Source organism: Ceratotherium simum, chromosome 22, assembly GCF_057802395.1.
Source record: "Ceratotherium simum simum isolate JZ-2026a chromosome 22, ASM5780239v1, whole genome shotgun sequence".
Lineage (NCBI taxonomy): Eukaryota > Metazoa > Chordata > Mammalia > Perissodactyla > Rhinocerotidae > Ceratotherium > Ceratotherium simum.
Window position 1 is genome coordinate 17,795,589 of NC_141921.1, and position 288,358 is coordinate 18,083,946.

At 46.6% G+C, this 288,358-nt stretch overlaps 2 protein-coding genes, 3 long non-coding RNA genes and 1 pseudogene across 13 annotated transcripts; 3 read left to right on the plus strand and 3 right to left on the minus strand.

Moving 5' to 3' along the window:
• Positions 1-863: 863 nt before the first annotated feature.
• On the plus strand, positions 864-35,017 carry LOC147914078 (uncharacterized). Of its 2 annotated transcripts, none has more exons than XR_015555781.1 (3): positions 864-1,676; positions 33,606-33,710; positions 34,708-35,017. It is a non-coding gene; the product is annotated as an uncharacterized LOC147914078 (long non-coding RNA). The 2 variants fall into 2 exon arrangements; XR_015555780.1 differs by lacking the exon at positions 864-1,676 and adding an exon at positions 9,385-12,435.
• On the minus strand, positions 16,769-127,164 carry LOC147914079 (uncharacterized). 6 transcript variants are annotated; one of them, XR_015555774.1, is made up of 9 exons: positions 127,098-127,164; positions 124,264-124,422; positions 121,435-121,687; positions 92,200-92,393; positions 71,270-71,405; positions 25,923-26,010; positions 22,244-22,434; positions 19,052-19,248; positions 16,769-18,651 (listed from the first exon to the last, which is right to left on the minus strand). It is a non-coding gene; the product is annotated as an uncharacterized LOC147914079 (long non-coding RNA). The 6 variants fall into 6 exon arrangements; XR_015555773.1 differs by having other exon boundaries at positions 71,266-71,405; XR_015555772.1 differs by lacking the exon at positions 25,923-26,010 and having other exon boundaries at positions 127,098-127,163.
• On the plus strand, positions 35,202-68,146 carry LOC147914080 (cytochrome P450 2J2-like). The gene is made up of 8 exons (XM_087447072.1): positions 35,202-35,450; positions 44,461-44,647; positions 45,037-45,197; positions 47,887-48,063; positions 49,862-50,003; positions 52,578-52,765; positions 55,664-55,802; positions 61,628-68,146. The coding sequence occupies exons 1-8, from the start codon at positions 35,235-35,237 to the stop codon at positions 61,846-61,848; spliced, it is 1,431 nt and encodes a 476-aa protein (XP_087303198.1). The 5' UTR covers positions 35,202-35,234; the 3' UTR covers positions 61,849-68,146.
• On the plus strand, positions 71,388-95,273 carry LOC147914081 (uncharacterized). 3 transcript variants are annotated; one of them, XR_015555778.1, is made up of 5 exons: positions 71,388-72,449; positions 73,105-80,944; positions 81,057-81,281; positions 90,432-90,578; positions 94,270-95,273. It is a non-coding gene; the product is annotated as an uncharacterized LOC147914081 (long non-coding RNA). The 3 variants fall into 3 exon arrangements; XR_015555779.1 differs by lacking the exon at positions 94,270-95,273 and having other exon boundaries at positions 71,388-71,546; positions 72,286-72,449; positions 90,432-90,766; XR_015555777.1 differs by lacking the exon at positions 94,270-95,273 and having other exon boundaries at positions 90,432-90,766.
• Positions 127,165-141,017: 13,853 nt separating the features above from the next.
• LOC147914082 (dual specificity mitogen-activated protein kinase kinase 2-like) lies at positions 141,018-146,173 on the minus strand (annotated as a pseudogene).
• A 64,791-nt stretch (positions 146,174-210,964) lies between these two features.
• Positions 210,965-232,144, minus strand: FOXO6 (forkhead box O6). Its single transcript, XM_087446159.1, has 2 exons — positions 231,163-232,144; positions 210,965-213,127 (listed from the first exon to the last, which is right to left on the minus strand). Exons 1-2 carry the CDS (start codon positions 231,574-231,576, stop codon positions 211,853-211,855), a joined length of 1,689 nt encoding a protein of 562 aa, XP_087302285.1. The 5' UTR covers positions 231,577-232,144; the 3' UTR covers positions 210,965-211,852.
• Positions 232,145-288,358: the final 56,214 nt, after the last annotated feature.

Below are 288,358 nucleotides of genomic sequence, written 5' to 3' on the forward strand. Positions count from 1 at the left end.
CGGCCAAAGTCAGAGTACTTACTGCTTGGCAGGCCGAGAACTAACTGGAATTCAGAAATTCCAGCCTCGTCTTTGTTTTTATTACGTTATGTTTCTAGTTACTTTCTATACCAAGTATTAATACTTTTCCATTGCCTATGGCAGGAATATACAGTATTTCCTTTTAAAGTGAATTATTACATATATAACAGCACAGGTGGTGTACAGATTGGCAAAAATCAGGAACATCAAGACTCAAATGACTGACTTTGAGAAATGACACTGCAAATGAACTATCCCTGAAGAGACCAAGTCTTCACACCCGGTCTCCAAAGCTGCTGAGGAATGCTTTTTCAGAAGCATTTCTCCTGGTTGGGAATGACACCAAGTGGCCTCCTGGTTCTCTCTGAAGCTGGACTGCTGCATGGAGCACAGGAAAGCAAGTGGGAAGATATGTTTGGAAATGGGAATCAAGGCTCTAGAGCACTGTGAACAAGCTAGTCACAGGATCATGACAGTGCCACTGTACAGAAAGTTGGTTTTAAAGACAACACAAACACACTCCCACATAAAGACCATGGTAGATCTGTGCAAAATACACTTTGAATTACATGATGAAACAAGGCATCATCCCACAGACAGTGTGTGTCTATGGTTTTCTGGAAGATGCTCACTGGTGTTAACTTGCCTACAGCTTTGATCTGTGCAGGCGACTGGGCCTGGCCCTGGATCTGTGGAACCTGCACCTGAGAGGTTGGTTGCTGCTGCTGCTGCCTGAGAAGCTGAATGTGTGCAGGTGTGACGGTTTTCCCAGGAAGCAGAACCCCTGTGACTGGAAGAAGTTGTTCCGTTAGACCACACACTCACACTGGCCCTTCTCTCCCCACATCAAACAGAAGCTGGATTCCTAACTAGCTTTCACAGTAGGATGGGTCACACAGAAAACCAAACCTGCCTTCACCTTGGGACACTTGAGTCATGAAGGACTGGGTCAGGGTCTGCACTGGGGTCACGCTGGTAGTGACCACAGCCGAGGCTATCACAGAGATGACCACTCAAACACCTGAGTTGATGCCAGGGACACCAGTTCGGACAAGGCCACGGCTGGGAAGCCAAATGCTCACGGCTGAATGTGGACCCCTTGGGCAGGAGCAGAGCCTAGGGAGGTCTGGAAAAGGTGAACAGAGGAAACTCTCAGGTTACTTTGACTATTCGCCAAGGTTTTTACAATCATCGGATGAAGAGAGAAGGGCACCAAACTCTATACCCAAGGAAGTGAAGCACATTCCAGATCTCGGTCATTTGACAAACTGAAAGTGCTGAGAGAATAAGTTTCACTAGTAAATTCAAAACATGTGCCTTGAGCTACAGAGCGGATTGGTTACCCACAGAAAGAAAGAACACAGTTTCAGGTGACAGTGTTCTCACTCCCATTGTAAAAAGCTGCCCTGTCCCTCTGTCCTCACTCAAAAGACCTTTTGGTCTCAAGGAACTTGATGAGATTCTTGACTATTCTCGAGATACCCATGCTTATCCCCAAAACATGCCGTCAAGGTCCTAACTCTCCACCATTATTCCCAATCAGGTGCGGAAGCTACAGTCCCCAACCTTCTCCCTGCTCAGCGTCTTGCGGCATCTCAACTTCGCCTTGCTGAAATCTCAGAGCAGCCTCCCTGCCTCCTGTGTCCTACGCTCTGGTCAGTGGCAGGAGCAGTTGCCAGAGTGGCCAAGCTCCAACCCTCAGAATCACAGCTGTCCACTCCCACAACAAACTGGTGGACAAATCCTACCAATTCCATCTCTGAAATTGCCGTAAAATATGTCACTTGCCTCTGCTGGCCCCTTGGTGCAGACAGTCATTACATTTTCCTGGACTGTTTAGTTTGTTTCTGATCTTTTTACATTTCATTACTTATATATTTATATCTAAATCCAGCATTTTATTCTGTGCTTTCTGTTCAACCCATCTGTTCCATGCTTCTTTTAATCTCGCTTTCTTGCTTCTTTCAGATTATTTTTCTCATCCCATTTTTCCCTCCTAAAGTTGGGAAGTTATACTTTATTCTTTTGGTGGCTAGTCTAGAAATTATATGATGAATACTTACCAAAGTCTAATCAATAATTTTACACTTTTTCCTGAACAATAAAGAGATTCTAGAACATTCCGACACCTTTAGCCCTTTCCCAATTTATATGTCATTGTTATTGTGTATATTACTTCTATCTTTGTTAATCCCACAACAAGTCACTGCTTTTTGAAAAGTCAATTTTCTCCTCAATTAGTCTACGTATTTACTTGCTTTGCTCTTGTTTCTCAGACCTTCCATCTGGGAACACCTTCCTTCTGCTTAAAATACATTATTTAGTAAAGATTTATCAGTGATTCTCTCTGTTTCTTTGGAAAATGTTTTTATTTTACACTTGTTCTTCAAGCTATTTTCAAAAGATACAGAACCCCAGGGTTGGCAGTTATTTTCCTTCATTAGATCAAATACGTCATTCCATCAACTTCTGGTTTCATTCCTACCATTGAGAAGTAAGCTGCTGTAACTCGGAAGGCAACCTACATTTTTTATAGCTGCCTTTAAGACCATTTTGTTGTTGTCATTATATAGGTGTGGATTCCTTTTCATCATCCCTGATTGGGGTTAGTTGGGCTTTTTGTATATATGGATCAGTGCATTAATCAGTTCTGGAAAACTCTCACATCTTCCAATACTGTCTTCGCCCAACTTTCTCTCTGTCTGGATTAACCACATACTACATCCTCTCCCTCGATCTTCCATGACCCTTCAATTCTCTTCCATGAGGCCATCTGTTGTCTCCCCATGTTGCATTCAGGATAACTTCTTCTGATTTATCTTCCAGCTCACTAATTCTCTTTTCAACTGTGTGTAAACCGATATTAAGCCCAATTATCAGGTTTTATTTTTCAGTTTTGGTAACCATTCTTTTCATCTCTAAAAGTCCTCTATATTCTTTTAAAATATAGTTTCCTGTTTTTTACAGACTTTCTCAAGCTTCTCTTTCATTTCTTTAAAATAGAAAGCATAATTGTTCTCTAATCTATTCCTGATAATCCCACTATCTCAAGTCTTTAAGAGCTTGCCCATTGTTCAGGGGGTTTTTTTGCTGGTTCTCACTCATGGTGCCTTCTTTCCTTGTGTGCTTGGTTATTTTCTATGATATGCTGCTCATTATACTTGAAAATCATTTGTGGAGATTCTAAGAAGTCCAGGATGAAGGTATATTCCTCCAGAGAATCTGCTTTTGCTTCTGGCCCCCTACCCAGAACATTGCCCATCTGGGTCTGCTTCACTTGATTTGATGGAGTTTGGGGGCCCTTTTGAGGCCGTATCGACTTGAGCTGCAAACTGACAGAGAGCTGACTTGTGGCTACAACTTTGCAGAAAGAGTCTCCACCCCACCCCTCTGCTCAGCATGAGGGTGGAGGGCAGATGGATTTTACTTCAGGTTCACCCCTGCCGTAAGGGCTGAGCTGTTTGAGGTCTTAGCTCAAGGTTTCAATGCCTCCTTTTAGATTCTCCACCTGGGCAAGCCAAGCCTTGGGCTTGAACTGGAGTCCCCTTGTCTGACAAGGTGAAATGTACTCCAAGGCAGACGCAGCTTCAGTGCACCCTGTTTATCTCTCTAGGTTTCTTTTTCCCTTAGATTTTGGCATAATAATTATTTATTCTTTTGTCAGCTCCTTAAGGCTTTTAAGAAATTTTTTTTAAGTTTTGTCCAACAATTCTAGTTCTTTTCATTAACAGGGTGGTGTAAATAAAATAACTTAATTTACTTTATTTCGAGAAACAGAAGTCCTTTCCTGGACTACTGAAATAGTTTTCTTTCTAGCCTTTTCTGCTGTAACCCACTCTACACATATAATATCACATGAATTTTCCTAGAACACACCTCTTCTCAGAAACTTTCAAGAGCTCCCCATTGTCTGGTGAACAAAATCCACACTCTTTAGCCTGATAGCCAAACCTCAAGACAATCCACCCTCCACATCACATAGTGCCAAGCACTCATAGCCACTCAAGAGCCTCTCAGAGGTTGCGGGAACCACTACTCTGTTAATACATTTTGTGCTCCATCCAGACAGAACTCCTTGCTGTTCCCTGTACACACCAGCGACTTTCCCACCACTGAACCTTTGCTCATTCTATCTGCTCTGTCTTTCAAAGAGCCATTTTTGTAGATGACATCTTCCTATCCTTTTGAAGCCAAATTCTGCCTTCTCCAGAAAGCCTGTATCTCTTTCATGTTCCAGCCACAGGACTGCAAGGTCCCTGTGAAAGCATGCCATGTGTGTGATTCCTATTTCTATCCCCACATCACCAGGAAAAGTATTTTGTCCGCAAGAGCTGCTCAAAAAATACATTGTGGATGAATTACTTTATCTTTTATAAATATCACCTATAGAAATAGGTCTTTTTCGAAATAAAACATAAAATGCAATGATTTGTGGGCTTCCTACCCTCAGAGAAGTAGTAGTAATGGTCATGTAGAATATTCCTAATGCCATAAGCCTAACTAATACCTCCTGTTATTTATTGAAATGGCTGAGTCTAAAGTGATTTATTGCAAAGCAGAAAGAAAAATAAATAAAATAATTCTAAATCACATACTAGAAAAACTATTTTCATAGATACTCCATTAGTCAGAGAGTATTTCAATTTTCTAAGCCAGATTTATTGAGGTATAATTCACATAGAGTAAAATTCACCTGTTTCAGATGTACAGGTCTGTGAGTCTTTGCAAACGCATATGGCCGGGCAGCCACCACTACAATCCAGATAGAGAACATATTCTGCTTTCTGTGCCTACAGTTTTTCCTTTTCCATGTTATTTAAATGGAATCATATAGCATATGAAGCCTTTTGAAACTCTGATCACTTAGCAAAACCTATTTGAGGTCCACCCACGTTGTTGCATTTATCAGCAGTGCATTCCTTTGTTTCGCTGTGTGGTACTGGCTTGTACAAGTGTACCAGTTTATCCTTCCATTCACCAGCTGAAGGCCCTTCAGATTGTTCCCTTTTTTAGTAATTATGAATAAAGCCACTATACACGTTCATGTTCAGGTTTTTTGTGTAGACATGTGTTTTCATTTCCCTTGGGGGAAAACCTAGGAGTGGAATTGCTAGATTATATGGTAAGTGTATGTTAAATTCTATAAAAAATAAACAAATTTTTTTCCAAAGTGACTGCAAGATTTTGCATTCCCATCAGCAATGAGAATTCCAGTTGCTCTGCATCCTCACCAGCATTTGATATTGCCAGAGTTTAGTCTATTTATTTTTTAAGCCATTCTCATAGATGTGTAGTAGTATATCATTGTGGGGGGTTTTTTGGTGTTATTATTTCTTTTTTTTTTTCAAATTTTTGAGGTCACATTGGTTTATAACATTATGTAAATTTCAGTTTCTGTATAGACTGCATCGTGCTTACCACCAATAGTCTAGTTTTTTTTTTTAAATTTTATTTATTTATTTTCCCCCCCAAAACCCCAGTAGATAGTTGTATGTCATAGCTGCACATCCTTCTAGTTGCTGTATGTGGGACACGGCCTCAGCATGGCTGGAGAAGCGGTGCGTCGGTGCGCGCCCGGGATCCGAACCCGGGCCACCAGCAGCGGAGCGCGCACACTTAACCGGCTAAGCCACGGGGCTGGCCCCAATAGTCTAATTTTTATCCATCACCATACGTATGTACCCCTATATCTCTTTTGCCTTCCCCCATCTTCCCCTCTGGTAACCACCAATCTGTTCTCCATTTCTATGTATTTGTTTGTTTTTCTTCCACATATGAGTGAAGTCATATGGTAATTGTCTTTCTCTGTCTGATTTATTTTGCTTAGCCTAATACCTTCAATGTCCATCCATGTTGTCACAAATAGTACTATTTTGTCTTTTTTTATGGCTGGGTAGTATTCCATTGTATGAATATATATACCATATCTTCTTTATCCATTCATCTGTCGATGGGCACTTGGGTTGCTGCCAAGTCCTGGCTATTGTGAATATTGCTGCAATGAACATAGGGGTGCATATATCTTTTTAAATTAGTGTTTTCATGTTCTTGATAAATACTCAGAAGTGGAATAGCTGGATCACATGGTATTTCTATTTTTAATTCTTTGAGAAATCTCCATACTCTTTTCCGTAGTGGCTGCACCAGTTTGCATTCCCACCAGCAGTGCATGAGGGTTCCTTTTTCTCCATATCCTTTCCAACACTTGTTATTTCTCATCTTTTCAATAATAGCCATTCTAACAGATGTGAGGTGATATCTCATTGCAGTTTTGATTTGCATTTCCCTAATAATTGGTGATGTGAACATCTTTTCAGATGCCTATTGGCCAACTGTATCTCTTCTTTGGAAAAATGTCTGTTCATATCCTCTGCCCATTTTTTGACTGAGTTTTTTTGTTGTTGAGTTGTATGAATTGGAAATTAACTCCTTATTGGATACATGATTTACAAATATTTTCTCCCAGTTGGTGTGTTATCTTTTCATTTTGTTGATGGTTTCCTTTGCCATGCAGAAGCTTTTTAGCTTGATGTAGTCCCATTTGTTAATTTTTTCTTTTCTTTCCCTCGCCTAAGGAGACACAGTATTTGAAAAGATGCTGCTAGGACCAATGTCGAAGAGTATACTGCCTGTGTTTTATTCTAGGACTTTTATGGTTTCAGGTCTTACATTGAAGTCTTTAATCCATTTTGAGTTAATTTTTGTGTATGGTGTCAGATAATGGTCTACTTTCATTCTTTTGCATGTGGCTGTCTAGTTTTCCCAACACCGTTTACTGAAGAGACTTTCCTTTCTCCATTATATGTTCTTGGCTCCTTTGTTGAAGATTAGCTGTCCATAGATGTGTGGTTTTATTTCTGGGCTTTCAATTCTGTTCCATAGATCTTTGTGTCTGTTTTTGTGCCAGTACCATCGTGTTTTGATTACTATAGATTTGTAGTATATTTTGAAGTCAGGGATTATGATACCTCCAGCTTTGTTCTTTTTTCTCAGGATTCCTTTAGCTATTCAGGGTCTCTTGTTGTTCCATATAAATTTTGGGATTCTTTGTTCTATTTCTATGAAGAACGTCGTTGCGATTCCGATTGAAGTTGCATTGAATCTGTAGATTGCTTTAGGTGATATGGACATTTTGACTGTGTTTATTCTTCCAGTCCCTGAGCATGAAATATCTTTCCATTTCTCTATGTTTTCTTCAATTTTTTTCAATAATGTCTTATAGTTTTCAGTGTATAAGTGTTTCACCTCCTTGGTTAAATTTATTTCTAGGTATTTTATTCTTTTTGTTGTGATTGCAAGTGGGATTGTATTCTTGATTTCTCTGCTAGTTCATTGTTAGTGTCTAGAAATGCAACTGACTTTTGTATGTTGATTTTGTACCCTGCAAGTCTACTGTATTCATTAATTATTTCTAATAGTTATTTTGGTGGATTTTCTAGGGTTTTCTCAAATAGAATTATGTCATCCACAAATAGTGATAGTTTTATATCTTCCTTTCCAACTTGGATACACTTTATTTATTTTTCTTGCCTAATTGCTCTGGCTACGAATTCCAATACTATGTTGAATAAGGGTGGCAAGAGTGGGCATCTTTGTCTTGTTCCTGTTTTTAGAGGAATGGCTTTCAGTTTTTCACTGTTGAGTATGTTATTGGCTGTGGGTTTGTCATATGTGGCCTTTATTATGTTAAGGTACTTTCCTTCTATACCCATTGTATTGAGAGTTTTTATCGTAAATGGATGTTAGTTCTTGTCAAATGGTTTCTCTGCATCTATTGAGATGATCATGTGATTTTTATTCTTCATTTTGTTAATGTGGTATCTCACATTGATTGATTTGTGGTTGATGAACCATCCCTGTGTCCCTGGAATAAATCCCACTTGATGGTGGTGTATGATCCTTTTTGTGTATTGTTGTATTCGATTTGCTAATATATTGTTGAGGATTTTTGCATTTATATTCATCAGTGATATTGGCCTGTAATTTTATTTTTTTGTGTTGTCCTTGTCTGGCTTTGGTATCAGGGTGATGTTGGCCTCATAAAATGAGCTAGGAAGGTTCCATCCCATCCTCTTCAATTTTTTGAAGAGTTTGAGAAGAGTAGGTATTAAGTCTTCATTGAATGTTTGGTAGAATTCACCAGAGTTGTTCTGGTTATGGACTGCTGTTTTTTGGGATAGTTTTGATTACTGTTTCAATCTCTTTACCTGTGATTGGTCTATTCAGATTATTTCTTCTTGATTCAGTTTTGGGAGGTTGTATGAGTCTAAGAATTTATCCATTTCTTCTAGGTTATCCAGTTTGTTGGCATATAGCTTTTCGTAGTATTCTCTTATAATCTTTTGTATTTATGTGGTATCTGTTGTAACTTCTCTTTCGTTTCTGATTTTATTTATTTGGGCCTCCTCTCTTTTTTTCTTAGTGAGTCTAGCTAAGCGTTTGTCCATTTTGTCTATTTTTTTTGAAGAACCAGGTCTTAGTTTCATTGATTTTTTTATATTGTCTTTTTAGTCTCTATTTCATTTATACTTCAACTGTACATCTTTTTGACTATAGCCATTGGGTGTAAAGTAATATCTCATTGTGATTTTGATTTACATTTCCCTAATGACTAATGATGTTGAGCATCTTTTAATGTGCTTATTGGCCATTTCTATATCTTCTTTGGAGAAATGACTATTTAAATCCTTTGCTCATTTTTATTTGGATTATTTGCCTTTTTATTATTAAGTTGTACGAGTTCTTTGTGGATAGGACTCTTCCTTATCAGATATATGATTTGCAAATATTTTCTCTTATTTTGTAGGTTGTCTTGTCACTTTCTTGATGGTGTCATTTGAAACACAATATTTTTAATTTGGATGAAGTCCAATTTATCATTTGTTTCTTTTATTGCTTATGTTTTAGGTGTTGTCTCTAAGAAATCACTGCCTAACCCAAGATCATGAAGATTTACTCTCATGTTTTCTTCTAAGATTTTTATACTTTTAGCACTAGACATAATCCACTTTGAGTTAATTTTTGTTTACGGTGTGAGGTAGAGGTCCAAAATTCATCTTTTTGCATACAGATTTCCAGTTGTCCCTGCACAATTTGTTGAAGACTATTCTTTTATCTGTTGAATTGTCTTGGCATCTTTGTCAAACATACTTTTATTCTTGATTGGTAGTTTGGCTGGGTATTCATTTCAAAAATAACTATTGAGCCTCTACTAATTTCCAGGTATGTTCTAGTCTCTGAGCCTGCAGAGGTCAAAGGATTGATAATGTTCCTACGTATCAGACACAATCAGCGCTTTGGACCTTTCAGAGTGCTCCAGAGTACTTCTCACTGCCAGTACTGCATCTGGAAAGTGCCAGGAATTAACACCTTTTGGTAGCAATCCTCAACTGATGACTGAGGAAAGTTGATTTGTGTAATTACCCCAGCTCTCTCTTCTCTTCAGTGGAGTAATTCTGAAGCATTTGTTGTATACCATTTTCCAGAGTTTTTCCATGAATATTAGCTCCAGTCAGCCATGGTGATAGCTGGCTTAATAATGCGTCATTTATTGGCTGTTTTTCCTTCCCTATATCACTTTCCCATTCCCATGTCATTGTTCTTTATGCTGTCCAAATAATCTGTTAGTGCTCAAATCCTTATCTCAGAATTTGTTTTTAGAGAAACCCAAATTAAGATATTCCTGACTTTGAGAAGCTTACATTCTAATGGAGAAGGTGGGTCCAGAAAACATTAAAAAATTCCTTTAAGGAGTTTCACTATATGAGGAACAAAGCAAGAGAGTAGCAGTTGGTGATGGATATGAATTAAGATGTGTTCTTTTTTATGTTTGATAATATTAAGGCATGTTTACACACTAATGAAATCATCCAATATCTAGAGAGAAATTAATGATGCAAAGGAGAAGGAGCCTAATTGGAGGAAGGAAAACCTAGAGAAGGTGAGAGGGATCTGTGCACATACAGGAGCAATGGTTTTAGGAGCAGGGCCAGTTGAACAGGAGGAAGGTAAGACAATCATTATAATGATAGATCATAGAATCTAAGCTAGATACAGAGGAAGTAGGCATGTGAGATAGGTGAATGGACTGAAGAGGCACATAGAGTTGAAGCAATATAATAGTGAAATTTGAAGGAAAAAATCAGAGAATTGAGAAGATAAGAGAATGGGATACTGTAAATAGAGCTTTTTGGAGGTTGTTCCTATACAGGTAATGGCATGGTCTAGGGTATGAGCATGGAAAAGTATGGCTAACATGAATAGAAGATCATTGAAAGTAAGGAGATTAAGGAACCAAGCCACCAAAGTGTTGGATGGAGAATGGATCATCTTTGTAGACATGGAAGTCATCAAGAATGATGAAAAAAGCAGTCATAGAAAGAAAAAGAGTAAGCTAGATGGAAAACTCTTCAATGAACTTGAGCCACAACTAGCATGATAGTGGATAACTGCAGCATTATGGGGTAGAGAGTGGTCTAGTGCATGGAAAGAATTGTGAGATTCTAGAAAGGAAAGATCAAGTGGCAATGAGGAACCACAGGACAATTGTCCAACTCCAGTTCCAGTGACACATAGGGCATGAGAGAGAAAAAGCAAACAAACAAACAAAAAAACAGAAAACAACTAACAGGACTGCAGCCAAATGACTAAGAGGAGGCAGTATCCCCAGGGGAGAGCCTGGTTTCAGTTACAGCAAGAAAGTGAAGGGAACATTTAGACAAGAGGTTAAGGAAATGGAGGGTTTTGTTGACAATGAATTGTGGAATCCAGAGCACATAATGGAAGGGTTGGGGCATTGAGTAGAGTGGAAGATTTGTCAAATCAGTGGAAATACAGGAAGGTCCAGGGATACAGATCCAGGTAATGTGGGAAGATCCAAGAACGCTGGACTCTGGGTTCTGGTAGAAGGACAGGGTAGAAGTGGTCCTGATGCTCTGTTAGGAGAAATTGGGTAATCAGTCCCTATTTTAGCCTCCTTTGTAGAACTACTTTAGGCGGTTTTTAGTAGTAAAAAGAGAAATATTCAGAGTAAGGGGATCTCATTGTCTTATCATAGAGCACAGAGATCTGTGGTCCCTATCATCACATTAAATCCTGCTGAAGAGTGTGCCAAGGCAATATTCATGTATTACTCCATTGTTTTCTAGTTTATGGAAGACAAATGCTATTATTCTATTTGATTCTTTGAATATCACCGAATTCCCATCCTATGAAGTGTTTTAGGGTTTACCCTAGTGCTCTGAAATTTTAAGATAACATGGGATCATCTGAGTGTTTTCCATCCATTGTGTTGGATACTCAGTAAGCCTTTTTAGTCTGAAAACTGTCCCACAGTCTGGGAAGGTATGTATGTGCATGTTTTAATCTCTCTCATAATACAATTTTCCTTACTTGTTCATCATGGTTAGGAAGGATGCATTTGAAAATTGATTGGAAGATCTGTGTGCAAGGTTAAAAGGGAACTGAGGATTTTGCTGTAGACTTTTACTAAATCCCCCAGGTTTCAGTGTTTAGCCTCTCCATGGTCTGCTATGCTTCGTGTTGCCAAGTTCGGAGCCTTTCTGGTTCAATTTCTCCCCAAAGCAAACATCTTAATTCTTGTCAGGAGTAAATAAGGGGTAAATGCCTGGCTGCACAGGATGACAGAGGGACTTTATTACAATACAGAAATAGAAAGAATACAATATTCCTTCCAACCTCATGCCTCACCCCTACCTTCCTTAATACCTGGTCCTCCAATTTCTAAATCTCTCCAAGATTCTCTGGTGTGAATTGAATTTGCTTTTTGCTGTTATTGCCTTGGTGTTCAGCTCCCATCTCTCTGCTAATACTCCATCTTTCTTCCTTAATAGATTAAAACAAAAACAATCATTTTATTTTCTCTCACAGTTTCTATGGGCCAAGAATTCTGGAAACACCTGGGGGAACGGAGTTCTGGCTTGGGTTCTCATGCAGTTTTAGTCAGTGTTGGAGCAGGCATGATGGGCATCTGGAGCAGCTGTGGGCAGGCCAGACACCTCTCCCCATGTATTCTTAGAACCTCTCCATCTGGTCTCTCCACTTGGGTCACTTTGGTGGCCTGAAAGTGGTAGGACTTCTTACCTGGTGGCTCAGGGCTAAAAGACAAGAGCCAAGCAGAAGCTGCAACGCCTCTCATGACCTAGCTTCAGAAGTCATCAAGTGCTACTTCAGCTGTCCTCTATCGTTCATCAGTTACCAGGTCCAAGAGGAGGGGACATAGAGACCCCACCACTCAATGGATGGAGAGTTAGAAAAAATTTGCAGATGCATTTTGAACTGCTACCTTCCTTTTACAATTATTATTTTATTTGCTTCTTTCTTTCCAAGAAGAAGAAGTTAGAAACAGCTGTCATTCAGATGATGAATACAAGCTGCTGGCCTTTGGGATAGCAGGTAAAGTACAGTTGAAATTAATTAGCATTTAGAAAACCTGTAAAGTGTATCACACCAATGCAAAGGCAATGCCTGTTGTTCCTTGGAAATTATTTCATCTATTAAAATTAGTTTGGATAAAAAGACAAAAACAGACAAATGTTTGAACATTAAAAAAACAGTCCTCTGCTCTTTCTAAAATAATATACTTCCATTATAAATTCAGATGTAACATAGGCGAAAAACATGTCTGTGTTTATTGCATTCAGGAGCACACAATAGTTTCAAATTCATGAGACATTCAATATAAACTTTCACATGACCATAACCAGTGCTGACCCACACAATGGCTCTGCAGGAGTTTGGAGTTTTTTTCTCTTTTTTTTCCTTTTCCTTTTTGCTTTTTATTTTGAAATAATTTTAAACTTAGAGAAAAGTTGTAAGAATAAGGATAGTACATAGAATGCTTATATACTCGTTACCCATTTTTACCTACTGTTAACAGTTTGCCCTATTTGCCATTTGTTTTATCCTATGAGCTCTCTCTTTCTCTACCTCTTTCTCCCTCTCTCTCAGTCCTTATATGTGTATGTGTGTGCATACGCATATGCACAAGCATATAATATATGTATGTATGCATCTATATCTATATCTATGCATAATAATTTTTCTAAACCATGTGAGGGTAAAGTTGCATACAGTTATAACTTTACCCTCACGTGGTTCATAAAAGTATTGGGTGCACACACATACTCAATGTCCTCTATAGCATTTTTTTCCATGTGACATCTCTTTAGTTTCTTTTAAACTGGAACATTTCTCCAGCCTTCTTTTTTCTTTTAAAGTATTGATATTTTGAAGTTTACAACCAACTCCCTTTTCCACTTTTTTAATAGAACGTTCCTCATTTTGGGTTTATCTGATGTTTCCTCGCGTGTAGATTAAGTTATTGTGTTCCAGCCCCGAATACAACATAGGTGATGTTGTCTCATTGTCTGGCTATCAAAATCAGAGGCAAAGGATGCTCATCTGCCCTTCATTGGTGATATTCATTTTTATTACCTAGTCAAAGTGTTGCCCAATATCTCCACTATATGGTTGGTACTTTCTCCTTTGCAAGTAAGAAGCAATCAGTGAGGAGACACTTTAACATCATGAAAATATCCTGCTCCTCATTAAAATATTCTCTTATATTTACACCATTGATGATTCTTGCCATTCTTTATTGTGATGGTATTGAAAAATGATTATTTTAAGCTCCAGCACTCCCTTATATCTACTAGTTGCCACTTAAGATTTTATTGTAAGCAAAAGTCCTTCCTTCTTCCCATATTATGAACGCATACATACACATATGCATTATATACATTACATATACTAGATATACATATACCCTATTATATATACACTAGATATACACATATACACATGTTTACACATTATATATATTTAATGTGTGTATGTTGTGTATATATATATTATAAATTAGAATCATGAGGCTAAATTGATACCACTAATTCTAATCCATCTCCACAGAATTCTTTCATGCCTTTTCTCCATTCCATATTTGCATGTCTCTTCTTTCACAGTGAAAATCTTGTTTCCCCAGAACATCAACATATTTACTCATTAGCTCAATCTTATAATACATTTAAAATATTTCAAGAATTGCTTTGTCCACATCACTGCAAAAAACAAAACTACTAATAAGAGTTTAGGATTTTTTTACATTTTCCCTCCACCCACGACTGAGGGTATATAATTGAATATTACATTCTTACGTTACTTAGATTATTTTCCCATTGCATTGTGGTTATTTTATTCATTTGAAATAGGGTGGGTGCCTTTGTCTGCTCTTCATTCCTTTTGGCTTGTCTTCTGCTATTGTCTCCTTTTCCTTTCATGTTCTTTTTTTTTTTAATAACTTTGCTCTCATATTAGTGAAGTTTTGGGGAAATATATATACATTATAAATATATATATTATTATATATAGTATAAATATTTTAAAAAATGTATTTAATCCATCATATTAATTGAACCAAAGTGATTTTGAAACATGAATTAAATTATATTTGTCAGAAAAGGTTTAATTGTGCTGCAATAACAAACACTCTCAAAATTTTTGTCCTTAACATAGATTTTATTTCTCATCCACTCTACGTGTACTATGGGAGTCAGCTGGGTTACTGTAGTCCCTCAGGGATCCAGGCTGATGGAGGAGCCAATTTGACACACACTTCCATGAATATCAAGATGGGGAAAAGGGAATGTGATACATCAGGCACTGACCCTTAAAGCTTTTATTCAGGGGTAGCACATGTCACTTGTGCTCCCATTTTATTGGCCATGTCTAACTTAAAAGTGGGCTGTAAAGTATAATCCTACCATCTGACCACAGGAAGGCAGCCAGAATATTTGTGAACTGGACTACTGACACCCACAATATTCCTTATGTGAAACCCTCTAATGTCTTCCTGTCACTCCTAGAATAAAATCTGTACTCCTTACTCTGGCCTACAAATCTCTCATTGATATGACCTCAACGGCTACTCCAAGCTCATCTTCTCCTACCCTCTCCCTTGGGTTGTACTCCGGCCTCCTTGCTAATTTTCACACTTACCAAATTTTTACCATATCACAAACACTTTGCATGTGCTTTTCCCCACCCAGAATGTTTTCCCCATGACCTTCACGTGGCCTACTGCCTCAGTCCATTTAGGTCTCCATTCGTATGCCACTTCCTCGATGAGGCCGTCCCTCACTAAAGCGCCTCTCTATACATACTGATGTCTCTATGTATTTACTGTCTTCATTTTTTCATAGCAATAATCACTGCCAGAAATAACATCATATATTGATTTGTCACTTTTGTTTGTTTGGTTTTTCCTCTAGAATGGAGGCAGACTGTTTTTATTGTATCTATATAATTCATCACTGTAGACCCAGGGTCTAGAAAAGTGTTCAGCACAGAAAAGATGCTCAATAAACATTTGCTGAATGCATGAATGAATGCTTCCCACACTCATTACCAGACCATAAGCCTCATTAAGACAGGTTCTGGAGGCTTAGTAAGCATTCAAGTGAAGAACATGCCTGGACTCTGACACAAAGGGCAGCCATCCCATGTGGTAAATGGTTTGACTTGTTCACATACGACCTGTTCATCATTTGTACTCCCACATCCAGGAAGAGCAACCGGGACTGACAAGAAGAGAGCTCTTCTTGAACGTTCCTAGGTTTTCTCCAATTCTATGGTCTTGCTTATTTCTCTCACTCCTCTGACTACACAAACTTTCTGTCTCTTCTGGTTGCTAAATATCCTTTTCATGCCATTGTACTGTCTACCTCAACCTCTTCCTCTGAAGCTCAGTGAACCGTTTGTTTGCTTATTCTACTGTATGAACGCACTTAATCATTTTCGTGCAAACCAATGACAGATACAAGAGGGACCACATCTTGTTCACTGCTATATCTCTAGTGCCTGGGTTCACTAGATGGGGCCTGGTGCTCATAGGTGCTCATAGGGCCTCAACACATATTTGTTGGATGGATGAATATGTGAATAAATGGTGGGACCCAGTTTATATTCCTTGTACCTTGATTGTGTACCTGTATGCATAATACATGATACTAGATAGTGAGTACTCGGAAAAGAACTAGTCTCTATTCTGGAGTTGCTCCTCATTTCCATTGCCATTGCCTTCTCTGGTTCTGCCTGGCTCTCAGAGTAGCAGTCTCCCCCTTCCAGGAAGGGTTCTTCCTAATACCCCTCAGCTATCCTCACTGTCCCCAACATCAATTAGACAATGCCTGATAACTTCACCTGGCATGCTGCACGTTGGCATCTGGATTTTCCACCCCTAACAAGACCCATGTCTCCTCTCGAATGTGCTGTTGTTAAGCACCAGCTGACGATTGCCCAGATAGAAGCCATCTGCTGGTTATTAAGGAAAGTTCAATAAGCAAAGGAACTCCAGGGAAGTTTAGCAAAAAAGAGCACCATACACATAGAGAATTGGTGACCAGTTGGCCCCTCTGACACAAGGCTCATTATGGCTATGTTAAGCATGCTTCACTCGCGATTACTCAGCTTATTGTTTCATGGGAAGCCCTTCTGATAAAGCCTGCCCTCGTGCTTCTCCCTAGTGCAAAGGTAGCCCCAGAGCACTTCATTATATCCTACTGTCATTCACTCTGTCTGAACCGCAGTCTCATTAGGGACCAGGGTGCGTCTGGTTAAGAGCACCAGTTCAGTTCAATCTGTATAATACTTTTTGAACTTTGTATTGGGTAGTCAGTCAACGGTGAGCAAAACAGACACTGTCTCTGTTCTTATGGAGATTTATAATGGATTAGGCAAACGGCCATGGTCTGGTTGACAGAGATGGGAAGCCAAGTAGGAGATCCAATCCAAAGTAGTTTTCAGAGGGCAATAACGGTCAAGAAGAATGTCAAAACCAACACTTAAAAGCAGAGCCAAAGCCATGATACTAAGACAAGCGCTGGAAGTTAGCTGGACATGGGATGGGAAGAGAGCAAGGTCAGGAGAGAAGCCAAGGAAGTCCTGAGTGACTAATAAGAGTAGGGTTTGAGAGCTTACTTAAAAGCCATACATTTCCTGGTGCACAGAGGCGTCAGAATGGTTTTTGAAGAAACAGGGTGGGATCTTTCACATGTTCATTCATTCATTCAGTATTTGTTAATTAACTACTACGCACTAGACCTTATGCTATACGATCCAAGAGATACATAAATTAAGACTTAAGCCCAATTACAGGGTTCTTACAGACTTAAGAAAAGAAAGATAAAGACCTCATACACCAACTAAAATATTAAGACACTCAGAGAAGCTTCTGATTTAGTTATCTGAAATAGATATGATTTTTTTGCTTTATTTTCTAATGTGAAGGACCTTAAGAGAAATTCTATGGAAGGTTAAGTTGGAGGACTATTTTTTTCAAGCTTAGAATAATAGGGAAGGTAGCATTTTGTTCTGGCCCATGAAAGCCACTTGCAAATTAGACATACAAACATTAGTCAGGAAAAGCTTTAGAGATAAATAAAAAGAAGGTTGTAAGGCAGTATCGTATAGTGGTAAAGAACACAAAAATAGGAGTAAAATTGATCCGAGTCAAATCTTGGCCTTGCTACAGGCATGCATCGCTTAACAATGGGGACATGTTCTGAGAAATGTGTGTTTAGGTGATTTTGTCATTGTGTGAACACCACAGAGTGTACTTATACAAACCTAGATGGTATAGCCAACTACACACCTAGGCTATATGGTACTAATCTTAAGGGACCACCATCGTCTACGTGATCCGTCATTGACTGAAATGTTGTTATCAGTGCATGACTGTATTGAGCAGTTGAGTGACCTTGGGCAAGTTACTTAACCTCTCCATGCCTCAGTTTCCTTAGCTGGTGTGGAGACTGTTTTCAAAAGTGGCTGCAGTGTTCCCTCTCACACTCTTTACAAAGTGACTTTGCCACTCCTGCCTTCACAGGAGGATTCTAGTTCCTCTCCCTTCAGTTTGGGCTGGTTACTTGCTTTTACCAATAGAATGTGGTGAAAAGTGATGCTTTGCCAATCAAGGCTTAGGCCTTAAGGAGGCTTGCAGCTTCTGCTTTCACCCACTTGGAGGTTAGCCACCATGTAAAGAAACTCAAGCTAGATTGCTATATGGTGAGAGGCTATGTGGAGAGAGAGGCCATGTGGAGGAGAATCAAGGTGCCCCAGCAGACAGCCAGCATCAAGGCCTCAGATGTTAACTGAAACCATCTTGGATCTCCCAGTCTCAATCAAGCCACTGCCGGCAGCACCACATGTAACTCAGATGAACATCCTTGCTGAGCTCTGGAAGTCCAAAGTCCTGACCCGTTGAATTGGGAGCAACGAAACGGCTGTTGTTCTCAGCCCCTGTGGTTTCGGAATGATTTAGGTACCTGCTACAGCTGGTAAATAGCACAACTGTCTAATTCATTCTATATACCTCACTACCACAAGAGGTGGCAGAGTTGGGTTAGCAAAACAGACACAACTCCATGTACTCCAGGTATAAGGAGTTCGATATAGAAGTTAAGAACTTACACATCCATTGGAATAGCTGGGAGAGCAAATGTCAGGGAAGTCAACATCTGAGGAGTCAGCCTGAGGAACTGAAGTGGGTGGTTCTAAAGAGCTTGCCAGAAAGTTGATGAAGATATCTAAGAAGCTCCCTTAGATTGTGTCAACCTGTAGCAGCAAAGAAAATGGTCTCAAGAGCTTGTAGGAAAACCTCTGAGAATCCCTTATCTGACCCTGCTATGACCGCAGCTGGCTCTGGAGAACAATAGCTTCTCCTCCCCTTCCACTTTCCAGATCTCCTGCTAGTTCTGCTCATTGGCCAGCTCTAACCTGAAACCCCATGGGAAGGGATTCTGGTATATGGAGTCCATAGCTTCTTAGAGTCCTTAGGTGGAGTGCTAGCGACATCAAGTTGACAACAGAACATTGAACCCAAGGTGCAATTCATTAATTGTTAGGAAGTCTTGATTCTTCTGTTCAGTTTCTTGAATTGGACCATGCCCCTCCCCTCCCTTCCCCCTCAAAATCTAGTCAGGTCAGATGATAGAGAACAACGTAAAAAGAAAACCTGGGTATCCGAGAATGTTCGTGAGATAGTCCCCTCTTTCTCCCTTGAGTGGTAGCCGGGTAGAAGGGTAGGTTGGGTCAGGCCCTAAAGACTCCTGATGCCATTTTGGAGTGTTTGGATCCTGTTCTTTAAGTCAGTACTTTCCAAAGTAAGTTAGCATTTGAACCAAGGGTTGCACAAGACTCTCCACTGGGATGCTGAAAAAAATTTTGAACCGCTATTATTATTGCTACAACAGCCATTAAATGAAGTACCAAAATAAACTGAAATAGAGGAAGACAGTTTTGAAAAAAGATTTTCAAAAATAGTCAAGTACATCCAATCACATTGCTTTCACCATAGAATATGATTAGTAGGGTAATGAGATTTTTTATACTGTTAATAAAAATACTGTAGTATTGTTTTTATTTTTAATTCTTTAATTTTTATTTTTATGTGTATATAACATACATAATTTATGACCATAGTACTACATATGTATGGTTTATAAATACCTAAATAAATCCATGTTGTGGGTGCATGCTGAAAAGTATTTTACTAATAGATGTGCATAATCAAAATATTTGAAGGTCAGTCTGCAAGTAATGGAAAGCCATTAGAGAGTTTTATGTGAAATAGCAGCCTATTAATGTTGATTTATCACTGTGGCAACTGTTTGGAGAACAGTTGAAGGAGAAAAAGAATGGAGACAGGGAAAACATTTAAGAGGATGTTTCAGTAGTCAGGATGGGAAATAAGGGTGGCTGAACTAGTTGCTTTCTATTGTTTATAACTTTTGGGGGGCTGGCCCTGTGGCGTGGTGTCTTGACATGAGTACAGCCATGTTTGGCCGCTCCATTGACCTATAGCCACCAGCACACAAAGAAATAAAAGCTGCTTTCTGTGTGGTGGGAACTGGCCTTTTCCCGGGAACTGGCCTTTCTCCCACGGAGAGAGTTACAAGTTGTAACATTTCAAGGCTCTTGGAGCGTCGTAGCGCGGGATGGACTGGCCATCTGTGCCGGGCTAAGACGATAACCAAAGAGAACAATGCACGTACACAACTACTGGGCTGGGACGTTAGCCAAGGGGCTCAGTGCACGTACGCCACTGATAACCATTTTGTGCATGGGAACACTAGATGCTTGCTCTGTAAACTCTGTAACTGCTTATATAAACTGCTGGAAACTGAGACCTGGTGAGAGGTCCACCTGTGGAAGGGACACCTTGCCCAGGACGTGTGATCCTTGCCCAGCCGCGTCGATTGACAGGGCTCTCCCGGCAGTGGGGCGTGGATGTTGTGAGTAATTGATTTGATATGAAGTAATTGATTTGCTGTGTTCTCTTTTCTGTCAACCTGGTGTTTCTCTTTCCGGTTGATTTGTGTCATTTCTCTTCAGCCGATGTGGATGTTTTCCCTTTCCAGTCGGGCTGATGTTTTTTCCCTCTTAATATTTGACCTATTCGGATCTGTTTGCAGACTATCGCCTTTACTATACTCTATATAATAAAATATACCTTCAGTCCATTTGTTTGGAGTGGAAAGTGTCTTTTACATCTCCGATCGAATCCCCGAACCTCTCATAACACTTGGCGGTTAAGTGCACGTGCTCCGCTACCGGTGGCCTGGGTTTGGATCCCGGGCGCGCACCGACGCACCGCTTCCCCAGCCATGCTGAGGCCGCGTCCCACACACAGCAACTAGCAGGATGTGCAACTATGACATACAACTATCTACTGGGGCTTTGGGGAGAAAAAGGGGAAAAAAAGGAGGAGGATTGGCAATAGCTGTTAGCTCAGGGCCGGTCTTCCTCAGCAAAAGGAGGAGGATTAGCATGCATGTTAGCTCCGGGCTGATCTTCCTCACCAAAAAAAAAAAAAAAAAAAAAAACTTTTGAGATAAAATGTAATTAAGAATATTCGAAAGCAAGGGATACCAGCTTTCTAGTGGGTTGCAAGTCTTAGGGTCTGGGATGCTTTAAAAGAAGCACCGCTTTCCTCCCCAAATAACTCAGGCTCTTGGTGGCAAGGACACAGGGGTCACACAAAAATTTTTAGCTGTGTTTTCAAAGATTATGGGGATTTCTTCTGGTAGAAAGGGAGGCAAAGGGTATTCTAGGCCATGGGATCATACATGCAGAAGCCCAGGGTGAGGAGTGTGCAGGGAATAGAGAGATGCCCTAAGAACCCAGGATGAAAAGGTTAGCTGGCCCCAGATTACAAAGGGCTAGGAACGCCATGCTCCCTAAGGAATTTTTAGCCTGTGATCAGTTTACACAATGGATATTCTCTAGAAAAATACTGGCAAGGCGAGAGTCTCATCAGTGGCCTTAGATCTGGGGACATAGTGATTGGAAGGAAACAAGGATATAGCAGAGTTCTCCCAGTAACTACAAGGTGGGGCTTGCTTCTGTAATTTCACTTTATGACCACATGGACGGTCTCAACCCATAGCATCCCAGAAGCTCTCTGGCTCAGCTCAGAGATTTCAGTGAAATCAAATTTCACCTGAGCTTTCCAAATAATTGCACTCTCAGGTGCTGTTCTGCATTGCCTGTCTTTGGGACAATGCACTTTTCAAAATTATGTGTTTTATGAGTTTTCATTAAATAGGGCTTGGGATTCCCCAGGTCAAATTCTAATCTGTTCTTTAGTTTTGAAACTGCACAGACGACATTCCATAGAACCTGGTACTGCAGCCACTCACAGACCTTGTAAACATCATTTGTTTACCAAATTCAGCACACGGTGAAGTCTAACCCCATGCCCTCATTTTTATAGATAAGAAAAATAAGTCCCAAGGAGGGGCGTGGCCAGAGGAAACAGTACCACTGGGAAATCAAAGTAGCTAGAGAGCTAGAATGGGTGTGGTTAGGAAGGCAGATTGCTTGAGTCTGAATCCTGTCTTCACCTTAATGGATGACTAACTTCAGGCAAGATCTTTCTCCTCCATGCCTCGGTTTTCCCATCTCACCTTCCTCAGATTAAATTAGTTTCTAAAAATGTTTTTTAAATGCTTCAAATGTTGCCAGTACTTAAGAAGTACCACATACTTTAGGTGTTATCATTATAATTTCAAAGATTATATTTTCACATTTAGAAATTCTATTAGTACTAATGTAAATATAACAGTTTTTTATGTGTAAAATATCCCATTTTTACCTTATGAAATCTAATCTTTTCATTATCTTTTTAAATATTTGATCTACTTACCTTATGACTCTTTCAGATTGCTTTATATTTTGTATTTCCTAGAATATGAATTTTTCTTCTTTTCTTTTTTTTTGCATCTGCTGACACAGTCAGTCAACAAATATTTATTGAACATCTATTCTGTGCTAGTCATTGGTGACATCGCAGCAAACAGAAAAGATTAAAATCTGTGTGCTCGTGGAGCTTACATTCTAGTGGGGAACAAAAAGAGAGAGAATAAACAAAAATCAGAGCATGTACTATGCTAAATGAGAATTCGTGCTGTAAAGAAAAATAAAACAGGAAGGGGAGGGAATTGCAGTTTTGCACAAGGTGGTCAGGAAAATCCTTCTTGAGAATGATAATTTCTGAGTGAGACCAGGAGGAGGTTAGGGAGAGAGCCGTGCAGATATCTAGGGGAAGAACTTTGCAGGGAGAGAAAAGAGCAGGTGCAAAGGTTCTGAGTCAGGAGGGTGCGTGGCATGTTCAAGGAAGGTAGCACGACCTCAGTAGACTGAAAAAGGGGGAGAGGAACTGATAAGGTCAGAGAGATTACAAGAGCCAAGATGATATAGGGCCTTTCAGGACATCATGAGGATTAAAGCCATTAGACAGCTATTTTGAGGAGTTGAATGATATGATCTGATTTTTTTTTTTTTTTTGGTGAGGAAGATCAGCCCTATGCTAACATCATAGGATCTGCCAATCCTCCTCTTTTATTTTTGCTGAGGAAGACTGGCCCTGGGCTAACGTCCATGTCCACCTTCCTCCACTTTATATGGGACACCGCCACAGCATGGCTTGCCAAGCGGTGCGTCTGTGCGCGCCCGGGATCTGAACCAGCGACTGCCGGGCCGCTGCAGCGGAGCACGCGCACCCAACTGCTTGCGCCACCGGGCCGGCCCCTGATTTTGTTTTTTAATGAATTGTCTGGTATGAATGTGCATAAATGTTCAAAAGGCAACCACAGAAGCAGGAAGACTGGGCTTTTGCAATAATCCACATGACAGGTGAGGATGACTTGTGGAAGGATGTTAGCAGTGGAGGTGGTGAGAAATGATTGGATTCCAGATATGTTTTGAATACAGACTCAGTTAGATTTGCTGATTTACATTTGAAGTATAAGAAAGAGAGGAAATGAGTATGATTCAACAGTTCTTTGGCTGAGAAGCTAGAAGGATGGACTTCTCATTTCTGAGATCTGGAAGACTGTGAGAGGAATGGGTTTTATACAATCCTAATCCAGTTACCACCAAGATTTTCCTTGTAATTGGCTAGCTCAGCTGGTTCCCTAGTTTATAATGAAAATCAAACTTAAAGGATTAGCCAGAAAAATATGAAACAAAAGAAAGTTGTGGACTAAGACTAAAAATTTATCGAAGAAAATAATTAAGCTTCTGTAATTTCAGAAAAGGCTTGTATTAGCACATGGATAGATAAAAAGATCAACAGAACCAATGGAGGGCCCAAATAGTCTTAGATAGATCAGTTGAAGGGATAGATGATAGACAAATAAAAGAGAGAAAGAGAAAGAGGATTTTACTTTCTAAAAAAATAAAAATAGCATTTTAAATCAGTAGGAAGAAGATAGATGAGTTAGCAAGTTGGATAGCCATAGGGGGACATGAAGTTAGATCTATACCTCCTTCTCATAGCAAAATAAGTGTCAGATGGTCAAAAATATTAAAGTAAAAATTAAATCATATATGAATTCAAAGAAAATGTGGGGAAATTATATTATATTATATTATTGCAGTTGAGATGGTTTTTCTAAGCATGACACAAAGCAATAAAGCCCTGAAAGAAAGGTTGATAATCCTGCCTCCGTTAAAAAACAACACTTCTATATGGTAAAATCACTATAATCAAAGTAAAGACTAGGAAAAATGTGAGGAAAATATTAACAACATAAATAATAGATAAAAGTCTAGTTGCCTTAAAATACTATGGTACATACAAATCAGTAAGAAAACAATCAACTAATAGAAAAAAAAAAACTCGGTGAAGGTCATAATTTTAGAGAAAAATAAATGCAAATGGCTTCTACAAAAATATGCACAACATCACTTCTGAGCTTAAAAATAATAAATAGTAACATTGAAATCAAATGCAATCATTTTTTATTTATCCAATTGGCAAATAATCATTAGTTCTAAGTTGGCAAGCATGTGGAGTAGCAGACACCCTCGTACCTAGGTGATGAGACTGCAGAAAATCCAGTTACATTTATCAGTATTTAAATGAGCATAGCCTTTGATCCAATTGTTCTACTTTCATGAATTTATCCTGTAGACACACTCACACAAGAACTTAAAAATGCAACCACAAACGTCCTCCCTGAAGCATTGTTTATCATATTAAATGGCTAGAAACAACATCAATATTCATCGTAGAGGCATTATATGCAGCCATTTTTTTAAACTGCATAGATCTGTACCTACGTTTAGTGATTGCTGAGACATTTTGTTAAGTGCAAATTGCAAGGTTTAGGATCATATCTATAGTAAGCAATGATTTATACATGAAAGGATGACTCAGAAAACAGACGCACATACACAGGCAGCTGCATTCTGAACACTGTCTCCCCTTCAGCTCCGGTGCCTTCCGCGCACCACAACCAAGCTTTCTCTCTCACCACTCACCTGGGATACTCTGAAATCACCACTGGTTTCCATATCGACAACTCCAAGTGTCACTACTCTGTTCTTATCTTACCTTGTCTCCACACATTCAACACACTGACTATTCCTTCCTTCTTGAAAATCTTTTCTCTTATGTCCTCTGTGATGCCAGAGTCTCCTTTTTCTCCTCCTGTCTCCTATACAGGCTGATGATCTTTCCTGCAACGCCTTTGCAAGATCCTGCAAGCTTCTGCCGCTAAACCTGAAATCGTGGAATGTACTTGTCCAGACTTGCTGACTTGCCTGTTTCCTCGCTAAACTTCAGCTTCTGAATGTGTTTCCAGACTTGTTTACCCTTAGGCTCTCTACTTCTGAGAACAATTTTCTGACCTCTGCGTTGCTCCAACCACATATTCCTCTTCCTCCATCCCTGTTTTCTCATGACCAGTCTATATGCCTGTAAAACTTTTGCTAACTATCATCTGCACTTTCAGACTCTCTCTCATGGGGGTAATTATGAAAGGCTTTTTCTCTGTTTCTCCATTTGGCTGATCTTTATTTCAGGACTCTTGTTGGTTCCTTCTCTTTTCCACTGCTAAGTGTTGTCATTCCCAAGAGTCTCTCCCGGGACCTCTTTATTCCTCCATGCATACTATTCCTAGGTGACATCATCCAATCCCATGATTTAAAAATATTTCTTCGCGGAACACCAGACCTGAACATTCAACTGTCCACTTTACATGTCCACTTGGATATCGAATAAATATATCAAATTTAACATAGCCAAAGGAGAATTCTTTATATCCCTACCCAAACCTGTCCTTCTTTCAGTTTTCCCCATCTCAACAAACAGCACCACCACCTACAATCAAAACATTAACCTAGTTTTGCTTAATTGTTAAAAAGCAGATACTTTACCTTTCTGTGCCTCCATTTCTTCATTTATAAAATGGGGTTCATAACAGTACCTACTTGAGTGTGGTTACTATAAAGCTACAGTAATCAAGACAGTGTTGTGTTGGCAAAAGAATAGACAAATAGATCAGTGGAGCATATAGACAGCCCAGAAATAGACTCACCCAAATATTGTCCACTCATCTTTGACAAAGGAGCAAAGGCAATTCAATGGAGAAAGGGTAGTCTTTTTAACAAGTGGTGCTGGAACAACTGGACATCCACATGCAAAAAAAAAAATGAATCTAGACACTGACCTTACACCTTTCATAAAAATTAACTCAAAATGAACCATAGATCTAAATGTAAAATTCAAAACTATAAAACTTCTAGAAAATAATATAGGAGAAAATCTAGGTGACCTTCGATTTGGCAATGAGTTTTTAGATACAATGGCAGAAGCACAATCCATGAAAGAAAAAATTGCATATATCAGTTGAATGTATTTGTGTGAGTCTATTTCTGGGGTCTCTATTCTGTTCCAGATCTATTTGTCTATTCTTTTGTTAACAGCACACAGTCTTGATTATTGTAGCTTTATAGTCAGTCTTGAAGTCAGGTAGTGTCAGTCCTCCAACTTGTTTCTTCTCCTTTAATATTGTGTTTGCTACTCTCAGTCTTTTGCCTTTCTATATAAACTTTAGAATCAGTTTGTTGATTTTTTTACAGACTTACAGAAAAATTGAGTGGAAAGTATAGAGAGTTCCTATACACCCCTTCACTGCTCTACAAACACATTTTCACTTATTATGAATATTTTACATTTGTTGCAATTGATGAGCTAATATGGATATACTATTATTAACTAAAACATTAGGCTTGATTCTTTGTGCTGTAGATACTAAGGGTCTTTTGCCTTTCCGTAATCTTCAGAATCAATTTGTCAATATCTACAGAATAACTTGCTGGGATTTTGATTGGGATTTCATTGAAAAAAAATATATATATACACACATGTATACATATAATGTGTATAGTTGTACATATATTTGGGAAGAACTGACATCTTGACAGTACTGTCTCCTTATCCATGACCATGGAACATCTCTCCACTTATTTATATGTTCTTTGATTTCTTTCATCAGAGTTTTGTAGTTTTCCTCATATACATATTTTATGTATTTTGTTAGATATACACCTAAGGATTTCTTTCTTTTGTTTTTGTTTGCTTTGGTGCGTAAATGGTATTGAGTCTTTAATTTCAAACTCCAATTGTTCATTGCTGGTATTTAAGAAAGAAATTGACTTTGTATATTAATCTTGTATCCTGCAACCTTGCTATAATTGCTACTAGTTCCAGGAGACACTTTGTTAATTCTTTGGGATTTTCTACATAGACAAATGTGGCATCTGTAAACTCAGATAGTTTTGTTTCTTCCTTTGCAATCTATATGCCTTTTATTGCATTAGCTAGGACTTCCAGCACAATGTTGAATAAGGTGGTGAAAGAGGACATTCATACCTTGTTTCTGATTTTGTGGAGAAAACATCTAGTTTTTCACCATTAAGTATGATGTTAGCTATAAGTTTTTGTAGATGTTCTCTGTCAAGTTGATGACATTTCCCTCTATTCCTCATTTGCTGAAAGTTTTATCATGAATGGGTGTTAGAATTGGTTAAATGCTTTTTCTGCATCTATTGATATGATGGCTATATTAATTGATTTTCAAGTATTGAATTAACTTTGCATACTTGGAATAAATCCCACTTGGTCATGGTGTATAATTCTGTTTATACATCACTGGATTTGATTTGCTGATAATTTGTTGAAGATATTGGCATCTATGTTCATGAGAGATATTGGATTTCCTTTCTTGTAATGTCTTGTCTGGTTTTGTTATTAGGTTAATGCCAACCTCATAGGATGAGTTAGAAAATATGCCCTCTGCTTTTATAATCTGGAAGAGATTGTAGAGAATTGATATAATTTCTTCCTTAAAATTTTGGTAGAATTCATCAGTGAAACAATCTGCGTCTAGTGCTTTCTTTTTTGAAAAGTTATTAATTACTGATTCAATCTGTTTAATAGAGACAAGCCTATTGAAATGTCTATTCCTCCTTGTATGAGTCTTGGTAGAATGTCTCTTTCAAGGAATTGGTCCATTTTGTCTAGGTTATCAAATTTGTGGGCATAGAATTGTTCACACACTGGTGCTGTACCAGTACCATAAACTACTTCCCTTATTATACTTTTAATGCCCATGACATCAGTGGCTATGGCCCCTTGTTCATTTATGACAGTAATTTGTATCTTCTCTCTTTTTTTCTTAGTTAACTTGGCTAGAGGTTTATCACTTTTATTGATTGTTTCAAAGAACCAGCTTTTGGTTTCTTTAATTTTCTCTATTTGTTTTTCTTGTTCTCAATTTCATTGGTTGTTGCTCTAATTTTTATTATTTATTTTCTTCTGCTATCTTTGTATTTCATTTTCCCCTTCTTTTTCTAATACCCTAAGGTAGGAGCTGATAGTGTTTATTTTAGATCTTTCTTCTTTTCTAATATATGCATTCAATGCTATATATTTCCCTCTAAGCCTTTCTTTCACTGCATCCCCAAAATTTTGATGTTATATTTTCATTTTCATTCCATTCAAAATGTTTTTTGATTTTTCTAGAGATTCTTCTTTGAGCCACGTTTATCTTAGCGGTGTGGTGTTTCATGTCCAAGTATTTTGAGGTTTTTCACCTATCTTTCTGTTATTGATTTGTAGTTTAATTCCACTGTAGTATGAGAACATACTTTGTATGATTTCTATTTTTTATATTTGTTAAAGTGTGTTTGATAGCCCAAAGAGTGATCTATTTTTGATGAATGTTTCACATGAGCTTGACAAGAATGTGTATGCTGCTCTTGTTGGGTGAAATATTCTATAACTGTCAGTTAGATCCGGTTGATTGATGGTGCTGTTCAGTACCATGAACTATATGTATATAGTCAACTATATGTTGTATATGTCAAATATACTTCAATAAAAAAAGATATTTCCAGGACTATCATAAAAAAATTGCTGACAAAGTGGTATTGCAGTCTCTACTATAAGAGTGGATTCATCTATTTTTCTTTCAATTTCATCAGTTTTTGCCTCAAGTATTTTGAAGATATGCTTTTACGTGAATACATGTTATGGATTGTTATATCTGCTTGCAGAATTGACCTTTTATCATCATGTAATGCCTTTTTTTATCCATGATAATTTTCCTTGCCCAAAAGATATCACTTTTGTCTGCAATTAACATAGCTACTCCAGCTTTCCTTTTATTGATGTTAGCATGGTATATTTTTCTCCTTTCCTTTGATTTCAATCTATCTGTGTCTTTACATTTAAAGTGGGTCTCTTGTAGAAAACATACAGTTAGGCCTTGTGGGGTTTTTTTTATTGTGGTAAAAAACAACATGAGATCTACCTCCTTTACAAAGTTTTTAAGTGTACACTATAGTATTGTTAACTATAAGTACAATGTTGTACAGAGATCTCTTGTACTTTTTCATCTTGCATAGCTGAAACTCTGTGCCCATTGAACAGAAATTTCCCCATTTTTTCCTCCCCGCGGCCCCTGGCAACCACCATTCTACTTTCTTCTATGAGTTGACTATTTTAGACATCTCATGTAAGTGGAATCATGCAATATTTGTCCTTTGTGATTGGTTTATTTCACTTAGCTTAATGTCCTCAAGGTTCATTCATGGTGTAGCATATGACAGGATTTCTTTCTCTTTTTTATGGCTGAAGAATATTCCATTGTATGTATAACCCACAATTTCATTATCCATTCATCCATTAATGGACATTTAGTTTCTTTCCACATCTTGGCTATTGTGAATAATGCTGCCATGAGCAAGGAAATGCAAGTATTTCTTTAAGATCCTGATTTCAGTTCTTTTGGCTAAATACCCAGAAGTGGGATTTCAGAATCATATGAAAGATCTATTTTAAACTTTTTAAGGAAACTCACACTGTATATCATAATGGCCATGCCATTTTACATTCCCACCTACGGTGCACAAGGCATCCAATTTCTCCACTTTCTCGCCGCTGTTTATTATTTTCTGTTGTGTGTGTGTTTGTGTTTTTAAATTATGGTCATCTTAACAGGTGTGAAATGATACCTCATTGTGGTTTTGATATGCATGTCCCTATGATTAGTGATGTTGAGCATCTTTTCATGTACCTGTTGACCATTTGTAAGTCTTTTTTACATTTTACAAATGTGTATTCAAGTCTTTAACCCATTTTTTTTGTTCCTTTTTTTTTTTTTTGAGGAAGATTGGCCTTGCACTAACATCTGTTGCCAATCTTCCTCTTCTTCTTTTTTCTCCCCAAAGCCCCGGTACACAGTTGTGTATCATAGTTGGGGAGTTGCAGCTCCTCCGTGTGGGACACCGCCCCAGCATGGCCTGATGAGCAGCGAGCAGGTCCACGCCCAGGATCCGAACTGGTGAACCCCAGGCCGCTGAATCGGAATGCAAGAACCCGAACGCTATGCCATGGGCCAGCCCCGTAACCCATTTTTAAATCAAGTTTTTGTTTGTTTGTTTGTTTTGCTCTTGAGATATAGGAGTTCCCTATATATTTTGGATATTATCAGATATGTGGTTTGCAAATATCTTCTCCCCTTTTATAGGTTTCCTTTTCACTCTGTTGACCATTTTTTTTCTGGTGCAGAAGCTTTTTAGTTGGATGTGCTCCTACTTTTCTATTTGTGCTTTTGTTGTCTGTGCTTTTGTTGGCATATCCAAGAAATCATTGCCAAGACCAACGCTATGAAGCTTTTTCCTGTATGTTTTCTTCTAGGAGTTTTATACTTTTAGATCTTATATTTAAGCCTTTAATCCATTTTGAGTCGATTGTGGTATATGGTGTAAGATAAAGGTCCAATTTCATTCTTTTGTATGAGGATATTCAGTTTCCCCAGCACCATTTGTTGAAGAGACTATTCTTTCTTCATTGTTTAATATTGGCTCCCTTGTTGAAGATCATTTGACCATGTGTGTGGGTTTATTTCTGGGCTCTCTATTCTGTTCCATTGGTCTGTATGTCTGTTTTTATGCCAGTACCATCCTGTTTTGATTACTGTAGCTTTGTAATATGTTTTGAAATCAGGAAGTGTGAGGCCACCAGCTTTGTCCCTCATTCTCAAGATTGTTTTGGCTATATGGGTCCTTTGTGGTTCCATATGAGTTTTAGGATTATATTTTCTGTTTCTGTAAAAAATTCCATTGGGATCTTGATAGGGATTGTGTTGAATCACTTTGAGTAATATGGACATTATTACAATATTAAGTCTTCCAATCCATGAACCTGAGATGCCTTTGCATTTATTTGTGTCTTTAATTTCTCTCAACAGTGTTTTATAGTTTTCAGTGTATAAGTCTTTTGCCTTCTTGGTGAAGTTTATTCCTAAGTATTTTATTCTTTTTGATGCTGAACTAAAATTATCTCCATTTGCAGATGACATTATCTTATATGTAGGAAACCCTAAAGATTCTACACCAAAAATCAAACAAACAAATACCTGTTAGAACTAATAAATGAATTCAGCAAAGTTGCAGGATACAAAATTCACATACAAAATCAGTTGTATTTTAATACACTAATAATGAACAGCCTGAAAGAGGTCTTGTTTTTTTTTTTAATCCACTTTAACAGATTCTTTCTTTTCATTAGTGCATTTAGGGCATTGATATTTAAAGGGGTTATTGATAAAGTTAGATTAATATCTACCATATTCATTACTGTTTTCTATCTGTTGCTCTTGATTTTTTGTTTCACTCTTTTTATGCCTTCTCTGGCTTTAATTGAGCATTGTATATAATTCCATTGTCTCTTCTGTCTTAGCATATCAGTTATATTTCTTTGTTTAAGCTTGTTAAGTAGTTGCCCTAGAGTTTACATAATACATTTCCAACTGATTGGAATCCACTTGTAAATAACATTATACTGCTTTATCAGTAGTGCAAGTACCTTATAACAGAGTTTTCCTAATTCCTTTCTTTTGTCCCCTATAATATTGCATCCTTCATATCACTTATCTATAAGCTATAATCATTGAATACATTGTTGCTATTTTTATTTTGAACACACTGTTATCTATTAGATGAATTAAGAATAAGGAAAATAAAAGATTTATTTTACCTTCATTTATTTCTTCTCTAATGCTATTCCTTCCCTTACGTAGATCTGAGTTTCTGACCTAGATCTTTTTTCTTGTTTCTGAAGAAATTCTTTAAACATTTCTTGTAAGGCAGGTCTTCTAGCAACAAATTTCCTCAATTCTTCTTTGAGAAAATCTTTACTTCTCCTTCACATTTTTTTAAAGCTTAGTAATTTATGATTTTCTTTTATAAAAGCATGTTGGCAAATATTAAAATGTTATACTTGCAATTTACTTGTAATAGAAACACAAAACACAAAACACAAAACACCCTATGTTAAACACTGGTCTCCCATGCCTGACTCTATTTAAATATTGAGTATTTTATATTTTATAGAAAGGAACTTTCAGAGTTTTGTCAATACTTATAGTATGTACTACTATTCCTCATCAAAATGTTCATGAAATCTAAATTACTGGTATTAAAAGTAGTAATTTTTCTTCTTGAATATTCTAAAAAATGCAAGTTTAGATTAGCCCTCAGATTTTCAGGTCATTAAAGATATACAAATAGAGTACCCAAGAATATTTTTAATATATTTAGGTTAAGTTTGTTTACATTTATGACAGAAATGTCTTCAACTTTCAAATAATGAAAAAAAATCCTAAAAACACCTGAAAGATATGATGGGCCAAGTTACTTTTTAGTTAAAATAATACATCACATCAATCAATTTTTATACTAAATCCTTAAAAGCATTCAAAAATTTTGTGTCTTCCAATTGTCAAACAATATATTCATGTGGTAGAAAAAGATATAAAACAACTAATAAAAATTAAAAAATCAAACTACTCTAATTCCTAAAATAAGAAATTTGCAAATTAAGAAATTATTGTTGTTGCTTAGAAAATATGCCTTACTTTTAATCTCAAATTCACTTTAAATGCTTGACATATAATTTAAAGCATAAAAATACTCTAGCTAAGTTATTTGTTAATATTTATAGAGTGTTACTTCTCTAGATAGACAGGTTTCACATGATTTTCAACTAATGCTGAAAAAAATAACTTGACGGTTGTTATCACAATTAATGATTAATTTATTAATGGATCACCAGTTTAATCAGGAATTCACATGGCACAGGACCAATGAAGGGACTAATCCAATAATTTCTCACTGTGCAATTCTGCCCATTAGTAATATTAAACCAAGAATTTGATTAATATTCTACATAGTTGCTTTGCATGTTTCCATGTGTGTGACTTGATCAACAAAAAATATGTACACATATCAAGCTTTTTCCTTTTTCTTTCTTTTTTTCCTTTTTTTGTAGAGCAACTCAATGATTCAGGAGATTGGTTAGTACAAGACAGAGAACATAACGGGACAAGTACAAACAGCACGTAACATCAATGGCAGTACTCACCTCATACGGTTATAACTAAGGATATTAACTTTTGTGTTATTCACTTCTCTTTAGAACATAAATCAAAGCCATTAACTTAAGCCTGCGGTATATACACAATACATACACAACCTTATGCAAAATACTTTTTAGAAGTCATATTACGTTTTAAAATATTAGGAACCAAATACCTGTGTTGATTTGTAGTTTGACTTAAGGAACAAGAAGAGAACAATATTCAACTAGGGAAGGTTATGCTGATAATAAATTCTTAAAGTTAAAAATTCCTTTTCCTTTCTACTTTCCACAGGCTACACAATGTTGCTGAGAGTAACCATTAGGAGAAAAAGTGCCAATCACAGCTTTAAGACCTTACTTAAGAAGGAACAATGAGAAACCAAATTGGAAGGTGAAGGTACATCTTTGTTTTCAAATAACTGGTCTTAATTTTTCTTCTTATAGAAGAAGGTTAAATCAGTTTATTATAAATATATCTAAATCATTAATTTTTGCAGCTTTTAGGTACAGTCCAGCACTTCATTTATACAAATGTGTGAAAAGAGGTCAGTAGAGGTTATCTAATTGTAAATCAATTGTAACATCATCCATTCAAGTCCATGGCACAATCTCTCACCTGCAGCATTGTTTTTAATGAAAAAAAAAAAAAAAAAACCTAAAAGGGGCAAAAGGGAGATAACAAACCTAAATGTCCATTGCTATGAAAATGGATAAATAAATGTGGTGTAGTGATAGAATACCTTTTAAAGTGAATGAAATAAATCCACATCTATCAACGTGGATTGATCTCCAACATAATACTGAGTTAAAAAAAAAAGCAGTTGTAGAATAATTCCTTTAAAAATAACATTTATGTAAATATTAGGAATACTGTATGGATGCATAACGACTGCAGTAAAACAGGACGATATGGGCTGGAAGGATACAAGTTAAGCTCTGACGACTCTCCCTCGGGATTTCGGAAAGCTAGAAAAGAGACTTCAATTCTGTTTCATTTCGTTTAAAAAAAAGATTTTAAGCAGACTGTGTATAAATATGTTGAGTACGTGAGTGCATGCTATACTATTCCAGAACTGTGCTTCATGTTCGGAGTATCTCACAAACGGTGAGACACAGGTAGGCACACACAGGATGGCATGGAAGGTTGGAACCTGGGGGCCTAGCACTGTCCCTGGCGCTTCAGAGGAGGGCTCGCACAGGGCAAACCAAAAAGGACAAAGACTAGGACATCTTCCTTCAAGGTTAATTAAGCACTAGGCTCAGTGCCAGGGGCTTGGATGTAATGTTTTCGAATCTTCAAAACAGTCACAAATACAGGACCTCCTTGAGATGTTTTGCAGACCGGTGGATTCGTTTATTCACCACACATTTGGTACTTAATCTCTCTGTCTCAGTTTCCTCAACTGCAAGATGGGACTAAGAAGAGCATCTGCCTAATTGTCAGAATGAAGCAATTTATGGAAAGAGGCGAGTGCGCTGCCTGGCACAGAGGAAGCACCGAACAAATGTCAGGTGCTGCTGTTGTCACGACCAGGCACGGCTCCAATCCTTGGGCGAGACAGTGACTGAAAACCACGGGGAGCTCAAATGTCTGTGGCGCTCTGGGATGCACTGAAACCATACACCCCGGAGCCCCAACGCTCTCAGAGAAAGACTTTCCAAGTGCGGGTTCTCCCGAGAGTCCAGCGGCCGGAACTGGCGGGTGGGAGGGCCAGCAGGGGGACGGGGGGGGGGGGGGGGGCGGAGAGGGCCGGAGCGGGAGGGGGCGGTCACGGGCGCGGCAGGAGGTGGGGCCAGCGAGGAGCGGGGACAGGGTTCGGCGGGCGGGGCGCACAGCGCGCGGGGCGGGGATGCGGGGGCGCCGCAGGGACAGGGGGACCGTCCCCGCTCAGACCGCGGAGGAGCGGCGGGCGCTGAAGCCATGCTCGCGGCGACGGGCTCCCTGGCGGCGTGGACGGCGCTCCATCTGCGCGCTCTCCTGCTGGGCGCCGTGGCTTTTCTTCTCTGTGCCCGTTTCCTCACAAGGCGGCGCCCGAAGAACTACCCGCCGGGGCCCCCGAGCCTGCCCTTCGTCGGCAACTTCTTCCATCTGGACTTTGAGCAGTCGCACCTGACGCTTCAGCGGGTAGGAGCCGGCCTGACCTGACCCGCAGGCCGAGGGCCGTTCTGGGGACGGAGGGCGGGAGGATGGGTGGCTCTGCCGCTAGTGTCTGTACCCTGGGAAAGCCGCGCTGAGCCACCTCTTCCTCGCCATCAACTGACATGTTTTTACCTGCCCTTTCTAGGGGTGAAATACTGTCAACTGTTTACTAGTTAGGTGCTAGACGTGTTATGTTCCTTAACTCATTTAATTGGGTGTCATGTTGATTATTGTTGGAATATTCTATTTATAATATGATCACCTTGTCGCCTTTAATATGATTATCCTTGAAAAAAATGCTGTACTTTCCCTCTCGGAGGCTCCATTTCCCGTGTGTCAAGTGACGATAATACCTAAATCCTGACCACTTTTCCACTGAGTTGCTCCCACCACCACAAAGGCTGAGCCCCTCACCTGCTGCCTCTTCTCCCTGCAATCCACTCTCTAAAAGTAATCACTTTAAAATGTCACTCCTCTGCTTAAATTTTCTCAGTGCTTCCTGCTGCTTCCCAAAGTTCAGACGTCTTAGGGAGCTACATGGAACCCTTCTTGACCTAGCCTCTTTCCACTTTATAATCATCTCATCAGGGGTCCCTAACTGCGGCCACTCTGAATTCCTTAAAATTCCCTCCAACATCCATCATTTTCTCAAGAATCCTCAGCTGGTTTCCTGCCTCTCTGCACAGGGAACTTGCTGAGAGACAACACTGGGATAGGTGGATGTGAAGATTTAACAAAACAGTGAAAGGTCAGTATTAACATAGCTTATAGTAGGTGCACAACAGATATCGGTTCCCCTTTCCCTAGAAATGCCTAGAGCACTTTAAACACATGCCTGTATCCTCAGGTACAGGTGCAGAAGATTTTATCACTTTCTGGGAGAAACACCCAATTGGTAACACTAAGTGACAGGATCAGACACAGAGTTTTAAAGCTAGGCTCCTAAACCTGTACCTTTGTTTAAGAAATGTGCTGTTTAATTTCCAAATATGGGGAGAGTTTCCTGCTTTCTTTCTGTTAATGATTTCCAGTTGGATCCCAGTATGTCAAAGGACGTACTTTGTATAATTTCAGTTTTTAAAATATGTTAAGGTTGGTTTTGTGACCCGAGATACAGTCCCATGCATACTTGAAAAAACTGTAGTCTAATGTTGGGCAGAGTGTTCTGTATATGTCAATTTGATCTTATTGGATGATCATGTTGTTTAGTTCTTCTATACCCTTGCTGATTTCTTATCTACTGATTCTGTCAGTTACTAGGAGAGGCGTGTTTAAGTCTCCAACTATAATTACAGGTTTGTCTATTTTTCTAGTCAGTTCTGGTAGTTTTTCCTTTATGTATTTGGCAACTCTCTGTATTTGGTACATACACATTAAAATTGTTATGCCGTCTTGGTGAATTGACTCTTTCCTTATTATATAATGTCCTTTTTTATTTTTCTTGGCCTGGACTTTATTTATCTGATATAATATAGTCAGGCCAGCTCTCTTTTGATTAGTATTTGCACAGTATATGCTTCTCCATTCTTTCACTTTTACTCTACTTATATCATTATATTTGAAATGAGTTTCTTGTAGATAGCACATAGGTGGATCATTTTTTTTTCATTCTGCCAATCTTTGTCTTCTACTTGGTGAATTTAGATCATTTATATTTAATGTAAGTATTGATATGTTAAGATTTAAGTCAGCCATTTTATTATTTGTTTTCTATTTTTCCCTTTGTTTTTTATTCCTCTCTTTCTCCTTTCCTGTCTTCCTGGGAGTCACTTGAACATTTTGTCTAGGAACTCCATTTTAATTTATCTGTAGTGTTTTTGAGTATATCTCTTTGTATTATGTTTTAAGTGGTTGCTCTAAAGATTACAATATGCAAACATAGCTTATTGCAGTCTACTAGTATCAACATTTTACCATTTCAAGTGGCACAGAGATACCTTATGACCATCTAGGTCCCTTCACCCTCCCCGCTTTATAATATAATTGTCTTAAATAGTATCTCTTTGTACATTGAGAACCACATCAGATAATATAATTTTTTTTAACTGTCAAACATTTTTTAAATTCAAGAGGAGAAGAATAATCTATTATGTTTACCCATTTATTTACCCTTTCTCTTGCTCTTTCTTCATTCCCAGTGTTCCAAGTTTTGTACCATTATCATTTCCTTTCTATCTGAAGACCTTTCTTTAGCCATTCTTTTAGAGCTGGTCTGCTGGCAAAAAGATTCTCTTAGCTTTTCTTTATTTAAGAATGTCTTTATTTCACATTCATTTCTGAAGTATATTTTCACTGGATATAGAATTCTAAGTTGTCAATTTCTTTCATTCAACATTTTGAAATGTTGTACTACTTCTTTCTTGTTTTTTTTTTTTTTTTTTTTTAAAGATTTTATTTATTTTTCCCCCAAAGCCCCAGTACATAGTTGTCTGTCATAGCTGCACATCCTTCTAGTTGCTGTATGTGGGACGCGGCCTCAGCATGGCTGGAGGAGTGGTGCCTCAGTGCGCACCCGGGATCCGAACCCGGGCCGCCGGCAGCGGAGCGCACGCACTTAACCGCTAAGCCACGGGGCCGGCCCGTGTACTACTTCTTTCTGACCTCTGTGGTCTCTGATGAGAAATCTGCTGTCATTTCAATTGTTGTTCTCAATAGGTAATGAGTTGTTTCTCTCTGCCTGCTTTCAAGAAGTTTTCTTTGTTTTGAGTTTACAAAGATTTGATTTTGCTATGTCTTGGTGTTGAATTCTTTGGGTTTGTTGGGTTCACTCAGCTTCTTGGATCTGTAGCTTTGTCTATTACCAAATTTGACAAGTTTTCAGGCATTTTTTCTTCTAATATTTTTTAATTCCACAGTTTTTTCCTTTTCTCCTGGGACTCTTGGACACTGATCGCACAAATGTTAGATCATTTGTTATTCTAACATAGGTTCCTGAGGCTCAGTTTTGTTTTTTTTCTCTGTGTTGTTCAGATTGGATACTTTCTATTGTTCTGTCTTCAATATCACTGATTCTTCTGTCATTAGCACTCTGCTGTTGAGTTGCTCTGTTGGTTTTTTTGTGTAAGTTATTGTATTTATCAGTTCTAAAATTTCTCTTTGGTTCTCATATATGTTTTCTTTTTCTTTGTTAAGATTTTCTATTTTTTAAATTTTTTTGAGAGTGTTTGTAATTGTTTTCCAAAACATATTTATAATAGCTGCTTTAAAATCTCTATCCTGTAGTTCTAACATCTGCGTCATCTCAGTATTGGTGTCAACTCATTCAAGTTGAGATTTTCTTGGTTCTTGGTAAAGTGAGTAATTTTGGACTATATCCTGGACATTTTGTGTATTCTATGACTCTGGCTACTATGTAAATCTTTCATCTTGGCAGATAGTCAACCTGTTTTGTGGATTGTGGTTCAAATGCCAATTTAGGTTAGAGAGCCTCTGCAGTGCTATGCTGGTCTACCCCACTTATGTATTGCTCCCTTCCACAGTACTCCACCCACCATCTTATCAGTGCAGGCTGGAGAGAATAAGGATAGAGACAAAAGACAGGGACCCCTCTGGGTAGAGTAGCCTCTTCCTTACTGCAAGGGGTGGGGATGGAAGTTGGAGATCTACCCATATCTGCTCCATGGGGAAGGGACATCTCCTGATTTCTGTCAGAGAAGGGTAGAAATCAGAATTTTGCCCCTGACTCCTCATGGGAGTGTCTTTACTGGAGTTCAGGGGAGACAGTCACAATTCAGTTCACAGACTCAGCAGGGGAGGGGCATCGCCTTATTGCTGCAGAGGTAGGGTGAAGACAATTCCCACCCATATTCTCCAGTGCTGCAGCACCCATCAGGGTGGTGAAGAGTCACATCTTTTTCATGGTGTTTGCCTCCACAACAGGGAGGTAGAAAGGTTAAAAGTTCTGTCCTGCTGGGCCACCCTTTTTCTGGTCCATTGACTAGAGATCAGGCTTTTCTTGGAGTTATTTTTCTGTGCCAATTGGTATCCTCATTAGGAGAAGGAGTAAAATGGAATGCTTTTTCTCACTCTTGTCTGGAATCAGAGCTTTGATCTGCACCCTTGCTTTACCACTAGAGAGGTTAAGTGATTTGCCTAATGTTATAAAACTGGCCAGTGATGATACTGAGGCTATGATCTTATCCCTGGCCCAATGATTTTTCATCACAACTTTTATTGTATTTTATATAGGTTTGCATTTTTTACAGTTTTGGTTGTAAAACAAATGGAGTGAAATGGTGTGATTTAGTCATAATAAAATTTACATTCTGGCAATTTGGAAACAGTAAGTACCAACTATCTGCTAGGTCTTGTATTAGGATTATATGTTCATTTTCATTTAATCTCCACAATAAACACATAAGTTAGGCATTGTCTCGTGGTGTCTCCATTTTACCACTGAGGAAACAGGTAGAAAACAGTAAAGTGATTTGTCTGAGTTATTCGGCATAAATAATGGCAAAATAAGGACTTGAACCCAGGACTGTTTGACTGGTACACCTGTTCTCCCCTTCTGCCACTTGACTTTTCATTATATAGTTAGAGAAGATAATTGATTTATTCATAAGTGCATTTATTCAACAAACATTAAGCATATATGGGAGGCACAGTACAAGAAGTGTATGATGAAACGTGCATGTAAACTCGTGGTAACCAAATGAGATCTCAGGAGACGGGATCACTGTGAGTGGGAAACCCCGGGGATAACGTCTTGCAGAATATTCAAATAAATTGGGCTGAACTTTAAAGGAATGTTAGGTAAGTGGCTAAGTGATGTAGGGGACGGGAGATTTTAAATGGTGGAAAGTGGCATGAGCTAAAACAGAGTGAGAGGCAGTGAAGAAACTGGCCTATTTGAATGGCATGAGGGAAACTTCTTGTTTTTTTCTCCCTATTCTAAACTTTTTCTGCCATAGCTGTATGGCTTATTATAGGACCATTTATTTAAATCAGAGAAAATCTTATTGCACTAAAGTGGAAGAATGTAGATAAGGTAGATAAGTGTATTAGTTAGGATATACATTGAACTGCTTGTCACAAAGAGACCCTGCAATCCAGTGGTGTAAAAAAGATTGAAATTTATTTCTCTCTCACAAATGAGTTCAGCTGCAGGCAGGGCGTCCAGGATAAGAAGGCTGCTTTGTACCACGAGGTCATCCAAAAACTCCGGTTCCTTCTGCCTCGTTGCTCTTAGTCCTGCAACACCGTCATATAGGACTTCTGGTCCATGGGAAGGGGAAAGGGGGAGGTGGTGTGCAAGCAGCTTTTGTTTAAGGATGTGACCCAGAAGATGCACACATCACCCCTACCCATGTCCCATTGGCCACACGTGGAGGGAGAAGCTGGGAAATGGGATTTTGGATTGGAAAGTCATGTGGCCAGCTAATACTTAGGGAGCTTCATCACTCAGAAGGAGAGAGAATGTCTGCATCCTTTTGTTTAAGGATGTCTTCATTCTTTTGTTTAACACACAGAGTGAGTTAGAACAAGTTCAAACTTTGCACCCACTAGCTATGTGCTAAATCTCTGTGCCTCTTTTTCTGAAAACTGGGACTACTTTATAGGGTTATTATAAGAATAAAATAAGTTAATGAATATCAATTTACTGCCAGGGTGCCTAGCACATGTTTGATGCCTATTTCTGTATCTACCCGTCTCTTCCTTTGTTTAGAAGTTTATAGCAACAAACTCGAGGAAAGCCAGTTATTGGCTGCATACCAGGCATGACTTGTCTGGCTTGATTGCTGGATCTATCAATTACTCTTTGGCCTCCGCCCCTCTGCTCCTTTGTCAATATCTTACCAGAGTCTTTTTGCTAAAATACACTCCCAAATATGGTGATAACAATAAATAATTTATTATTAATTCTAGTATTGTGGTTACTTATCACAACAATCCTAAAGATGGGAACTAGTAACATCCCCCATTTTATAGACTTAGGAACTGAGACACAGAGAACTTAAATAACTTGCCCCAAAATCACACAGAAAATAGCAAGGGGAATCTAGATTTAAATGGATTTGAGAACTTGACAATCCAAGCTCTTAAGCACTCACTTACATCACCTCTCCTCTTCAGACATCTTCAGACTTCTAATTACAAGCAAAACAAGATCCAAAATATTTTGCCTAACGTTAAGACTCTCCTCATTCTAGCTCAGATTACCTTTCCAAGCGTGTCTCCTATCTCCCTATTCAGATGAGAAGATGCATTTTCCAGGAACCTGTCCTGGCCCCTGGTCCCCTTATGTGCTTCCTAACTTTCTCCCATCAAATAATTTATTTTACAGAATGGTAATAATAATAACTGATCATCTGTATGCTTCATTAGATTGTTCTAATACAATCATTAGAACAATGCATGCATTTTTTTGGGCCTATTAGAATGATATGTGTGCCTGTGTGAACACACACACACACACACACACACACGCACTGCTTAGTGCTGGTGAGAATTCAGAGGAACAGTCCCTCTCATCTACTGCTGGTGGGAGTAAGAATTGGTATACTTTTCGTTTTCCTCCTTTTGTGTCTTTGTTCTGTTGGTTCTTCAGTTTAAGAACTTAGATTAAGTGGAATCTTGCTCAGCATTACGTCTCTTGGTAATCATGGTTCAATCTCTTGTTTCACTACCCTCCACTTCTAATTTTTCTTTATTCTAAATGTTTATTTTGCTTCACTTTATTATTTAAGTGCTTAATCCTACATTTGAAATGTTTATCCTTTGTATTAAATTTCCTGTCTCCTTTTACTTTTGTTTGCCTTTTATAGCTCCTATATTAATCCTTTTCTCTTTATTTTTCTGTTTTCATTTCTGATTTTAAGGCTGTTTTAGCCTCCTAAACAATCTTATTTTTAACCTCTTTTGTTCCCTCACTGTCTCTCTCTTTTCTTTTAGTGACTTGTTTATTGTTGTACATTGAAAAATATGCTCTACCTTACAAAGTCTTTTCATATGCCCCCTGGGTCATTCATTTACATCCATGTAAAGCAGTTAGCACAGTGATTGGCACAGTGCACTTAAGAATTGTTAGACATCACCATAGTCAATCCCAGGCCTCCAGGAAGTCATTTGACCTATCCATGTTTACACGGTTGATCATACCATAAAAGTTTTTGATCTAGTCCTGTTGAACTAGTAATATACGTGGGCAGAGAACTAGTAGAGATGGAACTCTGAAGAAATTCATTTCAGTAAATACTGATGGAGTGCCGAGTCCCTTCCAAGTCCAAGCTGAGAGTCTAGGATGTATATGTTGTCAGTCAGGAGTCATTTAGCTTAACCTGAGATTTTCAGCCATTCCAAAAACATCCTTTTGAATATCCTAAACTAGTCAAGAAATCCCTTCTGTAGAGCCTAAGCAGTTCACCCAGGCAGTCAGCAAGATGAAATGAAAAATCTGCTTGATATATATGGACTCATTCCTGCCATTTCTTATAAGCAAAGCCGTGTATTTAGAGGTATGCCAGCTTGAGATGGAATCTTGGCTCTGCCCTTTCTAGAAAGACAGGACATACTATGCTAGAGATGGACAAAGATTTGATGGAAGACTCTGGGCCACAAGAACAACGGAAGGACTGAGTTCAGGCTCGGCCTCTCTGAAGTAGAGAAAGGAATCATCGTTATTTACTCAGTACATTTTAAAGACTCATTTAGGCTGCAATGTAGAGAATGGAGAACAGGAAGCAAGAGACTATTATAGCATTTTAGGTTAAAGAAGGTGGTAGGTAGCTTGGACTAGAGAGATGGAAAGAAATGACAGTATCGTAGGTTAGACCAAGATAGTGGCCATGAAGATATATGTATTTAAGATATCCAGGAGATAAATCCAGTAAGACTTGATGCCCTAGATGGAGGGAGAATGAGGTGTTGAGGTAGACACCCAAACGGGTAGATGATGGAAAGAAGGAACATTTGGAGGAGGACAATGTGTTTGGTTTGGCTTGAGTGACAAGTTGTGTGGAGAAAATCATGAATTCCATCATGAATATGCTGAGTTTGAAATGCCTTTAAGTTGGCAAAGTCAAGCAGACAGCTGTATATGTATGTCTGGAACTCAGGGACAGAAATAGATGGTCACAATCAACACATGTTATTGAAAATTTTAGGAGTTGATGAGATTTCCCAGAAGTGGAGTATAGGGTGAGAAGAGAAGAGACTTTAGACCTTATCTTGAAGAACGCCATCATTTTACAATTTGATAGCAGACGGTGAACTCGCAAAAGTATGGAAAGCTCTCTGCTGGAGAGTGTGGTGTCCTGAGCACCACTGGAAGAGAGTGTTTTAAGAAAGAAGTGTCTCATGCTGCCGAAATATCAGGTAAAATGATGTTGAAAAGTATCCCTGGATTTCTCGACAAGGAGGGCCATTTAATTTAGATGTGGTGGCCAAAGCCAGATATTGAAAGGAGTTAAAGAGTGCTCCAGAGGTGAAGAAGTAAAAGGAATGTGGCCTTACCTGTGTTATAAAACTAAGGATGGTCTGTTGAACACACTAAGATGTTTTTTTTCTCCTTTGCCTGTGCTGTTCTTTCTGCATGGAATATTCACTCCTCCTTGCTTTCTTGAGTCATTCCTTCATCTTTTAAGATCATTTCTTTCATCTCTTATACTTGTAGGATAAGACAAATACTTAAATATACTTGTGTGACTAGTAGTCAAAGCATGGGCTTTAGAGTCGGGCAGACCTAGATTTGGATGCCTGTTCAGCTGCTTACTAATTCTGTGACCTTGCAAAGTTTACTTTGTCCCTGTGCCTCAGTTTTCTCATCAGCAAAATGGGATGCGGGGGTATAATAATTGTAGCTACCTCATAGAGTCTCTGTGAGTACTAAATTACGTAATGCATTAAAAATACTAAAGTGCCTGGCATTGCAAGCAAGCAGTAAATGCTAGCCATTGTATCCGTTGCCTTGGGATTATTTCTCTGAATAGTTTTCAGGTGCCTTAATGCCCTTCTCCTTCCCTCCAATGCACATCTTCATACCATTTGCCACATATTCACATTATAGAATCAGAATGCCATGATATTGCCTTTCTTTTTCCCAGGATTGATCATGTCCAATGGCCAGGTATGGAAGGAGCAAAGAAGGTTTGCCCTGACAACGCTAAGGAACTTTGGTTTAGGAAAGAAGAGCTTAGAGGAACGCATTCAGGAGGAGGCCCACCACCTCATCCAGGTAATAGAAGAGGAGAATGGTGAGTGTTCCTAGGACAGGTGCGGGAGATTGTGGCTCATTCATTCACTGAACAGATACTTATTAAATATGTAAGCGCCTATCCTGTGCCCAGGACTGTGCTAGGCACTGAGGATATAACAGTGAACAACTAACCATGACCCTGCCCTCGTGCAGCTCTAGGATTAAGCACAAGAAGATGGGTATTAAACACATTACTGATTTTAAACCCTGGTCATCAGTTTGACTTCCCAGGCATTGACTGAGTACTTGGCGTATGTCAGACCCTGTGTAGGGTGCTGTGGCCAGAGCCTCATCTGTGGTTCTGTACTCAGTATGTCATATGTCATACGCTCAGTAGAAAAAAGAAACAAACCAATCTGAAAGATCCTTCTCTTCTTCCGCCTCCAGGACAGCCTTTTAACCCTCACTTCAAGATCAACAATGCAGTTTCCAATATCATTTGCTCCGTCACCTTTGGAGAGCGTTTTGAGTACCAGGATGATCAGTTTCAAGAACTACTGAGGTTGCTGGATGAGGTCACCTGTCTGGAGGCATCAGTGCGGTGCCAGGTAAGGGCTTCTCTTTCCATATCTTAGATAAGGATATTGGGGCTGATGTCAGACACAGAAGGGTTGTTCTTTTTTTTTTTTTTTTAACGTTTTTAAATTGACTTCAACTCAGACTTATTTGAAATCAATCTGTTGATGGTAGTGTTTTTGATAATATTACTAAATATTTACTATATACAAAAAACATTTCTAATATTCGTGTAAAGTACAAAACTTTACATGACATATACCTATGCATCTATGTTGTTTTATTTAAAAAGCACGTGTTGCCATTGCTTTGAGTCTCCTCTCCATGTCCCTCCCTAACCCGTGCATCTCCCTCCTCCTTCAGGTACTCTTCTGTGCCGAGCTTCTTACTCGGCAGACTGTATTAAGATTCATCTGTGTTAGTTGCTCTTTTGTTAAAATTCTGAGTAGTATCCCATAGTATGGATATGCCACTGTTTGTTATTCTGTTCTCTATTCATGGACAGTTGGGTTGTTTCCAGTTTTTGAATGAAGCTGCCATGAGCATTCCTGTACAACTGTTCGTGTGGACACGTCTCCTCATTTCTCTGCATATGCACCTGGACAGAAAAGATCCTAAAAGTTTCCAAAGTGGTTGCACTATTTACATGCACATCAACATTTGATGTTATCAATCTTCTAATTTCGTAGGGTATAGATCTTTGGGGTTCAAACCTCACTACTTTCTTGGTGGGCCTGCACTCTAATTTTACTACTCTAGGCCTTGAGTCTGTCAAAAACTCTGCTCAGGGGCCAGCCCTGTGGCCTAGTGGTTAAGTTTGGCGTGCTCCGCTTTGGCAGCCTGGGTTCGGTTCCCAGGAGTGGACCTATACCACTCGTTGGCGACCATGCTGTGGCAGCAACCCACGTACAAAAATAGAGGAAGAGGGGCTCAGATGAGATCTTCCTCAGCAAAAGAAAAAAAAAAAACTTCTACTCAGCTTCTTGGTCTCTCAGCCACTTTTCTGGATTTGGAAGACACTTCTAGGGGAAAACCGGCCCCAAGTGTTGTGGTCACCTCTCTGGTATCTAGAAGTGGATTTATTTTTATTTATTCCTGACAAGCATCTTTGCCTGGAGTTTTATGGACCCATCACACCAAAACTGTTAAAGCAGTTAGCATGATTCCTGGCACATTAAAAGGGCATAATGAATGTGACCTATTATTATTGTCAATGTTATTTTGAATTCCTTCTTCTCACTTCTAGTCATGGTAGTCCTCACTTCAGTAATTCCATTTTCTTTTCTCCTATTCAGACAGAACCTAGGAAGTCATGAGAGTTCAGTGGGTACCCAGCTGACTTTTCCCAGGGAAAAGAATGCCTGGGAGGGTAAGAAGAGGCAATAGGGTAGGGGTAATAAGCATTTCTTGGAGTCCCAAAATAGACCATGCACTTTGATGGACAACTATACATACTTTATCTCAGTTAATTCTTACAACAACCCCGTGAAGATGAAGTGGAGCATCATGGTGTGTGTGCGAGCAGATATGGGACTGTGTAAGCAAATCCAGATAGTGGTCCACTGGCTCTGTGCTTAATGGAGCTCATGTCATTCGGCCACGAGAATAACCCTGGGGCCCCATTGGCAGCTAGTTAAACTAAGGAGCAACAAGTCACATCATCATCTTTATAATGATTACCAAAGTATTGTAGCTGGAAAGCAGCAGAACTAATAGTCAAAGCCACGTCTGTCTCCTTTTACGTCTAGGCAATTTTCCACTATCTTATGCTGTTCTCTACCAGAAATTATTAGAGCAAATATATTTTAAAAAAACACTTTATTTCAGTAAAAAATATCTTACCCCTGTGGAGATTGCGTCTTAGTGGGGCAGAGAGTTACATATGTATGTTTAACCTGTATATATGTATGTGTAAAATCTCACACAGACACACATATTAGTGATAATTGCCATGAAGGAAAATAAAACAGGATAAGGGAATGGAAAGAGGGTGACAGGGGTGCTGCCACTTATGGGATCATTGGCTAAGACTCCTACAAGGAGATGACATTTGAGCAGCACCTTAATGAAGTAGGGGGCTGGAGTTATACAGATTTCAGAGGAAGAGAACATTCTTGGTGGAAGGAACGGCAAATGCAGACACCTAAAGAGGCACATGCTTGATGTCATCACAGAGGCCAATGGGGCTGGACTGGAGAGAGTGACAGAGTGAGATGGCGGGGAGTGATAGCAAAGGAGGTGATGGTGTGTGCAGGGGCCAGCTCAGGCAGAGCTTATACGCCCAGAGAATGATAGAGAACTTTATCTGAGTGTCATGGAAAGTCACTGAAGGAGTGAGAGCCAAAGAGTGAAATGATCTGATTAGATTGTTAAAGGATACTCTGGCAGCTCTGTGGAAAACAGACTGGGAATGGGGTTCAGAATGGAATTAGGAAGACTGTTGGAGGTGATTGCAGCATCCAGGTAGGAAATATTGGTGGTTTGTACTAGGGTGACAAAGCAGTTGGGGTGGTGAGAAGTGGTCTGAAACTGGATATATTTTGGATGGAGCGCTGAAATGTTTTGCTAGAAGGATGAAAAGAGGGATAAGAGAGATAGGATGACCCTAAGGTTTAAGTGTAAGCAAATAAAAGAGATGGAAAGAGAAGATCATTTCTGTTGTCTTAAAAGGGGAAACTGGCACCATGCTGTCTCCGTGATTGTCTTGTTTTTCTCAATTAGCTCTACAATGTCTTTCCACGGATAATGAAGTTCCTTCCTGGACCCCACCGAACACTCTTTAGCAACTGGGAGAAACTGAAATTGTTTGTTGCCCGTATGATTGAAAACCACAAGAGAGATTGGAATCCTGCCGAAACAAGAGACTTTATTGATGCTTACCTCAAGGAAATAGAAAAGGTGAGGATACCAAAGTTGTTTCCTGTGTTTTGTTCTTAACGAGTGAATGAGGGTAGACTCAGTTCCTATTTCTGCCGTGACAAATTACCACAAACTTGGAGTTTTAAAACAACACAAATTTATTCTCTTACAGTTCTGGAGGTCAGAAGTCTGAAATCAGTATCACTGGGCTAAAGTCAAGGTGTTGGCAGGGCTAGCTCCTTTTGGAAGCTCTAGGGGAGAATCCATTTCCTTGACTTTTCCAGCTTCCCATAAAGGCTGCCTATATTCCTTGGCTCATGGCCCTTCCTCCATCTTCTAAGCTATCAATGTAGCATCTTTTCTGCTACGATCTTTACATCTTCTCCTTATGACTCTCTTGCTTCCCTCTTATTAAGACTCTTGTGATTATATTGGGCCACCCACTGGGATAATCCAGGATAATCTTCCCGTATCAAGATCCTTAATTTAATCATATCTACAAAGTCTCTTTTGCCATATTAGGTAACATCCACAGGTTCCAGAGATTAGGAAGTAGACATCTTTGTGGGTCATTATTCAGCCTACTACTTCAGAGGCAGTATTTCACAGAGTGTAGGAATAGCATTAACTGAAGACTGATGAGGCAGTTAGAAATAAAAATAAGGGTTTAATGGCATTTGTCTTGAGGCTGTGGGAATGCCCAAATACTGCTTTTTCATTGTCTCTTTACCCTCTACTCACATCTGGAGGAGCTATACACAAAAGGAAAAATAAGAATTTAGCCTCAAAGCACTGTTTCATTGTTAGTTGGTCTTATGCCCAGTTACCTACCCCTCTCCTCAGCCCCCAGTGCAGAACACAAGCAAAGCTGAGTTGGAGGCCAGAGTTTAGCCTGAAGGCCTGAGTGGGACCCCATAGCATTCACTTTCCAACATTATAGGAAAGAAGCAGGAAAAAAAGCCAAATTGGATATATAGCCTTTAACACAGAAAACTGTCTGGTTAATGTACATCACTGCATCAGTGTCATAATCTTTGACTCATCAGATCATTTGTTCCTCCTCCTGGAGTTGGAAGAATTGTGGATTTCTTTCCATATCCTCTCTTTTTTCACCTAATTGGCATAACATTAATAGAAGCATTGATTTCTCAGAGGAGGAGGAAACTTCACTTGGTATGTGGTGTGTGTATGGGACCACACATTAAGAGGAATGTTGACAAATTGAAGCTTCCAGAGGAAGGAGGTAAAGATGATGGAGTGCCATGAGGAATGGTTGATGGAATCAGAGAGGTTTAGCCTAGAATGGAAAAGATTAATGGGGAGCTATGAAAATTGTTGTACAGAAGAGGAACTCAGTCTATTCTTTCTGGTGTCAGTACAACCGTTTGTTGAGTGTTTGCTACATGCCCTTCGCATCTCACGTAATTTATAATGTCATCTTCAGGGGTGTGTATGGTTATTTCTATTTTATAAAACAGGAAACTGAAGCTCAGAGAGGTTAAGTAACTTGCCCTAGGTCATTCAGATGTGAATGATGTGGCCGATACTGGAACCCAAGTCTGTCTTCCCACTGTACTAATAGCTTTCCCAAATTATAGGCATAAAGAAATAATTGTGTTAATTTTCATCCACCCAAGCTAACAAAAGCTTCCAGCACTTGGGGCAGGAGGATGCTGATGATATTGCTGTGCTAGGCCTCTGCCTCCTGAGATGGCTGAAGGGAAAGTCATTTCTCCTGGGGATATTTCCTTCCATGAACTCTCCCTAGGATGATGCCCCTGTATGTTGTGGCAAGCAAGAACCTTCTGAATAAACCAATAAACACTGTGCTTTCTAGTATAAGGGCAATGCTACTTCAAGTTTCCATGAAGAAAACCTCATCTACAGTACCCTGGACCTCTTCTTTGCTGGAACCGAGACAACTTCCACAACGCTGCGCTGGGGTCTGCTCTACCTGGCACTCTACCCAGAAATCCAAGGTGAGCATGTCATTGAGTGCACCTGGGACCAGACAGAATGGCGCCTTCTGAAACATCCTGCCCCAAAGGCAGGGCCAGAAGATAGCATGGTAGAATGGAAAGATAGGTAGGACAGTCACAAGGCAATGTGGACTTGACAACAGACACGTTCTTCAGTTTATCTGTCAGGATTGTGATGGGTCGATGTAATACAAATATAACAGAGAGTCCATGCCCTCAGGGAACTTGGAGTCTAGTGGAGAAAGCAGTGAAGTCAGTTGACATTGTGGTGAGTTCCAGGAAAGGGTTACATTCTCACATGAGATGTGGCCATAGCCTTCCCTTCTTTTAAGTACAGTGGTGTGTCACTTAACGATAGGGATACGTTCTGAGAAATGCGTCATTAGGCGATTTTGTCATTGTGCAAACATCACAGAGTGTACTTACACAAGCCTAGATGGTATAGCCTACTACACACATAGGCTACATGGTACTAATCTTATGGGACCACTGTCGTATATACAGTCAATTGTTGACTGAAATGTCGTTAATGTGACACGTGACTATAATGCCTGTTGCCCTGTGGATAATGTTCAACTTCTCAGTCTCGTATATCCTACCTTCTGCTGTGCCTCTTTCTGCCTTTCCAGCCCCAACTCCAGCCACCCCCATCCATGGTGGCCTCACTGAACTGCATGTCGTTCTCTTTGCACTGTCCTCATTTATGCCTCTGTGCCATCGCCCCTGCTCTTCCCTCTACCAAGAGTGTGTTTCCCTAATTTCTCTACATGCTAAAACCGCTAGCTCTGCTTGAACAGTCTGCTCAAATACAACCTCCTCTAAGATGGGTCCCCACTCTTCTAGGAAATTAGTAGCATTTTCTTCCTCTAGAGATGACCTAGTGCACCTCCATTACTGTCCTGAACACTCATAATTTATGTATCTTCCACACGAGCGTAGTCCACTCAAGGGCAGTGGCTGTTGTAATCGTTTATCTTTCTCCAGATCCCAGGACAGTTTGAGCACATGGGGAATGGGATCTGTTAGGATACAGGTTTTCAAACTATGGGTACCAGTTTATAACAGGACATAAAATCAATTTAGTGGATCAAGACCAACATTTTTCCCTAAAATAAAAATAGAATAGAAAAGATCAGAGTGCCTCCTACGTACTAAGCATAAGTTTGTTCATGAAACTTTATTTCTTTCTGTTTATATGCATAAATGTGTGTTAAATATGTGTGTATATTTATGTTTGTGTGTCCTGAGTCATGATGTAAAATGCATTTTTAACTATGAATTACATTTTTAAAAAAGTTTAAAAGCTTTCTAATTAGGATATAGATTTGGCTTCTGTAATAGAGACTTCAAAATAGCAATGGCTTAAAATGATAGAAGTTTTATACCCATGTTGATAGCAGCATTATTCACAATAGCGAAGAGGTGGAAGCAACCCAAGTGTCCACAATGGATGAACAGATAAACAAAATGTGGAATACCATGGAATATTATTTAGCTTTATAAATAGGAAGGAAATTTTGGCGCATGCTACAACATGGATGAACCCTGAGGGTATTATGCTAAGTTAAATAATCCAGTCACAAAAAGACAAATCTTGTATGATTCCACTTATATGAGGTTCCTAGAGTAGTCAAATTCATAGAAACAGAAAGTAGAATGGTGGTTGCTAGAGGCTAGGGGAAGCAGAAAATAGTGAGTTATTGTTTAATGATGTGTTTCAGTTTTGCAAGGTTAAAAGTTCTGGAGATTGGTTTCATGACGATGTGAATATACTTAATGCTATTAAACTGTACAGTTAAAAATGGTCAAGACGGTAAATTATGTATTATGTGTATTTTACCACAATTAAAAAAAATTTAATGGACAGTAAAAAAAAAAAGGTAGAAGTTTATTTCTCTCTCAGGTAACAAATCTAAGCTGACTCTGCAGAGCCCTTTGGGTTCCAGGCTCCTTCCAGCGCATTGCTCTGTTGTATCTAGAATGGTGTTCTTGTTGGCACTCTCAGAGACGGCTCACCACCAGGGCTGCCTCTCCCAGCAGGAAAGGCAGAGGAGAAGGGAGCACACACCCTTCCTTTAAGGGCGTGTTTCAAGTATTAAACATCCCTCCTACTTACATTCTGTTGGTCACACTGGGTCTCAGGGAAATTTGGGAACTGTAATCTTTAGCTGGGCAACCAGGTGTCCAGCTAAAATCTCTATTATTGTAGAAAAAGAGGAAAATTGGAGGACAATTAGAAGTTTCTGTCATTTGTTGAGTGCTCACCTAAATCAGTTCATGTAAATTTCAAAACATCCTTAAGATGAAGGTTTCTCCTCACTAATAACAAGAGAAAACTGAGGCTCAGAGTTTAAGTAACTTGCAGCAGTGACCTTCTAGGACCAAGAGTTTGCAAGATTTGTGTTTCACCTGGGCCTGCTCTCCACTCTCCCATAGCTCCTGGAGGAATTAGAGTCTGTAGGGCCTACTGTAGCTTGAGCCATTTTGATCCTGGTGATTCCGTTCCTTAGCTTAACCACGCTCAAGGGAAGTTATGAAAGTAATAGGACAATAGAAACGTCTCTTCTTTTCCAGAAAAAGTACAAGCTGAAATTGACAGAGTGATAGGCCGGTCGCAGCAGCCGAGCACGGCTGCTAGAGAGTCCATGCCCTACACCAATGCCGTCATCCACGAGGTACAGAGAATGGGAAACATCATCCCCCTGAACGTGCCCAGGGAAGTGACAGTCGACACCACCCTGGCTGGATACCACCTGCCCCAGGTTACTAGGGACTCCCAGCCTCAGATCTTCAAGCTCATCTTTTTAAATGGTAGGAATCTGAACATGGAAAGTGACATGTATTCTTGTCCTGAGGAATCACTTAAATGGGGAGAGACATATATTATACCTGACTTAATACTAGTTTTTTTTTTTCCACGTATAGTCTCAACTAGATATTAATAGTTATTATGGAGGAGAAGGAGGATTTCTAGGTCAAATATTTTTAGGCAGAGACTGCCTTTTCCTTGCTGGGAGATTTCTCAGCATTTTTACTAGACTATGTGAGTCTTTGTGGGGCTACAGTGGGCAGCAGGTCTCAGTCAGACTCTGCCGTGGAGTCCTTTTCTTTGCCTGGTAGAGCATCTCACAGGACTCATCTCACAGTAAGCCTGCCAGACTTACTTTGGAAAACTCTGCTTCACAATCTTGGGGTTATAGAATATTAAAATATGAAGGGACATTTGAGACCACCTGAGCCAGCATCACATTAATGCTGGTATTTCTAACATAACACCTCCCCAGCCATTTTTCTAGCTTTTACTTATAGCCCTGTGATGGGACTGTCTCACAAAGGAAGCCAATCCAAGTGTGTGCGGTATTAATTATGAGAAAGGGAGAGAAAGGAACCAGTGCTTATTAAGCAATAATTACGTGCCATGGACTATATAGGTTCTTTCAAAATGTCTTAATCAGGCCTCAGAGGAGGTCTGTGATTCGTATTTTATAAGTTGGGAAGTCCAGGCTCATAAGATTGAGTCTGTGTAAGGTCTCTCAACTGCAAAATGATAGGAATTAGGTTCCAGAACAGACCTGTTCTGATTCCCAGGCTTAGCTTGTTTGTACTACACCGTATTCTCCACACAGGCATTGCTTTACTTTGACTTTGAACGAGTCTCCCTGCAGTTGTTCCCAGAGGTCCATGATGGATTCCGTCCTCAAAAAGGAAGTTCTGATTTCACTCTGCCCGCTGGTCAGATGCTCTCAGCAGTCAGCTCTCCGGCGCCCACCTCGTGTCCTCTATGCACACTGCACATTCAGTCCCCTGACCTTCTCACTGCCTTGGTCAGACTCTGTGGACCCATTCAAGTTTGCCTGTGTCCCTCTGCATGTGTCGTACCTGGGGACGATCTAAGAGGCAGACCCAGAGGAGCTTGCCCATCGGACACCCCTTGGTCACTGTCCCTGCAGAGCCAGGAAAGGCAGCTATTCCTGCAGCTACCGCATCCACTGTTTTCTTACTGATTGACCATCTCTTGGGTGAAGGCTGAGGTCTAAATTATTTCCTAGATACTGTTTGTCTTTTTTGAGCAATTCTTTTAGCTCCAGGGAACCAGCCCAGCTCAACAGACTGGTTCTACCACTGATTTTTAACATTGACTTTAATAACCATCCGGGAAACTGAGAGATCTTATTGACCATGTGTTGTAGAGGCTAGGAGCCATAGCTTTGATGTCAGATAGACCTAGTTCAAATCATGGCTCTACCTGCTCCCACCACGTGACTCTGCACACGTTATTTAACCTCTCAGAGCTTCAATTTCTTTATCTGTAAAATGCATTTAAACCTACCTCACAGGTGGAGGTAAAATGAGGTCATGAATGTAGAACATTTAATCTAGTGCTTAGTATAGAAAGTCCTCAAAATAGTAGTTATTGTTTTTTTATTAATTCAACAAATGTTCATTAAGCACCTATAATGCTCAGGTCTCAGAAAACAACCCTGAGTAAAATAATCATGCAAGTATGTATGTACAAACCATGATAACTGCCCAGAGGGAAAAACTCACTGGTTTCTGTAAAGATGCAGGCTAGCTGGAGTGGGGAGTAGGGGCAGGAGTGGTCAGAGAAAGCTTCCAAAGGAAGTGATGTTTGAACTGAGGATTAAAGCATGATTAAGAGTCAGTTTGGTGACAAAGGAGGAAGGACATTCCAGGCAAGGTGAACAGTGTGTAAAAAGGCATGGAAATGAGTGGGAACAAGGCATTTTTGAGAAACTGATTGACGGCCGCTGTAGTGGGAGTGCAGGCAGAAGGAGAGTGGCCCAGACGGCTCACGTGATGGGTCTTTCACCTAAGAGTGATGGGAAGGTGTTGAAGGATACCAAGTTCAAGGTATGGGTGGGTGGGTGTGACATGACTAAATCATGTACAAAGCTCACTCTGCCTTCAGAGTGTGGAGCAGATTGAAAGGGGAAAGAGAGGATATGGAGCATAACTAGCCAGCTATAGCCTGGACTAAGATGGCAGCGGTGGACACAGAATGGAGGTGACAAAATCAAGAGAAATTTAAAGTAAAGTTGACCAGCCTCGCTGAAGGGTTGCATGAAGGCAGAATGAGGGAGAGGGAGGCATTAAGGAGGACTCCTGGGTTTCTTGCTATGTGCCTGGATGGATAGTCGTTCCTTTCACTGGGTGACCTGAATCTATTATTAATCCTCCTGTGGAGTGTACTGGACATTGGAGGGAAGAGAATGGAAGAAACAGAGATGAGACATCTTCTACCTTGGTAGAGCTGCCATAGTTATCACTTCACAGAGCAGCTGGGTTGGTTTTGGTACAGTACTGACTGGCCAGCTGTTGTGTTATTTTCTCATCGATGCGTACTTGTCCCCTCCCAAGTCCTAAACTGACATGTCCCTTTAGAGAAGATCCATTCTACAATCAAGAGTAGCCACACTTCTCTGGTACAATTCTCACCAGGTAATTCCAGTTCATCATTGTAGGCTGTCCCATGGCAAAGAGCACGGTCCTGGGAATTGTCTCAGAGATGGTGGGTTGGGGAGGGTGAGGGAGTTCAGACTGTGGTCAGGTCCTGGCGTGGGAGCCCGAGGAATGCCACCCCTCTGCGTAGGTGTGTTGCTTGGATCAAGCCTTGCCTGAGTCTTCACTGCCTTCCCTAGGGGACCATGATCCTGACCAATCTGACTGCACTGCACAGGGACCCCACAGAGTGGGCCACCCCCGACACGTTCAATCCGGAGCATTTTCTGGAGAATGGACAGTTTAAGAAAAGGGAAGCCTTTCTGCCTTTCTCAGTAGGTGAGTTGTAATAAATAGGAGTGTGAGACTCCAGAGTTCCTTTCTCAGTCCTTCCCCACTGTTTTCCCTGTCGTCTTTTGCTTTAGTTGGGAGGTCTCCAGATAGCCCTGCCCAGCGTGACTCGCTCTTGCTGTTCATTGCACCTTAGGATTCCCTAAGCTGGCATTGCTTCAGGCTGCCCCTACTTCCTAAATCCTCGCTTGCCTCTGATAGAGATTTCAGCTGCACTTTGTTCTGTCCCCCAGAACACTGGGGACAGAGACTCAGACCCTGCCTCTTGCTCACAAAGAAAGTTGGACATTGTTGTCTTTATGGAGTTTTAAAAAATGTTCCAAGTTCTTCTGAAGGGCTACCTACTCACACAGAACTAGAGCCAGTTTAAAATAAGGAGATGGGGAGGGGGCAAGGAAAGGGGTTTCTTGCTTTTCGTTATGGGCGTCAGGAGTGACTCTGGATGCCCTGGGCTTAACTAAATGGGATTCTCCTGCTTAAGTGCTCCCTGAAGATGTCCTTTTTAAATTTTAATTACCTTTTAAAAATCTAGTTAATGCATTTACATGGTACACAACTTGAAAGGTACAAAAGAGGATGCAGTAAAAACTCTCATGTTTCCAAGCCAGCCAGTTCCAAAAGGGTATTTTAATTTACAACATTGTAAAATGAATAACATACATTCTTGGCATATTAAAGGTATTGAGTTAGGTATGTTGCATGGATTATTTCAAGTAATTTCCCAATAGCTTAATTCTATAAGTATTTCCTGGGCATATATTATGTGTCAAGCATTCAGCCCTGAGGATATGACAATGAAAGAAGTAGAAAAAACTGTTCTCACAGGGCATGTGTTCTAATGCAATACAAGGTTCAGATTACTGTCACCACTGTAGAGATAAACTGAGGCTTAGAAGGGGAACTATGGCATCTAAAGTTATAAAACTCATGTGGCAGAGCTAGAACTTAGTGTTAACCAGATTTACCAGAAACTAAAGCCTGTGCTGTCCCTCTCACTATCTCCTAAAAAAAAATAACTAAATGCTGCACAGCATCTACACTGTGGAATGCATGCTGGTTCGCTTACCATTAACTTAAAATTAAACATAGATTGACTTTCTGAGACAATGATGACACTAAGTCTCAGAAAGGGAGGAACTGGAGTTTGAACCATGTTGGCATGGCCCAAAGCCTGTGTGCAACGCTGTCCTGAGTGTGTGGAGTGCATGCTAGTTTGCTTATCATTAACTTAAAATTAAACATAGATTGACTTTCTGAGACCATGATGACACTAAGTCTCAGAAAGGGAGGAACTGGAGTTTGAACCATGTTGGCATGGCCCAAAACCTGTGTGCAACACTGTCCTGAGTGTATCTGGGCCAATTCTGATTAGATCGTCTTTGTCTTTCTCCATCTAGTTCTGGGTCACCTTTGCTCACATTGGACAAGTCACTTCCTAATATGAAAGCTGATATGAGATGTAGCAATACCTTCAGTCTTCTATCTCCAGTAGCTTCACGTTTTGTATTACAGTACAACGTTTCAGCTATATATTTCCAGTATTATAATTATTCTTGTCTAACTGGTGCTTTGCTATTGAGAATTGTATCACATTCTCTTAGTTAAAGGCTTCATTTGCAAGAAAATTATCTCATTTAATCCTTATAGCAACCAAATTATTAATAGTTAGGCAAGAAACGAATCAGTATCTCTTTCTGAATATAAGGAAACTAAGAATAAGAGAATTGTTTCTTATCCAAGATCATGTGCCCAAGGAATTGGCAGAACAGGGCCTAAGATTCAAGTTTTTATATTTCTAATGTAGTATTCTCTATAGCACAACTAGAATGTAACTCACCTTCCCACTTAGTGGCCCTTCCACTTTAAGATTCACTGAGTTCATATCATATGTATCAGTTTGCATATTGCTGTGTAACAAACAGTCCAAACTCAGTGGCTTAAGACAATAAGTATGTTTTATTGCTCACAAGTCTACAGGTCAGCTAGGTAGCTCTGCTGATCTTGGCTGGGCTTGCTTACATGTTTGAGAGGTCAGCTGGCTGAAGGCTGATCTAAGATGACTTCACCTGGAACCGTGAGGCTCTTTTCCATGTTCTCTCTCATCCTCCAGCAAGCTAGCCTGGCTTGTTTACATGGTGGTGATAAGATCCCAAGAGGGAGAATGGAAGCACACAATGCCTCTTAAGGTCCAGGCTGGGAACTGGCACAACATCACTTCCACTGCATTCTGTTGGCCAAGGCAAGTCATAAGGTCAGCCCCAATTAAGGAAAGGAGAAAACTGTACAATTTTTGATGGGAATGGCTATGAAGTCACATTAAAAATGATGTGGCTACAGGGAAAGGAGAGGAAATCAGAGCCATTTTTGCTATCAGTTGGTATCACTCTGTCTTGTTCTGGCTGAGAAGAATGAAATTCAGAGAAGGCAAGCAATCTGGAGATTCCCACAGAAGGCGTAACAGGTGAGGACTCGTTAAAGAGAACAAGAAATAGAAACTTGAAAAATCCAGTGAGTCAACAAAATGTCAACACAACTGTCTGGCTTTTGTTCCACCACACTCTCATCTTTGGCACAGAGTTGCTTTTCCTTGTTCTTGGCCCAGCACTTTCTAGAGACAGCCAGCCTCCCTGGAGGAATGAGATGTGGACAGCTTCTTCCCTTTTCTTGGAAAAGACCACCAGGTGTGGAATTACAACATGTGCATAATCAAGGCAGACTGCAAAGCTGTTGTTGCAAATTCATGTTTTCTTTTCCTCATTTAAGTCCTTTCTGTTTGATCCAACAAAGCAGCAGGTAGCTTCATGAAAGGCAAGAATCTAGTTTCTCATTTTTCAAATAAAATCGTTGGATCGTAGGAGATAAATTGGGAAGAACTTTGCCCAAAAAACCTAGGTTAGTTCTGTCATTTTACTAATGAGGTAATTGCCCTGGTTAGTTAGTGATAACCAGTGAGTTGAAGCCCCGAGGAGAAGGTCCAAGTTTCCCGTAATCCAGGCTGAAGCTTAGAGATCAACTAGTCCTCGTTTTCATGCTTTTGAAAGCAAATTCATACCTGCCACCTTATTGGTATCCTCAGCCAGCCACATAACATAGTTGGGAGAGAGATTATCTCACGTGTTTGACAAGTGATAAACGTTTAGCTGTGTGAGATTGAGTTTATCCACAGCCCACAGCTGGTTACTGATGGAACCAGGACTTTAACCCTGGTTCCTGACTCTGTGGGTCCAGTTTTGTCCTGATAAGTGGATTCTTCAAGGAGTATTCTTCTTGGGTATTTGCAATACTGCTGATTTGTTATTCTAACAAATTTCCTCATCGCATTCTTTGTAACGGGTAAAGAGATAAGGATGAGGGGAACAGAGGGCATTAGACACACGTCGGTGAGAAACACAGGCACAAAACAATGCAATGACAACAGCATTGTGAAGCACATTTACATTTACTGCACACTTTGGCAGGTCTGATCTAACTTTCTTTCCTCAACAACCCCTTATCAGCAGAGGACAAAATGGAGGCATGCGTACACTAACGATTTCCAAGAGCATTTCGTTACACGGGAAAATACAAAGCAGCGAATGCAGCACATAGAGTTAACTATGGACAACAATCCAGTGATGGTGTGCAGGGGACTCCCCACAAGGACAGTAGGAAATATGTCAAAGTGTTAACAAGGGTGTGGTGTGGATTTTGGGGTTGCAAACATCTTTTACATCTTTTGTTGTCTTCTTTATACTTGTCTTTTCGTGCTTTTTTTTTCTTTTTGCAGTGACTATGTATTACTTAGGGAGGAAGTAAGTTATTACAGACACACACAAGAGAGATGGTGGTAGTGACCACTGTGGGGTGTTATAGCCCAAGGAGGGTGAGGCGGGATTAGCAAAGGGGAGGGGGCAGCTGAAACCTAGGGCAGGTGTCAGAGCACAAGGGAGCTGAGGCGGGGTTTGCACAGATGGCTGGGGCAGTAATGGGAGCTAAGTTATATGTCAGGGTTACTGATCCAAAAAGAAAACATATTGAGGATATTTGGCAACCATCAGAGTAATAAATAATTTGGCCAAGAAATAGCGATAGAAACCAGTAGATGAAAGTTCAGTGAGGAATGGTTTATTAACATAATCTCAAAGTATTTGTTAGTTACAAAGAGAAAGAGAATAATTTTATAGGGGAGAATTTGGTAGACACCTTAATCAAGTGATCACAGTTAACATCACCAATAATGGGGTAAGTCAAAATCTGAGCCACCTGGTAGAGTGAAATGAGAAGAACACAGTATCACTTTGGTGATATTCCTCCCCAAAATGCATAGCCTCACAACCTTAATCTGATCATGAGGAAACTTGAGAGACATTTACCAAATAATTGGCCTGTCATCTTCAAAAATGCTCAAGTCCTGGAAGTTGAGGAGTCACTCGCATGACAGCCAAATCTAATATGTGACATTCAGCTGGATCCTTTTACAATAAAGGACATTATTGGGACAACTGCCCAAATCTGATTGGGATCTGAGGAGAAGATGATCTGAATGAGAAGAAGAGTTAATGCATCAGTTTTGATCTCCTGATTTGGTGGTTCTATTTTGGTTATGATGGAGAATGTCTTTGTTTGTGGGAAATACATACTAAAGATTTCACGGGTAATGTAGGCAATTTACTCCCAAGTAACTCATGAGAAACAAGTTCTTTGTTTTATTCTGGTAAGTTTTCTGCACTTTGAAATTATTTTAGAATAAGAGGCACGATATGGAAAGCATCCCAGGGAAGAATTGTGATATACAGAAAGCTATTTTAGTAATGCTAGCACCCCAAAAGCCTTATTTAAAGGTAGTCCTTTAAACCGTCTTTGTTTTTTGAGAATTAACCAGATGAGATGAAGTTAATGAGAAGCTATTTTACAGCTAGAATGTTTATTATTATCCAGGCGAAGTGTTAAAATACTTGGTTTTGCTGTGTGAATTATTAAATTATTTGGTCTATTTGGATTCACTGTGCAGCCCGCACAATATATAAAATAAAATTCCCGTCTTAAGCACACACACACACATTTCCACTAGTGCCTGGAGACATTACTCAATTTACCCCAAATCCTGTGGCTGGAAAGTGGGAGGAGTTGAACTGGATCTCCATCCTTCTGCTTCCCGTTCTGTACTCACGTCACAGGTAGTGGAATGTGGACGGGACGGTGCCAAGTGTGAGCCTTGGAGTGAAGGATCCAGCCTAGGGTCCACGTCAGAAGCAGAGGCCCTTTGGGGGAAGGGCCGATGTGTTTAAGGAGGACTGCTGAAGGAGGAGGCTGAAGCAGTTCCAGTGTGGGGCCATCCACGTCAGTGAGGTCCCCGGTCATTAAGGGGGAAACGTGTTGTAGGGGTAAGGTGCCTTTACTTTAGAAACCCTGCTCTGACATTTACTTGCTTATACTTTGGGACAGTTTTCTTTTAAGGAATGAAAACAATTAACACTGAGTTTTGTTGTTGTGTTGTCTGCTTTTGTCATTGCTGTCTGTTAATTTTTGAAAGCCTTTAGAGTAGACATCCACTTTCCAGGTCAACCCAGGCCTCCCACTTCTATCATCCTATGCCCTGCACCTTCACCCCTGACCCCTGAAAGCATTGGAGTTTGTGAGTCCAGACTTATGCTTTCTGTGCTTTGGTTAACCCAGACGGTTGTCAGATTGAAGGAGTCACTGTACATAAAGCTCCAGGGCCTCGCAGGCCCTTCCTCTGCTCAGGTTTTAGAAGATGTGGTAGCAGGTTTCATTTCCTGTTGGGTACTGACACCACCTGGGAAGGTAACTCCTCTTCTGTTCTGGTCTTTCAGGAAAGCGGGTGTGCCTTGGAGAACAGTTGGCCAGGTCTGAGTTGTTTATTTTCTTCACTTCCCTTGTGCAAAAATTTACCTTCAGGCCTCCAAACAATGAGAAGCTGAACCTGAAGTTCAGAATGGGCCTCACCGTCTCCCCAGTCAACCACCGCATCTGTGCCGTTCCTCGGCGTGAAGGGGTTGGGGAGGGAGAGGAGAAAGGAGAGCAGGAGGAATAGGCACGTCCTCTGAAGGCTCTGGCACCTGCTCAGAAGTGAGGGGACAGAATGAAGGTGGCTCCGAGGAAAGATCATAGGAATTGAGCTCAGAAGAAACTGGATCCAAACCACAGCTTTGCCATCTCGTCCGACGTTGCCTTGAGCAAATCGTTTGTGTTGTGAATGAGGTGAACAGAGAATAATCATTCCTTCTCTAATGGAAGAACTGCTGTAAGAATCATAGGAAATAAGGGACTTTAAGTGGTTTGGAAACCATAAAGCACATCATAAAAGTTATAGCTGTAATCTGCCTCCTTTCTGCTTCCTTCCTTCGACATGGGTTTGCTTCTGGCCTGTTGAGATGGCTCAGGTCAAAGTGGCGCCAAATGGTTGGTAAGAGTTACAAGTTGGACCCTGGGGCAGCCACAGAAGATGGCCATAAAGGCTCTCACACTTGGCAGCACTGTGCAAGCTTTATTTTGCTTCTGCATCAGAATGGGCCTCTGGGCAGTCAGCTGGGCAGGTGTTATTCCCTATTCATAGGCCGGCTTCTAGGAAGAAGCAGTGTCCTGTGGTTTACCTAGGGAAACACTACCTTGGCCTTGGACCCAGGACCGAGTAGAGTGTGACCACAATAAGCCAAACCTGGAAGACAGGTTTGGGGAACAAATGTGGAAATATTTCCTGTCTTTAAGGAGACCTCCTTGCTTTAAGTCCTCTATCAGGCATTTATTCCCAAGCCTTTTCACACTGGATTTAACTATGTGGTGAATGTGATCTTTTCTTGCAGATAGCTTGTCAGCCTTTGAAGGCAAGTATTACCAGCCTAAACTCAGCTGAGCCCTGGTAGAGTCTTTTTTAGCAGGGAACCAGAAATGCCAGAGTCCTGCTCAGTCCTCCTACATGTGGTTGCTCAGGGGAGATAATGGCCATAAAATGGAAAGCCAGGTAACACTGATAGTCCATGGAGCTTTGACAGCAACCTCAATGCAAAGAAACACACAAAAAAACTGGTAAACTGGACTAAACTGTACAGAAGATCTTTTTTCCTAAGGTGGTTAGTCCTAAGTAATTTAAATAGCTCAGAACCAAATGGGCCATGAGACCATAGGGCTTTTCTTTCCTGTTGTTTGGGATTCAGAGAAAAGCCAATTCAACAGACACCATAAGAAAGGGAAACAGAAATAGGGAGAAAGGAGAGAAAGAGAGTGAGTTTGGCTGGGGCTAGTCTGAGCTTGTCTGGGAGAGCCAAGAGTACGCTTGGAAGGAAGGGTTGGGTTTCCTAATGTGTGGGAGGAGGATTTGGTCCCACTTGCCTGGTAGAAGAATAGGAAGTAAGGACCCCACCACCACGCACGTGCACTTTCTTTGTAACCTGCTGGAAAGTCACATCTCTAGAAAACACCCAAATGATAGTCCTAGAATAAAACCAGTCAAATCTGGCCCTGAACTTCCCGAACAGCTTGTCTTCCCTTTCTTTTTTTTTTTCCCCCCAATCAGATCACCCAAGGAGGAGACTTCTACTGTACAAAATACTTTATATTATGTGCTCAGGCTCCCCATTGGTAAAATGAAGGACTTTGTTGAAGTCGTCTCTGAGTTCCATACCTGCTCTGCTCTCCATTATCTGTGATTCTAGATGGGCTGGGTTCACCACTCCTGGGGAATAACTGTAAAACCATTGGGTACGCACCTGACCTACTAGATGGAATGGACGCAAAGCCAAGCAGAATATGGCCACAATTAACCAGAAACCTTGGGGAATAGATGACTGGGAGTAATTGAATTTTTTGGCCATGTGAAATGTCTCCTTTTTTTCTCAAAGCTCATTTGAATATGAAAGATGTTGTCATCTGCACTTTTGTAACTCTCTTACTCCCTTTCCATTTTGGAAGCTCCAGGGCCCCTTACCCTCTTCCTTTGTATCGGTGTCTGACACATAGTGTGGAAGCATATGACATTTTCTGTGGCACCATGGATGAGGCACAGACTTTCCTGAAAAGCAACCCAGGCTGTGAAACTTCTCTCCATGCCTGTCCTGCAAAGAGACACAGACACACGCGTGCTGCAGTGTAAACTTAAAATCAGGTTGGAGGTCGGAGGACTTAGAAGCGGAGAAGGAGCAGGGCACACAGGAACCCTGAGTTCGTATGGAAATGTGCCCAGGTTGGGCATAGCTGGACTGCATGCACCAGGGAGAGGGTTCACCAGAGGGACCGCCTCACAATGCCCTGCATATTTATGAGAGGGGAGGAGGCAGGGGCTGGCTGGGCGACTGGCTGGGTAACAAGGACAGCTTCCTGGGTGAAGAAGCAGCTTGTCAGAACTGGGAACTCCAGAGCCCTAGGTCTGGTGTCAAGCTGTCCTGCCCCTGAGCGTCTGAACCAGTTTGTTGCTAGGCTACCAAGAGGGAAGGGGGAGGGTGGCATTGGAGATGAGTGTCCAGGGACATCCAGTTTTGTCTCTCCTGAACCCTCTACTGTGACTTTCAGCAAGACATTTAACCCTGCAAGCCTCCATTTTCTTCCCGTAAAACGTGGGTCTGAGAGTAAAAACCTCACTGCGGTGGTGAGGATAAAATTCGCAAATATGGAATCCTGTCTGTGTAGCAGATTGATGGCATGGGACTCAATCGGGCACAAGGAAAAGGTAGCGTTATTTCCACCCCACACCCCCACCACTCTGAACTACTCCTTTATGCCTCTGAATGAAATTTTGGGCAGGGCCCATCGCTCTTCTCCTCACTCTTAGATAACAAATGCTCATCTTGTCACATTCATTCCCAAGAAGACTCATTTTGGTCATTACAATTTGCAGCCCAGTAAGTACACAATTTATATAACTTCCTATTTTAGTTCAGCTGTGAACCCTGTTTTAGGACTGGAAGGGGTACAGGTGAGGTAGGTGAGGGTACAGCCAACACTTCTCTCAGCACCATGTGCTTCCTCCTTCAAGACCCCCGCGCAGCGCCCTGGACCTGGCTGTGCTTCTCCTTTTGCTGACGCCCCTCTCCCGCTTTTGGGCATCTCTAATTCAGCTCCTCCTTAGGCCGTGTTACCCCTCCCGGCAGTCTTCCTGCTGGGATCCAAGATGACCCCAAGCTTGCTGTGCCATGGGATCCACATTAAGTCCCACACCTTTGTCACATTATGCCGAGTTGATGTGGGGGATCAGAATTGACCACCCCAAAATGTATCTCCTTGGCTTGAGTATTTTTAAGGATAAAAGACTCTGAAAGAAACTTTGACCTTCCACCTAATTGCCTAAAAGAATTTAAGGTAAAAGGCCTGTCCCTAGGACAAGCCATTACCATAGATAACTCTGGGTTTGATAGACTGGGAGAATCCTTGCTAAACCCATTTTTATTGAAGTTCTCTCTCTGGGTCACATTGATGGCCCAGCAAACACTTGTTTATCAAACATTTGCTTTTCCATCTCCATGTAAATTGCCTTTCTCCCCTTTGAAGTCCCAAACCACTACCGCCAACATCCTCCTTTGTCTCTAGCTGAAGATGATATTTAAACTGGCAGCTCGACCATTTTGGCAGGTTACTCAGTTTTCCTGGGTTTCTTCCATGTATACATGCTATTAAACTTTGATTTTCTCCTGTTGTTCTGTCTCATGTCAATTTAATTCTTAGACCAGCCAGAAGAGGGTAGAGAAATAGTTATTCCTCCCCTACAGTTACGTAACATGGAGTTCCCTCCCTAAGAGCCCTCTCTTGGGCCACCACAGTTGGCCTCACCCAGCCTCTTGCCTATAGGAAGTTTCAAGACTCCTTGTGACACTGGTTCTTGGTACTCCAGGACCTCTAAAAAGCACAGGTAAATCCTTCTTGGTTGAACCTCTCACATGATGAGGGGAAACTCTGCCCATTCCCTCCTTCATAGGGGATGGGTAGGAAGTAAGGAGGTCCTTCTTCTCAAAGAAAACCAACCATAGTAAAGTGGCAAAATAGATTTTATTCAGGACTGTTGCAACAGGAGAAAAGAGACTTTGGTATAGAACTGGGCCCAGTTCCGAATACAGCACGGACAATTGGCCCTTGACAGCCAAGGAGCAGGGTGGGAGTCAGTGGATGGGAAATTACCAGGAGGAAACACCAGGGGTAAGGGAGGATTCTAGTTAAACTGATTTGACAAGATTCTTGCTGAAGGCTGGCTAGGGAGATCAGATATGAAGAGTGGGGTGTTCTCTCTAAACTGACTTAACAAGATTCTTGCTACAGCTTGCAAGCCCAACAAGGACAGATGCCAATGTCAAGGCCTAGAGGGCTTAGAGGAGCCTGACTAAAGTTTACTCAAGGAGAGCGTCTCTGTCACCCCTCACCACAGAAGTCTCCTCTCTCCCTTGGCCCTTAATTCTCAACTATTACAACCCTCTATATAGGCGTTGGGCCACAAGGGTCACAAACACAGTTTTCAGATGCGGAGGCAAGACCCACATAGGGTTTCAAGTGCCTTCCTTAGAACTGTGGGCTTCCCCGGCACTTGGCATGCACCGTTTGACCTGCAGCAATCACTGTTTCTCCAGCTGAAACTGAGCAAGGAGGAGCCCCATTTTCACATCCTGTTACAAATATAATATCCAGCCCACGCTAAGACTTTGATAAATGCTATTTCTCTTTCTGTGTTGAGTGAAAGTTTATATGAGTGGCCCACAGGACACTTCAGGAACTCGCTGTGTCCCAAGGTCAGTACTGTGAACAGCATAGGCAGGACAAGACTGGAAATGTAGCAGAAATCGGACCAAAACTTTACAGAGCTGACATACTTTATGAAGGATTCTGCCTAATTTTAACTTATACTCTATCACACATATACACTGGTGTTTCTGCCATTAAGTCTCTGAAAGTAAAGCTCCAGATCTATTTGGAATGGAAGATGCTCCTTCATTTTATTCCGGTTAGCTCCGGATGAATGGCAGCATCCTACAATATGGCTAATAACGGTAACATTTTCTGACTCGGTAAAATTGCATTGCTTCCCCCAATATCCATGTACTCTTGTGGTGTCTCCCTAAGTGTGGAAAAACCAAACCTTAGGAATTGTTTTTTTCTACTTGGAAAGAGTGGATGGAGCTGTGCTTTGGAACCAAGCCTCATGTAAATAGTATTGTCAAGTAAATTCAACAATTATTTATTGAGCACATACCATGAGCCAGACAGAAAATGATTAGCAGGGGGAGCTACAGGGCTGTGTCTTGTTAGAGCTCACAGTCTACTGCTGGTGGCAGTGGAGAATGGGGAATTATAAACAGACAAATAAATTTACACTGGTGGTTCCCAATGGGGACGAGTACCAAAGGAAAAATTTCTGAAACATATGCAGCCTCATAACATCTTTCCTCACTTTCATCACTGCATAACAGTCTTCAGGGGGAGGGATATGTATCAATAAAGCCCCCCAGGTTGACTCCCCTCCCCACTTCACCTCTCTTGAAAACCAGTGCAATACCTTGTGCCCTGGATTCTCTCCATGTTTATACTTCTTTTTTTTTTTTTTTTCTGTTTATGTCACAGAACATCTTTATTTTGCTTTCATTTTTGAAGAACACTTTCACCAGATATAGAATTCTAGATTACCAGGTTTTTCTTTTAGCACTTTGAAGATGTCGTTTCATTGTTTTCTAGCTTACATTGTTTCTGATGAAAAGTCCACAATTATTCATATCTTTGTTTGCCTATTCTTTATGAGTCTTGTTCTCTGGCTATTTTTTTGTTTTTTGCTGAAGAAGATTCACCCTGAGCTAACATCTGTGCCAACCTTCCTCTGTTTTGTATGTGGGTCACTGCCACAGCATGGCCACTGAGGAGTGGTGTAGGTCTGCACCCGGAAACTGAACCCGAGCTGCTGAAGCGGAGCACGCCGGACTTAACCTCTAGGCCATGGAGCTGGCCCCTGGCTATTTTTAAGGTTTTTTTTTCTTTATCATTACTCCTCAGCAGTTGGGTTATAACAAGTGTTTGTATAGTTTTCTCTCTGTTTATCCTGATTGAGTTTCAGTGACCTTATTGCCCTATCCTCAAGGTCACTTTTTTCTCCTGAAGTGTCTAATCTGTCATTAAGCCCATCCATTATTTTTTTATTTCATGTATTTTATTTTTCCATTCTAGAATTACCAATTGTTTCTTATTTTTATAGTTTATATTTCTCTCAAATATTTTCATGTGCTCCTTTAAATCCTTGAATACATTTATCATCTCCATTTAAAAGTTATTCTCTCATGTAAAAATTTATCAAGCTAGACATGTATGATCTGTGTATTTTAATAATTAAAAATGTTAATAACAAAAAAATAAAAGTTTTTATCTGGTAATTCCATCTTTTCTGTCACTTTTGTGTCTGACTCTATTAACTGATTCGTCTCCAGGTTATGGGTCTCATATTCCCACTTCTTCATATGTCTAGTAATTATGGATTGGCTATGTAGAATTTTCATTGTTGAGTGTTTGGATTATGTTGTCTTCCTTTAAAGAGTGTTGAATTTTGTTTTGAAAGGCAGTTAGTTTACTTGCAGAACACCTTGATCTTTTTGAGGCTTGTTTTAAAGCTTTGTTGGAGTGGGTCTAGGGCAGCTTTTGTTCTAGGGTTCCTAAAGAATGGCCTTTCTAGAGCCTGTACTGGTCACCTGAGGTGTTCAACATGGTCTCTCCATTCTTCAGAATTCAAATAATTCCGACCATGTACGAGTTATGGGGTGGTCATTAAGCTGGTAGCTCTCTGGCAGTTGTTTTATCCCTGGTAGATGTTCTTTGGCCAGCCTCATGGAATCTCACACTACATATGCACAGTTTAGTATTTAGCTGATCTCTCTGAATGTTTATGGAGCTCTTTCTTGGCATAACTTCCTCCTTTCTTGTTTCTGCCCTACCAATTCCAGCATGTCAGTCACCCTAAATTCCAATCTGTATTTTCTGATCTTGCTAAGATGAGACTATTGTGTTCTGATTTTCCCCCCTTCTTGTAATGGGGTCAAGTAGATGCCTTAAACATAAAGTCAAAGAGGTTGTAGAGCTGATTTCATTTGTTCCTTCTCTTGGGGATTCACAGTCGTGAACTGTCAGTTTTCCAATATTTGAAAACTTATGTTGATTTACTTTGCTTATTAAGCTCATTGTTTATGGTGAAAGTGCTAGTCAAGTGCCAGATACACTCTCATAGCATGAAACAGAAGTTTCATCACACCTTTGTAGTTTATATGGTACTTAAGATAGGCTGAGAACATTTATTTGCAAAAATGGCCCTAAAAATTCCCCTCCCTGTACTTATACCCCCTTATTTATACCATACCTCTTCAGAGTCGCCTTCACCTTTTGACAACGTGAGCGTGGCTGCTCCTAACCAAGCTCCTTCTCCTGCCCTCAGCCGTGCAGTCGGTTCTCCACCCAGCTCCAGAGGATCCAGTCAGGTCCGTCCTCAGCTCACGCCCCCAGCAGCTTTCCACTCATCAGAGTTCAAGTCAAACACACCCATGCCCCAGGAGCCCTACGGGATCTGACCCCCGGTTACCTCCCCGGTCGAACTGCACAGCTGGGCCCTCACGCGCTCTGCCCCAGCCTCGCAGGCCTCCTTCCTGCTCCACGAGTGCGCCAAGATGCTCCTGCCCCAGGGCTTGACGTTTCCTCTTCTCTCTGCCTTGAATCCCTGTCCTGTGAGACCCACGTGCTGGTCTCCCTCCTTCCCTTCAGGTCTCTGCTCAAGCGTCTCCCTGTCAGTGTCAGCGCTTAGTCTCCAATACCTATCACAGTACCTATCCAGTCCCTATCATAACAGGTGCAGTGTGAATGCACAGAAAAGCACGACCGAGTTACATGAGCACCAAAAGTCTACTTTATTGGATTGTAATAAGCCTGCGACTCTTTCCAGATCTGCATGTGGACATACACGTCATCGTAGTTCAGTCCCTCCTTAGTCTTCAGAGTTCAAATTAATTCATTCAAGGTCGTCTCGGGAAATATTCCTCGGCTTAAGAAGATGTAACAGTAAAGAGTAGAAGAGCAGCTAAAGATATATACGAGTACTTAAATGTATCTCCCAGTCATGCAACTTCTCGTAACGGATGCTGTGGGAGGGGAGCTCATGAGAAGGGTAATCGCCTGACCTTGTGCGTCTGCCCTGTGGTTGTGAGGAATGGTGTGTGTCCACGGATGTGCGTGTGACCTGTGTGGGAAGTCACGGTTCTGGAAGGCTTATCAGTATCTGCTTCTGCTCCCTCCAGGCCCAGCCTCACGGGGAGCTCACAGTCAAGTTCAGTCCTTGGGAATTTTCTGGAAGCATCTTTCTTTCCCCGGCACAGAACTGGGGGATAAGAGCCCCATGGCTCTTCCTCATGCTCAAGGCAGAGCCGGGGACGTGGGGTCCACTCCAGCACATCCCCCTGCACCCACGAAACTCCGATCATAAAAGAAGAACCACAGCGATCGAGCCAGCTCCTCCCTTTCCAGGACACTGCAGATCACCTCTCTGGGATTTGGAGCAGGACCCAAGGCTGGCTCTGGTCTCACAGGCCTGTGCTCCTTCCCTTGACTTGGCTGTACACTCCCAGCCATGCATTTGTTCCGAGGCTGTGGCATCTCTCAGTAGCGTTGGCTCTTCCTGGCTGTCACAGGAAGGGAGCTCAGCCAGGACTTGCCTCTCCCTTTGTCGTCAGAGGCAAACCACAGGACACGTCCACTGTGGGTTGCATGAATTCCCCTTCCCTGCGTATCCCCTTGGAAGAACAGGCAGAAATTCTCAGATCCACATTCCCCATAGAGGATGCCTGGAAGCTGAGCTCCCTGCATCATGTCGCCGGGTCGGAAATTCCTTCACAGAAGGGAACAGCTTGACGGTGGCCTCCCAGGGCCATTGGCCCTCCTGGCCAAAGTCTTCCCAGAGCAGAAGCGGGGGTAGAGTCCACGCAAAGTTCTGCCCGTACAAGGTGGTAGCAGTATTGCGTACGTGAAAATAAATCTGCAGATTTTAGGTTCCGTCTCGAGTGCAAAGAAAATAGACGATCACGGGATCAGATGTGAAAAGTCGTTTAGCCGACTGGCTTGCGAACAGCGGCACCAAGCGGTCTCTCGGATGGGGACAGCGGGGGTGCAGCAACAAACCGGGGAGAGTGGGGCGGTGGCGGTTCTTCGCTGCTTACAGCCCACAAAACCCTCCACTCCCCGGGGGACGGTAGGATCAAGAGTGCCGTGAACACCCAGGGGACTGGATCTGGCTCTACCTTCCTGACCAGGGATCCCAGGCCGGAAGAGACAGCCCGAGGCAGAACAGAGCCTCATCACAGGTTGTGGAAGACTTAATCACCGTGCTAATGAACGGGCTTGAAAATGATTCTCAACTCTCTTCTATACTAACAGTGAACAACTGGAATTTAAAATTACAAACACATCATTGATATTAGCATCAAAAATGAAACACTTAGGTGTAAATCTAAAAACTTACGCACAAGATCGATGTGAGGAGGTCTACAAAACGCTGACAGAAGAAATCACAGAAGACCAACAGCAATGCAGACTTCCTCCATGTTTCTTCATAGGTTGACTCGGGATTGTTCAGCAGATGTCAGCTCTTCCCAACAGGACCTACAGATTCAAGACAATCCTAGTGAAAATCCCAGCGAGTTATTGTTTGGATACAGACAACCTGAACTCGAAAGTTTAGAAACCAAGGCGGCAGACTCCAAACGCCTCCCCAGTACTGAAGCAGAACATAGTGAGAGGAAGGTAGGGCACTACCATCTTCGGGACTGCCTCTAAAGCTACACTACTCGATAAAGGGTGTGTGTGGTGGTGGTGGGCCTCCTGGAAACAGTCAGTGAGGAGGGGGCACGTGATGGGGTAATTAGGAGGCGGGGAGGCGGCAGGGGGCGGCTTGTCCAGAGGGAGTGGCATCTGGACGAGGCCTTGAAGGACAGGGAGGACTTGAAGGTTGGAGGCAGGTGGGAAGAGAGGCCCCTGCAGCCTGAGGGAGGCGACAGCAGGAAGCACGGCACGGAGGAGGGGAGGGCACTGCTGTGTGAGTGTGGGGTGACAGAGCACCAGGAGCTGGCACTGAGGGCAGCCAGGCCCTTCCCTTCCTCCTGTAAATCTGACCTGTGAGCCACCAAAGCCGCAGTCCCTGTTCCAGACAGTGGACATTCAGTCCAGCGCAGGACAGCAGCCTGCCTCCCGGGGTTGGACTTCCAGGTGGGGAGAACAGGCGGGGCCCCATCCCGAGGGACCATCTGGGCACACATTTAATAAGAGGTGCCCACGGAAGTGGGGTGCACCGTGGCATGGCACAGGAGCCGCACTGAGCGGGGGCCCTTTAGGGGGGTTCCCCTAGAGCTGCAGGTGGTCAGGAGGGCCCAAGTGGAGAAGGAGTCGCTCGTCCCCGTCCACCCCTGCCCACCTCTGGGCTCTGAGCACGTTCACGACACGATGGTCAAGGGCTCCACGCGGGGCGTGAACTGTTTCTTTGCAGACTCATCTTCCAAGTGCGGCCTTCGACTGGATTCTCTGGTGACGGGATGTTTGCTTCGCCACCTCCCACCTTCCCAGCCAAACCAGGGATCGGGGTGGCAGCGGGGTTCCCGGAAGTTCACAAAAGTGGAAACATGCCGCTCCTCTCTCAAAGGCAAGACCGAGGTGAGAGGAACCCCCATCCTCCCTCGGTCACTGACATCTAGGGCGCTTTCGAGGTTAGCGCCTTCAAAGATCTGTTTTCTTCACCAGGTACAGTTCTGTACCCGTTTGGAATGTAAACATTATATGCGTCTTCAGGAAGGGGAAAAGGTCACTGAAATGTCACCTCGAGAGGCCCATTTCAAGCCACTGCGGCAAGTATTCTTCCGCATGTTAGGAAGTGAGCTCTTCCTTGAGCAGCCCTGATTCTGAGGCAGAGCCTCACGATGCATCCACAAATGGCAACCTGTGAGGCCCTGGAGGCCGGAGTGACATCTGGGCCTCTTTGTCCTGCCTCCTGACTCTGAAAGGAAACCACACTTTGATAGCTATGCAATACACTGAAGTATATCTTATATATCCTAAGATTCACCTATAAGTGTATAATTCAATGATTTTCATAATTCTACAGAATTCTACAATGATCACAATATTTCATTTTTACTATATTTCCCTCACCTTAAAAGTTATCCCAAAATTTATAGTATTTGTTGCATCTGACACAGTTCGTCCCTCTCTTCTTGAAATACTTCTATCACCTATCTTACAATCCATCACACGGCACTATACCCTTTTCTTTTTGTACTCAATGGCCTTTCCTTCTCTGTCTATATTGCAGGTTTCTATTTTGTCCCTTATTTCTCGGCATTAGTTTTAACTGAAGGCTCAATTCCTGGCCTGATGTCAGCAAGATGTTGGAATCAGCTCTTCCACCACTTATCCCGTTGTGGAAACTTCAATTCGAATAATGATCCACTCATGAAAATATCTTCACAAGTGCCAAAGATTCCCGGTGAGTAAAGCACCTTGGCGGACCACAGAAACAAGGCAAGACTCATTCAAGAGAGTAGAAAGAACAGTTTTACATTACCCTGCCCACTCCCCCCGAGCCTGAGCAGTCCAGCCTAGGGGACATACTCTCCCTGTTGGGAGAGGAGAATGAAGTGAGCACCCAACTTCACCAGACCCCAGTACCTGGCCCACCCCAGTGAACCCCAGAGCCAAGCCTGCCCCCACAGCCCCAGGCACCTGTAGACCCAGCCCCTATGTTCAACCCAGCACCAAGATAGACTTTGCATTCCCAGGCTCTGGTCTGGCCCAGTGCCTGGCCCGCCCCTGTAGACCCAGTCTCCAGGCTAGCACCTGCAGCCCCAGGCTCTAGACTGGCACCTGTGGACCCAGGCTCCAGACTTGCTCCTGCAGTCTTATGCTCTGGCACCCCACCCAGTGAAATATGGCCCCTGCAGCCCCAGGTTCCAGTAGAACAAGGCTCCTGGCCTACTCCAATGGACACAAGGTCCCGGCCTGTCCCAGTAGAACCCAACATCAGGCTGGCCTCATAGATCCAGGCTCTATGACTCTCCACATGTACTCTGGCTCCAGGCCGATCTCTGCACAAAGCTGACCTTACGAACCCAGGATCCATGGCTGCCCGCTTGGGTCCAGGCTTCAGACCCAATATTACATTCCCACCCATAAGGTCTGCCTCCATGAACCTAGGATCCAGGCCTGTCCGCAATGGACACCGGCACCATGCCACGCACCACAAACTCAGGTCCAGGACCACCCCTGTGAACCCAGGTGTCAGGCACACCCCAGCACCAGGTGAGCTCCTGTGAACTCAGGCTCAAGTTTCACACTAGCACCAGGTTGGCTCCTGGACCCAGAATCCAGGCTGCCTTCGCAAACCCAGTCACCAGACCCACCCCAGTGGTCCCTGGTGCCTAGTCAGTTCTTGCTAACTCAAGACCCAGGTCCACCCAAATAGACCCAGGCCCCAGACCAACCACTATGGACTTAGGTGCCACACCTGCTCCAGTGGACCCAGGTTCCAGACCTGCTTTTGTGAACCCAGGTACCAGACTGGCCCCTGGGAACCCAGGTGCACGGCCTGCCCACCTGCTGACCTAGGTACCAAAGAAGCCCGCCCAAGGACTCTAGCAGCAATCCTGTTCATACACACCACCAGAATGCCCATCCAGAATCTCTACATAAACTGATTGGTGAAGGGCTTTCCCTTCATACATGCTGCAGCCCGTATGTAAAGACAGAAAGAGGTGCCTACTTTCTTCAAATGCACAGTCACCAACAACATGCCACAAGGATCAAGAATAATCAAGGAAACATGACAGTACTGATGGTGCTCAGGGCAAGCTGCCCCAGGAAGCACCACTCTGGTATGCGGATTATTTCGAGCTGAAGACAATAAGGACTCAGAGAGCTCAGGAAAAATATTTGAGTTTCCCCTCCCAAACTGCCTAAAGAATTTAAAACCAAAAAATCTGTTTTAGGAAGGGGTTATTATCATGACTGCTATAAAAGATAATTTAGGATAGAGGTTACAATAGAAAAGGCACCAACAAGCCCATCTTATCGGGAGTTCTGTCTCTCTGGCCACATTCTTTGGATGGCCCTGCGAGGAGTTGTCAGACAATCATTTACAAGGGAAGTCTCCATTTGTAAAGGTATCTCCCTCTCTGTATTGAGAAAAAGGGGGGGTGAGCTCATTTCTAGTAACTTATCAATGTGGAAGATGAGGCCTTGGGGCTGTATAATAAACCTTACTCTTGTTTACTGTGCTTTAGTGGTAATCTCCTGTAACTGACTCCCCCCACCCCCAAATCCTCCTTTGTCATTGGCTGAAAATGATATTTAAGACGAGAATTTCTGCTATTGTGTTGAGAAACGCAGTGTCCCTGCTTTCTCCCATGTATACATGTTATTAAACTTGGTATTATTTTCTCCTGCTAAGCTGTCTTGTTGATTATTTGGCCAGCCACAAGAACCTTAAGGGAAAGGGCAGAGGGAGATTCTCCCCCTCCCCCGACAGTTTCAAGGAACAAAATAAAGCACCAGTAACTGACCCAAAGGAAATGCAGATCTATTGACTGCCAAAAAAAAAAATTGAAAATAACAGTCTGAACAAAGCTCAGTGAGCTAGACGAGAACACAGACAACTAAGTAAAATGGAAAGAGAATACAGGAACAAAATAAGAAGTTCAAAACAGAGAAATCATAAAAAAAGAACCCAACAGAAATTCTGGAGCTGAAGTACACGAGGATTTACGGAAAAATTCATAGAGAGTTTCAAAAACAGAAATACAAAGGATCATAAGAGACTATTACAAACGATTATAGTCCAACAAAGTGGACAACCTAGAGGAAATATATAAATTCCTAGAAACACACAATCTACTAAGACTTAATCATGAAGAAATAAAAAAATCTGAAGAGACCATTAAGGAGTAAGGAGATTGAAACAGTAATCAAAAAACCTCCCAACAAAGAAAAGCCCAAGACCAGATGACTTCAGGGTGAATTCTACCAAACATTTAAAGAAGAATCAATGCCAATTCTTCTCAAACCCTTCCAAACAATTAAAGAGGAGGAAACATTCCCAAACTCATTTTACCAGGCCAACATGATGCCAATACCAAAGCAAGATAAGGACACTGCAAGAAAAGAAAACTACAGGTCAATATGCCTGATCAATACAGATGCTAAATTCTCATATTAGCAAACCAAATTCAGCAGCACATTAAAGGGATTATACATCACGATCAAGTAGGGATAATATCCCTAAGATACAAAGATGGTTCAACTTACGCATATCAATAAACATAATACGCAACATTAATAGAATAAAGATACAAATTGAATGATCCTCTCCATATGTAGAAAAACCATTTGACAAAACTCAACATTCTTTCCTGATAAAAACTCTTAACGATTTGGGTATAGATGAAATAAACGTCAACATAATAAAGGGCATATAGGACAAGCCCACAGCTACCATCATACTCAACAGAGAATGGTTGAAAGCTTATCCTCAAAGATCAGGAAAAGGACAAGAGTGCCCACTTGCACCACTTCTGTTCAACTTACTACTGGAAGTCCTAGCCAGAGCAATGAGGCAAGGAAGGGAAATAAGACATCTAAATCAGAAAGTAGAAGTAAAATTGTCTCTGTTTGCAGATGACACAATCTTCTATGTAGAAAATCCTAAAGACGCCACCAAAAAAACTGGTAGAACTAATAAACAAATTTAGTAAAGGTACAGGATACAAAATAAACATAGAAATCTTAGTTGTATTTCTATACACTAATAATAAACTATTTGAAAAATAAATTCTTAAAAATCCCCATTTACAATAGCAACAAAAACAATAAATGACTTAGGAATAAATTTAACCAAGATAATAAAAGATCTGTATACTGAAAACTATAAAACACTGATGGAATAATTGAAGAAGACATAAATAAATGGAAAGATATCCTGTGATCATGGATCAGAAGAATTAATATTGTTAAAATGTCTGTACTATCCAAAGCCATCTCTAATGGCATTTTTTACATAAATAGAAAAAAAACATAAGATTTTTATAGACCACACGAGAGCCCAAATAGCCAAAGCAATATTGAGAAAGAGGAACAAAGCCGGAGGCACTGTACTTCCTGAATCAAATTATTACACAAACTGTAATAATAAAAACAGTATGGTACTGGCATGAATCCAGACACATACACCAACGGAACAGAATCAAGTGCCCAGAAATAAACCCATGCATATACACTAATATTTGACAAGGGAGCCAAGAATACTCAATGGGGAAAGGATAGTCTCTTCAACAAATGGTGTTGGGGAAAGTACATATTCACTTGCAAAGGAATGAAATTGGACCCCTACCTTACTCCATCGACAAAAATTAACTCAAAATGGTTTATGGATTTAACATTAAGACTTGAAACCATAAAACTACTATAAGAAAACACAGGGGAAAAGACCCTTGATATCTGTTTGGCAACAATTTTTTTGGATATGACACCAAAAGCACAATCAACAAAAGCAAAAATCAACAAGTGGGACTACATCAATCTAACAAGCTTCTTTCTGCACAGCAAAAGAAATAATCAGCAGTGTGAAAAGGGAACCCACAGAAAGGGAGAAAATATTTGCAAAACACATATTTGATATGGGATTAATATGCAAAATAAGAAGGAACTCATGTAACTCAACAGCAAAAACAAACAAACAAAACATCCAATTAAAAAAACGGGCAGAGGACCTTAATAGACAAATTTTTCAAAAAAGACATACAAATGGCCAACAAGTACACAAAAAGTTGGTCAACATCACTAATCATCAGGGAAATGCAAACCAAAATCACACTGAGATATTATCTCACAACAGTTAGAATGGCTATTATCAAAATAAATAAGAGATAACAAATGCTAATAAGGATGTGGAGAAAAGGGAACTCTGGTGTACTGTTGATGAGAATGTAAACTGGCGCAGCCACTACGGTAAACAGTGTGCAGGTTCCTCAAAAAATTAAAGTGGAACTCCCATATGATCCAGATGTTGCACTTCTGGCTATACATATACGAAGGAGACAAAATCATTATCTTGAAGAGTTATCTACACTTCCATGTTCCTTGCTCATTATTCACAACGCCCAAAACATGGAAACAACCAAAGTATCCATAGATGGATGAACTGATAAAGAAAATGTGATCATACACGTGCGTGTGTATATGTGTGTGCGCATATATATATAACGGAAAATTATTCAGCCATAAAAAAGAAGGAAATCCTGCAATCTGTGACAAAATGGATGAACCCTAAGGACATTACGTTAAGTGAAATAAGTCAGATACAGAAAGTCAAATACTAATCTAAAAACACTGAGCTCATAGAAACAGAGAGCAGAATGGTGGTTGCCAGGGCCTGAGGGGTAAGGGAAATGGGGAGATGTTGGTCAAAGGGTACAAACTTTCAGTTGTAAGAAGAATAAGTTCTGGGGATCTAATACACAGCATGGTGACTAGCATTATCAACACTGTATTTTATACTTGAATGTGAGCTATGTGTTGTGGTGGTCTCAGCCTATTCATAGTGATGCTATCAGCTAGGAATGCCTGAGTAACTTGACTGAGACCTTACTACGTGTGGGAGCCCTCACAGACATTTCCCTGACCAGAGTCGATGTTGTGGCTAGTCTGGCCCTTGTGGTTCCTATTATGATTGCAACATGCACATAAGCCAAAAACCATCAGGGAACCTCGAAGACCAAGATTTATTACTCACAGGTGCTGGAGGGTACACAGCACTCCCGAGGGTGACACAGCCAAGTCTCAGGAAAGGAGAGAGGGAGGAGCAGGGACCTGGGGCTCTGCCTTTCTTGGGTCTGAAGGTTGGGGTGTTAGGGTATCATGGGTTCACCATTTATTGGCAAATTTAAAACACAGCAGCCAAAATTAAGCCATGGGAAAGGAAAAGCAGGGTAACTCAAGCAGTCAGATATCTAGGTTACTAAGGGCTTTCTAATAGGGTAACTTCAAGGGTAGGGTGGCCTGGTTTCTTATCTAGTTGTTTTACAAGTAGGTGTGTCATACAGCTGGCAATACATTTATGGGATATGGAAATAGTTCCAACGGAAGTCTTGGCAATTAATGTCAGGCACTTCAGTACACTATGAGGGTAGAGCTTGAATGTTCTCACCATAACAACAACAAAATAGCAATTACATGAGGTGGAAGATGTGTTAACTAATCCTATTGAGGTAAACATTTTGGAATACATACATGTATCAAATCATTAGATTCTACACCTTACACTCTCAATAGACCTGGAAAAAATAAAATAAAATGAATCATGTGATTCAGTTTCCTGGTTCTCCAGCTTGCAGATGGCAGATTGTGTGACTTCTCAGTCTTAATAACCACGTAAGCCAATTCCTATAATATATCTCTTCTTATATACATCTATACACAACCTATTGGTTCCATTTCTCTGGAGAACCCTGACTAACACACACAGAGACCAGACGACTGATGTTCTTCAGCATCACATCTCTGTACAGCCTTTCTCTGGGATGTGTCCAGCAGGGCCCACTTTTCCTGGTGAAGTCCATAGCCACATCCTTGAAGATCACTGATTTCTAAGACATGACTGACATTCTTCTATACCCAGAGCTGTCCCTAACAATGTCCAGAGGGTGATGGGCAAGGGTGACAGCACTGGGTAAGGGGTGCTGTATGTAGAGAAAGCGCAAACTGTGCCTGGAATTTTGGTCAGATCATCACAGTAGTGACCTGACACCCGTTCAAGGACTGGGATGATAAATGAATGGGGTGGAATTGTTGTGGGGGCCGTTCTGGATACGGAAGCCAAGTGACAGTAAGGTGTCCCAGACCTGGGTGTTATAAAGGTCTCCTGAGTGGAGTATCAGTGTTGATCTCCATATCAAGGCTGATGTGCCTGGAAACATTCTCTGAGTTTTAGGAAATGCACAGAGAAGCAGAATAATAATTTGGAGTCACTGACCACATCTGGCTGTTACTGAAATCATATTATCCATAGTCGTGTTCAAAAATCCCAAACATAAAGCATGAAACTCTTCTCCCCAATCCCTTTTTATCTGGAGAGATCACATTATGTGGTAAGAAGTACAGACCCTGTGTCTAGTTGGTATTCAATATGAATATATGGAATAAACGGCTGAAAGAGTGAAGTGGCCCAGACAAATGTTATACCTCCCATTAGGTAGTGAGGAAGCAGAAGGTCAGGGAGACTATGGGATGTGCCCCAAATCAAAGTCTTAATTAGTAGCAGAGCAGCTACACAGGCTGGGAAAAACTTCAACCAAGAGACAGATCTAACTTGCCTCTCAGAGCCACCGTTTCCATCCTCAATCCCACTGCTGTTCTGGACTGTATACTGAGGTCTAACGAGGCACTGATACAGGGCCAGACCTTAGGTTCATCTCGTCAAGTTGGTTGGAGAAAATCTTGTAAAGACATTTCTTAAGGTAAACTGACTGTACATGGCAAATGTACATTTTATTTATTTATTATTTTTTTGTGTGAGGAAGATCAGCCCTGAGCTAACATCCATGTCAATCCTCCCCTTTTTGCTGAGGAAGAACGGCTCTGAGCTAACATCCGTGCCCATCTTCCTCCACTTTATGTGGGACGCCGCCTCAGCATGGCCTGACAAGTGGTGCGTCGGTGCGCGCCCGGGATCTGAACCTGGGCCGCCAGCAGCGGGGCGCGCGCACTTAACTGCTATGCCACGGGGCCGGCCCCATGGCACATGTACATTTTATTTTGGTATTAGAACCACCAATTGTAGAAATTTTACTCTAATGAAATCATAATCAGAGTCTGCAGGAATTCTTATGTTACTTAACATTAATCCTTAATATAAATCAACTTACGTACAAAATACTTTAGTGTAAGCTGCAACCTAACATCACTCAGCCACAGTTGATTCAGGATTTCTCTTCTCTCTAGTCTCATGCTGGGTGGATCTTCTCTGCAACATGGTCAGTCTGAAATGGAGACCGTATTTTTTCACTGTGCAGGAGAAGAGATCTTGTTTCTATCCTGAATCACCATCTACCTCACTCACCAGAGATAATGGAGAAAAACAAATTCATTCACAATTGGAAAGGGAAGTAAGTCCAACTTTTTACCCCTCACTATATGTTGTGAATTCTGAAGACATAAAAAATATTAAGACTTTCCAAAATCATAACACAGAGAAATTATTTCCATTTTTTTCCCTAGATGGAAGATGGTACCCCTATTCTCTAAATATATTTGATTTAAATGAAGAAGATCCCTTTAATCACACTCACGGAGATGTGTAACATTAAAATTTGTTGTGGATAGCAGTGTCTGTCCATGTGTTACTGAATAAAGCACTACCGCACAACGAGTAAATTTCAGTATGGAAAAACAAAGAATGAGCTTTGTCTCCTGGAAGGACATTCAACAGTTGAATGACTGCAAGTATGTTGTTTAACTTCTCTAACCTTCAAATGCCTTTGTTTTAAAGCTGGTATAATAACAGTCGGCACATTACAAAGTTATCATGAGATTTAAATTAATTATGTGTACTACTTACCACTGCTTGAACATACTAAATACTCAATAATTATTTGGTACATTTTGAAGTACCGAAATGGCCTTTATCCTGCACATACAAAGCAATAGCACTCCACTTGTCTAATATTCAATTAAACTTGATGTCAGGCATTGGCTATTTGAACCCAAAATATCTTTAAGTAATTTTTGGAAACTTCTCCCTCACAGCTTATGTATTACCTAATATGCTCAATCTGAAATGAAACGAAAAACATTCCTCTTTGAAATGGCAGATTTCCCTCTATATTATAGTTTAATTAAGAAATTATAAAATTGGTATAAGACTATTATGTAATATGTAACTCCCTCCCCCAGACCAATCCACTGTTTGTTTTACTATTACATCTAGTTCATAGTTCCTTTAGCTCCTACATGTAATGATTTATGTTCATATTTATTTCATTCTATTAGACTGACAGCATCTTGAAGGGGGGGCCTCTGTATCTCTCTGTGCTCAGTCTAGCACACAACTTGACAAAGAGTAGGCAAAGAATATTTGTTGAATAAAAGATCAATGAGATATTTATAAAAAATAAATTTAATAGAATTATTTTATTGTTAGGAGATCCCTAAAACACATTTGTCAGTGACAAGATACTGTAGATATATGTGATTACGTCCTATATGCTGGGGATGCAATCTATCTACTACATTCACTCCTCGAGGTCTATATTTTTATGATGTCATATTCAGATTTCCATTTTATATTGGAAAATAAACTAGAAAACAACTGTTTTAACATGTTACATAACACATTATTCTGTCCAAAAGAAAGAAAATCTTCTCAGGTGTAGAGAAGTTCTAGACTGTCCTTTCAAGAAATAAAATCTAGATTCTAAAGCATACTAATAAAACCTGATATAAAATTCAGATATTTTGATAACCAATGTTAGATTTCTAATTGCATGTTCATGTAATCTAAAGAGCGAAATTAAATTCACAAACAATTGATCAATCTATATATATCATGGAGGGTTTACTATGTGTCAGGGCTGTGGCTCTGTGGTTTACAAAGTTTTTCAATCATAAAATACCTAAAAAGCTTTTTCAAAAGTAATCCTTGGATATATTTACTCAGTGATGGGTGTGTGTGTATACCGATGTCGGATACAGGCAAGCAAAGAATATACGTACCGTGAAAGAGTGAGAAACCTACAGTAAAGTGTGACCTGAAGTGAGGAAATTAAGCCTAGTTATAATCCTTTTAAAATACTTGGGATGTTTTATATATGTGATAGCCTTGAACTTTCTTCACTGCCATCTCGCATCTTAAGAGATATCATTAACAAACACACTTCCCAGTTATTTACCAGGCATCAGAGAACTGAATACATTTAAATAAAAGGAAAGCATAAAGTCTAAAAAGATTAGCTACAGCATTTACCAAAATTATGTAAGAAGAATTCCATTTGTGAAGGAAAATGATAATTTCATTTTTGATATTATGAATCTGAGGTGACAAAGATCCTGCATTAAAGATTTCCTATCATCACAAGTGCAAGTAAGACTTAAGGTTAATTATTAGTAGCAGCACATTCAGAAATTATTTCTATAAATGCAAGTCTGAAAGCATGAGAGAAGATTATCTCTCATAGGAAGTAAAACAGGAGATCAAGAGACCATACTTTGGTCTTATATGAAATGCCCACGATTGGGATCAAGATGAAGGGGAGGAGATGGTGGAGATGGTGAAGAGATAAAGCAAGTGCTCAGGTGAGAGGAGAAACGAGACAGCACATTATCAGTGAAATATTAATATATTAATATTTAGGTATTAAAATAGGGCTTAAATTTAGTTCAAAATTGTCTCAAGGAAGAAACATCTATATATATTTTATGGCACTTAAGACTTCTATCCTCATATTTCTATGAGATTAGACTAATCCCTGAAAAATGATCCACATTAGGAAACCCAAGTTAAAGAACAGCAATCAAGCACTGAGCTTTGATAAAACATGCCCATTTCCCAAGCTTCTACAAATGTAGAAACTACAGTAAAAGCCAGTGAGATAGAAGATGTTTACAGAAGGGTAGAAGGGTACACCAACGTGTAACAGAGAGAAAGAGTCAACTCTGGTATCAAATTTTCTCAGGAGCACAGGGAATTTCTAAACTGCCTGAAGAAAATGTGTTCTGGCTGAACTATCTGAACAAAAACCTGACATTCATATTGTATGTTTATATGAAAATGGGATATTTAAAATGAGGTAGAGTGGGGAAAAAGCTCATCGACTTTCTTCTCTAAGCCTGACCAAATTATTGACAAGCAATCAGGAAATCACTGGTCTAAAAATCATTTGCCAATAGAAGAGAAAGTGGTTTGAAACCAAAGCAGAAGGAAAAGTGACAAAGTTGATAACGTCTACATAAAAGCTCTGCTCTAACAATTTGTTAACTCCCTGACTATATCAACTACCACTTCTTGGGCACTTACTGTATATAAGACACTTTGCTGGGCACTGGCATTTAATTTACAGTCTCTGCCACCAAGAAATTTACAGTCATGTTGAAAAATAAGTCAAAGGCATTTACAGATGTCAAGATTTTAAAACTAGAAGGAAGCTTAGTGAACATCTATTAAAACTATTTTCTGGAGTCTCAAAAATGTTAAGTAGATCCTTAATTGCTAGCAGACATGGGCTTAATTTTTATATGCTCTAGTTTTTCATTAAGAGTACTGAAACATAAATTATGAGTTAACAATATTAATAATACTAAAAATAACAATAGACTATTCCAAGATGACACATAATTAATTCCTAATGCAATAATACAGAAAACCAGTACAATTAGTTTAGAAAAGAAAAACATAATAAAAAACAACTTCAGTGCACTGATGAAAATATAGGTTTGGGTCATTTTTGAGTTGAATGAAATATCACATTCTACCTTTCAAATTAATTACTCTCTGTTGTTAAATTATGAAACAAATGAAAAATTAAGTTAACTTATAAAGTGGAATTAAAGTAAAGAGTACATCATTAAATCAGTTATGCCAACCTTACATCGTGAATACAGATCTTTGTGCAGATAAAACTTTTGTATAACAGTATTTGAAACTGTCTTTCACACACACAAGCAAACACCCCCATTCAGGGATGTGTGCTTTCATTACAGAGAATTAGACAGCAAGCCTAGTTCGTCCACATGCCCTGTGCCTCTCCACACTTGCTACATCCCAACCGCTATCTGGTATGTAAGGAGCACATGAATGCGATGTGTTTATTAATCTTCATTAATTTTTAAGAAGTAGATTCCATTTCTGGAAGGTGTTTGCAAAGTTCACAATCTTGTTAGGCATAAGGAGAGAGTAACTCAGGGAGAAATTGAAGACTATGATAGAAGTATTACTAAACATTCTGTCTCACTGTGGTCAGAACTTTTTTCTAATCTACACAGTACATACCAAACAGATGGAGCACTAAAACAAACCTTTGCTGTGGGTGGCCTTATCTTTTCAGACAAAACTTTCCACATATATCCACAAAGGATATGTATCCAATAAATCCTCTGAAAAAAATTCTCAGGGATCTTTCTCAAAAGAGTTGTCCAATTTCTTTCTAAAGGTTTAATCGCATTACAAAATAATCTAATTTCTACAAATTATCATTTTAAAAAAGAAATGATTTTTTGACCATGTCAAAAAATTCAGCCTTATTTGTATTACTAAAAACATAGTCATCTCACTGTCCAACAATAGAAGAATAGTTAAGGAATTCATGTTTATGAAATTGATAGACTCTTAGCCAACTATCAGAATAGGGTCATGTAGAAAAATGGAAAAGTGTTTGCCAAGTAACACTTGGTGAAGACAAGTAAATATATGATTCTTGTGATTCTAACTGAAAAATGTGCATGGAATTATAGGAAGACTAGAACTAAATAAAAAAGGAAATTATGCCCCGTTGTTGGGTTCAGCATAACTTTTTTCTTTAAAAAACATGGTTTATGGGGCTGGCCCAGTGGTGCAGCGGTTACGTGGGCGCACTCCACTTCAGCGGCCCAGGGTTCGCAGGTTCCGATCCCGGGCGCGCACCAACGCACCGCTTGTCAAGCCAGGCTGTGGCAGCGTCACATATAAAGTAGAGGAAGACGGGCACAGATGTTAGCCCAGGGCCAATCTTCCTCAGCAAAAAGAAGGATTGGCATCAGATGTTAGCTCAGGGCTGGTCTTTCTCCCAAAAAAAACGGGGCCGGCCCAGTGGCACAAGAGGTTAAGTGCGCGTGCTCCGCTGCGGTGGCCCGGGGTTCGCAGGTTCAGATTTTGGGCGCACACCGACGCACTGCTTGGCAAGCCATGCTGTGGCGGTGTCCCATATAAAGTGGAGGAAGATGAGCACGGATGTTAGCCCAGGGTCAGTCTTCCTCAGCAGAAAAAGAGGAGGATTGGCAGATGTTAGCACAGGGCTGGTCTCCTCACAAAAAAAACCAAAAAAAACACAGTTTATGTTGCCATTATCTTCTATGTATTATAATCAAAACTATAGTGAAATTTTATGTTTTATTTTAGAAAATACTTGGTTTTTGTCTAACCTCCTCTGTTCTTCCTCGGGTCACAGATATTGTATCACAGTGAGCTGACCTAAGTAAAGTGAATAATACGTGAGTGGACTGTAAGTCTGTTAACAGTTGTCTTCCAACTTGACGTTTTGTTACTGAGTTATCTTTCTCAAGAGCTCTAGTTCATCACAGTGTTGACTAATTGTTACAAACAACTAAAAATATTTAATGCCTCCAAGAAATGCCCTTGTCACTTGCAAAAGACAGTTACTGGAAAGAGTAGATCTCATCTAAATTTTTAATTATAAGACTGATATAAAGTTCCAAACAAATGTTATCTACTATGTTGTTGACCTTTTATGGCCTTCAGATGTAGCAGCAATTCAATAATTTATTTAGTGAATGATGTTTGTAAAATTCTGCAATAGGCATTAGGAGGAATGTGAAATAATATAAAGTTTCTCTATAAATTTGATTTTGTACAGCATTAATAAATCAAGCCAAGTTTTTGGTGTTTTTTTCAAACAAAATCTTTTTTCAAATGTGTGAAGGAAAAACTTGGAGTACTTATATGTCTCATACAAATGGATCAGCATGCAGTTAAACTAAGATTAGAACATAAATCAGTGCATTCATTCTAGTTCGTCCATGCTTTCTCTCAAAAAAAAAATACAGAACATGTGGTAGTCCTGTGAACTTTGTCCACCGGTGTTACTCCCATGAATCCCATAAGTATGTTATGTGACATGGCAAGAGACTTTAGAGATGTAATTAAAATTACTAATCAGCTGATCATAAAATAGAGAGATTATGGATTATCCAGTGGACCTAATCAAATTTCATGGGCCCTTAAAAGTAGAGATTTTTCCCTCACTAGAAGCAGAAAGCAAATGAGAGATTAAAGGTATGGGAAGGACTTGATAGCCAATTGCTTATTTGAAGGTAAAGAGGACCACATGGAAAGCATGAGAAAGAAATGAATTCTGCCAACAATCAGTGAGTTTGGAGGTGGACTCCAAGCCCCAGCTGAAAGTGCAACGCTGGAGAGACCCTGAGCAGAGAGTCCAGTCATGCTTCTTCGGACTTCTGACCTACAGAAATGTGAGACAGTAAATGGGTGTTGTTTTAAGCCGGTTAGATTTGATAAATTGTAGTAATGGCAGGAATAGAAGTTAATACAGTATCTGTCCTCTTGACCTTGCATGGGGAAAACAGAAAGTCAGACCAAGTTTTATAGTTTGATTTAATTAATTTCTACCTTCTTTTTCTCTATGCAACTTCCTCTTTCTTTCTGAAGCCATTCAAGGACAACTGGCTATATTATATAGTCCCCTACTAGGGACCACTTTTCTTTCAAAATAAGTGCACATGTTGAAAATCAACCCCATCAAAACTTCCTTTTTCTTTCAATTTGGCTGATACTAGAGAGAGAGGTAGGAAGTGATTCTCAGATCTACCAGTGGTATTTCTATTTCAGATTTGGATAAATGAAGAAACAGTTCAAAAGTAATGAATCTGAAATGGCAGAATTTCCATCATTCTGATAGACAGATTGGGGAAGATACAAAGGGATGGGTGGGTCATTCCCAATATGCCTTAAAATGCCTATGGACCTGCAACAGCAGCAGCATCTGGAAACACGTTAGAAATGCAGAATCGCAGTCTTTACCTGGAACTACAAAATCAGAATCTACATTTGAACAAGATCTCCAGGTCATGCAGATACAACAAAATTTGAGAAGCACTGCCTTAAATTGCACTATACGGGTGAAATACTCCTTCACAGTTTAGAAGAATATCCCTGCTAACAGCATCCTCTCACTGAAGCAAGGATATGCATAGAATTAGGAGATCCCCTAAGGTTCCATTTCAGAATCATTGTTGGCATATATTGAGCATTTATCTTGTGCTAGAGATTCTTTTAAGTGTTTATATTAATTATGCCATTTAAATGTCACAACTAACATGACGTAGATACGCTATTACCCATATTTAATATAGGAAGAAAGTAAACTTTTGAAGAGGATAATTCCTTTGTGTACAGCCACTTAGAGATTAGAATGAAGGCAGGCTGACATCCCAGCACCTGGATAACCGCAGTTAGTCACTACACCATGGCGCCTTTTATTAAGCTTTAAAGCAGATTCTAAATTGTCAAACTAGCAAATGTACCAAAACCTAAAATTCCGTCTCCCAATTACTATCCTATACCATCTGAAAAGCCAAACAAAAACAAAATCTTAATCAACATACAAAAATCAGTTGCATTTCTATACACTAACAATGAAGTAGCAGAAAGAGAAATTAAGAATACAATCCCATTTACAATTGCAACAAAAAGAATAAAATACCTAGGAATAAACTTAGTCAAAGAGGTGAAAGATCTGTACACCGAAAACTATAAAACGTTGTTGAAAGAAATTGAAGACGACACAAAGAAATGGAAAGATATTCCACGCTCTTGGATTGGAAGAATTAACATAGTTAAGACGTCTTTACTTCCTAAAGCAATCTATAGATTCAATGCAATCCCTATCAAAGTTCTAACAACATTTTTCACAGAAATAGAACAAAGAATCCTAAAATTTATATGGAACAACAAAAGACCCTGAATAGCTAAAGGAATCCTGAGAAAAAAGAACAAAGCTGGAGGTATCACACTCCCTGATTTCAAAATATACTACAAAGCTATAGTAACCAAAACAGCATGGTACTGGCACAAAAACAGATACACAGATCAATGGAATAGAATCGAAAGCCCAGAAATAAACCCACACATCTATGGACAGCTAATCTTCAACAAAGGAGCCAAGAACATACAACGGAGAAAAGAAAGTCTCTTCAACAAATGGTGTTGGGAAAACTGGACAGCCGCATGCAAAAAAATGAAAATAGACCCTTACCTTATACCATACACAAAAATTAACTCAAAATGGATTAAAGACTTGAATGTAAGACCTGAAACTATGAAACTTTTAGAAGAAAACATAGGCAGTACGCTCTTCGACATCAGTCTTAGCAACATATTTTCAAGCACCATGTCTGACCGGGCAAGAGAAACAATAGAAAAAATAAACAAATGGGACTACATCAAACTAAAAAGCTTCTGCACAGCAAAGGAAATCATCAACAAAACGAAAAGACAACCTAACAAGTGGGAGAAGATATTTGCAAACCACACATCTGATAAGGGGTTAATCTCCAAAATATATAAAGAACTCATGCATCTCAACAACAAAAAAACTAACAACCCAATTAAAAAACAGGCAAAAGACCTGAAGAGACATTTCTCCAAAGAAGATATACAGATGGCCAACAGGCACACGAAAAGATGTTCAACATCATTAACCATCAGGGAAATGCAAATCAAAACTACAATGAGATTATCACCTCACGCCAGTCAGAATGGCTATAATTAACAAGACAGGAAACAACAAGTGTTGGAGAGGATGTGGAGAGAAGGGAACTCTCATACACTGCTGCTGGGAGTGCAAACTGGTGCAGCCACTATGGAAAACAGAATGGAGATTCCTCAAAAAAGCAAGGATAGAACTACCACATGATCCAGCTATTCCACTGCTGGGTATTTATCCAAAGAACTTGAAGACACCAATGCATAAAGATACATGCACCCCTGTGTTCACTGCAGCATTATTCACAATAGCTAAGACTTGGAAGCAACCTAAGTGCCCATCAAGGGACGAATGGATAAAGCAGATGTGGTATATATACACAATGGAATACTACTCAGCAATAAGAAACGATGAAATCCAGCCATTTGTGACAACATGGATGGACACTGAGGGTATTATGCAAAGTGAAATAAGTCAGAGGGAGAAGGTCAAATACCGTATGATCTCCCTCATTAAGTAGTAGATAATAACAACTACAAACAAACACATAGAGACAGAGATTGGATTGGTGGTTACCAGAGGGGAAGCAGGGAGGGAGGAGGGTGAAAGGGATAATTCGGCACATGTGTGGGGTGATGGGTTGTAATTAGTATTTGGGTGGTGAACATGATGTAATCTATGCAGAAATAGAAGTATAATGATGTACACCTGAAATTTATACAATGTTATAAACCAATGTTACTGCAATAAACAAAAAATTAAAAAAAAAAATCTTAAAATAGTCCCAGATCCTTTACATATTATTTTACATAAATCATTGAAACAAAGAAAAGATTTTATGGTTTTATGTAATAACCCTGTTGTCTTGGTTTGAATTAACTCTTTTTGATGTTTCCATATTTCCTCTGAAGGAGAAGAAATATAGTCCATGAAACAATCTAAATTTATTAATTAAACCACATATTATAGTAAGAAAAATGTTGCTATATATAACAGAAAGGGGAGTGGTGTGCCTAAGGTCGCACAGTGAATTAGGGGCAGAGCCAGGATTTGAACTCAGGTCTCCCTTGCTCCAAGGCCTGTGTTCTTTCACCGGCTCCAGTGGCCCTCCTCAGCCCCAAGAGACCTCCATCTCACCCACTCTCCCTACCCTTTATTCTAGGTCACCAAGCTCTACAGAGGCAGCCAGCTATGAGACATATTCCGCTCCTGCCGGTCACCCGCTTGATGTAAATTGAGAAGACTGGAAGCACTGCCTGAGCTGGAAGCTGGTGGCTCTGAGCTCCCATGTCACATCCTTCATCTAAAAGTCAGTGACATTTGGCCCACTCTCTCCCATATCCCTGCCAGCGAATCCTACCAGCTCTTTCCATGGGTTTCAGGGGGTGGGAAAAGCATTAACCTCATGGGGCCACCAACCCCCAGCACCCACCTCCTTCTCCTCTTCTGGACACTTGCAACAAATATCAGCCCAATAATAACACTGACCACGGCCAAGCACCCTGCTGAGCACTTTCATGCATGATCATATCATTTAAATCTCACAGCAGCCTCCATGAGGTAGATACAATGATCATCCCCATTGTTTAGATGGGAAAACTGAGGATCAGAAAAGTGAAGTGAACAGGCCAAGAACTGCCCATGGGTTTGAACCCAGGTCTCTGTGGGATGGGTGGAGGAACTAGGACATCTACACTGGGGAATAGGGGGATCATGGGACACAGTGCTGACTCTGAATATTTCCAAGCTTCAGTTCCTTTGTCTTTAACATGAGATAATTATAATAACATCTTCCACCATGGTGATGGTGAAGGAATGTGTAAGTCACTTCTTAGAGATACTCGATAGATGTTCATTGTTGTTACTGTTATTGCTTCTGTTTCCAACTCCTGAGGCAGTCAGGGTCTTGTTTAGAAACACCTGTTTCACCACACTGGGGTCCAGATTGGAGAACAGTGCCTTGACTGGTGACCGACATGGAGCCCAACCTAGAGACAGAACTCAGCCAGCACCCAGCACCAGCAGTGTCTCCCTAACCTGGGAGAAGAGGCAGCCAGATAATCCCCCACTGCTTGCCCCTAGGTCTCTGGCTGTGTAAAGCAGGAACTCAGGAGAGTGGTGAGTTCTCTGGCTGTGTAAAGCAGAAACTCAGGAGAGTTTCACCACACCCAGTGTGGTGAAACAGGTGTTTCTAAACAAGACCCTGACTGCCTCATCCCACTGGCTGGGTGCCATCTACAAGTTGGCAGACATGCATGTGACAGGTGCAAGATGGGGGGCTGGTTTCATGCCTTAAAGAGATGGGGCTGTGAGGAAGGATGGGTCTTCTCAGTAGCAGTAGAATAGATGGAGGCTCTGCAGGGAAAAGCAGGGCTTTCTGGAGGCCCATGTTGATGACCCGTGGCAGTGTGTCATCCAACGGGAGGCAGGAAGAGAACATGCAGCAATTGCACCCAAAGGAATGGTTACTTATTTATGATTCACTTATTTTGCTGAGGAAGATTTGCCCTGGGCTAACATCTGTGCCAGTCTTCCTCCATTTTTTAGTATGTGGCCTGCCAGCACAGCACGGCCGCTAACAGAGCGTTGTAGGTCCGTGCCCGAGAACCGAACCCAGGCCACCAAAGTGGAGCGTCCTGAACTCAACCACTAGGCCACCGGGGCTGGCCCTGGAATGGCTACTTTTACATGTCAATTTTTCCAACCAAAATGTGAAGGGTTCTGAGTTGCCTACTTAGGCCCTCTAGTTATGAGTCACACTTTGATTGATTGATTGATTCATTCATTCACTCATTCAAGACATACTTAATGAAAGTAAAAAGGCACTGTTGACTGCAAACTGAGACACAGAGAGAGGCAGTGACATTCCCAAGACACACAGCTGGCAGTGGGCAGAGTCACCACTGTGCTGGGGCAGGGCAGGCACTCACCTAGTAAAGAGCTGGTCCAGGACCTGGTGGGATGTGTTGAAGGTCGAGTAGTTGAACATGAACGTAGTATTGTTGGAGATGTTTCTACCTTGGAAGGCTGGTACCATGGATTCTATCAGCTTCTCCATCATGCCTGCCTAGAGGGCACACACCCTGAAGGCCTCATTTAAATTCCCAGTTGACTCATCTTCACACTGGGTGGGACAAGGAGGGACATATAGTCAGTGGCATCACTGTGAACTGGGCATCCAGGCAGTGCACAACAGAATGAAGAAACCCATCTCCTAGATGCTACGAGGTCTGACTTTACAAGGTCTGACTTTACCCATTTGGATACCTGAGCACTGTTGTTTTGCAAAAGCCCCCAAGGGGACTCTCATGTGCAGTTAGGGTGGAGAAGCACTGCTCCAGGAGAAAGGAGCTGCTGAAATTCATTACAACTGGTATTTTTGCAGTAACGAGGTGGGTGTTTCTAAAACACAACACTGCTAATGTAATGGTGCAAGTGACTACTCAGTGACTGGGTGTCCTGAATGTGGGAGGGTCTCTAAGACAGATGGAAGGTCCTTTCCAAGACTGATGCTCATGATGATATAAATGCACACATACAAAAGCAATGGTCTGTCCAAACAGTAGACACTGTCTATGCCTCTAGGTGGACCAAATTAGTGAACCTAAGGCCAAGCGAACATTTATCTCTGCCTTCTGGGCTTATGGCAGGGGTCAGTAAACCACGGCCCACTGTCCATTTTTGTATAGCCTATGAGCTAAAAATGGTTTTTGTGACTTTAAAAGGTTGAGGAAAAAAAAAAGAATATAAGACAGAGACCACATGTGGCCCATATACGGAAAATATTTACTATCTGGACCTTTACAAAAAACATTTGCCTATTCCTGGCTTGTGGCAACCATAGGTGACCACATGTTCCCAGTGTGGGTCCACACTGGTGGGCACTTTTTCTGCCAACCTCCCAGCCAAGGAAAGATCTGAAATGCCTTGAAATGGTGAAACCAAGTGGAAACGTGCTCAGTCATCCTAAGAATCTCAAGAACAAACACAGCCACTAACTGCCAAGCTCCCTAAGGAGCAGTGAGGAGCTCTTGTCTCTGTGTGCACAAGGGGACTGTCCAGCCGTGTGAGCTCAGGACGGGCAACACAAGTCTCTGTGTGACACCTCGGCTGGGGAGGAGCCCTGCCTGTTCTCGCCCTGGCGGGTCACCTACCCACTGTGTCGCCAGTCTGCCGCCCCTCTGTGCTGGGCTAACTGTGCTGTCACAGGAAAGCCCAAGACTCTTGCACAGAGGCGCTTGCCAAGGTGACCCACAAGTCGAAGACATTCCTGGGACTGAGTGCAAATAGCAACATCCCTGCTCTGCCCCAGGGACCAACATAACCATCTTCTCCAAAGTTAACCATGGCACTTGGCTGTTCATGAGAAGGACACCAGAACACATTACACATGAGAATGATTCAGACTCAGGAAGAAAGTCTAGAATCATGCTGTACAGACAGCAAAAACCAGGTGCTAATGAGAAGCACCTGCATAGGCCTTCCTCCACACCCGGCCCAGGTGACCCCACCGACAGACTCGACAATCATCTCACCAAAGCCACAACAAGAGGCACGCTTCCCTGAGACAGCCTCCATGGAGGCTGTCTAAGGAGCCTTAATCAGGCTCCCAGAAACCAATGGAAAGCAGTATTTGGTTATCTCCAAAATCAACTGGCATAATGTATTCAGCAGACAGGGGCGCTCTGTGGCACATAACTGCACTACGTCACATCCCTCTGTAGGTCATTTGGCTCACAAAATTGATTTAGGAGAGACTATTCAATTCCTTTTACATTTTCTTGTTTTGGAACTCTGCCAGCAGCAAATTCTGTTCTTCCAGAGGTCAGGAAGCTATGCATAAGGCAATCTCCTGCTGTTGTACATGGAACTCCATATTCCCTTTATGAATTTCCTGTCAATCTTCAAATTACTTCAAATATGACTGCCCTTCCTTTAGACAGTGTTTTATGTCTCCATGTTTACCTTCTTCCCATATCCGATTACCTTACTGGTTGCAGACACTCTCCCTTGAAGCCCCTCTGGGTGCCTGTGTTGAAGGAAGTGTGGATGGACGGGGACAGGAGGGGCCGCTGCAGCCTCTGGTTCACAGCAAGATCACTCACCACAATGCACATAAGCGGGTACGTCTTGCATGTTCAAAATTCCTGCTCTTGGTCTCACTTCCTCCACCAGCCACCACCACATGCCCTTATTCTTTTTTGCAGGAAAACACGTGAACTGTCATTGCTGTCTTCTCCTCTCACTCCAGTCAGGCTTTGCCTGCCCTTTTCCGAGCCCCAGCCAGTCTACATTGCCCAGTCCTGCTGCCAGTGTTCCCTTGAGCGTCCCCCATGTCTGACACCCATTACCCCACCCACACAGTACTCCCTGGGCTTTCTGCCACCTGATCAGCTGCTCTTCTCAGTTGCTCCAATGAAGAGGGTCTTCTCCTCAACCTCTTCACATCAGAGGGCCCAGACTCAGTCCTAGGTCCTTGTCTCTCACTGTAGCCCCTTTCAGAAACCCCATCCAGAGCCAGCCCTGACGGTTCAAGTGATTAAAGTTCAGCGGGCTGCGCTTCAGTGGCCCATGTTCGGTTCCCGGGCATGCAACCACACCACTCGTCTATCAGTAGCCATGCTGTGGTGGTGGCTCACATAGAAGAACCAGAAGGACCTACAACTAGAACATACAACTATGTACTGGGGCTTTGGGGAGGGGAAAAAAAAAAAGAGAGGGAGGAAGATTGGCAACAGAGGTTACCTCAGGGTGACTCTTGCCCATAAAAAAAATATTGATAAATAAAATTTTTTAAAAAATAGAAAAAAAGAAAGCCCATTCATCCAACAAAATGCACAGCAGTCCCAAACCTCTATCTCCATGTCCTAGCCCCCTCTCCCAAACCCCGAGTCACATGCAGTACCTGTTTCTACCTCCAACGTGACATGTCCAAACCAGAAGCTCAGGCCTCTCAACCTGGGGACCTGAGGGCTTCCCCATCCCGGACCACTGCATGCCACCTTTCCAGACTACCTGGCCAAAAATCACCCATAGCACCCCTCCCTTTTCACCTCACACGTCTATGTTTGTGAGCTACTGTGAGGTCTACCATCCAGCCATATGCAGAATCCAGCCACTTCACATCCCCACTACCCTGGTGCACATCACCATCGCACCTTTCCTGAGTTAATGGAATGACCACCTAACGGGCTCCTTCTTATGTCCTTGCCCCCCGAAAGAGCAGGCGGAGTTGTCCAGTTAGAGCCGAAGTCCATTCATGTCACTGCTCTGCTCAAAACCCTGCAATGGCTCCTTATTTCCCACAGAGTAGAAGCCAAATTCTCCCACTGCTTACAAGGCTTGACCAGACCTGCCCACCCTCTCCCCGCCCACCACTGCCTCTTGGCCCAGCTGCCATCAGCTCTCAGTCACCATCTCCTCAGCCCTCCTCTCTGCTCCACCACGCTAGCCTCTCCTGCTGTCCTCTTCCCTGGGATGCTCTTCCCCAGATATCCACTAACTCCCTCACCTGCTCCAAGCCTGTCCTCAGATGTCATCTGCTCAATGAGGGCAGCCCTGGCCTCCCATGGCCAGCACTGCAACCTCCCCTCCCCTGCCCTATCCTCAATCCCAACATGCCAGTGGCCCCTTTATTACCATTCCTATTCCTGTCCCTATCTCCCTCTGACAGAATATAAGGTTCCTCAGGGCAGGGATCTCCACCTTTCCTGTTCACTGACATCACCCAAGCACCTAGCACAGGGCCTGGCACTTGACAGGGGCTTCATAAACTTGAATTTAAACATTGCTGGTCTCAAAATCTGAGTTTCCTGGAAGCCAAAGTAAAAAAGGAAATAGAATGAGTTTCAGTTTGGACTATGTGCTTGGTGTTTGAGGAACAGCAAGGATGCCAATGGGGTTAAACAAACTCAGCAGGGGTGAGTGGCAGGAAGTGAGACCAGGAGCAGGCAGAGGCCAGGTCATGTGAAGCTCAGAATCACTGTGCCTTATACTATGAGGGACATGAGGAGGAGCAGAGGAGGAACAGAGGGATGGCATGATCTAATGTATATTTTTTAATTAAACTTTAGATTTCAAGATTATTGTGGATTCACATGCAGTGGTAGAAATAATACAGAAATAATCTACGTATCCTTAACCCAGTTTTCCCCAATGGTAACATCTTGCAAAACTATAGCACAATATCACAACCAAGACATTGACATTGATACAGTCAAGAATCAGAATATTTCCATACCCACAAGGATCCCTCACATTTCTCTTTTATAGCTACAACCACATCCCTCCCACCCCTAGCTCCTCTTTAACCCCTGGCAACCACTAATCTGTTCTCCTTTCTATAATTTTCTCATTTCAAGAATGTTATATACAAATGGAAACATATAGTGTGTAACCTTTTGGGACTGGCTGTTTTCACTCAGCATAATTCTCTGGGGATTCATCTGGGTTGCTGTATGTACCAGTAGTTCAGTCCTTTGTATGACTGAGTAGTATTCCATGGCATGGATGGGCCCCAGTTTGTGTGTTAACCATTCATCCACTGAAGAACATCTGGATTGTTTCTAGTTTTTGGCTATTTCAAATAAACGTACTACGAACACCTGTGAATAGGTTTTTGTGTGAACATAGTTTTCATTTCTCTGGGATAAATGCCTACTAGTTGAGTTTGCTGGTTGTGTGGCAGTTACAAGTTTGGTTTGATAAGACCCTGCCAAACTGTTTTCCAGACTAGCTGTTCCATTTTCCACTCCCACCAGCAATGGAGGGGAAAACTAGTTCCTCCACATCCTCACCATCATTTGCTATTATCATTCTTCTTTTACCTCAGCCATTCTGATAGGTGTGTAGTGATATCTCATGTGGTTTTAATTTGCCTTTCCTGAATGACTAATGATGTTTAACATCATTTCATGTGCTCATCTGCCACTTGTATCTCCTCTTTGGTGAAATGTCTTTTGACGTCTTTTGTCCAGTTTCTAGTTGAATTATTTTTTTACTGTTGAGTTTTAATAGTTCTTCATATATTCCATTACCAGTCTTTCCTCAGATAGGTGATTTGCAAACATTACTCCCAGTGTGTAGCTTGTCTTTTCATCCTCTTGGGAGGTTCTTTTGCAGAGAAAAAGTTTTTAATTTTGATGAAGTCCCACTGATCAGTTTTCCTCTTATGGATGACGTTTGGTGTCAAGTCCAAGAACTCTTTGCCCAGCCCTTCCCTAAACTGCAAAAATTTCTCCTTTTTTTCTGAGTCTTATAGTTTTGCATTTTAGATTTGAGCTTTGAGCTTGTGATCCATTCTGAGTTAATTTCTTTATAAGCCGTGAGATTTAGATTGAGGTTCATTTTTTGCTTACAGATGTTTGATTGCTCCAGCACCATTTGTTGGAAAGCCTATCATTCCTCCACTGAATTTCCTTTGCAATTCTCAAAATTATTTGAGAAAATAATTGCTCAAAAATCATTTGGGCACATTTCTGTGGTTCTCTATACTATTTTCTATACTGGGTTCCCTAGACTGTTTCACTGATCTCTGTGTCTGTCTTTCCAACAATACCACATAGTCTCGCTACTGTGGCTATAAAATAAGTCTTGAAAATGGGCAGACTGATTCCTCTCACTTTATTCTTCTTTTTCAAAACTGTTTTAGTTATTCTAGTTCCTTTGTTTTCCGTATTTTAGAATGAACTTGTATGTGTATCTACAAAGATTTTTGCTATGATTTTAATAGAAATTACATTAAGCCTGCATAATAATTTGGGGAGAACTGACATCTTTACTATGTATGGTAAATGGTATGTCTCTTCATTTATTTAGATATACTTTTATTTCTTTCATCAGGGTTTTATAGTTTTCACCATAAAAAGTTCTATAAATGTCTTGTTACATTTATACTCATGCATTTATTTTTCATGGATTAGACTGCATTTTTAATTTTGAGATCCACATGTTCATTGATAGTATAAAAAATAAAACTCATTTTTGTGTGTTTATCTTGTATGATGCAACCTTGCTGAACTCACGTATTCTAGGAGTTTGTGGTGTGTTTTTTTTTGTAGATTCCTTGGGATTTTCTACATTGATAAAAATGTCATCTGCAGATAAGGACAATTTTATTCTATCCTTTCTGATCTGGAAGCCTTTTCTTGTCTTATTGCACAGGCTAGAACTTCCAACACCATGTGGAATAAGAACATGCATCCTTGTCCTATTGCTGATCTGAAAAAAAACTCACTCAGTCTTTCATTATGAAGCATACTGTTAGCTGTAGGTTTTTGTAGATGCTGTTTATCAAGTTGAGTAACTTCTCCTCTATTCCTAATTTTCTGAGTTTTAATCAGATGCTAGATTTTGTCACATGCTTCCTCACATCAAATGATATGATCATTTGGATTTTTCTTCTTTATCCTGTTCATATGGTGTATTACACTAATTGATCTTCAAATATTGAACCAGGCTTGCATCCCTGAAATAAACTCTGCTTGGTCACGGCACACAGTTCTTTGTATATATCGCTGAAATCTGTTTGCTAATATTTTGCTAAGGATTTCTGCATATATATTCATGAAGGCTGGTGGTTTAATGTCTTTTTCTGGCTTGAATATCAGGTTAAAACTAACTTTATAAAATGAACTGGGAGGTGTTCTCACCTCGTCTATCTTCTGGAAAATACAGTAACTAAAATAAAAACTCAATGGATGGCTCCATAGCGGACAGGAGGGGTCAGAGGAAATAATCAGTGAAATGGAAGATAGAACAATAAAAAGTACACATTCTAAACAACAGAGAGAGAATAGTCAAAGAAAAAGAACAGAGGCTCAGAAATCTGTGGCAGTATGGCAAAAGAGCTAACAATCATGTCATCAGAGTCCCAGAAGAAGAGGAGAACAAGAGCTGAACTGAAAAGGTACTTGAAGAAAAAATGGCTAAAAAATTCTGTGCTCTTTGTCTGGAGTAGAACAGTTATTGTCCAAAAGTTTTCTGTCTTGCTAGGCTGTCTCTTTCCTGTCCTTTGGCTAGAGAGAGGAGGCTTCTGCTGCATTTTTTTTGTCCTGCACCCGTTGGTATTTATGGGTTGCCAGCTTCTCAGGTTCAAGTCTGTGATATATAAGGCAAAAAGAACACTCAAGGAATTCACTGCCATGTCATTCCTTGGGTCCCAAGGTCCCTAGCTGGTCTGCCTTCTCACCATCTTCCAGAGTCTACGTTTATCTTATATATAATGTCCAGGATCTTTTGCTGTGCTTAGTGGAAGGAATAGGGAAAAGGACATCAACTCCATCTTCCCAGAAGTAGATGTTAACCCACACTTTTAGAAAGATCATTCTAGGGCTGGCCTGGTGGTGCAAGCAGTTAAGTGCGTGCACTCTGCTTCGGCAGCCCGGGGTTCGCAGGTTTGGATCCTGGATGTGCACTGACGCACTGCTTCTCAAGCCATGCTGTGGTGGCATCCCATATAAAGCAGAGGAAGATGGGCACGGATGTTAGCACCAATCTTCCTCAGCAAAAAAAAAAGAGGAGGATTGGCATTGGATGTTAGCTCAGGGCTGATCTTCCTCACAAAATAAAAAAAAAGATCATTCTAAATACTGTGGGAATAATCACCTGTAACTGAGCAGAAGCTGAAGCAAGGAGATCTGTTAGAAGGCTAATGAAATGATCCAGGTGAAATATAATGGTAGCTTAGGGCCAGGGTGATAGCAGTGGAGGTGGTAAGAAGTCGTTAGATCCTGAATATATACTGTGAAGAAAGTGCAGACAGAATTGTGAATATATTAGATATGGGCTATGAGAACAAGAAAGGAGTCAAAGATGATTCCCAGGGTTTTAGCCTGAGGAGTAGAAGAATGGAGTTGCCATCAACTAAATTAAAGAAAGCTGAGGAAGGAGTAGTCAGGGAAAAAGAATGATAATTGACTTCTTCGTTCAAATGTGAAGTAAGAGATGTCCATCACACAGCCACATGGCAGCGTTAGGTAGGCAGATGAATATAATCCTGGAGTTCAGGGGATGGGGTTCAGGCTACAAAGATATATTTAAGATTCATCAGGACACAGGTGGTATTTAAAGCCATGAAACCAGGTGAGATCACTGCGAGAATGAGGTAGAGAGAGAAGAGTACCAAGGATGTAGCCCTGGGCTCTCCAACAAGGATTGGCATATGGGAAGGAGCCAGCCAAGAGAGACTGAGAAGAAGCAGTCAGAGAGCTAGGAGAATAGCTAGGATAGAGGTGTCCTAGAAGCCAAGTAAAGAAAGAGTTCTGAGGAGAAAGCAATGACCTGGATTCAGATGCAGCTGATAGGGCAAGTAATATGAAGACTGAGAATTGATCACTGGAGTTAGCAAAGCTGAAGAGGCCTTTGGTGATTCTGACAAAGCTGTTTTTGTGGTTTAACAGAGAAAATTCAGATGCAGTGGGTTCAAGAAATGCAAAGGAATTAGAGACAATAAATGTAGACCTGAGATTCAGGTGATTCACTCACTTCACCTATAATTAAGTATAATGATACTTTTCTTCCTCAAATTAATCTTTACTGAGGACCTACTTTGGGTTAGACACAGCAAATAAGGAGATATAAATGGAACAGGACTTATAAGGAGAGACATAAACACAATAAGTATATCGGATTTGAGGAGGAGATCATAGACAAACATACGAAATACCACAAAGGAATGGCAAATTCTATCCTGAATGGGAAATCAGAACAGGAAAGGGCTAGCATGAGAATCAATGAAGCTCTTCATGTGCAAGCTGTTTAAAAATAAGGGCCTGTAGAAGTATGAATCTTTGGCAGTTCTGATGGCATCACTGGCAGGTAAAGACCTAAGAGAGACGGAAAATTACTAATTTCAGTGAACATACAATGTCTTTTAAGCCAAAAGAAAATGAGTGGGCAGTGCTATAGATTAAGACTCCATCACTAACATATATAAAGTGTCTTACAGGAGGTTAAATACACGTCAAGCTATGGAATAAAAACACACAAAAGTCTATCCCCCCAACCAAGAAAATAAACAAAAAATACCAATGTAAATCCTTCCCACTCCACCATATCAGCTCATTGGCTTAAACATTCTGAGTACTGCAAACCGTCATTCTAACACTACAAGCAAAGACCAAATGATATATTTAAAAAAAAAAAAGGCAGTGAAATAAGCCAGTCACTAAAGGACAAACCCCGTATGATTCCACTTATGTGAAGTACCTAGAGTAGGCAAATTCATAGAACAGAAAGTACAATAGTGGTTTCCAGGGGTTGGGTGTTAGGGGAGAATGGAGAATTACTGTTTAATGGATACAGAGTGTCGGCTTTTCAAGATGAAAAGAGTTCTAAAGATGGATGGCGGCGATGGTTGCACAGCAACATGAATGCACTTAATATCACTGAACTGTACACTTAAAAATGGCAAAGACTGTAAATGTTATGTCATGTGTATTTTACTACAATTTTTTAAAAATCACAAGAAATTTAAAAAAACAAAGAGAGGAGTCTTTTGCTTCTGTCCACGATGAAGAAACAAGGGTACAATACCCTCTTGCTGTGACCTAGAAAACTGGAAAAAAAAGTATATGAAACAACCAATTTCAGACCTTGAACAACAGGCCGCACAAGATTATTATTGCTCTTTCTTAGTGAAAGCATTTTCCAGACAGCATCACAAGGAGAGGGAACCCAAGCAGAACACCCGACTACTGAGTGGGTGAAATATATCAGAGCTCAGGGAGGCTGAAGCAGTTGGAGATTATAAAGAGGAGATATGTGGGAAGGGTCTGAAGAGAAGAGAAGAGAAGAGAGCTACATAAAAAGAGCTCCAAAAATCTGCACAGGGGTCCCTTTCATCTGTTGCCAAATTCTAAGCAACATATGAAACTCAATGAGGTGAGGCAAAAAGTGACCAGGTAGTTTTAAGTTGAACAACTTCCACTGCTCAACAGAGGGCTGGGAGACTTGAGAGTTTTGACCAGTCAGAGGGGAGAGTCCCAGTTGAATTACCAAGGCAATAAATAGAGACAGCAAAAGGGTTGTACCTCAATAGTGGGGCTAAATTAGCCCTAGAGTAATGATGCTCTACACATAACCTAAAAATCTTAAAAGCTTGAAAAATACCAAGCGGATCCACAACTTATCTTCCTGAAAAAACAAAGTCCAACACTCTTTTAAAAATAAATGACAGGGCTGGCTCCGTGGCTTAGCAGTTAAGTGCTCGCGCTCCGCTGCTGGCGGCCCGGGTTCAGATCCCGGGCACAGATCCCGGGCGCGCACCGACGCACCACTTCTCCGGCCATGCTGAGGCCACGTCCCACATACAGCACTAGAAGGATGTGCAGCTGTGACATACAACTATCTACTGGGGCTTTGGGGGGAAAAAAATAAATAATAAATAAAATCTTTAAAAAAAATAAATAAATGACAAAAACCAGACACTTACTGTAACAGTCACAATGTCTACCACCCAACTAAAAGTTACTAGACCCACAAAGAAGCAAGAAAATATGACCAAAAACAGGGGAAAGATTAGTCAATAGGAACAGACCCTGAAAGGCAGAGACGATGAACTGTCCAAATAAGGATTTTAAGACAACTATTATAAACATGCACAAGTATTTAAAACACAACATGAATACAGCAGGAGACAAACAGAAGATATAAAAAAAGAGCCAGATGGAACTTCTAGAGGTGACATAAATACATATATGTTGCAAATGAAAAATTCAGTGAATGAGATTAACAGCTGATTAAATGCACAGAAGGAAAGGAACTGGGCAACACAAAAATAGAAATATCCAAATGGAAACACAGAGAGATGAAGACTGGGAAAACAAGGCTCAGTGACCAGTGGGACAATACCAAGTAGTGTAACATGCCCAGAAGTTCCAGAAGAAGAGGAGAGGAAGGTGATGGAAAACATATTTAAAGAAACAGTGGCAGGAAATATTCCAAATTTGATAAAAACAATAGATCCATAGTTTGAAGAAGCTTAATGAAACACAAAAAAGGTAAACACAAAACCATACTGAAGCACCAAAGAGGGAGAAGAAAACCTTAATTACAGAGAAAGAAATATAAGAACGAGCCCAGATTTCTTTCTTTCTTTTTTTTTTTTTTTGTGAGGAAGATCAGCCCCGAGCTAACATCCATGCCAATCCTCTTCTTTTTGCTGAGGAAGACTGGCCCTGAGCTAACAGCTATTGCCAATCCTCCTCCTCCTTTTTTTTTTTTTTCTCTTTTTCCCCCCAAAGCCCCGGTAGATAGTTGTATGTCATAGCTGCACTGAGCACAGATTTCTCATCTGAAATTATACAGCCAAAACACAATGGACCATAAATTTTTAAGTGCCGAAAGAAAAACTGTCAACCTAAAATTTTATTTCAAAAATTTTTCTTTAAAATTAAAGAGAAATAAGGACTTTTCCAGATAAACAAAAGCTGAAATAATTTGTCACCAGCTAACTTAAGCAACAAGAGATGCTAGAGGAATTGCTTCAGGAGGAATTCAAATGATACCAGGTGAGTAACCACCAAAATACTAACAAACAACAAACCTCCCTACTAAAATAGATAGGGACAATACAATGACGTTGTCAGTGATGGAGATAAAATGGAATCCTAAAAAACATAAAACTAATAAACAAGAAAGAGGAACAAAGAATAGATAAATAAAAAAACAAGTAGCAAGACAGATTTAAACCCAACCATATCAATAATTACAAGAAATGGAAACAGTCAAACCATTCCAATTAAAAGGCAAAGACAGGGTAAAAACAAGACCTGACAATATACTGTCAACGATAAAACCACTTTAAATATACAAACAGAAGTAGGTTTAAAGAAAAAGAATGGAAAAAGATAAACCATGCAAACACTAACCAGAGCTAAGGAAGGACATTTTACAATGATAAAAATATCAGTCGATTAAGAAGACATACCAATCCTACATGTGTGTGCACACAATAACTGACTGAATTAAAAGTTGAAGTAAGACAACACTCCTCTCTCTGTACTAGATAAATCAAGTAGACATGAAATCAGTAAGAGAACAGAAGACTTGGATAATACCATCAATTAATCTGCCCTAATTGAAACTTTTAGAACACTCCAGCCAATAACTGAAGAATACAAACTAATTTCAAGGGAACACGGAAAAGTTTAAAATAATACAAAATATTTTCTGATTATAAAAAATTAAATTAGAAATCGACAGAGAGGTCTCTAGAAAAACCCTAAATATTTATCAATAAAAAGCCATATTTTGAAGAGACTAATGGGGCAAAAAAGATATCACAAAGAATTTCAGAAAATATTTTAAACTGACGGAAAATGAACACACAAGACAGCAAAATATGTGGGATGATCATAAAATTCCAGGGCAATGTAAAATAATACAGCCAATCTGGAAAACCATTTGGCAGTTTCTAGTTAAATTTGCAACCACCACATGACCCAGAAGTTGTACTCATAGGCATTTGTCCCAGAAGATAAAATTTTATGTTCACAGAAAACCCTCTATCTGAATGTTAACAGCAGCTTTATTCTTGGTAGCAGTACTGGAAACAGTCCAAATGCCCTTTAATAAGCGAATGGTTCAATAAACCCTGGTTCATCCATACAAGGGAATACTACTCTGCAATACAAACGAATGAACTATTGACACCTGCAGCAACCTGGAGGTACCTCAAGAACATTATGTTTAGGGATAAAAGCTAATCCCCAAAGGCTGCATACTATATGACTCCACTTATATAACGTTCTTGAAATGACAAAACTAGAGCGATGGAGAACAGATCAGCAGTTTTCAAGGGTCAGGGAGAGGAGGTAGAATGGAGAACAGGTGTGAACACCAAGAGGCAGCACACGGAGTTCTTTTGTGGTGATAAAACAATTTTGTATCGTGGCCCCTCTGGTGGCGGTTACACACAGCTATATGTGGAACAACACTGCACAGAATACACACACACACACACACACACACACACACAGAAATATGCAGGTTTAATTATGATGAAGGTTGAATAATGCCTGTGTTCTAGTTAACAGTATATCAATGTCAATATATCAATGCCAATTCCCTGAATTTGATACTGTACTATAGTTATATAAGATGTTGCCATTGAGGGAAAGTGGGTGGAGGGTATCCAGGATTTCTTATGTTACTTTTGCAACCTCCTGTGAGTCTATAATTATTTCAAAACAAAAAGTTTAAAAAATATGTAGGAGAAACCTAAAGCGGTGCTTAGAGGGAAATCTATAGGTCTAAATGCTAATGTCAGAGGAGAAAAAAAAAGTCCAAAATCAATTATCTTAGCTTCTACCTTAAGAAATTAGGAAAAAACTCAGCAAAATATATCCCAAGTAAGAAGGAAGAAAATACTAAAGTTAAGAATAAAAATCAATAAAAGGAAAAACAGACAACAGAGAAAAATCAATGAAAGCAAAATCTGTATGCCTTAAAAAGTCAATAAAATTGATAAACCACAAGCTAAACTGATAAAGAAAAGAGAAAAAAGTTACAAATCTCATTAGTGAAAGGAGAGGCATCATTATAGATCTCACAATAATGAAAAGGATAATGATGCAATATAAAAAGAAACTTTATATCACTGAACTTTATAATTGAGAAAAAAATCAATACCTTACAAAACATAAATTACTAAAATTGGCTCAGGACACAAAACTACGAAAAGTTTTAAATAACTAAATCTTAATTAAAAATCTTCCCCCCAAGAACACTTATTCTTTTTTTTACTGATTTCACAAATAGCAACTCAACCCTCACATGTAGCAATGCTCATCCAATGCCAGACAATGTGTTACGCATAATAGGCCTCCACAAATGAATGCTGAATTAGTCTGCTGAATGAATTAGTGAAAAATGAATCATACACATTTGGGATTCAAAGGTCGGGACAGATACTCATGGCCACCAAGAGGCTATTTTTAAAGTCAAATACTATTCATCCCATGTAGCAGTTAATTAGGAAGGTCATTTCAAGGAAGTACTCTGCTGTGCAGAGAGAGCTCCAGCCACAAGTATGATAATTCATTAAAATGTCTCTTACCAGCAGTAAATAAATTATAAATATTTGATGAGAAATTTCAACTGTTCAAAACAAAACCCGACTACGTGCTATCATTAGATCCTCTCTAAATCACGTTAAAAATAGAATCAAACGGATTAAGAAAAGTATAATCCCCTCCAGAAAGAATCATTTGCTTTTGAATAGTAGACTTTGTCGTCTCAATATTTTCATCAGTATAAAACCACAAACAGGGGCCGGCTCCGTGGCGTAGTGGTTAAGTTTGCACGCTCCACTTCAGTGACCTGGGGTTCACAGGTTCAGATCCCAGGTGCCGACCTACGCACCACTTATCAAGCCATGCTGTGGCAGACATCCCACATACAAAGTAGAGGAAGATGGGCACAGACCTTAGCCCAGGGCCAATCTTCCTCAGCAAAAAGAGGACGATTGGCAACAGATATTAGCTCAGTGCTAATCTTCCTCACCAAAAAAAAAACACAAACAGCTTGGCAAATGATTAGATAGATGTGACTTAGAGTATATTCTCTTTAAAAATCCTAGCTATGAAGAAATTAATACGCCTTAAATATACCAATCATGAGTTTCAAAGGGAAGGCAGGGCTTGCTGGGAAATTAACACTGGCGTGAACCAGAATCAGAAATTTTTTGTAAACTGAGAAGTGAATCAGGGTCAGAACACAGTTTCTGTGCTTGGGAGAAACAGCAATATAACGTGTACTTATTCTCAAACAGGAGTGGACACACTCTGGCCCTTGAGCCAAATCTAGCCAACAGCCTGTCGTTACCAAGTTTCACTGAAACACAACCCTCTTTACTCACGGGTGCATCATCTCTGACTGCTTTCTCACTACAACAGCAGAGCTGAGTAGTCGCTATGAAGACCATGTGGCCTGCAAAGCCTAAAATATTTACTCTCTGGACCTTTATAGAAAAAGTCTGCCAACTCCTCTTCTAGATTAATATTTTCTACCTAGAGTTAAGAATAAGGCTCCATACATTCTGTGTTGTTTATCTTTTCTTTGTAGATGTTTTCAATATTTTCTTAATATTGAGTGAAGCTCATAATGTAAAATATCAAATTTGATTTCCATCAAATGGCTTCCTTACTTTTTTACTAAATAGATATTAGATCACCATACATTCTGTTTTTGCTTTTAGCATCTATCCCATAATAAACTGTATTGTTTTATTAAACCAAATATTTCCAATACTAACTAAAGAAAATTAGTTTGAGAAAACAGAATATTGTATAATATAAATAACATGTAATAAAATTATATAATTTAAGTCCCTTTCTTTTTCTATTTCATTTCTCCCCCATGGATCTAGGGGCTGATACTGAAAAATTAAAAATAATAGTATAAATGTTTGTCTCTGACCTAAGCTTGTTATCCACTTTGTAATCAGATTTGCTAGAGCTTGTTTCTTATCTCTCATATAGTATATTATTTTGAAAAAATACTATTTCGTGTTGTTCAAAGTGATTTGAAAATATGTTGCTCTCATTTTTCAGGGGCATTATTTCCTCTGAACCCTGAAAGAATTATTATATCAGGTTTCAGTGCATTAAATTGTACTGCCTTTAACTGAAAAAATATAATATCCTTCTTAGAAGGAAATCAAACTTTTGGGGAAATATACGTTATACAATTTAAAATAAGTGAAGGAAAAAACTGCAACTTAATATTTAGTATTTCATTTTGCCAAATATTATATTATAATGACAAAGAAAGAATCATACAAAGCACATCACTAAAGCACAGACCACACAGTATGGGTTGCGGTCCAGTTTGGTAAGCTATGAGCCAACTGTAACCTTATTGTATCGAAGTTGTGAATTCAAGGACATAGAATTATGCTGGACAAAAGAGATGCTATTTTACATTTGATTGTCTAACGCCGTTTTGGTGAAGTGATATTAAAAGCATGCAAATACATTTCAAATTTTCCTAATTTCTGATGATCTAAGGATATTTAATTGGATAGTGAATGGAACTTTTCCTGTTGTCTCACAATGCCTGCTGAAGATTCAAAAAGAGCAACAGGCAATAAGCTTCTCCACATTCTGAAGAGGGGCTTCTAGACACACAGTCACAGCATTTACTAAGATTTGGCCAGACCTCTGCTCCCTTCACCCCCACTACCCCTTCTAGCCTGAATAAGAAAAAAGCTCAAATTCATCAGAGGAAAGAACTTATCTGAGTGTTGAGGAACATGATTATTGAGAAACGTGGTGATACTCTCCGCCCCAAACAAAGCTATCTGGGCTCTAAGAGAATCCTGCATGGAGACTGGGGAGCCTACTGAAGGCAGGGCCCACACAACATTCTCCAGACGGATGGGTGCTGAGCTGGAGAAACTGCCAGGGCGCTGGAGAAGACTCAGTGGGAGAGTTGTTGGAATAGACCGGCATATTTCCCTTTGGAGTCTCAAGGCATATGTGAAGGTAGAAGCTAAACACTGATTCTCTTCTATACATTTCTGAAAATTAGATTTTGGATGGAGCAGCCACAGAGGGTAGAATGACGAGAGGGAAACATTAGGAGTGCCGTATGTGTCCACCTTTTAGTGTGGTAAGAATTAGGGTTGACATAAAATACAGGACGCCCAGTTAAATTTGAATTTCAGGTAGACAACAAATAATTTTTAATGTAAGCATTTCCTAAATATTGCACGGGACATACTGATTTTAAATATGATTCCTTGTTTATCTGAAATTCAAATTTGAGTTGATGCCCTTTATTTGCTAAATCTGAGCAGACTAGCTAGAATACGAGTGAATTCAAGTACTGCTAGCCGCTGTGATCAACTCTGAAGTGTGTAAAGGTTTGAGTTTGACAGAATTTATTTCTTGATCATGAAAGTTATAAAGGAGCAAACAGCTCTTCTTTAATTGGATCCAGATTATTTCATCTTGTGGTTCCATCATTTTCAAAGGTGCCTTCCAAGGTCTCTGCACTCACCTGCCTCAAGGAGGCAGATGTGAAAAGAACATGGAGGAATGTCATGAGAAGTTTTAGTGGGCCAGGCCTGGAAGTGGCACTTACACTTACATTTCATTGGCCAGAACTCAGTCACACATCCATATCAAATTCAAGGAAAGCTGGGCAGTGCAGAACAGCTTTGTGCCCAGAAAGAAAAGGAAATGGCTTTGGTGAGCAACTAGCCAATCTCTAGCACACTGAGTTCCTACGTGCCAGTGGAAATTCTGGAAATCAGCTACGCCCAACGTTTTCATAAAGGACCTTGTCCAAGAAAGTATCCTCCACAGAGAGGAGATTCAGTGATGACAGACCATAGTGTATACCACGGCACGGGGGAAGGTGAAATGAAGAAGGGTTTCTAGTGATTAGACAGAGTGTATGTCCCATATCACTAAACCATTCAATGTGAGGACCCCAACAGACAGTCTCCATAAGCTCAAAAACACAATCTAAATGAAATTCAGCATTCAAGCCCTTGTAACAGCATCACAGACTCCAAATGTTGACTCCTCTTTCCCTAATGCCTTTTTCACCCTCTGGGAACCAGGAATACAGGGAAAGAAGGTAGCAAGAGTGAAAGAACAGATTACACTGTCTACACTGCAGGTCAGGCCAATCTGAGAGGTAGGAACAATGGGGAAACAGAATTGTTCAACTGAGTGTGAGAATGAATTGATTTAATGTGGACTAATCAATACATGAAAGTGGCCAGAAAGCTGCCGTTTCCACTCAGATATACTCAAGGCTCAGAGAAGGAAAATCTAAAATGGAATGAAGACAATGGTTGATGAAAAACTCATCAACATCCTGTTTTTATCCCACATCTATCATTCAGATTCCTCAACCCTGGTTACACATGAAAAGGAGAAGTTATCAAGTGGGCTCTTCTAAATTCCAGGTGTTTCTAGCCTCAAATAATACCTATTAGTATTATTATTAGTAATCTACAAGTGTTTCCTCAAAAGCAAACCTTTTTTTGTTTTGTTTTGGTTTTTTTAATCCACTAAATTTGAAACAGCCACGTGTCTTACATGTAATTGAATTCCAGCCAGGAAGAGCTAAAGCACAGAGCCAGAGAGAAGTTTTGCTTCATGCTGTCTAGTGGAGATTGATCCCAGGGGCCAAAAGCTCTAGTTCAAGACTTGAATGAAGGGAAAAAAAAGGAAGGAGCATTGTGAAAATTGGCAAGAAAGAGTGCTACAAATCATAAATGCTAATAAAAGGCCACAGTTGTTCTTCTGACATCACTGGCTTCCACCACATAAAGTTCCTCTGAGCTGTGCTTAAAATATTTTAAATCTCATACCATGGTTATTAAAACTTAACAGAGAGAACTTATATTTTAAAAAGTACCATAAATATTTTACTGCAAACTGTTTTGATGTATATGAGAATACCACGATCCAAAGATATTTTTGTTCTATTTCATTCTAACTCATCTCTTAAACAATTCCAGTTCTCTCAGACACTAGATAGAAAATGATACTGGGTAAAAAAAGCAATAATCAGGCAAGCATACTATCAAGATATCTCTATAATTTATCACTGATGTGGGAAGACGCTGGCATTTCCTTGTGCATAAAATAGGTGTTCAAGAAATGTCTTAAATATTGATAGATGCATTACCATCTCCATAAAAATTAATGTGTCATTGAAGCTACAATTAGCAGAAAAGAAATAAATATTGGGACAAATGTAGATCAACTTTTACGTTATGATATTCATAGTGTTGTAAGAATCCATTTATTGAAAAGTAAAAAGTCACATTTCTCAACAATTTTTATTGTAACTATTACAATGTCCCTTTAAAAACCATCTATTTTGTAAATGTAAACTGGTAAAGCCACTAGGGAAAAAAGGAGGTTCCTCAAAAAATTAAAAATAGAACTACCATATATGATCCAGCAATCCCACTTCCCAGGGAAATACCATACAGCCAATTTACCATGAATAATAATTATGGCAAATAAAGAATTACCACTAAGAATTATAGGTAGATATAAGTTAGGGCTACAGTTTTGGTCTGAGTGACAAGTTCAAGTATAGTTTTCATTTTTAAAAAATGATATAAAATAGTGCCAAGCATATAGCAATGATGATACTGTGTCACGAACTAAAGCTGACAACAAATCCAAGTTTACAGTGAGATTTTCAAACATGGAATATAAATTTTCTCCCCTGATCAAAACTATTCAATGGCTTCTGATCTCATTCAGAGCAAAAACCAGAGTCCCTTCCAGGTCCTACACGATCTAGGCCCTAGCTAACTCTCTGATTTTACCTACTACTATTGGTTTACACTCTTCAACACATGCTGGTCTCTTTCCATTCTTCAGACACTCCAAGCATCTCCCACTTTGCCATCTGTAGCCCTGCTCCACACTCTGCCTGAAACTCTCCTTCTCTAAATAAGCCAATGGCTTGCTTCCTCACTCCCTTCAGGTCTCTGTCCAAGTCCGCTTACCAGTGAGGACGTCCCCGAACACATTATATATAATAGCACACATACATGCAAAGACGACACTTTTGCAATGGCATTCATCTTCTTGACCTGGTCAATCCTCACTCTATTACCTAAGATTCTACCTACAATTCCTTTACCTGCCCGTCAGAAATTCACCCCATTAAGAACAGTTGACCATCTTCTTTAACAAAAATAATGACAAGGGATAAATTTTTGCTAGTAAATCTTCTGGTCCAAAGGTAGAGGCTTCAATAGCCTCAATACACAACTCTCTGGTTCCATCTCATTCCTGTGCACCCATCTACTTAGCACCTACTCCATCCAAGCCAACGTGCTGGGAGATGAAAGGCTCCTGAGAAGAGTAAGGTATGAATAATGTCTTCCCGAGTTTATGACTCAGTTTTGGGAGGTACGATCTTTGCACGTATCAAGAGAAATAACAGGACCTCACAGAAAATGGTGTGAAAATGACTGTTAAAGATAATTAGGGATTGAGAGTTCAAATGAGAAAAAAATCACTGGACATCTGAAGATAAGGCTTCCCAGAGGAAACGGGTTTTGGACAGCTTCTGCAGAAAGTGGCTAAGGGGGAAGAGGCTGAGGACAGTGGTGGGACTAAGTGGCAAAGGTGAACTGTGCAAGGTGCTGGGGACACACACAGCTGGCAGGATGCATTTGGATCAGCCTACAGTGGCAAGGAAGGCCACGACGTCAGGCAGAGGCTCGCATGATATAAAACAGTTCCAGGCATGCAGCAAAGAGGCAGAGGTTCCTGTGCTCCAAAGAGGCAGAACCGCAGTGGACAGCAACTGACCGTGTGTGTGTCTACTTATGCCCGTGTGCTATGTGGTGTATGTGCAGATCCAGTGTGTGGAATGTCTGATACTTGCTTATTGCTTCATCCTTCTACTCTGCTCTTCCTTAAACAACAACTAAACAGGGATGAGGACTTCATGTTTTGCATTTCTTTCAATTTTTTTTTGTTTGTTTGTTTGTTTTGTGAGGAGGACCAGCCCTGAGCTAACATACAATGCCAATCCTCCTCTTTTTTGCTGAGGAAGACTGGCCCTGGGCTAATATCCTTGCCCATCTTCCTCTACTTTATATGGGACGCTGCCACAGCATGGCTTAACAAGTGGTTTGTCGGTGCGTGCCCGGGATCCGAACCAGCGAACCCTGGGCCACCGCAGCAGAGTGCGCGCGCTTAACCGCTTGCGCCACCAGGCCGGCCCCCCGCATTTCTTTCAATTTTGGTCAGCTTATTTTGTATTATTATAGGGTTCCCATCATTTCAGAAGTAAACATCCATTTACATTAGCTGTTGGGTTATTACCCGTTCTCCACATCGAGTATAGACATATTTATGTAGCTGCTGTGCAATTTATTACTCATTACACCACGTGAGACACAATGAGGCACTCCTACTCAGTCTTCTGGAATAAGAACTAGAGTTTGTGTATTTGTTTATTTTTCAGATACATCTTTTTCAAATCCCCAATGGTTTTTTTTTTTTTTAGCAGTTGGAGCCATTAATGAGAGTAAAATCAACACAATTTAGCTTTATAAAGGGCCTAATAGGGCCCTTCCCACCCAGAGGGGAAGGTGAAAAAACAGTAATTCGGCTTATTTTATGGCCTGTGAGTTAAGAAAGGAAGGCTTTGTTGACATAGGAAAGACAAGAAGTCCCAAGCTAGGGCCTCCCTGAGGGAAACGTTTGCTGCTTCCTGGGGTCTGGCTTCCTGCACCCCCAAGTTGTTAACACAAGTGCTGCTGTTCACATCTGCAAGCCCACAGGAGTGGCTGGGGGGAGGGGAATAGCAGATGGCTGGAAGGTGACCAGAGTGGAAGGTGGGGCCTGAGTTCTTCTCTCACTGTTAATGCAGGTTAAGTGCTCTCCAGGTCTCTCCCACCCCATTATGCTTCTAGTTAAGAAATTCTTGTCAAACAGCTGGGAGCTGTGGCCCACAGACTGCCCCCATCTTTGTGACAAGTGGAATTAAGAGGCTGTTCCAGCAACCAGATGGGAGCAAAGAGGCTTGCATGTAGCTACAGACATGGAAGGACTCAGCTCCCAGGGACCTCGAGTGGTTACTATCACTTAAACTAAGTTACATTAGCCAAGGCAGAAAAACAAAACTAACTCCCTTTCTCTTCCTGTGTGTGTGTCTGTACTATATACAGGTATTATATATGTATATACATGCACATATACAGTTATACTACTTTATATATTACACATATTTAATACTTATTTTTGTGTCAATAACTCACCTAATAGTAGAAAGCTTGGCCATGAGATCTGTCCCTTTGAACTGTCTCAGGAAAAGGAGAAGGGAGGGAAGAGATTAAGTGGAAAGAAATACCCAGGAGTCTGTCTGGTGTGAATTTCCTCGGGAATGGCAGTGGGGAAAAAACAAACTCAAAGGCTTGGATCTGGGGGAGCAAAAATATTTTGACTATGGAACAAAAGTGCTTTTCTGGCCTAGATCCTGTCACACACAAAACCAAACCAAACCACACCTAAGCTCTCTGATAACGGCAGGCCACAGTCCCCAGCATGATCCCTGACACTCCCAGGTCCTGGACAAGTGTTAATCTCTCCTTCTCCCTCTCTTGTACACTAGTGCGCACAAGTATGCCTCCAAAAATAAGGACACTTATTTCATAAAGTTCAAATTTGCATAACAGATATATTAGGTGCTTATTATTTACTTGATAGAAGTATTTCTGTTTTTCCTTAACAACATGATTAACAGATTTGAACTATTATTCAGCTTGCAACTATCCAATCTGTATATATTTCAGGGACATATCAGTTACATAAAGTGAGGCAGAATCATAGACATGTTTTCCAAACGTGAGTAAGTCTCATTTTGATTAGCTGATTCAGATACTAAATTTCCTTGGAGAGCTGGTTATTTGAAAGGGCCCCAAGGTGAAGTCTTTTGGTAAAGCATAAACCCTTTCTGAACGGTGGAAAATTTCTGGGAAACTTGATGGCAGCTTTTCTTGTCCAGCAAGAAGTGCTTGTCAGGTTTCCCAACAGTGGAGTCTAGGCAAAGGTCAGAGAGCAGCTCAGGGAGGGTCAAGGAAACAACAGGTCGTGGGAGAGGGTGGGCAGAGCGTCAAGCAAGTCTGTGGATTTCTAACGCGGGCTCAAAGACAGATGCCTGGCTTCCAAACACAAAATCGCGCATGCCTATATTTTGTATTTTTCACATTTTGACATTGAGTTTTCCTCATGCACGTACCAGCTACATTTTAGAAACTGAAAATGCAGCATTGACTAAATCTGGAGAGTGTGACATATGAAGCTTCATATTACATATGAAGGGGGATAAACGATACTTAAAATTGTGAGAGAAGATGAGGGCATTCAAAGGAGTGTGTAGCCTGAGAAGGAGAGAAGAAGGGACGACAAAGCCCTGAGAAGCATCAGTAGTTAAGGCACAGCAAACGAAAAGTAGACTGGGAAGGGGGGTCTGAAAGGAGGAAGACTAGGCGAGTGTGGTGTTACAGGAAGCCCGTAGAGAGCCTTTCAAGGAGAGAGTGGTCAGCCAGGTTAACTGCTGCAGATAAGCCAAGTTAGATAAAGTTTGAGAGGTATCCTTTAGACTTAGCAATCATGGGATCATTGGGACCAGACAGACCAGTTTCAGTGTTGAAGGAGGATGGACTCGGGAACGGGTGACCCATGCCTCTCGAACTTCAGCTGTCCCAGAGAGGCCGTTGCTATCAGCTAGTGGCTCTCATGTCAAGACTGGATTCCCTTGGAGAATCTGAAGAGAAGGCAGTGTGTTGCTGTTTAAGAGAAGAGCAGCAATGTGCTCAGAGGCACCAGGCATGGGGATGGCACAGATGTTTTACTGCGGTAAATACAGAGATAACTGTGTATTTGACTTAATGGAGCATCTCAACTTGCCGGAATAGAAATTTTCTTGCAAGTAAATTTTATACTTTTCTCAGTAAACAATTCTGAATCTCTTTGTTATTCCACAGGCCAGTGACACCATGACACTCAGACTATTTGTAGACAATGCTTAGTTCTAGTCTCCTCCAACACAATTTCTACGTCCTTATATCACCTTTTGGTTGTCAGCTATGTTTGCATTAATGATGTAGTATGGCGATACACTTCCTGAACCATATTAATTATATGTATGCAATGCTGGTCATTTATACACCATGTATTTATTTAACAAACATTTACTGAAAGAAATCACTATTTCTGGCACTCTGGGAGATAGCCAGGATGAGTAAGGCATGTATCTACACAACCTCCTAGATGAAATGAAATAAGTGATAAATAACCAGACATATGATGGAATTAAATGCGTGTTATAAGATGAATAGAAGCAAATTCTTAGAATAATGTAAACAGAAGAATCATTAGATCTAATGCAGGGTGTAGGGGGTTGATTCCAAATGTTCCTAGTAAGAGGGTGTGTTGAGGTGCCCTTGGCTTTACCTTCTCTCTTTCACTATTCTCGCATATCTTACTTCTCAAATCTTTAAATATTTGCAGCTCTTCTTTAAAATCATTTTCCAAGCTTTCCAAATCCCATAGAGTCTAATACTTGGCCTGCTGTAAATGCAAAAATTAACGTACAAATGTTTCTCAAAGGAAGGCGACACCATCTAGTGTTTAGTGGGCACTGGCGCGTGGGAATAGAGTCAGACCCTTTGTCCTGTGACAGTGAATGACATGGACTGTGTTTGAGGTCAGAACACATGATGCTTCTGATGGATGAGCAGCAACAGTCTGCCCTTGGCCTCCCAGTCATGCTGGGAGAATTTCCAGACAGCACCTCCAAGAACGTACATATCCTGCTTCAGCCTGCAAAGCTATCACCATTAATACAAACACAGCTGACAACCAAAAGGGGATGCAAAACTGCCCAACATGGCTAGGGAAGTCAGGAGAGTTGAGGGCTGTTATTTCCTGATCCATAAATCATCAATTTCCAACCTCTTTCTGTGCTATCCATACAATAGTGGCTGTGGGCCTTTGTTATACAAGGACATCTCATTTTTAACAATGACTTTGTAAATAATAATTAACATGCTACAATGACAGAGTATCCTATTGTAAACCATGCAAAATCGGGTCCCATACTTAACTGCTTTAGTAGTTAAGAAATATGCTACACGTGTGTGTGCCTGTATGTCTAGCAAGCACTTCATTAAGGCTTCACATCTCAGAACACTCATTTGTATTAGTTTGCCAATAAAGTTACTATGCATTCACAGAAAGATCCTCATTAATCACCTCTACTTAAGGACTAATAATAATGCTAATTAAAGATAAGGGATTATATAAGTAGAATACTCATTATATCATTTGATTCACATAACAATGAGTGAGGTAGGTATCACCTTCCCTACTTAAAAGATGAGGACAGTAAGATTCAAAGAGTTAAGTAACTTTCCGAAGACCACACCACTGATAAACGACGGAAATGTGACATACTGCAGGAGCCATGACTTTCAGTAGCTTCCTATATGACTGTTGTCTACTAAGGACATTTTTGTTACTAAAGGTGAGATTCATGGACTAGTAACATTGGCATCTCCTAGGAGCTTGTTACAGATGGAGAATTTCAGGCCCCATTCCAGGCTGATTGAATCAGAATCTGCATTTTTATAAGACTAGCACATCATTCATATGTACATTAAAATCTGAGAAGGAATGAAATGGATTTCAGGATTACTCAATGAATAATTGAATGAATAATCACTCATTTACTCAGCACATGTTTAGCAAGTATCTGTTAAGTAACATTTATTGAGTTAACTCTGATTTGACTTTAATTGATAAGAGTTGCAAATGTGACATAGTAGGACTTACTAAAACTTTCAGGTCCAGCTCCCCCTATAGCTGTCTACTTGATTAATGATTCTGATTGACTTCAGAGGTCAAGTCAGTCAAACAACTAGTTGATTTAACAAAAACAAGTTTTTCCCAGTTTTCTAAAGAAATTGACACTGGCCTCATTGGTTAAAAGGTGAGAATGCCCTTCTACTTTTCCTAAGGATTTATGGGTCTGCCTCACCTGCCACACACAAGGCCACTGGACAGAGGTCAGAGTAGGTACCCAGAACTCAGAACTGGATTTACCACTGAGCAGATGCTCAAAAACAGTCGAACGAATGACTAAATGAATAACGTGGGGCGGTTAGAGGATTATTCCAGATATTGTTTGCATAATTTCCCCCATTTACCTTATTTAATTAGCCACCTTTCTTGAAAAAAGTCTCCTTCATAGATTTCCCCTTGATTTCTGTGTTTGGGACACAACTACAAGGCCTGCTGGTTGCTTCTGTCCCTGATAATTGTTGCTGATTATTTAAGTAACAATCATTTTTAGGACTTTGAAAAGGGGATTAAGGGGCCGGCTCGGTGGCACAAGTGGTTAAGTGCGCGCACTCCGCTGCGGTGGCCCGGGGTTCGCCGGTTTGGATCCCGGGTGCATACCGACGCACTGCTTGGCAAGCCATGCTGTGGCAGCATCCCATATAAAGTGGAGGAAGATGGGCACGGATGTTAGCCCAGGGCAGTGTTCCTCAGCAAAAAAAGAGGAGGATTGGCAGATGTTAGCACAGGGCTGATCTTCCTCACAAAAAAAAGAAAAAGAAAAAGAAAAGGGGATTAAAAGAGGTAATTACTCAATAAAGTTTATTAAAAACAGGCAAGTATTACGAAAGAGACATTAAACCAGAAACGGCGGTAGATTTCAGAAGCCAAGGAAAAAGCAGAATCACAACCAGATACCACCTCAAGGGGCTGTAACTGATTGAGGTCTCAGCTGATTGCTCTTTATTAATAGCAGAGTTTTCTGGAATACACTGCATGCTTTTCCTTTCTCTCTTTCTTTCACCCCCTGACTGAACCGTTTCATCTTCCAATCCAGGCATCTGTCTTTTCATCCAGAACCCACATGACCAAATGCAGTTTTCTGACTATGTCTTTTTTCTTTTGCTTTAGTTTGTAGTAAGGCCAAAACTCACATTTATTTATTTTATTTGATCATTACCTAAAGCGCAGCATACCTTTGCTTCATTCAAACAGATTATAACTAGATAACCACAGAGACTAACACTTTAGACCCCCTAGTCATTCTGGAGGGTGAAGGGTTCCTTGAATCTCTGCTCACACAGTTTAACGTCCTGCATGCTTACTACCTCCTGTTTTTGTCTCTCTTGAGAACCACCTGGAAATAGAACCAGGACGTCTTGACGCTGATATAATCACATCCCAAAGCCTCGGCTTCTCTTAGGGGGAAAAAAAAGAGGGGGTGGGTGGGGATGACACGACAGCACCTTAACAGTTTCCCAATTTCTGGTTAATTATCTGTTGGCATGAACCTTATAAATAATAGCTCAATAATAATGGACTGTAATGAGAAGAACATGTTCATGAGACGCCAACACCATTGCTGACTTTGACTCATTAACCATACTGGGGCCTGCACCTCATCCCCACCAGCCACACGGGGAGAAGGGTATTGCCAAGTAACTTTTGACCAAAGATGATCCTTCTGAAGTGTCGAGTGCAGAAAAACCATTTTTTAAGTCAAGACTTGATTCAGGCTGGATTATAGATTTATAAAATTTTCCATCAGGAATCCAGAAATCATCTGGTATAATAAGCTCCTTACTTGACAGATGGGGTCTCAAGAGGGGAGGGGTCCTGCTGAAGGCCTCTGGTTTTGTTATTGAGGAAGACTGGAATACTTTAAAATATGCCTTTAGCCAGCTCAAAGATGGAGATACTCTAGTTGTTACCCTAATTTATACTAAGATTTTGACAAGCTTCAACAAAATTTTTATCAAAAACATACAGAAGCAAAATTATGTAATCTGAATTCTATACACACCATTTCCCCAAAATAGGGCTACTGAATTTAAATTAAATGTTTTCTCAACAGGAATCATTTCAGAATGACAAGCAAGTCCCAAACAACTAGAGAGAAAGCGATGAACTTCAAAGACACGTCCACCAAGTTCTCTGGAGGATGCCTACAAAGGCATGTGGCAGCCACGCACAAATCTCTCCACACCCGTGCCATATGCCAGGTAAGATGGCAGGAAGAGACTTACTCTTCCCAGTGGCGGTGGCCTTGGAAGGACGGTAGTCTCAGGTGTTGGGAAAACTGGACAGCCACATGCAAAAAAATGAAAGTAGACCATTACCTTACACCATACACAAAAATTAACTCAAAATGGATTAAAGACTTGAATGTAAGACCTGAAACCATGAAACTTCTTGAAGAAAACATAGGCAGTATGCTCTTTGACATCAGTCTTAGCAACATATTTTCAAGTACCATGTCTGACCGGGCAAGAGAAACAATAGAAAAAATAAACAAATGGGACTACATCAAACTAAAAACCTTCTGCACAGCAAAGGAAACCATCAACAAAATGAAAAGACAACCTAACAATTGGGAGAAGATATTTGCAAACCATACATCTGATAAGGGCTTAATCTCCAAAATATACAAAGAACTGATGCATCTCAACAACAAAAAAACTAACAACCCAATTAAAAAATGGGCAAAAAACCTGAAGAGACATTTCTCCAAAGAAGATATACAGATGGCCAACAGGCACATGAAAAGATGTTCAACAGGGCCAGCCCCGTGGCTTAGCGGGTTCAGATCCCAGGCGCGCACTGACGCGCCACTTCTCCGGCCATGCTGTGGCCGCGTCCCACATACAGCAACTAGAAGGATGTGCAACTATGACATACAACTATCTACTGGGGCTTTGGGGGGAAAAAAAAAAAGGAGGAGGATTGGTAATAGATGTTAGCTCAGAGCCGGTCTTCCTCAGCAAAAAGAGGAGGATTAGCACACATGTTAGCTCAGGGCTGATCTTCCTCAAAAAAAAAAATGTTCAGGGAAATGCAAATCAAAACTACAATGAGATATCACCTCACGCCCGTGAGAATGGCTATAATTAACAAGACAGGAAACAAGTGTTGGAGAGGGTGTGGAGAGAAGGGAACTCTCATACACTGCTGGTGGGAGTGCAAACTGGTACAGCCACTATGGAAAACAGTATGAAGATTCCTGAAAAAATTAAGGATAGAACTACCACACAACCCAGCTATTCCACTGCTGGGTATCTAGCCAAAGAACGTGAAAACACCAATGCGTAAAGATACATGCACCCCCTTGTTCACTGCAGCATTATTCACAATAGCCAAGACGCGGAAGCAACCTAAGTGCCCATCAAGGGAAGAACTGATAAAGAAGATGTGGTATTTATACACAATGGAATACTACTCAGCCATAAGAAACGATGAAATCCAGCCATTTGTGACAACATGGATGGACATTGAGGGTATTATGCAAAGTGAAATAAGTCAGAGGGAGAAGGTCAAATATCCTATGATCTCACTCATTAAGTAGTAGATAATAACAACAAACAAACACTAGAGACAGAGATTGGATTGGTGGTTACCAGAGGGAAAGGGGGGAGGGAGGAGGGCGAAAGGGATAATTAGGCACGTGTGTGGTGATGGATTGTAATTAGTATTTGGGTGGTGAACATGAGAACATGATGTAATCCATGCAGAAACAGAAGTATAATGACGTACACCTGAAATTTATACAATGTTATAAACCAATGTTACGACAATAAACAAAAAAAAAAAGAGAGAGAGACTTACCCTTCCCGGTGGTGGCGGCCTTGGAGCGACAGTAGTCTTGGGGGGGCCCAGAGGAGGTCCTGAACGCGGGGAGGCAGCGGGTGGCTGGGCAGCAGGTCACCAACCGCCATTCCCACAGCTGCCACTCAAGGTGACCCTGAAGGCTGTGTGGTGCTGAGGCCTGCGGGCAGCAGGGACCCAGAGCACCAGGGCCACCTTCAGCCTCTTGTGGCCATGTGGCCTCAGCCACCTCGAAGTGCAGGGTGCCAGGATCCTGGAGAGGGAGACAGCACAAGCACGTGGGAGTGAGGGCAGCCACCCCCTTCTTGTCCCACCCCCGGTGGCTGGAGGTTTGGGCAGGTAACAGCCCCTTGGTTTATTCCTCATCTCTAAAGTGGGTTAGCGTCCCACACCAACCCTGACCTGACAAACCCACAGAAGCACCTGCTGGCAGAAGCAGCCTGTACTTCCCTCTCTGGCTGGTTGAACGCGCAGGCCACCTGCAGTCACAACGTAGTGACAAGCCCCTGCGCCCCCCTGTCCATATCCTCCTCCACCGAGACCAGCCCTCTTTGGACAAATGGGGAAACTGAGGCCTGGGCACAGACCCTCTGAGATTCACCCATGGCCACCCAAGCCACAAAAACGAGAGCCGGAGGATGGCCCACAGGGATGCGGACCACCCCTTGGGGCCAGAATGAGCCTGAATCCCTGATAACCTCAGGGAGTCATCCTGAAACAGCCTGTTTCTGGATCTTCTTTTATGTGACAAAATAAACAAATAAATTTCTATGCTACTTAAGCCACCATTATTTTGAGTTTTTCAGTTATATGCCGCCAACCTTAACTAACCCATCTCCGTCTGATGCCAGCCCTGATATCTGTTCCCCTACATTATTAAACCCAGCATACATGGGTTTAAAACCAAAAACACCCATCCCCTTCCTTGCTTCTTTAGTTACATTCACATATAAATATCAGTTTCTTTAACCTTCCTATCCCCCCACATACAAAAGGCAAATAGAAGTTACAAATTGTTAAAAGCCCATGTGGCCTCATGCTGGGCTCACACTGAAGTTTTAGCTAATTACTGATCCTTGAGGTTTATTACAAGAAACTGATATCCCGAGAATATCAAGACGCTGACGCTTCCCAGAGCCCAACTCCTTGGCTTCCTGGCACCACAATCCACCACCCATCATAGAGTCAGACAACCAAGGACACCCACCTGCGGATTCCCTCATCTCACCCTCCTCCTCCCTGCCAGCAGCCTCACAAGGCCAAACGCAGGCTGGTGGGAAAGCGCTGACCAGCAAGGCCACAGGCGCCCCCTCCCAACAAGCAGCTGCATTCCTTGCAACCTTTACAAACCCCTGCCTCCCATCTTTTGAGGAGAGGAATTTGAGGGCTCACTCTGGTCTTTTGGCTGACATCACCTGAAATAAATACCCCTACCTTTTTCCCTCCAGGAGGTGGATTTGAGTTCTAGCTCCCGTCTCCTCCTCTGGCTGCCTTCAATAGAACCCTTTCCTTGCCATTAGCCTGGCGTTCCAGTTTTCACTTTGGTCTCTCTCTTGTGTGGCCAGTAACACCTCCCCGTAAACCCACTCCTCGCCTATCTCAGCAAATGGCAATTTCATTCCACCAACTGTGAGCCAAAGACCTCTGAGTCAATGTTAATGACTTGTTTTCTTCCACAGCCACGACCATCCCACCAGCAATTCTCAGCACCTCTTCCTTCCTTCATGAGAGCCCCAGACCTGCCTGCTTCTCGTCACTGTCCCTCTACCACTTTCCTCCCATCACCTTCCTTTCTCCCAGCAGTAGCCTCCTAACTAGTCTCCCCACTTTCGTTCGGACCTGCCACTCCCCTCTCCAGTCTACTTTCCACAGAACAGCCAGATTTCATCTTTTAAAACGTGAGTGGGCCTATATTGGTCCTTTGCTCAGAATCTTCCAGTGGCTGCCCAACTCAGAGTAAGAGTAGTCCTTACTGTCGCCTACCAGGCCTGACGTGACCTGGTCCCTCCTACGTCTCTGCCCTCACCTCCCACTCCTCCCCTCCCTGGCCTTGAACTAATCAGCCATGCTCGGGTCTAGGGGTCCTTCTGCTTCTTGCAACTCTTCCCCCAGGTTTCCACGTATCCTCTCCCTTACCTCAGTCAGGCCTCTGGCCAAACCTCACTTCATCAGGAAGGCCTTCCCTGACCACCCCCATCTAAAACAGAATCCCACGCCACCCCCCACTCGTTCTCCAGTGCTCACCACCACAGATGTTTGCTTATAGCCACTCGACCCCGCCCCCCCCCAGAGCTGTGCTTTTACTACCCTGAGCTACTCGCTATCCCTGGGAAAACTTAAGTGTTTGCTGACAACAGCAGGGAGTCAGCTACATTTTATTAGCTAATTAAGAAGATCTAAAAGGGTAATATGGTTTTCTGTTCTAATAATAATAACATTTATAGTTAATAGCAATCACAAAACATCTAAAAATTTGAAAGAACAATGGACAACAGTATGCCAGGTGAATTTGTTAAGACTCCAGAACCAAATGCCCTTTTATCACAGCCCAAAAGATACAAAGCCTTTTCTTACTGTTCTCACATGACCTCTTCAGGGAGAACAGGGGTCAAACTGGCCACTCATTATCTAGAGATGAACACAGCTGTCCTCTTGTAACTCTCCAGCTTTATGGAAAATCCTAGTGATTTGTCTTTTAAAACATGAATAAATAAAATTCCAATAAAATATTTATCTTTTCATTCACAAACAGTCTCTTTTCAAAGCTAAAAAGTTTGCAGTTGGACGTGTAAACTGAGATTAGAAATCTTTTTAGTGAACTTTACTTACCAAATGGGTATTAAGCTTGAGACATTTTTGGAGACCATGTATTACTAACATTTGTTTTCATGTGGAGAAGGAGCAAAGCCTCACAGAACATCACAGTTTCCATTTTTCAAAGACCAAGAAGTAGAAAGTAGAGTCTAGCTTCTTCAAGCAAATTACAGGCTGAAATTGCAGAAGAAAAACAGTAAGCTATGTATAAGGTTTTGCATCAAAAATATATACTCTTCTCATACATTCTTAATGATTGCTGCTTAAGGCTGCTGAAATATCCCTTCTTGAGGAAAAAGTACAACTCCAAGAAACTTAAGCGCCTGGCTTTGAGGACAGATCTCCCCATCTGACTCCCATCTCCACTAGCTGTGTGTCCTTGGGCAAATCATCTCTCCTCCCCTCACCTCAGCCTCCTCGTCCAGAAAACAGGTGAACTCACAACAGCCCTGGAGGACAGACGGCCGGTAAGGGTGATGCATGTAGAGTGTGGGGCACGGGTTCCAGGACCTACTAGGTGCCTAACAGATGGTGCTGTTCTCCCCCCACAGGCAACTACCTACAGAAGCCTGCTCAAGCCGTCAGCACTTTAAACACAATATATAAAAATAAATGATTTTTTAAAGAACATATGGAAAATACAGACAGGTATGACTCAAAACTCTCCTACCAGCACTATGAGTAAAACCTCCCTCAAACAAAAGAGAAGTGGTGTGGACTGTAGGCATTTTCTCCTCTAACAACTGTGGAATAGTGACCTCTGCTGGCCAGTGGGACACATGAACTTTCCAACCCACACGATGCAGCAGGGGTGCAGTCAGCCAGGCTTGGGCCGTGTCCCCGGGACAAAACCAGGCAGTGCATCACAAGAGACAGAAATCGTCACAAGGGTTACAGCGAAGTAATTGGGATGTTAACAAAATTAAAGGCTGGCCTTTCCATTTACTCATCTGCCCAGAAGATTCTTTTTTCCAAACCCTGTGGTCTCCTATTTTTAAAGTGTCATAATTGCATGCAAATATTACAGCCAACAAACAATTCAAAGGGTGTTAAAAATCAATCTTCCATGTAAGCCTCAGATTTCCCAGAACAGAGATCCAAAAGCAGAAGTGGTGACAAATGTGTGGAAAACAGAGTGAAAACGTCAGAAGGCATCATTAAGAATATTAAACTCAAGGAGGAAAAACTCTTTGGGAACACATGTCTGACTCAGCTGGGGTAAACAGCCAACTACCAAGGCAGCTTTACACAACCCTGCAAACCTCTTACAGATATGACCCAGAAATCCCACTAGGAAGCACTCACGCCCCTTTTCTTCAGGCAGAAATATGCCTGATGGAAGAGGCTGCTCAAGAGTCTATTGGCTGGATATTTAGACATGAAACACATTCCCACCTCTTAAGGTGTGAAATAAAACCGAGGTTGCAAACTGCCAGCCATAGGGCCATGTATTTTAGTCTGGCAGCCACTGTGTGTTTTTTTTTAAATTAGTTTCCGACACTTTAAAAATGGAAATTTCATATCAAAACCTGATTTTCTGCCTTCTTATAAACAAATGGGGGTGATCTAGCCATAGCAGGCAGGCACTCTCCCATACAACAATTAAGCAGAGCCAAGAGGCGGGCCTCCCTGGGGCGCCTGCTCTCCAGTTTGCTGCACTCCCCATCCTGTCCTCTGGGCCTCACGCATCACATCACCTGCCTTGGACAAGTGCACTTGCCCACAGCGCACAGCCACTGCACAGAGTAGCTGGGCAGCCCGGCCAGGATGGGCAGCCCTTCTGTGCAGGGCCACAGAGGAGCAGCAGCAGGCTTGCGAGGCCATGCAGGTGCTTGAGGGCCTCGCCTGACCCAGGACAACAGAGACCAGCAGTCAGGCTCTGGGCTTCAGAGAACCCAGCTACAGGGTAGGGGTCCACAGGCATCAGGAGAGGCACAATCTGTCTCTCCTCCAGGGGGTCTGACCCAGATGGGTTAAAGAAACCCCCTCTCCCCCGCTGCTGGTCTGAGAGAGGAAGCCAACAACCCGCGCAGAGGGGGTCTCTACCAAAGGTGCCCCTCCACCCCCAATCCCACCTGCCCAAACCCCAGATGCCTTCTCTCCCTCCATCAACGCTTGCCAGGACGAATATGATAATCAATTTTTCAATAAGCCTAAACACTAATCAGACTCAAGCTTTCTCCTCCGGGGAAAATATGTTTGCTTTTTCCCTTCCTCCCCAGGGAATTCAACGAGGAGCAGTGCAGAGAGGAGAGGGTCCAGGGGGCACCCTCCCCTGGCTGGCGGAGCGTGTGTGGGGACTGGAGGCCCTGAGGCTTTCCAAGTGCGCACCATGCGGCCTCCCCCAACTAAGGGGGACTGAGCGCTGGAGAGGCGGTCTCCCATCTGGAGGCCGCGCCTCAACCCCAAACCCCTCCTGTGGTATTCGCATCCCTAGCGGGGCCCCAAGGGTTCTAGTTGGTTCTGGGAGAACGTCGAGGCTCCCTGATTAATTCAGGGTGCGCAGCGTCCTCTAGGAGCCTAGCGCCCCCAGCGCGCAGAGCCGGCCCAGACCACCGCCCACCCCCGGCCACGCGAGGCTGCTCTGGGCAGAACCCGGCTCCCACCCGCAACGCCGTTTGCCCTGAACCCTGGGTTCTGAGGGTGGGGAACCCACGTCGGTAGACGGTCCGCGGCCCCCGGCCCTAGCAAGGCAGAGGGCGTCAGGGACCCGGGTGGGGACGCGGTGGATGAAGAGCGGGGGACTTCGCGGGAGGCGCCCGCACCCTCAGGCCTCGCGCCGGCCCTCGCGCGGGCCGCCCCCAGCGACCCTGCCCCGGCCCGCCAGCCGCGCGGCCACGCAGACTCACCTGGCGCCGCCGCAGCCGAGGGTCTCCCGACGTCGCCGCAGCCGGTCCGCAGCAACGGCAGAGGGAGGGGGAGGGAGGGGGCGGGGCCCGGGCGTCCAGGGGCGGGGCCTGATGTACACGTGATCGCGGGGCGGGGTCTGACGGGCACGTGCTGGCGGGGCAGCGCGGGCCTGGAGCTGCCGCCAGGTGCCGCTGGGTGCCGGTCCGCTGGGCGCGGCTGCCGGCTCTGGGGCTCTGCCGCGCGCTGGGGCGCGCTCCCGGAACGTCCTTCCGATCCGCGGTGACCAGCCACCACCTCGAGCAGCGCCCTCCACAGCCGCCTGCTGTCGCCCCCAGAAGCGGCCACTCGCCCCTCCCACTAGCGGTCAGTGCTGACCCCAGCGTGCCCTGCAGCCCCCACTGCCATTGTTTCCCCTCTCTGCTGCCCCGCGACTCTTCGTGGGCGGCTCCTTGGAGAGAGACGCAGGGGCAGCCTCGCCCACAGCAGAGTCTGCAGGGGTCGGCACCAGCATTCAGCACCCTACTCTTGCCCCACCTCTGACCCTGCACCCCCACCCGTGCCCAGAGCAGCCAGGACTAACCCTGCGGGCCCCCAGCTCGGGAGGCTGGGCGGCTTTCCAGAACTCTGGGATTCACGGATCCCAGAGGGGGTGCCAGAAGAGGGGCTGGTGCCCAAGTCCCCCGAGACCAGCCAGGGTGCCCTGGGGCTGGGTTTTTCAGACCCTAGAGCGCTGTGGCTCGGCTTTCCTCCTGGCTGATGCGCGCGGCCCCCCACGACCCACCCGCTGTCTGCTGGAATGCCATCCTCTCCCAGAAACCCAAGTTCCTCCAGAGCCCTGCTGTTCACCAGACTTCAGCTGATGGGGATGTTTCCAGAGGCAGCAGCAGTTACACCCTTAGGAGAGAGGAGGGCCTCTCCATGGGGTGTGCCAGGACTCGCGGCTGCAGGATGGCTGGTCTGACTGTCCCGGTGGCATCTGCACAAATACAGATGTCCAGCCTGAATGCCAGGACACGAACTGGGGTACTCAGGCAGCAGACTTGATCAGTCAATTCCTGCAAAATAAAAGTGGGTACATGCGGCATTGCAATAAAGCATATCAGGGAGAATTGAAGAATCTTGGAGTTCTTGAAAGAGTTTAGCATCCTGGTTTGAAAACGGATGCAACATTAGGAGTAAATACCTACAAACTTAGAAATAGTAAATTAAACTTAAAGATCATTGCAGTTGGCAGAAAACGCTTTTTTCATATGAAGTTTCAGAAGAACCATGTGTTAATGAGGAAGACAATTTTAAAATTAATATTTCATGTAACTGAATATATAGTGGTAGGATGAATAAAAAGGCATTTTGAATTATATACAAATCCAGAGCCCACCTTCACTTATTTGTACAACCTCCACAGGTTATGGGAAGTGTCAGAGGAAATATTAAAATGCCAAAGTATAAATTTATGCTTACAATTAAATTCAGATTATATGGAGTTGATTTGTTTGTAGAGTTAAATCTTTTCAGGAAAATTGTTCCACAAGAATCACCAGCTCTAGGTGTAGTCAAATTTATTTTGAAGTAATTTATCAGAAATCCATCCAATGTTGTCATAGCCTAGCAAATACTTTTAACGGCTCCACTAATGTCTGCACCAACAAAAAGATCCTTCTCATCTTCATAAATTAACATTATTTGCAATCTTGCATTTGCCAAGAGCAACTGATATTGCTTGCAACGACATCAAGTAAAAATAAAAGTTGTTAAAAGTATACATTTTCATGAGATAATAAATGAATTTGCATAACAGTGAGCCAGAAAAATCTTATGGTCTATTCAGATATAATATTGAGAAAGTGTTGTGTGTTGTATGTATTATATAAAGACACTGAAAAGAGTGTTTTGTAATGTGTAAATGTATGTTGTTACTTGTGTCTTTTTCACTCATTGTTTTATAAGTAATAAAATATTTTAAAGGAAAACTTTCTTAGCACCTTTAAATGCATATTTCCCCCTGCTCTTAGCATAAGGTGTTCTGAATTTTCATTTTGCAGTGGACCTCACAAAATATGTAGTGGGCCCTGCAGATGTGTAAAAGGTTCCCAGCCCTCCTACGTGACAGCCCAAATGAGTGGACAAGGCATGTGGCCAGCAGAGGGGCCTTGGGTCCAGCCACAGACAATGACACAGATTGGCCTCAGCAGCTGAGAGGGGCCCTGCGCTGCAGCAACCTGCTTCCTCTGAGGAGTCCTTGCCAGGATACCCCCTGCCAAGGGTAGCACGGACCCGTGACCACCAGGCATGCCACGACAAGCCCCATGCAGCAGTGGGGAGCACACACAGCCCACAGCAAACCACCCTCGTTGTAGCCTGGAGGGCAAGATGGAGGGCAGAGATGTGGGTAACTGTGGAAGGTGCCTTTTAAACCCGAAATGCCTGAGAAATCCCCGTGTTTCAGTAGATTGCTTTTCTGTCTTAAGCAGAAATGGAAACGTCAAATGGAAATTAATGGAATTTGTTGGAAAATGAGGGAAGATGTGTTTGCATACTTAGTTTCCCGGCCCAGGCAGTCCATGCCTAATACAAATGTTTCTCATCGTGCGCCTGGTACCCTGGGGTCTTGTGGGAGGCAGGGTAGCCCTGGGGAGTGGGGAGGAAACACTGTTTTTAAAACAATATTTATTAATAAAAGGTTTATAGTCCAGAAGGATGTAAAATAAAAATTTAAGACTCCCCTATCCCCATCCAGAGGTAGCTTCTAAAAGCATTGACTTGGGTACAATTCCATAAATTCTCAACGCACATTCAAGCGTATCTTTCTCTCATCTTTTTTTGAAGATGGTTTTTTTTCTGGACCATAGTCTGCCATCTTCCAATTTGCTAGCTTATCACTTATTCAAGTTCTTTCTCTACCACAGCCTGCTTGGCCTTTTATCTTGTGGCCAGCAGATGGAGCCTTTGCTCGGGGTCAGGACTAGCTCCTCATCCAGGTACCTTCCAGACCATGGCCGCCTCCTTCAATGCCTTCAGTGGCCCCATGTTGAGGGTGGACTCTTTTGTCCGCATCAGTTTTACTAACTCATATATTAGGAGAAATTAACCATCTCATCTGTCTTTCCAAGTTCAATGGCATTAAGTTATTTACAATAAAATCTCATAATTTTACAAATATCTATATCTAATTATTGCCCCTTTTTTTCACCTAATATTTGCCTTAATTTTCTCTTGTTATTCTTGAAAGAGATCTGTCCATGTCATTAGTTTTGCTGAGGCACTTCATTTTATTTTCTTCTTTCATAAATATCTGATCTTTATTTTCTCCTTTCACTGGCTTTAGGATGATTTAGGATTTGAACCTTTAAATAATGTAAGTTCCACTCTTATTATTTACAAAACATGTTTAAAACTGTATCCGAATTTCAAAAACCCCCAATTAAGGTTTCTAATGGAGTGCTCTGTAACAGACGGTTTTGTCTTGAGGTCACATGGGAACAAAAGGCAAAAACAGAGAATGGCTTCCAAGTCTTTTATTCTTTTCCTGAGTTTATTTTATTTTGAGAGAAAAAGATGGTGAGATGAGGAAAGAGGAATAAGAAGGACTTCTGATCCTCTGGTTCTGGAGGGCTGCGGACTGAAGAATCAGGAAGGTTCATGGGCGATAGACAAGGTCACAGTACACAGGGCTCCCCAGAGACGTCTGAGGTTTGATCATCTGAGGTCAGCTTGCTCCTGGGGTTTATTCCCTCAGGTGCACGTAGGGAATAAACCTGGATCTGGCATGAAAATCTCTCTGACCCAGACTTGGGATCCTCAGCCAGGGGACGACACACCCTCTCCTGGGAAGGCTGAAGCCCGTCCTTGGGGAGAGGCCCCTACAAGTGTTCCCTTCCTGGGTCCCCTCCTTGAGCCCAGGGACCCTTTCGAGTTCTCATTCCATCTGGGAGTTTCTCTCCCAACAGAGCTGACTCATGCTTTAAACACCTTGTGGCTTCTGTCTCCTGAATTTTTTTCTCCTCCACGTTGATCTCTATGTCGTAATTTTTCTGCAAAGAATTCATGGTGCTTGTGTGATGTATTTAAAGATCCCATTCCAACACCACTTCCTCCTGGAAGCTTTTCCTGATTTCACAGCTTGGTGAGTTATTCCCTTCTACATGTTGCTTTAATGTGCTTTTTGAGATATGCTAATAATCATAACATTGGTAGTGGAAATAATCATGGTACCTGTGCATTACTGAACACCTTTTCATGGGCCAGGCACTGTGCTGTTATATAGATGTTTGCTTGTGTAATCTTCATAATTCTCTGAAGTAGATGCAATTATTGTCCCCACCGAGCAGATGAGGACACTGAGGCTTAATGAATGCTGTGGCTGGTGCAAGGACACCCACCCGGCAAGAGTCCAAGCCTGAGCCAGAGTCTAGTTGGTCTGGCTCTAAAGCCTGTGTGTGGAGTCACTACCAGGCGTGGTGCTAGGTGCTAGGAATCCAGGGTCAAGGGAAACACACCCCAGAGAAATGAAGAAGTCTGTGCACATGAAGAAGCAAATCCCCAAGCAAACTCCCTGGACAAGACGATCCCTTAGCCACCAGGCCACAGAACTACAGCCCTGCAGAACCAAAAGGGCCCTTCGGATGGCCCCGTGTGGGTGAGCCACAGACCCAGAGATGGGGCCCCTTCATGGATGCTTTGATGGGACATTTGTGAGGTCACAGGACATCCTCTGTCCTTGTTCCTTTTATGGACGAAAAAGAAAACTAGAAGACTGAGTGCTTATTCTGGTAGACCCTGCAGTGGTTCATTCATTTATTCAGCCAACACTCACTGAGGCCCTACTGTGTGCTAAGCTCTGTGCTGGCTGCTGGGGACACATGGCTCTCTCCTCAAGGTTCCCAGTGGGGAGGACACACGGCAAACCACATCTCTCTTATCATCTCTGTATCTCCAAGCCCCACCCAGAGCCCAGCACACAGTAGGGCTCAATAAACAGCAACTGCCTTGGGCAATGGGACAGGGTAGGGGTCACGTCTCTGGCATTTGGAATCTGAGAAGCTGGGTTCGAATCACAGCTTGTCCACTTCTGTGCTGTGTGGCTCTGGGCAGGTCACATCATCTCTCTGAGACTCGATTTCCTTGTGTGTAGGATGGGAAATGACATCACAGTAGCCCCTTAAGGAGCTACTCTGTGAAAAGAGCCTGGCACACGCTGAGTGCTCGACAAGTGATAGCTACTGGAGTTAATGTTGTCACCATGAGGCCAAAGAGCCTGGTAAACACTCCGGTCTCCACTCACCTTCTGGAAAATGAGAAGGACTAACCAGATCGCCTCTCTGTCTCGTCCAACTAGGATCCTGGAATCAGAGATGCTGGTGCCTCCGGCGAGTGCAGAGCAGCCCTGAGCTCCTCACATCCATGAGTTTGCTCAGCAACTGTGCTGAGTGCAGGCTCTTGGCCAGAGAGACGTGGGATGTTGTGGGGCCAAGGGAGCCAGGGGCAGGGGATACATGGGCTTCGGAGCAAAAGCAACTGGAAAAATCAACGTGCACCATCCCAGCACCCTGCTCAGAGCTGGCACCAATCGCTGGGTCACCACTGGGAAGGTGCACAGCACGAGCACAGTTCAGCCATGAAGAGCAGACAGAAGAGGAGTTTTAAAGGTTCAGGGAGGTTTTCTGTTTGGAAGCTCTCAGCTGTGTTTGCACCCCCTACACACACCTTTCCATCCCTATGGACACTCAGACACGCCTGCAGAAATGCACATGCTCAGAAACACACACATACTATACATGAGACACACTCAAAAGTGTCAGACAGGCAAACACACTCAGACACACACATTGTACACCCAGAGACATGCAAGCAGATGCAATGCAACACCACAGGTACACACACTCAGAAACTCACTCATCCACAGGAGACATGCACCAAAGTTACACTGCAACATCCAGACACACACATTCAGAGACACTCCCATGCACACTAAGACACAAATGTACACTGCAACCCAGATACCAACACTCAGAAACACACACATATACACAGAAATACAATCAAGCGTGCAACACTGCACACAGGCACACACACTCAGAAACACGTGTGTACACATAGAGATGCACAAACAGTTTACACTGCAATACCCACAGGTATCCACTGAAAGGTACATACCCACAGAAACACACATATACACACAGCGCAATAAATGTATGCTCTAACACTCACAGACACATGTGCTCAGAAACTCACACACAGACACAGAGACACAGAGGTTACGTGATGACAGGTACACACACATACACACAGAGAGACAAACAAGTGTGCAACGTCATACACACATATGCACTTGGATACACACACGAAGGCACATTGAAAACCATGTAGATAGATATGCGTGCAAGCACAGACCACAAGTTCACACTCATATTGCACACACATGTACACTCACATACATGCAGGCGCTCACAAACGCCAACACAGACACGTGCAAACAGCACACACAGCTACCAGAGCATGCACCCAGGCAGACGTGCCCACCTTCTCAAACACAGGCATTACTGCACAGAGCCTCCCCACACATGCGTGCACCTGTGCAGCCATGCACCTATTGGTCACAGGCACACAACCAACTCACATACACACAACTGCTTACCACTCACAAGTGCATACCAATACCCACACTCACACTGACTCACACAGGCACACATTCTCTTGCAGGCATGCACGCACACACATACTCATAAATCCATGTACATGCAATCTCACAAGTACACACCCATATTGACACTATTCTCACATGTGTGTGCACACTTAAGCTTTTTATGTAAATCAGACTCACATGAGTACATGTGCACAAACCTGCATGAGAATGTATACATACGCACACATTCACACACGTGCATCTACACAGACACACACATCCGACTCCACCAGGACAGCAGACTGCTCGTTTTCTGAGTCCTAAAAGTCAAGCCCACAGATTGAGCTAGCACGTGGCAGAATTGCTCCTGCCCCAGTCTCTCTACTGCGTGCCCATTAACTCACTCCATGTCAGCCGAGAGGAGGTCAGCCTTCCCCTTACGATTTCACCATACCCTGGACCTCAGGACGGACACACACACACAGACACACACACCGCTTTCCCCAGCGTGGCGGTTCCTGCAGGACACAGCAGCCTTGCCTGCTCAGATGGCCTCAGCTGACTGAGTGCCTGACACCCAAACATACTGCACTTTTCTGTCCTGGGTTCCTACACAGCTGCAAAGTTGACACCATGGACACAGCTTACCTCCACCTCCTGTTGTCATGGTGACACAGCAGCTGGATGCATCCAGTCCTCCCAGATTGCCTTGGGCTACCCACTAGGAGCTGCTGGTCCAGCAGTGCTTTATGAGGAAGCAACAACGGGCGGGAACGGCAGGTGTCAAGTGATTGGAGAGAACAAGTGCCCTGTTCCCCAGTGAAGGATCACCTGGTGCTCAGGTGGGACAGGGCCAGCCTCCCTGGGGAAAATACACCCCAATGTCCACACACAAGACACAAAAACAGGCAGCCATGCTGCTGCGTCTGGGGACCAGTCTCCACTAGATACACTAAGCTCTTGCCATGCACTGTCTCAGTTAGTCCTCCCAACACCCTTCCAAAGTAGCAACTATGAACTTCCTATTTTACAGTGGAGGGACTAGGTGTGGAGAGTAAAGTGACTGGTCAAACTTAGATGCCTCTGAGTCCTTGGTCTCTTAAACACTAAATTACATCACCTCCTGGGATTTTGAAAATCTCATCGGTGACAATAGCTCGGGCCATAGAGTGTCTGAGCTGGGACCTCTGAGGATACATGAAATCTCTTCATTTTACAGAAGCAGCAACTGAGCCCAGACAAGTCTAGTGATTTGCCCAAAGTCACACACATAAGTCAGCCCCAAATTGAGGGCAGACTTGAAGCTCAACCTCCTGACCCAGAGATGGAGTTTCCCCAGGACAGCAAGCCCCAGCCTCTGACACCCTGGAGGAATCCCCAGGTCTCAGCAGCCTAGGGAAGCAGCCCGGGGTCCGAATCCCAAGCAACGGCAGGAGGTCCTCAGACTCCCACCTCATGCTCCGAGTGCCGTCCAAGAACCTCACAGCAGTACTGTCCCCAGAGGCAGACATCCAGCCCAAGCAGGCAGTTACAGGCCAGGGGGATATGTCCAACTTCCGGGTCATGGCCAGAAGCACCTCCACGCCTGCCTCACTGACCAACCGGTCCATCGAGATGACCCAGCCCTAGGTTGGATGACATCGAGGGTGCTGTGACCACAGGCATGGCTCCAAAATGACCCTCAGATACTAGGTGGCCTCTTTGCAGCCGCTTTTCATTAGGAGGACAAATAATCGGGCCAAACTCCTGAGCTATGTGCTGGGTTCAGCAGAGCCTCTATGGCCTGGAGTGTTGGAGGGAACCCCCACATCCTCAGCGCTGGGGATGAGGATGCCAGGAGCTCCGATCCAGGGTTCATCCCAGCCCCTTTTCTGCAGAAACTTTGGACCACCCCAGGCTCCAATCTGAATGGTCTCATGGAGTGACCAGGAAACTTCCAGAAAATCTCGTGCTCATCTAAGGAGCTGCAAGGAATGGGAGGTGATCCCCTCCTCTCCTGGTGTCTCTGCCAAGGAGGTGAGTCAGCTCCTTCAATGACACATGGGGCTGCTGGAAGGGCTTGGATGGAGGTGATCTGGCTGAGTGTGTCCCCTGTCCCCAGTTCTCTCTCCTTGTCCATACACACACACACACACACACACACCCCAGAATGAACATGAGCAAGCCTGCAAAGCACTTGACACAAAGCCCATCGCCCGGGCAACCCTGGATGCTGGCTCCAGATGATGGGGAACCTCATTAACCAGAGTATCACCCCCAGCAAACACTTTGTAAAGTCAACTTGAAAACAGGACCAGCTCCTTCTCCCTCAGAACTCTGAACGGGCCAAGAAAGGAGCAGGTGGCCAGGGGAGGGGAGGAGGGGGACGCTTCACGAATGAAATTAAAGGGGCCCACTGCCTGCCCCTCGGCCCCGCTCAGCCTGAGAGGCCCTCGAGTGCTTGTCTTGGGATATCCAGTGGGATGCCTGGCTGAGCCAGAATGTCTCCCCCTCTGCCAGAGGAGAGAAAGCTCATCGTCTACCCAGAGCTGGGCTGTCACCATTCTGGCTTCTTCACTTACTCTGGGTGCTGAACCCCCAGCCTGCGGAGGAAGCAGCTGGAACTGGAAGCCCAGATGGCGGGCAGGAACTGTTTCACAGCAGCTCCGCGCCCTGCTCCCTTATGGAGCGCTCTTACCAGGGCCAGGTCCCTCAGCCCTGACCTGAGGGGTCCCAGCCACCTGCAAACTCTGCCAGAAGAGGCCAGCAGGCGCCTGGGATCTCTGTGGACTCCCTGTCCTGCTTGGAACACCCGCTCTGTGGCGCCTTCCCAGCTGCCAGCGGTGCATTCAGGAGAGCGGAGTCAGGCTTTCCTTCCTCCCACCAGGGCTCCTCCAGCCGGGCCCGGGCTATTTCTCTAGGTCTCGCGCCTCCAGCGGGAAAGTGGAAGGGTGTGCGTCCCGGGTTGCAGTGGCGACAGCAGTCATGGCCGGGGACAAGGAGGTGGTGGCAACGCCAGCCAGCGAGCCAAGAAGGCGGGCACAGGCGAGAGGAGACGAAAGCTGGGCTCCTGCATTTCTGGAGCCCAAGGTGAGTGAAAATGTGGATGGTGTTTCATCCTCTCAGTGTTCACACGCCCTGACTGCCAGCCGTGCACTCCATGCCTGTGATTCACCAGGTCCCCTCATCTCTGGCCCAGCTTCTTTTTTAAAATAAATTTTGCTAAAAAATCATATAATATAAAATGTACTATCTTAACCATAACAACATCAATAGCATAAAATGTCGTGAGGGAGAATTAAAAGTGTAGAGTTTTGTATGCTATTGACGTTAAGTCGGTATCACTTTAAAAAGACTATTATAGGGGCTGGCCCAGTGGCATAGCAATTAAGTGTGTGCGCTCCATGTCAGCGGCCAGGGTTTCACAGGTTCAGGTCCTGGGCGCGCACCGATGCACCACTTGTCAAGCCATGCTATGGCGGCATCCCATATAAAGTAGAGGAGGATGGGCACAGATACTAGCCCAGGGCCAATATTCCTCAGCAAAAAGAGGAGGATTAGCATCGGACGTTAGCTCAGGGCTAATCTTCCTCACCAAAAAAAAAAAAAGGCTATTATAACCACAAGATGTTTTATGTAAACCTCATGGTAACTACAAAGATAAAACCTCTAGTAGATACACAAAAGATAAAGGGAAAAATATAAGTAGCAGACTACTTAAAAAACTAACAAATCACAAAGTAAGATAGCAAGAAAGGAACAAAGAACTACAAAAAAGTCAGTAAACAATTAACAAAATGGCAATAGTAAGTCATTATCTATCAATAATTACTTTAAATGCAAATGGATTAAATTCTCCAAACAAAAATCATGACTAGCTGAATGGATTTTAAAAAAACAGGATTCAACAGTGTACTGCCTACAGGAGACTCACTTCAGAGTTAAGGATACACATAGGCTGAAAGTGAAGGGATGGGAGAAGATATTCCATGCAAATGGGAACCAAAAGAGGGCAGGGGTAGTTCTACTTATATCAGACAAGATAGATTTCAGTCAAAATCGGTCACAAGGGACAACGAAGATCACAACATAATGAAAAGGGGTCAATTCATAAAGAGGATATGTCTGGCTACATGCCCAGTTGAGCAAGCAGCACAGGATAGGTTGCAGAAAGACAGAAGACCGGGAGATGGCCTACCAGACACAAGGGTTTGAGTCTTACTTATGGGGAGTGTCCAGTGGTGACTGGCTGGACAGAGTTGTGCACCTGCACCTGCTCCTGTGAAGGGGGGGTGGGGGTTGCTTACATAGGCAGGAGAACAAAAGGCTACGTACGTGCTTGCCAAGAGGGCCTGTCCTTGCATGGCTGCAATTCAAGGATCGCATGGAAGGGCTCTGTGTTCCCTCAGAATGTGATGTTCATTGAGAGAAACAGTTACAATGCTGGATGCTTGGCATCCTGCCCAGAGGGGGCCAGAAGGATACATGGTTAAGATAGGGCGCGTAGGCTAGTGCCCCTACAGGATATAACAATAGTAAATGTATATGTACCCAACATTGGAGCACCTAAATATATAAAGCAAATATTGACCAAACTGAAAGGAGAAATAGATAGCAATATGATAATAGTAGGGGACTTCAATACCACACTTTCAACAGTGAACAGATCATCCAGGCAGCAAATCAATACGCAAACAACAGAACTGAACACTATAGACCAAATGGACTTAACAGAGATATATACAACATTCCATCCAAAAGCAGCAGAATACACATTCTTCTCAAGTGCACACAGAACATTCTCCAGGTTAGGTCATATGATGGGCCATAACCACACACTCTTGAACAACCAATGGATCAAAAAGAAATCAAAAGGAAAATCAAAAGATATCCTGAGACAAACAAAAATGGAAATACAACATGCCAAACTTAAGGGATGCAGTAAAAGCCGTTCTAAGAAGGAAGTTTCAATTCAGCTCCTCCCAAGAACAGGAAAAAAGGAAGGAATAAACCTGTGGGGCAATGATTCATGAATGAAAGCCACACACATACTAAATAGAAAGCCATACCAAATACATTGACAATGGAGACAGAAAGACTGAAAGAATAGATACTGAAGAAATGTGTTCTGCAACCTATTGTATGATTCCAATTATATGACATTCTGAAAAAGGCAAAAATTTAGCAATGAGACAATCAGTGGTTGCCAGAGGAAGGAGTGTAGGGTTGAAGGTGAAGCATGGGAAGGGGTGGTTTAGGCCAGAGAAATTGTTCCCTATGATACTGCAATGGTAGATACATGACACTGCATTTGTCAAACTCATAGACTTGACAAAGACTGAACCTTAATATATGCAAATCTAAAAATACTTTTAGGAGGTGAGGGGATGCCAGGATGGAATTCAGATTGTGACAAAACAATATAACCGTATTACAAATGTATAAAACTTCACTGAGGGATGGAGGTAAAATGTGCTGACCTAAGTAAATTTGGAAATGAGTGGAGTCTGTAAGACTATAGGCAAAATAAGCTTTATATTAGCATTTTATTCTGGTTGATACACTTGTTTCCCACAGGAGTATGGGTTAACAATTCCGATACTGCTATACTTGTATATTCAAACTGCACAACTAAGAAAATGGGTGGTGGAAGTGAAGTTTCTCATTGTTGGAGTGGGAGATTACCGAGAAGCAAAGAAATAGGCTAGAATGATCTGTGTGGTAATGGATTAGAGTCAGGGACATCAGTATGAACTCATGTTGGCATAATAGAGATACATATAGCCATGTTTAGAAATACTTACAGATATGTGTATATACCTGGGTTAGTGAACATACATGCATATTTCTCCTTGCTAAGTCAGCTGAGAGGTCCTAGAAGCAACAACATCCTGGTAGCAATGAGCACACCTAACACCTAGATCTTGGTATCTAATATCACTCTCCAACTAAAGGAACCAAGTCTCCTTAGAGAAATGAGATACTAGAGCTAGAGCAGGAATTGTACAAGATGAGCCTGGACTATCTGGTTGTGCCAGAAAGGAAGGAAATGCACAAAAAATCACATTTATTTAGACATGTCAGGTAGGAGCTGATTGAAACAGGTACCAATGACCAAAGCTGGAACAATTTGAGCAATAAAATGAATTAGTATTGTTCCAATTTTAGCATATGTGCTGCTGAAGTGAGCACAATGAATGAATTAGTATTAGATTATAACTCAAAATTTAAAAGAAATATCCAACTCACTCTACTGATATAAATGCATGATTGAGTAAATAAATACACAGGGGAGAACAAACAGATCTCTTGTGCAGAAGAATTGTTACGTAGATTATCTCCCCTAAATGAGCGAAAGCAAAACATCCTACTCCTCAAGTGTGGGCTGTGCATGGTGACAGCCTTCCAAAGAATACACTGTGAATCGGGGAAAGAGTAATCTTACAGTGGAGAAAAATGACAAACAATACATCATCCAGTTGATCAAGGCAGACATCAACAATAAAAAGTCATGTTGATTGCATGTACTCTTGATATGCTGTGATCTTCTGCCCAAAACATATAACACAGTCAAATAAGAGAAAAACGTCCAAAAACCCGTTAAGGGAAATTCGTCAAACTATATGACCCCTGCTACTTCAAACTTTTTTTGTTTTTGCTGAGGAAAATTCGCCCTGAGCTAACATCTCTAGCCAATCTTCCTCTTTTTGCTTCAGGAAGATTTGCCCTGAGCTAACATCTGTGCCAGTCTTCCTCTATTTTGTATGTGGGTCGCTGCCACAGCACGGCAGCTGAAGAGTGGTGTAGGTCCGTGCTGGGGAACTGAACCCGGGCTGCCAAAGTAGAGCGCACCAAACTTAACCACTAGGGCGTGGGGCCGGCCCCTACTTCAAACTTTTAAAGTTATCAAAAGCAAAAAAATCCTAAGAGACTGTTACAGCCATAAGAATCCTAAGGATACATGATGGATAAATATAAGGTGGATCCTGGTCAGTATCCTAAAACAAAAAAGGGACATCAGGTAAAAACTAAGGGAATTGAATAAAGTGTTAACTTTAGCTAGTAATACTATATCAATATTGGTTCATTGATTGTAACAAATATACCATGTTAATGTAAGATAATAATAGGAGAACCTGGGTACAAGATATTCTTTGATCCTTGAACCACAAGATATTTCTTATAGTTCTCTTCTGTTAACTCTTCTTTCTTAAAGAGACTGGGTCACTATCACAGTGTCTTTTCTCATTAATCTTTCTTGCATTCTCTGCTACTTTGGCTGAGATTATGTAGATAATTACACTCACCGAGACTGACAGAACGGAAATATTCATTTTAATCTCTAAACAAAGCAACAAATGAGAACAACAATACAACAAAGTCGGACAAAAACTGAAATAATACATTTTCAAGAATTATATTTGCATAGACTTTGTCATTTAAAATTATATTTTCTAGTAGTGAAGAAAATTGAAACACTATGTTTCAGGGCTATACCTGAGATTTAATGTGGCAGCTGGAGAGCTTTGGTATAAAGGAAAGACTGTCAGTTAAACTCTTATTTGAAAAGACAGAGCTACAAGCCATTCTAAATCGGTCCGCCATGTCAACTGGCATACATTCTTTCTGTTCATAAAACATAAAGCCACAACAAATTCCCCAGCACCTGATGCTCATTTCTGTGGGTTAAAAAGAAAATAGTCAATGTTTTAGAGGAAACGTCTAAGTCTTAAATTGTTCTGACATGTCGACTGTTGCTGTATCACTGCTCTGTCCACATCTTGAACCATCAAAACTGGAATAATTTATGGGGCAAACTACACAGGGAATTTTAGTAGAAGAAACAACACTTCACGTAGGCATTGAAGGAGAAACTTTGGCAAGGTCACCTCTAAAGAGAAATTTTTGGAGTTAAGACATCTGAAGTTTGCATAACTAACACATTTTTTTAAAAAACTATCTTCTAGATGGTAGTTTAATTTCCTCATAGCATTGTTGCAAAGATAAACGAACGTGTGTAGCCCCATTTTTTTCTCTTGTTGGTTGACTTGTACAGACATATTGAAAGAGCAGTCAGCTCCACAGCAAAGTCCAGACTGACTGACTGAACTGCTCTCACAAGTGCGAGCGCACGGCCCCTGTGTGGTTCTCTCCTGTAGGTAACAGGATAGAGAGAGCGAACACTATGAAGTAGGGAAACAATAGCCAAACTAACCATTTAAATCATAATGCTGAGAGTAAAGTCTAAAAAAAGTGAGGGAGGGTGAGAGTTGGAATCAAGATCACAGTTGGCAGCTGATATCTTATAAAAGATTATGGTCATTAGGGGAAACATATATTGGAAGAGGATATGGAACAGAATGCATGCACTTAAAATCCACATTGTAATCCATATTTAAAATAATTTATATCTAATCTATATTATATGTATATTTTATTATGGGCACTGTTTGCTTTTTCTTTACCTGTTTTGTTTTAAACCTAAATGAGCAGGTTCTGAGAAGACAGCAGGAGCAGCGTCCCCCTTTCCCAGAGACCAGAGGGCCACACAGGCTGGACAGCTGGAAGAGGAAATTCCATGTTCCCACCTCTGCGCTGGTCTCCGTGGAGGGTGCCATGGGAGAGGGTGCAGGGGCTGAGGGAGAGAAGAGGCTGGTCTGTCCTGGGCCGGAAGGGGTGAGGAGTGGAGGGGACAGATGGGATGCGGGGAGCCCATCCCCTCACAGGGAGGTGCACGTGGGTGTGCTGGGCTGGTTCAGCCGCAGCATTTTACGCAACCAGCCAACAAATCCACTTCTTCCATTTGTACCATTTGATAAAGGCTGGTTCACAAGCATCTTCAGATCTGCTGGTTCTGCTGGGTTAATTAGGCATTTATTCAAAATTCCCGGACATCCTGAGTGAAGGTGCTGGTGGCAGCTTGGGAAGCGGCTCCTTCACAATACCGTCCAGCAGTTCCAAGCTAGCCAGAGCTGGCCAGCTGGCCATCTGTGACCGCTGTGGGGCATCCTGATGGCCTTGGCCTTGGGGAGATGCTGGAGGCTCTCCTTCTGCCCCACTGACCATGGCCCAGCCAGAGATGGCATCCGGAGGGAATGGGGTACCTTCCAACGGCCAGCTTCCCAGGGCCAGCCCGTGCTCCAGGTGTCCGACTCACCAGGTAGTCAGTGCCCTGCAACTGCTGGGAAACACGTAGGCTCGAGTTCCCACAAAGGAGTTGGCCATGGAGTCCAGCTGCCTGCTCACCCCAAAATCGCACAGCTTCATCTCCCCTCTGCAGTTGGCGGGGATGTTAGAAGATTTCACATCTTGGTGCACAATCGGGGTGCTTTTCTTGGAGATACACCAAGCCTCAGAGAATCGCGATGCTGACTTCCCCAGACTCTTGGAATTCTCTTGGCTTCCTTCAACGCCTGGTCCAGAGAGCCCTGGAGAAGCCCATGATGTACAGGCAGTTACACTCGTGCAGCATCTGCAGCTCGTGGACAATCTGGTCCCTGATGGCCGGCTTGATCTCCAGTGAATCAGCTTTCTTGCCTCAATGAGGCCTGAAGGTCTATGCTGGACTTTGGTGACCATCCCGCTGTTCCCAATAACTAGTAAGACTTACTGAAGGATATGGTGTAGGTTGGAGATAGAAAAAAATCATTCAAAATAACTACTAAACTTGTCTATCAGAAAATGTGGAAAATTAGAGATAAAGAAAACCCTTCTGAGGCACTTCTGTTTTCAAATATGATGAAGCAACACTTTTTCTTCCAGCCTGAAATGACTAGAAAACCAGATAAAAACAATTGTCTCCAGGAAACTAAAAAAAGAAGGTAAAGGCAAGGAATGAAGATAAAAGCAGAAGTAATTAAAAGAGAAAACCCCCCAAAAAAGAAAGGAAAAGTTGGTTGTTGGAAGTGACAGATATAATTTATAAACTTCCAGACAAAGTGATCATTTTATAAAAAGAGTTCATATAGAAGCTGGCAATATTAGGAATAAAAGAGGATTCAACATCACAGATCCTAAAGACAGACAACAATAAGGGGATATTTTGACCAATTTTATGCTATTAAATTAGAATCAGACCTTCCAAGATCACAGATAAAAATAATCATTATACATACAATATAAAGAAGGATAGGATAGGAAGTATACGAAAAAACAGACCATAAAGGTAATCAGGCCGAGGAGAAAAGAACCAAATCAAACTTCTTCTCACAATATGCACATATAAAACAATTGAATTAAAAACCAAAAATTGGGGAAAACAGCAGATCAGACCAGCAATAAGAGCTGAAAGATGATGGATGTGAAGTAATATCTCAAAAATGACATGAGCTCTATAAAAAGAAAGTATGACAGAAATGTTGATACACTTCACTTCTAGAGAACAGGGAAATAATTGCTAACATACAGCCAATCAGAACTCCAAGGGAAATAGAGGGAATGGTGACCAACGGGAATGGGAATAATGATGAAAGGTCAAGGCTTGGCCATATACTTTAAAAAAAATTTATTTCTCAATTTTTTATTTTGAAAAACCTCTATGCTACAGAAAAGATGAATGAACACTCATATACTATTCAGCTAGAACACAATTAACATAGTGCCCTGTTTTCTCTCTACATACACACTTTGTTTTTGGGCCTGGACCATCTGAAAGAAGCTTGCAGATATCCTGACCTCATCCCTACATACTTGGAGCATGCATCTCCTACGAACAAAAACACTCTTCTAATAACCACAGTATCATTATCATACCTGAGAAATTGAAGTCAACAATATATCATTATAGGCTTCCATGTTCAAACTTCCACAATTGTCCACAAAATGTCCTGTATAACTTTTTAAAAATCCATAACCCTATCCAGTTCACAGTTGTCTTGAATGAAGAGCAGTCCTGTCTTTTTTTGTTGTCTTTCAGGATATTGATACTATGGAAAACTCCAAACCACATTCTAGATTTATCTGAGTGTTTCCTCACAGATTCAGGCTACACGTTTTTGGCAAGAATGCCACAGAGCTGTACTTCCAATAACCTCATAGCAACAGATTTGTGTTTTCCCCAGTATTGACGCTAAAAATTTTTTCCACGAAGCATCTATGAACATTTTGCAAAGGACCAATGGAATACAGTTTAGGGAACACCAGAATAATAAAAAAAAAAAAGTGAAATGCACTAAAATGTTTATGAGTTCAGAGAACAAAAAGCAGGTAAGGATTAAGTCATTTCTAAATTAACAAACTTCCTCATTTCCTTAGGCAATGCAAACTGAGCTGTCATAAAGTTGAACACCTACCAAAAAAAACACAAAACACTGTACAGATGAGCAACCTCAAGCTTAAAGAAATGAAGTAACCTCTCCCATCTTCTATCCTTATCGTATTTACTGTGTTCAAGAGCCGAGATTTGAAACCAAATACGCTTTCATGTTCTTTCCACTAGATTCTCTGCTTCATTTAGACTTATGTTTAATTTTCTGTAATTGACTATTCTTGAGTCTACAACTACTCTGGGCTGAAAGCGTGGCCTTTTAGTCTAAATAATAATGAAGACGCTAAGAAAGACCAATTTGTTTTTGTATTGTTCTATATTCAATAAGAATCAACCAGTATCAAGTAGATGAGGAAGGCCTAACCCCTCACAAATGCATGCAGTTATGCAACTCATCACGTGTGGGGACTGGGGTCTTGGCTCCATATACTAATCATAATATAGCCCCATTTATGACCACTTCTATTTGCCATAATTCGATCCTTGCTGTTGCCTATTGATGCTGTCCTTACTACATTACAGCAAACACCTGGGAGTCTTCAGTTTTCCCTAAAAATCCTAGGACTCAGGTAAAACTCAGGTTTTACTACTAATTACATAATCTAACAGGTTTTCAAAAAACTCGTTACCGTTCTGCCCCGCAGTGAGGTAGCCCATAGTAAGCACGTTCGTTTTCCTCTCCATTTCAGGCGAGAGCCTTTCCCCCTCGGGTGACTCTCGCAGGGCGGTGAGCGCGGATCCTTGCTTTTTGGTTAGGAAATATCAATCAATACGAACGGGTAACTTTTAAGAGCAAAAACTGCCTTCAGCCATTACAAACCACGCCATGGCTTAAAAACTTGAGTTCCATTTCTGCTAAACGCTGAGCATTTACTCCAACAGACTGGTAGTTGCTCTGCGGAGTCTGAGTCTCCATGTCACCAGTTGTCACACGTCCCCTGTCCCGCCCTCTACGCCATATTCGAAGCTCCAGGCAGAGAAGAAAGGGGTCCCCGCGAGGACGCCGCGGGCTGCGGCCAGGGCTGGACTCCGGCTCCGTCTCCGGGCTCCGCGAAGCGCCGAGGCCGGCAGGGGACGGACGTTACACTCGAGTTTCGGAGGCGAAAGATGCAACCCGGACCCGGAGAAAAGCCAAAGCCACCCGAAACGCCGTGAGCCGCCCTCGCCCCTTCACTTTCCCAGAGCGGACTCCCCAGCCGCCGCAGGTTCAAGCCTTCCTGCACCCCCGCCGCCGCCGCGGGATCCGGCCACGCCCCCAGGCCATGGCCACGCCCCACGCCGTCTTCCGCCCCGCTGCCCGGCAGGGGGCGCTGCTGGCCATGTGTTTTTAGGAAGCTCAATAAGTCACAAGCACAATAAATAAAATAAATCATACTAAAAATCTGTGTAAAAACCATTTCAGTGAAACTGCAGGACATCAAAGATAAAGTGAATCTCTTTACAAGATCCAAAGGAATAGGGAACATTTACATGAAAGCCAAACAAATGAAAACTAAGAAAAGAGAAAGGGTAAAGCAAAAAGAAAAATGATGAGAGAAAATCTCTCTCAACCTAAAATTTTAACCTCAAGGAATTTTATTTCAAGAATAAGGTTAAAATAAAGACAAATTCAGGTGAAAGAAAGAGAGAGAGAAAAAGAGAAAGAAAAGGAAGGGAGGGAGGGAGGAAGGGAGGGCGGGAGGGAGGAAGGGAAGAAGGCTAGAGAGACATTCTGTAACGGACAATTGAAAGGTTGACCTTCAGGAAGAAGGAACATAATACCAGAAAGAATGAATATCTGACATGCAAGAACAAATTGTAACCAAAGAAGAATTTAGACATTAAAATTACATAATCATTGCATAAAAAATAGCAAGAAATAATTTGAAGATTAAAAGATGATAACTATGGGAAAACCATAACATCTAATTTGTAGGCAAGGTCACTGGAGTTAAAATATTTTAAGGTACTCCACTGTTCTGAAGGAGGGTAAAAATATTGATTTACTTTAGATTTTATTAGTTTCAGTGTTTATGTAAAAATTCTTATCATAAACTTTAAAAATAGATGTAAAATGCACAAATTCATAGCAGTATATGAGGAAAATTGAGGTGAAACATCAATCCAAAAGAAGGTAAAACATAAAGAAAAAACATAGAAAAAGAAAATTAAATAGAAAACTCCAAAGAAGACAATGTAAATCAACCCAAATATATCAGAAATTACAAAAATATGACTTGACTAAACTGTCTATTTGAAATGCAGGTTGTCTTTTAGACTGAAACATTTACAAAATCCTTTTCAAATCCAAATCCAAAATCCAGAGTACAAAAATGTTGTTTAAAAGATGGAATAAACTTAAAAGAATAAAGAAAGGAAGAAACACATTTCTTAATGACTCATGAAAAAGACAAGAAATCATAACTGAAATGAGAAAATCTTCAGAAAATGACCAAAAATGACATATTAGAATTCACTGACATAGAGCAATACTGGAAGTAATATATGTATAGCCTTAACTGCTCATGTTAGGAAAAATTCAAGATCAAAAATTGATCTAAGAATTGGCCTATTTAATAAGTTAAATCAATTATTAACAGAATTACTCCCAAAGAATATAAAAAGAAGAAGAATATAAAAAGGAAAATAATAAAACAAAAACTGGAGTAAAATAGAGAAGGTTTTGCAAAGAATGGTGGAATACGAATTAGAGAGATCTCTACCTTAATGTCTTGCAATATTCAGGTATGTAAAGGTTGCTTCAAATTACAAAATTCAATGATGTAACTGACATCTTAAATTAATTTAGAGAAACCATAAGATTATTATTATTATTATTTTGTGTGTGTGTGAGGAAGATCAGCCCTGAGCTCACATCTGTTGCCAATCCTCCTCTTTTTGCTGAGAAAGATTGGCCCTGGGCTAACATCTGTGCCCATCCTCCTCCACTTTTTTCATGTGGGACGCCTGCCACAGCATGGCTTGATAAGAGGTGCGTAGGTCCGTGCCTGGGATCTGAACCCTCAAATCCTGGGCCGCCAAAGTGGAGCTGGCGAACCCAACCACTACGCCACCAGGCCAGCCCCTAGAGAAACCATAAGATTATTTTAATAGTTACAAATAAAAAATATTTCAATTTATTTCAGCTTCCATTTAAGAGGAAATTTTACAAAGAAATTTACAAAACTTTGGAATAACGTTAAATAACTTCAAAGCAAATCAAACAACAATGTCATGTTACTAATTTGAAAATTAGATATTGTTAATCCTAATATACAATGAAATTCCAAGGAAAAAACCCAAACCCTTTGAACTTGGAAAAGCTGGCTCCAAAATTCATATAAATTAAGAAAGTGCCAAGAAGCCAAACTATTTCTGAAAATTAAAAATACATGATTAGGGGACTTATCCTACCAGGCAGGACTGCCATATATGGATTGTGTTTAGGGACAATTTGTTTGGGCTGGGTCCCTTGTATATATACAATTTGAGTCACCCCAACTCAGCCTGTCAGCTCTTTGGTGTCTTAATCCCATCCAATCCAGCAAATAAATACCCTGCTGAGCCAGCAGTACTGGTCCACTGACTAGACCACCTCTTGGAACTGGGGTTGGCCACAATGCCCTGGGATGACATCACAGGTACGAACCCTGGAACACCTCTGAGTATTTGGTTGGGATGTGGGGGAATGGCTTGGCGTGTGCCCTAAACGGGGGAGATGAGGATGGAACCTCACTCTGACCAGGCACTGGGAGCCACACCAAGACAGTACTGGGAACCCCACCAAGACGATACTGCTGCCCTGATGGGTCCAAACATGGGAGACACTTAACTGTTGAAAGTGCATCAGGGCCCTCTGAGGCAGGAGCCCCACTTGTCTGGATTTAAGGGTGTTACCATTACCAGATATCCAACGATATTATAAAACTCTTGTAATTCAAACAGAGAGCTATTGGGAGAATGGTAGACAAAGAGACCACTGGAGCACAAAAGATAGCCCAGAAAACAAAACTACACATATACCTAAACTAGCAATATGACAGTGGCCCTGCAGGTCAGAGTGAAACAATGGACCAACACAGCAAGTCCACATGCTATGCATCTCTGAGATCCTCTTATGTAAGTGCACTGGGGATCTTGAGAAGAAAGTCCATGAGTAATGTCCTCTCAGTGAGGGTAGGAAATCTATTTAGTTTAGTGATATATTACTGGTACACAGAACTGTACCTAGCACAGAAAATATTACATAAATAGCTTCATTTTTGATTAGCAAAACCACAAAAATATATACCATCCCAAATAGCAGAATAGATAAATACGTTTTTTATATACATGTGGTAGAATACTTTATATTGTTGAAATAAATGAACTAGAGAAACAGCCATCAACATTTCAAAATGCGTGATATTAACCAATAAAGGGAAGCCACAGAAGAATACATTGTATAATATTTAATTTAAATAAGTGTAAAATACAGATAGAATTAAACATTATACTCTTGAGTACTATAAACTAAAACAAGGTAACAGTTAACATCAAATTCAGAATAGTGGTAAATAGAGAAAATGGAGATTACAAAGTGAAGAGTCATTTCATATGACTCAAAGTGGATACTGGGACCTTCGCACTGACTCTTTAAACTGTTTATATACACACACACGAGACTATAAAGATAAGTCTTTTTTCTGTTTCTTAATCTGGATGAACATGAGAGCTCTTTTTATTTTCTTTATTTAAACTACACACACACATACACTTAAAAAAAGAAGAAGAGGAATGACTCTTAAGTTTCTGTTTGGGGCAAGGTGATCATCTGCTGGTTACTGTCATGAAGACTAGTTTAACAAGGGCTGGATAGGATGAGAAACAGGGTGACACATCCAACGTTGTCTTTGAATCATGACCTATACTGGGTAGAAAATGTGAAAAAATAGATTAGAGATTTTATTTCACTTTTTTTTAACCTTAGTCCGTTAAGTTTTTCTGACACATATGAAGTGGTCAACAAATGTTCTTTGAATGAGTTACTTAAAATAATGTGATAAAATTTAAATGTTTAACCTGCGTAACATCCTGTCCTGACAGAGTTGATGACTAGTGGGCTTCACACCCAGGCGATTTGGCTTGATAAGTCTCCCTCTTCACCAATATGCTATGATATGTGGCGATAGGATGGAAGACTGTGTAAACTCAAACAGGAACAGCAGGAATGCCTGCTGTAATGAATAGAGCAACAAAGGAAGGCTTACAAGTGATTTTTGGTCTCCGTTTCATGTCCCATGTGGTTTTTGTTTTTAGCACAATGACCCTGACCCTGACCCGGACCCAACACCTACACCTATCCTAACCCCGACCCTGATGCTGACCATGACCCTCATCCTGACCCTGACCCTATCCTTAACCCTAAACCTAACCCTCACCCTTACACTTACCCTGACCCTGAACATGACACGAAACCTAACCATAAACATATCCCTACTCCTACCACTAACCCTACCAATTACCTAACACCTAACCCCTAACCCGTACCTAACCCTAACCCTACCCCTACCCCAACCCCTAACACTAAACCTAACCCTGACACTGAACCTAACTCTAAACCTCAACCTACCCCTACCCTTACCCTGACCCTGAGCTGACCCTAACCAAACCCTAATCCCAATCCTAACCCTACCCCTAACTCTACCCCACCCGTAACCCAACCCCTAATCGTAACACTAACCCTGACAGTGACTCTGACCCTGAATCTACCCCTATCCCTAGCCCTGCCCCTTCCCCTACCCCGACACTGAATCTGACACGGACCTTGACACTAACCCCAACCCTAAATCTAACCCTACCCCTAAACCTACCCTTACCACTACCCGTACACCTACACATGACCCTGACCCTAACCCTACCCCTACACATACCCCTGACCCTAACCATAACCCTAATCCTAACCCTACCCCACACCTAACTCAACCCCTGACCCTGACCTGATCTAACCCTAACCCTACAACTAAACCTACCACTAACCCTACCCCTACCCTGACCCTGATGCTGACGCTGACCCTGAGACTGACCCTACCCCTACCACAAACACTTACCTAAACTCTAACCCTAACCCTTAAACTAACTTTAACCCTAACCCTACCTCTACCCCAAACCCTAGCACTAAACCTAACCCTGACCCGGACCTAACCATAACCCTAACCCTAACCCTAACCCTACAACTAACCCTACCCCTACCCCACATCTGACCCTGACCCTGACACTTCCTGACACTAACCATATTCCTAGCCCTACCCCTACCACTGACCCTACACCAGACCCTGACCCTGACCATATCCTGACAATAACCGTACCGCTACCCTTACCCCTACTCGTACACCAAACACAACCACTATGCCTACCCCTACCCCTACACCCGACACTGACCCTAATCCTGACACTAAACCAGATCCTAACACTAACCCTAACACTCTACCCCTACTCCTACCCCGACATCTACCCCTGCCCCTGATCCTCACCCTGACCCTGACTCTACCTCTATACCTACACCTACACCTACACCTACCCTGATCCTGACCCTGACCCTGACCCTGACCCTAAACCTAACCCTACATCTACCCCTACACATGACCCTGACCCTGACAGGGACCCTGACCCTGAGCCTGTGCCTACCCCAACCCTATACCTACACCTACCCCTATCCCTAACCCTACCTCTGTACCTGACCCTGACTCTTACCCTGAACTTAACCGTGATCCTAACCTTAACCCCTACCCCTACCACTTATGCTGACTCTGATCCTGAACCTGAGCCTAAACCTAAACCAAACCCTATCCTTACCCTAACCCCTGCCCATACACCTTTGCCTGACCCAACCCATACCCTAACCCTGACCCTGACCCTCACCTTGACCCTGACCCGGACTGTGACCCTGACACTGACTCGAACCCTAAACCTGACCCTGACCCTGACCAGAAACCTAACCCCAAGCCTAACCTTGCCCTACCCCCACCCCTACCACTGACACTGACCCTGACTGACCCTAACCCTAACCCTAACCCTAACCCCGACCCTAACCCTAACCTAAATCGACTCCTATGTCTACCCTACCCCTACTTTAGACCCTGACTCTAACCCTAAACCTACCCCTTTCTCTTCCCCTCCCCCTTACCCTCCTTCCACCACCAACCCTGCCCCTGCCCTGGCCCCTGACCATGACCCTAACCCTAACCCTAACCCTACCTCTACAACTGACCCTGACCCTGACAGGGACCCTGACCCTGACCCTGTCCCTATCCCAACCCTACACCTACTCCTACCTCTATCCCTAAGCCTACCCCGACCCTGACCCTAAAACTGAACCTAACCCTGACCCTAACCCTAACCCTACATATACCTCTACCCCTACCCCTACCCCTGCCCTGCCCTTCCCCACCTAACCATACCGATACCTCTACCCCTACCCCGACTCTGACCCTAACACTGACCCTGACCCTGACTCTAACCCTCAACCTGACCTTAAACCTATCCCTACCTCTACACTTACCCCTACCCCTGAATCCTGACCCTGACCCTAACGCTGACTCTACCCCAACCCGTATCCCTACCCTGACCACTACACTTGACCCTGACCCTGACCCTGACCCTAACCCTAACCCTACTCCTACCACTACCTGACCCTGACCCTGACCCTTACCTTGAAGCTAACAGTGATCCTAACCCTAACCACTACCCCTACTCCTACCCCTTACCCTGACGCTGATCCTGAACCTGACCCTAACAATAACCTGAACCCTACCCTTAATTCCTAACCCTACCCTATCACTACCCCTACCTGTACACCTACCCCTAGCCCTAACACTTATTCCAGCCCTGACACTGATCCTGAACCAGACCCCTACACTGGCGCGGAACTTGAGCCCACCCTATCCCTAACCCTACCACTGAACCTGACCCAGATCCATGACCCTAACCCTGAACCTAACCCTGACCCTAACCCTAACCCTAATCCTACCCATACCTCTACACCTACCCCTACCCCCACCCTAACCCTATCCCTAACCCTATCCCTGACCCTGTCCCTGCCCCTGCCCCTGCCCCTGCCCCTACCCCAACCATACGCATATACCTACTCCTACCCCTGACCCTGACCTTAACACTGACCCTGACCCTGACCCTAACCCTAACCCTAGTCCTACCCCACCTCTACACTTACTCATACCTCTGAACCCGGACTCTGACCCTGACGGTAACTCTAACTCGACCCTACCCCTACCCCAACCCCTACCCCTACCCCTGACCGTGACCCTAACCCTAACCCTAACTCAAACCCTAACCATAAACCTACCTTTACCCCTACCCCTACCCCGACACTTACACATGACCGTGACCCTGACCCTGACCCTAACCCTAACCGTACTCCTACCCCTACCTATGACCCTTACCCTGACCCTAACCCTAACCATACTCTTAACCCTACCCCTACCCCTTCACCTACCCATGACCTTGACCCTGACCCTAACCCTGAAACCAACCCTGACCCAAACCCTAACCCTACCCATACCTCTACACCTACCCCATCCCTGCCCCTGCACCTGTCCCTGCCCCTACCCCTAACCATACCCATACCCATATGCCTACACCTGACCTTGACACTAATATTGACCCTGAACCTGACTCTAACCATAAACCTACCCCTACACCTACCACTAACTCTACCTGTGACCCTGACAATGATCATGACCCTCATCCTGATGCTGACCCTGAGACTGACCTTATCCTTACCACTACCCTACCCATAAGCCTCACCCTAACGCCTAACTCCTAATCCTAAAACTAACTTTAACCCTAACCCTACACCTACCCCAAATGCTAGCACTGAACCTAAGCCTGACCATGACCCTGACCCTAACCATAACCCTAACCCTACCCCTACCCCTACCCCTACTCCTGACCCTGACCCTGTCTCTAACCCTATTGCTACCCATTCCCCTACCACTGACCCTACACCTGACCCTGACTGTGACCCTGACCATAACCCTAATAATAACCTTATCACTTCCCCTAACCCTACCCGTATGCCAAACCCAAGCACTACCCGTACGCCTACCCCTAAACTTACACCTGACCTTGACCCTCACCCTGATCCTAACGTTAAACCTAACACTAACCTAACCCTAAACCTACCTGACCGTTACCCCTACTCCTACCTCTGACCCTGCCCTGCCCCTGCCCTACGCCTACCCCTACCCCTACTCCTACTCCAACACTTTCCCTTGCCCTGATCCTGACCCTGACTCTGACCCTACCCCTACTTCTACCCCTACCCTGACCCTACCTCTACTTCTACCCCTACCCCTACTTCTACCTCTACCCCTACACCTACCCCTGACCCTGACCCTAACCCTAACTCTAACCCTTACCTAGCCTGATCTCTACCCCTACAATTACCCTTCCACTACCCTGACCCTGACCCTGACCCTAACCCTAAACATATCCCTACTCCTACCACTAAACCTACTGCTACCCCTGCTCCTGACCATGACCCTAACCTAAACATACCCCTACTCCTAACACTAAACCTACAGCTACCCTACCCCTGCCCATGACCCTAAAACTAAACCTAACCTTACACCTACCCCTACACATGACCCTGACCATGACAGGAGCCCTGAACCTGACCCTATCCCTACCCCAACCCTACAACCACACCCAACCCTACCCCTGAACCTGACCCTGATCGTGAACCTGACCCTAACACTAACCTGAACCCTACCATTAATCCCTATTGCTACCCCGATCACTACCCCTACCCTTACACCTACCGCTGACTCTAACCCCTGTTCTAACCCTGACACTGACCTGAACCAGACTCCTACTCTGACACTGAACCTGACCCTACTTGTATCCCTAACCCTACCCCTGAACCTGACCCAGCTCCGTGAACTTAACCCTGAACCTAACCCTGACCCTAACTCTGACACTACCCATACCTCTAACCCTACCCCTACCCCTATCCCTGTCCCTGCTCTTGCCCCTGACCCTGAACCTACCCCTAACCATACCCATACCCTTACCCCTACCGCTGACACTGACCCTAACACTGACCCTGACCCTGACCCTAACGCTAACCTTAATACTACCCCTACCTCTACACTTACTCCTACTCCTGAATCCTGACCCTGACCCTGATGCTGACTCTACCCCTCCCCTCCTTACACCAACCTCTACACCTGACCCTGACCCTAACCCTAACCATAACTCAAACCCTAACCTTAACCCTCCCTTACCCCTACCACTACACCTACCCATGACCCTGACCCTGACACTAACCATAACCCTACTCCTACCCCTACAACTAACCCTCCCCCTGATCCTGACCATAATGCTAACCATAACCTTAACCCTACCCCTATCCCTACACCTACCCCTACCCCTACCACTGACCCAGAACCTAACCCTGACACTGACCCTAACTATAAATCTAATCCTAACCATAAAACTAACCCTAACCCTACCCTTAAGTCTACCCCTACCCTGACACCTTACCATGACCCTGACCCTGACCCTGACACTGAACCTGACCCTAACCCTATCCCTACTCCTACCCCTACACCTACCACTGACCCTGACCCTAACCCTGAACATAAGCCTAACTCTATCCTTACTCGTACCCCTACCCCTAACCATGCCCCTATGCCAAACCCAATCCTTACCCCTACCCCCACCCCTACACCTTACACTGACCCTAACCCTGATGCTAAACCTGACCCTACCGACACCCCAAACCGTTGCCCTTCCCCTGCACGTGTCTCTTACCCTGGCCCTGACCCTAACCCTAACCCTAACTCAAACCCTAACCTTAACCATACCATTAACTCTATGCCTACCCCTACCCTTACCCTGACCCTGACACTGACTCTGACCCTAACCCTAACCCTACCCATACCTCTACCCCTACCCATACCCCTATGCCTGCCCGGCCCCTGCCACTACCCGTAGCCATACCCATACCCCTTCCCTACCTCTGACCTTGACCCTAACAGTGACCCTGACCCTAACACTGACCCTGACCCTACTCCTAACACTAAGCTTATGCTTACCCCTACCTTTGACCCTGACACTGACTCTGACCCTGACCCTAAACCTATCCGTACACCATCCCTACCCCTTACCCGACCGGACCCTGAATCTGACCCTGACACTAAGCCTAACCCTGACCCTAACCTTACTCCTACCTCTAACACTACTGCTGTCACACTGTCTGGTGCAGTGTGAAAAGGTGATCTCAGGTCATTTAGCTGTGCACTGTCCATTGTGGTGTGAAAAATTGAGATCCGAGTTATTTAGCAGGGCACCGTACACTGCAGTGTGAAAACGTGGCATCGGGATCATTTAGCTGGGCACTGTCCATTGCACTGAGAAAACGTTACATCCGGGTCATTTAGCTGGGCACTGTACAGTGTGGTGTCAAAAGGTGACATCGGGTCATTTAGTGGGTCACTGTCCAGTTGCAGTGTGAACGGTGATGTCTGGTTCATTTAGCTTGGCACGGTCCAGCACGGTGTGAAAAGGTGACATCGGGTCATTAGCTAGGCGCTGTCCAGTGCAGTGTGAAAAGGTGACCTCCAAGTCATTTAGCAGGGAAATCTCCAGTGTGGTGTGAAAAGGTGACATCAGGTTACCTAGCCGGGCACTGTCCAGTGCAGTGTGAAAAGGTGACATAGAGTCATTTAGCTGGGCTCTGTCCTATGGGGTGTGAAAAGGTGACATCTGAGTATTTAGCTGGGCACTCTACAGTGCTGTCTGAGAGAGTTATGTCCATGTCACTTATCAAAGCACTGTTGAGTGCCATGTGAAAAGGTGACCTCCCGATCATTTAGCTGTGCACTGTCCAGTACAGTGTGAAAAGGAGATATTGGGTCACTTAGCTGGGCGTTGTCCAGTGCATTGGGAAAAGGAGACATCTGGGTCATTAAGCTGGGTGCTCTCCAGTGTGGTGTGAAAAGGTAAAGTCTGAGTATTTAGCTAGACACTGTCCAGTGCGGTGTGCTAAGGTGATGTCTGGGTCATTTAGCTGGGCACTGTCCAGTCTGGTGTGAAATGGTGACATCCGGGTCATTTAGCTAAGCACTGTCCAGTGCGAGGTGAAAAGGTGACATCAGGTAACTTAGCTGGGCACTGTCCAGTGCAGTGTGAAAAGGTGATGTCTGAGTCATTTAGCTAGGCGATGTCCAGTGTGGTGTGAAAAGGTTACATTGGTTCACTTAGATGGGCACTGTCCAGTGCCATTTGAAAACGTAACCTCTGGGTAATTTAGCTGAGAACTGTCCAGTGTGGTGTGAAAAGGTGACATTGTTTCACTTAGCAGGGCACTGTCCAGTACAGTTTGAAAAGGTAATATCCGGATGATTTAGCTGGGCACTGCTCAGTGTAGTGCTAAAAGGTTACGTCTGGGTCTTTAACTGGGCACTCTCTAGTGAGGTGTGAAATGGTGACATCTGAGTCACTGAGCTGGGCACTGTCCAGTGAGGTGTAAAAAGGTGACATCAGGTCATTTATCCGGGCACCATACACTGTGGTGTAAAAAGGTGACATCAGGTCATTTATCCGGGCACCATACACTGTGGTGTGAAAAGGTGACATCCGGGTCATTTAGTGGGCACTGTCTAGTTCAGCGTGGAAACGTGACGCCTGGATCTTTTTGCTGGGCACCAACAAATGCCGTGTGAAAACATGACATTGAGCAGGGCACTGTACATTGTGGTGTGAAAAGGTGACATCCTGGTCATTTAGCTGGACATTGTCCTGCTGTGTGAAATGGTGACATCGGGACATTTAGCTGGGCACTGTCTAGTGTAGTGTGAAAAGTTGACATCTGGGTCATTTATAAGGGCGCTGTCTAGTGCAGTGTGAAAATGTGACATCTGGGTCAGTTAGCTGGGCAATGTACATTGCAGTGAGAAAAGGTTACGTTCGGGTATATAGCTGGGCACTGTACAGTGTGTTGCAAAAAGGTGACATCAGGTCATTTAGCTGGGCACTGTCCAGTGCAGTGCTAAAGGTGACATCCAGATTATTAGCTGGGCACTGACCAGTGCGGTGTGAAAAGATGATGTCTGGGTCATTTAGCTTTGCACTGTTGACTGTGGTGTGAATAAGTGATGTCCGGATATTTAGCTGGGATCTGTCCAGTGCAGTGTGAAAAGGTGACATCCAGGTCATTTAGCTGGGCACTGTCCAGTGCAGTGTGAAAAGGTGACGTCTGGATCATTTAGCTGGGCACTGTCAAGGGCAGTGTGAAAAGGTGACTTTGGGTCATTCAGCAGGGTACTGTCCATTGTGGTGTGAAAAGGTGATATCCGTGTCATTTAGCTAAGCACTTTCATGCAATGTGAAAAAGTGAGATGGGGTCACTTAGCTGGGCACTCTCTAGTGCAGTGTGAAAAGTTGAGATTTGGGTCATTTGGTATGGCATTGTCCAGTATGGTGTGAACGGTGACCTCCAGGTCATTTAGCTGGGCACTGTCCAGTGCGGTAGAAATGGTGAGGTCTGACTCATTTATCTTGGCACTTTCCAGTGCAGAGTGAAAAGGTGACGTCCGGTCGTTTAGCTGGGCACTGTTCAGTGCAGTGTGAAAAGTTCACGTCCAGGTCATTTAGCTGGGCACTGTCCAGTGCAGTGTGAAAAAGATGACATTGGGTCACTTAGCTAGGCACTCTCCAGTGCAGTGTAAAAAGTTGACATCCGGGTCATTTAGCTGGGTACTGTCTAGTGCAGTGTGATAAGATGATGTCTGGGTCATATTGCATTGGACTGTCCACTGCTGTGTGAAAAGGTGACATTGGATCCTTTACCTGGGCATGGTACAGTGTGGTGTGAAAAAAGTGACATCTGGGTCACTTAACTGGGCAATGTCCAGTGCAGTGTGAAAAGATGACATCGGAGTAATTTAGCTGAGCACTGTCCAGTGCGTTGTGAAAAGTTGATGTCCAGGTCATTTAGCTGGGTACTGTGCAGTGTGGTATGAAAGGTTGATATGGGGTCATTTAGCTGGGCACAGTCCAGTGTGGTGTGAAATTGTGATATCGGGTCACTTAGCTGGGCACTGTCCTGTAGAGTGTGAAAGGGTCACATCTGGGTCATTTAGCTGGGCACAGTCCGGTGCGGTGTGAATAAGTGCTATTGGGTCACCTAGCTGTGCACTTTCCATTAGAGTGGCAAAAAATGACATCCAGGTCATTTAGCTGGGTACGGATCAGTGCAGTGTGAAAAGGTGACGTTCAGGTCATATAGCTGGGCACTGTCCAGTGCAGTGTGAAAAGGTGACATTGGGTCATTTATTTCGGCACTGTACCGCGTGGTGTGAACAGATGATGTCTGAGTCATGGAGCTCGGCACTGTCAAGTGCAGTTTGAAAAGGTGACATCCGAGTCATTTAGCTGGGCACTGTCCAGGGCTGTGTGAAAAGGTGACGTCTGAATCATTTACCTGGGCACAGTCCAGTGCAGTGTGAAAAAGCGATGTCCAGGTCATTTAGCTGGGCACTGTCCATTGTGGTGTGAAAAGGTAACATCCAGGTCATTTATCTTGGCACTGTCTGGTGCAGTGTGAAAAGGTGACGTCCAGACATTTAGGAGGGTATTGTCCAGTGTGATGTTAAAAGGTGATGTCCTGGTCGTTTAGCCAGACAATGTCAAGTGTGGTATGAAAAGGTGACATCTGGGTCATTTATCCAGTCACTGTCAGTCGTGGTATGAACAGGTAACATCTGGGTCATTTGGGTGGGCACAGTCCAATGCGGTGTGAAAAGGTAACGTCTGGGTCATTTAGCTGGGCAGATTCCAGTGCAGTGTGAAAAAGTGGTGTTCAGGTCATTTAGATGGGCACTGCCCAGTGTGGTGTGAAAAGGTGACATCCGGGTCACTTAGCTGGGCACTGTCCTGTGCAGTGAGATAAGATGATATCCTGGTCATTTAATGGGGCACTGTCCAGTGCGGTATGAAAAGTTGACATCCAGGTCATTTATCTTGACACTGTCCTGTGCAGTGTGAAAAGGCGACGTTGGGTCATTTAGCTGGGCTCTGTCCAGTGCAGGGTGAAAAGGTGATGTCCAGGTCATTTAGCTGGGCACTCTCCAGTGCAGTGAGAAAAGTTTATGTCTGGGTCCCTTACCTGGGCACTGTCCATTGTGGTATGAAGAGGTGCCCTTGGGTCATGTAGCAGGGCACTGCACAGTGTGGTGTGAAAAGTTGACGTCGGGTCTTTCAGTTGAGCACTGTCCAATGCAGTGTGAAAAGGTGACATCTGGGTCACTTAGCTGGGCACTTTCCAGTGCAGTGTGAAAATGTGACATCCAGGTCATTTAGGTGGGCACTGTCCTGTCCAGCGTGAAAAGCTAACATCCAGGTTATTTATCTGGGCACTGGCCAGTGTGGTGTGAAAACTTGACCTCTGGGTCATTTTGCAGGGCATTGTCCAGAGCAGTGTGAAAAGGTGACGTCCCGGTCATTGAGCTGGGCACTATTCAGCGCAGTGTGAAACGGTGACTTCTGGGTCATTTAGGTGGGAAATGCCCAGTGTAGTGTGAAAAGGTGATGTCCAGGTCATGTAGCCGGGCACTGTCTAGTGCAGTGTGAAAAGGTAACATTGGGTCATTTATCTGGGCACTGTACAGTGTGGTGTGAAAAGGTGACATCTGGGCCATTTAGCTGGGCACTGTCCAGTGCAGTGTAAAAAGGTGACTTTGGGTCACCTAGCTGGGCACTATCCAGTGCAGTGCAAAATGGTGACATCTGGGTCATTTAGCTGGGCACTGTCCAGTGTAGTGTCAATAGGTGACATCAGTCACCTATCTGGGCACTGTCTGTTGTGGTGTGAAAAGGTTAGGTCCGAGTCATTTAGCTGGGCAGTGTCCAATGTGGTACGAAAATGTGACATCCAGGTCACTTAGCTGGGCCCTGTCCAGTGCAGTGTGTAAAAGTGACCTCGGGTCATTTAACTGGGCACTGTACAGTGTGGTGGGAAGATATGACATTGGGTCACTTAGCTGGGCACTGTCCAGTGCAGTGTGAAAAAGTGATGTCTGAGTCATTTAGCTGGGCACTGTACAGCACAGTGTGAAAGGTGACATCAGGTCACTTAGCTGGGCACTGTCCAGATGAAGGGCAGCGGGAGGGAATTCACTGTCCCTCTACCTGGCAGGATCTGGCCGCAGATACCCTGCGCTCGCCAGAGTGGTGCACTTCCTTCTCATCTGCATATGGAAGCCGTTTTGGTTGCATAAAATGAAGGTCTCTCTCTCTCTATGTATTTCCCCCCACTATAAAATTAATACTCAACAAATAAACTTGAAAACTACAACAACAACAACAAATCACAAGAAAGCAAAACCACGCAGCCCTGTCCCACCACAAGCACTTTTAGCATGCTGGTGACTTCTTTTTGTCCCCGGGCTTTAGAACACACACAGTTAAGACTTCTGAGCCTTTCTCTTTTGCTCTGAGTCCCTTCTCCGCCCAGAGGCCACCCCTTGGTTCACAGACTTAAGGTTGTTTCCATTTTCTGCTATTCTAAGCAAAGCTGTGATGAGCACCTGGGTGCCAGCAGCTTTCCCAGATTCTGAAACATCTCCTCAGGACTGGTGTTCAGAAGTGGACGGTGGATCAGGTAGAGAAGAGTATCGAAGGCTCTCCACCCACAGACCATCTTTACAGGGTGAGTCATTGCACCTATGAGAGCCAGAACTGCACCCCTCGACCTGGGAGCACCCCACAGTCTTTGTCCCTGAAATGGCCAGAGGTTAGCCCTGAGGAAACTTTCCCTTCTGCTCAAGGCCCATGAGGATGGGGGTGTCACCCTGGTGGCCCTGGAAAGAGGACTGTGGCTCCTGAGGAGACAGAGGTTCATGTCTGCTATGAAGCAGCAGCCGATCAGCTGGAGATTTCTCGCTGGGGTTCACAGTCAGACATGTGGGTGTCATGCTATCTCTGTCACTGACCAGCTGTGTGACTTTGGGCAAGTTACTTAACCTCTCTGAGCCTGTTTCCTCAACTGGAGAACGGAGATGATGATAATGGCACCTACTTTCCTTGGGTGGTTGCAAACAGTAAGTGAGATGATGTACATAACACCCTCAGCCCAGCGTTGGCTACAGCACTGTAAGCAGCTGACACAGGAGAACCACTGTGATGTACTTTAGCTGCATATCCCAGTCAGTCTGAAAGGCTTCCTCTGACCTCTCTGAGTCTTCATTTGTTCAGGGGTGAATGGAGCTGAGAATGATTCCTGCCTCCCAGAGTTGCTGGGGTGGGGGTGGGGGCAGATGAGCCCACCGAGTTGAGAAGCAGCCCTCGTAAACTGCAGAGGGCTTTGTGGTAATCCACTTTGCATGTTGTTGGTATCCTCGTGTTGGGGAACTCACTCCCTTTCCATTAGGCCTCAGGGGCAGCTCCGGGTGATACGGCCTCTTCCTCCGGGAAGCCAAAGCCGGTTTCTGGCTCTACACAGCAAGCTGGCTCCAGCTTCCACAGAACCCCGCCAATTCCAGCCCCAAGGATCTGGGGTCGCACAGCACTGAGGCCAAGCCCGGGTTCATCTTTCCCAGCCTTGCGTCTTTGGACACTGGCCTCTCTGAACCTCAGGTTCCTCATCTGTAAAGTGAGGGCTCCAATCCTGCCTTTCAGGGTTGTTAGGAAGACCCCAGGAACTCACCGGGCGCACAGAAGGTGCTCTTTCTATGTAAATTTCCTTTTCCCTGCAGATCCTGAAGGGGGCGCTGTGGATGGGGGAGATTCTATATTGATGGGAGAACCGGGAAGATTTGAGAGAAAGAGCCTAAATTCTGGGAAAACCGAGAATTGTCCTTGAGCTGTAGGGGATCAGCTCTCTCAGCCCTGCCTCCTTCCATCTCAGATGCTCCTGGGAAAGGACCTATCGCGGGACCTATCCAGGATCGGACCCAGAGGCCGGCGCAGCGCCGCGGTGAGGCGGACGGGGACGCTGCCATTGAGCCCCCTGTGCTCTGGCCCAGCTAGAGCCTCCAGAGCGAAGACGAGGTCCCCGCCCTCACAAGCCCTGCGTTCCAGTGGGGGTTGGAAATGAAGACTACAAATTAAAGAGTACGATGAGATGAGGTCGCGCAAGTGAGGGAATAAACAGGTGGACTAGACAGAACGAGGGAAGGCGGCTGAGTTCATCTGAAGAGGCCATGTGTCTGCAGAGATCTGACAGATGAGGAGGAGCCACCCAAAGGCTGGGGCACAGGGAGCAGGCAGTGCAAAGGTACAGAGCGGGGGATCGAGTATGATGCGTACAAGGAACAGCAAAGAAGCCAGTGGGCAGGGCTGTGGTACCCAGGCAGGTGGGCAGGAGCCAGATCTCCATCCTCAGCCCAGAGCATGGAGCAGCAGGGGTTTCAATGAATGGATGTCGTGCAGAAGAGAGCAGGTCTGTTCTGTGTGGCTCATGGGGACAGAGATGGGCCGTCCAGAGACAGCTGCAGAGAGGAGGCTTCCAGCTCACCATAAGGCCAGACTCCTGGACAGAGAGAGCCATCTAAAGATAGAAATGGATTCTTCGTAATGGAGTGAGCTCCCCATAGCTGGAGGCATGCAAGAAGCAGGGAACAGATTGTTTGAAAGAATTCATTCAGTCACTCATTCATTCATTCATTCATTCATTCAGTCAGTCACTCAGTGGACAGTGGAGAGTCATGGATGCCTCTGTGACCAGCCGTGTACTGGGTGGTGGGGTGGCTGAAATGCATCTGCCATGGGCACTGCTCTTGTGAAGGTCATGTCCTATGGGGCACACAAGATGTGTGAACAGGGTGGAGGGGGCTGTGGATCACCTAAGGGGGACAGAGAAAGTGTGAGGTCGGCAGAGGAGAGAAGAAGAGAAGAGGGAGGGAGAACTGGGGGAGGGAGGGAGTTGGGGAACATTTCCGGCTAGAGGGGAAGGAAGGCTTCCTGGTGGAAGTGATGCGAGGGCTGGGCTTGGGAGGATGGATTTGGACATTAGGATATGGAGGGAACAGCATCCGGGCAGAAAGAAGGGCGTGAACCAAGAACCGTCTGTGATGGTGGGAGGTTCTAAATTCGCACTGTCCATACAAGAGCCAGCAGACACCTATGGTTACTGAACACTTGAAACATGGCCCGTGTGACAAGAGTTGGAATTTTTCTTTTCATTTCGTTCGACTTAGATTTAAATCACCACATGTGGCTAGTGGCTCCCATATTGGGCAGCACAGGTGTAGAGGCAGGAACACGCGGTCTGGGTCCGGGCTTGGGACTCCAGTGGGAAGAGAGTGGAAGAAGTGATGACCAGCTGGCCTAGGTCACCTTAAACGGATCCTGAAGAGTGGGAGCCCTGAGGGCTTTGCTAGGGCTGAAAGACCCTCCGGGAAGGAGGAGGGAGGCTTGGAGGGAGTGGAGCTGGAAGCAGGGGGACGGGTGTGACAGACTGGAGAGCAAGGGGCCTCTGGGCTGGGGCAGAGGCTGCGGGACGGAGGCCTGAACACGTCAGACCAGGACACAGCCCTGGGAGGGGGGCACAGCTGGGTGTCAGGAGACTGTATGCAGCGGCCCCACTCCCTGGGGAGGAAGGGATGGGGGTGATGAATGCGGGAGTCCAGTGGAGGGGAAGTCATAAATGGCCCTGGGTAAGTCATTGAACCTGGGTCTCGGTTGCCCCATCTGTGAAATGGGGCATTAACCCATGGCAAATGGAGGGCTGTCTCTGAAGGGTTTGGAGAACTGTTTCCCAGGGTGTTTGGGGGAGGTACACATGTACGTGTGTATGTATGTGTGCGTGTGTCGGGGCAGAATGAGGGACACACGGGGGGAGGCAGGGGGGCTGAAGAGACAGCGGCAGGTGGAGGCTGGCATCTGTCCACCCCACCAGCCCAGGGGCTGCATCCTGTATGCAGCAGGAGCTTCCTAAATGCAGCTCAGAACAGGGGCAGGAGCACTGGACAGAGAGTCAGAAGTCTTGAGTTTGAGTCCCGGGTCTGCTCCCGAGGGAGAATGGAAGAGAAAGGATGCACCTACTGTGAGAAGTTGAGCACCTACTGTGTGCAGGAGGTGCCTTGTCCCACGGGCAAGCGGCATCCCTTTGCCTCTCTGAACTTGAGCTTCCTCGCTGTGCGGTGAGGCAGAGGTGCACCGGCATTCAGTGAACTGCTGCTGTGCGCTTTACCTGCGACATCCTCCTTTGTCTTCCCCACGTGGGTAACACCACTGCTCACATTTTACACATGAGAAACGCTCAGAGAGGTGGGCGCTTGCCCAGGGTCATGGAGCTGATAAGTTTGCTGACTCCAGAGGCCACAGGGACCCCTCCCCAAGCCACCTCTGTGTATCTGGAATTCTGGGGCACATTTCTGGTGCTCCAGCCACACTGCCTGGTGTGACCAGGGTGAGGGCTGGGCTGGTCTGTGAGGGTCAGAGGCAGCACTGGCCATGAGTGGGCTTGGGGGTCCATGGGCAGGGGGGAGGGGGTGGGGAACCCAGCCATTTGCCAGTTCGCCAGGGCCCGCCCAGGGGGAAGGTACAGCCAGGGACAGAGCTCCCAGGAACGGGCAGGTTCTGGTGCCGGGGGTGTTTCTGCACACGCGCGAGTGCTCTCGTGGTGGAAGGGTGTGGTGTGTGCGTGTCGGTGTACAAGACAGACAGGGAGGTGTCAAGTGGGTTCCCTGTGTTGATGTGTGCGTGGCTGTAGACATGTGTGTGAGCATGTGAGTGCTCCTGTGTGTGTGCAGTTGTAAAGCCATATGCAGTTGGGGATGTTCAGGGGTGTTGGGGGGCTGTGATGGGTGTGGACAGTTGCCTCTGGGGGCAGGTGTGAAGGTAGGGCTGGGTTAGAGAGAAGGGCGCTGCCAGCGAGGCTGCTGTGCAGATGTGGGCGTCTCCCTGGAGACCCAGTGGGCGGGGAGAGCTCTGCCGTCCCAGCAGCCGCCCACCCTGGACCAGCGGGCCTGCTCCTGCATCCCGAACCCTGCCCCCCATCTCACCAGAGTCGAGGCGAGGCCCTGGGAGTGCGGCCAGGTGAGCTCCCCCCGCCCCAGGTAGGGTCCAAGCAGACAAGCAGGCCAGAAGGCAGGAAACACCAGGCACCAATCTGCCAGGTGGTGCCGTTCATCGGCACCTCCTCCTGGCCTGGCGGCTACTGTATATGAAACCTCAAACAACCTTCCAAGCTGGGTATTGCCATCACCCGCGTTTTACAGAAGAGGAACCTGAGGCCCAGAGAAGTGACAGAAGCCATCTTCCAAGCTGGTGCTGGCCATCGATCCCCATCTGTGACATGAGTGTGGCATGTGGGGGCCCCAACCACATCTGCTGTGGGCCGGCTTGTGGGGGCGGTGTGCCCACCCCTCCCCACCTCGCCCTGTGAGTCTGGCGGCTCCAGCTCCTCGTCTGTCACAAGGGAACAAGACTCCCAGGCACACGTCCCTCTCGGAGTGGAGCTGGCTGTGGCATGCAAAGGCTCACACTTTTATTGCTGTTGAAGATTCCCAGGAATGTTGGAAAACCACCCCAGCCGTCCCCCAGAGCAGAGAGTGGGGGTGGCCCGAGGGGGTGGGTTCCCCTTTGGGAAGTCTCCAGGCTGGCCCCTCTAGGAGCTGTCCAGGAGCCTCAGCTGTGACCCCAGAAGTAGGGCCACCGCTCACCAGTTCCTGCCCGAGGGCTGTGGGGTGGCTCCAGGACAGGAGGCGGGACAGCAGGCCCCTGCGTGGACAAGCGGGTGCCCGGTGGAGCCCAGCCCTCGCCATTTGCCCCTTGGCCCTGAGAGGGAGGCCCGGGCTCAGTGGCGTTTCCAGAGCTGCCTGGGGTGTGGGGGGGAGTAGGGGAGGGAGCCAGGGTCTGGCACCCATCACAGCCCACAGCCTATTGCTCGTTAATCCACCCTCCACAGCCGCTCCAAAATAACTTCATTGGCTCCAAAATAACTCCCCCCCAGAGGAGGGGCCCCCCACACTGTAGGGAGGGACCCTGGTAGGAGGACGGGAGCCCCCCCAACCCCCAACTCTGAGGAATGTGCTCTTTCCTTGTCACAGGGACCTGCCCCACCATGGCTCTGCCAGGTAGGGGCTGTCTAACCCCATTGGACAGATAAGGAAACCGAGGGTCAGAGGGGGCCTGGATGGCCCAGCAAATCAGATGGGATCCCCTGTGCAGTGCTCACGAGAGAGGGACACTTAGAAAGTGGGGTGTTGCCAGCTGGGGGTGAGAGAGCTCAGCTCTCCAAAAAGCTGGCAGGGGTCTCCCAAGGGGGAGAAATTGAGGTGCCAGCAACTTACGACCTAGCCAGAGGGATCCCAGGTTGATGCCAGGAGGGACTTGAGGCTGCAGGAGGGCTCCTGCACCGATGCTGGAAGGAGAGAGCAAGTGGCACGAGGTCTTGGGGGAGGTGGGCATCTGTCCACTCTGGGAGGCTCGGATCACCATGCCTAGTGCTGGGTGCCTTGGCTTACACAGACCCAAGTCTCTGAGAAGACAGTGTCCAGGAGCCTCCTTCCCACGTCCCCCAGGGATGCTGGGAGCCCAGGCCCAGGGCTGGGGTGACCAGGGTGGGGATCAGGCTGAGGCAGGATACAGCCCCTGCCCTCCAGACTCTGTCTGACTCTTCTCCATCGGTGCCAGGCTGGGTGCTGGCCCAGGCACACGTGGGTGTGTGTGTGTGTGCCTGCGTCAGCTCAGACAGGGACACAGGACACCCAGTGAGCCAGAGCTCTGCCCCACATGTTGGGTCCAAGGCTGAGACCACCTCCCCCTGACAGCTCCTGTCTCCCCCTCAGAGAATGCCTCCCATCAACCACCCAGGTTCCCAAGCCAGACACTTGCTGACTACCTCCTGCTCAGCCCCACGCCCAGTCTACCACCCAGTCCTGCCCAAGCTACCTCCCGAACTCTTGGAATCCACCCATTTCTCAACCCCTCCATCCCACCTGAATCCAAGCCACCATCGTCGCTCCTCTGGATTACCACTAAGTCCTTGTCACCAGTTTCCCTGCTCCTGCCACCACCATCACCAACACACACACACACACACACACACACACACACACACATGTCCCCATCAGCTGTCAAAGGGATCTTTCCAGACACACACACACACACACACACACACACACGTCCCCATCAGCTGTCAAAAGGATCTTTCCAGAACTCAAATCTGACCAGGTTCTCCCCCCACCCTCTATTGCCCTCTATAACCTGGTCTTCGAGGCCACTGGCCTTGGCCCGCTCACCTCACAGAGACCTGAGGAGCAGAGCAATTTAAAACACGGGCCCCAGGGTTAAGCGTAGTGGTTAAGTTCACGTGCTCTGCTCCGGCCGCCCAGGGTTCACTATTTCAGATCCCAGGCGCGGACCTACACACCACTCATCAAGCCATGCTGTGGTGGCATCCCACGTACAAAATAGAGGAAGACTGGCACAAATGTTAGCTCAGGGACAGTCTGCCTCACACACACACACAAAAAAAACCCACACGACCCAGATCAGCCAGATCTGGGTCTGAATCCTGGGTGGACCATTTGGTGACTGTGTGATCTTGGATGAGTGACGCCACCTCTCTGAGCTCTCTCCTCACCTGCACCGTGCAGGACTAGTGAGGTACCAGGGTGAGGCCGTAGCACAGTGCCTGGCTCTCAGTGGCCACACCACATGGCACTGGCTGGCCTGGCTCACCTGCTCCTGCCTCTCAACACTCACCTTGGATGCCCCAGGCCTTCCTGAGCCTGCGGCTGGGCTCCACCAACCCCCTCGGCACCCTGCTCTACATCTGTCCGGTCGCTGGCCTGTCTCCTCCTGTGAGCAGGTGCAAGGCCTGGGGCAGATGTGAATTATGTCTGATGAATGAATGAATGATGTATGAATCCCTGTTGATGGACATGGTCACGTGGAGAAGCACACACACCACACACACACGTACGCACAGACATGCACACAGCACCCTCTTTGCCGTCTGTGGCCCAGATGGGCTAAGTGTCAGAAGGGAGCCCCAAGGCCGGTCTGTCTTCCCTCAGGAGTTTCATCCGCGTCCTCCTTGGCGCAGCCCGACTCAGCCTGAGTCTAAGAAGAAAGGTCAGGACCCGTTTTCTGGGGCTCTGGGAGGGTGTGCGTCCTACCACGGTCACACAGCACGTGAGCCTCAGACACGCGGGCCTGCAGGGGCCAGGCTAGGGGGCCGCCGAGGCCTGCTGGGCAGGCGGCCTAAAGTGGGGGCGGAGTCGTAGGCTGCCAGCTGGCTAGCGCCTGGGCCTGGCAGTGCCGCCAAACGCCCACTCGCACCAGCCGGTAGTTTCCAGGGCCTGCCCACAAGCTAGCAGGCATGCTGGGCCCAGGCTGCCCTGGGGGTGTCCTGCCAGGAAGAGGCAGCCTCTGGGAGGGTGGCCTGAGGCGGGGGAGGGGCAGGGCCCATCTTCCATCTCCCATCTCCCCACCACCCTCCCAAGGTGAGGACGCCAGGCTGGAGGCGAGGGCCACCCTCAACTCGCAGGGTGGCCTGAGACAAGCTGCAGCACTTTCAGGGCCTCAGGTGCCTCTTCTGCACAATCCAGGGGGCTCCCGGGGCTCCCAGGGCTCCCTCCACGCTGACCACCCAGGGTTGCGGATTCTGTTCGCTGGCGCGGGGCGGGGTGTGGAGGGCTGTGACCACAAGAGGGCGCCCAAGCTTCACGCCGGAGGGAGCCAAGGCAAGGAGGCCTCCCGGTGGGGCTCAGGCCTGGGAGGGGACCTCGGAGCCAGAGCTGAATCTTGGGGGACGGGGTGCACATACCTGTGTCCGTCCCCAGGCCAGGACCTTATCCACACGTTAGCTCTTTTCGTTCGAGGGCAACACTACATGGCTTCTATAAATGTTTGCTGAGTAAACACGAATGAACGCACTGAATGATGCGTATTTCACAGATGGGAGAGCAGCTCAGAGTGGTTCAGTGATTTGTCTAAGTCACACAGCTAGTAGGCATGGAGCAGGTTATTGCCCCTGGTTCTGGCTGCTGGCAGAGCTTTGGAGAAAGTGCTGGAACCAACCCGTGGGGGATTACCAGCACTGAAGCCTTCAAAGCAGGGACGAACCCTGTTCCTGGCACCCTCCAGGGCCCCCTCTGCCAGAGACCAGCCCCTTCTCTGGGCAGCACCCAGTAATCACAGTTGAGAAGAAGACACGGCTGTGAGCCCTTTGCACTCCTATGACGTATCATTATCCTCTGAGTGACAGAGGAAGGAGGAAGGCACGGGAGAGTTAAAGAAGTTGCCAGAGCCACACAGCTCTTAGTTCCAGCACTTTGGCCCCAGAATCCACACTCTCCTCACCGTGCCATGTCTCTGGGGAGCTTCTGGCCACCTCCCCCCACCACTGTAGTCACCCAACACCGTTTCCCACCTGCTCGGTTGGGGCAGAGGTGACCTGGCTGCATAGACCTTGCCCTGGGTGGGAGACAGACGAGGGTGTGTGCGATTCCTTCAGGGTGGGGGGGCCATGCTCATGAAGCCCCCTAACCAGTCAGCCCCCTCCTGGGGGGAGGTGACTCCTGAGCTGAGGCTTGAAGGAAAAGGATGAGGGGTGGGCGTCCTAGGCAGGGGAACCCACGTGTGCAAAGGCCCTGGAGTGCGTGTGTGGTGGGGTGGGGAGTAGGGGGCAGCCAGGCCCACCAGCTCCACAAGCCACGTCGGGGGGCTGAGCCTCATCCTGAACAAACAAACACTCTGCAGAGGAGAGGGTTAGAACGTTCTGGGGGTGGGTTCCCACAGAGGTGCACATCCACCCTGGCCCTTAAACGTCTCCCACCCCATCCTCCAAAGGCCCATGCCTGGGCCAGACCAGCGGCCCTCCTCTGAGGACCAGATGTCCCTGAGCCCTGGGCTCCTCCCTCTCCTGCCTCGTCTCTCCTCTCTGCTTCACCTTCTCCTTCCCCTCCATCAGCAAACGTGCTCACTTCTCGTTAACAACTTTTTTTATTGAGGTATAATTGACATGTAACGTTATATTCGCTTCAGGTGTACAACATAATGATTCGATATTTGTATTGTTAGTTTTTAAAACCCCCTCCCTTAGCCCCACACGTGTCTCCCATGGGGCCTCATCTTTCTTCTCCCCTCCCTGGTGGCATTTCTTCAAGCATAACCTTTATGCCCAATCTCTGCCTCCTCAGCCCACTCCTTCCACCCAAACTGGTCCTACTGACTCGCTCATGACATCACTGCCACGTCTGGTTGTTTTACCCCAACCGAGCGGCTGGCAGCCCGGCGCCCTGTTCCCCACTCTCCTGTCTGCACCAGCTCAGCTCTGGGCCTCCATGAACCACACCCTGGTGGGTCCCTGTTCCTCGCCCCTCTCACAGGCCCTTCTGCCACCCCGTTCGGGAAAGGAACCCTGCTGCCCTTCTTGTTCACGCTGCACCTCTTCCTAGGGACCGGTTCTCCCAGCCTCACCGTCACCAGGCTCCACGCCCAGGTGTCCGGTGGCCTCCTAAATGTCAGTGAACCCCACCCGTGGAACTCATTTAATCCAGACACAACAACCCGTGAGGGAGGTACTATTTTTATGCTCACTTTGCAGATGGGGTACTGGAGCACAGAGAGGTTAACTGAGTTGCTCTGGGTGGAACAGCTGATAAGAATCAGAGCCAAGCTCTCCCTCCTGGATGTCCCACAGGAAACTCAAACTAGCCTCATCGGCTCTGCCCTGAACTTCTTATTCCTGGCCAAGCTGGCCTTTAAATCAGGTAATTACTAGTGTCTGGGCCTTGGGCAATTTTTCTTAATGCCCGTGGAGTGCTTAACACAGAGCTCAACGCACAGTCAGTGGTCAATAACGGCCAGCCGCTGTGGTGGCCACCGCCCTCTCTGAACCTTGGCTGCCTCATCTCTAAGATGGGGTTGTTGGGGAACGTCCAGGCCCAAGGCCTGACCACGTGGGGAGAGCTGTGGCCCTGGCTACTCACTCAGCACGCTGGCCTTTTCGCACTTAGTAAATCAGAGCGGCATCGATTTATAACCCTGCATGTTTGACATAAATGCGCTATTTTTCTAACGTCAAAATAAAACTCCAAGAAGCTGTAAAAACCCAGGAGTTTGGAAGATTCCCTGCAGGGTCAATCAGGGTGAATTAGAATCTCCCCAACTGCGTCTTGACAACCTGGGTGGGTGCTCTTCGGATGCTAATGAGGCGTCTGCTGTGGGGGGAGAGCCAGCCTCCCCCGCCCTCCAGGCCCCAGGCCCTGTGAGGAGGGAGAGCCCTGTGGGGTGAGGAGGGACAGGACCTCTGCCACCCGGGCTGTGTGGTTCAGGGCAAGCCCGGCCCCACTCTGAGCGGCTCTTTCTTCACCTGTCGATGGTGTTACTATGCATTACTCGGGAGGGGTAAGTTCAGGGCCTTGGGTGGGGACTTAAAATGCTGTGTGCAGCCATTTCAGCTCTTGAGCAGAGATCTCAGGATTTGTAATAGTGGTTGCAGAAGAAATTCACCAATTTGGGGTTAAATTCACCAATATTTGCTGTGTGTGTAACTGTCTCCATAAAGCAGAGTCATGCTCCACCTCAAGGGAAGCAGCGCCAGAGTCCTTCTCACTTTGGGGGGGGCGGGGGGAGACTGCGGGAGCGGGATTCAGGCTCAGGCTCCGCACCTTTTACTCATCACCACCCCCCAGGGATGGGTACCACTTTCCCCATTCTACAGATGAGGAGACTGAGGCCTGAGGCCTGATTCCCAAAGCCAGGGTCCTAATTTCTGTGCTGTACCGCATGTGACCCAATGCCCTAGTGCCTGGCAAAGATCCTACAGCCCAAAAGCTCAGCTCTGCACTTGCAGCTGGGCGACCAGGAACCAGCTGTGCCCTCTCTGTGAGCCTCAGTTTCCTTATCTATAAAAGAGGGATGATGATGGTAGCTGCCTTTGGCAGTTAAAGAAGATGCTTGTGTAAACCACACACAGTGCCTGGCACAGAGTGTCCAAGCCACGTTAGATGGTTTAAAGATCCTCACAAGCCGCTCATGAGATAGGATCTGTTACCCCCATTTTGCAGATAAGTAGAGACTCAGAGAGGTTTAGCAACTTGTCTAAGGTCATAGAGCTCGTGAGCTGCAGGGGGCAGGTGGAGGGTGTGAGGGGAGCAGGAATTGGGGTTCAAATCAGATCTGCTTGTCTCCAAAGGGGTCAGGATGGAAGGGAGTGGGCCAGGCTGGAGCCCCCATAGGGGAAGGAATTGGGAGGGTAGAGAAGGGAGGGAGGAGAAAAAAGGGAGGGAAGGCTCCAGGGAGAGGTGAGGCCTGGTGCAGGCAACTGCCTTGGGCAGAGGGCCAGGGCCAACTGGGGTCAGTGGGGGAGGTGCCTGGGCTGGCAGGGGGCGCCGTCACCCTGGCTCTGTTCTCCGGTGACCGGTGACCTTGACTGACCTTGACGGCTCAGCCCGCCTGCACCTCTCGCATCCTAATGAGGCCCTGTGGGCAGGGGTTTGGGGGTGGCATTCCCATGTGACAGAGCTTGGCAGAGCCTCCCGCAGCTAGGGCCAGAGCCAGGGTTCTGCCCCCTCCCCTGGTGGCCAGGAGGGCCTCCCAGGGGCTACGTTCTGGGCTGCAGGGGCAGGAGGTGAGCAGGACCTCTGAGCAGCTGACCAGGAGACCTGGGGCACCTGCAGGGTGGGTAGGGCCCACCCACAGCCACCAGGCTCCCTGCACCCCCCCGCAGGCCCCACCCATCTCTCCCAAGGCCCCTGACAGCTGGGAATTCCTGCCGCATGACCAAGTCGGCCTCTAGGGGCTGGGAAGCCGGCCCCAGCAGCCCAGACGTGCTAGGTTCCAGTTACAGCTCTGGCTGCAAGCTGGCTGTGAGGCCAGGGCAAGCGACTTCCCCTCTCTGGGACTTGGCTTCTCCCCTGTCAAAGGAGGGATGAGCAGCAAGCTAAAAGGACGTTTCAAACTCAGAAAATCGCAGGATCTGGAAGCACAGAAGCCAAGGGTTGGAAGGAACCTCGGGCTATGATTTCCTAATGCTGGTCTGCAGGCTGACAAAGTCAGGGTCACCTGGGGAACCTGTGAACACGAGTATGGGGGCTCCCCTCCCCTGCCCCCAGCAGAGCAGTAGATGGGCGATCTGGACATCTGTAGATTCAAGTGTCCGAGATCCATGCTTTCAGTGGGCTTCCTGCTGCTTCTGACTTCTGAGGTGGGGGGCAGGTTCTGCCAGAGACAGGATGCCCGGGGATCCCCAAGCCTCCCCAAATCCTTGAGGCTCCATCCCCTGGGCCTCCTCAGATCCCCTGCCCAGAGCCGGGTCCCAGCATCCACTCCCATCAGCAACTCCTCCATAGAGTTCTCCTCCAGCTTCTCTCTGTCCGGGTCCTCTCCCTCCAGGAGAGGCCACAGCTACTGGCCCTTCCAACCTTCCTACTTTTGTTTCTTCTTCTAAAATTTGCATAAAGTGCACTGATTTTGAGTGAACAGCTCGATGCCCTTCTCCCTCTGTGTCCTCTGTGCAACTTCCACCCCGTTAAGCTCTAGAACATTTCCCTCACCCCACAGAACTCCCAGTCAAGACCCCCACCCTCTGCATCTCCTCTGCCCACCTGGTGACCTCTGTCACCAGAGAGTAGATGGGAGAGGCCTCTTTCTAAGGGGATCTGTTGTGTTTTCATGCTGGACTGCAGGCTCCATGAGGACAGCAGCTGGGCTGTCCTGTTCCCTGCGTGCCTGGCACAGAGCAGGTGCTCGGGAAAGCTGCAGGAGGAGCGACAGGACGGTTGTCCTGGAGAGGTTGTGCCCCTGCTCCAGCTGCTGGCATCACATGGTCCAGGCTCCTAGGCCCGGCATTCAGGGCTTCCTCCGATGTCTGCCACCCCTCTCAGCCCTTCCCCGCCTCCAGCAGGCCTGACCTGCAGGCCGCCCCGACACGGGGACACACACGCACAGACACATCCGCTGCCCCAGCCACGCCCACCATCACGCTCAGACACCTCCTTCCTGCCGGGGCCCCACCGTGCCTTTGTTCCAGTTGTTCCCTCCTGGAATTCTGGAATTGCAAATGTGCAGGATACCAGGATCTGCCACTTGCTCTGCAGTGCCCTCAGCCCCTACCCGCTGTAGCCTCACTCACCGTGGAAGGCTGCGCTGTCCCTTCTCCCTGTCCCAACACTGCCTCAGCCTGCACGGTGACCTGGAGCCGCCGCACTGAGCTGAGCGTGGAATGTCGCTCTCCCACACACCCACATACTCAGATGGTGTGACCTTGGGATGGTCACTCTCCTTCTCTGAGCCTCAGTTTCCCCATCTGTAAAATGGTACAGTCAGGCTAGGTGGATTCTATGGGCTCCTTTGCTCTGATGTTTCCTGCAGGGTATTGCCCATAGTAGGTGGAAATAAATATTCGTTAGACAAATCAGTAGCCCCAAAGAGTGAGTCACCATTGATGGACTCGTGGGCCTCTGCTGCAGGTGGTTGAGAGGCAGAATCCCAGGGATGCTGGTCAAGTCTGGAGTCAGACTACCTGGGTTTGAAACCCTGGTCTCAACTTTCTCAAATGTAAGATGGAGATAATAGTAGGGCAGGGTGAGAATAAAATGAGATCGTGCACAGAGGCAGTTGGAAAAGTGTCTGGCACATACCCAGGGCTCAGTAGAGATCAAGGCCCTGGAGTCCACACCAGGGACCAGCGGGCGCAGCGAAGTGTGGCTGCAGTGTCTACCTGTGACCACCAGAGGGCGCCATGATGCAGCCAAAGCCGCCCATGGGCGCCAAGGCCTCTCTGACTCCTGCTGCCGAGACCATTCATGGGAAGAGGACATGCCAGGCAGAGGCCTGCCAGCAGGGAGGGCGAGGGCAGAGGCCCAGATACCTGTGCAGTCCTTTCTCCAGAAGATGCCCCACACCACCTTGGCTTGAAATTCTGTCAATTTCTATCACAGTCTATGACCAACAGCAGCCTGGAGGGCACCTAGCTCCTCCTGCCACGGCCGTTAGACCAACTTAACAGATGGGAAAACGGAGACCCAAGAGAGGCAGAGGCCAGCTCGAGGTCATGAGGTGAATTCTGGCCTCCCTGCTCAGACTGACCTCCCTGCACATCCCACTAAACGTCCCATGGTGTGACTACCACCCCCCCACCCCCCCGCCAAGGATGGGGAGCAGGCACCCAGGCCCACCCACAACACCCCTTGGTCGGGGGAGAGACTTCAGGGCAAGAAACAGATCTGACAGTGGAGAGACCCCAAGGGTGGGGGGCTGGAGAGAGTGCCAGGGGTGCACAGAGAGAGACAGACAAAGAAATCTGAGGGGAGACGAGGTGGGGGGCATGGAAGAGAGAGAAATGGAGGAGAGACATTTGAAAGAGACATGAGAGAAAATGTATGGGATAGAAAGAGAGATACAGAGAAAGAGAAATAGAATCCTGAGGGAGAACTGAGAGATGGAAGGAGAGAGAGACACAGAGGCAGAATGATGGAGATAGAGAGAGAAGGGAGACAGCTCCCAAAAGGCAGAGAGAGAGTGCAGGAAAAGAGAGATGGAGACAAGGGAGGGAAACAGAGACAGGAGACAGACACAGAGAGCTGGGGGCAGGGAAGTGGAGAGCCCATCCCCCAGGCCACTCTGCAGGAGCTTGGCCCTGGGTTGGGGCAAAGGGAGTCCCCATTCCCCCCACCTTTTGCCCTCACCCCTCTGTCCCACCCCTCTGTCCCACCCCAGCAGGGCTTGCAGCCAGACACCCCCTCGTGGGGGTGGTGGTTGAGCCGGGCTCCCTGGGGTCCCTAAGGCAGACAGGCAGGGTCCCTGAGGCCATGTTGCTAGGAGATAGGGCCCAGGGCTCCAGCCTGTCTCAGGAACCTCTCCTGGGGCGGGGCTTGGCTCTCACCCGGGTGCTCACCTGGGGCCCAGGTCTCCTCGGCTCCCATCCCAAGCCACCCGGAGGAGGAAGAGCCACATGGGGACACAGAGGGAGGGATGGGGGCTGGTTCCATGCTCTGTCCATGTGCCTGCAGGGGCTGCAGCTGGGAGCACATCACTGCAGCCCCCCAGCTGGTCCTGCCTTGGCCCCCCTTGAGCCCACTGAGCAGCCTCTGGGGAAGGAGCCGCCCTGACCCTTGCCCCAGACGCTCAGACAGACACCAGGCGGCACAAACCCCGGGGCACAGGCCAAGCCAGGCTCATGTCCCTGTGCACTGCTCTGGGGCCTCAGGTAAGAGCAGCTGACCCCCCAGGCCCTGTTCTACGCACCTTAGCAAACCCATTGAGCCCTCACAAGGGCCCATGTGCAGGTACGACCGTTATCCCGTTTTACAGATGGAGACACAGACCTCTGCCTTTGCCCAGGCCCCCACGACCAGGTAAGGCAGAGCTGGCACTTGGACCCGGAGAGGCAGCTTCCAGAGCCCAGCACTTAACCCCCAGCCCCACTGTTGGGTAAACCCGAGACTCCCCACAGGGAGGGAGAGTGTAGGCAGAAAGCTCCGGGGCCTGGCTGGGGCAGGCGGGCGAGGAAGCCTTGAGGGCAGCACAGGAGGGCCAGCCCGAGGCCAGGCTGCAGCTTAGGCCTTCAGCTTTGATTTATGCGCCCCGCCCGCAGGCTGGATGCTCACCTCAGCCATACATCTCCAGCTGCAGGGCTGGCAGGCCCCTGGCGGGCTGCAGGGGCGGCTCCAGGGAGCTTCAGAGGAGGCCCTCCCAGCCTGCCCTGGAGCTGCCTCCCGGGGGAGATCTAAGAACCACACTGTGCCCCCCGCCCCCAGCTAAGGCCTGGCATCACCAGGATATTTGGGGGCTCCAGGACCTGTGGTCGCGCATGGGGCATCAGCCCAAAGCCCCTTACCCTGGCTGCTCCTGCCTGTCACCTTCTCATCGCCTCGGGCCTCAGCAGGGTCAGCCTGGGGCAGCGTGTAGGTGGGGGCTGCTGTTGGCAGCTGTGCCAGGGCCACTCCAGGCTCTATGCCTTCCAAGCCAGGTCCATGGCTTTGTGGAGACAGACGCCTGAGGTCAAGGCCAGCCCTCTCCCACCCTCGCCCCGTGAACCCCACAAGCCCCTTGACCTTTCACTTAAAAAGGTAATGAGATGAATGAGGCCGGCATGGAGCCAGGCTCCCAGCAGCTGCCCCCCCACAGATGCCAGCTCCTTTCATCCACCTCTATCCCGCCCGTGGGCACCAGGCACTGAGTCAGGCTGGTCAGGAGCCTTCTGGGTTCTTTTCCAGGGGCACCAGGCCTTTGGCCAGACGCCCTGCCTGGGCCTCAAGGGATGGGTCCAGGGAGCTGAAAGGAGAGATAACCAGACGGGACATTGGGTGGGACAGGGACAGGGGGTGATGCCACCTGGTGGGGATGTGTCTGGATACTCGCTCCCTGTATGGTGTGCCGTGTGGCTTTCTGCCAGTGTCGCCCATCCTCCCTCTCCCTGCTGTGTGGCCCTCTGGGGCTCCTGGATTCACCTTCCACTACTCTGTCTCCCGCCTGCCCTGCCCCCACACAGGCGCACCCTCCAAAATGAGTTCAAATCCTGGCTCCGGCCTTTTCTAGCTATGCGACATTGTGCAGGTCACAGGGCTGAGCGTGTGACTGATGTGAGACGAAGGAGCATCTGAGATGCAGTGATGGCCTGGAGACCTGTGAGGCCCTGGGTCTCAGACTGTGTGTGAGAGACGGTGGGAGATGGTGGGAGAGCATGGGAGGGTGTGACCAGGCCGGCTGGGGTGGGGGGACGTGAGTATGCATGTGTGCATGTGTGCTCACATGTGTGTCTCTGTGTGCACGTGCTCTGTGTGCTTGTGTCATGTGTGTTGCTCATGCATATACTCATGAGTATGCCTGTGTGTGCATGTCTTCACATGTATGCACTCTTGTGTGCTATGTATGTGTTCATGTGTGCGCTTTTGTGTGCACTCGTGCTTGTGCATATGTGTGTATAGGCATGTGTGTACCACGTGTGTGCTTTGCGTGCAGGTGTGTGCGTGTGTGTACGTACGCACTCGTGTGTGCTGTGTACGCTGCATGTGTGCACACGCACATATACGTGCCTGTGCATGAACCTGTGTGGGGTACAGCAGGCAGGTCTTCCTGGCTCCTCTGAATCCCTCCTCCCTTAGAGTCCCCACCTCCTTCTCCCTCCATCTTCTTCCTTGGCCTCTGCCACTCTGCTTCCTTCCTACCCGGAGGCCCCGAGGCAGGGCATCCAGACAGCCCGGAGGCAGCGGTGAGGGGGAGCTGATCACGCTGTGTGCTTATGAGGACCCTCTGATCCTCTTAGCTCCCACTTAACCCCTTGGCCCCCTGGCGGTAGCAGCCCCTGTCCACACTCAGCTGGCCTGGGGGCACCATGGCAGAGGGCTAATGGGCTCCAAGCCAGACCTCACCGGGTTCGTTAGTAACAACGAACCCCAGATCCTCGCTGGGGGTTGAGAGGGGCCCTTCTCAATCAATAAGGCCCTTTCCTATCCCTGATGCCTTCTGATCCTGACCATCTCCTGTGAGGTGGGGATTTTAATTGCACATTTGACAGTGAAGGGCACTGAGGCTCAGAGAAGGAGAGGGGCTTTCTTGAGGTCACACAGCAGATCAGTGGCAGAACTCACTTAGCTCAGGCCACTCCCACACCTGAGGCCACAGTGAAGTGCATTGGGGTGCTCCCTGGGGATGACTCAGAATCCTAGGGCTCTGACATCTTGGGGGTCTCCTCCCTACCAGAGCTCTGCTCAGCTCCTGGGGCCCCAAGTCCCCATGGCAGTCTCCTCGCCTTGCCTCCTGCCTCCACCCACCATGCCAAGTTTCCTGGCAACAGCCTCTCGGCAGACCCACCTTGCCTCCACCCTTCACAGCTGCATGTCCATCCTTTGGGACCATAGGTGCTGCTCAGGATCACCTTGGTGACAGTGCAGCCTGCATGCCAGTCTTCCATGTTTTGCCTTTCCAGAGCCACACTGGCTCATTTGTTACGCAGCTGTCAGGCTGATGTTAGTCTGCTGTTGCAATTGTGACCACGCGGCAAGCCTGGACTGCCAACTCCGCCTGACCTACCCCTACTCTCTCTGTCCCCCTCAGCACCCTCTCCCTTCTCCTCCCCATTCGTGGCGCTCAGATCACCTGGGCTTTCTTCCTGAATTCTCCTCGCTCTCATGAGTTTCCCCTCCTTGCCAACTTTGTACACTCTGGTCCCTATACCTGGAATGACCTTTCCCTAAATTTTTTGCCTGCGTGATGCCCTCAGTTCTAGATCTAAATGTCCCTGCCTCAAAGAATCTTCCCTGACTATTTCATCTAAACTAAGTGTCCTACTACTCTCCTCCAAGGCACATTTCACAATTTGTATGAGATTCTCCCTTTAGCGCTTTATTTGCTTCATATCGGTCTCTGCCACTGGACCATCAGCCTCATTCATGAGGTCAAAGGAACATGGATGTCCATGTACGTCCAACACGGGTCATAGAGATGCCAAGCACAGAGCAGGGTTTGGGTAAATCTTTGTTGAATAAATGAAGGGTGGAGAGATGACCAAGGGAACTGGGCCTCCCACAGGCCTGCATGAATGAGGAGATGGGTGGTAGGGAGTGTGGGAGAGCCTGTCCTGGGCTGATTTATTACTCACTCTCCAGGGGGAGGTAGGGGAGGGGGTTTCACCCTCCAGCCAGCTCTCAGAGGGGTTGGCCAGTCCCTCAGCCTCCCCTCCCCACACCTCACTGGCTCTGGGCACCTGGTATCTGCCTCCTGAGGGCCTCTCCTCCTCCCTCCAGGCTCCCAAGGGACAAGGCCCCTTTCCCCTAGGCCAATGTAGACTGCTTCTAACCCAGGCCCAAACTTGCTGTGTGGCCCTGGGCAAGTCCCTGCCCATCTCAGCCTCAGCTTCTGCATCCACATAACAGGGGAGTTGAAAAGGGTGCTCTTTCTCTGTTGTAGACAGCTTCCAAGGAGGCCCCCAGTGGTCACCTCCTGGTAGTCACACCCCTGTGTAGTCATTGAAGAGGCCGGATCTGTGTCAACTATCCAAGGCCAGGGCACAAAAAGACAGTGAGGCTCTGCCTTGCTCATTCTTGAGTCACTCTGGAGAGCCAGTCACCAAGTTATGAGGATACTCAAGCGGCCCGATAGAGAGGAACCGAGGCTTCCTGCCGACAACCAGCAACAACTGGCCAGGCCTGTGAGCAAGTCACCTTAGAAGCAGATCCTTCAACCCCAAGAGAACCTGCAGGCGACCCCAGCCCCTGGCAGACATCTTGGCTGCAGGAGAGACCCTGAGCCAGAACCCCCCAGCTAAGCCAGTCTCAGATTCCTGATCCCCAGAAGGTCTGTGATATAATACACGTTTATTGTTTGAAGCCACAAAGCTTCAGGGCAATTTGTCACACAGAAATAAGTAATGAATACACCTCTCATCTCCCACCCCCTGCTGTCTACCCCGTAGTCTGGCTCTCTGGCCTTTCAGAAGAGCCCCAGGTTGATGTCCCCAACATCAAACTCACCTAAGTTCAGTGGGGAGCTCCTCATATCCCCCGTGTCTCCATTTCCACACTTAGCCACTGCCACCCTGCCTCCCCGGGAATCAAAGACAGACACGGGGGTGTCCCTTAGCTCCTTCCTTATCCTCGACATCCAGTCACCGCCAGAACCCGGTCCATTTTATCTCCTGTGTGTCTCTGGAATCCTCCTTGCTTGGCCACGCCCATGTGCCCTGCCCCAACTCGGGCCACACTCCCTCTCACCTTCTGCAGCAGCCCCTCCCTGGTTCCCCTGCCTCCATCCTTGTCACTCGTATCTCCCATCTATCCTCCACCCTGGGCTCTGGAAGGAGGAGCTTTCTAAAATATAGATCTGGTCGTGTTGCTTACTTGCTCTGTAACCTTCTATGGCTCCCTGCTGCCTGTAGGATAAGGTCCAAACTCCTTAGGCTGGCATTTAAGACCTTTTATCATCTGCCCCCAAGTTTCTTCTCCAGCCTCATCTCTAGTGTTTTTTTGTTTCATATCTAATGCTCCACTGATACTGAACCACCTGCAATTCTTGGAACACAAGAGTTTCATGCCTCCATGCCTTTGCTCACACTGTTCTCTCTACCTGAATTGCCCTCCCCTTCTTTGCCTGGAAAACTCCTACGAATCTGTCAAGACCCAGCCATTCTGATCCTCCATGAAGAGCTGGTCTCTCTCTTGGCCCCATTGCATCTTGTTGATTGCAGTGATCAATTTATATGTCTTGTTCTCCACTAGATGATGACTTCAAAAGCAGAATGTGTCTTTTTCAATTCTACATTCCCAGCATCTTGCTCAGTGCCCATCATACAGAGTCCATAAAAGTTCTTAAAATGGAAGATCTTTAGGTTGATCTTTACGGTCAATGCATTGAAAACCTACTTTGGATGGAAATATCTCTAAAAGGTATTACAGACCACCCCCCGTCTTTTTAAAGTGGTATACGGGACATGATTGAACCCGGCTTGAATGTATGACTTGTGTCAACACAGACACAGAGGTTTTCAGAAGGAGCCTTGGAGCTCATCCAGTAGAGAAGGGACCTCAGGTCTGGAGAGATCAAGTAACTCGCTTACATCAAGCAGCTTGTGTGATGAATGTTAATTAACATCTGGGCCGCAGGACAGTGACCTCCTGCTTTGCTGACGGATTTTCAACCCTTGCCTTGCCCCTGCGCTAAATGGCCCCAAAGTCTGTGTCCTTTGAGTTTTCCATGTTTCCATAATCTTCCCACTTCAGCATGTTACTGTACCAGGGTGCCTGTTCCCCACCTTACCCTTCTAGTCTGTTACTTCCGATCCACTGGAGGCAGGAAAAGCAGATCACCAAGCTTGACGGAGCCCCGTGAAAAGAAAGAGTTACGACCCTGGACTGAGGCCCGGGAGTGCCTGGGCCCTGGGGAGCAGGGCATGGGCTTCAGTGCAGGGGCTTTGCGATGCCCGCCTGTGTCTGCTGGGCTCCAGATATGGCGGCTGTTGAGCTGAGAGACTGAAGGGGTTGGTGTGGTTCTAGCTGGATGAAATGCAGTGTAACCGAGAGATCCTGCAGGCGACCCCGTCCATGGGCCGGTGACCCCTCCACAGGGGAGGAGAAAGGGGCGGCCCCGGGAACCACGGCTCCACCTAAAGGAAACTCCCCTTCCCGCACCCTCTATCAGAGGCAAAGTGCCTGGTGTGAGGGGTAAATGGGAAGAGAACCACGGGGCGTGGGGTGGGGTGGGGGAAGGGAGTAGCTCCATCTGCTATATCCTAAGAGCAAATGCATGGGGCCAAGATGGAGAGTAGTGAACTGAGAGACGTGAATTCTAGTCCCAGCTCCACCATTAACTGGCTGCATGTCAAGGGGCAACTCAACTAACTCCTCTGGGTGTCAGTTCCAGAATCATCTGTGAAACAGGGATCTACATTTCATGGAGCTACAGTAAGAATATATATATATAAGAACTTAGTAAATTCTAAAGTGCTGCACAAGGGAACATGACCTTCATTCATTCATTCAACAAACACTACTGATAACCTCCTATGTGCCAGGCAATGTTCTAGAAACTGGGATAGGGGCAGCAAACATGATGAAGCCCCTGTTCCCATGGAGCTGACATTCTAGGGAGAGAGAAGCATAAATGAGTGAAAATGTATCACGTGATATCTTAGTCAGAATGGGCAAAGTTATGCTGTCATCAGTGGCTTAAAGCCGCTAGGAATTATTTCTCGCTCACACTGCATGTTCTTGGAGGAGATCCCTCCAGGGGTTCTGCTCTTTGTTGTCCCCATTTGGGGGATCCAGGCTGAAGGAGGCTCCTCTGCAACTTCCACAGAAGGGAACGTGGCAAATTGCACAACAGCTCCCAAGGCCCCTGCCCCAGTCCCGGGAGTGAGACACGACTCTTCTCTCCTGTTTCATTTCCCACCAGCAAGTCACAGGGCCACATTCATCTCTTCTGAGGGGTGGGGAAGTGCAGTCCTACCTGGTACCCGGAAGATGGAAGCGAGTATTTGGTGGAAAGCACTAATGCCCACTATGGATAGATTCATGGAGAAAAAAGAAAAAGAAAATAAAGAAGCGGAAGAAAAATAAAGTGGTGTAAGGAGGTGGGGTGGGTGGGTATGAGAGTCCTGGAAGGCTCCCTGAGGAGGTGACATTGGAGCAGAGATGTAAATGAAATCAGGGAGCGATCCTGCAGGAACAGCTCAGAGCACAGGAGGGGGAGCAAATGCCCGGGGCAGGTGGAGAGGAGACCAGCGGGCTGGAGCCGTGAGCCAGGCGCCGGGTAGGAGAGAAGAAGCAGATCACACGGGTGCTTTGCCTGCCACGCAGGGTGTGGCCTTTCTTGAGTGAGACAGGATGTTGTCACTGGGTGGCTGTGGGCAAGCAGTACACTTAGTGGATTAACGCACAGTCCCTAGAGCTAGGACTTAAACTCAGGTCTGAGGCCAAGACCCAGCTCCACCGCCTGCTAGCCGTATGACCTTGGACAAGTCCCTTGACCTCTCTGAGCCTCTTTGTAAGTTGGGGGTAATAAGAGGTCCTACTTCCCAGGGTTATTGTGATGATAAAGTGCCTAGAACAGGCTCAGCATTTGCAAGCACTACAGAAGCATTGGCTACTATTGCAATCACTTTCCTCCTCTGCCTGGGAAAGTCCCTCCTTTCTGTTCTTCCCCCTCTCCTGGTCACCACCAGCACCCATCTCTGAGATGGCAGTTCTAGATCTTATCTTCCCTATCTTGAGTCCCAGAGCCTCAGACACCTGAGTCCCTCTCCACCTCTTGGACTTGGCGATCCTCTCCCAGTCTCAGCGTCCACATCGGCTAAATGGGACCAATCCTCCCCACCTGTCTAGGCTCACAGGTGAGCCCAGCCTCTCCCGCGGCTGCCCCGCAGCTGGTGGGCGCTCCTTGCATGGCCGCACGATGGATTCCCAGCCGCCTACACTCTCCTTCCCCTCCCCAGGGGCTGGGGAGACTGTGGTCTCTCCCTCACAGTCGCCCCCCACCCCAGCTCTGGCAGCCAAGCTCTCTCCCCGGCATGAGCTGGCACCTCACCCAGGAGGGGGAGAGCAGCTGTGGAGATGGTGGGAGAATTCCTCCCGCTGCTGGATTTGTAAAACAATTGATTAAAGACAATGCAATTAATTATTCCTTGATGAAATAGTGGAAATTACCCAAGAAAATGAAGATTTCAGCAGCAGAACATTAAATCCCTCTAATTATGTCATTTCTGAAAAAGGAGGAGGGGGATAAAAAGGGAGAAAGTGGTGGGACGGAGGGAGGAAAAGAAGTGTAAAAATAGATGGGGTGACCCTGGGGCTCCATGCAGAGTGAGCAGGGGGAGATGGACGGGGCCACCACCCTGGCCTTGACCCTGTTGTTCAAAAGGAAACTGTAAGGTAACAGAACTCTGTGGGGGATGGGAGGCAGCCTGGCCGGCCAGACACTGGGATACGTGCCGTGGGTGCATTAGCTCATTGTCCTCACACTGAATCCTGGGCCTCATTCTCTTTTTACATATGACAGAACGAGGCTTAGAGAGGCCACGTGACTTGCCCAAGGATGCACAACTACTAAATAATAGAGACAGGACCTGAACTCAGGTCTAACTCCAGAAGCTGTACTTTTTCAACCCCACCCACTGGAGTCTACAGTAGGCACTGCTGATGCCCTTGGCAGAAGCCACTCTGACCACCAGCTCTCCAAGGGTCTCAGTGGCCCACTGAATCTCAGGGCTGGGTGTGGGGGAATGAGTAGCTGCCAGGTGTTGACATCTCTGCCAATCCAAATTGGGCCTGAGGTCTTCTGGGAAGAGAAATTTCTAGCCCTCTATCCTCTCTAGATGTAGTTTTGCAGGCCAGGGAGGAGTGGCAAGTGGGACTGCTGTGGGCCTGGCCCAGCCACCTCTCCCTTGGAACCCCAGGTGCTCCACTGAGCCCAGGACTAGGGAGCTAACCACCTAGATTCTAACCTGGCTCTGCCAGGGGTTGCTGTATGGCCTTGGGCAAGTTCCCTTGCTTTCTTGGGCCTCAGTTTCCCTATCTGTAATGGGGGATATGGGATGATTATTGGCCCATTTGAGGATACTTGACCCAGCCCTGCCCCAGCTGCAGTACTGAACTCAGTCCCAAGAAGCCAAAATCAGCTCTAGGGTGGGCAGGGGGAGAAGAGGGATGAGGGAGGTCCTAGAGCCAGCAGAGGAGGGGCTGTGGGCTCCTGCTTTGGGAGCTGTGCTGACAGGAACAAGGAGGGAGTAACAGGGGGCCCTGCAGGGGTAGCAGGTGGGAAGAGACAACCACCCGGAAACCCCTCCCAGTGTAGCCTGAGTCCAGGGAGAGAATGGGGGTGGGGTGGGAGGAGGGAGGAAGAGGGGCCTGGAATGGAGTCAGACCACTTCCCCCCTCAGGACACCGATCAAGGGGACCAGTTTACTGCAATGGCCGGGCCTGGTAGGGCCTAAGCAGAAGACGCTTGACTCTCAGCACTGCTGAGATTCTTCTTCAGAGCTTGCTCCGGTGTTTCCCTGCTCCTGGACCATATCTGGGACATAGCCCATAATTTTTCTGGACACTCTCAGCCACTATCAATCTCTTTTTTTTTGTGAGGTAAAATTTCCAATCTAATCTATCATAAAAGCTTCAATTTGTCTTTCAATCTAAAGATTCCTCCTTTCCCTCTCTAGCTCAGGCCTGACCCAGGCTAAGGAAGCTGCGATGGGGATGGGAGGCATGGTCCCCCAGGATGATTTGGGCTAACAGGTCCTCTCTGTGGAGCATCTCTTGCGGGTCTTTGGAGCCCCCCTTACCAGGTTCCTTCAGCCAGTATTTCTCTGACATGGGCAATGATGTCTGCAGCTGATAGCTCACGACTGTCCCCAGCTCCTGTTTCTGGGGGTTCCCCCACTCAGACTCCAAGAGGTCACCTGGCCTTGGCGGGCAGACCCCTTGTGCAGCATGCTTTGCTAGGGCTCCTTCGACCCACAGGAGAACCTGAGCTTGCCAGACTCTCCCCCGCCACAGACAGTTCCAAGTCACCACCTCCTTCTAGAGTCTTGTCAAGCCAGGGTCAGGCCTCAGCCGCTGTGCCTACCCAAATTCTAGGGGACACACGTCAGCTTCTCCAAATGCTTCTCTTGAAGCACCACTCCCTCACCCAATTAAGGTGGGAGCAGGGGGCACACCCCACCTGCCCGTCCAAAAGAATCCTCATTGCCTATCTCCCCCTGCCCTAGCCTCAACACTCTCACCTCCCTTTATGGACCATGGAAGTGGGTACTAAGGGTCACAGAACCAGCTTGGGGTCACCAACCTTGCAAGGCCTGAAGAGATCTACATCTCAATTTAAAATGTGGCGATGCTCGGCACCCATTGCCCTCAGAAGCAATTCCAAGTGAGCAATGACCCATTTGGATATCCCATTATGAAAGCAGGCCCCTGCTCCTCTAGCTAGCTCTGACTCCTTTGGCCACATCCCCATCCCTGTCACCTGTCCCAGGCCCAGACCCAAACCTCTCCCTGGGGCAGGACACAATAGCCTCATGTCCGCCGTCGAGCAGCACCTTCACTCCAGCCATCCTGCAGTGCCTGGACAAAGGGACTGTGGTCCCGAGCCAGCCGGCTGCAGAGCCAGGCCACAAAGCCAGGAGCCGACTTGTAGGCCAGTGCTCCTTGCACGAGCTCAGCTCCAGCCGCCATCCCTCTGGTAGGGGTGAGCTGATTGATGGAGGGGCTGGGGCAGGGAGGAATCCTCTCTCCTCAGAGGCGGCAGCAAGGGTTCCTGCGAGAGCAAGATCAGGAGCCAGCTGAACCTGGGTTTGAATCATGGTGCTCCCACTTTCCAGCTGGCTGATTTGAGGCAAGTCGCCTCACATTACTGAGCCTCAGTTTCCACCTCTGTAAAATGGGTCGGATACTACTGAACCCATAGGGTTGCTGGGAGGAGTGATTGAGATACAATCCTAGCCAGGTGCTGGCCCAAAGCAGGTTCCCTCCCTTGAAATCAGGATCCCAGTGTTCTACTCCAAGCCCAGAGACCAATTTTCTGGCTGAATTGGGTCTTGAACCTCCCATTTGTGTCAAGGAGAAAAAGACTGTGGTGTGGTGAGGCAGACAGTGGTGGCCGGAGAGGCTAAGACGGGGGCCCTGGAAGAGAGGCTTTAGAACTTGGGGAAGGGCTGGTCCTCCCACCCATCTGCTCCTGAGCCCCTCCCACCAGGGATGGCACTCTAGCCCCTCCCCCAGCTCCCAGCACAGATGGCAGGAAGGAAATGCCAAGGCACGGAGGCAGGGAGGGGCCAGCCAGCCCCCGGAGGCTCTAGCCCTTGCCAAGCTTCCCACAGGAGGAGGAAACAAGCCCCCTCCCCCGCCATGGCACTGCCCTCCGAGAGCCACAGCCCACTGATGCCCTGGTGCCTTGCATCCCGTTGTCATGGTAACCAGGACTAGCTGACGTGCCGACAGGCAGACCAGGAGCCGCTGCCACATGAATCACTTGAACTTGATGTGACAGACACAGGCGGGTGGCCTGCATGGGGGCAGAGGGAGGTGGTACCCCAACGGGCAGGGGGAGCTCAGACTGCATCCCTCTGGCCCTGACAGGTTTAGGGGCCCCAGAAGCCCGTGAGACCTTAGAGGTCCCTATTGAAGACAGGGCCCCTTGAACCAGCCATGAGTCCCCTCTGTGCCCCCATTTCCTCATTTATAAAATTGGGAGAATGGACTACGTGGCAAAGCTCAAATAAAATAATGAGCATGGCCTTGCTTTGTAAATTCACACATGACACAAATGTTGGCTGTTTGGGAAAGCTCAAAGGCTCTGTCCCCACACAGACTTAGGCTTCAGACCCCATTCTGCCACTTGCTGGCTCCGTGCCAGCCCCAACTTTCTGTTCTGAGAATGAGGATAATACTGCCTCCTTCACTGGATTCTTCAACTTTGTACTTAATCATTTAATAAATATTTATCAAACTCATCTACGTACCAAGCACCGTGTGAGGTCCTAGGGACACAAGAGTGAACGAGGCAGACCCATTTCCTGCCCTCACTGAGTTACATTCTAGTGGGAGGGGTAGACCCAAAATGAATACACAAACAAAACACCCCAGGTTGTGATGATACTTTAAAGAATACAAATGAGGGACTGGGGTGCAGAGTAACTGGGCCCAGGGCTTATTTTAGGAAGGATGATCAGGATGGACTTTCCGAGAAGGTGCCATCTCAGCTGAGACCTAAGTGATGAAAAAGAGCTGGGCTCTCAAGTGACAGTGAGAGAACTCAGGGAAGAGCAGGGGCAAGCGTCCTGGGATGTGTCTGCAGTACAGGAGGGAGCCCACTGTGGCTATGGCAGGGCAAACAGATGTGTGTGAGCAGGCGATTTTATTCCAAATGCAATGGGCAGTGGAAAGCCACAGAGCTTTAAGTAAAGAAGTGATGTGATTTGAGTTGCATGTACATGCTAAGGACGCTTTTGCTGCCGTGGGGAGAATGGGCCTTCTGGGGCCAGCCCAGGTAGGAGACAGTTGCAGAGTCCAGAGCAGAGAGGAGGATGGTAGGAACCCAGAGGGTAGCAATAGAGATGGAGAGAAGTGCTCAGATTTGAGATAATTTGGGGGGATAGAATTACCAGGACTTGTTCATGGTCTAGATAAGAGGGGTGATGGACAAGGGAGAAAGAGGGTCTCATCCAGGTCTCTAGTCTGAATATATAGGTGATTGGTGTTGCCAATTTCTAAGATCAGGATAACCTTTACTTTGTGAATCATCTGTAAAGATGGGACTTAAGTCCATGGGACTGAAGTTCTCTCTCCAGGCGAGAAACCACACTTGTAAGGGAGCAGCTCCCCTCCCACTGTCCCCAGGGCCTGCCCTGGCCTCTCTGGAAGAAGTGTTTGGAGAGGCCACATGGCAAGGGGCCTTGGTCAGAACTCTGTTTTATAAGTGACAGAAACGCGACTCTGACTCCCATAGGCACAAAGAGGGATTTAGTGACTTGCAGGATCCAAGGAATTAACCCACGGGAATGGCCCAGAGAGCAGCTGGGCCTGAGGAGCCGCTGGGTCTGCTCTGCTGTCTGCTTCTCTCAGCATGTCAGCTCCTCCATTCCAACTGCAGACCTGCTTCTTCCTCGAGGCAGGAAACACTGAATCCTCCAGATTTTTTTACAAGAGGAATCTACTTTTTTTGTGTGTGTGTGTGTGTGTGGAGGACCAGCACTGAGCTAACATCCAATGCCAAGCCTCCTCTTTTTTGCTGAAGAAGACTGGCCCTGGGCTAACATCCGTGCCCATCTTCCTCTACTTTACATGGGACGCCGCCACAGCATGGCTTAACAAGCGGTGCGTCTGTGCGCACCCGGGATCCGAACCCGGGAGCACGGGCACTTAACCGCTTGTGCCACCGGGCCGGCCCCAAGAGGAATCAACTTTTATCTTTAATTTTTTTCTCTTAAATAGGCCACCTTTGGTCTAAAAATATGAAGAAATATGATAACGGAGTTTGTGAAGAGAGAAAAGACCATTCCAAAGGCACATATATTAAAAAAAAAAAAAAAGATTTACTATTCTAGTAAGTATTCAGACACAAAAGCAATGAAATTAGTGAAAAACAGGAAAAATAAAATATGAAAAATTTCATAATAGCATCCTCACAATTTTGATATCCTATAACTTCCAAGAAAGTCTGATTCTCTTTCATTTCCAGGTGAAAAACTTGGAGAAGACCTTTAATTGGCTAAGCTTGAATTATATACCACCGTTAGGCCAATCAACTACAGCTAGGGGCGGAGCTCCCACAAGAACAGGGCAGCTCACACTGTAGCCACAGGGCGGCAGGGGGCTGGGAAGGCCTGAGGCTCCCAGGAGAAGGGAAAGGTGCTGGGCAGATAATACGCCCAATGTCCCTTGCACAGTGTGAGTGTCAGCTGAATTCCTAACCAGAGAGATGGAAGGGAACCATGAGAACAAGGGAAAATTTGCAAAAGTTTGGAAAATTGAGTAGTTGTCACTCAGAGGCCCAGGAGGGGCAGCCTGAGAAAAGCCCATGGCCCCAGAAGGCATTGACTGAGAGCAGAGGATAAAAAACATCGTCCTGACAGAGAAAAGGAGAAGGCTCCCAACAGAGTTTGTCTGTGTGTGTGAGAGGCTAGAGGAGCAGTGTCTGGGCTCCTGGAGTGGTTGGGTGGGGATGTAACTGGGCCTAACTGTAATATCTGATAAAAGTGTGAGGAAGACCCTCATATCCCCAGAGACTGGGGTTGCTGGGAAAGGGCCTGCAGATGGAAGCTGAACTGGCAGAGCAGACAAAAGCAGAAGGTAGTCAATTGCTTTCTAACAAGTCTCTGGAGCCACTCACTAGCTGTGCAGCCTGTGTGTAAATTAGATTTCACATCTCTGAGCCTCAGTTTGCTGGGATTTAAAATGGCGAATGTGTTAAATGCAATAATGGATAAATGACAGTGCCTCTCTCATAAAGTGGAGAGAAGATGAAATGAGATAATGCATGTAAATTACCTGCTACAGAGCCTGGCACAGAGTAGGTGCTCAATTATGTCATCTATTGTTTCCATTATTACCCCAGAGGAGGTGTGTGGAGGAGGTAGGTCAGAGAGAGTTCCCTGTAACTTTTGAGTGCCTATGAGAGAACATTCTCAAATACAAGAGGCTTTAATTTATGGTCAATGACTCCACCCTGGGCAACAGTAATAGAAGCTGTACTTTCTGATCACCTGCTATGTGCCAGGCATTCTGTTGGGTACTTTACTTACATTGTCTCATCTTTGTCCATACAGCAATGATTTGAGAGAGTGTATTAGTTAGCTTTTGCTGTGTAATAAATCACCCCAACATTCATGGCTTAAAACAACTATCACTTATTAAGCTCATGATTCTATGGTTTGGAAATTCAGCTGGGCTGTTCTGATCTTGGCCGGGCTCACCCATGCATGTGTAGTCAGCTGCTCATCAGTTAAGTGGCTCCACTTCTGGGAGTTGCCTGGCTGTCATCTGGGTGATGGGGATGACTGAGCCATGTCCCTCTTCATCCAGCAGGATAGCCCAAGCTTTTCCATGCAGCAGCTGGGTGGGGCTCCAAGAGAGCCAATGAAAGCGTGCAAGACCTCTTGAGGCTCAGGCTCAGAACTGGCTCTGGCACTTCTGTCACATTCTGGTGGCCAAAGTAAGGCGCAAGGCCAACCCAGATTCAAGGGTATGGGAGAAGCTGCAAAGTTACATCGCCATGGGGCATGCCCAGGGAGGAGTGGAAAATTGTGGCCACTTTTGCAATCTGCCACACACAGGCACTAGTATTACTGCCATTTTACAGATGAAAAAATTGAGACTCAAAGAGAAAAATGTCTTGCCTAGTTTATGCGGCTAGTGAGTGGAAGAGCCAGGATTTGACCTCAGGGGTCTCCATACGGGACTGCATTGTGACATTCAAACTCCATCCCCTTGGGGGACACTGGCAAGGCCCTTGTCGGGCACCATCCAAAACAGCACCGGGAGCTTGGCTGAGATAAGGCGAGGCAGGAACAGATAAAAAGGTGATTCTGAGGCGGCAGGACCAGGGGATTCAGATGGAGCCCGTGGCCATGACAAGGATGCCAGTTTTGTGACATGGACTTCACTGTGCCTCACAAAGCCAGAGAACTCGACAGGCCAGGGCTGACCTCTCCCAGACAGAAACCTTGCCTGGGCCTCATGCTGACAGGGGCCCATGGTGAGCCTGCAGTGAGGGAGCGGCCTCTGGTGTCTGTTACTGAGCTCCCAGACCATGGGTGGCCACAGTGCCGGCCAAAAGATCAAAGAGGTGTCGCAAGGTGAAAGAAAAGATCTGTCCTCCCAAAAGCACTCTGAGGTCTGTCCATATGGAGGGTGAGCAGAGGCACACTGGGCCTGCCCCACCTCCTCACCTCCACTGTGACGGGCTCCTCCCCCCACAGAGATACCAGAGCCAGGAGCACAGCTGTGCCCAGCCAAGCTGCCGGGTGCCAAGACGGGCCTGGCGGGCTCCCTCTCATCTGTCTCTCTTTAGCAGGAACAAATGGGAATGAGGGAATCAATTAACAAGGCTCCTTAGCCAAATGACTGCTGCTCCCTCCTTCCCCAGCCGGTTAACTCTTTGCTTCCAGGGCTGGGAAGGGCTGCCCTGGCTTGCCGACCACGCTCGCCCCTGGAGCCCTCAGCTGGATGCTGTGCTCCTGCCTTGTCTGTGCCAAATGTCGGGGGCAGCTGCCAAGCTGAGGAACCAGAGCCAGGAACACAGACACCTCCGTTCAACCTCAGGGAATTTCTCAAAGATACTCAGGGGCGCTGGCCCAGGGGGCAGGCCTGGCCTTTTCTTCTCTCTCCAGGGACCTGGGGCCCTCTCCTGGATCAAAAATCCCTGAACAGAAGGGAGAGGCCTAACAGCAGCCTTCAGACCGGAGGGAGGGTCACTGACAAGCCCCACCTGGGGCCCACACTGGGTCTGGGAAAGGAAGGGGCCCAGCGGACAGGGCAGGATGTATCAGGCCACATTCAGGAAGCCCTGACAACTCTAACATCAGATGCAAATGGCGAGCGCTAAGAATTCTCTCTGAGGAATTCAGAAAGGCGAGCATGGGGGCCTGGAAGTCCGAGGTTGTTAAGAGTCCTGGGTTCAAGTCAGAGCTCAACAGCTGACATGGGGCCTGATGACATTTTGGATAATTAAGCAACAGGCCACTCTTTCTCCCACCCACTCTCACCGTGTCTTGACTTGTTCTCCAAGGGTCTCTCGCAGCCTCGGCAGTTGGGCTTCAGTCTTGAGCTGCTGCATTACACAGCTTGGGGGTGCCACCCGTAGCCTGATCCACCATATGAGGTGACACTAGGTCACCCCTGCACTGGACAAGAGAAAAAAAGCCGTGTACTCTTGGCCTTTTACATTCAAAAGATCCTCTTCTAAGTTAAGCCCCCACAACTGCAGGCAGCTTGCAAGCAGAGAGCCACCCACCCCCACCCCTGGACGGGATAAAAGACCCCAAAGGCTGGCGAGGGGGTGGTGAGAGGGACCAGAGAGGACAGGTGAGTGGGGAGGAGCACCTGCTGAGCCCCACACTGGTGAGTGAGCTCTGTGCCCAGCCAGGGCCTGAGACATATTCATCCGTCCGTTCATTCATTTCACAAAGGGACAGTGAGTGCCTGCTGTGTGCCAGGCCCTGTTCTGGGCACGGTGAACGAGAAACGAGGGCCCTGGCCTCAGGCAGTGTGAGGGTGAGGACCCCTCAGTGACAACACTCAGCCTTTCACCCATGACTGTCCAGCAGGAGTGAGGCTGTCCGTGCCCTGAGCTGTGCCTCAGCAGCCCCTGGGGCGTCCAATGGGCACAGCCCCTTCCTGCCCGGCTTCCATCCCCCTGGACACTCGTGAGCCCCTGGGTGACAGTTGGCCCTGGACAAGCAGAGGGGTGATGGGGCGATGGGGGAGAGGCTTGGGCAAGGTGGAGCTAGTGGAACCAGCTGGAGACTGCCTAGTAAGCCGAGGGCATGCTGAAGCCCCTGGGCTGCCCCGTAACAGGCAGGTGATAGGCTCTCTCCCTCTCCCACTGCAGAACGGGATCTGGGCTGCTGAAACCTCCACAGCCTCATCTTGGCCCCAAGTTCAAAACTCTCAAGTCAGGGCTCTGATTGGCCCAGTTTGAATCATGTGTCCATCCCTTAGCCAATCAACACTGCCCAGGAAGGTGGGCCCTTTAGTGGGGAAACTGGTTCCCTGAATACAAAACCACAGATGGCCACCACACTGATCTTGGGCATGTGGAGATACACGGAGCCTCACTTTTCTGCCCTGTAAAATGGAGCCAATGAGAGTGCCAACCTCACTGGGCTGTCTTGAGGATCAAAGGAGAGCATTCGGCAGGTACTGAAGAAATGGGCGTCAAGTTTGGGACCTCTCTGGCCTCAGTCACTCCCTTTCTAAAATGGGGGGTGTCTCGTTGATCTCCCCAGCCCTGATGCCCCAGGATCCCAGGGCCCAGAGCCTCCATGACAAGTGTGAGTGAGCAGAGACCCTTCCCTCAGAGGTCAAGGGCCTCCTTCTATTCCTCAGGACTGGGAAAATCCTCCTGCTGCTCTTTCCCTCCCCCACTCCGTCTCCCCACCCCTGTGACTGCCCCCTAACACTCTGAGTCTTTGCCTGGTGTCCTGGGGAAGAGCACATGCAAAGCTGTGCTGAGCTGGGCCATCCGCATTCAGATCCCAGTCATGTCTGTCGCTCAGAGGCTGGGTGATCTGGGTCAGGCTCCTGAACCCCTCTGTGCCTCAGCTCCCTCATCTGTAACAATGGGGTATAAGAATAGGCACTCCCTTGTGGGGTCGTTGTGTATGTGGCCCAGCCACGTAAGTATTAGCTGTTCATGTTATTATCGCTGCTGGCTCCTGCTGCACCCTGCTGCGGAAACAGCCCAGAGGGTAAGAGTGAACCGAGCACTGGGGACAGAGCAATGCACCAGACTGGCTGACGCCGCCCCTGTCCTCCTCGAGCTCCCGCCTGGTGGAGGCAGACACATCAACAAGCAATTTCAGTGCAGCGTGACCAGGGCCCCTCTCTGGGGAAGCCTGGGGACCGTGTGGCCACAGGAGGGGCCCAACCCCACAGAGGGAGACCGGGGCAGGCTGCGGGGCGGGTGATGATGAGAAGTCAGTGCAAGCGGGCTGGTGAAGGAGGTTCAGAGTCGGGGTCCAAGCAGAGGGGCTAAGGGTGCAAGAAACTCAGCTGTGAGGATGGGCCAGGAGGCCTGCTGGTCTTGGTCAGTTCCGGTGGAGGGAACATGTGACAGGATGGGCTGGAGGGATCCAGGGGGTGGCTGCACTCTGGGGCAGACTGTGGAGCCTCAGTGCCTGCCTCTCACTGGACTGTGTGCCTGGGTGTGACTTTGTGTGATTGACTGGACTCTGTGTGTATGTGTGTGGCTGTGTGGGGGACGGTGTGTTTGTGAGTGTGTTTCTGGGTGGGGCTGTGTGTGTGAGAATGTGAAATAGTGTGGGTTTGAAAAGGGAGGGAGCTTGCCTGTTTGAGACAGTTTAGGGTGTGACCACTGTGGGTGAAGTTGTGTGTGTGATTGTGTGTCCATGGATGTCCCTAAGCAATAGATATGTGGCTGGCTGGCTGTGACCAGGAGTGTTTGTATGTCTGGTGTGCGTATGTATATACATATATGTGCATGTGTGTGTCTGTGTATATATGTACTATGTGTGTGGGCGTGTGTCTTTGTGTAGGTATGTGTGTGTATGTGTGCATGAGACACGTATATTGCTGTCTGCGGAGTCCAGGGCAATGAGAGCCAGTCTCCCCTCTTCAAACCCTGCTGCCTGCCAGCAACACACACACACACACACACACACACACACACACACACACACTTGTGGGGCTGGGAGGGGTGGCTGCCCATCGCTGCCACAGCCAGTCAGAACTTGCTAATTTGCATGTTAATGAAGCTCGGGGAGCTCTCCAGCTTGAGACTGACAGGAGCCCCCGGCGCCCCCCCATATCCTCCCCTGACAAGCCTGGGAGGGGGGAGTGGGGATGGCTGGGAACCGACAGAGGGAAGAAGAGGTGGAGGAGGCTCTGGGCTGAAGCTCCCCTTTCTCTCTCTTTCTCTTGCTCTCCCACCCCTGTGCAGGCCCCAGGCCCCAACCACATGGCCGCCTGCCCCTCAGTCCGCCTGCACTCTCCCTCCTGGCCTGACTAAGAGAGAGGGGGCTGGGGCAGAGGAGGCTGCTCAGGGTTCCCCGTGAGGTGAGGCTGGGCTGCCCACCCCCTGCCCCTAAATGGAGCATCCACCCTGGGGCAGATGCCCTGGAATGGGCCTCTGAGAGCAGGTTGGTGCCAACACAGCCAGCAGGCCCTCCCTCCTGCCCCCTCTGGCAAAGAGAACCACTGTGAGCTCTTCAGCCTGCACCCCAAGACAGAGGGCTCAACCCCAACCCATGTGAGGTCAGGGCTTCTGCACAGGAAAGGAGAGAGTGGGTCAGGGTGGGGGACAGGGACAGGGATGGGGACTCTGGAGACAAGATGTGTGGGGAGACTGGGCTAGAAATAGAGGATGCCTGCCCCCAGAGGGCTGTGCTCTCAGTGAGCAAAGGGCAGGTGGTGGGTGGTAGGTAGGAGAGCAGAGCCCTCACAGCTTCGATCAACAGGTCAGTTGTATGGCTGTCTTATGCTCGGTCCTGTCTCCAACTGCATTCTTGTTTTGGTCCCTGGATCCTTCACCCTTCCCATCTCTGCACACCCCTCCTGTCCCAGCCCCTCCTCCCCTCCTTCCCTTCTTAAGCAGCCACATCCCACAGGAGGCTGGGCCCTCTGGGGAGCCCTCGGCAGCCGGCTCCTAAAAACACTGTCTGGTTTTGTCTCAGAGCTGTGTCCCCTGCCTTGGCAGAGAGAGGGTCTGGGCTGGGGGTCCTGGCTCCTGCCTCCTCAGCCTGACTCCTATTGGGCATTTTCTTCCCTCCTTTGCCTTCCCTTCTCCCCCATCTCTTTCTGCCCTGGGTCTGGCCCGCTGCCCCCCTGTCTCTCCTTGGGCCTGGGTCTGCATTTCTCCTTCCTCTTCCCCAAATGCTCAAATATTCATATCCCACCCCCCAATCTCCTCTCTCTCTCCCTTGCCCTATAGGCACCCGCCCCTGCGCAGTCCCTGCCCCATCCCCCTGTGGCCAGGCCTGGCCCCCAGATGTGCTCTCGCCAAAGCTGGGGAGGCAGAGAGGTGAGGGCAGCCCTGGGTCTCTGCAGGTGAGAGGAGAGCCAGGCAGTTGCTAGTGTTAATTGCAGGGAGGATGTCTGGCAGAAATAAGGTGGTTTTTCTGCTTCAGTGACGACTGTTACAATCAAATTGTCCACAGACAATTAGCGGAGTGGGAGAAATAAGAATTAGATTTCTAATTATTTTCCCAGTAAAAGCCACCCTGGACCCCGTGGGTGAGGGGGAAGGGCTTTTCAGTGGAGCCAACTGGCGCTTTCGTGGGTCTAGCTCCCCTGGGCGGGGGGGGGGGGAGCCCCAAGTGGGAGTTCCCATGGGGAAAGCAAGGGGCAAACTTTGCTTAGCCTTGGGTGCTGGAAAGAGCTGGGAATTTGGACGCTTGGGCCTCACAACTAGCCTTGATGCTGACTTGCTGTCACTTCCCCTTTTTGAGCCTTGGTTTGCTCATTCTAAAATGGGAGGATATTCATTCCCAGGTCGTAGAGCTCTTGTGAGGAGTCGAGGAGGTGAGGTGGAGACACCACCTGACAGACATTGGCACAGGGTAGAGCGTCCTGGGGGCCCTGGCCCCGAGCTCACACGCCCTCGAGTACGGGAAGCCTCTCCTTCCACACCCCTCTGTCTCCCTGGACGGCTAGGTCTGTGTCGGTGACAGAGGGAGGGGACTCTCAGGGAAAAGGAGACGGTACCCAAATAGAGCCTAACTCGTAACAGAATGCCTCTCCCTGATCTGTGTGAGCCTCAGTTTCCACATCTCGCAAATGAGGCTAACGATGGTGCAGCCTGCCTCGGGTTGAAGTGAGGGATCAGTGACACACACGTAAAGGGCGTGCCTCAGGCCTGGCACATGGCATGTGCTCAGTAAACCCTGTTAATGGTGAAAGTACTATCCCAGGTGTCCAGCCCAGGTGTGAGGCTGAAGAGGGAGGATAGGGGGTGTTTCTGGAGGGAACCTGGATAGCAAGCTGAAGGAAGGGATGAATAAGTCCTTCTCAACTCCTACTAAGCACAAGGGCTCAGTGCTGAGTGTTGTGGGACCACCAGACCCAGCCTTCAGGGGCCTCAGATGCTCAGAGAGACAGACAGAAGATGGAGCAGAGAAGGACCGACTGGGCTGAGTAGGATGGTCCTGGGTTCACTTCTGGGCAGTGCCCTTTCTAGGTAGTCAAGCCACTGCCACTTCCCCTCTTGGAACCTCAGTTTTCTTCTCTGTAAAGTGGGGAGAATATGAGTGGCTTCGTCACAGAGTTGTTTTGAGGCTGTGACAGTGCTTTGCTCCTGGAACGTGCTTTCAGGAGCAGGAGGGGCTGCTGGCACAGTCACCGTGACTTGAACAACAGCGCCCCACATCCTGCACCCAGACTCGGAGTCCCTGAGTGGGAACATCTGGGCCAAACTGAGCCGAGGGAAGACCTGGCTCACTAATGTCCTCCAAGTGCCCAGGGCTAGTGACAGCCGTTGCACCCGCACCTAGAAGACCCCATGCTGGTGCTACGCGTGATCGCACTCTCGCTGTCACATTTGTACACGCACCACACACACCCTTTCTGGGGCAGCCAGAATGTCCCCACGTGAACTGAGGGGAAGCTCGTGGCTGCACCCACCAGGGCTGTGCTGAGGGAAGCAGCTGCGGCCCAGCTGTGGGCTCTGGGGTGGGATGAGGGGAGCTGCTCCGAGACCCAGCTGGGAGTGGGGCAGGAGGGGTACTCAGCTGCACCTTGGCTCCAGGCCACCTTCCTACCTCCAGGGCCAGCTGGCTGGGCATGGCAGGGTGGAGGTCACCTGCTGGGGGTGGCAAGAACCTCCACCTGTATTGCTCTCCCTCCTCCCCCACCGCCTGTCACTCAGCAGCAGTGACTGGGACCCTCTGGATGGTGCCCTGCCGACCTTCCCCCACCTTCTACGCCATCTCTTTCCTTCTCCCCACCCCCATATCTCTTGTCTCCGTCTCTCTGACTCCGTCTTTCCCTGGTCCCCTGGACCTTTGTCTCCTGGGCCTGGGTCTCCCCACCCTGGGGCTGGGCTATGTAAATGTGGTATTTCCCATCTCATCAGCAGGGCTGCCTGCTCAGCTCACATTTAATTTGATCCGTGGCGGCGCCTCTGCGGAGCCACTCATCAAAGCGGGAAGACAATTAGGTGAATGTCAGGGTGGCCTAGGCCCCACGGGGCGACCAGGGCCTGGGGCTGGGGCCATGAGAGGTGGGGGGCAGGGGGCTGGCTGCCACCTTCGTCTCCCTCAGGGCCTGTCTATACTTGGGGCCCAATGCCTGTGGGGTGCCCAGAGGCCTGGACTGCCCCAGTGAAGACCAGGCTGCCCTCTACCCAGGACTGGAGGCATTGAGGGGCGTGGTCAGCGCTCCTGTAATGGAGGAAGGGCTTGGCAGAGCCCCTCCCCACCCCTGGACCCCAGAGAGCAAGGGGCCCGGGCATCTGCATGGCTATAGTCAGGTGGACTCCTGGGCTGGGTGCCAGTAGGGTTTGGGAGAGGATCTGAGCTCTGGCTCAGGGTCCCCTGAGAAAAGCACACGTTCTTTCCACAGCAGTCCCACCTGTGCCGGCACGGAGGGGTCTCTCCTGAGGGGTCGCCTCCTGAGCCTCAGCCCTGCCTTTCGTCCTCCCCTCTCTGTCTCTTTTCGTATCCTTCTGTGTCTTTATGTCTCTGATTATCTCTCTCTCCGTGTCTCCCCCCGCTCTGCCTCTTTTTCCAACTCATACCTTTACTCCTAACCTCTCCCTTTTCCTGGGTCTTATACCCGCACCCCCACCCCACCATGTTTTTGATCTCTCTGGGACCCTCGAGCCTCAGCTACTTGTCTGTCATTCCCCAACTCCCTCTCCATGGCTTCCTCATGGCTGACCCTGCCCCAGCAGCCCACCTATGGCTGACCTTCTAGATGAATCCCAACCCACCACCCCAGTCCTGGATTCCTCTCCACTGCCCCCCACCCCCCAGGGATACCCTGAATCGCCAGCATCTCCCTCCCTACTGGCTCCTTCCTGTCAGCTCTCAACACATTCAAGTCTCTTTTCTTAAAAACCAATAATAATGATAAAATAATTTTAAGAAATACTCTCCCTTGACAGCCCAACCTCTTCCACCATGGCTGTCTCTCTCCTCACCCTCTAGAGAAGCTTCTGAGAGTTGTCTATATTTGCTCTTTGACCCACTCCAAGCTGGCCTCTGTACCCCTCATGCCCTAGAAACAATCCTCCCCAAGGTCACCAGCAGCCTTCTTGTCACTAAATCCCACGGTCATGCCTCTTCTGGATGCCGGGACAGCGTCAGGCACAACTGACCTCTCTTTTCTTCTTGGCTCTCTCTTGCTCCCATGATGCCTCCTGGCTTTGCCTCCACCCCTCTGGCTGGTACCTTCTTGGACTCTTCCTCTGCCCTTCTCACAAGGCTGCTCTCCAGAGCTCTGTCCAGGTCCCCTTCTCCGCTCACCCTTCACATGACCCCTGGGTAATATAATCCGTGCCCAAGGCTTCAGTCACCATCTGCGTGCCTACACCTCTAATCTTCCACTCCAGCCCAGCTCTTTCTCCTGAGCTTGGGACGCGACTATCCACTGCCTCCTGGCCCCTCCTTGCATGTTCCCTGGATATCTCCAACCCAGTGTGGCCCAAACCAAGTTTTTCTCTGACCCACACCACGCTCGTCCTCTTGGCTTCCCCAGCTTGATGACTGGTGCCTTCATCTCCCAGTTTCCCAAGCCAGAAACCTGCAAATCAAACCAGAGCCCCTTCTCCCACCTTATCCACATAGAGGTGACGATGGACTGCAGATTCATCAATTCTGCCTCCAAAATATTTCTCTTTCTCTAAGGCCTTGAAAGTCCACCCTGACCTTCCCCATCCTCCCTAGACAGACCACTCAAGCCAGGATGTTCTCATTGTTCCTTGGAGGCATCTTATGCTTGTCTACCTCCAGGTGATTACTCTTTCTTTGTCCCCACGTGGAATGCCCTCTTCCTCTTCTTTGCCTAATCCATGCCAAATCTGTCTTGGCCTCCTCTTCAAAGCCAAGCTCCAGTCCCCTCCAAGGAAGCCTCTCCTCTCTGCCCCACTTGACAGAACTCCCTCTCACTCTAAGCTCCCGGGCCCTTCTTGTCTTGTCCATGCCTAGACACATAGAATCACCCCGGCCCTCCTCCTGCATACACGAAACCCTACATTTCCCAGGCTCCTTCTTGGTAAGTGGGCCGTGTGACTGCTCCTGGCCAAGGAGCTGTGGACAGAGGTGAAATGGTCACTTCCCGGCCAAAGCATATAAGAGCTGGTGCATGACCTTCCAGCTGCTGCAGCAACCAAGAAAGCCTCTTTTGAGGCAGTGGATCCTCAAGATCAAAGTGGCATGGAAAGTTGAGTCACCCCATGAAGGACAGCAGCCCTGAGAGGTGCCCGGACCTGCAGGAGACTTTGCATAAGCAAACAATAAGTTTTTGTTGTGTTTCTCCACTGAGATTTAGGGGTTGTTTGTTACCACAGCATAGCCTCTCCTCTCCTGACTAATACAGCCCTCTCTGAGTGTAATTTCCCCATCTCTAGTCTGAGGATAACCATCTACTCCTCCCAGGGTGGTGACGAGGATTAATTATCAAAAGGTCCACCCCTAGTTCCTGAGTGCCTACTGTATGCCAGGCTCATTGTGAGTGCCTGACCATGAGATGCCTTGGCTGGGCAGGTGTTATGAACTGAATGTTTGTGCGCCCCCAGATTCACATGTTGGAGCCCCAATCCCCAGTGTGATGGTGTTTGGAGGTGGAGGCATTTGGGGGCCTAGGTTTAGATGAGGTCATAAGAGTGGAGCTCCCATGGTAGTAATAGCACCCTTAGGAGAAGAGGAAGACACCAGAGCACTCTCTCTCTCTTCCGTGGGAGGAAGCAGCGAGACGGCAGCCGTCTGCAAGCCAGGAAGGGTTCTTACCAGGAACCAAATCTGCCGGCACCTTGTTCTTGGACTTCTCAGCCTCCAGATCTGTGAGAAATAAATGTTTGTGGTTTAAGCCACCCAGTCTATGGTGCTTTGTTATAGCAGCCCGAGCAGACTAAGACAGCAGGGCTCCATTATCAGAGAGAAAAGGAGATAGCTATATTCAGCTGCTCAGGTTGGGTTCTGAACAATTCCAGGGGGGAGGGGCACTGACAAAGATTATAATGTGGAAGTCAACCCTTGGAGTTGTGAACTGTAGTAACCCTGTCGTACTCCCACTCCCAGTTCTGTTTTGAACCCACTAATAAATATGGAGACTGATTTTGTTGTTATAAGAGTAAGAATTGGGGAGGAGAGTCTGAAAAGGGCACAGGAGAAACAGGAACAATGGTTATAATATCATAACATTAATATCGTCATAATACTATCAGGAAACATTCACATCGTGCTGCTATGTGCTAGGTAACACTCCAAGCACTTTACTAACATTCACTTATTTATTTCTCACAACAACAGCCCTATGAGGTAGGTACCATCATCCCCATTTTACAGATGAGGAAATTGAGGCAGAGATAAGTTACCCAACATCGTGTGTCTGGTAAATAGCAAAGCCAGGATTTGAATCTGGGCAGTTTGGCTTCAGAACTGCTCTTAACCCCTCCACTGTATGGGTTCCTGGAATGAGGGCAGTGTGGAGCCCTCCCCAGCCGAGCCCCTGCTTAGATTTCAGCTTCCAGGGTCAGGGCGAAGGCAGAAGCTGAAGAAACTGATTTCATGAGAGTGTTTGAGAGATGATAAGCACAAGTACAGCTCCTTGGGGCCCAGATGACAAGGCCCAGAGCTGAGCAGGAACACAGTCCCCTCTACCCTTTACCCCTTTCATCCCCCGTCTTCACCCTGCTGCCCTGGCCTTGATGCAGAGCCCAGAACCGCTGTGGCATCCAAACAACAGGGGATTTGGAGAACACCCAGAGGCCACTCTTTGGCCTGGTATTGATATGTCATGATGGGAGGAATGGTGGGGAGGATTCGTCAAACATGTTCAAAGGTGGCAGGCGTGCATAAATGGGAGTTGGGTCAGGACCAGGCTGGAAGAATGATGGGTGGGCTGCAGTAATGAAAGACAGGTCTATGGGCCCCTGTGAGACCCCACCTCCGGAGCCTGCCAGAAACAGTGGAGACTGTGGGGGGTGGCCTGAGGCCCTGCAGTGAGCATGGGGGGACTCAGAGCCTGAATCATTTGGGCATACCAATAAACGCAAACGTGACCTCATTCATGCGCATAGGTTCTTCAGCTCTGTGACACATCATGCCACAGACAGGAACTCATTTAATTCTTACATCAACCCATTTTACAGATGAAGAAACCAAGGGTCAGAGAAGCTGATTGCCTGAAGCCATTCAGCCATTAGGGAGCAGAGTCTGGCAGACCTCAGGGCTGTCCACATCTCCGGCTGCCCCCACAAGTGCCAGCCCTCCTGAGAGAACTCCCTATGTCCCCAAGGATACCTCCTACTGGGGACCAGGTTATCCAGGTCTCCTGCAGCCTGGCAGAGGTCTGCCTACCCGGGAGAGCCTCTGCCTCACCCGCCCACCCGTGTGCTAGGGACAGAAGGGGGACTTTATGTGCAATCTGCCCGACTCTCCAGAAAGCACTTAGGTTTACGATGTGAATGAAATTGATCGCCAGTTGGCGCAGCCCCCGCTCACTCAGTGCCAGCCCAGAGCTGGCAGGAGGCTGCCCCCCCACCCCCCGCTTTCAAGGAGCATCAAAGCCGCCTGCCAAGGCCCCTCGTGAGGGTCCTTCTCCACTAACAAGTGCAGAGTGGAGGAGGGAGCTCTGCCCGAAGGACTTTCCACAGCACACACACCCCCACCCCACGAGAGTTAAATAGCTCTGTGTTTTATGCCAGTTCCAGCCTCTTCTGCTTCCCTTCTAACAAGCTGATGCTTTCAAAGGCCCAGCTAATTGGTGTTTGTGCCTCGCACACCACGACACTTTGATAGTCACTTAGGACGTGGGGCCATCCATCACACCTACGGTACAAGAGGTTGCTCACCTAACTGCACCAGGGTGCCTGGGCCCGTGTGACCCCGTGCCTGTGTGTGCCTGTGAGAGTACCCGTGTGCTTTGCTCCATATGTGGAGGACATGCATCTACACAGGCACACGTATGTGCACATGTGTGTCTAAATGCTCCTTTGAGGATATTTCTTGTGTACCTATGTGTTTGCATGTCAGTGCATGTGCACGGGTGACACTACCATCTGTGCACCCGGGGGTGTGCATTTGTGTGCGCGCACTTTCCTGGGTGAGTGTGTTTGTGTGCAAATGTGAACTCGCATGTGTTTATGCATGCTCTCGTGTGCCTTGCGTGTTTGTGTGTGGACATCTGCTTGCAGGCGGGCACGTACATGTGAATTTTCGCCAGTCTACTAATAAGGTACATATTCCCGTCTGAGTGCATCTCTGGGTGCCGGGGTTTGTATGCCTAAGCGCAGGGGAGGGCAGACGTGTGTTTGTGTGCATGCAGGTGGGACGTGGAGATGAGAGACTCTCTGGTTGGGGATGTGTGTGTATGTGGCATGCATGTCCCTGGGCGTTTGTGTATGACACGTGGAGGAAAGGTGTAGCATAATAGTCAAGGGCCCATAGAGTTCGGGTTTGAGGTCTGGCTCTGCCATTTTCTAGCTGTGTGACTTTGGGATAATCACTTAACCTCTCTAATCATCAATTTTCTCATCTGTAAAATGGAGATAATAAAAGTATCTACCTCATATTGTTGCGTGGATCAATGGGATGGCACATTCAAAGGGCTGGCAGGGATGTGCAAGACGCAGGGGCGTGTGCCTATGTGCAGGGGCGGGCCCTTCCCACCCTCCCAACCCCTCCCTCCCCCCGGGGAACACCCACAGCACAGACACTTTTCCCCGCCCTCAACACAGAGCTAGCTGCCTGGGAGAGACCTGTGGGCACCTGGGGAGAGAACTGGTCAGGCCCGGGTCACACAGTGACAGCTACAACCTCGGAGATCTTTGTTGCATCTGAAGTGAGTTCACGCTTTTATTACCTCCCTTTGACAGGTGGGAAACTGAGGAGCAGAAGTAGATGCCAGTTGGTGGCAGAGCAGGAACTTGCTGACAGAGGACACAGCCTACAACCAGGCTGTGGGAAGCCAGGCCGCCCCTCTACTCTTGAGGATGGAGTAATGCTCACCTTGGCACCTCGTGCACAAATGCACAAACCTGGAGCAAAGGCGACTCCTCACCTGTCCCTGGCCTAGGGTGCTTGCCTCGGGGGAGGGTCCCTGATGGGGACTCCAGGCTGAATACGGACAGCCTCTAAGGGTCCCAGCCCTGTCCCCTCTGTGAACACAGCTTTAGTCTAACCCTCCCCTTTGCTCAGAGAAACTGAGGCCCAGAGAGGGAAGGGAGCTTGCTCTAGGCCAAGGACAGAAAAAGCTAGAACAGAGGGCCCAGGCACCAGACCATGACTCTCACCCCCTTGCTCTCCTCATTCGCCACACTGCCACTTAATTGGCACTGACCAGGTTGGTGAATCGTGGGGCAGAGGCTGGGTCCTCCCCATGGGCAGGTCTTAGGGCCTTCAAGCCCACCTGGTGGTCAGCCTGAAGTGTCCATTGCGTCCCCATTTGGGGGTACATGACCTCTAGACCTGGGCTCCTGGTCTGCCCCCACCTAAGACTGCAACCAGTATGCGTTACTTTTATTTCCTTCCTATTTTGCAGGGTAATGTTTCATGTTACTTTTTTAATTTCAAAAGAATTAAAACTTTAAAAGTCACAACCAGCAGCAGCATTGCAACCTTGCCAATTGACACTGCCACTATCATCAGTACCATCATCCCCCAGAGTCATCACCAATGCCAGCCCCAGGGTATGACTGTGCCCCCACTGCCAATGCCCACCCCTTAAGCTGTCGTTACCCCCTCACCCTTAAAAAATGTCTCCTACGTGGCCCCAGAATCAAGCAGAAATGGTCTTCCTCCAGCATTTGCATTTCATTTCTCCTCCCACTCCCAAGCTCATTCCAGGGTCATATGACCTGATGCCCTCCCCGCTCCCAAGGGCCCCTGGCCTAGCCTGTCCTGCAGAGACTGTGGGCTGGGCTCTGGCCCTGAAGTCCTCGCTGGGGGCTGGCAGCCAGCAAGGGAGCCGGGAGGGCAAGCGGCCCCCTCCTCAGCCTGGCACTCCACCCACCCAGCCGGCCGCCTGTCTGCCTTCCTGAGCTCATTATCTGCAGGTCACCGTTCAGCAGGAAAGACAAGGCGTGGGTTCTGCGGGCGTTCATTAGCCGTGAGAGGAACAGTGTGTGTGAAATTAGCAGTCACCTGAGGCCCTCGATAATTTCATAATTAGGAGGCCTAATGGCTCCAGCTCTGGATGCCAAATGACTTAACCCCTTGCCTGCTGGGCGCCAAACCCCTAGCCCAAGGCTGCAGGGGAGGGCCTGCAGTAGCCCCCTGCTCCAGTCCCTCCCTATGGCCCAATCACGCTCATTTCTGCCACCCCAGCACCCAGCACCAGGGCTGGCACAGAGGGGTGGCATGTAAAGTTTATGGAGTGAATGAATGAATGAATGAATGAACCTGTATCCAAATGGGGAGAGTTTCAGCCCCCGCTGCAGGTGCTTAGGGAGGAACGACTCTCCATCTGTGTGCGTAGGTGTGTGGCTGTGTGCATGCCTGTGTGTGTGTGTGTGCACGTGCGAGCATGAGGGCACACACATGTGGATCTGTGATGTCTGCTTCTAAGAACCTTGCGTGTGTCCATGTCCATGTTCACATCTGTGATACTCATTCTCCTACCTCCTGTCTGGAAAGAGAGGGAGCTCTGTGATGGGGCCCCAAGAGCCTCCCTTGATGCCAGCCTCTTCCGGCATCACCTGAATAACAGTGGCTCCAGAGTTTCTCTATCGGGGCACACTTAAGGGATAAAGGGGGCCAAGGAGTTTCCCTTGAACCTGCATTTGCATAGCAAGTGCACGTTTTTTAGACTGAATGTTTATTTGGGGGGCTGGTGCTATTAATGGGGGGCAAAAGTCACAGCCTTTAGCATAGGGGGAGCTGGTATGACAGCCTCCAGAAACCAGCCCATCCCCCGTCACTCTCAGCCTGCTCCCCCTCCTCCCAACCTTCCCCTAGTCCTGAAGAGGTGAAGGCCAAGGGGAGGGGTGGGGTACACCGGGCTCCAGGCCCGTGTAGGCCTTCCCCAACCTGGGACAATTGGTTCTGAGCCTCCTGCGACCCTGCCTCATTCCCCTAATTGTAGAGCAGATGTGGAGAGGTGAGTGGGGTGAGAAGGGAGGAGCATGAAGAAATGGGCGAAGAGGAGGTATGAGGAGAACAAGAAAGGAATAGAGAGAGGGAACAGGAGGGGAAGTGGGAAGAAAGGAGAGGAAGAAAGGATGGGAAGTCCCAAGGAGGTGAGAGAGAAGAGGGGAGGGGAGGAGAGGCAAGGAGGCTGAGAGCATTATCAGCACTTAAAAAGCCAGCAGCTCAGTTCTTCTTTGGCACAAATAATAGCTTTTTATGAATAAATCATGTGTCAGACGCCTCCCAGGGAGTGGGCATGGAGGGGGGCTCGTCTGCTGGGCTCAAGGCTGGTGGGGAAGGGCCAGTCGCAGACCCCCAGCTGCAGGGGTGGTGCCCCCTTTCTCCGGGTGGGGCTCAGCAGGACAGAAGCTCTCTCTAGAGTTACCACTGGCCTGAGCCGGGCAGAGCTCAGTTGTTACTCTGAGGTGGTTTCACTGCTCCCTGCTCATAAGCCTGGCCACATCCCAGGGTTGGGAGTGTCCCTCTGCTCCCCTCCTCTTCCTCCGCAGAGCAGCCCAGAAGACACTCCTGGCAGGGGAACACCAGCTCTGGTGCACCCGGAGAGACGTGTGCGCCAAGACAGGCAGACATACCCAGAGAGGAAGGCATGCAGCACACACAACTCACACAAGCATGGACTCCACAGCCCCGGGCACACATGTGAGCCTACTCAGAGATGGATACACTGGCATTCTCAATACACACACACACACACACACACACACACGCTCAGGCATGTGCGTACTCAGACAGGGAGGCTCCAACCATCACTCAGCCTGCCCCCCTCCCAGCACACTCACACACACACACAGGCCCACACAGGCAGAGGCACATGGGGCTACATGGACACACACAGACCTGCACATGCACACCAGCAGCCCACCCTCGGTCAGCCTAGGGTGGGGGCAGCTTTGCAGCCCATATGGAGCCCAGACCCAGCTGGACCATCCGGAGTCTGATTGTGGGGTGGGGCTGGGGCATCTGTCCCAGGGGAGGATCTGTCAGCCTCTCTGTGCTCCCCACCCGGCAGGGACAGCTACCACACCCCACAGTGAGGTCTCGCCCTCCACCTTTAAGTCCTGTACATGTCCTGCTGGCTCAGAGCTCCTTTGCTCTTGTGGTCACAGCCACCTCCCCAGAGGCATTGGAGGCTGCAGGAGAGCCTGGGCATTGGAGGTCCACAGTGCGGGCAGGAACCCGGCTCTGCTCCCTGCCAGCTGTGTGACCTCAGAGAATAATTCCAATCTTATTTGCTCTTCAAAACAAATCTGAGACAGGTGCTACTGTCCCATCTCCCAGAACAAGAAAGTGAGGCTCTGCGGGTAAGAGCACTGGGCATTCCTTTCTAGGACCATGCTCTTTGCACAGATTCTAGGAGCTCACAGTGTCCTGGTTTTCCTTCTCCTCTGCCTCTGGCGGCTCCCTCTCAACCAATGGGTTCCTCTTCCTGTGCCAAGGTATGCTAAGGTATCCATGCAATCAGACCTGGATCCCCTGTTCTTCCCATTCTGCACCACCCCCAGGCCACTCCCAACACCTCCATGACAGCCTCTGTGCCCTTGGTTCTCTGAGCCTCTCCAGCCCAGACACCTTCCTGGGCTTCTGACCTCACTACCCAGGGGGGGACATCTCCAGGCTACCATGTCGGCCAATGCCAGGGAATGCCATTCACACAATATACATGCTCCTGAACACCCCTCCCACATCCCACTGGTTCCCGTAGTACCCAACTCAAATTGAGCCTGTCTGAGGCTGAATGCACCAGCTTCCCCGGGGCTCCTCCTGCTGGGATGTTCCCCCTCTCAGGGAAGGGCTCTGTCTGCCCAGGTGACCAACTCAAAACCAGGTATCACTCAACTCTTCCTTCTCCCTCATCCCCCATGTCCAATCCACAACAAAGTCCCAATGACCCCACATCCAAAATATATGTGACCTCATCCTTTCCGCTCCAGCCCTACTGCCCTCCCATTTCCCTCCTGGTTTCAGTCACCACCAGCACCTCTGGCCTGGCCACTGACTCTCTCCCACTGTTGCCCCCTCCAGCCCATTTGCCTCCCTGTCATCAGTAACCTTTCTGTCTCTGAGTTTTCATCACACTAAACTGCCTTTGGTTCTGGAACCCATATGATCTCTTGACTCTGGGCCTCTGAACATGCCGTTCCCTCTGTCTGAATCCCTCCCCTTCCCAAGGCCAACTCATCCTTCAAGGCTCAGCTGAGATAGCACCCCCTCCAGGTACCTTCCCTGACTCCTCAAGCCTGGGATGGGTGCAGCGTGTCATTCATTCCCACAACAGCCCCCTGGCTCCTCCCTTCACTCCAGCTCTGACCTGTAATCGCCTATTTACTCATCCATGTCCCCCTCGAGCCTCTAAGTTCCTTGAGGGGAGAGACTGTGCCTGTGATGTTCTCTGTGGCAGCCCCAGTGCTTGGTATAAGACCTAGCACATAACAGTTGGTCACTAAATCTTCTGTGGATGAATGAATGAATGAGTGCAGGACCTCTGCTGAGCACATTACATACCTTTTCTCCTTTACTCCTTAGAAGAAATCCATGCAATCAGTGCTACAATCCTGTGGTCTAGACCAGGAAAGCAAGGCTACAGAGGTTAAAAACTTGCCCATGGTCACACAGCCAGTAAACCGCCGGGAATGGATTCAAATAGATGTCTGTGTGCCTTCAAAGGCCTCCTTTCCACCCCACCTTGCCTTCCCAAGCCATTGTCCCTCTCGGACCTTTTTCTCATCTGTATATCGGGGACAAAAATCGTGCCTAATACATGACCTGACACTAACAGGTTCTCAGTAAATATCTGTGCCTTCTCTTCCAATCTCTGAGGCTTATTCAGGACAGAATTTCGCCAAACCAGAAACTTCCTGCATGCACATGTTCACGGAAACAGGTGCAGAGCTCCACACAGGCACATCTCCAGCGTCCGGAACTCAGTAGGCCCTTAACCAATGTGTGTTGAGCAGACAGACGTAGTGAATGCTGACACATACTCAGAGGCAAAGCCACAGTAGGGGCTCAGGCACAGGGACACTCCGCCCCCATGATCCCTGCCAACTCTCCTCCTCTGCTGCTACGCCCCCTGCTAGCCCAAGGCGCGGGAAATATTTAAAACAATTTTATTCATGAAAATATGCTGTACAATGCACTCTACACGGCCTCGACACGGCACACACGCACACGCACACGCTGACGGCACGGCCACGGTACACTGCCTACGATATGCGCCAGGGACGCCGCGCCCACAGCCCGCCCCGACCGGACACTTATAAATATGGGAGAGAGGAGCCAGGACTGGCACGGAAAAAGGGGTGTCGGTTGTAGGGTGGATGGGAGCTGAGGCCCGCTGGAGAGACTGACACCAGCACTAGGGGGTGATGGGGAGGTTGGAAAGAGGGAGGGGAGAAGCTGGGGCCGGCAAGGATGGGTGGGAGGGGCTGAACCGTGGCGGTGGGAGGTGGTTTAGGGCTGAAAGAGGACAGCTCAGGGTGAACAGTAGGTAGGTGTGAGTGTATTTTCGGGAGGGGATTGCTGGCTTGGGGTGGGTGAGGCTAAGACCAGTAGGAAAGTGTCAATTGAGAACTAGAGCGCAGTTTGGGGTGGGCGATTCGTCATGGCGAGGGCCCCACAAATGAAACTGAAGATTCGGAGACGCCCCCCGCCCCATCTCCCGGTTGGCTTCCCCGACCAGCGCGGCCCACCTCGCTCCTCGCCATTCCACCCAGCCCGGAATTCGGCCTCCACTCCCAGACTTCCTGCCCCCGGGGGAAGGAGTGGGTCTCAGGAGTCTGGGCAGCAGTGGAGGGGTGCCCCAGCCCCTCCCCACCACTTCCTTCAGCGGTCAACTTCTGAGGGATGTCTCTAGCTGGGCTGGGGCTGCCTCCTGGATCCTCCCGCGGAGCTGGAATCGGGGGTGGGGTCCCGGGGATCAGGATGGGAAAACAGAGGCCCCTTGGGGCGGGGCAGGCACCCGGGGCGCGGGAAGCGGCCCTCAGCCCGGCACCCAGCTCTGGTTGGGGGGCGGGGCCCCGGCCAGGCCGGGCGGCGGCGGAGGCAGGGCCGAGTCGAAGTTGAAGTCCATTTCGTCGCTGTCCATGAAGTCGTTGAGGATGATGGACTCGACGTCGCACTCGAGGCTCCCGCTGAACATGTCGAGGTCCAGGTCGGCCGGGAAGCGGTCGGGCGCGGCACCCAGCGGCCCGGCAGCGGCGGCCGCGTACGGCCCGGGCAGCGCGTCCAGCAGGAGGCCGCCGGGCGGGGCCCCGAAGGCGGCCGCATGGCCCGGCGGCGCCAGGCCCGGGGCGCCCGCCTCGCCGGGCAGCGTCATAAGGCTGATGGGGTGGGCTAAGGCACTGCGCGAGGGCACAGGCGGCGCGTATGGGGCCGCCCCCTTGCCCGGGTAGGCGGCGGGCGCGCCCGCCAGCGCCAGCTCCCCGGGCGCTCCCAGCACCGGGCCGGGCCTGGGCGCGGGCGGCGGCGGCGGCAGCAGCGCGGACAGCGCCCCGGGGCGGAAGGGCGCGGCGGCCGGCGCGAAGCTGGCCTGCTTGTTCTCCTGGATGGTCTGCATGGGCAGGCGGCGCAGCGGGCCCAGCGCCGGCGGCCCGAAGCCCCCGCCCCCGCCCCCGCCGTAAGCACCGCTCTTGCAGCCCCCGAAGTAGGCGGGCGTCCCGGCGCGGGCCCGCGGCCCGTACGCGTCCTGCGCGCCGTCCAGCAGGGCCTCCGGCAGCCCCGCGCCGCCGCCGCCGCCGTGCAGACCCAGCGGGCCTCCCAGGTCGGCCAGGCGGGGCAGCTCCCCCGGGCAGCGCGCACCTAGCGCGGGCGACAGCGCGCTCGCCGGGCTCGGGTACATGAGCGGCGACGATGGCGCCAGGGCCTCCAGGGCCTCGTCGTCCTCCAATTCGGCCGCCTCCCCTAGCAGGGGTCTCCCGCCACCGCGGAAGTCGGCCCACGCCTCATAGTCGTCGCTGGCGTGTGAGGCCGGGCTGGTGGCCCACTTGGCCGCGGCAGGCAAGGGCCCCGGGGCTGGTGCGCTCGGGGGGCTGTCGTCGGGGCTTCGCTCAGGTGCCTGCAGCTGCTTCTTCTTGCTTGCCTTGCCTTTGATGCGCAGGAACTTGGCCCCGTTGTCCATGGACACGGCCCTGCGCCGCGGGGTCTTGCCCGTCTTTCCGCCCTCGGGATTCAGCATCCACCACGAGCTCTTGCCGGTGCCCTCGTTCTGCACGCGGATGAAACGGGTGTGCAGCGACAGGTTGTGCCGGATGGAGTTCTGTGGCCGGAGACAAGGACATGGGTGGGGGAGTGGGAAGTGAGGAGGCCGTGGGGAACGGGGAGGGGGGAGAAAACAGAGAAGGAGGTGAGAGAGTGAGAAAGGAGAGAGCCAGAAGGGAGAAGGGGGCAAGGGGGTTGGGGGAACAGGTGTAAGTCCCCAGGTCGGACTAACCCGAACACCCATCCTCTCCCCCGCCCCCCACAGGCACTGCCCAGAAGGTGGGACCCGAGCCTTGGGCCTGGCCTTTCCCGGAAAGCATGGGCGAACCTGAGGGCGACTCTTAAGGGGCCTGCAGCAGGGGAGCAGGACCCCGTCTCCCCAGCTCAGCCCAGCACCGCCTGGAGCTGGCCAGCCTGCCAGGGCCCCCGGCAGATTATGTAAGGGCTCATGCCGCTGCGGCTCATTTGTCTGCCCCCCTCCCTCCCCAGCCTGGCATGGCGCCAGGAGCCCGAAAACCCAGGGCTCCAGAAATCAATCTCGCGGTGACTGATTAAGCCCTGTTTAGAACTAATTGCTCTTTCGTGTGTGGGGAGAATAAATTACCTGCTTTAATTTCGTGTCTTTAAAATGCAACTGCAGGTAGAGAAGACTGTTAACCCTTTGCTGGGAGGGCCTGGCCAGGGAAAGCAGAATAAGCTGGGGGTCCCCAAGGTGGCTATAGGCCCCAGACTTTGCAGAGATTTCCCCCAACTCCTCTGAGCTCCTGGGACCTCCACACAGCAAGCCCCTCAAAACACATCCACTGGCCGTGGAGACCTCAGACTCCACCTCTGCTTGGTGCCCACCTTCAGGCCAGCCCAGCTCTCCAGCCTGCCCTTTGGGCTGCAGCCCACCCTTCCCTCCTGACCCACCTGAAGCAGAGTGGCTCTGCCCTCAAAGCCCCTTCAGTGGAGCCTTCACAAAATCCCCACAAAGCAGGTGGCGTAATCCCCATTTACAGACAAGAAGACCAAGGCTCAGGAGGTGAAGTGGCTTGCCCCAGGCCCCATGGCCCTTTCTGCTGTTCCTTCCTACTTCCCTGAGCTTCACTTTTGCCACCCCGGCATATCCTCTTCTAAATTTCTACTCTGCCAGTCTCTAGTGATCCCCATGTCACTGCCTGCTTTTGCCAAGAAGGCAGGGGAGTCCACAGCTCCACTGACCTGGCTCCCCTCAGGAACCTGGAGGAGTAGGACTTCTGCTGGGCCTGCCACGCCCCACCACCGGGGCCTCCCACCTGGTGGCCTTGACCTCCCAGCTTAGTAACTGCTGCAGAAGCAGCATGGGCTTGGGTATCAGAAGGGCTGGGCAGGATGCCTGGCTCTTTTCAGCCACCTAGCTATGTGACCATGGGCTGTTGACTCAATCTCTTATGAGCCTCAGTGAACTCTGAAAAAAATGGGCAACATTCAATAACCACTTTCGAAGGCTGTTAGATCATTACCTGAGATAATGTGTGTGGGTAAGTGTTTGGTGAACCCAGGTGCTCATAGACGTTGGTTAAATCCCTCACTCTGGCCAGAAGACCTCACCTCTTAGGTCACCCAACAGACCTGCTCTGTCTCTACCTCCTTAATATCATACCCTGAGCATAACTGTGCTGGGCACTAACAACCCGGGGAAGCTGGCATTACCCCATCTCATGTACCAGGGAGCGGAGGCCCAGAGGCATGATGTAACTTGCCCACAGTCCCACAGGCAGCAGTGCTAGGTACCACTCCATCCAGATCTGCCCAGCTCATGGACCTGCTCTTAACTCATTAATCCACCTGTAACCATAACCACTGATCCGTGAGGGCTCTCCCTCCCACCTCCTTCCCACCAGTCTCCAGGAGGAGGGGTCCTTTCTGCTGCCCAGGGTATGCTCCCACCCCTCACCCCCAGCTCCAGGTACTGCCCTGACTCTTCAGGGCCCAGGCTCCCTATCTCTGGCACTTTCTGGTCTAAGGAGGTGACAGCTGGGGCTCCAAGGCCCCTCCAAGCGTTGCCCTGCCTGGCTTCTCCTGGGGCCCTGAGAGGAGGGGAGCTGGACCCCCAGGGAGTGGTGCTCCCTCAATTAGATACCCCCTTCCTGCTCCCGCCCCTGCACCTGGCTCCCCAGCCCCTCCCTCACACCTGTGTTCAGGGGCCTAGGAGGCCTCAGTTCTTCTCCCCTATGGAACTCTCTGGCTTCCCAGAAGCTCCACCTCCCAGCTTCTCCACCTGGAGGTCAGTAAGGCAACACGTCTTTATCAATGTCCCTATGTGCCAGCCTGGTTCTGAGTGCTGGGGGGGAAGGACGAAGGACATTGCCAAGTACCAGCACCTACTCAGGACCTGCCTGTTCAGACATATAAGCGTTAAACTACTTTATCTCATGTGATCAGTCTGTCAAACTCCATACAAGTCAGGGATTGTGATCCCTATCTAAGGATGAGGATAGTGAGGCTCAGAGAGGTTAAGTAAGTTGCCAAGGTCACACAGTTTAAGTGGCAGAGCCAGGTATTGATTTCAGGTTAATCTCACCCTGAGTCTAAAGGACATCGCATTCCACCACGGGAGAGAGAAACGAGTCAGAGAATTTCCAAAGAATCTTAGGAAGCCAGTACTCCAGTGCTTCTCAAACTTTCCATGTAAACTATCCCTAGAAGCTGGCAGCATGGAAAGACTGGGGACATGTCACAAGGTCAAAATTTCCTATATGTCTTGTGATTCGTTTGTAGAGTTCAAGTGAATTTTGAATTGTACTTCATAATACGTCCAAATTTTCTGAATATAAAAATAATGTTTTAGACTTTTACCAAGAGCACATGTTCTGAGCCTAGGAAGGTTTGCATCCTTCCCCACTCTGTTTCCTGCCCAGCCAGGTACCCCTGGGAGCTTGAGCCCCAGCCTGAAACAATGGCTGGTCCAAACCAGAGAGAAGAAAGGATTTGCCCAAGGTCACCCAGGACCTGGTGGTAGAGCAGGGATTCGGGCCCAAGCCCCCTGACCCTCAGCCTGGGGATTGATCCATTCCAGCAAGCCTGACCTGGGGCAAGTCCCTCCTTCTCTCCAGCCTCAGTTTCCCTACCAGTAAACTGATGAGATGGGCCAGCTGTACTCTGGGGACCTTTTTGGTTTGACACTGAAAGTTCTTAGAATCATCCAGCCCAGAGGTTTTCAAACTTTTTTTCAAAGTGGTGGAACTCTTTCAGTTAATGGAATCTAATGCAAAACTTGAGTGTTGCACACTCAAGCCATCAGGGAGTGGGGGTGGGGGCACCTGAGGCCCTGCCGGCTCAGCACCCTCCCTTGCACTCGCACAGAAAACCAGGCCCCTGGGGAGAGATTCTGCTGGCCAGATGGATGGGGCAGAGAGGAGGCCTAGAGGAGGGCCATACCTTGTCCAGGGTCACCCAGGGAGGTGGCCCAGAGCTGCACAAGGACCTAGGCCCTCACTGCTGAGCCAGGCTCTGCACCAGGTGTACACCAGGGCTGTGCCCCATGAGGGAAGCCCAGGCCCTGCAGCCCAGGCTGGCTCCTCAGAGCCCAGCCACCTGGTACCCATCAGACCTCCCGGCCAACATCCAATGGCAAGCGCAGATCACAATTCACCCACAAGGCCTCCTGGGAGGCCAGAGGCCACAGAGGAGGTGAGGGAGGCAGAGGAGGGAGATGCCTCTGCCAGGCAGCAGTAACCAGGGCTCCCTCTCGGAGTCGCCTAGCAACCCGCCACCACAGCCCGGCCCCGGCATGCCCGCGCTCCCCTGGTGCCCAGAGCTGGGCCCGACTTCTGGGGCCTCCCATCTCCCATACCTCCATGCAGGCCTGGGGCAGGTTCCCAGGGGAGACAGACCTTCCTGATTCAGGGCCTCAGGAGACCCTCAGCGGGCAGAGGGAAGGGAGAGTGGGTTACATTCCACACCCATCCCACTCTCCCTCAGAACCTGGGCCAGGGAGGCCAGTCCCCTGGGGCCTCACCCACCAGGGAGAGGAGGCTGGCGCAGGGCAAAGCGCATGCGCTCTGGTGTTGGCTGCGGATCCCAGTTGTGGCTCCAACACTCACAAGCAGTGCGACCCTGGGGCAAGATGCTTTGAACTTCCATCTCCTCACACAGCTACCTGCTTCCACCCTTGCTCCCCTGCAGCCCTCCACCACGTGCCAGCCAGAGTGGTCCTTCAAATAACCCGGATCACGTCCAGTCCTGCCCAGACCCCTCTGATGCCCCCATCTCACTCAGAGTAAAGAACAGAGGTCTTGCCATAGCCCACAGCCCCTCCATGACCTCTCAGACTCCTCCCCTAAATGCTGGATCCCTCCCTCCTGCTCTGAAGCTGCGAGACATGGTCACACCTTGGGGCCTCTGTCTCAGAGAAACACTGGGTGCCCAGACACCCACGTCGATCTCTCATCTCCTTCAAGTCTTTCTTCAGATGTCATCTTTTGCAACGAGGCCCATCCCGACCACTCTTAACAACTGCTCCTCTTCCCTGCCACTTCTGGGCCCCCTTACCTTGCTCTACATTTTTCTAAAGCAATTATCACTGTCTAAATGAATATTTAATTTATATATATATGAATTAATAAATTAATATATGTTATATATAAATATATAATTTATTTATATTCTGTATTTATTATTTATTGTCTGGTTTCCCTATTTCATGAGGGATTTTTGTCCATTTTTTACTGTACTCCATGTGTTTGATACATACTAGGCGTTTACTAAATGTCAAAGGAATGAATGAATGAATGAGAGAGTAAAGGGGGAATACTGTGTTGCAGGAAGAATTAATGAGACTGGGCAGAGTAGCTGGCACATGATACGAGCTTCTCCAAACTGGGCTGAAAGAAGGGAACATAGTCAGAAGGAGAGATAATCATGGGGTGGAGGAAGTCAGGAACAGTGTGATCCACAGATGGAACCGCAGAGAGCAGTGAGGGATTCCATGAGAGGGGAAGAAGGCCTCAGAGGGTGAACAATGCAGCTGCCCACCCCAGCCCCCCACCTTGCTCCCTCCTGCTCCCCAGATAGACCTGAGTAACCTAGGGCTTGCTGGGGCCAAGGTTTCTTACAGACTGTACCACCTGGGTGAGAAGACACTCCATGAGCCCCAGTGGGAACAGAATAACCTCATCCTTGCTGACGGTGCCTCCCTCCTGGACAGGGTCTGATCCACTTGATGGCGCACCTCATCTATCCAGCAAGACAACCCCATCTATTCCCAGGACACCCTTCGCCCACGAGCAGTAATGCATTCATCTGACAGCACAACCCCATTTATCCAGCACACCAGTCCCATTTATCCAGCAAGTACAACCTCATTTGCTAACAGCACTCCATTCACCTGACGGGCCCCCTCATTTATCCAGCAGGACACCCTCATTTATTCTCCAAGTCGGAGGATCTCCTTCCTCCTGTGGTGTGGCTGTGTTCTCTGACAGTGCAACCCGACTGATCCAGCAGGACGTCATCTCTCCTACAAGTACACTTCATCCCGACAGTACAACCTCATTTATCTAACAATGCAGCCTCACCTTGCCTCCAAGTACCACCTCATTCCCTGACAGTACAACCTCGTTTATCTTCCAGTACAACCTCATTTCTCCTCCCAGTACAGCTTCATTCTCTGATAGCTCAGCCTCATCCAATCTTACTTTTCCAGCCAGAGCCCACCAGATCTCTAGGTGGGGAGGGGGCAGTGTGGAGAGGAAAGGGGTTCCACCATTTGCTGTCTCCTGCTATGACTATGTCCAATCTCCCCAGGCCCAAAAGGGCCCACGGCCTTTGAGTTCTAGGTTGCGTGGCCCAGCCAGTGCTCCACCATTGCCCCACCTCCCGTTTTGTCCCCTCTAGGGCTAAAGAGGGCCCACAGGATGGATTTCCTCCAGCTCTCCAGGATTTGACTTGTAGCTTTTGCTGATTTCTGTGGCATGGATACTCCCATCGTAGCCAATTTTAAGCTGCCAGCATGACGTCACTGAGCGCAGAACTGGGAAGAAGTGTGCACGATCGGCTCTCATGAGCCAGTGGAAGCCAGCTCTAGCACACCACCGCCACGTGCTTCAAATACTGAGGCAGGAGAAGGGCACCACCTACAGTATGACAGACCCAGGCTAGGTTCTTTGATACATTTCTTCTTTTAATCCTGATAACTGCCCTGCGAATAGGTAGTGCTATTTTACAAAGGGGGGAAACTGAGGCTCAGGTGGATTAAATGACTCCTGAGGCCATGAAGCTGGGAAGTGATGAAGCCAGGTCTGGGTCTCAGTGTGACGGGGGACACTGCCCCGCTGCCCACCTCAGTGTCCATCCCTGCCTTGGTTCTCAAGCCCAAGCTTCCTGGCTTTTATAAGAGACAGGAGACCCAAGTCTTGTGCCCCTCACCCACCACAAGCCCTGTGCTACCTCCTGGCCTCCCTGGCACCAGGCGGTTCCAGGACCCTCCCAGTTCAGTCCCGGGTCTTGTGTCCATCCATTCAAGCCCGAAGCCAGGTATGGACACCTCTCCAGGTTCTATCACTGTCCAAGGTTCAGCCCAGCCCCTCCCTCAGCAAGTTGACCTGCCTACCCCGTGGGGATGATGATCTAGCTCCTCCCTTTAATGCCTCCCTGAGCAGACACCACCTGTGGGGCTATGTGAGCGCTGGATCCCCACCATGACTCCCATTTCCTCTCTCCCTCCTTCCTTCCCTCCCTTCCTGCAGGAACAGAGGTCAAAGGCAGTGGCTGAAATTCCAACTTCACCCATGGGACCTTGGGCCTCCCCTGGAAAAGAAGGTAACAATCCCAACATCCATGGATGAGATCCCACATGTCACGAACCTCAACCCCTCCCTGTCTCAGAGCCCCAAGAGCAGCCCCTGTCCCACCCCTTACCCCAACGCCACTCTGGGGCCCCAGTCTGGCCCAGGAACACACACCTGTCTCAGACAGAGCCACAGACTCTCCGGGGGTCACTTGCTCTGCTGCCTGAGGTGAAGCTGTGGTGCTTCACCTGGCAGAAAGGGTGACCTGGATGACCTCAAGGGCCTGAGGCCACGTACAAATCCTTGGTACTAGTGTCTGTAGTGGAGGAGGGGTAGAAGGGCAGGTGGCGGCATCAGGGCCACAGGTGTCAACAGGTGGGTGGGCTTGGGGTCAGCAGTGGAACAGAAGTGGGCAGCCAGGGGGCAGGGGGAACCAAATGTCCCAAGCAAGGCATGAGTTCAAGGGATAGGCCCTGGCATCCCCCACCCCAACCCCAGAGACAGCAGAGCCCACACACCCAGCCTGGGCAGCAAACAAAGCAGCAGCAGAAGTCCAAGCTCTCCCCTCAAAAACCTGTGGCTGCTCATCACCCACAGGCTTGGGTCCAACTCCAGACTGATACTCAAGAGCCCTCTGACGCTCTCCAGCCTCATCACCTCCATTCCCTTAAGCCCATCTGGGGCTCCAGCCACCCTGGACGTCTCACACCTCCATGCCTTTGCACTCTGTTCCCTTTGCCCTTCCCTCTCTCTCTCCTCCACCAGTTCCTGCTGCTCCAACAAGGCTAGCTCTGTGGCATCTTCCTAGTGCCCTCTGCAAGCCCCAAAGATAGCTGCTCCCACGTCAGTGCTACTGCAGAAATCTAACTGCACACTGGAGTATAACTGTCTATGAGTCTGCCTCCCCACGTGAACTTTCTGGGGCAACCCTTGGCTCACATTCAGTCAACCATAGGATGGAGCTCTCAGCAGCCACAAACCACTCAGGCCTGGCAATTCTGTGCAGTTTCTGTTCAGCAAAACCTCAGGCCAGAGCTCCAGGCCTTGCCTCCTCCATCCTGGTCTCCCCTCCAGTTCCTGCTGCCTCTGCCACCTCCCTCCTTTTCCTCAGCACTTCCTGGCTCCTCCAGAGAATCCAGCCAAGTGAGGAAGCAAAGAAACTACCATTTACTGAGCGTTCACCAGGTGCCGTGCACTGTGCTGGCACTCAGCAATTAAAACCCTATTGAGTCTCTGTGACAACCCTCCGAGCTGGTTTATTATCCCTATTTTACAGATGAGCAACTGAGGCTCCAAGAGACAAACTGACCTGCCCAAGGTCACGTAGTGTAAGTGGTGGTGCAGGAATTCACACCCAGGGCCCTTGCTCTTCCTCCCACCCTGAGATGCCTCTAGGGAGGAGCCCAGGCCTGGCAGAAGCTCCAGGGTGGGCCTGGGGTGGGGGTGGGGGCTGTCTGCAATGGCTTAGCCACACCTCCACACTCTTTCCTCCTTCATCTGGGATTAAAGGGGATCCCTAAATGCAAAGCCATTCAGGCTTCTCCGTCTCTTCTCAGTCGGAGCCCCCTCCCTCCCTCAGGCCGCACCTCCCCACACCCCTGCCCTAGGCCTGGAGCAGCTGCGGTGACCTCACCCAGCCCTGCCCTGGGCCTGGCTCTGGGGAGGGCCCAGCAGCTGTGCCCCAGCCCTGCAGGCCGGCTCCTGAGGGGAAAAAGGGCAGAATGGGCGTGGTGCCAAGAGAGCCATCTGCTCTCCCAGGGGCATGGCCACCCGCGCAGACACTGGCCTTGCCCCAGGGGCCGCCCTTGGCCCTCTGTCCCCAGGGCAGCCCACCCAAACCAGGCACCAGCCCTCATCTGCCATCTCTCTTCTCCTGGATACTGAGAGGTCCTTGCAGGACATGTTGGAGCACGAACGTCCGCTGAAAAGGGACAAGTGCTCAGGGCAAGTTCTGGGTCCAGAGGCCAGGGGCCAGGGCTAGGTGTGCTGAGCACTGCCTGCCCAGCCCCAGCCTGGCTGGGCTAAGAGCCGGAGATGCCCTGGGGGAGGAGGGGCCTCCATCCCCTCACATCTGCTCAGCTGGCAGGTGCCTCTGGCAGAGGGCAAGCCCCTTCCCCCACAGCCCCAGCTCAGGTTACAGAGGAGGCAAGGCCAGATGAGGACAGGGGGAGGGGACAGGAGAGGTGGAGAAGGCATCACAGCTTCCCAGAGTCTTGGGGGAGGGGAATTCAGATCTCTAGATAGGACTCAGCCAGAGAGGGAATGGCCATGCCCAAGGTCACACAGCCTCCCAATGGGCAAAGGGAAGCAGGCACCCAGGGGCAGGCAGCCCTGGGTTCAAGGGTGACCTTGAGCAAATCATTGCCTTTATCTGTAAAAATACAGAGCCTAAAACCTGGCTGCTTGCCTCCCAAGGCCATGGGGAAGGCTCTGGAGGCTAGAAAGCAGTGGGTTAACCTAAGGGCAGGACAAAGCTTGGACATCCTGAATATCTGACACCTTAGGGACAGAAAGGGAGGCATTAGAGGAAGGACCCCCTTTCCCGCAACACGCACAAGTCAGTGTCTTTTAGGGATCAGGGCCCAGGGACCCCCACCTGACACAGCAGTGCTGGTTCCTTTCCTTTCCCAGAGCAATGAATAACCGTCATGATATTTCCTGATATCTTGGGGACAGTTGCCCAAGGCCACACACAGGGTGAATGACAGAGCTATGATCAGCTCCTCCCTGCCTGTGTCCAAGACTCCTAACACCACTCTGCCTCACCTCCGGGATCCTTGAAGCACCAAAGGGTGCTGAATGGCACCTCAGGGCTGGCATCTAGGACTCTTTGGGCCTCCACCCTCTCTCGGGCTCATCTTCTCCCCTGGACCCCAGTACCAGGCCCACACTGGGTGCCGGCGCCCATCTCTCCCCTCATCCACCCTCCACACCACCGTCAAGGGATTTTTCTGCCAGGGTAATTCCCCATCCCCTACAGCTTGGAGTGCCAGCTCCCCAGGTTGGCATTCAAGGCCACTAACTGTCAGGCCTCTGCTTGCTTCTCCAGCCTCAAGTCCTGGTGGGCTCTGGCCAACACAGCCAGACTCTGTGGGGCTCCTAAAGAGTCCTGAGGGTTGACTTCCTTTGTCTGGTTCCCTTCCCCCACCTCCAAACACCTATAGATCATTATCTGGCCTTCCACAGTGACCCTGAGCAGTCTTTATCCTGAATCAAAATCTGGAGTCCTCATCTTATCTCCCCAGCTTGACTTGTGGGCACCTCAAAGTCAGGGAGCCAGTCCCGTTCCCCTGAGCAGCACTGCAGTTGGTGCACAATGGGTGTAGGCCTGGAGGGAGGAAGCTGCCATCAGCCTTGGGGCCTACAGATGGGGTTGGGGGGCGTGCGGTGTGGGACAATATCAGGCTGGTCAGGCCCTGTTTTGAGGGAGCTCTCTGAGAAAGGGAGCCAGGGACCCCAGAGCCACGCCCCAGGCTGGAAGCCTCAGGGCCAAACTCCAAGGGAGAGCAGAGAGGCAATGATGGGGCTGGAGACAGGGGTGGAAGCGGAGGCCAGCTTGGAATGTCTTGGCCAGAGCAATGGGCTAGGCAGGAGTTAGCCCTGGGGAGTTTCATTTCTGTCACTTACAGTGGGATACTGTGAAAGCCACTTTATTTCTCTCAGCCTTAGTTTCCTTATCTGCAAAACGGGGACAGTAACAGTACCAGCCTCACAGGGTTGCTATGAGAATTCAAGGAAAGCATGGATGTAATGGCATAAGGCGACTGAATCCTGAGCTGGAAGAGTGCAGTGTGGCTACAGCAAGGGTCAGAAGACGGCGAGCGATGTGGCTGGAGAGGCTGACTGGCGCCAGGTGGCCAAGGCCTTGAGTGTCACGCTGAAGCCCCTCCCCTGGACTGGATCCTGTAGGAACAGCACTGCGCTGTACACGTGCTCACGTCTCCTCCACCAGATGGGGAGCCCTCAGAGAGCAGGGGCTGTGACGTTCAGTTTCCTCACCTTTCTAGGTGCAGAGAGGCTTCCTGAGAATTTACACCATCAATTCCCCTCCCTCCTGTGGCCAGAGGCTCTGAGTGGCACAGCGTATCAGCCCTGGCTGCCAGCTGCATTCTCTCCATCCACATTCTATATGGCGCGATTCCTAAGACGTGAGGGATGAGTGAATGTGTTGGGGATGGGGGTCAGTCCCTTCAAGCTGTCTGCATGGGGTTCAAGTCTCTGGAGGATCCAAAAAGAGCGAGCAGGAGAGGAGTGGGCTCAACCTGGGCAGCCTGCTTGGAGAAGAAGCTGGTCCACACTGGGGGCAGCAGAAGGGAGGGACAAGCAGAGCCTGAGACGTTACCATCTAAGGCACTGCTTCAGAATCGCACCCGTCGCTAGACAGACCTGTTAAAATATAGATTCCAAAGCCCACCCGCTGAGAGTCTGATGGAGAGGATCTGAGATGGGGACTGGAAACCTGTATTATCTAAAGCCTCTGGGTGACTCTGATCATCAGCTAGGTTTGCCAACAACTAAGGATTTAAGGCAGGAATTCTCAGGCAGACGCAGTGAGTTCCAGAATCACCTGGGAGGCAGGTCTTTGTTCCAACCACCCAAGACCCCGCCTACTTTCTGAGGGGTGTCCCAAGGGATCAGTCCATGAGTCAGTAGCTGCCTTGGTGAGCATGTGACAATGACAGTGGGTGTGGGTTAAGAACTCCAGGCCCAGGTGTAAAGGCGACAACCTGAGGGTGGCCTGAGATCAGAGGCGGCAGGGCAAGCGTGAGCAAGGGCAGGGTCTAGACAAGGCCAGCAGAGGGCCCAGGGGTCCAAACAGAGCAGTTTGGGCTTGCTTGGCTCCCAGGGGAGCTGAGGAGCCCTAGAGCGTTCTGGAGCATGAGCAAGCCTTGGAGCAGGAGGGCTGGCTGGTGTGTGGGGCTGAGACTGCACCAGCATCGGGACATGGGGAAACATGGTAGAAACAGAGAAGTCTGTGTCTAAATCCAGGCTCGGCCTCATCCCAGCCATGCTGCCTTGGCCAAGTGACTTCATCTTTCTTGGCCTCCATTTCCTCAACTGCAAAATGGGGCTATTAACACATAGCTGGCAGGACCCAGGGAGGATGAAATGAGAGCATTTATGTGAAGTGTCCAACTAACTGCCTAGCACCCAGACGTTAATTCTCTTCATTCCTGTTCCCCTTCCCACAAGAAGCACCCCTCTTAGAGACCAGAAAGGTTTCTCTGCAAAGAGGGAGGCCCTGGGGGGAGGGTGTGGGAGGCCCCTCCCCCACACACCACCTGGCCCCCCTCCCACCTCCACATATGGGGTGGGGGGTGGGGAATGGCAGCAAACAGCCAAACCCTCCCAAACAGGAGTTGGTTTCCATGGTAACCAGGGTGCCAGGAGGAAGGGGGGCGCTCCAGATCCAGCTATCCCCCTGAGCGCCCTACTCGGCCCCCAGAGCCTCAGCTAATGCCCACCCAACACCCTGCACACCCCATCTGCCCGCTCTGGGGGCCAATTGGGACTGCCATGAGCACTCCTGTCATTGCGCCCAGAGTACGTTTGCCACCTGGGTAACGCCATGGGCAGGGTAGGCATCTCCAAGCAGGAGCCCCAAGTTCAAGTCCATCCACACCCACGCTCACACGCTTCCACCCGTGAGAAGTCCTATCGGTACTTTGTGCCCGCCATGCCAACTAACCCCTCGTGGTTCCCGAACTAGAGGATTTGTCAGTCACAGCGCCGAAAGGACCAGAAACCGAGTTAAGGCCCTTTGGACACTGGGGAGAATACCAAGGACCAGAATGCAAAGAGCTTTGCTCCAGCTCACACACCTGGATCAGGTTCCTACAGGTGCTCTGTCCACCCCTCACCTACTCCCAACTCCACAGCTCCAACTGACCCCAAAGGGCTGAACTAGGACACCCTGAGCGATGCTCCAGGGAGATGGGCCTCTGCCGGGAGAAGGAAGGACGTCTTAACTTTAAGACCTGTCTAGCAATAGAATGGGCAGTCTCAGAGGTCAGAGATCATGAGCTCTCAGTCACTGGGAGTGTGTGAGAAGGGACTGAGCTGAGGAAGGAAGCATGGAAGGGGGTGTTGGGCTCTGTGACTCCCCAGTTCCCCTAGAGACCCAAAGTCTGATTTGGAGGTGGGAGGAGTGGGCACCAGTGTGTACCTGCTTCCCAGGTACCACCCCCAAGTTAGGAGGCAGGCCCACAGGCTGCAAATAGGCAACGGGTGCTGGTGAGTCAGTCACGAGGTAGGGGGGACAGTGAGGTGAGGAGGGGGCTCCCCCTGCTATGGCTGCTGCACCTATATCCCAGAGGCTCACATCCATACACACAGTCCATGACCACCCCCTCCCCTCCGAGGACACAGAAAGAGGGGCTTCCACAGCCCCAGGACCCCATGCGGTGGCCACCACCGGCTGCCACTCAAAGGAGGGAGAAGGTGGGCTGCAAGGAATAATCCTGTGCCCTTTCAAAATCCAAACACAAGAGCCCCCCTCCAGCCCCAATGGTATAGAAAAAGCTTGAGTTTTGGGGTCAGAAGGGGGTTCAATTTCCAGGCCTGCCACTTCGTAGGGATGTGACCCCAGGGCAAGTCACTTCTCCACCTGGGACACAGAGATGCTAATACCCACCCAGAAGGATGGTGGCCAGGATTTGATGGGATATGCCCTGGGATAGTGGGCGTCTCCTTCCCAGCCCTCCCTCCTCTCTGGTAGAGCACCCCCACTCCAGTGAATCCTGCAGCTGGAGTCCTCAGAGCACACAGAGAGGGGGGCCCCAACCCGCAGAAAGTGGGGGCTGGGGGGTGCTGAACTTTCGAACCCGCAAACCCCCCGCACCGTTCATTACCTTAACACGAGTTAAAAATAACCGTCTCATCTCTTTAAATTAGTCTGTCTGCAATTACCGCCTGGCACGGCGCTGCCCGCCATCGTCCCGCTGGAGCGGCGCCAGGTGGCAGGCGGGGCCCTCACCCTGTCTGTCGGTCTGTCTGCCTGCCTGCCTCCTGGTCCCCCCTTCCCCCCTACAGCGGCACAGCTACCCCAGGGGCCTCCCGGCGCCCCGCCTCCTGAGCTCCCCAACTTGCGCGAGGATGGGGGCCAGGGCGGTGGGGCTGGCGGGAGCGAAGGGGTCGGCGGGGCGCAGAGGACCGGGATGGGGGCTCCGGAGCACGGCGGCGGGGGAGGGGCGCCGGGAGGCCCAGGAAGCCGGAAGGGCCCGCAGCGCGCCAGCGCTCGTGGGTGGGTGTGAGCAGGTGGCCGTGGGAGTCTGCCGGGCGTGCCAGCAACTGTGCCAGGAGCGGCTGGCACGGGCTCGTGCCCAGGAGGCGGGCAGCTGCCAGCCCCCCGCTCGTGCAGTGCGGGGGGTGAGGACACCCCCCAACCCAGGCTCACACCGCCTCCTCCCGAACCCCCACCAGCCCTTGGGGCTGGGGATCCCCGGAGGACAAAGGAGGAGGAGGGAGCCCTGCTGGAGCAGGCTGGGGGGAGGAAGGAAGGGGAGCCCTCTGCGCTCACAAGCACTGCTCAGCCCGGCTGTAGCACGACCCTCCTCCTGGCCTCTCAGATCAGTCCCTCCTTCCAGCCTCCCTCCCACCTAGGACCTGCTGGCCAGCCTGGGCCAGATGGGGGTAGCACCACCCCTCCAGATCCCACCCCCCAACAGCTAGGCTGCTCCGGCCCTGAGGGAGAGGGAAACTCCCCATCCACTGCGCTTCCTCCACCCCCCAGGCCTGGGGACAGAAATGGGAGGCGCCCAGGCCTGGCCTGGGAGCTCCCAGGGGAGCTGGCAGCCAGGAAACACAAAAGCAGGCAGAACAACTCCAGAGGCGCTAAGTGGAAGGAGTGCCAGGACCCTGAGCAGCCTGGAAGGCTTCCGGGAGGAGTCCAGCACTAGGGAAGGTGGGGCTGGAGCATCTGAGAGGAAGTGGGAGGCTCTACCTGGATGGCGGAGATAAACACTACTAGCACACTGCAGAGGGAGGGTGACCTCCTGTCCAAGCCCCATCCCAGGCCTGCAGACCCTCCGCCCTGAGGGGAACACTGCCAGCCTCTTGGGTGGAGTTCCCAGCACCAAGCCCAGCCCCTCCTCAGGCTTCAGCCTGCTGAGTGCCCTGTGCCTGCTGCTGACCTTGCCTCCTCCACTTCCTCTCCGCAGCACGCCACAGCTGGGACCACAGGGTAAAGGCCAAGCACAGCGGCCTGTCCCGATCTGGCCCACTCCGCCTTTCCCATGCCACCTCCCTGCCATCCCTAGGAGCCCTCATTCCAGCCTGGCACGCCCAACCATCTCCCAAACCCAACATGTATGATTCCACCTCCTTGCTTTTCCATATGCAGTCAACAGCCCCTGGAAGACTCTCTCAAATTCTGCCCCCCCACCCCCCACCCGGTGAAGGCAGCTCAGATCAAGTGCCACCTTCTCTGTGAGGGCTTGCCTGGCTCCCAGGGGATCTAACCTGCCTTCCCTGCACCCCCCCACCCCCGGCCCTTCCTGCCTATAAAACACAGGGCCTGGGTGTGGAACTGGCTGAGCTCTGATGCATCCTGAAGGCAGGTGCAGTGCCTTCCCCAGTGGTTCCCCCACTCCGTCTAACACCCCTGGGGATTCAAGTGCAACACTTATGTGGGAGAGGGGAGGGAGGAAGGAACAATGGGCCCCTTGCCCCAGCCCTGGCACTTGAGGGTACCACAGGCCCTGCTAACCAGAGGTTGGCTGGGAGTTGGAGATGGCCCCTCCACCAGGCCCCTGGAGGGACTGACTGGGAATGGAGGAACAAGCGGCAGGGGGGCACAAATGAGGAGGAGGAAGCTCCATGGGGAGCTGGATTGGGGGTGGGGTAGAAGGGGGACAGCCACTGAGAGCATGAGATGGGAAAGGCCCATCTGAACAGCCCTCCTCCAATGCCTGGGTGGTCTCTGCCAGGGCCTAAGTCAGGAACCCCAGCCTGAAGCACCCTCTCCAATGCCCCAGTCCAGGACAAGCCTTCCAGAGCTCCTTCCTTCCTGAGCCCGGGGAACAGGGAGAACCAGTGTGTCCCCAGCAGCATGGTGCAGTGGAAAACGCATCCAATGGGCAGGCAGGAGACCTGGGCCGTCATCCAGGGCCTGCCGCTCACAGCTGACTGACGACCTGAGAAGAGTCCCATCCCCTTCCCGGGCCTCAGTCTCACAGTCTGAGAAATGAACACATGGGACTAAATTATCTCGAAGCACATTCCCAATCACGTTCTAGGATTTAGACCTGCCCCTGTGCAAAAGCCGTCAGCGCCCCACTCCCACGGCCAGTGCCAGCAGGATACTATTCCAGAGGCTCTGTGGGGCCTTGGAGGGAGACACACCTGGACTGGAGTCCAGCTTTCCCACCAACTGACTATGTGACCTTGGGCAGTTCACTCCTCCACTCTGCGCCTCAGTGCCCAGTTCTGTAATGGTGACGGTAAAACTCACCTTAGGGACTGCTGAGAGCATTAAAGGAGACACCTGGCACAGATGCCTGAAGGTGTCTGGCACAGGGCTTGGCCCTGAGACCCTCAATGAAGTGCAGTTCTAGCCCAGCTTCCAGCCTCACGTCCCCTCTTGCCATCTTCCCCCATCATACCTAATCTATTAAGCCCAGCTGGAGCTCCACCTCCTGTAGGAAGCCCTCCTGGCTTACCCTGGCCCACAGTACCCTCCCTGGTCTCAGCATCCTCTGCATGATCCACCCATTTCTTCACTCTTTCACCAGACATGCACCGGTGGCTCCTCGTTGCCAAGCTCTATGCTGGGTGCTGTGGGCACAGAGATTGCTCTGACACTGCCACTGTCTTCCAAACGCAGGGTAGAGAAGGGAAATGAGACCTATAACAGATAGGGAGATGGCCAGAGAAGAGGGAGTCCTAAGCTAGCTAAAGAGGGTTAAGGGAAGGCTTCCTGGAAGAGGCATCTAAACTGTGCCCTTGATGACAGGGAATATATCCACAAGGAGAAGTGAAAGGTGGGACAGTGCATGGGGAGCAGGGAGGGAGGAGGGAGCAAAGCCCAAGGGCAGGACCCAGCTGGGAGGAATAAACGTTCTGGCCGGGGCTGAGCCCAAAGGAACAGGAGAAAGCCTGGGGAAGGGAACTCATGTCTGCTCCTCCAAGCTGTGGCCCCACTCCACAGGGGCCACAGAGAGACAGAGAAGCTGCCAGCACAACGCCTGAGAGCCATGGCTCCCGGGTCAGAGCACTGTGGCCCCTAAAAAGCAGCCTCTGGGCATCTAGAGCTGTCCACATCCACAAGCCTCCCCTCTTCCACTGGCACACCTCCTTCCTCTGACCCTGTCTGCAGCCACCACCACGCACAGCCCCCTCCCTCCACGTAGGCACGACTCCCTTGCAGGGACCCCTCTCCCATAGGGAGCCTGACAGCTCACAGGCCCCAGGCACAGCACCTCCCACCAACCTCCTCTCCCCTAAAGGCATCGACTATCCCCATTCCCCAACAAGATGGCCAGAGGAGGGTCTGGAGGCCACAATCCAGTCAAGCCCCTGTCCCCTCGCAAGATGGCGCCCCCCTTTCCACTGGCTGGCACTGAGGCCTCCCTGGGGTGCCCCTGCCCCTCCCCCCACCACCAAATGCATCTGGGCTCAGAAAGCCAGAGAAGTGTAAGACTGACAGCCTGGGGTGGGCAGGGACAGATCCCCAGCCCTCAATACCCTGCCCCTACACCAGCAGAGGTCATCACCAGCTCACCATGCTGATCCAGGCAAGGGGGCAGCAGCTGCCCCATGGAGAACTCAGATCCCAGGTCACCTGACCAGTTCCCCACCCCAGGCTGGCTGGTGCCCTAGGGTGAACTCCTGGCACCACAGGAATAACTGTGGGCCCAGGGTCGCACTCTTCACCCGGGGGCCAGCTCCAGGGAGGGCAGTGGGAAAGATTTGGGGGGAAAGCAGTCACTGGCCCCAAGTCATTATTCCAGCTCTTTAAGGAGGGTGATCTGGTGGAGAGAGCAAGAATATCACAAAGCAAACTCGCAGGGGTAAGAGGGGCTCCCCCACGTCCGAGGCCTGGGAATTGGCTCCTCTGCTATGCTCCCAAGGATGGGGTGGGATGCTCCTCCGAGATGCCTCAAAGTGGCAGTCCCTTGTCACCCCACCAGACCTCCCACCCCGCATCCAGGGCACGCACATAGCTGCTCCCAGCACGCCCGCGCCTGTCTGCTGGCCGGCCCCACGCCCTAGGCACACACTCCATGTCCCTGGGGGTGCCCCAGGGCCTCCCTCCGACCGCCTGCCGGGAGCCTGGACGCACCTAGCAGCCTGGAAGCCCCAGCCCGCGACCCCAGCCCCCTCCACAGCCGGACGCCCCCACCTTCCAGCCGGCCGAGCTGTTGCTGTCGCCTTTATCCTTGAAGTAGGGCACGTAACGGACCATCCAGTCGTAGATCTGCGAGAGCGTGAGCCGCTTGTCCGGGGCGCTCTCGATGGCTTTGGTGATGAGGTCGGCGTAGGACAGGTTCCCCCACGCGTTCCGCCGGGAGCTCTTCGCTTTCCGCAGCGGTCCGACCTCCGCGCCCAGCGGCGGCGCTGGGGCCATCGCCGGGGCCGTCGCCCGGCGCTCCGGCCCACAGTCCTCGGCGCCCTCAGCCAACCCTGAACCCAGCGCTCCGTCCTCGTCGCCGGCCAAGTCGGGCTGCGGCAGGGGCCAGGTACACGAGCGCGGCCGGCTCTGCGGCGCGAAGTCCGGGTCCACGTCCACCTGATGCGCTCGCAGCTTCGCAGCCATGGTCCCGCCCGGCTCGGGCGAGGAGAGGAGGGAGGCTCCGCGGAGGGTGGGCGGGCGGCTCCGGGATCTGCGCGCCCCGGGGAGGCCCGCGGGAGGGGTCCCTGGCGGCGCCGGCTCAACCGCGGGGCGCCATGGTCTGGGGCGCGGAGACGGGGGGCTGGACGCGCTGGGAAGCCCAAAGGGAGGGAAAGATGGGGGCAGCGAGGGGGCGGCGGCCCCGGAGCCCAGCGGGCACACACCTCGCCCAGCCCCGCTTCTAGCACCTGCCGCCTGCCTGCGCCTGCAGCCACCACTGCCACCGTCGCTGCCGCCGCTCCCCCGGCGCCAGCCCCGCGCGCGGGCCCCGCTCTCCCAGGACGAGGCCGGATTGCACCATGCCGGAGCCCGAGCTCGTGCCGGAGCCCGCGCCGCCGCCGCCGCCGCCCCGTGAATGCCGCCGCCGCCGCCGCTCCGGCTCCAGCGCCAGCTCCCGCGCCTGCCGCGCTCAGCGCCGGCTGCACCTCGGGATGGGCGGGGGACAGGGAGTGGGCGGGCCCGGCGCGGGAGGAGGCGGGGCGTGCCCGCCAGCGGCCACGGAATCCTCGGCCCGCCCGGGGGCCCCGCCTGCGGGCTGCGGGTGGAGGCGCGGGGCTCCCGGGTCCAGGCGACCCCGCTGCAGCCCCTGGACGCAACAGCGCCGCCTACGGAGCAGGGGAGGAGCGGCGGGCGCGACCCCGCCCCCTGCTCGGCCCTGGGGGAGGGGGGAGCGGGGGCGGGGCCCGAGCGTTGTCATTGGTCCGCAGCAGGGCTGTCCCGCCCACGGACTCTGCAGGATCCCTCCCAGAAGCGCATCAGCGGGTTATTGTTACAACCCGGGGTTTCCCGGGGCAACGGGGATGGGGCGGGGCTCAGAGCACTTGGCCCCGCCTTCTACTCTTGGGAGGAGTGCCCCGCCCCCTGTTTCTAGACCCTTGGCGTTTCCGTCTTGGAAACCTGGTGGGGCGGATGATCGAGCTGTCCTTTGTGCCCCAGACTGGGCTGGGGAAGGGGAAAGAGTCAAGAATACCCGGCTTCGGGGCCAGGCTTTGCAAAAATTCTAGCTTCTCCATCTGCAAATGGGTTCTTCGTGGGCTCTTAGGGTGCTTGTGAACATAGTTTTAGAGCCTCTGTTCTCAAAGTTTGACGTGTAGCAGAATCAACCTGGAGAGCTTGTTAAACATGTTGCTGGGCCCCAGAGCAGTAAGTCTGCATTTCTAATAAGTTCCCAGGTGATGCACCCGGGACCACACTTTGCAAACCACTGTTCTAAAGTCCGTGGGAGGCTCTTGCAGGGGCTGTTGGAACAAGCGCTGGCCCTAAAGTTCATCCTGTTTGGAGAGAAGCTTCTCGTTCATTTAAGAGGCGTTTATTGAGCACCTTTGATGCACCAGGCACTGTTCGGGCCACTATGGGGAGAGCGGTGACAGACAGATGAGGTCCCTACTGTATAGGCTAGTGGAGGAAGCAGATGTTAATCATATTAATGGCCTCAGAAGGGAGAGGCTGGCTGAGAAGTTGGGCAGCCTATGACCTCATCCCACAGAGCCCTAGGCTAGGTTTCCAGCTACCGCTCCACCTGCCAGTCTTTGCTCAGGGTATCTCCCCTCTGCCTAGAATACCCTTTCCCCTCCTCAAGGCCCTCATCAGAGATTCTCCCATTCCTCAAAGCTCAGCTCAAATGTTGACTCATCCCTGACACTTTCTCTAACCCCAGCTCTCAACACTTGTCTCTGTTCCTTGCTTGCCCACGCCACTTGCTGCTCTACCAGCAACACCTTATGTCCCTTGGCCACAATAGTTCTCTTTTGCCAATTGGGAAACTGAGGCCCAGAGTGGGGAGGTACTTGCCCAGATGTAATGGCCAGGACTAGATCCCAAGCTCACCAGCCAGTACCACACTCCTGGGGAGGCTGGAGACTGCAACTTGCAGAGTTCTCTGAGCAGTGGAAGGGGCTGGGCCCGGGCCATGGGAGACAGCCCTTTCAAAAATTCCTTCCTTCCAGCTTAGGTCCCGAGGAGTAGGGCCAAAGGTGAGGGTTGGAGTGGGGCTAGACGGGCCTCTCCTCACCCCCCAGGGTGGGAGCAGGCCCAGCTTGCAAATGCCTGGCATGGCATCTGCCTGAGTCACATCCCAAAGGCAAGGGTGGGCAAAGGAACCGTTGGCTGCCCCCCACTCTGCACACATACACACACCCTCCAGGTGGTTCTGTTTAAAGTCACAAGGGGCCTGAAATCACTGCTGGACCCCCTCCCATGGTTCTCATATGCCATCCCTGCCTGGGGAGCCCCCACTGGGGGCCGCCCCCTTAGGTACCTTGGAGGCCGGGCAGGCTTCCTGCCAGTCTTCAGCCCTGGCCCAGCCTGCTCTGTGAGACTGGGGCTTGCTGGGGGCCATACCAGAGCCAGGAGGATCCTTAGCTGGGGGCCCTGGCACAGGCTGCCACTGTGGGGCTGGGAAGCCAGGTTGGCAGAGACACCCCAGAGGCTGACTCAGGCTCTGCTCAGGACTCTGCCCTGCCCCAGTGTCCACAGCTGCTGCCTGGACTCTCCTCTGGGACTCATGTCTGGCACACTCAGACCCCCGCCCTCCCTCCCCCAAACTCACACCTACCACGCACACTGACACTCATTCTTTACTAACAACTTGGCCTCTGCTCACACATTCATTATGAGGCAGTATAACATAGTGATTAAGAGTATGGGCTAGTTAATTAAATGCTCAAAGCCACTATTTCCTAATCTATAAGTGAGTATCATCAGAGCACTAACTTCCTAGGATATTTGAAGAATTCAATAAGATCACGAATGTCAACAGAGGCTTGGAGGAAGTGCTCCATCAATGCTAGCCGTTTTTATTACTATTGATGTTGATGATCCTACATATCTCTCCTTCATACTTGTCCCAACCCACACTGTCCCACCTGCTCTCTCCATGCACACACTCACGTCCACTCACACGCACTGGCTCCCTCACATGCGTACACTTGCATATATCCCTTTTACTTACATTTACAATTGCACAGACCTACACCTTCTTATGTTCCCTTGGCCCCATGTCTCCTAGGTCCCTTCCCCTCCCCCACGCTTGCTCTCAAGCTCCCATTTACCCTCCCTACCACTCCCACATTCATTCCTGCTCACAAACAAGCCCCCACTTGCTTACCCTTGCATTCCTCCCCCTTCCACACACAGGCGTGTTTGCTTCTGCTCACACCTTCCCATGCACTTAGACGCGCTCGCATTCCAGTGCACGCACACTCACTTGCTCACTCACTTACACACGTGTGCTTTCCTCATTCAACTCGTACTTGGATCACAAAACTTGTACACGTACACCCAAACAATCCCAGTACGTGCCTCAGTACCTCAATGGTCCGTCCCCTCCCAATGAAGAGCACGCACTACACAGCTCTCCCAAGGCACACAGCCCTTGGCAGACACCCTCCCTGGTCACAGTGACACTCCCCTCACCCTCACAGGACTGTCTCCTGCCCGGCTGCTTCCTCTCCTCCAGTGTCAGCTCTCCAGCCCCTCCCAGCTCTCAGAATAGCCCTTGCCGCTGAGGCCACTGCCACCTCCGCTGCTGCCACTGCTGAGCTGTCAGGGCCCGCCAGAGCCCGCTTCCCCAGCGCTCGGTGCCAGCTGTCCCGACTCTCTCAGGGCAAGTGAGGACAGGAGGACGGGCTTCTCGGAGGTCTGATGGGCATAGCTGCTCTGCACCCCCAAGAATCCCCTTCCAGAGCCCGCTTAGAAGAAAGTCAGCTCTCAAGGGAGTCCACTGCCACTTGCCCAGCATTTTCCCAGTCCCCAAAGGGCTTTGTCTGTGTCCGGTTGAAGGCACAGAGGGCTGTCTCCCTTCATGACTCAGAGAAACCAAGGTCTGGGGAGGCAGAGATTTGCTCAAAGCAGCACAGTGAGTTGGGAGCAGAGCCAGACCAGGGCCAGCCATTCCTAGCCCCTCATGGGTGGCTCGGAGGACCCTCCTCTAAACCACACGGTTATCAAGAACCATCCCTCTGCCCCCACCTGAGGTGCTGAGCAGAGCCTTGTTGACGTTTGATGCCACAGTTGTCAGGAAAAAAGAATAGCACAGGGGGTGATGTCGGGGATGCCTCTAGGGGGGATGGGCTGGTGCCCAGACGAGGCCTCCAGGGGTGGAAAGGGGGAGCATCTGCAGAAACCAGAGGGGACATCAGGACAGCTGGGAGAGCCTCCAGGGCAGGCTCAGGCCTGGCCCAGGGACAGTGTCAGGGAGTGGGTGGGGCTGAGCTGGGGCTGTGTAGCTTAGGGGGACAGTGCAGCAGAGGAGGGCCCTCATGACAAGACCCAGGGCTCCTTCTGCTGCCTCCACAGTCCATGCCTGGGGCAGAGAGTTCTGTGGCTTTGAGGAAGCAGCTTGGACCAGCGACTGCTGGCGCCCAGGCCAAAAGGACCTTGTGTCCTCCTGGGCCAAGGGGCTAAGCCACCACGGACAGTGGTAGAGAATTAGCATTGAAGGGAGCTCCTCTTATAGGACAAGCCCGTGACGCATACCATCCCATTCAATCCTATATTCTTATCCCCATATGTTTATTGAGTACTTACTAAGTGTCAGTCCCTGCAGAGCACCTGGCAGGCATTATCCAGAAGAATCTGGCTCCTTGGGAGCAAGAACTTCACCCATCTTGTCCACTGCTGTGTCCCCAGGACCTAGAGCACAGAGACCTTCAATAAGTCTGTGTTGAATGACAGAGTGAACTCGTTTCATTCTCACAAACACTTGAGAGGCAGATCCTATCATTCCCATTTCCTGGATGAGGAAAGTGAGGCTTGGAGAAGGGAAGTGAGTTGCCTACCTCCTTAGGTCTCAAACTGGAGTCTGGGTTTGCTTATTGCACGGCACCTAGAGGCAGGGGGAAATGAGCTTAGGGGCAAATCGCTTCCGTTCTCTGAACCTCAGTTTCTTTATCTGTGAAATGAGAATGGCTATATTTACCTGTGGGGGATGATGGAGATCACAGGTGTAGGTGCCCAGCACAGAGCAAATGTCAGGCCGATGTATATTCCCTTCATCCTTCTCCACCTTGGCTTTGCCCTGATATTCTAAACTTCAACGCAACCACCCCTCAGATCCATGATGCCTGTAAGTCACCCCTCTTTCTGTACTACAGGAAGGAGGTGCATTAGTTTGCTAGGGCTGCTGTAACAAAGTACCAAAGTGGCTTAAGACAACAGAAATTTATTGTCACACAGTTCTAGAGGCTAGGAGTCCGAAATCAAGGTGTTGACAGGGCCATGCTGTCTCGAGGGCTCTAGGGGAGAATCCTGCCTTGCCTCTTCTAGCTTCTGGTGGTTGTCGGCAATCCTGGTGGGCTCCTTGTCTCGTAGACACGTCACTCCAGTCTCTGCCTCGTCTTCACATGGTGTTCTTCACTGTCTCTTCTCCGTGTCTTCACATGGCATTCTCCTCTCTGTGTGTCTCCTCTTCTAAGGATACCAGCCATATGGGATTTAGGGCCCACCTTACTCCACCATCATCTAATCTAACCAATTACATCTGCAAAGATTTTATTTCCAAATAAGGTCATATTCTGAGGTTCCAGGTAAGGTGTGAATGTTGGAGGGGGGGGGACACTCTTCAACCCAGTACAAGAGGTGTAATGGAAAAGGTGTAGGATTTGGAGATGGGCGGGACCAGGTTTGAATTCTGCCTCCTCCGCTTGGAAGCTGTTTGACTTTGGACTTCTCTGTGTCTTGTTTGTTACCCTAAAGTCAGGACAAAACCCCTGACCTACCAGGAATGTGGAAGGGCAAAGATGAAGTGAGGACTTGACAGCAGAGCCTGGCAGAAGACTAGCATCTCACTGTGGCCTCCCCGCCCTGTCCTGTCCTGCCCATGTGACCTCTCCTCTGGGTTGTCCTGACCCCGCCTGTCATCTCGCTGATCCAATGATGCTATCGGAACACTGGGCTGCCGTGTTTTGCACTGGCCCTGCTCTTAGCTAAGTCATTTCTCTGTTCCTCAGGGGATCCCTTCTCTAATTAGTCAAATGGGTGGGAGGCCTGGGGCAGATGATTTCAAAGTTTCAGTCTGAGGCTGATGTTTGCAGAGCCCTGAGAATTCCTTGCAAAATACTAAAGTAGTTTGGAATTTTAAAGAGCCATGACTGTTAGGAGAAGGAGTCCTAGGAAAGGGAGTGAGGTTTCTAGGAGAACATTGCCTCTTCCAGCTGGCCCCCTCTCGCCAGATCCCCCCAGGCCCACCAGGCCATGGAGGCAGCAGACTTTCCCAAGCCAGTGAGCCCGCGTTTGTGAGGAGCCCTCGGACACCCACCCACGGCTCCCTGGGTTTGCAGCTTCTCTCCTCCACAGCCCCAGCCCCAGCGCTGGACGGCAGGTAGCTATGGAGGGAGGCAGCAAGTGCCAGCCCTATCAAGGACTCGGTGTGTGACCCACGACTGGTCACTTACCTCAGTTTTTCCATCTGCAAAATGGAGCTCACAACACCTACCCCAGAGTAGGCACGAGCATGAAAGGAGATAACACGGTGGAGAAGGAGCTGTGTAACCTCCAAGGAATTGCAAGTATTTCTCTGGCCCACAGCTTGGCCTTGCCCCATGTCCCCTGGGCAAACATCACCACCTCCTCGGCCTGACTGTCAGCCTTACACTGTCCCTACAGTGTAAGGAATCCCGGCAAGAGAGACCGTGGACTCCCGGTGAATTAGGATAATCAGAGCAGCCAGCCCAGCTGAGGTAGCTGATAGAAGGAGAGAGGAGGTGAACGGTATAGAAGGTCTCCTGGGTGCCGGGCACTGTGCTGCGTGTGCCCTCTCATTTCATCCTGAAAGCCACACTCTGGAGTCATAGCACTATCCCCATTTTGCAGATGGGGAAACTGAGGTGGCATCTGCTGAGGAAGCCTCACAGGGTTGTTGTGAGAATGATAATAATAACAAATATAATAAGAATGTTAATCAAGTGCTTACGAAGTACAGCCTCTATGCTAGGTGATTTCATGGTTCTCCTTTGATCCTTAATTAACCCTGAGAGGTTGGTATTATTATACAGGGGGCAGCAGAGGCTCAGAGAAGTAAAATGACTTTCCCCAGGTCACAGAGCCGGGAGCTAAGCCAGAGTTTCCAACCCCAAGCCGGAGCTTTCATGGCTACAACTGCTTTCTCTCACCTGGTTGCCGCCTGCACAGGTGGGTGTTACCAAATATGGGTGGCCCAGACTGCCCAGGCCAAGTGTGCTGACAGGGGAGCAGGGATGCGACATGCCACCTTCTCCCCTCCGTGTTTTGTGAAACATGCTCAGCCTGCACCTTTAACTTCTACTTTTTTAATCATTGCAATTTAATACTTGAGTTAGACTAAGTGAGGACAAGCCAAAACTGTGGTCCGTGCAAACGATGTCATCCCACCCTTGCTAAGCTCTCATCCCCCAGGTGCCAAGAGATGGCCCTCACAGGTGGCCTGGCCCTGCCCAGGGCCCTGGGACCTGGGTCCAGCCCTAGCCTGCTTTGCAGCCACTTCTCTACTGCTCCTCTGGGTGCCACGCATGGTCCAAGCACGGCCCCACTACATGACGGCAACTCTAGCGGCAGGACCCAGACTAGCTGTGTGCATCCAAGCTCTCTCTGCAGCTGCTGTTCGGAGCCCCGTCACCCAGTGGAGGGACCTAATGCCATATGCACTCACCCCAAGCCTGGCTGCCTTCTGCACGCTTGTCCTGAGCCTTCATTTTATCTCCTGGCCTCCATTCCTCAATGTGGAGAGAGCGCAGGAGTTGAGCCCTCCAGGCCTGCGTTAGATTCCTGGCTCTAACTCTGGGACCGTGGGCACTTTTCCTCCCTGAGCCTCAGTTCCCTAGCCATAAGGCAGCACTGGAATCCCTATTTCACAGGACCATGGTGAGGATGCTAATAATAATGACAGAGATCATAACAGGAATACTTACAAAGGCCGATCACACGCAAGCTCAATGCTCAGTAATCTGTGGTTCTCACTGATCCTTAATCAACCCAGAGTGGTCGCTGTTATTTTATCATCATCCCCATTTTACAGATAAAGATGTGGTAACAGAAGTTTCTGGCACATAGTAGGCACTTGACAAGTGCTGGTTTTTTCTTGCAACTTTTGGGTTTTCAACAGTCTAAATTCGTAAATTAAATGGGTTGTGCTCAAGCCAAGACGGGGTACACAGGAATTGCTCCCACCGGGACATCTGCAGGGGTCCAGCTTGCTCTGTGACTCCAGCTTAGCAACTGGACGCCCAAGCTGGTTCCTTGTTCTGAGACATCTCATCCTCGGATCCCTCCCGGCTGAATTCATGAAGAGGCTGTGCTGGGGTCAGGAGATGTGGCCGCAGGGCCAGCCCTGCCGATGTTCCACTTAACTCCTCTGAGCCTCAGTTTCTCCTCTGCTTATATCCCAGAGTAGGGCGGTTGTAAAGAGTGGCACATAGTAGGTGCTCCGAAAGTGTTGGCTCCACAGTCTTTCAATCCAATTTAGTCAGATGAAAGAGTTGGAATTAAAGATCAATTCAAAATACTGCCCAGCCCAGTACACGGGGAGCCATAAACACAGGGAACAAACCGAGGGCCAGTGTGGAGAGGAGGGGACTTGGCTCTACTGGGGGGGCTGGACTGGCTCTTTGGCCCCACAGTGCAGCAGGTACAGTCCTTTTTGCCTGCTGGGAAGCATTGAGATAATTCTTGAATTCGATGGCAGCCACTATCCTCAGTTTAGGTTTACGGTTCATTCTCTTCTCCCATTTTATTATAAAACTCTTGCTTCTTTTCCTCCCTTAATGGTCCTATTGTTATTGTATGTGTCATTTTATAAAAATCAGAATCTACCCTAAGCCTCTTTTTTGGAAGTAGACGTGGCATGAATGATGGATGATGGCGGGAAGCACAGACGGGAGAAGTAAGTCACATGCAGGGTAAAGACAGAACCGAGGCATCACCCTCACATACCTGACAAACTCCTAGCATCCTCTGAAAAAGCTTAGCTGTCACCTCCTCCAAGAGGCCTCCCAGACCCTTGTGGATATATCAGTTCTTTCTCCTCTGTTCCTAGTACATGTTTCTCGTTCTCCTCTCCCTCAGCTGTAATTATCTGCTCGCACATCTGCTCACTCTGCTCAGTCTGTGAGGTCCTCTAGCTCTGGGTCTTTGTCTTACTCATATCTCAGGCCCAGCACAGGACCTGAGTGGGGGGCAGGGGGGTGGGGAAGGGGCACATGAGAGGCGTCACAAAGCTGAAACGTTTGAGCTGGGTCTTCCAATGATTTTCTGAGCAGCTATTAGATGCCAAGCAAGGTATCCAAGAATAAGAATGACATATCCATAAAAACATGTACGTAAAGGGCCTTCTACAGTGACAGGCACATGATAGGCACTCAAGAAGTGACAGCCACAGCTGTCATAGGAAAACAGTGGAGGCCATCCGGAGGAGATTATGTTATGGCACAACCACACAGAGGGAAACTGTGTAGCTCTTAAAAAGAATAAGTAGACCTCCATATGCTAACACAGGGAGATGGCTGTAATATAACATTAAGTGAAGAAGGATGACAAAATCAAGGTGCCTACTACGTGCCAGGCACCAGGGGTAACATGATTCTATTTCTGTCCATACTGCACATGTGCATTATATTGTATGTGTGTATGCACATATATAGAAAGTTCTATATATAAGAAGGATTCCCCAAAACTGTTAGGACTAGCTAGTTCCAATCAAGAGAGATGTTGAGAGTTGGGGAGAGCCTCCCCTTTTACTTTATATAGTTTTATATTGTTTGATATTTTTATAACAAATTTAAAATAATGAAGAAAAAAAGAAGAGAGTGGCTAGAATGCCTGTCCTCCAGTAATACTTGAATGAATGAATGAGTGCCTCAAGAAGGGTCCAGCTGAAAAGCTCGCCAGCAGCCTGATCTCTTTGCCTCCATTGCTTCAGGACAGGCCTGATGAGTGGAGAGAGTAGGAAAACACTGAGTCTAATGGGGAGGGCCTTGGGAAAGGTTCCAGGAGCCCAGGGAAACCAGAGTTGGGTGAACTGACCTCCCGTGAGGAGGGACATGACTGGTGACCCCTCTGGAGACACAGGAGCTGTCCCAGCTGCCAGAGTATCAGCCCCACTCACAGGAGGCTGGTCCCCAGCTGGAGCTTGGGCCTGTTCTCTCTGTGGGCCTTGAGACAGAGTCATGAGGACAGGACCGCACGCTCTGAGATCAGGAGGGAGCCTTGGAAAGCATCAAGGCCACTGCCTGGATGGGAACTGTATCCCTGAGATGCTGTGAGGTACCTGGGTTGAGGCAGAGCTGGCCAGCACGATTCTAAGTGGGAGATTTTTCCAGGCTCCCCCAGGGCCTCCCAGGTGGAAAGAGTAGAAAGAGCCTGGGTCTTAGAGATAGAGAGATCTGGTTTTCGACCTTGATGCCCGCTCTGTGAGACCCTAGAGCCTCAACTGCCAGGAAAATGGAGACAACACTGCCTCCCTTGAGGGGAATTGTGAGAATTGGAGATAAGGTACAGAAATGGCCAAGGAAATCCCCAAGTTTAGTAGGACTTGATCCACGGTGAGTGAGGGTGATGGGGGGTGAGTGGTGTCTTTAAGAAAGACAGGAATTTATGGATAGGCACAAAGGTAGATGGAGAATTGGGCTCTGGTCTGATAAACCTCAGAGTGAAATCTATACCCAATCCAGGCAAGAAAAAGTAGAAGGGGGTAACAGTAAGAACTCAAGTCTGGAGTCAGTCCCTGATGCAAATTCCAGTTTCCTTGCTTCTAACTGTGTGACCTCTCAAGGTTTCAGATTCTTCATCATTAAATTGGGGATAATAGTAGTTCCTACCTCTCAGGCTTGTTATGAGGGTTAAATGAAGTAGTGCATGTAAATCACCTAGTACAGTGCCTAGCACTATTAGGAGTTATAAGGCAGAGAGGCTCAAGTCTTCCTACCCGAGAGAAAAGGATCCAGAGTTCCTAATGGACCTCAGGCTATGGCTGGGAGAGGAGACTATCAGAAGGAGGAGGTGTGTGGCTTTGACAACCACAATGTGGAGTGGTACCCTGGGCAAAGGCCTAAGAGTCAGATAAATTCAAGCTGAATACCAACATCACCGCTTTCTAGCTGTGTAACTTCAAATAAGTTACTGTACTTCTCTAAGCCCGTTTCCTCGTCCAAGGGAATGGATTGCTATGCCTGTTTCTGCTCTACCACCATATGTTAGAGTAAAACTCCAGACCTCACTCTGCCCAGGGATCCCTCCCTTCATCTGCTTCCTCCCCAACTCCTCTCCCGAACATAGTCTCACGGGAGAATGGAGCACTGGGCTTGGAGTCTCAAAGACTTGCCTTTCAATCCCAGAGTGTCACCTGTCAGCTATGTGAGTGAGCAAATCACTGCATTGGACAGAATTGCAGTGTCTGTGTCTGGGATAAGGGAGAATCCCCATTCCTCACAAGGTTGGTGGGAGTAAGAATGAGACAATATATGTGACCATGCCTCACCCAGTCCTCTGAATAAATGTTCATCGGGACTGAATCCTTACAGTCGTTTTTCTCTTTGATGCCTACATTTTATAAGTCATTTTCAGAACAACTTAATCTTACTCTCCTTAACCAAATGATAACCTTCAAACTGAACATGGAAAGAACACACACATGGAGCCCCACTGGCCTTGTTTAGGTCCAGCTCTAGCTCTAAGCCTTGGGAAAGTCACTTCATCTCCCTGAACCCGAGTTTTCTTAGCTATAAAGAGACATTGAGTTTATCCAAAGGAAACAAAATCACTGTCTCGAAAAGATATCTGTACCCCCACGTTCACTGCAGCATTATTCATAACAGCCAAGATATGGAAACAACCTAAGTGTTCATTGATGGATGAATGGATAAAGAAATTACAGTATATGTATGCAATGGAGTATTATACAGCCATAAAAAGGAAATCCTGCCATTTGCAATAACATGGATGGACCTTGAGGGCATTATGCTAAATGAAATGAGTGAGACAGAGAAAGACAAATACTGTACAATCTCACTTATATGTGGAATCTTAAAAAAACCAAACTCATAGATATAGAGGACAGACTGGTGGTTGCCAGAGGCAGGGAGTAGGGGGTGGGCAAAATGAGTGAAGAGGAGTCAAAAGGTACAAACTTCCAGTTATAAGATAAATAAGTCCTGGGGATGTAATGTACAACACGGTGACTATAGTTAACAGTACTGTATTGTATATTTGAAAGTTGCTAAGAGAGTACATCTTAAAAGTTCTTATCACAAGAAAAAAATTTTGTAACTCTCTGAGGTGATGGATGTTAAACTAAACTTGTTGTGGTGATCATTTTGCAATCTATACACATATCAAATCATTATGTTGTACACCTAAAACTAATACAATGTTATATGTCAATTATATCTCCTTTAAAAAAAAAGGCATTGATAATATCTACTTCACAGGGTTCTTGTGAAGATGAGAATGATAATAACAACAGACATGGGGAGGGGCTGGGACCTGGCCTCACAACTACCCACCGTGGTAGGACAGCTCTGGAGAGGCAGAACAGATACCCAGGCAGGTGGAAGTTTTCCCATCCAGCAGACCACCACCTGGAAACACACCTAAAAACATTGCCATCATCTGTCCTTTGGCTGTTACTCGGAGTGAGAAAGGGGGCATGTATGGGGCTAAAATGCCCGAAATTGGGTTCCTGAGTAACTCTGCACAGCAGCTGCCTCTTGGGGCAAGGTCTGGAGTCGGGCTGGGAGGGATCCGAGGATGAGATATCTCAGAACAAGGAAGCAGCCTGAGCATCCAGTTTGTCATGCTGGAGTCACAAAGCAAGCTGGACCCCTACAGATGTCCCAGGTGGGAACAACTGCTGGGTACCCCGGCTTGGCTTGAGCACAGCCTAGAATGTTAAAAACCCAAAAGCCATAAGAAAGAGCCAGCACTTGTCAAGTGCCTATGTGCCAGGAACTGCTGTTACCACACCTTGATCTGCAAAATGGGGATGACTATAAAATAATAGCGACCTGTCTTGGTTGACTGAGGATCAATGAGAGCCATGGATCACTTAGCATGGAGTCTGTACTCTATAATCCCTTCAGGTGGTGGAGAGGGGTCCACTGAGCCCCTCAGAGATCACAAGAGGGGTGGGAACTTCAGAGGAAGATGACGGATTCAGTTTGGGGAAGCTGAGTTTGAGGTGCCTGTGGGACAGCCAGAGAAGACGTGCATTGGGCAGGCATTGATATACAGCCCGGAGCTCTGGGAAGAGGTGTGGACAGGAGACGTGAATTTGGGAGTCCTTGGCACAGTGATGGTGAAACCACGGGAGGAGCTAAGACCCTGAGGGGGATGTGGAGCAAGATGTGAAGAGAGCAGAGAGCCAAAGGAGGATGCTGAAGGACACCAGCACATTAAGGGGAGCAGAGCAAGGGCAGACTGCAAAGGATTCTGGGAAGGAGCAGTCAGAGAGCTAAGAAAGAGTGGACTCATGAAAGCCAAGAGAAGAGAGCAGTTAAAGAAGGAACTAGTAAATAGTGCAAATGTTGGAAATGCAAATAGACAGATCAAGAAAGCAAAGTTTAAAAGCATGTGCTATAGCATATACTTTCTCAGACCAGTGCAGCCCAAAAAGTGAGGCAGCAGCTGCCCCCCCATATATACCGCCAGCCCCCACAAGGGAAGCCAACCTCTCAAGCTCCCATAACAACCCCTACTCAGCCGGGAGCCCTCCAAGTAGAGCCTGAAGGCCGTCAAGAGGCAATGTGGAGGTAGGGAGGGGCTGAATCCCTCTGCACGAGGGCCTGCCAAGTCTCTAAACAGCTCTGAGCCTCAGTTTCCTCATTTGTGAAAAGAGGATAATATCCAGACCTTATATCAAGATCGTATAAGAATTGGATGACATCACTTTATAAGATACCCGGTACACAGTGAGCACTGTCACTGTGCTCTCACTCTTCATTTTAATAGAAAAATGTCCAGCCCTGAGGATGATCCTGAATCACAAAAAAAGTTAAATTCAGGTCAAGTGTCCTCTTTGGGGGAACACAGGGAAGGGTGTAATATGCTTTAGAAAGGTTCACAACAGAAGTCATGTCTCTCATTTTTGAAGACAGTTGAGCTTGGTGATGGGGTACCATCATGATTGCCAGCCATGATTGCCAAGCTCCCCTCCAGGCCCGTGATCCCATGCTCTTCCCGAGAGAAGTGGTCATCTGCGGATGATCTCTCCATTCAGAGGACAGTGGGGAGCCTGCCTGAGAAGGCCCAGATGGCTGGGTACGATGAAAGAAAGCCATGCAGAGTGTGAAAGAGGAGCCCAGGTGAGGTCTGGTTCAGGAGAGTAAAGCTAAGTGGTTCTTAAAATGACTTGTAAAGATTCGGTCACAATTAACATTTATATAAAGTACCCAGCGAAGCAGATTCACAAATATTGTCTCAGTTGTTACTCCCACTAACCTTGTGAGGAAGGGGGATACTCCCCTATCTCAGACACGGAAATTGAGATTCTGTCAAATAAAGTGATTTGCTCAAAGTCACACAGGTGACAGATGATGGCTCTGGGATTGAAAGGAAGTCTGTGGTTAGTGGCTGGATTGGAGGAGCTAGGAAGGAAGCAGCTGAAGGGAGCTTCCTTGGGCGATGTGATGTCTGGGCTTTACTCGAATACGTACTAGTGGAGTAGGAACAAGCACAGGGAGGGGCCAGGATCCGGCCTCATTCACCGTGGTGGGACAGCTTTGAAGAGACAGACCACCTGAGCAGATGGAGGCATTTCCATCTAGCAGACCACCACCTGCACACACACCTCAAAACACTGCCATCTCCTGTCCTTTGTCTTTTTTTTTTTTTTTTGAGAAAGAGTCACCACAAGGGAGGGGAGAGGATTGGGGGCTGCCTGCCTGAAACTGAGCCCCACTGGCATCCATGGTGGCCAGGAAGAAAGGAGCAACCAGCCCACCAGCCAGGTGAATCCACAGCCTCTAAGGTGGGGAAGGGGTCAGATCTCTCTGAGCTTCAGTTTCCTCACCTGGGAAACAGAGATAAGAAAACCCACATGACAGGGCTTTCCTGAGAAACACGTGGGAGAACACATGAAGAATCCCCCGGAGAGTTCCTGATGTAGAGTCGGTGCATCTCTTTCCTCTCCCCTCATATTTGTCAGATGGGGAAACTGAAGCCCGGAGAGGGGCAGCAACTTATCCACAGTCATATATCCAGTGAGCTGGTGATAGAACTAAGACTGGGACCCAGATCTCCTCATAGCCAGAGGCCCTAACCCTCAGGCACGAGATTATTCTTTCCTCCTGAATCAGAGTGATGTGTTGGCAACTACACTAAAGCCAGTTCAGACCACGTGAATAGAGGTAGAGTCTAGAACAGCCTCTCACCTGTCCAACACCGTAGCCACTGGTCACACATGGTTATCGAGTAGTTGAAACGTGGCTAGTCCCAAATGGGATGTTCTGTAAGTGGGAAAACACTCCAGATTTTAAAGATTTTATATGATAAAAAGTTTAAGCTATCTCATTAATGATTTTTATATTGATTATACATTGAAAGGATAATATTTTGGGTATATTAGGTTAAATAAAATATAGTTTTAAGTTAATGTTACTTATTTCCTTTTCCTTTAAAGGTGGATACTAGAAAATTTAAAATTACACAAGTGGCACTCACATTATATTGCAATTGGACAGCGCAGGTCTCAAATGAAGGAGACGTGGCTGCCATCCTCTGTGCAGAGGAGGATTAAGTTGAATTCTAGACCGCACATCGCAAGAGGCCGCCAGGCAGGGAGGAGCAAGTCCAGAGAGAGTGAGGAGGGTGGGGAAGGGACTCAGAATGAGGCCACAGCATTGCGCAACTCCAGGGGCACCGCTGACATCACGGTCCAGTGGGGCTGTATTCAGTGACCCTGTGAACTATGTCACGGAAGGGACAGTTGAAGGACCTGAACTGGTTCCACCTGGAGGTAAGACTTGGAGAGGGGACATGAGCATTGTCTCTGAATAGCAAAGGACGGTCAGGGGCCCGAGGGAGCAGACGTGTTCTGTGTGGCCTCGAAGAGGAGAGCTGGGATTGAGGGAGCGCTCCAGGGAAGCAGACCTGCACTCAAGGGCAGGCCAGGACAGTCCCACACTGGGCTGTGCTGCCTCCTCTGGGAGCGCCGAGGGTGAACAGAGCCTGGGAGGGGTGAACATTTGCCCTAGGAGGGGTTAAGCATGGAAGAAAGAAGTGTTTTTTGATTACCTACAGTGGAATGTGCCCTCACATCTGGAGCCTCTGGAGCACCTCAGGGGTGGGGGGCTGCCCCAAGTAGGTCAGAACAGAGGGGTTCCCTGAGGTTCCAGTCTAATAATAACACTACGATAACCACTTATTGAGCATCTACTACACACCAGGGGACTTTACACATATTATTACTATTCCTCTCACCCACCCAGATGAGGTGGCTACCATTTCCCCCACTAGGTGAGTAGGGAAACTGAGGCTCAGAGAGGAGGAGTGGACAAGGAGCCTTGTCCAAGGTTACACAGCCAGGACGAGCCAGGATTTGAACCCGGTCTGGGTAATACCAGTGCCCACAGGCATGGGGCAGCCTCCTCAGGGAGCCAGAGGGGCAAGGGCCAGCTGGAGCCCCAGGGGACTGGCTCGTTCTTCACGGGAAGCCAGGGCCCCACTGGGCTCTCCAATTAGTGAGAGCAGAGAAATCAGAGGCAGCAACAAGCTCTGCTAATGAGCTGCCACATTAAACAATGAGTCACACTTCCATACGGTGCCGCTCCAGCCCTAACCCGGAACAAACAAGCTGTGAGAAACAGTTTACAAAACAGCGAGGTGTGACTGTCTCCCTGCTGCCACCCGCCCGCCGCTGCCACCACCACCGGCACTGCAGCCACCACCGCGCCCGCCGCCCACGGGCACACACAGGTGCAGAGGCAGGCCTGGGAGGGGCTCCAGAGCCAGCCCCAGCTTCTGAGCTCAGGGGAATCCCCATCTCCAGAGTGACCTCAAGATAGACACCAAGTTGCAGCTTCCACTGCCATTTTAGCCATCTTCTGGGACTTGGGGGCTCTGTCATCTGGTCACTCTGTGACCTAGGGCAAGGGACTTGATTTCTCTGGGTCTCAGTTCCCTTATCTGTATTACAGGGATAATAATAATATCTAGCTCATTTTTCAATTCTGATGACACAATGTGATCATCTCATAAACTGCCTGCCACAGTGCCTGGCAAACAGTAGGTATGCAGTAAACCGTGGATCCCTTCCTCTCCCCTTCCCCGTGTAGGAAATCCAGCTCAGAGTCAGCCTTCTCGTAGAAGACTCCCAATAAGAGTGACTGTTTCCTTTTCTAGTCCTATATTACACTTATTTGTGCCCCTGGCTTACCCCCTACTGAACTGTGGGATCCTGTAGGCAGGGACCCTCTTATATGTTTCCATACTTCCAGGCCCAGCACCAGGAGGTAGGGTGGTGAAGTGGGAAGAGCAACAGGCTTTGTGGACAGATCACGTCTCTGGCAGTTATTGGCTATGGGATCCTGGCTTCTACGGTAAGAACAATTTACTGAATGTCACCCTGTGCCAGACAACGTGCCAAGTGCTTCATGTGCACTATCTCATTTCACCCAACGAGGGGCATTATTATCTCATTTCACACGAGGAACTGGATTCTCATAGCAGTTAAGTAGCGTAGTGTGGTGGCTTTGCAATGTGTCCACTCGGCTCAGCTGAACTACATTTCCCAGAATTCCCTTTCTGTAAGGTTCTAGTTAGAATCTCCTAGTGGTTCTGCTTCTCTAACTGAGCACTGACTGATACACATGGCAAAGTTTCCACAGTAAGTTAGTGATGGAGCTAGAATTCAAAATGAATCTGCCTGTCACTCAGCTCTAGATATTTTTATCTATTCTGCCCCAATAATAATAGCTAATACTTACATGGTAATGATGTGCCAGTTATATATTGACTCATTTAATTCTCATAACAATCCTATAATTATTATTGTCATTCCATTCTTACAGATGAGGAAACTGAGGCACAGAGAAGGTAAATAATTTGGCCAAGGTCACACAACTAATAAATGGGGAATCTGAGGGTCAAACCCAGAAGTTTGGCTACACAATCCATCTTTTTATCTGTTACATTATTCTGCCTCTCAGCTCTATTATACTATAACTCATTCTCTATGCCTCAATTTTCCTTATCTGTAAAGTGGAGATAATCATACCTAATATATAAGATTATCATGATAATTAAATGTGAAAATGTAGTTATAGGGTTTCTGGAAACATGAAATAACAGGCAGTGGATTTATCCTCTGTCCTGAGCAACTGAAAACCTAGACAAAATATATGAAACAACAGTTTTCAGACACTAAACATCAGGCAGCACAAAACAGCAATCCCTGAGAGAGGAGAAACTAATGAGGTGAGCCCTATGACTGCCAGCTTCTGCCTGGGGAGAGTTTCCAGGCTGCAGCACAGGGAGCAGACTCCCAGCTGTCTCCCTGAGTATAGGAGACAGAGCAGGGAGTCTTGAAAGCCCAAAGCGACTAGAGTTCACAGGGCAGAGAACTGTAGAGAAGAGAGCTTCACAGAGAGGGAGCTTCAAAGACCTGTAGCAAGTTCCCCTCAAGCCTTCAACTGAATACTGAACAGCACTTGTATGTGAAGAAACTACCCAAGTTTGAGGAAAGAACATCCCAAGGAGCAGAGGAAACAATTTCCAAAGTACACATAAGACCTGAAATGGTTTGTATCCCTACCAACCAGAGTGAAAAACCTCCTAAATCATGGGGCATCAAGTTGATTCCTTAAGGGTATTGCTTCAGTGGTGGGCAAAAATGGTGGTGGTCCTGCCTGATAAAGTTGAAAAGCAAGCCTCAACAGAATCAAACTCTTTTCAAGTAACTTGACTGCATCCTAGAACAAAGCTTAAGAATATTTATAGAAATACTAAAATGGCCAGCATACAACAAGGTAAAATTCACAATGTCTGGCATCCAACCAAAATGCATGCAAAACAGCAGGAAAACCAACCCATAATGAGGAGAAAAGTTAATCAACAGAAACAGACCCCAAAATAACACAGAAGATAGAATTAATATACAAGGACGTTAAAACAATAGAACTATATTCCATATGGTCAAGAAGCTAGAGTAAAGATTGATCGTGTTAAGTAGAGACTGGAAAAAAGGCCAAATTGAACTTCTAGAGATGAAAAAATACAATGTCTGAGATGAAAAATACACTGGATGGGATTAACAGCAGATTTTATAACACAGGAAAAAAATGATTAGTAAATTTGAAGGCATATCAATAGAAAGTATCCAAAATGAAATATATAGACAAAAATATATATTTATAAATGGGCAGGTCATTAATTAGCTGTAAGACAACTCCAAGCAGCCTAATATATGTGTAACTGGAGTCCCCAGAGGAGAAGGGAAGCAGAAAAATATTTGAATAAATAATAGTCAGAAAATTTCTAAAAAATTATAAACCATGGATTCAAAAATCTCAATGAACATCAAGCACAAGAGACATGAATAAAAGTTCACCAAGGCAAGTTTATTATTATAACTTTATAGTAATAAAGTTGCTTAAAACAAATGATAAAGAGAAAATTTGAAAAGCAACCAGAGGAAAAGAGATACATTATATACAAAGGCATAAAGATAAAAATGACAGCAGACTTCTTGTTGGAAGCAATTCAAGTCAGAAGACAGTAGTACAACATCTTTAAAGTACAGAATGTAAAAAACAAAACAAAACCGAAAAACCCCATCAATCTAGAATTCTATACCCAATGAAAATATATTTCAAAATAAAGACTTTTTCCAAAATAAAAAAAGCTGAAATAATTAATCTCTAGCAGATAGGCACTATAAGAAATGTTATAGGAAGTCCTTGAGACAGAAGGAAAAATAATACCAGATGGAAATCTGGATCTACACAAAAGAAAGACAACCTCTAGAAATAGTAACCATGGGGGAAAATATTAAATACTTTTTTTCTTATTAAGAATTATCTTTAAAAGATAATTTGGTTAAAGCAAAAATAATAATAAGTATTCTGGGTTTATAACATATGTAGAAGTAACATGTGTAACAACAATAGCATAAAGGCTGGAAGGGGAGAAATGGAAGCATACTGTTGTAAGGTTCTTATCCATACATGAAGTGGTATAATATTACTTGAAAGTAGACTGGGATAAGTTAAAGATGTATACTATAAACCCAAGAGTAACCACTAAAAAAATTATAGCTAAATAAGCCAGTAAAGGAGATAAAATGAAATCACAAAAATACCCAATCCAAGAAAGAAGGAAAAGGGAATAAAGAAAACATAGGACAAATAGAAAACAAATAGCAAGAAGGTAGATTTAAACCTAATCATATCAATAATCACATTAAATATAAATGGTCTAGGGCGGGCCCCGTGGCTTAGCGGTTAAGTGCGTGCGCTCCGATGCTGGCAACCAGGGTTCGGATCCCCGGCGCGCACCGACGCACCGCTTCTCCGGCCATGCTGAGGCCGCGTCCCACGTACGGCAACTAGAAGGATGTGCAACTAGGACGTACAACTATCTGCTGGGGCTTTGGGGGAAATAAATAAATAAATAAGTAAAAAATGTAAAAACAGAAAAAAAATATATATATATATATAAATGGTCTAAAAACCACAACTAAAAGGCCAAGATTGTCAGATTCTTTATCCAAACTATATGTTGCCTGTTAGAAACCCACTTTAAACATAAAGATTTAAATATAAACTTAAATTCTGTCAAAAACTTATAGAATTGTAAGGATAAATGGGAAAATCCACAATTATAGTCAGAGATAATTCAATATCCCTTTCTCAATAACTGATAGAACAAGCGGGCAGAAAATCAGCAAGGATGTAGTGGACTTGAACAACACTATCAACCAACTTGACCTAATTGAAATTCATAAAACACTTCACCCAACAACAGTATAATACACATTTTTAAATGCACAGAAAAAATTTACTAAGATAGACCATATTCTGACCATAAAACATGTTTAAATAAACAAGTTTTAATAAATTTAAAATTAATCAAAGTAAGTTCTTTGACCACAATGGAATTAAATTAGAAATAAATAACAAAAAGATACCTGAAAAATCCCCCAAATATTTGGAAACTAAATAAGATACTTCTGAATAACCCATGGATCCAAAGAAGAAATCAGAAGGTACATTAGAAAATATTTGAACTGAATGAAAATGAAAATAAAGCATATCAGAATTTGTGGAATGACACTAACATAGTACTTGGGGGAAGGTTTATAGAACTAAATATCTATATTGGAAAAGAAGGAAGATCTCAAATCAGTGTCACCAGCTCCTACATTAAGAACTAGGAAAAGAAGAGTAAATTAAACCCAACTCAGCAGAAGAAAATAAATAACAAAGATCAGAGCATAAATCAACAAAATAGAAAACAGAAAAATAATAGAGAAAATAAATGCAATCAAAAGCTGTTGTTGTTGTTGTTTAGAAGATCAAATGACTGTTGGAAAAATAACAAATGTATAGATACAGCAGAGCACAAGCTTTGGCGTTTGACAGTACTGATTTCAGTTATAGCTTAGATATTATTAATTATGTGATCTCGAATTTTTCATGCCTCAGTTTCCTCATGTATGAAATGGAGACAATAGTACCTGCCTTGCACTTTCATATATTATTAGTGGGAGTGAAAAATGTAATCACCCCATAGAGCCAAATTTGTCAATATTTGTCCATTTTAAATGCTCTTACCTTTTTGCCCACCAGTCTGGGGCTCTATTTTTTCTTTAACAGATCTTTCGAGATAATTCCAATACCACACAATTCACCCATTTAAAGCATAAAATTCAATGACTTTTAGTTTATTCACAGAGTTATGCAGCCATTACCACAATCTATTTTAAAAGATTTTCATCTCCCCAGAAAGAACCTCCATACATACCTATTAGCAGTCACTCCCATTTCTTACCATTTCTCTCAGCCATAGACAACCACTCATCTAATTTCTCTATATATAGATTTGCCTATTCTGGACATTTCATATAAGTGGAATCAAACAATATGTGATCCTTTGTGACTGGCTTCTTTCACTTAGCATAATGCTTTCAAGGCTCATCCATGTTGTAGCATCTATCAGTACTTCATTGATTTTTATTGCTGAGTAATATTCCATTGTATGGATATACCATGTGTTTATCCATTTATCAATTGAAGGATATTTGGGTTGTTTCTATTTCTTAGCTATTACAAATAATGTTACTATGAACATTCATATACAAGTTTTTGTGTGGACATACATTCTCATTTCTCCTGGATATATACCTAGGAGTAGAATTTCCAGGTCAAATGATAACTCCGTGTTTAACATTTTGAAGAACTTCCAAACTGTTTTCCAAACCATCTGCACCATTTTATATTCCCATCAGCAATGTATGAGAGTTCCAGTTCCTCCACATTCTCGCTAATTGTTATGGACTGAATGTTTGTGTCTCCCCTAATTTCAGATGTTGAAGCCCTAATCCCCAGTGTGTCTCTATTTGGAGATAGGGTTTGTGAGGAGGTAGAAGGTTAAATGAGGTCATAAAGGTGGGGCCCTAATGTGATAGGGCTTGTGCCCTTATAAGAAGAAAAAGAGACACCAGAGCTCTCTCTCTGCACATGCACAAAGAGGCCATATGGGCACACAGCGAGATGGCTGTGTATAAGCCAGGAAGAGAGCCCTTACCAGAAACCAAATTGACCAGAACCTTGATCTTGGACTTCCCAGCCATCGAGAACTGTGAGAAATAAATGAGAACTGTGAGAAATAAATCTATGTTGTTTAAACCAACTAGTCTGTGGTATTTCGTTATAGTAGCAGACTAAGACACCAACACTTGTTCTTGTCTGTCTTTTTGATTATAGCCATCCTAGTGGATGTGAAGTGGTATGTCATTGTGGTTTTGATTTGCATTTCTCTAATGGCTAATGATGGTGGGCATCTTCTCATGTGCTTATCAGCTATTTGTATATCTTCTTTAGAGAAATATCTATTCAAATACTTTGCCCATTTTTTTCAATTGGTTTATCTTTTTGTTGTTAAGCCTACAGATGCTCTAATACTCATATTAAACGATGCATGCAAATCTGGCTCCTTGCAACATTGTTTATAATAACAAAAATGTAGGAAATAACTCTGGTGTTCATTATTAGGAACTGTGTAGTTGTGTAGTTCATCCACACAATGGAATATTATGTAGCTGTAAAAAAGAGAAAGGTCACAGAGTACTTTATGGATGTTACCCCAGGATATATTGTTAAGCAAAAATAAGTATGAAAAATACTTATAAATACTTAAAATAATAAGCAAAAAAATACTTTAACACTTAAAAATAAGCAAAAAAAATGTATGAAACAGTATATGTGGTGTTCTTTCTTTAAAAAAAAAGAAAAAGTAAGGGGCTTACATCATTCTGGATCCCAGAGAAAAGAGAAGCATTTTCTCACCAAGCATTCATAGATAAAAATCTCAAGGGAGGACTCTGATTGGCTCTGCCTGAGTCATATGCTCATCCCTGTGGCAAGAAGCAGGGACTGTAATTTGATGCCCCAACAGAACCACAGGGAGTGGGGGTGTCATTTCTTCAAAATGAGGAAGATGCTATTATCAGAGGAGGCAAAGTACGCTGTACAGATCAAAACAATAGGCACCTACCCCAGCAGGGGAGACAGGCATATAAAAAGACAGTTCCTAGAGTGGGGTGCATGCCATGATATAGGTGGGTTCAGTGCACTGTGGGAGCCCAGAGGAGGCAGCAGTCTAGCCAGGAAGTCTTCTTGGAGGCAGTGATGCTCTGGCTGAGTTTTAGATGATGAATAAGAGGTCTTCAGGGGCAGGGAGGAGAGAATGTGGACAGTGTTTCAGGCAAAGAGGAAGGCAACATGAGCAAAGACCCAGAGAAGGAAGATAGTATTATGGGCTGAATTGTGTACCCCAAAAATGTATAGGTTGAAGCCCTAAACCCCAGCACCTCAGAATGTGGCTATATTTGGAGATAGGGCCTTTAAAAAGGTGATTAAGTTAAAATGAGGCCATTAGGGTGGGCCCTAATCCAATCTGACTGGATTCTTTATAAGAAGAGGAAATTTGGACACACACAGTGTTACCAGGGATGGGTATGGAAAGACCAGAGGAAAGGCCATGTGAGGACACAGCGAGAAGGCAGTCGTCTGCAAGCCAAGGAGAGAGACCTCAGGAGAAATCAAATCTGCCAACACTTATTGTTGATCTTGGACGTCTAGCCTCCAGAAATGTGAGAAAATAAGTTTCCATTGTTTAAGCCCCCCAGCCTGTGATCTGTTATGGTGGCCTGAGCTGACCAGTGCAGGCAGCATGATGCATTCAGGAATTTCTGGCTGCTCACCTTGCTGGTCTGCAAGGTGAGGCAGGAGTGACAGGTTGTTGTGCAGGACAGTTATAAGCACAGCTCCAATCTGGGGAAGCATGTAGTTTAGTGGAAATAAGAACAACTCATGTTTCCTGAATGTCTATTCTGCCAGACATTGTGCTCAGTTCTTTACATGCATCCACTGGTTCAACTCTCACCACAGTCTTCTAAGTGCTGTTATCATTCCCTCAGTACAGTAAAGAAAACTGAGGCACAGAGAGGTTAAGTGACTTGCCCAAGATCACACAGCTGACAAGTGATGGAGCTGGGGTTGGAACCCACGTTATCTGATTCCAGCCCTAAGGAGGAAGTATACTTAGAATCTGGTGACTGCCTGCAAGTGCTGAGTGGTGGAGGGGATTGTGGACTGTGACTGAGGTTTTGAGCACGAATGCCTGGCATATGGTGATGCCACAACTTCAGAGACGTGGCGGGGGTGGGCTTGAGACTTAGGAGGCAATGTAACATAAATGGGTCAGTACATGCGACTTGACGCCAAAAACCTGGGTTCAAATCCCAGCGCTGCTTCTGCACGTGGCTTGGGGCAAGTGCCTTTGTCTTTCTGAACCTCGATTTCCTCATGTGGGAATAATAATGTATCTCTCAAAATACTCAACAAATGATAGCTAATATTAGTATTTTTCTGAAAATTCTCAACAATCATAGCTACCGCTGCCATTACAATCAGGGGAGGGGTGGGAGGTGATATGCTTGTTCGGATGTGCGTTTGACCTCCAAACATACTTGCTGCTTCCTGGACTCTTCTCTCCAGTCCCCCTCACTATGGCCATCCTTCCGTGCTCCAGGGCCCAGGCTCACCTCCTCCTGCAAGCCCTCCCCACTGTTGCTGCTTGGGGTCCTCTGATGCTTCTATAACATGTCTCTGAGTAACTGTTTTGCCCCCGTGAGGTAGTTGATGCAGGGAATAGGAGAGACTCCATTCAGGCCCATGGTCTCCCCTCCTTCCTTCCTTCTCTCCTTTCTTCCTTCCTTCTTTCCTTCCTTCCCTCCTTCCTTCCTTGCTTCCTTCCTCCCCTCCTTCTTTGTCACTCTTCCTCTAGAAATCCATGGCATCCTTGCCATCAGTCCCCTGCAATGTTACCACCTGGGTGACAAGAGACCCCAGTCTTTACTTCCAAGCACTTTTGCTTACCTAAAACCCAGCAACAGACTGGAGTGAGGTAAAGCAATGGGTAACAGAGGTAGGCCTCTGAGACCTTGGACGGGGCACAGGAGCCCCACTCCCTCACATCTCATGACCCATTAGCTATCTCGGCCTTAGCTTGGGCCCCTTCATCCATTGCTTCCTCCGTTTCTGAGGCCTGGCTTCTGACCCCTGGGGCTTCTCATTTCCTCCACGTGATTTGCAGAGTAAGGCCCAGGCTGATCCAATGTACAGATGTCTTCCAGGGTCTGCCTCACCCACTGTTAAGGAATAGGGACTGACTAAGCACCTACTGAGTGCTGGCCCTGTACTAAGAACAGCCAGGAGAAAAGAAAGGAATCAGGCAGCCTTCTGTCCCAGGAGGAAGACAGCCTATCCCTGGGGGCTGAGGGCAGGGCAGGGAGGTGGGCTGGGAACCCGGGAACCAGCCTGCTCCCCACTCCTGCCAGTCTCCATATGGGGAGGGGCTAAGAGTTTGCTCCCAACCCAAGGCCTGGTTCAGACCCACCTGGGGGTAGCACCGTTAGGGTGGGGGCGAGGGAATACAGGCCAGGGGCTTCCGGACAGCAGCCTCCCACCCATCGGCCCTTCTCCACCCCATCTCTCTCACCCTCTCACATGCTGTCACACTTATTAGATGAGATAATCTGTGTAAAGCACTTAGCATCCTGCCCGGCCAACAGTGAGCGCTTGATAAATGTGAGCTTGTATTCACACCCCTCCCCCACACTGTCACACACGGGCTGTCCTGCACACACCTCATACAGCAGCACTTTCAGCGGCTCTCTGACACCCACGTGCCACTTGCTCACGGATACACCTCTCGTCCTCCAACTTAGACACACAAACACACACTCACAGGGGCACCCTCATCACACCCACATAAACCCTGCCACCTGAACCCATTTTTCCTTTGTGCTGACCCCCCTACCCCTCCCCAGCAGGCTCCTGGGCATGGCCCAAGAGGCCAAGTGGCAACGGCAGGGTGGTGGGGAGAAGCTTCTCCTCATGACCCAGCCCCGTCACAGAGGCCCGAATCTGGAGAAGGGGACCTGAGGCTGGCAGGAGGGGTGGGAGAGGAGGCGGGCGAAGAAGAGAGGTGGCCCAGGCTCACCTCAGTCTGCTCACAGGAGTGGTGAGAAGTCTGGAGCCCGAGACCAGCCTCTGAAAGAGACACTGGGGGTGGGGTATGGAGGAGGTGGCAGAGAGGCCTCCTGAGCTCTAGAAGACCAAACCGAGCTGAGAGCAGGGGTTTGGGAGGGCCATGCCTGGCCCACAAGGCCTCTCCCACCTCAGGTCAGAACTAGGACCCTGCGCCTGAGCCTCAAGGCTGACAAGGGCCTGGGAGGGTGAGAGGGGAGGGGATCGAGGACTTTGCCCTCCCCTGATCTCCACTCCCAAGTGTCCGGTGCAAGAGCCGTGATCCTTGGGCAAAGTCAGAGACAGACAGGCCTGAGACAGACAGACAACACATGAAAATAAACAGGAATTGTGGCCTGGGCATCAGGGGAGGTGAGGGGCTGAGCTCTGGGCTCCAACACACTCTCAATATCATGAACACACACTCGACAGGGACTCCCTACACAGATATACACACAGAGACACAACCCACGCTCAACAGACACAACCCAAGGACATGCAGACACAGACTTAACCACACAGTGTAGACACCTCTCAGCTGGCTCACAAACCCACAGACACACAACACATGCACACACAGCAGTGCCACACCTGCAACAGCAGCACACAGAGCACCCCAAGATACACTGGACACATACCCCAGCCAAAGCCTAACACAGCCTAGAAAGCCCTCTCTACTCCAGCTCTCAGTGGTTCTTGTATCTTTGAATTTCATGGACCAGTTAAAAACTTCAAAAGAAAGTTTGGTGAATGACAGACGGTTGCAAAGTTTTCATTTCATTAGTAAGAATATTTAAAATATAACTATCATCCTCTATCCACCATCATTTCATAAAAAGAACACTTTAATACCAACAAAGTGGGAAGGACATAATCTCAGGATAAAGCGTAATCCTTTACATTGAACACATTTAGCTTTACGTAAAATCTATCACATTGTCCTTGTTTTTCTCATTTCAGCCATGAGCCACTGGAAACTTCATCATGGATCAGTGTTTGAACACACTGAGTCCTCAGCTCACACTGCACCTCCTCCAGGAAGCCTGCCCACCCCTCACACCCTCACCCACACACTTCCCATCTGTTGTCCTCTGTATATAGAGCCACAATCATCATTGTTTTTCAAGGGCCTTCTCAGTTAAGCACTACCAGGTGCTTAACACGGATTACCTCACTTTATCCTCATAACCCTGAAGGTGAACATTTTACAGGTGAGCAATGGTTAAGTGTCTTCCCCCCATCCTGCACCCGTGCTGGAGGCACTGGCAGAAGGTGGCAGCATGAGATGGTGGAAAGAACTGCAAAGACAGGTCTGGCTACAGATCCAGGCTCTCTGCTTCCTGGATGTACGATCAGGGCAAGTCACTTCATCAGTCTGAGTCTCAGTTTTATCATCCATGAAATAGGGACATAATACCTACTTCATGATGTTGTCCTGAGGGAGCGCATGTAAAGCTCCTAAGACAGTGCCCGGTATGTGGAAGATGCTGGGCAAAGAGAGTTACTCCCCTCCCATGTCCCACCATCTCCCCTCCCTGAAACCCATGGCTTTCCCTAGACCTCATTCTCCTGATTGTCCTCCCACCTCTCTTTCCAGGATCCTGTGTTAGACCCTATTGCTTTTCTTATCTCTAAAAGTGGGAGTACTCCAAGGAACCACCCATGGTCCTCTTCTCTCTTCTATCTACTCTCCCTTACTGGGGATCTCATGCAGTCCCATGGCTTTATATATCATCTCTACCCTGACTCCAAAATTCATATCTCCAGTTCTGATCTCTCCCCAGAACTCCAAACCTATATATTCAACAGCCTACTTGACACCTCCCCATAGAGACCTCAAGAGTCGTTCAAACTTAATACATTTACAACAGAGACTTGATTCTCCTCATCCTAATCCATTTCTCCACCAATTTTCCCATCTCAGTAAGTCACATCTTTGTTACCCAGTTGCTCAAGCCAAAACCACATTTGATTCTTCTCTTCCTCTCACCCCTCACCTACAATTATCAGCAAATCTCACTGCCTCTATCTCCAAAATGTAGCCCAAGCCCTCCATTTCTCTCCAAGTTCTTATCATCTCTCATCTGGTTCACACAAAAACATCCTAACTGGTCTCTGTCCACCTACTTTTACTCCTTTAAAAGACTACTTTTAAAGTGCATCGTTAGATCAGCTAGGATGAGTCCTTCAACTTGGTTCTTTTTCAAAATTTTCTTGGCTATTCTAATTCCTTTGCACGTTCCCATAAATTTCAGAGTGAGCTTGTCATTTTAACAACAAAAAAATGTGCTGGGGTTTTGATTGAGATTGTTTTTAACCTATAGATCAATTTAGGCATAACAGAAATCTTAACAATATTGAGTTTTCCAATCCACGAATATAGTCTATCAGTCAGTATATTTAGGTCATCTTTATTTCAACGCTGGTTTATAGTATTTGGTATAGAGGTCTTGCGTGTCTTTTTCTAAATCTATTTATAAGTGTTTTATACTTTTTAAGCTATTATAAATAATTTTCTTAAATATCCTTTTCTAATTGCTTATTGCTAATATACAGGAACACAGTTGATTTTTGTATATTGACTTTGTATCCTGTGAATATGTTAAATTCTCTTATTAGTTTTGGTAGTTGTTTTGAGGATAGCATAGGATCTCCAAATAAGAGCAGTTTTACTTCTTCCTTTCCAGTCTTTATATCTTTTATTTCCTTTTTTTACCTTATTATAGTGGCTAAGATTTCCAGTACAATGTTAAACAGAAGTGATGAAAGCAAGCATGTTTGCCTTGTTCCTGAAGAGGAGAAAAACATTCATTGTTTCACTAAGTATGGTATTAACTGGTAGTTTTTTCATAGATGTCCTTTATCAGGCTGAGAAAGTTCTCTTCTATTTCTAGTTTCCTGAGAGGTTTTTTGTTTTTTTGTTTTTTTTTTAAATCATGAATTGGTGTTGAATTTTGTCAGATGCTCTTTTTCTGCATCTATTGAGAAGATCTTATGATTTTCCTCCTTTATTCTGTTAACGTGGTAAATTAATTGACTGTTTTTTTAAATGTTAAACTTTGCGTTCTTAGAATAAACTCTACTTAGTAATAACATATTCTCTTTTTTATGTATTTCTAGACTTGATTTGATAATATTTTGTTAAGGATTTTTGCATCTTTGTTTATGAGTGACATTGAGCTATAATTTTCTTCTCTTATAAATGTCTTTGTCAGGTTTTGGCATCAGAGGTGTGTGAGATTAAAGATTGCCACAAATTCTTTGCTACTGTCCATTGAGAGGTGAAGTCTAATTCCCTTCTCTTTGAATCTCGGCTGCAGTAATGACTTGCTTGTCCAATAGCTGCCCCCTTCCAGAGCTGGGTCATAAGAAGCTTTGCAGCTTCTTCCCAGGCCTCTCAGAATACTCACACTTAGAGCCCAGAGCTGCCATGTAGGAAACACAACTACCCTGAGGCCACCATGCTGCGAAGGAACCTCAGCTAACCCGGAGGCCTTGCGGAGAGAGAGAGAAAAATGCCCAGCCAGCTTCCCATTGCTACAGCCCCCAGTCATTTGAGCTACTCCAGCTGAGGCCTCAGACATTGTGGAGCATAGATAAGACATCCCCAATGTGGCCTGTCCAAATTCCTGACCCTAGAATCATGAGACATAACAACAATAAATTATTATTTTAAGCCACTACCTTTGGGATAGTTGTGCAGAAAAAGGACCAGCAGAAGGATTATGCTGGGCTCATAAAATGAGTTGGGGTACATTCCCTTCTCTTCTATTTTTTGAAAGAGCTTGTGTAATATTGGCATTATTCATTCCTTAAATATTTGATAGAATTTACCAGTGAAACCATCTAGGTGGGAAATTTTTATATTATAAATTCAATTTCTTTAGTAGATATAGAGCTATCAAGATTTTCCATTTTTTCTTATAGAATGATCTTTTAAAATGTCAATAAATCATATCACTCCCATTATGAAAACCCCCAATTGCTTCCCTTTGCACTAAAAATAAAATCCAAAGTCCCTTCCATAACCTATAAGGCCCTTTACGATCTGGCTCCTGCCTGCCTGTCAGATCTCACCTGGAGCCACATTCCTGATATTTTTCAGGGACGATTCCTTAATGCCATTTTGTTTTCAGCCCAGGTGTCACTTCCTTAGGGAGGTCTTTTTGACCAACAAGTCAAAATAATCTCCTCAATCGCTCTATATCATATTATCCATTTAAAAATTTTATAGCATTATCACTATCTGACATTATCAGTAATTAACTCATTTATTATTTCTACATGATCACCACAACTTTCTAGAATTTCAGGTCCATGCGGCGGTGACCTTGTTGGTCTTAGTCACAGCTGTTTCCCTAGAGCCAAGAACACCTTGTCATAGAAGGTGGTAAATACGTATTCACTAAATTGTTGACTTGTTGCCCTGAGGCCCCCAGTCCTAACCTGGGTGTATGTGTTGAGAAAATGCTGGAAAAAGGCGCTTGAAGAGTCTTGGCCTCTACTCTGATTGGTCCCAGAAGTGCTCAGCATCAGGTACCAAGAACAGGCAGTTTCCAGTGGCCACACCTGCCCACAGGTTTTTTCTCCTATGAGGGTCTGACTCTGTCTGGCTCCCTCTTCCATCACCAGCAGCTAGGAGGTAGCTTAGAGGCCATTTCGGAGAAGTGATCCGCTGGCAGCACTTGGGAGCAAAGACGTGGCTACTAGTTCTAGTTCAGAAGCCCCTCAGTCCATATGTGTCTGAAAAAATCACTTCCTCCCTCTGGCTCTCAGCTGACACACTGTAGACGCTCAAGCATTCTCAAATAAAGATCCAGTCCATGCCTACATTTCTACAATTCTATCTTACCCCCATACCCTTGTTACAGATGAGGAAACTGAGGCACAGAGAGGCTAAGAGCCTCCACCAGAGCCCAGGTAAGTTACTGGAGGTGCTGGAGTTCATAGATTTTTCCCTCAATTTATGATCCTACCAACAAGGGCATCAATTTCAGAGATTAACAGCTGCAAATGATGGCATTAAGTCGGCTGCCCCAGCAGCTCTCCGAAGTGCATCTCCAATTCAGGTTTATCTTCATTAAGCAAGTAATTCATTACCGGGAGGTAAGCATTCACATCAGAGTGAGAATATTAAAAAAGTAATTATATTTTTCACAGTGCAGCTTTCTGGGTAAATTGTATGCAAATTACTGTCTAAATCAGGCTGGCAGAGCCTGTGTGGGGCTTAGCACTATTCCGGGGGGATATTTTGGAAGCTAGACTAGTCATCCTCTGCTCACCTCAGTGAGTGTCCAGCACATGGTTTTGCCTTCAGTCAAGGAAGGCTCAATAGTAGCCATTATTGTTTCTTAACTCCATCAAGCCTCAGTTTCCTCATTTATAAAATGGGGCTCCTACTAGGACTAAACAAGGGAATGGAAGGACAGTCTCCAGCACAGTACCTGCCTGGCATGGACATGGGAGGCATGTGACTTCAGGAAATGGCAAGACAGCTGCAGGGAGGACCGCGGGGTTGTATCAATGAGGCACTGACACGTATGGGCCCAGAGAGAGGGTGGGCACCACTGGGGTGAGGCGAGGGGCACTGGTAGAGGTCAGGAGGTCTCACTCCTTTTCATCCTGTCTCTGCCACCAGTTCACTGTGTGACCCCAAGTTCACTGCTTCTTCCCTCTGGGCTATGCTTAACACCCAGCCATAATTAAGCCCTGGGTAATGGTCACCCAGCAGGCACACACAGCCCCCCAGATTGCACTGACCTCCAACCTCTGGGAGCGAGAAGGTCCATGCTGGAACAGGGGGCTTGAAGAGCAAACACCTCAATTATCTCAGTTTACAGATGAGAAAAAGAAGCCCGGAGAATGGTGTGAATGGCCCAAGGTCACACATGAGGTAAGTGATGGACTCAGGACCAGAATCCCAAGCCAGGGCAGCTCTAGTATGTACTATTAATACCCATCTGTCAAGTGGGCACTTTAAAGCCTGCACTGGAAACTGTAAAGTACAGTTTTGCATATTTGATATTGTTAGCTTTATCTCAGGGTTTTGATATAATCTTGGGATTGGATCTGGGGCAGGTTACTTCCTGTCTGAACCTCAGTCTCTCTATTTGTCAAATGAGGCTGTTGGAAGAGATGTCTCTATGGACCCCCACCGTGAGACTCAGTAGGGAGGATTTTAATGACATCCTTTCCCTTCCCCCTGGGCACAAACTCTGAGAGAAGCCCTGGGACTGCCCAGGGATCTAGAGGCAGAGGTGGCTGGGCCTAACCAAGGGGGTCTTGGGGCCAGTTCCCAGCCTACCCTGCCCAGATCCCAGAAACCAGCTGGTGGTGATGGTTTAGGAAGATGCACAGTGCCCGCTTATGATGGGGGGCGACCTGCTATGGAGTCCCAGCAGCCCAGAGCCCCAGGCCATAGGGCCAAGCCTACCCTAGAGACAGTCTCAAACAGGGCCACACAATTCCATGCAAATATGGCTACAATGGGGCCCAGAGTTACGTTGCGGGTCATGGCTGTACCTGGAGCTACATTCACTAAAAACATAGCTGTGTCCAGACACACTCAGACTGGCACACACAGCTACACTCATGGGACACTCAGGCGTTGACACCAGCCTGGCCGATACGGCTACACCTGATAACAACTTCACACAGGGATGGTCAATAATACCCAGCCATAACTAAGCCCTGGGTAGTGGTCACACAGCAGGGCATACCCAGGCACATGGTGGTGCCACAGACACTGGAATACCCAGTTACATGCAGACACAGACCTCTCTGGGAGAACACAGCCCTCTCTCTGCCCCAGCTCTTGTTCACAAGCCCTCACCTGTGCAGACCCTCAGTTCCACACTCGTGGGGCTACTGAAAACTCCTACCACCACCCCTGGACAGCAGGTCCGGGCTGCACGTGTGAGGGCCTGCTTCTGTGCACGCCCAGACATACGTTGCTGCTGCACCCTGTCTCTGTGAGGTCCTTCTTCTCCTCCTCAAGTATCATTTCAGAGCATCTAGTCATGCCAGGATTTTAGAGAACAGCCAAGCCGTAACTCCTGCCTTCTCTCCATCTTAACATCTCTGAGACACAGCCCAGGCAGGTCCAACCTCAGACGGAGCCAGTCAGGCCTTCTACATCCTTCACAGAGGCTGGGATTGGGTGGGTTTCGGGCTGGGCAAGGGCTTACAGATCTTTCTCCGGGCTGTGAAAATCCTCCCAGGCTTTGGGAATTTCCTCTCTGGCCAGCCTTTCTTCAACTCATCTTTCCAGAAGAAGCTCAAGGCTTCTCCAGAAGCCTTTCATGACCATTCCTGGCAGTACCACCCCTGGGTATAGACATGGTCAAGCCTCGACCCAGGAGTCAGGAGCCCAGGGTCCTAATCCTGGTTCCTGTACTAATGCGCTGAGTGACCATGGGCCCATCTCTTCTTTCTGGGCCTCAGTTTCTCCTTCACTATGGGGTGGGGTGGAATGAGAAGGATAGCATTGACACAGCTTGAAAGGCCCCTCCAGTCTCACATTTCTCAGTCTCGGCTTTCCCCAAGGACCAGGGCAGGGGATGGAGGCAGCCAGAACCAGACCCCAATCTCCTGACACCTGCTCTGATATTCTTCCCCCAATCCAGGCTGTTGACCCTGGACGCTCCCGGCAAAAGTGGAATGGAGCAGTGGAAAGAGCAGCGATATTGAATGGAGAGCTGTGGGCACGCACTGTGCTTCCTGAGGGCGGGGACTGCAGTTTGAGTCTGCAGCTTCTTCCACAAGGCCTGGCGTGCAGGAGTCACTCAACAAACATTTGCCAATTTGGATCCACTCCATCCTAGATGTGTGGCCTTGGGCAGGCAACTTTGTGTCTCTGAGAGTCACTGTCCTCCACTGTGAGATGGGGATAACCACTTGCTCCTGGTGGCAGGTGACAGTGAGGATCCTGCGAGGCACTGCACGAGAAGGGACCAGCACAGCGCCTGACCCAGTGGGGACCCCATCAACAGGCATCCCCACCCCCTTCCCCTTCAAGCCTCCACTCTTGAGGATTGGGACTGCCTGCCCGGCTTAGAGAGGAAAGGCTTGCCACAGGAACGGGATGGGAAGAGAAGACCAAGGAGGGGCCGCGCATGCCAGCATCCTGGCAAAGAGCTTGGGCTGACAGGAGCAGCTTGCTTCTCGTTCTTGCCACACCGAGGGCATCCAAAGCCCTGAGCAGGCAGCTGGGCTGGGGAAATGAGAGGGAGATAAACACACTCACCGGTTCACCCACAGATACAGGGAATCTTGGCCCCAGAGGTCATTAGTCATAAAGTGTCCACCAAGGAAAGGATCCCCTCCATATCAGCCCTGGCAGCCCTCGCCCAGGACAGGTTGCTCACTTCTCCCTGGGCTACCAGTTCTGCGGCCAGGCACGTGCTGAGCTAAATCCGCCTCCCTGGGGATTCCCTCTGTGGGTCCCAGCTCTGGACCTCTGGGTCGGAGGCTGCATGAATGCATCTGCTCCTCCTGCCTCAGGACAGCCCCAGGACCTGCAGACCAAGCTGGTGCCCCACCCCCACCCTTCACCTCCTAGACTTTCTTCGCAGGCCAGACAGCAATTTAGCTGTCGCTTCTATAACATGGATCTGAATCCTCTCACCTGCTCAGACATGTCCCTCTGTATCTAGGCACATGCTTACACACCCTCACACATACATGCACTCACTGTGGGCCCCCTTCCAGGATCCCATCCATCACAGAAGGGCACATCAACCCTCGCCTACACAGAAGCTGCTCCCCTCCTCCCCCGAGTCCCCACTGCCTGTCGCTAGAACTGCCCTGGAAGAGAGGAGCAGGGAAAGGTGGAGGGGGCCCAAGAGGACACATCTCCCATCGAGAACCCTTTCTCTTCCCCCACCCCTTGCCTCCTGCCACTTTCCTATGTCAGGGCCATGCTGATGACACCAGAGAATCCATCAAATGCCACCCCCGTGTCAGGTCATGTCACAACATAATTAAAGCATTAGATCTTCGTGATGAAGCCGTTGCCATCAATTCTGAGAGTGGCTGATCCAATCTACAGAAAGGGGAGATTTCTCTCCGCCCGCCACAACTGCCAGTGCTGCCTTCCCGCCCCACGGAGGGAGACGGCATGTTCTATTTAGGGCTCTGGACCTCAGGCTGGCAGTCAGGAACTGAGCCGCATGGGAGGAGGGTCTGCCTTGGGGTGCGTGCCCCTCCTGCCTCTGGGTCTGCTGGGGGACAGCAGAGCCTGTAACCTGGGGGACCCCTCAGGGCTCAGTCACTGAGTCACTCTGTGACCTTGGAAAAGACATTCCCCACCTCTGGATTTCAGTGCCCTCTTCTGTAAATGGGATGGGGGGGTTGGGAGTGTAGGGAGGAAGGTGACTTGATCTCTAAGGATCATGGAAATAGAAGAAGCAAGAGAATTAGGGTCAGATGACTTAGGTTCAAATCCTGACTAGCTGTGTAGCTGTAGTCAAGTGAGTTCTCTTTTCTCCTTCCCCTCACCTGTAGGAAGGGATATTATTCCTGCTCATAGGATCACTGTGAAGGTTAAAGGAGATGGGAACTGTAAGGGCCCAACACAAAAGAAATCTTCCAACCTCTCAAGGCCCCACCCCTGTGCTCTTGGGTTCAAGGTACTGGTCAAGGGATGGGATTTAGGCCTGGTATCTCTTTGCTCAGGACTGCTAAGTGTGGGCACAAAAATCTGAGACTGCAGTGATAGAGGGTAGATGGAAAAGATGGAGTGGGCAGGAACAGAAGAGTTGTCTCTGTTGCTTCTCAGATGATGTCACCATCCAGAAGTCCAAAATTGTATGAACAGGAGCCAGGCTAACGGGAACAAGACGACACAGGAGAGAGGGAGTGGCACTGAGGGGTCAAGGCCATCACTCTGTGGTTTGTATGTCAAGAGAAGGGCTAGGGAAGAACCAGGCAAGTGGTCAGAGACTTGGGAGGCGGGGGCAAAGGCAGATGCAGGGAGGCCAGCCTGAGGCCACTGTAGTGATCCAGGCAAGAGATGAGGGTGGCTCTGAATGAGTTTGAGCAGGAAGTAGAGGGACGACTCCAAGGTCTTTGGTCTGAGCACTGGAAGAGTCACCATTTATCGAGTTTGAGTAGGTTGTGCAGGGAGAAGGTTGGAGGTGATAATCAGGAGTTTAAGATGCCTAATAGATGCCTAATAGACCTCCAGGTAGAAATGTTGAGGAAGCAGGTGGATACACAAGTCTGGAATTCAAGCAAGAGATCTGGGCTGAAGAAATACACTTGGGACTTGAGAGTCATCAGCAGATGGATAGTACCTAAAGCCATGAACTTGGAGAAGACCGCTGGGGAAGTGAGGGCAGGTAAAGAGAAGAAGTACAAGGCCTGAACCTGGAGCACTGCTACACTAAGAAGCTGGGTAGATGGGGGAACCAAAAACGGAGACTGAGCAGGGGAACCAAGCCAAACCAGGGTGGTGCCTCAGAAGGTGAATGGAGAAAGTGTCTCAAGGAGGAGGAAGTAATCATCTGCAATAGAGTAATGACAGCTCAGGTAAGATGAAGATTGAGAATTGAACTGGCCAATGACAATGTGGAGTAAATGTTTGTTGGATGAATAAACAGGAAATAGACTGAAATTCCATCAACAGAACTGTGATGTCAGATGGGTTCTGGGATAGGACTTGGTCTTGTGGACAGTGAATGAGGCAATGTTTGAGGTCTAGCACCCAAAGGCCAGGTTGGAGGCCCTAAACCCTTCCAGCCTCAGGCCAGGCAGGACTGGTCCTGGGAACAGGGATAAGACCCACTGCAGGTAGATCACGTGGTGGCAGCTATGAGGGGAGGTGGCTTCAGAGGCCAAGCGAGGCCTGAAGGTCAAGTCCAGACCACAGATTCAGAAGCAGAGGCAGAATTCAAATGCCACAAAAGCTTACTGAGAATGTATTCTGTGCCGGGCACTGTGCAAAGCACAGAAAGGAGAACCCGAAGGCATAGAACATGGTCTTTCCTGGAAAGACTACCATCTAATGGGGGAGAGACACAAGTGGACACATACCCAGGTGTGTGATAGATGGTGGTAAGTGCCAACGTTTTATGGCTCCTTTAAGTGCCCAGACAAGCTCCTGGAACCCAGATCCTACCAGGCCCCGTGAAGAGACCATCTTCCTTCTGGAGGGCTCTTCTGGGCCGACTAGGTTTTGACTTTCTGGTTTCTAACCTCACTTCTTAATTCTCTTGTTTTTGGTATCACCCTCTGGATATGACCCTTGGGGTCCCCTTAAGCCCTGACCATTGAAGGCAGCCATCCATACAGGTCCCTAAAGGTGGGCTGCAGATCCCAGTAGAGCTCCTAGCCAGTTTCCTAGACACCTCTGTCTTGCTCTGAACCTGCTCCCACACTAGTCCTGTCCCAGTCCTGCTTCCTTTGTATGTCTCAGGATCCTGACTTTCTGGGCCACATAACAAGCTCCTCCACTTCAAGCAACTTCAACCAGTGGCCCCCATTCTAGCCAGCCCCTTCAGGCTCAGTCCCCAGACCCTCAAATCACACCTTAGTTGAATCTAAGAGCTGTTTTCCCAACTATGCCCTTGGCTCTGCTCTACAAGAAGCTAGTTTTCCTTTCTGGCTACTAGGCCCATGCACTCAGCTTTGGGCCCCTCCCGCGCCCACCCCCTTGAGCAGCATGCCCACTCTGCCTGAGCCCGCCCCTTAGGTGGAAGACAGAAGGTACACGTTCTAGCAGGGGAAAAGCAATGGCTGTGGGAGCACAGAATAGGGGCAGGATTGATTCTAGCCCAGAGATTCTGATGCTGCTTCCTGAATATGGTGCATTTGAGCTGGGTGGGTGGGTGGGTTTGGAGAAGGGAAGATATCCATGCGGGGGCAAAGGAAAGGCATCCAGGATGGAGGGGTGAGCATAGCAAAAGCACAAGGTGTGAGGGGAGAGTCTGCCTGGGGGAAAAGGTATAGTGAGATTCCCCCCCAGGGTGGGGATGGGTGCCCAGGGAGAGGAGGCTGGAAGGGGGTAGGATACAGCCACCAGCTGCGGTAAGGAAGTGCAGCTTTAGGCAGGAGGCCCCCAGTCTCCTCCCAAACCCTGTCCTGAGACTGATCAGCTACCTAGTAAAGATCCTTCTAGCTGCCCAGGTCTGGTGCTCCTGGCTCGGTGACCCAGCACCTTCCATCCAGGAGACACTCAAGTCAGCCTCCAAAGGCCCTGCCGGGTCCCTCAGGATAAGATGGAGGTTGAGTCTCTGAATAATTCCCCAGCTTGTTGCGCCTGCATCTCCCCCTGAGCCTAGAGTCAAGGTCTCAGAGGTTTAGAGAAAGAGATAGAAATCATCAGCTTAAAGATGATCTTGGAAGAGAAATCACACGAAGGAAGAGAAGCAGAAGGTCAGAACTCCTGGCTTCTCCTCTCTGGAGAGCTGGAGTGGAGGAAGGGAGCCACTGATGGGACAGAGGTTGGGGGAAGAGGACACACAGAACCTTGGGCACAGAATCAGGATTGGGATGGACCTTTAGGGCATCTCGTTCACCCCTGTGCAAGGCAGAAGTCCCTCCTCATCATCCTTGCCAAGTGCCCAGCCTCCATGTGACAAAGTGCTCACAACCTCCCGAAGCAGCCATTTTATCCTCAGGCAGCTCTGAGTTTTCTTAAGTCTAAATCTGCAGTTCCACTCAAGGTCAGAGTTCGACTCCACAGAAACGATTCCGTTTCCCCCTTCACACTACAGCCTTGCTGGGATTGGAGAATGGAGACCTGATGACTGCCCCCAGAGGATTTTCTTTCTCATGAGGCCTCTGAACCAGCTCGGGGGCCATCCCTTGGGCCTGTAGTCAAGTCTTGCATCTAGGGTCACTATCTGGAGGGGTGTGCGGACCAGCATCTATGCCTGTGTGTGTGCCCAGATGTATTTGTGCCTTGTATGACATGGACACTTGTGGCTGGGGGTTTGCGGGAGTGCAGACTAGCTCTGCGTCTGTGTGCAAGGAAAAGCATCACTTCCATGCACACGGGCCTGGGCTGTGGTCGTGTGTGAGCACGTGACCAGGTTTGAGTATTTGTGACTGTGGCCCTCTGTGGGTAGGAGGGCTCCTCACGGTCTGCCAGTGAAGGGCTGTGTGTATGACTAACTGTGACCACAGTGTGATTCTGTATGTGAAGGACTTGCTAGGGCTCTGCGTGGACATGACCTGCCAGGTATGTGCGGGTCTGTCACTCTGGTTAGATTGTCTCTGAGTATCTGGTTGTGACTCTGTGTGTGAAGAGCGTGTGTGTGACAGATTGCCATTTAATGCATATGTGAGACTGCGTTTGTGACAGATTGTAATTTAATGCGTGTGAGAGATTGGCTGAGGCCAAGAGTGTGTGAGAGACTGTTCTGTCTGTGCCTGTGTGTGAGGATGTGGTTGTGTGTACATGCTTGGAGGCATCTGTGTAGCTGTGTGTCAGCACCGATGGCTGTGTGTGCGGCTATGGCTCTGTGTGTGTGTGATAATGCAATGTGTGTTTGTGACTCTAGTCTGTGTGTGTGTGTATTGTATGAATGGCTGCGGCTAAGTGCAAATGAAGGTGCCCGTGTGTGGAGGTGCAGGTGGATGGGGTGAGGACAGTGCAGGATAAAGAGGGGACTTGCTCGAAAAGGTCTCCCCAACCCCCTTTTAATCAGAAACGGAGCAGCTGTTAGTCTGAATAGACACTGCACAACGGCAGACGTCTTAATCTCTTCTGCATTGTGATTCACTCAGCGAAGCCCTATTACTCAGCTTTTGATAGGAGCTTACTTGTCTCAAGTGTTTTCATTATTGCCCTAATACTCTCGATTAACATACTGGAGGGAGCTCACTGCTGTCTGGAGCTGGCATCACTGGGCTTTTAAAGATTATGGGCCTTGCAAATACATAACATTTTACTGCCTTGCAGACGTAATTCATTGGGGGAAAAAAAGGCCCACGTAAATAGATAGGTAAATAGATAACCAAGGGAGGAGCCAGGGTGCTGGAGGGAGAAGGAAAATCGATGATCCAAACCCGGCTGTCATCTCCAGCTCAAATAATCGCCTTTCGGGAGGAGGGGCCAGACAGACATCTGTCTCGTTTGGGGCAACTCTAGCCTCAAATTTTTCATCTCTGGGTATCCTGGGGTTGGGGTACTGCCTGGGTCCCTGCAGACAGTAACACCCTGGGCTTCTCTGAGGGGTGCTTGGAGGTGCAAACTGGGGCAAGATGCAGGGAAGCGTGTGGTGGAAAGATCGCAGGCTTAGGTGTCAGGAGGCTCAGGTTCAAATCCCAGATCTGCTGCTGATTTGCGGGGTGACCTTTGTTCCCATCTCTGTGCCTTGTTTCCTTTCCTGCAAAATGATGAGTCTGAACTAGACCATCTAAAAAGCCAGCTCCAGAGGACTCAGGCCTAGACCCAGCGTGTGCTTGAGTCACAAGGATCAGCATTAATCACCAGCCTGGATTCCTGAGGAAGAAGAGGCTGAAGCGACGGCATCTCCAACATCTTAGAACTGGCAAAAAGCAACACTGTCCTCTGGTCTAACCACCACTTCTCTTCAGCATTCCTGTCATCTGAGTGCACACTTGTAGTGATAGGAATCTCACTACGTTCTTTTCCTTTTTACAAAGTGAATATACCTTAAATTTTTTTGCTTGTTCTTGTGGTTGAAGATGGTGTTTGAAGCACATACAAACCCTTCCCTCCTTCATCAAATTTCATTGAAATAATGGAAAGATACAGAAAAAGAATACTTCCATATCAGCCCAAGAAAACTAGAAATCAGGGCATCAATCGATCAGAAAACATTAAAGATAGAATAAGCAGATAGAATCCGATTTATGGAGAAAACCAGAGTGGTTAAAGCAGCGCAGAAGAAACGGGCAAAAGAGATGTAAACTGTTCTTTCCAGTTGAGCCTTGGAGAGACTCCAAGTACAGGGAGCAGGGAGCAGGCTGTGGTACAACCATCAGGTAAAGAACTGTTGGATAAACAAATGGCCAGCCAGCCCCCTCCTCTCCCCATATATATAGAATGGTTGGCTGTGGCTTTTGCCCCTAATATGGAAGCCCAGTGGACTGCTTTCTAAACAAATTGAAAGATCTACCTTAGGAGATGTGGTAAACTGTTACACTGACGGCAATGAACTACCCCTCTTAGTATTCACATCCTGTGGAGTTCCCTACACATTGACTTTGGACTTGGCAACGTAACTTGCTTTGGCCAATGGGACATCAGCAAGCACGATGCAATTATTGGGGCTTGTCTTCTTGGAATACTCCCTCTTGGAACATGGTCATCATTCTGTAAGGAAGTCCATCCTATCCTCCTGGAGAAGGAGGCTCTGAAGATAAAAAACCATGTGGAGAAAGAGGCCATTGGGTGGAGAAACTAGGTGCCTCAGCAGACAGCCAGCACCAAGGACCCAGACATGAGAGTAAAGTCTTCTTGGGCCTCCCAACCCAGCCCAGCTGCCAGCTGAATGCAGCATCATGAGTGAGTCCAGCCAATGCCATGTGGACCAGAAGAATGAATCCAGGCAACCCATAGACTCACGACAAATAACAAATCATTATTGTTTTAAGGCACTAAGTGGTGGGATGTTTTGTTATGTGGCACTAGATAACTGATACAGGAGGGATAACTATGGAGATGTTGAGGCCGGAGAAGCAGAACAGAGCTAAATCTCTGCAACGAGCATGCGAAGGGGGACAAAAAGAAAAGACAATGATACAGTCCCGCTCAAGAATGAAAAATACTAACATACTTCACACACAGAATAAAGTCTTCCTTACTTCAGCAATCATGAGAGTCCCCAGCCTGCCTATGTGATGTCTCCTCACTCTTCCTAAAGGGAATCCTACAGGCAGCAAGCCCCTCCCACTCTCTCATTTACACAGAGCTACAGACAGCCTCCCTTCAAGGAAAAGGCCCATCCTGGAAGCAAGTCTACACAACCATGAAAGCAACTCATACCAGTCTCCTGAATATATTAATCAACCTAATTTTTTTTTTTTGTGAGGAAGATCAGCCCTGAGCTAACATCTGCCAATCCTCCTCTTTTTGCTGAGGAAGACTGGCCCTGGGCTAACATCCGTGCCCATTTCCTCCACGCTGCCACAGCATGGCTTGACAAGCAGTACGTCCGTGTGCGCGCGGGATCTGAACTAGTGAACCCTGGGCCACGGCAGCAGAGCGCGCGCACTTAACCGCTTATGCCACGGGGCCGCCCCTTAATCAACCTAATTTTAAATTTATAAATCAGAAATGACCATCATGGGTCACCAGATATTTGAGGCAAACTAAGAGTATGAGAAAGAACAAGATGAAAAACCAAAATAATTCATCGTAGAGGAAATGGAGATAATGTAGGAGACAGAGGGGAACTTTAAAAGAATTCTAGGTTGTATCCTCAGAGAGATCCAAAAAATTTTGGTTTTATAAAATAAGAGCAGATTTCTGGAAAAGAGCAATCAAAGAAAAATAAATCATCCTTGAAAATTAAAAACATGAGGGTAAAGTCAAGGAAATCTCCTAGAAGGTAGAGTGAAAACACAAGGAGACACAAAATATAAGGAAATGCAAGACCTAATTTTTATCTTATAGGAGTTCTAGACTGAGATAACAGAGAGACTAGAGGTGATGAAATAATTTAAAAGATATAATTTTTAAATGTTTTCCAAAGCTAGAGAAAGATCTGAGTCCTCAAACTATAAAAAGACTACCAAAAAAAAAGACCCACCAAGTAGTAAGCAAACAACACTAAACAGACACACATCATGGTGACGTTTCTAAATTACAAAATAAAAACAAAATTCTCAATGTTTCTGGATTATTTTGAACCTGCAATTCTATGCCAGCCAAATTATCAAGCATGAAAGGAAATCCAAGATATTATCAGGTAACAAAGGACAAAGAAAATTTACTACCCAGTCACTCCTTCTGTGGAAATAATTATGTACTACAGAAAAACAAAAAAGAAATTCAAAAAAGAGAAGGTCATACAATAAAAAAAAAATTTTAAAGAAAAGAAACCAGGGGCCAGCCTGGTGGTGCAGTGGTTAAGTTCACACACTCTGCTTCGGTGGCCTGGGGTTCTCAGGTTTAGATCCCAGGTGCTGACCTACACACCGTTCTTCAAGCCATGCTGTGGCGGGCATCCCACATACAAAATAGAGGAAGATTGGCACAGATGTTAACTCAGCGACAATCTTCCTCAATCAAAAAGAGGAAGATTGGCAGCAGATGTTAGCTCAAGGCCAATCTTTCTCATCAAAAAAAAAAAGAAAGAAAGAAGGAAAGAAACCAGTAAATATCTAAGAGTCTCAATAATAAATGAAATTGAATGTATAAAACTTCACACAATTTTTAAGAAATGATTTTTTTTTAAAGTATAGAAATAAAGTAAAATAACATTTGGAACTGTTGAAATAAAGTTTCAACAAAATGTGAGAGGTAGGAGGAGGTTTAAGATACTATTGGAAGAAAAATGTTTAAATAAGTTTATTAAAAATTTAGACCACTAGAAAAATAGAAATAGTACATATAACTTGCCAAAAGATAGAGAAAAAATAGAAATAAAGAAAACTTGATCAACCAAACAGGAAGCAGGGGAGAAATCCAAACATATCAAAATCACAATAAATGTTAATGGGTTAAACTCTCTCATTAAACAACAGAGACTCTCAGGATGGGTGAAAGAAATCTCAACAACAAACACACATGCATTTTTAAACACACATGTGTACACATAATGCAGTTATTTTTAAAAGTCACATTTAAAGTATAATACAAAAAGGATTAAAAATAAGAGCATGGAAAATGAATATATGCTAACAAAACAAAAATGAAAGCACAGAAATATTAGTATCAGGTTAAATATAAAGCACCTATAAAAGGTACAATCTACCAAGAAGATATAACATTCAAGTAAATTTTGTACTAAACAACCACCAAAATATAGAAAGAAATAGTTTTAGAACTACAAAGAGAAATTATCTGTAATAATACTTGTAATGTAATGATACTTGATTTTTATATGCCTCTCCAGAAATTGACAGATCAAGTAAACAAAAATAAGTAAAGCTACAGGAGAATTTAAATATATAATTTAAAAGTTTGATTTGAGATTTATATAGCAAAATTTACTGAACTGAGAATACATATTTACACATTCTTTTTTAATGTCTATAATTAGCTACAAGAAAAATCTTAATTCCAAAAAGTGGAAGTCATATAGACTACATTTTCTGACTTCAATGTTAAAAAACTAGAATCAATGACAAAAGGGTAGCAAACCAATATGACCAAAATTCAGCAACTTGGAAATTTAAAAACACTATTCTATATAACTCTCAGGTTAAAGAGAAACTCAAAATTGAAATGACCAATTATTTATAAATGAATGACATTGAGAGCACATATAATGAAACCAGATGTCAAGGCCAATGCAGTATTTACAGAAAAACATATAGCCTTGAACACATTCATTAGAAAACAGGAAAAAGAATTGAATCCAAGCACCTGGAAAAAGGAAAACTAAGGGGAAAAAAATAAAACCTCTATAGAAATAAGGAATTAATAGAGATAAAAGCAGAAATTAATGAAATGGGAAACAAATGTAGACTTGGTAAATAAAACCAAATGCTGCTTCTTTCATTTACTTATTCCCTTAATGGCTCAATAAGAGGTAAAAATGCTAATATACATATAAGAAATCAGATCATCAAAGATATACTTCTAAAAATGGCATCAGGCCCAGAATGGATTTAACAGGGAGTTATAACAAACCTTCAAGGAACAAATAACTTCTGTTATTTAAATGGTTATAGAGCATAAAACAAAGATGGAAAACTTCCCAATCCATTCTGTAGGCATCTGCTGTTTTTGCTCCTCAGTGTTCACTCATCCTTTTAGTAACCACACCCTGATTTTCCGCGGCAGGAGCCCTCTCCATCCTCTTCTATGTCCATGTACTTCCAGAGAAGGTGCCACCATCCTTAGTTCCAGGGCTGGGCCCACACATTTCATCAAGCTTTGCTTTTCCCCAATCACTGCAAATGATTCGGGGACAGACATGTGATCCTGTCAAGGACAATGAAACCCAAGAGATTTTTCAGTGACTTCTGGGAAGAAGTTGCCCTTGACACTAAGACAATAGATCCTGGAGCAGCCATTTGCCTGCCAGGTGGAGCCTGAGACTGAAGCTGACACAAGGGGAAAGCAGAACCAAGAGATGCAGAGAAAATGAGCATCGATTACAGCATTTGAGCCCTTGATGCAGCCAGGCCTTCAGGTATGCCCTCCCCCTGGACCCTTCAGCTCTCTGGACCAATGTTTAAATCAGCTAAGGTTGAATGTTCTGTCATTTTCAAGTGAAGCCACTAACTCTGACATACCAAAGCTGAACAAAGACAATACACCAAAGAAAGTATAGCCCAATCACAATTACATAGATGTAAAACTCATAAATAAAATGGTAGCAAATTTAATCTAGATATACATTATAAGACTAATACATCATGACCAAATGGGTTTTATCCCAAGAATCAGGCATAGATTTTAACTTTACAAACTAAACTTTTTTATTTTATTTTTTTGTGAGGAAGATCAGCCCTGAGCTAACCTCCATGCCAATCCTCCTCTTTTTTGCTGAGGAAGACTGGCCCTGAGCTAACATCCGTGCCCATCTTCCTCCACTTTATGTGGGATGCTGCCACAGCATGGCTTGACAAGCGGTGTGTCAGTGCACACCAGGGATCCGAACCCAGGCTGCCAGCAGAGGAGCGCGTGCACTTAACCGCTACGCCACGGGCCGGCCCCTAAACTTTATTTTTTTAATTCACTGTGGTGGTACATTAACAAAGAAAACTAAATGACCATCTCTATAAGATGATAATAATTTGTGATAAGCTTTCTTAACCAGATAAAGGATCCTGCAATAATCACTTTTACGTGTCTGCTTGGCTAGGCTATGGTCCCCAGTTAATTCAATCAAACACTAATCTAGGTGTTGTTGTGAAGGTATTTTGTAGCTGTGATCGAAGTTCATAATCAGGTGACTTTAATTTAAGGAGATTATTCTAGATAATCTGGGTGGGCCTGATTCAATCAGTTGAAAGTCTTTAAGAGAAGAACTGAGACTCCAGAAGAAGAAATTCCACCTGTGTGCCACAGCTTCAGCTCATGTTTGAGAGTTCCAGCCTGCCCATCCTGACAGACTGCCCTATAGATTTTGGACTTGCCTAGCCAGCCCTCACAATCACATAAACCAATTCCTTGCAATAAATCTTTTAATATATTTCTCCTAGTGGTTCTGTTTCTCTGGTAGAGCACTGACTGATACAGGTTTTTAGCTGTAAACATGTTTTAGCAAACATCGTACATACCTGTGGACCACAGGAAATATTCCTTCGCAAGCAGGGAAAGACAAGATGCCCACTGTGACCAATATTGTAAAAGGATGATCGGGAGGGTCTTACTGGGAAGATGCGGTAGGCAGAATAATGCCCCTTCCCTCTAAAGATATCCATGTCCTATTCCCAGAACCTGTGAATACGCTAGATTACATGGAAAGAGAGATTTTGCTGGTATGATTAAATTAAGGATCTTGAGGGAGGAAATGATTCTGGATTATCCAGGTGGGTCCCACATAATCATAAGCGTCCTTATAAGGGAAAAGAAACAAGCAGGAGATTCAAAGTCAGAGAAGGAGAGGTGAGCGATGTAGCCATGAGCCAGGGAATGTGGGTGGCCTCTGGAAATTGAAAAAGTCAAGAAAATGGATTCTTCCTTAGAGCCTCCAGAAAGAATGCAGCCCTGACAATCTATTTCGGACTTCTGACCTCCAGAATAGTAAGATAATAAATCTGTGCTGTTTTAAGCCACCAAGTTTGTGGTCATTTGTTACAGCCACAATAGGAAGCTAATACAGAAGGTAACATTTGAACAAAGACCTGGGGGAAGAGAAGGTGTAAAACAAGCACGTGTCTGGGAGAATCGAGTTTCAGACAGAGGGAAAGGGGAGAGCAAAGGCTCGCTCTGTGGTGGGAATGCTAGAGGAACAGCAGAAAGCCGGGGAGTGTAGAGCAGCAGGAGCTGGGGGCAGGGGACAAGGGGATGGGTCAGCGAGGAGTGGTGGGGCCTTGAAGGGATTGTAAGGACTTTGGCTTTTACTCTGAATGAGATGTAGAGCCTTTTGAACGCCAAGCAGAGTGGCCCACAATTCGGCTCACACTTTGAAAGGACTACTCTGTCTGTGTGGGTGACCAGGAACGTGGTCAGGGGTGCCCAGCTTTACCACAAAGCAAATGAAGCTCAGACTTCAGAACTCCACCCCTGCGGGCCCTTCCCAGACCCCAGCACTGCCTTCACCTCGTCATATGCTGCGTAAAATTTGCAAAAGATACTGTAATCACGATTGGTTAAGACCACTTGATCTATTTCTCGATTTTTCTACCATATCAACTCTCAGTGCTGGAATGGCCACGGGCATTTTTGGGATCCAGCTAGGGAAAACTGAGTTGGGGATACCTTTAGTACGAGTTTAGTGGGACATATTTGTGTGGTTCACAGTTCTTTCCATGTGATTGGAAGTTGTTGCCAGCTGTCCTGGAGCAAGAATGGCTTCCAAGAATCCACCTACCACCCACTGTGTGGACCTACCCAGGATCGTGACCTGAGAGCCCTGACTGAGTGTTGTCAGCTCACAGAATTTTTAAAAATTCATCACTGCACAAGAAAATTTGAAAGACCCAGAAATCTTACAGTTCATATATAAAAGAAACTTGATAGAACTTTCCCAAATTTGACAATTGTAAAAACTTACTCTACTTTACCAATAACAAGTTGTGAAAGTAGAGGAAGCTTTTCTAAAGTGATGATAATTTGAAAAATCAAAATTTAATCAGCCATAGTAGAGAAGACTTCTTATTCTTTCTATGAAAAAAATCTTGTCATATAAAAAGGCACACATATAAAAAGCCAAAAAATATAGGGGAAAAGTAATATAGAGGTATGCCAGGCAATTAATTAATAAAAAAGATTGTGTTATTTTTCTGAATTATGTCAAATGTTTGTGGTGCTTATCTGCCTTTTAAAAATTTGTAACTTGCTGTGATTTCTTTTTTCATCTAAATAAATATTTACTTTCATTCCTAATTTAGTGTTTTTCATCTTTTAGTTTTTTCTTAATGACAGCCCCCTGAATTGCCTATGCTGTAGGCCCCACAAGACCTAGGTCTGTCTTGGGGGGAATAGGCGATGGGGGCGGGGGGTGCTAGTCCTTGGCACCTTTATCTCAGATCCGTTTCTCACCCTCCCCCTGCTCTGCTCTCTCAAGCAGGGCAGTGACCCTGCAGGCTGTTTCTAGGTATCCTATGTCAGCTGCCTTCTGGCAGGATCTGGCCAATAAGAGGCCTGGTGGGAGACTAGGATGCCTTTGGAGGCGTCACTAGCCTCTGCTCTGTCCCTCCAGCTCCTGCTAAACAGGCCGATCTTGGTTGCAGCTTCTTTCAAAATAACTCTGGCCCCTGAGTGTGGGTAACACCACCTTTTCCTGTTATCTCTACAGTCTACAGGTGGTCACAGCTTCCTGCTGCTGATAATCTCTGGGCTGCCTTCTGCTACCCCATGTGCTTTCTCGGCTCTTCTGTCACCTTGTAACCACTTTCCAGTATTACCTTCCTTCATGGACTGGTTTCTGTTGTCCTGGGTGGATCCTGCTTTAAAGAAAGAGGTAAGGACAGAAACAGAGAGACCTGTTAGAGTGCTAATGGAATCATCCAGTTGAGAAATGAAGGTTGGTTGCTTCAAAGTAATAGCTTTGGAGGTGACGAAAAATGATGGAGACAAATGATTTGCTTATAGCTGGGATGGGGGAAGTAAGAGAGAGAGAGGAGTTGAAGATTACTGCAAGGTCTTGGACCTGAGCACTCAGTAGAACAGGCTTATCACTTTGTGAGGAAGTGCAGACTGAAGGGAAGGGAGGAGACGACAAGTCTGGGGATGTGTTAAGTTTGAGATGCCCAAGTGAATATATCAAGTTGGCAGTTGGATACAGGCCGCCTCTCAGGAAAGAGATCCGAGATGCAGATACAGATTCGGGAGTCATTAGTGTATAGGTAGAAAAAGCTGAGAAACTCATCAATGGACACCAACAGGGTGAGTGTGGATAGAGAGGAGAAGAGGTCCACAAACTAAACCCTGGAGCCCACTAATGTTTAGAGGGAGATGAGGAGGGACTGGCAAAGGAGGCTGAGAAGAGTGTCCAGAGTGGTCGGAGAACCAGAAGAGCAGTATCCCGGAAGTCAGGTGAAGAAGGTGTGCCTAAGGGAAGGTCATATGTGTCAAATTCTGCTGACAGGTCAAGCACAATGAGGTCTGAGATTGACCATTGCATTTTGCAACATAGATGTCATGGGTGACCCTAATAAGAGCAATTTCAGGAGAACGTTCAGGTTAAAAACTTGGAGACCGTAAACATAAACAATTTTTTTGAATTTTGCTGTGAAGTGAAGGAGAAAAGTGGTGTAATAGCTGGAAATGAAAGTGGGGTCAAGAGAGGAATACAAATACATATATTTATATACATATTTATCTATACACATATATACCCACACACATACATGCACACATGTAGACACACACATGCACACATACATAATAACTTTCTCTTAAAGTATAACATACATAGAGAGGAGTGCACAAATCATGAATGTAAAATTCAGTAGGTTTTCACAAAAGTTCATTTATTGACATAACTCCTACCTAGATCAGGAAGGAGAACATTGCCAGCACCCCAGAAGGCCCCTCATTCCCAGTCATTACCTGCCCCTTCTTCCCCAAGGTAACCACAATTCTACCATAAATTAATTCTGCTGTTTTGGAAACTTATATGGTAGAATCATGCAGTATGACTTCTTTCACTCAACATTGTTTGTGAGGTGGTGAATTTAGCAACGGTCCATTTATTTTCATTGACATATAGTATGCCCTTGTAGGACTATTCCACAATTTCTGTATCCATTCTATTCTTGATGAATGGGCATTTGGATTCTTTATTGTTTGTGCTATTATACTTTTTTTGTGTGTGTCGGGGAAAGATTCGCCCTGAGCTAACATCTGTTGCCAATCTTCCTGTTTTTTTCCTCCCCAAAGCCCCAGTCCATGGTTTTATAGCCTAGTTGTAAGTCCTAGTTCTTCTATGTGAGCCGCTGCCACAGCATGGCAACTGACAGATGGGTGGTGTGGTTCCGTAACCAGGAAGCAAATCTGGGCCACTGAAGCAGTGAAACTTTAACCACTAGACCATCAGAGCTGTCTCTGTGCTGTTATACTTAATGTCACTATGAACATACTTGAGCATGTCTTTTGGTGCACAAGTGTATGCATTTCTGTTTGGTATATACATTAGATGTGGAATTGCTAGATCACAGGGTAATCATAAATTGAGCTTTAATAGATATTGCCAAATAGTTTTCCAAAGTGGTTGTACCAATTTGTGCTCCCACTAGCAGGGGCAACGCAGTTGTTCCACATCCTTGTCAATACTTGGTGCTGTCATAGATCTTTTCAATTTTAGCCATTCTGATGGGTGTGTCATGATGCCCCACCAAGGTTTCAATTTTCATTCTCTTGATGACTAATAAGGTTGAGCACTTTTTCATACATTTAATGGCCATTTGGATATTTTCTTTTATGAAGTGGCTGTTCAAGTCTTTCGAAGAGAGATGAGAAGGTGTTAAATGGGAGAGTAGGAGAGTGAACGGATTAGGACATTCATCTTTACCTGCAACACAAAGACTCCACCTGAGCTTAGCGGCCGTGAATTTAAAATGAGCCTGGTCAGCACGTCTTGTGTTTTTCTCCAGACTCATTCAGTTGCACAGGAAAAACAGGGAGCATATGGAGAACTGGGGTTAGTCAGGGTGGAGAGTTGCCCTAGTGAATGAGGGGCAAGGGAGTTGACCGAGTTATGATGATGAGCCACGGGCTCTAAGCTGGATGGCGTGGAAAACAAGGACAGTGAAAATGTAGACGGGTCCATAGATTGGAGGTCCTGGTGGGCTGAAGAACTGTTAGAGCAGAAGTACAAGAGGAATGAGCTGGAAGGTTAGAGGTGGTGATCAGAGAGATGAATTACATACATTGGGTTATAGAGATGTCCGAGTTGTTGGTCATGATTAAGTCTATGGCATGACCACAGCCATGAGTGGATGAGGTAGGGTGGAGGACCAGATCCTAGTAGATATCAAGGAACCGAGAGACCAAGGTATCAGAAAAATGGTCTACTTGAATGTTGAAGTCACCAAGAATTATGATGGGATTAGAATTAGAGAGAAGCTATTATAATTTACCAGTGGAAATCGTTAGCAGAGGAATAAGCATATAGAGCAAAGGGCTCAATTAGAGTTGAGAAACAGACATGTTTGTACACAAGAATTTACTATTTAAGTGAGATGATGCTTCAACTTAGTGCAGCAAAGATGGGTTATGCCATAAATAATATTGGGACAACTGTCTATCCACTGGGAAAAAATTAAATTCTACCCCTGCCTCATACCATCTATAGGAGTAACTTTTAAATAGATTAAAAGACCTAAACGTTAAAAACCATATAATTTCTAGAATAAAATAAAGGAGAATATCCTTATAATATTGAGATAGAGAAGGTTTTCCTAAGCAAGAGATGAGACCCCAAACAATGGTAATAGTTAGTAGTTATTGCATGGCATCCTGTGGCGATTATCATTCTAAGAGCTTTAAATGTGTATTAATTCATTTAATCCTCACAACACCCCTATGCAGTAGGTACTCTCAGCCTCATTTTACGTATGAATACTGAGGCACAGAAAGGTTAGGTACCTTGCTTAAGTCACACAGCTAAGATAATTCCAGAACAGAATATAAATAATTGACACATTAAACTTTTATATGATGAAAAAAGTAAATAAAGTTTAAAGAAAAAGGACAACTGAGAGAAAACATATTACTAATTATATAACTTTCTTTTTTAAACAGCCTTATTGAGGTATGATTGACATACAATAAACTGCACATATTTAAAGTGTGCAATTTGATGAGTTTTGACATAAGTATACACCTGTGAAACCATCACCACAATCAGGAATGAACATATCCATCACCCCCAAAGTTATTTATAACTTTCAAACTGATTATTTCCATATCATACATACACAAGGAGTTCCTACAAATCAACAAGACAAAAACATACAACCCCATAAAAATGGGCAAAAGATAAAACCAAGAATTCACAGTACGAGACACACAAATAGCTAGTAATCACATGAAAATATGCACAACCTCAGTAATAACGCAGGAAATGTAAATTTAAATACAAGAGATAGCATTTTAACCTGAGTGGGGAAAATTGGCCAGGTTGATGCTATCCAGAGTTGGTGACAGTGTGGACACCTGGGTTCTCTCGTACATTGTGGTGACAATATGTATTTGCATACATCTTTTCAGAATAGGGTAGAAATTCTCTACATCTAAAATACACACAACTTCTTTCCTAACAGCTCAAATTTCTAGGAATCCATTCTTCAGCAATACTCACACATACGTGCCAATGTATAATGTGGCATTTTAAACAGGGAAATATCGAGACATAGGGGGAGGGGAAATCTCTAAATGCCCATTAATGATGAAATAATGCTTACAATGGTAAGAGCATACTTTGGAATATTACATAGCTATTAAAAAGAATAAGTGAGGGGCCATCTGGTGGCATAGTAGTTAAGTTCACGTGCTCTGCTTCAGCAGCCTTGGGTACTGTGGTTCAGATCCCGGGCGCCAACCTACACACAGCTCATCAAGCCATTCTGTGGCAGCGTCCCATATACAAAATAGAGGGAGGTGGGCACAGATGTTGGCTCAAGGCCAATCTTCCTCAGCAAAAAGGGGAGGATTGGCAATGGATGTTAGCACAGAGTCAATCTTCCTCACCAAAAAAAAAAAAAGAAGAAGAAGAAGAGATTTCTATGTACCAACAGGGAAAGGCAGAACCTTATTTTTATTTTTAAAAACTCTGTGTATACATGAAAGACTTTCACCTTTTACTCCTTGTATTTTTGAATTATTTAAATTCTCAACAAGTAGTTTAAAAATACATGAAAATGAAAAAAGTAGTACATGCTTGTGGGAAAAAAATTCGTGCAATACAGAACGATAGAGGAAGATGTGGACATCCTCCCCATTGTTTATTAATTCATGAAAACAAACTTAGTGCTAATTATGCATCAAAGATGAACAAAACATTGTCCCTGTCCTCATGGCGCTTACCTTCTGTTAAAGAAGGAAGAGCGAGTGCACTATCTACAAGAAAAAACGGGTACCTCATTTAGATTGGAGAGGGAGGGGAAAGCCCTATCTGGGAAAGTGAGATTTTGCTGGAAGCCTGAAAGATAAAACAGAGTTATCCAGGCTATGAGTAGGGAAAAGAGTGTCCATAAAGAGGCGCGGAGGTGGCAGGATACGACAGGTATGTAGCACACCGGGAACCGGAAACTGGAAACAGGCCCGGGGACGGGCTTGGTGACTGACTAGACAGGAGGGGATATGGGGGAGAAAGAGGAGTCTCTGCATTTTCAAACTTTTAGTCTCAGGACTGCAGGATTTATGTTCAGGAAAATTCACACTTTCTAGGGATACAGTTTGATGAATTTTGACAAATGTGTATAGTCGTGTAACCACAACCACAATCAAGTCATAGAACACCTCCTTCACCCCACAGAGTTTCCTTGTGCCCCTTGTACTCAACCCCTTTCCCCCACCGCCAGCCCCTGGCAACCACTGATCTGCTTTCTGTCACTACAGTTTGGCCTTCTCCATATCATCCTAATGGAATCATACAGTATATGGTCTTTCTGGCCAGATGCTTTTACTCAGCATAACTCTTTTGAGATTCATCCATGAAGGTGTGTGTATCCGTAGTCCGTTCTGTCTTATTACTGAGAGGTATTCTGTGGTAAGGATGTACCACAATTAGTTTATTCAATCACTAATTGATGGACATTTGGGTTTTGGTTTTTTGTTGTGTTTTTTTTTTTCTGGTTTGGAGCTATTATGAAGAAAGCTGCTAGAAATATTCATGTACAGGTCTTTGTATGAACATATCTTTTTATTTTTCTAGGGTAGATACCTACTGGTGGAATTGCTGGATTCATAGCAATTTCTTAACTGCATAAGAAACCGCCAAGCTGTTTTCCAAAGAGTCTGTACCATTTTGCATTTCCACCAGCAATGTGTATGCATTTCAGATGGTCTCATTCATGCCAGCACTTGATATTATCAGTTTTTTAAAATTATCATTACTTTAGCCATTTCAATAGGTGTGTGGTAATATCTCATTGTGGTTTTATTGTGCATTTCCATAATGATTAATGTTGAGCATCTTTCCATATGCTTATTTATCATCTGTATCTCTTCTTTGGCAAGTGAGCCTCAGAACTTTTAATTTATATTAAATTCTTTGAGAGAGTCCAAAATATTAAATAATAAATAAATATTAAATACTGAAGTTGGGGGCCAGGAGTCCTAGCTGCTCAATTTCCTTCACTGCTGGCTCCCCTGTCCCCCCTCCCAAGTCCTGACCTTTGAGAGGGCTCCACGGAGCAGTGATCCAAACAACAATATTGCTAGCTAGTCTCCAAAGATGGCTCCCCAGTGAGCCACACCTTCCAGTATCCAGGCCCTTGTGTACTCCCCTCCCACACTGAATCTAGCTGGCCCTGTAACCAATACAATGCAACTAAAGTGATGCTTCATGGCTTCTATGGCTGGGTCAGAAGAAGCCATAAAGCTCCTGCCTTGGTCCTTTAGAATGCTCACTCTGGGAGAAGCCAGCTGCCACATAAAAAGTCTAACTAAGCCAAGACCACTATGCTCTGAGAAAGCCCAAGGTAGCCATGTGGAGAAGCTGCATGAAGAGAGAGATGCCTGGCCAGTCCCCAGCCATTCCAGCCATTGCAACCCAGGCATCAGACATGTAAGGGAAGGAAGCCATCTTGGATGTCCCGTCCAGTCAAGCTTTCGGATGACTCCAGCCCCAGCTGCCCTCTTACTACAACCCTACCAGAACTACCTATTCAAGTCAACCCTCAGAACCATGAGAGATAATAAATTGCTTTTTAAAATCACTGAGTATTGGAGTGGTTTGTTACACAGCAATAGCTAACTGGAACGTGGATAATGCCCAGGTTTGGGGTCTGGCTGGCTTGGAAAGGTGTTGCGGTCATCCTTGCATTACAGAACAAGAGAGAGGGTGTTGGTTGTTGTCACGTTCCTTTTTGTTCCTTCTACATTCAAACTCCCTGGATGTCATCTTATATCCTTACGCTGTCAGTGCCAGAATCGTGGGTGGCTACAAGAAAACGGAGACTGAGCAAGAAACAGGAACTGGGAAAGTCAGAGCAGATGCCAGGCCCAGGAACGAGCCCAACTCCAACAAAATAATTAGAACAGTAATTCCTTACATGTTCGCAGTCCTTTACAGCTTCTAAAGCACTCTAAAATGTGTTATTTGACCCTCATGCCAGCTAGGTGAGGGAGGCATTATTATTCCCATTTAACTAGAAGAAGAAACAGAGGCTCAGGATGGTTAAGCGTGGTAGAGAGAACAGCCCTGGTGCATCCTATGCTGGGGGTTTTTGTTGGGATGAGAAAGAGAACTAGGACTAATTCAGAACTGGTTTGGGATGGGAAAGGGGGGCAATAAGTCATTTACCATAAGAAGGTGGTAAAGGCAAAGTCGAGGCTTAATTATTTAGTGAGCACCTGCTGACACTAGACTAAGTCCATGCCACACCTCGTCTCATTTACTCTTCCTAATAACCCTGTCAGGTAGATAAAATTACCATCCTCATGTTGAACCAGGTCTCTGGCGCCACCACTTAGAGCTATGGCCGCCAACACTCACCACTCCAACCTGAGTTGTCTCTACAACGTCATTACCGACTCACCGGACACTGATTCCGTGGCTGGAACCTTG

What these genes read in the sequence shown, in the direction of transcription:
- LOC147914080 (XM_087447072.1), top strand. Translation starts at nt 35,235, where the DNA reads ATGCTCGCGGCGACGGGCTCCCTGGCGGCGTGGACGGCGCTCCATCTG. An exon ending in CTGGATACCACCTGCCCCAG is followed by an intron (nt 52,766 to 55,663) that starts GTTACTAGGGAC and finishes TGCCTTCCCTAG; the next exon opens with GGGACCATGATCCTGACCAA. An exon ending in CTTTCTGCCTTTCTCAGTAG is followed by an intron (nt 55,803 to 61,627) that starts GTGAGTTGTAAT and finishes CTGGTCTTTCAG; the next exon opens with GAAAGCGGGTGTGCCTTGGA.
- FOXO6 (XM_087446159.1), bottom strand. Translation starts at nt 231,576, where the DNA reads ATGGCTGCGAAGCTGCGAGCGCATCAGGTGGACGTGGACCCGGACTTC. An exon ending in ACAGCTCGGCCGGCTGGAAG is followed by an intron (nt 213,128 to 231,162) that starts GTGGGGGCGTCC and finishes CTCCGGCCACAG; the next exon opens with AACTCCATCCGGCACAACCT.